At 47.6% G+C, this 268,578-nt stretch overlaps 5 protein-coding genes across 8 annotated transcripts; 2 read left to right on the top strand and 3 right to left on the bottom strand.

The window, feature by feature from the left end:
* Nucleotides 1-19,262: 19,262 nt before the first annotated feature.
* LOC149366524 (uncharacterized protein B0403.1-like) lies at nucleotides 19,263-19,978 on the bottom strand. The gene has a single exon (XM_089561865.1). It carries the CDS (start codon nucleotides 19,976-19,978, stop codon nucleotides 19,268-19,270), a length of 711 nt encoding a protein of 236 aa, XP_089417991.1. The 3' UTR covers nucleotides 19,263-19,267.
* Nucleotides 19,979-35,105: 15,127 nt separating this feature from the next.
* On the top strand, nucleotides 35,106-98,562 carry LOC149366523 (uncharacterized). 4 transcript variants are annotated; one of them, XM_089551243.1, is made up of 7 exons: nucleotides 35,106-35,313; nucleotides 49,009-49,067; nucleotides 50,163-50,228; nucleotides 75,539-75,711; nucleotides 83,844-83,902; nucleotides 84,999-85,064; nucleotides 98,306-98,562. In XM_089551243.1, the coding sequence occupies exons 4-7, from the start codon at nucleotides 75,563-75,565 to the stop codon at nucleotides 98,479-98,481; spliced, it is 450 nt and encodes a 149-aa protein (XP_089407369.1). In that variant the 5' UTR covers nucleotides 35,106-35,313; nucleotides 49,009-49,067; nucleotides 50,163-50,228; nucleotides 75,539-75,562; the 3' UTR covers nucleotides 98,482-98,562. The 4 variants fall into 4 exon arrangements, with proteins under 4 accessions (XP_089407369.1, XP_089407377.1, XP_089407354.1 ...); XM_089551251.1 differs by lacking the exons at nucleotides 83,844-83,902; nucleotides 84,999-85,064; nucleotides 98,306-98,562 and adding an exon at nucleotides 44,209-44,381 and having other exon boundaries at nucleotides 75,539-75,699; XM_089551235.1 differs by lacking the exons at nucleotides 35,106-35,313; nucleotides 49,009-49,067; nucleotides 50,163-50,228 and adding an exon at nucleotides 68,504-68,598.
* Nucleotides 98,563-107,705: 9,143 nt separating this feature from the next.
* Nucleotides 107,706-118,607, top strand: LOC149366522 (uncharacterized). The gene is made up of 5 exons (XM_089561759.1): nucleotides 107,706-107,828; nucleotides 113,655-113,827; nucleotides 115,319-115,377; nucleotides 116,706-116,771; nucleotides 118,352-118,607. Exons 1-5 carry the CDS (start codon nucleotides 107,754-107,756, stop codon nucleotides 118,525-118,527), a joined length of 549 nt encoding a protein of 182 aa, XP_089417885.1. The 5' UTR covers nucleotides 107,706-107,753; the 3' UTR covers nucleotides 118,528-118,607.
* A 1,092-nt stretch (nucleotides 118,608-119,699) lies between these two features.
* Nucleotides 119,700-180,163, bottom strand: LOC149366521 (uncharacterized). Its single transcript, XM_089571189.1, has 13 exons — nucleotides 180,063-180,163; nucleotides 172,393-172,514; nucleotides 169,114-169,197; nucleotides 164,647-164,743; nucleotides 164,540-164,580; nucleotides 160,710-160,923; nucleotides 153,108-153,264; nucleotides 151,430-151,551; nucleotides 147,839-147,968; nucleotides 146,072-146,236; nucleotides 141,015-141,152; nucleotides 132,743-132,856; nucleotides 119,700-119,738 (listed from the first exon to the last, which is right to left on the bottom strand). Exons 1-13 carry the CDS (start codon nucleotides 180,161-180,163, stop codon nucleotides 119,700-119,702), a joined length of 1,524 nt encoding a protein of 507 aa, XP_089427315.1.
* Nucleotides 180,164-185,816: 5,653 nt separating this feature from the next.
* Nucleotides 185,817-228,586, bottom strand: LOC149366520 (uncharacterized). The gene is made up of 6 exons (XM_089561652.1): nucleotides 228,455-228,586; nucleotides 228,320-228,353; nucleotides 223,649-223,824; nucleotides 190,862-190,920; nucleotides 188,596-188,661; nucleotides 185,817-186,194 (listed from the first exon to the last, which is right to left on the bottom strand). Exons 2-6 carry the CDS (start codon nucleotides 228,332-228,334, stop codon nucleotides 186,019-186,021), a joined length of 492 nt encoding a protein of 163 aa, XP_089417778.1. The 5' UTR covers nucleotides 228,335-228,353; nucleotides 228,455-228,586; the 3' UTR covers nucleotides 185,817-186,018.
* Nucleotides 228,587-268,578: the final 39,992 nt, after the last annotated feature.

The raw sequence follows: 268,578 nt of genomic DNA, 5'->3' as shown, positions 1-268,578 counted from the left end.
ACCTCAGGTCCCAGTTGACCAGTGAGGAAATTTTAAATTCGGTGGTGCTCTCTGATTGGTCAGTTAGTTGGGGTGATGTGACTACACTGACGTCACCAAGGTCACGTGATCCTAACTGATCAATGAGGGAATTTTGTCACGGAGAAACCGGGAACTGCATGGCGACAGCGTTAAAACAACTGGCTGGTAGCATTCAGCTTTTTTCCTGTGATCTTAAACTGCTACTAGACCACAGCCTGCTGGCATCTGGATAACTGCTCACTAAACATCAGATAGTATTAACTTAACGGAATGAAGGAACATTTTCACTGAACCCGAGAAAGCATGGGGGTGTGCATTTTTTAGTCTTTTGTTGCGGAAGCAACACTACGCTAGGTGTGAGCGATTTCGCGGAGCCCAGGAGAGTCCCAACTGCGCATGCGCGTGGAGCGAGTGACGTCACAGCAGCACGGAGCCGCAGCCTACTCTTCCGCTGCGCGGGTAACTAAGAGGTGCCGTCGCCGCTGCGCCAGCAGTGCATTCTCCAGGAGGAGTGACGTCACACGGCGCACAGCTGCGGGGCTGGGGCCACCGCCGACTCCTCCGCTACGCGGGTGACGCAGAGGTGCCGCCGCCGCTGCGATTTCCGCGCCATTGCTTCCGCAATTATACTGGGGATGGCTATTGGTCAAACCACAGCCAATTTTTATGAATATTTCTTACGAGAGGCGTTGATGGGGGTGGGAGATTAGTTGCGTAATTATTGAAGATGGAGGACAATTTTGCAGAAGCAGCAGAACAGACAAGCACGTCCAGCTTTTGGGATCCGAACCCACGACCTCCGCACATTGGCGTTGGATGTTTCATGAAATGAGCCACATCGTGTGGGAATCGCGCTGGACTTCGACAAGGGACACTGCAAGGACGAGGACTGACGAAGTCTCTTGCAGCGTCTCATGTCTAAGTCCAGCGCGGTTCCCACACGATGAACCACCAACCAGTCCCTGTAACCGCTCTTTCATGAGCCACATACTGGAGGCGTGCTTATCGGCGAAGTGCAATCCCGGATTACCAGATGCAAGTTGCGCATCCGCAGTAACAGGCCCGTGCCACACCTGACAGCACTATTGTCATACAGCGTGCACGGCTGACATCCGGTAATTCCCCGCTGTGCTGATCCTCACTACTGTTTACGCTGTTTCCTTTCAGGAGGCTTGAAGTTGTTCGATATATCCGTTTGTTAAAAAGGGACACTGGGCCCATCTCCATCCATTTCTGTTCTTGTTAAAAATTCGTTCTATGTCTCTTTCTGGGTTTGCAGGTGTTTTTGCGGCAGGGATTCACGCATCTATTCCTGAGAAAACTGCAGTAAAAATTTTCGTGCAACTCGATTCAAACGTGTGACTTCTACACCACAAAGGATTCCGTAGTCTCCATTTTGAAGTGGTTGCCTGTATAGCCTGATGCAAAAAAAAAAAAAAAGTTCTGCTCACTTAACACAGTTTACTTCAGAAATCGGCATCTGAAGACGTTCTAAGAGCTAGGATTCTGGTGTGGGCTAGTTGATTCATGCTTAATAAGCAGATTCACACAGCGCTATGGGACGACGATAAGAAGGAACATGAAACACAGGCAGGAGCCACCGCGGTGGCTCAGTGGTTATGGTGCTCGCCTCCTGACCCGAAAGACGCGGGTTCGATCCTGGCCGCGGCGGTTGAACTTTGGAGAAGAAATTCTAGAGGCCCGTGTACTGTGCGATGTCAGTGCACGTTAAAGAACCCCAGGTGGTCGAAATTTCCGGAGCCTTCCACTACGGCGTCTCTCATAGCCTTAGTCGCTTTGGGACGTTAAACCCCATAAACCAAACCTAAACCAACCGAAACACAGGCAGTGCCCGTTCTGGGTTTCGTGTTCCTTCGTGTCCTCGTCCCGTAGAGCTGCGTGAATATGTTTATCAAGCTGTGAAGACGGCGGCTGTATTTTATTTTGTGGCTTTTTCCAGGTTATGAAAGCGCTGTTTTCAGTGAAAGTAGCGTTTTTGTCGTCACAATCGAGTAATCTATCGCCTATTGATACAAGTCAACTTAAGTCTGTTCTCAGTGTCGCTTAAAGGAAGATAATAATTTCACGTGACTCCCTCAACTATTCGCTGCAATATTTGCGAACAGAATGTACTTACTATTCTGATGGTGCTGGAAAAGACAAAACGGGGTTTTACGCCACGGTGTAAAGCCCGTAGGCGTGAACATCCGACCTATCACTGCATGCGTACTGTCGGTATAGGAAAAATCTGGGGGGGGGGGGGGGGGGGGGGGTGGCACGGACTTTGTTCCCTCTTTCACAATCGCTATGATTATGTAAAAAAGCCCACACGTCATTCAATATAAACAACAATATAAAGCCCTGCTTTAACCCCGCCGTACGAACGTGTCTGTGTGACGTGGAAGGGTCCCCTATCAACTGAGCTGTATCAACCCCGAATGAGGCCTGGAAACTGCACTGCGATGCAGTTTTCCTGAACTCTGGCGGCTACTGCATGTTGTGTACAACTTTTGCTCCTGATATTACATGAATGATGGATAACCATACTCTCACGCGTTCAAAATTAGACCATAACTAACGTAAAGCAGACCAACCCGCAATACAATACTTGGGGTAGCAGTAATAATGGTCTGTGTTTGGAGCTGTTCTCTGAACAAATGAAGGACTATAGAGCTCGACGAACGCTACAGGGACCTCTCTAAACTAATTGGGCTTTCGACTGCACGCAGTCATTATAACTGGCATACCGCGGTCATAAGTGTACGTTATGAGATTTCCTAAGCAGAAAGCGCAACCAGGGCTGCCGGAATCGTTAGCGCGCTTTTGTAAGAACAGGTATTAGCGCGTTTCTATTAATTAGCGTGTAAGCGTTCACCGGCTGAAAAAAAAACTCCTTAATTAAAACGAGAACTGATTACATGGTCGGAGCTTGCGTCTGAGCCGAGCACATCCATAATGCACTGCGAGAGGGTTCCCGCCCTCTTCCCATAATCCCCTACGCCTCGAAGTTTACTCGGGTAGTTGTACGTGGCGCTATGCTCTGTAACAGGCGTCGCCCATTTTATTTTCATACACAAATAGCGTTCACACACAGGGACCGTGTTCGTAAAACACTCCAAGTGAGGGTCTCTTGATCACACAACGCTTCCGATATGGGCTACCATAATGGCCGGTGATACGTACTTAAGACGCAGACATGTCACCTACGTTGAATGCCACCGGTTAGTCACAATTAGCTCTACTCTAAAGCAAAAGTACATATAAACAGCGCTAAACGACAGGACTAGAAGAGGAGTAGACAAACACGGCGCTGAACTTACAACTGAATTTATTGGAAGGAAAAATTTTCAATATATACATACAAAAACGCGCACACGTGCGCACAGTCACTACATCAAAGTGGAGATACAATCAACAAGCCACGTTGGTCACACGTGTTGTACCTGCCTTCAAGCTACCCTTTGTGCAGCAATGCCATTTCTTTCTTTGACAAAGCTAAAGAAGTATTGCTAACGCAACCTTTTGATTTTCTAGTGATATGAAAAAAAAAATACTAACTTGTCAAGTCATTGCAGTGTATGCAAATGCGTGCCGTTCTTTGACGATACAGAATTGTTATTTTTTCATACTGACAATATTACAAGAGAAGTCGCCGAAGCATTTCATATCACTAGAAAATCAAAAGGTTGCGTTAGCAATACTTCTTTAGCTTTGTCAAAGAAAGAAATGACATTGCTGCACAAAGGGTAGCTTGAAGGCAGGTACAACACGTGTGACCAACGTGGCTTGTTGATTGTATCTCCACTTTGATGTAGTGACTGTGCGCACGTGTGCGCGTTTTTGTATGTATATATTGAAAATTTTTCCTTCCAATAAATTCAGTTGTAAGTTCAGCGCCGTGTTTGTCTACTCCTCTTCTAGTCCTGTCGTTTAGCGCTGTTTATATGTACTTTCGCCATGGAACACCAACTCGCCCAATCTACCGTTCTCCTACTACTCTAAAGCAGTTGTGCAAAAACTCTCAATTCATGAACTGCATTCAGAGAGCGTCGTGTACAAACGCTTAATGATGATTGGGCTGTGCCTTTGCAGTTGCTTCTTTATTTACTAGCGCTTGGTCAACGGCCATTAATCAATAGATAATGAGGCCAAAGTGAAGTACACAAAAAATGTTTCTCACCGTCAAAAGAGGACGCTTCTGAAATGAGAAAAACAACACAATATATAGATTCGTCATTCGCACACAGTTATTGCAGTGTTTAGCCGCCGTTGCATAACATGAAGTAATATGCTAAATCAGCACCTTTTGGTGTGCAGTCAAGCCCTGTAATGGCTTGAGGTCAGCTTCGGCTGTTTCTCAGGGAAACAAGGGCAAAGGCAACGGCACCAATAGGCGAGGAGGATTGGAAGCGAATGCAAATAGTTCGGAGCAGGAATGTATAGAGATGATCATGCATATCCAACATTCTCCGACAAAAATTTTGAATGTTGAAAAATTGTAAGGTACTGTTATGGAAATATTAATGGTAATGGTCCATTATTCCGGCGCACAGTGAAATCTTTTTTAAAATTTTTCCATCATTCGCATCGAGCAGTTAAGACTGCCATAGAAAACCAATGGGGAACACGAAGCGGGTCAAGAAGATACTCCGTAGGAACGCCCGAAGAACAAGAAATAAGTTGCGTTAACACGTTTTGGCGGGCTAGTTGGTTAAGCATCTTGAATAAACAGCGCGAACGAAGACGAGCACAAAGACGAGCGCTGTGTCGTCCATTTTCTTGTCTTTTGTGCTCGTCTTCGTTCGCGCTGTTTATTCAAGATGCTTAACCAATTAGCCCGCCAAAACGTGTTAACGCAATGGGGAACGCTTTTGAAGCTAGCAAAAAAGTTAATAGCAAAAAAAAATAATGCGAGCCTGTCGTGAGAAGGTCTGCGTATATCTTGATTTTTATAGTGAGCTCTTTCAATAGATGAAAAAATATCGCTCATAAACCCTTGGCCGTTCGAAAATGCTTTTGTCCAGAATTGTTGGGTTGCCCATTGTGTAACAGCCTCTATCCGTTCAGGCAAACACATGCTGGAGGGGCACGAAACGAGTTGCATATCTCGCACTGTCATTCATCGGTGAAGCTCGTACATGCCCTCGTCTGCATATTCTCACTCCGCCAAAACAACGCTTAGAAGCATATTTGTTGCCTCAGGACCTTTAAGGAGTCCCGGCAGTACTCTTCCTGTTTAATGCGTAAGCATCTCAATCTCCACGAGCGCAAAACGTGTCTGCTGTTGGTGGCGATGCGTGAACCCTCGGCGGAGAGGAGGAGGAGTGAAAAGGAAACGGGCGAGACGGAGAGGAAACGGAGAGTGAGGGAGAGGGCAGGAAAACGGAGAGAGGAAGAGTCGGTGTGAAATGGCGGATGGCGAGGGGGAAACCGCGGTCACCAATAAGAGTCGAGAAGTGGGAAGAGTGGCGAGGGAGTAGGGGGGGGCACACTTTGACTGACAGGCTGGATGACGTCCCCATCCACCTTCAGGGAAGACAGTAATGCTCACGCATACTCTGCAGCGCGAATAACTCCGATCGTTTGCGACATTTGTTTCATGCTCTTCTAAAAACTTGCCCTGTCGTGACGCTTTTCTTTCAGGACAAAGCCATTCTGCTGCTCGGCGGATCATCTAAAGGCACTGCCCATACCCAGTCTATTTTGACGGATCTGCCCGTACCTTAGAAAGCTGGGCTGTCTCAAGGGCTAATAGTTGCAATCAGCAGCTTGCCTGAGGCCAGCTGCTGATTGCAGCTGATTACAGCGCTTGTCTCTTGTCCCGATGTTTTGCGCTGTTCCATCAAGAATGAATAACCAACATGCCCAAGCTGCTGTCCTGGCTGAGGCCAGAGGCCATTATAAAAGGCAGCAGAATACGTTTGGTAGAGGAGAAAAGTTACAGAGGTGAAAAAAACGTAAACTACGCTGTTCAGTGAATGTGACACTTTAGCAGGGTCATTTTATTATAATCAATTTTCAAATAAAGAAAACAATAACTTATCCTTTCGATTATTAATGCGCAATGAAAGTGAAGTTGAAGTTTAAGGGCACGAATCTCAGTACTAGGAGTATTTTATGGGAGTCACATGTGATGTTTATTTGAAGCGATAAGATAAAAGCAAGTGTTTCACGGAAAATCTATAAAATGGCTTTTCACCACTGTAGGCAATTTCCGAAAATGGAAGGAGACAACAAAATTGGGGGAAATAGACGCGCAGAGGATTTGCGCTATGGCACCTTTGACCAGCAAGAGGTGGATTTATGGGTAACACTTAGAGCGGGCTACTCAGTATGCGCAATTGTTGGCCAGAGCTTTAGGGGCAGAAAAAAGGGAAACTAGCAAGGGGTGGATTTATTGGTAACAGTTTCAGCGGGCGATTCACTAGCGGAATGTTTTGTTTGAAATTTAGGGGCAGAAATAAAGAGAACGAGCAAGAGGCGGATTTATGGGTAACTTTGCAACGGGCGATTCAGTATGTGAAATGGTTTGTTAGAACTTTAAGGCCAGAAATAAGAGCAACCAGTGAGAGGTGGATTTATGGGTAACAATTACAGCGGGCGATTCAATATGAACAATGGTTTGTTTGAACTCGAGGGCCAGAAATAAGGGGAGCTAGTCGGGTTCTTCGCTGAAATAAATGCTCGCTGGGGAGGGTAGATGGGGGTGATCGATTTCACACCAGCGTCCTGTCGTGTATTCCCTCTCATTCACTTTTTTTTCGCACTGTGTTTTTCCTTATTTACTAGATGAAGCCGATGTGGAACTAAGTTAGGACTGTGAAGGAATGCAAAAATGTTTCTGGTACATTTCATGGCGACATAAGCACTTTGTGTGTTCGTTTTAGTGTTTTGAATATATTGATTTTGGAAGATGGCGTATGACTGTAATATAAAGGGCTGAATGAAACCTAAAACAGCTGACTTTCTAGCATTGCGAGCCGGATACGTATTAAGTTAGCATGAATGTTCATTCACTATATCGCTCTCATGATAAAATCCGATGCCCTAGTTCAAGAACAATGATTTCCCGAAGAAATTACAAGATTGTGCATCAGCTGAATCTACATCTGTGCATCAGAATACTCCGTTAAAATATAGTGCTATCAGTCGCTCTACATAACATCTTGTACGATTGCAATGTTTCGTCGTGCTTACCCGACTCCATTGTCGAATTTCAGGCTAAAAAGCAAAAAAAGAGGGCAACTTTAAGTGCGGCGAACCGGAGCTTTTACTAAAACTGGGGCTAAACTTAAGCAGCCACAGAAAGAAAAACAAAACAAAACGCTACAAAACCTATTGACGCAGCTAACCCAACTAAATGAGCTACAACTAGCGTTAGCTTTAAAGCCAGGTAGAGTGCCGTTTGCTGTTTTGTCATGGTGTCTGAGAGAGAGTCTTTAATGAATAAAGAAGAGGTCTGTCTGGTTATTAGCCTAGCATGCTACTCCAGACATACTGTATGAGTGACTCGACAGCCTAAGTAGGAGCAGCTTCTAATCACAAAAGCCGTATCATTACCTGTACGATCTATTTCATCATGGTGCGCCTGTGAGGGCACTAAAGACCCTACATATGCGGCACCCAGAGGCCTCGTGACACGACTTGGCTGGCCAAGTTCTTAACAGCCTTTGGCATATCCCCTCCCAGACGTCACAGCCTTGTCTCTCGAAGCTCTAGCTTCGAATATGGAGGCTTAAAGCGAGTGGTAGGACGCACACGCAGTTTAAAGGCTCACCAAAGGTGCAGACTTAGATGGCAGATCAATTTTTCAGCGTTGCCGGGCACTTGATATTGGGGTCTATTTTAACCTCCTCTTTACCTGTTCGACACCATGCGGACATTGATGATGATAGCAGATGGCCGTTAATGGTAAAACACTGGTAAAACACATGTAGCTGCGCTTAGAGAAGGAAATACTATCGGCAGTAAAAATAGCGGGAATGAAATTGCGGAGCCGTTAAAAAAAAAGAACAGCAACACATTTCCAAAAGTGGCTTCCTATATAAGGATGTTTTTTTTTGTTTCAAAATGAGACATACTGAGAAAACGAACCTAACTCAGGTTTTGCTGTAGCGGAATGCTCATTCATAGATTCCACATTTTGCAAAAGCTGTGAGAATTGAAATTGCCCAGTAACGCCTAAGAGACCCGAGCGCTTATTCTGTGTCAAATAAGGAAAAAAGATCCAGATTCTGCTTACGTACGGATTGCAGTGAGGCAAATCTACTCGTGAGATCCTTCTTCATCAGTTTAGAGATCGGAGAGTTTCGAGCGTGGTTTAATTTACTCCTTCCCCAGCGCTAGCTTCTTAGTTCTGAACCCTGAAGACGACGATAACGATGTGATTACTAGCCCAGTCACCGATGAAGCAAGGCTATGTTTCTGCTACTGTGAATGTGAAAGCAATTAATTTTTTTTCTGTGCGCTGGAAACATGGAACAGTCTTCCACGCTTTAGTGTAACACTTGCGAGATTTACATTCAGGCTCAGCGGGGCTTGCGGTGCCCAAAAGTCAATTCCTGCATTAAAAACCAACTTCATAACAGCTTAGTCCCACTGTGTGATGTCTTTGCTTTTCGTATTGCCTTCATAGTTGACAGGCAAACCTAGACCACACAGCAATAACTTCAAGTGCGTACTGTCGGCAGACAAGATTTTGTGGTGGTCGCAAAAAGTGTCTAGTGCCCCGAAGCATTCAAAAAGAAAGGAGCAAAAATTGGCTGAGCTTAGCTTTGGTTAAGCCTGGTAGGTTGCGAAAGCAGGTGTTTTATACTGCATATGCAGCGCCTCGAGTGGGAGGTAGGTAGGTAAAAACTTTATTGATGAACCAAGTAAGGGAAGGAAGTAGGGGAGGTTTGGTTGGCTTGGTTCTTAATCCCGGTTGGCGGCCATCAGTCCATGACTTCTGGCGACCTTCTCCGCCCATTCCACCAGCCTCTTCTGTGAGGCCGGCTCGGAGCTAGAGACCGTGATCTCCCAACCGTACATTAAACCAACGGGTGCCCCTCCTCTAGTGGGAAGAGCGCGGCGCGCCGTGCCAAGCGGCCGCCGTTACCCTACGAGCCGAGTTGGTAGCCCGTCTCTCGCTCCTGGTATGACGTCACTCTATAACGTCACTAGCGCCTCTAGCGGGAGGAGCGCGACGCGCCGTGGCAAGTGGCCGCCGTTACCCGACGACCCGAGTTGGTAGCCCGTCTCTCGCTCCTGGTATGACGTCATGCTGTGACGTCACTAGGCATGGTATGACGTCAGGGGTCTCTCTAAAGGTCAAACGCGGCAAGTGGCCGCCGCTAGGCGAAAGGCCGTTCTTGGGAGTAGTATTGCTTTCGCAATAAAAGGAAGTAAGCTGTCCTGAGCAGCTGAGCACTTCGTGGAAGACCGGGGGGCGTGGGTTCATCACATTTAAGAGCTTTCGAGAGACGCTCCTTCCGTCTTTGCCGGCGGCAGCGTCGTCGTTCTTCACGGCGACGTTTCGGGAGCGTGATCGGCGCCTTCAGGTCCCCGTGCTGGGAGCGGTGTATAGTGAAGCCCCGCTCGCCAGCCCGTTCGTTGCTAAGAAGCTCCTCATGTCCTGGGATCCAGCTTTTTGTTGCAGTAGCTCCGACTCTCTCTGTAAAGCCGCACATGTCTGATGTCGAGCGTGGTGCTATGTCTTCTCGGTGGACCAATGAGGCACCTGAGTGCTTCGATGCTGTCTGTCAGTATGTGAGTTTGTTGATATCATTATCCGGGATGGCGGGTGATCACTTTTACTGCCAGATGCAGCCCTTCTCGAATGGCCTGGAGCTCCAACTCTGTGCCAGCGGTACAGATGTCGAGTGTGAAGGATCGGGTGTGCGTTTCTCCGTTGTGGTCCGCCACCGCACCCATTGCCCTTGTGCTGACTTCGGGTCGCCACGACGAATCAACATACACATGAAGTGTCATCAGGTCGGCTTGCTGGATGATATTCTTGCCTCATGCTCGGGTCGTCCGTCGCAACGCATGTCGCTAGCGCTCTGTCCTGGCAGGTACCGGCCGCTGCTCAGTCACCAACACATCCTCCCATCGAGGAGAGTTCTTGAGGATCGTAACGTGGCTTGGCAGTCCTCTGTCAAGAAGTTTCGTCCTTGTGCCAAGAGCCCATGACGGTCTTGCCGCCTACCAGGCGGACCCGTATCGTTTATTCCATAGTGGGGAGCCTTGCGCAGCGGTACTGCTCCTCGACTTTCGTATGGCGTGGGAGCCCCGTCATAACGCGCAAGCTACTTAGTACGACACTTCTAGTTGCTTTGTCTGACTCTTGGTCGGCTGGAAGCAAAGTGCCCCGTAGGTCGCCTTGGTCACTAACCACTCAGACGATCAGGCTGAACGTCAGATCTTACAGTCTCTCGACCATAGGTCCCATGGTGATGGGACAGCGCAGAGACTAGACAAAATGAACATTGAAAGACACCTACATGCTCTATGTTCCTTTTGTCTCGTCCCTGCCCTTTTCCCTCACCATGCAAAAGGAGCGACTACCTCTTCAAAGCTTCATAGGTCCCAGCCCGTGAAGAACGAAATGGATTACGGCAGCGATTTCTACTCGTACGATGGCTTTAGTCGGAAAGCGTCGTGCCCAGATGAACCACTCAATCCATATGATAAATACGCGGCCGACAGCAGTGCCTAGCTTGTGGCGGCTCTTTGGCCAGCGTGCGACTCAAGGGCATAGAATGATCATTGCTATTGACAGCATTATTATGGACTCCTGACCAATACCTCCCAGATTAACATCTCCAGGCATATTTAGGAGGGGCTGCCATTACGTGGAATCGCAAAATATATTGATGATGATTAGGGTTTAACGTCCCAAAGCGACTCTGGCTATGAGGGACGCCGTAGTGGAGGGCTCCGGAAATTTCGACCACCTGGGGTTCTTTAACGTGCACTGACATTGAATAACTATATGCAATCAAGAACAGAACACTAGGCGAGTTGCTGGTGATTCATGTTCACGCATTGCAAAAAACGTGGACAAGAGGCGGATACTTAGAGAATACAGCGCTTGTGTTGGTAGTGCATTTTTATTTGTCCGCGTCATTCAGCCTTGTTTCTTGTCCGTGTTTTTTGCGCCTCACGAACATGAATATAAAATCAACACAACACAGAGCTCGCAGGAGAGAGTATTTGCGTCAATTTTATATTGACTGCCAACGCTGCCAGTACAAGTAGAAGGTGGAAGATTGAATATTTAGGAATTATTTAAAAGAAAAGGACAAAAGAATGACCGGTTGTGACAGTTTCCGGATGTACTTCCGATAGTGGAGCGAAGCTTTCGCTCTTGCAGTTTCATAATAAGCATTCGATGCATGGAAGGCAGCACTTCGAGGTCTTGCGAGATCGAAGGTCACTTGGAACCACAAGTGCAGATTCCAGTTTCTAGTGACATCGAGCAGGTTCAAGCGGGAAGTCGTGTGCCATGACAGGTGGTGACCGGAGCTCTTTGGGTTGACCACGCCGTTGTTGGAACGCTTCGTGCCAACCCAAAAAAGACGCGACTACCCTACAGTAGCTGCAGGCCAATGGCTTCGCGGTTGTAGTCCCATGCAGACCACTCGTTAGAGGTTAGGGCTGTACCATAGAATTCGTCTTCAGTGGCGTGGCGAGCAGGACGCTGATGTTACTTCCAGCCGTGGCAGACGCCGCGGGGAACGGTGACGCATGGGTTTTGGGAGTGGTTGACGTAGTATTCAGTAGCAGCCATGTATTTGGGGTAGGCCACTTTGTTGCGATCGGTGAACAGCGGCAGGTGGACACGATGAGCTTCGGATCTCCTCGAGATGTAGAGTCGACCGTGATGCCAGACGCAAGCCCACAGTTCAGAGTCAAGGTATAGGAACAGGGCGACGGCGCAGAGGAATGCCGCCGCTGGAATGAGAGCCTCGAATCTCGGAGGCCAGGTTGCCTGCCGGAGGACCACGTGGACCGGGTTGCGACCCTGCGTGTGTGGAACACAAATACACAGTTGTCACCCTTAAGAAGGCATCATCATCAGCCTGACTACACCCACTGCAGGGCAATGGCCTCTCCCATGCCTCTCCAATTAACCCTGTCCTTTGCCAGTTGCGGCCACTGTATCCCCGCAAACCTCTTAATCTCATCCGCCCATCTAACTTTCTGCCATCCCCTGCTACGTTTAAGTTCTCTTGAAATCCACTCCGTTACCCTTAAGGACCAGCGGTTATCTTGCCTTCGCATTACATGCCCTGCCCAAGCCCAGTTCTTCCTCTTGATTTCAACTAGCATGTCATTAGCCCGCGTTTGTTCCCTCACCCACACCGCCCTCTTCAGATATGTCTAATATTCTCCCCTTCTGAGAAGACCTGAACTAGAAGACCCAACCAGGAAAGTTCTGCGCCACCACTCTCCAGTTGAGGAGAATCCTGTGTACTCCTGTGCTTATGCATCGAGTATTTTTGCAAGGATCATTGGTCACTGACGCATTGCCTCCTGAAACTGTATCTACTAAAGTTGTAGTGTTTCCACCATTTTCTAAGCGCCACATATAAACACTGAAACCAGAGTATATACGTGAACAAGAATTGCGTTCGTACTGTCTGTATGTGAATTCCATCTTGAGTTATCTGTCGATTATAGACACGGAAGGAAATCTTTTTGAGCGGTGAAAAATCTTTGGAAGCAAGTACTTCATTTCAGAATATGACTTTAAAAAATGTCATCTTTTTTCTACTTTCAAAGCCTGTCGAGCACGACTACCGACCGATCCTCACCTGGGTGTCTGGCTCCGGCTTAGAATGCCGTTGAGTCCGGGAAGAAACCGAAGCGGTTTTCCTAGCCATTCTGTCATCTCGGGCGCCACAGTCGCGCACAGATAAGGCAGTCCGCCACATTTCGCTCAGCTGCACGCCAGGCTGCAGCTTCCTCAGCTGTCGGGTTGAGCCTCTGGCAGCCACAGGATCCATGCCGGAGGCATAGCTGCTGGTCGTGTTGGTGAGCGAGGTCTACGGCCTGGCGTCCACTTCAGCGATTGCAAATTCGTCGTCGCTTCTCCTGGGCGTCCTTCTTCTCAGCCTTGCATTCAAGTCAAACTGATTGTTCCACGGCGTCATCAGCTGCATGCATGCTTTCTTAGATTGCGCTTATTCACGTGCGCCGCACCCCACGTTCAGCACGTGGCTATTATGTTCTTTGGATCAACTTCTTTCTATCCTTCGAATTGACTGCTGAAAAAGAGATGCTGCGATATTTCGTGTTCAACCTTCAGTTTCTGGTTGCAAGGTTGATGGTTTGGTGTTTTGAGGTTTAACGCCCCAAAGCAACTCAGGCTATGAAAGACGCCGCAGTGAAGGGCTCCGGAAATTTCGACCACCTGGGTTTCATTAACATGCACTGACATCGCACAGAACACGGGCATCTAGAATTTCGCCTCCGTCGCAATTCGGCCGCCGCGGCCAGGATCGAACCCGCGTCTTTCGGGTCAGCAGCCGAGCGCCGTAACCACTGAGCCACCGTGGCGGGCTTTGCGCTCTTAACAATGGGGCCGCACAAATGAGAGGCGATAAAAAGAGACGCCAAATCTTTATTTCGGAATTTGACTCAAGGAATAATTTTCGTCTTCCGTTATTTTGTTTTTGCATCGAGATGGTCTAAGCGCCGCGTGTTACTGCCGCAAAATTAAGTTGTATGTTTCATAAAGAGAGAGGGAGAAATGAGCTTTACCTTATGAGCTGAGGTTCAGGTTCATTAAATTTAAGATGTCATATGCCGAACGCTAAGCACCAGTCTTTTCTTGTCCTTCCGCGCCCTCGAGGCCATGCCACCCAGGGCAGCGATGTTGGCTTTCGAGCGTGTTGAATCCTCTGCGCATTGAGGCACTCGCAACGTGTGTGGCAATGAGGGCGGAAACGTCGTCCACGATTCCTATCCCTTCCAGAAGAAATTTGGATAGTATACGGGCATCATCAAAGGCTCTGGCTCAAATTCAAGGCGTATGTGCAATGCGTTACGTGTTCTCTTCTCAGCAACAGCGTGGTGGACTGTTTGGCGGTGTTGCCTTAATGTCGTGTCCGGTCGCTGTGTCGAATGCAGCGAAAGACGCACACGGTACTTTAAGACTTCGTTTATTTAAAGCCGATGAGGGTGCGACCAGCGTCGACCGAGGCAGGAGCCGAACTGGCCGCCCGAAGAAAGGAGGGAGCGGAGAAGCGTCCACGGGAGGGAGTGGCTTCCCAAAACAGGAGGAGGATGCGGGGGCGCACCATGGGGGGGCATCTGGCGACAGCGTGCGACGAGGGGCAAGTGGTCGTTAGGAGGAGGATGCGAGTGGTCGTTAGGAGGAGGATGCGAGTGGTCGTTACACACACAAAAGCAATAAGGGGACACAACACTTCCTTCCCCCTTAGAAAGTTGCCTGGTATCGTGCAGGGGGTCGGCGCTCACGCGTGGAGGCGCGCTGGCTTTGTGCGCTCGGGGGAGAAACACTTGTAGGCTGGCTGTTGTTCGCTGTGTCTCCTAGGTCTGTCCTGGGCGAAGTCTCTTCTTCCGGGAAGAGGTGCCAGGCTATGTGGGAAGATGGTGCACGTGTTCTCTCCGCTGGCGGACAGCTCTCAGACGGCGTCGTAAATCTACGCAGCTGGTTGAGATGTCGGCGTGCTACTGTGCCATGTATGTTGACGAGCCAAGAGCGCAGGCCTATGCGTCTGACAATTGTAGCTTCCTCCCAGCGTGGCTTTTTCAGAAACTGTCGGGCGAGGACGCGCTGCCCCTCATTAAGCGTGCCGCAGCGCGGAATTGCTTTTTCTTCCCGGAACGTCTCTGCCTTTGGCTCGGGGAGGATGGCTGTGAGCTGGGTTCGCATTTCACGCTCGAACATCATTTTCGAGGGGGTCTCGCCTGTTGTGCTCTGAACCGTCGTGTGCTGCTTGAAGAGAAAGCGCGCAAGGCGGCGCTGCAGCGAGCCTGTCTGATCTCTTTCAAGGGCGCGTTTTAGCTCGGCTACGTAGCGCTCGGCTTGTCCGTTTGTCGCTGGGTGGTAGGGGGCCGATGTAACTGATGAGATCCCGTTGTCGCGATAAAACTTGAGGATCTCCGCAGACACAAACGGTGTTCCGTTGTCCGACACTACCTTGCGCGGCAGGCCGAACGTTGCAAATAGTGATCGGAGGTTGTCAATGACTGCTGCCGAAGTCGTCTGTCCCATTTGCCTTATCTCAAGCCACTTTGTGTAGGCATCTACGACCACAAGGAAAGTGCAGCCCTCAATTGGTCCTGCAAAATCAATGTGCAGTGTGTGCCATGGTGTGTCTGGCTTTTCCCATTCTGGGACAGGAGCTTTCGGCGGGGCGCTCCGGCTGCTCTGGCAAGGCTTGCATTCTCGCACCACTGTTTCGATGTCGTTGTCAATGCCAGGCCACCACATGTAGCTTCTGGCACACTTTTTCATTGCAACGATGCCCCGATGTCCGGCGTGGATGAGAGACATAGCTTGTGCGCGTAGTTCTCTCGGCATCACAACTCGGGACCCAAATATGATGCAGCCGCGATGGGTGCTCAACTCTGTAGCTCGCCTGCGGTAAGCGTCGAAGTTGTCCCCTTTGAGTTTATGCACGTTGCCTTGTTGAACAGCTGTGTAAACTAGCCGGAGAGCTGCGCACTTCTGCGTAGATGCTGCAACTGTGCCTGCTGTAAGCGGAGGTTCTGGCAGTGCTTCGAACATCAGAACGTCTCCTGGTGGAAATGGTTCGTCAACAGTTGCGTCTAGTGGCAGACGGCTTAGCGCATCGGCGTTTTGATGTTTACTCCCATTGCGGTAGACCAGAGCGTAGTCGTACGCTGAGAGTTTGATGCACCAACGTGTCATTCGCGGAGACAAAGTTGGTGGCATAGGCCTTTGTGGTCCCAGAATGCCCAATAGCGGTCGGTGATCGGTTATAAAGGTCACCTTCCGGCCGGCAATGTACTGGTGAAAATGTGTCGCCGCGTAGACGATGGCTAGCCCTTCTTTGTCAAGTTGCGCGTAGTTGCGTTCTGCTTGCGACAACGTACGTGAGGCGAAGGCGATGGGAGCTTCCCTTCCTTGCTCGTCAGTTTGCGATAGAACCGCGCCGACTCCGTACGGTGATGCGTCGCAAGCCAAAAGCAGAGGCTTCCTTTCGTCGTAGTGGCGGAGGACTGTACATCTTCGAATCAGGTCTTTCAGGGCATCGAATGACTGCTGATGGCATGGCGACCATGTCCATGTCACATCTTTCCGAAGGAGTTGGTATAAGTCGTTGGCCACGGTAGCTCTTTGTTCCAAGAACCGGTCGTAGAACGTCAAGAGTCCGAGAAAAGCCTGTAGCTCCTGCTTGTTTGTTGGAGCTCGTGCTTCTGTGATCGCTCGCACTTTGTCCTCGGTAGGGTGAATGCCTTCCGCATCAATTCGGTGTCCCAGAAATTGCACCTCTGGCACCGCAAAACAGCACTTCGATTTGCTTATGCACAAATTAGCGTTTGCTAGCCTTTCGAGAACGAGCTCTAGGCGCACTGCATGCTCTTCAGTGGAAGTGCCACTGATGATGACATCGTCAAGGTAGACACAAACTCCTGGGATGCCCTGAAGCACTGTCTCCATGAATTTTTGAAATATGGCCGGGGCTGCAGCTACGCCAAAAGGCAGTCGCTTGACTTTGTACAAGCCTTTCAGTGTGTTAATTGCCAATAATTCAGCAGTTGACTCGCTCACCTTCAGCTGCTGATACGCCTGGGTGAGGTCCAATGTGCTGAAGACTCTTGCGCCACGTAGTACACTGAATACTTCTTCAGGTGTCGGTAGCGGGTAAGAGGACGCTTTAGTCGCAAGATTGACGGTGCTCCGGTAGTCTCCGCAGAGGCGTATGGTTCCGTTCTTCTTGCGAACTACGACAAGTGGTGTGGCCCATTCTGAATGCTGCGTCGGCTCGATGACACCTTGCTGCTCCAGTTTGTCCAACTCTTTTTCAACTGAATCTCGGAGAGCAAACGGCACCGGCCTGGCCTTCAGAAATTTGGGTTGCGCGTTGTCCAACAACTCCAGTGTGACCGGGGGCCCTTCGTTTCCTGGAATCTCTTCCGAGAATACTCTTTCGTATTTCTCTTGCAGTTGCTCAACCATGTTCTGGCTCGGCGTCTGGTGTATGCCGCATATCATCACGCCTAGTGGAGAAAACCAGTTTCTCCCTAGAAGGCTTGATCCTGTGCCCTTCACAACAAGCAGAGGTAGCGTATGAGTCTGGCCGTTGTAGTTAACCTGCACGTTGGCAGAGCCCAATAGTGGCAGATTCTGTCCTGACCACGTTCGCAGGTGCGTGTCGTCTTGTTGCAGGGCGGGTGCGTCAGATGGCCATGAAGTTCGGAACGTGTCCTCACTGATCAGAGTACAGGCTGCGCCGGAGTCCACCTCGAACTTAATCAGCTGGTGATGTACGCTTACTTCTGTAAAAATCTTCGGTCGCGTGCCGAGATTCATGGTGTTCAGGTCGTACAACACAGATGGTGTTGCTGATGTTGCTCCATGGAGATCAGATAGCGGCGTATTCTCTGAGGCGTTGACGCTGTGATTAGGCTGGGAAGGTGACTTTATCTTGGCAAGTCTCCGTTTCGTAATGCATGCTCTTTCGATATGCCCTCGCTTGTGGCAAAAATTACACGTGGCTGACTGGAATCGACATCCCTGGGGGTTGTGTTGGTCGTCACACCGCCAGCAGCGTTGTGCCTTTTTGACCGATTTTACAACAACAGAAGGCTTGCGCACCTGGTTGCTTGTCTGGTGTACCGGCTCGGTGTTCCGGCGAATCCCTCTCTGCTGGTGACCGGCGCTCTCCGCTCGAACGGCGATGTCGTAAGCTTTGCTGAATGTGAGGTCCTTCTCAGCGAACAGGCGCTGCTGCAGTGACTCGTCACTCAGTCCACACACAAATCTGTCGCGTAACATCACGTCCAAGGGAAGCATGGTGGTGTTAGCAGAAGAAGCTGCGTCTCCCTCCTGCCCGGTAGCTGTTGTCGACAGCGTTCCAAAATTGCAGTCGGCAGCGAGCTTCTTGAGCGCGGCTACGTAGGCGCTCACAGTTTCTCCTCCCAGTTGATCTCGTCGTTGGAAGCGAGCCCGGCTGTAGACCTCGGATGGCCTTGGGTCGTAGTGCTTTTGCAGCGCTTTTACGATGTCGTCGTAAGACACTGCCGCTGGTGTGCTTGGCTGAATAAGGGCGCAGACAGTATCGTAGGTCTGCTCCCCGCACAGCGTCAGCAGGTTGGCCCTCTTCAAGGCTGGGTCTGTGATGTTGTTAGCTTCAAAGTAGAACTGAAGGCGTCCAACCCACGATGACCACGATGAGCCGTTGAACTCTGGTATCTGATTGGGAAACCCTCGCGTAGCCATGGCTTGTCAATAGCGTTGCGTAGCGCGGGTCGAATCCACTTTCTCGTCGCCACTGTCGTGTCCGGTCGCTGTGTCGAATGCAGCGAAAGACGCACACGGTACTTTAAGACTTCGTTTATTTAAAGCCGATGAGGGTGCGACCAGCGTCGACCGAGGCAGGAGCCGAACTGGCCACCCGAAGAAAGGAGGGAGCGGAGAAGCGTCCACGGGAGGGAGTGGCTTCCCAAAACAGGAGGAGGATGCGGGGGCGCACCATGGGGGGGCATCTGGCGACAGCGTGCGACGAGGGGCAAGTGGTCGTTAGGAGGAGGATGCGAGTGGTCGTTAGGAGGAGGATGCGAGTGGTCGTTAGGAGTAGGATGCGGGGGCGCACACACACAAAAGCAATAAGGGGACACAACACTTAATTACGGCGCCTCCCGAGTCACAAGTCCAGATTTAGATGGCTGTTTTTGCGACTTCAGATGGCCGTTCCTTTGACTTGAGATGGCCGTCCTTTGCATTAGGGAGCCGCGGTGGCTTAGTGATTATGGTGCTCGGCAGCTGACCCTAAAGACGCGGGTTCGATCCCGGCCGCGGCGGTTGAATTTTTTTTTATTCAAATACCCTAAAGGCCCTTTACAGGCATTACATAGGGGGTTAAAGAAAAACAATAAAGCAATCGTATTACATAACACAGTGAAAAATATCACAAAGCATAAACAAACATGAGCTCAGATAAATAGGGAAGACAACAGGATAAATAAAGTATTTTAAAACACGTACACACGTGGACCACATTGTTCAAGACAATCTAAAAAAGAATACACTTCTGATAATATTTCATTAAGGGCCAGCAAAGAGTAAGCTCTTCAGTTTGTTAAGAAATGCGTCGTAATTGTTTTCGAGAACAATTTCTGCAGGTAGTTTATTCCAGTGATAGATGGCAAGGAACAATGGCGAATGACGCATAAGTTCAGTGTGAGCTATCTGGGGTTGCACTTTGAAGCAGTGGTCTAATCGGGGGAAAATGCGATGTGCTGGTTTGATATGAGAATCTGTGAATGGCGAGTGATTGTGATACATCTTGTGAAAGTGACATAGCAGGGTTACAAGTCTTCGCTTTCCAAGAGAGCTTAAATTTAGAGATGATTTAATATCTGTGATGCTGGAGTAGCGCGCGTATTTCCTTGTGATAAACCTAGCAGCCTTATTTGGAAGTGATTCCAGTTTATCCGCAAGATAAGCTTGATGTGGGTTCCAGATGAAAGCGGCATATTCTAGTTGTGATCTGACTAAAGTTGTGTATGCTAAAAGTTTGGTCGCCTGATTTGCAAAGTACAAGCTACGCCTAATGAAACCCAGGGTTTTGTATGCTTTAGTGGTGATATATTCAATGTGTTTGTGCCATGTTAAATCAGAAGAAATGTAGACACCTAGGTATTTGATTGCAGGAACGTTTTCAATGGCCATGTTACCGATAGAATAAAAGATGGGTTCAGTGACTCTAGCCGTCGTAAATGTTACAAGTTTCGTTTTCGAAACGTTTATTTCCATATGCCATTGTTCGCACCACTTAGCTATTTCATCAAGATCTGATTGCAAAACATTAGTGTCATGAGAGTCAGTAATCTTTCTGTAAATAACACAGTCGTCCGCAAATAGCCTAATTGTAGAAGTGAGGTTGCTGCTTATGTCGTTGACGTAAATAAGGAAGAGGATTGGCCCGAGCACCGAGCCCTGGGGCACACCAGACTTTACATGGGTTAGTGCGGAGCAAAATTCATTGGCAGACACGAACTGCTGTCTGTTAGATAAAAAGTTAACAACCCAGTTCAAAACATTGCTGTTTATGTTAAGATTTTTAAGTTTAAATATAAGACGATTATGAGCAACTTTGTCGAACGCTTTTGCAAAATCAATGAATACGGCATCAATCCTCATTAAATGATGTACAGCGTCGTGCAGGTCGGCCACGAGCTCGAATAACTATGACTCGCAGGAACGGCCACGCAAGAATCCATGTTGGTTGACAAAAAAAAAGTTCTGCTGACTGAGGTAGTTCATTATTGCTGATGATATGATGTATTCCAGAATTTTGCATGGTATGCTTGTTAATGAGATGGGCCTGTAATTTGAAAGGCTAGAAGAATCTCCAGATTTAAATATAGGTATAATGCGTGCGATTTTCCAAGCATCGGGCACAATTCCTGTATCAATGGACTGCTGAAAAATTGGGACGAGTATGGAAGCTATCACTGATTTCGTTAACTTGAGCAGTTTTCGGCATATGTCATCGGGTCCGGGGGCTGAATTACTCGGCAAACGATCAATAGCTTGCTCAATGCCTTCCTGCGTAATTAGGATGTCATTCATGACCGCGTTTATACTCACAGCATTAAAACATGTGGGAAGTGGTGTTTCGTTAGTAAACACCGAGCTAAAAAATAGGTTGAATTCGGTGGCAACCTCAGACGGCTGAATAAAATCACCGTCTTTTACTATTGTTATCAGACTAGATGAAGGACGCTTAGGATTGACTACTTTCCAAAACTTTTGAGTATTGGTTTTAAGCAAAGTTGATATGTCATGATTAAAAAATTTATCTTTGGCTCTCTTAATTTCTGCTTGGCATATTCTCGACTGCGCACGGTATTTATTCCAGTAATCCTCAGATGTCGAACGTTTTGCCTTAGTGTAAAGGCGCTTTTTTTTCCTGATGCATCGTTTGACGTTGGAAGTGAACCATAGGCTCTGTGATGACGTTGTGAGCGTGATTTTTGGAATGTGTCTTTCTTTTAATTTTTTCAGTTTAGCGCTTAGAATATTCCAGTTGTCATTTGGACAGCGGCTTGATATTGATTCCAGGAACTGCTCACTGAACAATGACAGTTCACTAACCAATCCCTCAACATTCGCCCGTGCGTAATTGTAAATAGTTTTCCTAGGAATTTCCGGCTTCTTTTTTTCTAATGTGTATTCGCAGTGAAGAGCATTGTGATCACTGACACATTCCAAAACATTCACAGTCATTTGTTCAGGTTGCGTTGTCAATACAAGATCTAGGACCGAGTCGCCACGTGTCGGAGCAGAGACAATCTGTGACAAACTGAACTGGGAAATCAAACAAAGGAATTCTTTACATTCGCTTTTCCTTGCAGTGCCTTCGGATGTGTACGTCCGCCAATTTATACCTGGGTAGTTGAAATCGCCGGCAAGGATTGTTTCTGAGGCCGGATATTTGTCGTGTATAAAACTCAATGATTCATTGAGGTCCCTAAGGAACTCAGCAGGTGAATCCGGCGGATGGTAGCAAACACCGATGATGCAAGTAACAAAATCACGCAGTCGCAATGCAATCCACAAGATTTCAATACATGATGGGCTGTTTAGCAAGGTGGCTTGGAAAGTAGTTTTCACGGCAATTAAAATTCCACCACCACGTGAGGTACACCTGTCTTTCCTAAACACAGAGAAGTTACGAGACAAGCAAAGTTCGCTATTGTCGATATCAGGGTGCAACCACGTTTCGGTTCCCAGCACTATATCAGCTTCACAGCTTTCAATGAGTGCGTTGAGGGTGTCTTGCTTGCTAAGCAAACTCCGAAAGTTACACACGATTAATGAAAGATTTTTATCTGCATCATATTTCTTGCGTCAGTCTGAACTAGCAGCCGCCTCGTGTCCTGGAAGAAGAATAACTTGCTCAGTTGCAGCATCGAAGGCATATATTTTTTTATTGAAAACAAGTTTATCGAATAGCAGTTTGTACTTTTCGTCGTCGGATTGCCGCTCACTGCGTGCAAAATCTCTGAGTTTTTTCCTAATCAGTTGAATTCGAGGTGAGAAGTCTTCCTCGATCCAGACACGAGGCGAGTCCAAGTCCTTTAATTTAAAGGCATTTTTCAAAACAGTGCTCTTATCCTTAAAGTTCAGAAACTTCACAACAATAGGGCGCACATAATCTGTTTTTTTCCGGCCCACTCGGTGAGCGCGTTCGATTTCACCTGTTTGGACATCAAGGTTTTTTGCCACAAATTCGCTGACCAATTTCTCTGTGTCTTTCCATTTCTCTGCTTCCTGTTCAGGGATGCCCTTAAAGATTAGATTGTTTCGCCGCATTCGGTTGTTCAAGTCATCAACGACTAGGCTTGCATGTTCAGCCTGTTTCTTTTCAATAGTTTTCAGTTTCTTTTCAATAGTTTTCTTTGGAGGAGAAATTCTAGAGGCTCGTGTAATGTGCGACGTCAGTGCACATTAAAGAACCTCAAATGGTCGAAATTTCCGGAGCCCTCCACTACGGCGTCTCTCATAGCCTGAATCGCTTTGGGACGTTAAACCCCATAAACCAAACAAACCAAACCTTTGCATTAGTACCAAAAGCGAGTCGGGGTGCAGTTTTGCTTTAGTTTGGTTTATGGGGTTTAAGGTCCCCAAACGACTCAGGCTATGAGAGATGCTGTAGTGAAGGGCTCCGGATAATTCGACTGCCTGGGGATCTCTAAAAGAATATTAGCTGCGATCATTTAATTCTAACCTTAAAGATACGTATTTGCTTAATGTTCAGTTTAGTTCATGGAGGTTCAAAGTCCCAAAGTGACTCAGGCTAAGAGACGCCGCAGTGGAGGGCTCCGGGAATTTCGACCACCTGAGGTTCTTTAACGTGCTCTGACATCGCACAATACACGGGTCTCTAGAATTTGGCCTCCATCGAAATTCGACCGCCGTGGCCGGGATCGAACCTGCCGTTGTGTCTCCCACACCAAGTAGTTGGGTGTAGTCTTAGAATCGAATATGTACTGGAAGCAACAAATTAAAAATGTTTTCTGTAAATTAGCTTTTGGTGTCATATTTTATTAAGGGCAGGAGAATGTTTTCGTGCACCGATTTTGTGCATATTCTACTTCGTGTTTGCCCATAGTCACTAGCGTTACTGCCTGTCTACTCATAAAACGTATTTGGAACCAGTTATACTTTTGCAGAAACGTACCGCTCGTACCATAGCCTTCGCAAAGGCAACCGGCCCTAGCCGACCACTCTTTCAACAATTCAATATTGCCGGTACCAGCTGCATACAAACTAAAGATAGCTCATGTAATAAACAAAGCTATAAAAACTGATGATCCCTTTCCTCTTAAGCCGTTAAGATTATTAGAATGCTATTGTGCCCACATATGCAATGAAATTCCCGATCATATCAAACTGAAAGCCTTATTGAAAAAAAAATTGCTTGTCTGTCCAAAACTGTCGTACTAAATACGGTTGTTTGGTTTTGTGCATTTGTAAACTTATTTTTCGTCTTGTCTCTTGCGGTCACCACATTTTTTTTTTAAATTTTTTTCCCCATATTTTCGGAATATTTTTGTGCTTTACATATTTGAAATGCCGTGATTGCAGTATTTAACGTCTTTTTGTACTTGTGGTTTGAATGTCTGCCACTTCTTTTGTGAATATCTTGTATTTGGACCTCTTACTAGCCGAGTTAGCTATAGGCCGAATTAAGTTTCTATATATTCATTTCACAAAATAAAAATGAGACAGAGAAAAAATTTCATCGCTCAGCGATTAACCGCATCTTGTTGCAGCTCTCAGTTAGTTCGTTATCACTGGATGGAAGGAATTTAATGAATACAATTATTTGCATTCGATTCCGTTCAACTGTTTCATACTTGGCCCTCTATGTGACTGATTCCACCGACAGAGAGAATGTAGGGCAGAAGCAAAGTGCAAAAAGAATCATAATGAAATTTAGTTCGAATGAAATAACTAATGAATCCTCACCCCGCAACTCCTGTCTGTATGGATAACAAAGCACGATAAAACCACAAACGCAAGCACTGAAAAGGCCTCCAATTACAGAGAGGCGCGCGAGAAACTCTTCGTGCTTGAAATGTTCCGATTAGTGATACGTACACAATGATGTTTCTTAACAAACAGCGCATTGCATTTGCATACAAGCTTCTAGTTCAGCAAAGTCATCTTTTATTAAGAAATATATAGCACCGGTACCTCATAGGTACTACGCTGTTGTGCTCCTGCAGACGTTAAACTACAACAGGAAACCTCAAGTTCCCATGCTTTCTCTGTATTGCTGAGATGGAAACTCCCCAGTGACACTTAGCGGCACTTCTATTACGTTAGCGTGCAAATATCCATGTGACACAGCTCGTGTGTAAGACTCTGACAACAAAGTCTGAATATGCCGACAAGTCACTTAGACCTAAACTCATACCATGGAACATGCGAGTCGGTTCCGCGCGCCGATCCTTCTGAGACAAGTTCGCGGCGCCACCGCAGTGGGGCGTCAGTTTCGTGAAAATCGGTAATTGGCCGGACAACTGCCCTTGCGCGAAGGAAGGACCTAACCTTGTTTGTCGAATCTGGCTCGTTACACGTGCAGCCGCTCGGATATATGCGTGCCAGCCGCATTCCAGCACTCTGACCGTCATAACATATGTCGCTCACAGCTTGTCGGAATGCACGCTCAGTCTAATATGAAAGTAAGCTTTTTATCTGCCGCAGATCAGTGTTATCATGCATTCCTTTTCCGACAACAAGGCTACAAGTGTACTATCAGGCCATCATCCGTTTTATTATTGCTAGGTAATAAAAAGAAGACACTAAAATAATGTTCTTTTCAAGGAGGGCCAATAGGGAAACTAGTAGTGCCCACTGAGAAACGTTTACATTTAGAATTTAAATGTTTACGCAGCAACTAGCGCGTCGACCTTATACGACGCGCATTGAAGAAACGTGTATCGGGCATAGCACAGTCCTGAATTCGTATCTGCGAATTCCGTCAATACTAAATGGGTTTGTGTTGCTCTTGCGAACGATGTATTGTTGTTAGTTTTAACGTATTATAGGTGCTATGGGGGGCACACATCCAAAATAAACCGCTTGAGTTTTCAGACGTTTTGCGGTTTCTGGAATTCTCAAATGAAGCGGCCCTTAACAGTGGGTAGGCTGTCCACATCAAACCTTGGATAAAGAAACTGTTGTCGCTTGTTCGTCTGGTTTATCCCGTTGTTGTGAGCGCATTTCAGTCGTGAACAGTGTCCGCGAAAAAAAAAAACAAACTATGAACGAGTGCAGTCGCTGGATGAGGGTGTGCGTGAAGGCTTGGTGGCTTAAGGAAGTCGGAGATGCTCCTTCTGCTAAGGGAATCACGGGGAGGAGGCTGCTTCCCACAGGGAATTCATTCATACCCGACGAACAATTATTTTCTAAGAAGACAAGGGCAGGGAAATGGACGGCTCGTTACAAAACACATGATGAAAGTAAACAGTGGTCGTAACCAAATAAAACGAAGAGTTGAGCTAGTTGGTACATAACGCCGAGACGAGTGACAGAGAAATAAGAAGACAACAGGACCGGCGCTCACTATCAACTGAAAGTTTATTGGAAACAACACGGAATATATAAAATATCGTTGTGGTCTCTTAGACCACAACACTTCTTTGTAAGGGGCTCCGTCGTCAAATTTAGCCTTGCATTACAGGAACTGTCCCCGGAATAACCAACCTGATTCTTCTGAAAAATCATGTACCCCCATTTTTAATGAAACTTGGATCGTGTACAAACACAAAGATAAACTAACAAGGGAAATAAGTGAAGCGTTTCATATCCACAAAAACATTGACTCTCTAACAGTTCATGACTGTGAACAAAAGTATCTTGGTTCAGGTGATTGATGTATCACTACGGCTTTTGGTGTTTCCATGCGCTCTTGCTTGTCGAAGGAGTATATATTGCGTGTTGTTTCTAATAAACTTTCAGTTGATAGTCAGCGCCGGTGCTGTTGTCTTCTTCTTTCTCTGTCCCTCGTCTCAGCGCTGTTTTTTTCCCAGTCGTAACCAAAGCAAGAATAGGTGATTTTTTTTTAATTTATGGGGTCCGTGAATAGAAAATTAGTCGTATAATCATTTTGTGGATTGTGGAGCTTTAACCTCCCGAAACGACTCAGACAATGCCACGCGGTAGTAGAGGGCTGAGGATTAATTTAGGTAACTTGGAGATTTAACGCGACAACGTTCAAAGCCCCGTTGCCCAGAAAATCCGGTGATGGCGTTGTCGGCGCCGGCGTTGTGGGCAAAAAATCACGGGCATGGCTGCGGAATGTGGTGCCCATAGAGCAACCTAGGAGGCAGGTGGGCCGCCTATGTCACGTGACCTTGCGACGTCATCAAAACCTGCCCACCATATAGTGAACAAACTGCCCACCGTGGCAGGTGGCAGTTAAATTAATGATTGGTCCCTCGGGAAGAGCAACCTTGGTCGCAGAAGACTCATCACTGCGAGCATCCGCCATCGCAGGGCAGTGGCGCATTGCTTAACAGCTGCACCACTGCTCCGGGAGGCGTGTTCGCCAAATGCAGCCGGTACAGCCAGCGATGACAGCGCCGCCCACCGGCAGGTAGCAGCCACATTAAGGCTGGTTATAAATATTCATTCACAACGACGGCTTGACATCGCCGCTATGGCGCAGTGGATTAGAGGCACGTTTTGCGTATGGAAGGTCGGCCGTTCGACTCCGCTCTCTGTACTGTAATTTTATTGTTTTTTTAGTTTCATTTTTTTCCATTTTTTCCCTTTTAGGTCGCAAATCGTGATGCTTAGTGGCATATAACGCCGTTTAAGAGGATTTATTATCCCTTTTAGGTAAGCCGTTGTGACACTCTTCAGTCACCGTGATCAATTCACCGTGCTTTCAAGCCTTGTGGCTGTACAGGCTGCACTTGGCGAATACGCCTCCGGGAGTGGTATGAGGACTCCCAGGGATCTGTGAATGTCAAGCAGAGAATGACCTTTTGCGTATATATGTGTTGACCCATTAGGTTATCGCGTCATACCCTTAAGGCGGAGCTTAAGTGCCCCTCTAATTTTTAGAGCGCAGCTCTTTGGCGTCCGTTCCTGGGTTTTGCGTTGTCGTCGGCCTCGTAACCAGCTCCGCCCCCCTTTCATCCCCCCAGCGCTAGCAGCGACCGACTGATACCGCTGGATGCCGCTGACGCCGCTAGAGAGTCAAGATAACGTGACTGCATAGAACACCGTCGCCGCCATGCAGAAAGAGGAGGAAAGGGTCCCCCCCCCCCTGTCGGCCTCGTAACCAGCTCCGCCCCCCTTTCATCCCCCCAGCGCTAGCAGCGACCGACTGATACCGCTGGATGCCGCTGACGCCGCTAGAGAGTCAAGATAACGTGACTGCATAGAACACCGTCGCCGCCATGCAGAAAGAGGAGGAAAGGGTCCCCCCCCCCCCCCACTGTTCTTGTGTGGCGGATAGGGTGCTCTTCAGTTGCCGACGCGCCGGTTATTTCACGTAGGCCCCGGCACGTCGACGAATACGTGACCACCTTCCCACGGCTAGACCTGGTTCTTAGCGCTGCGGAAGCGAGGGTATCATATTGTTTGTGTCGGCATCGGCGGAGTTGTCCCTGAAACCAACTCCGCAGCTGGGGTTGACTCACTATCGAAAAGGTGAAACAGCTTATTTGCTGCGCTCAAATTTCGCATTAGGAAGTAACGTAATCGTCGGTAATTTTTTTAACGTTCGCTGACATCGCACAACATACGGGTGTTTTTCTGTTTCGTTTCCTCCAAAATACGGCCGCCGCGGCCGGCATCGAACCTGCGACTTAGGTCTGAGCATGCGAACTACAAAGCCGCTGAGTCAATGCGGCGGGTGTAATCACGTGCCCCCTTTGCCAAAAGTAACCAACAACAGGTCTTTGCTTCTCAGCTGTACAATGGAGTCGATACGGCAGCCCTAAATACCAAAAGGTGTCAGAACGTGAGGACAAGGGCTCACCTTACATTACACAGATTCATAGCGTAAGGGCTGCTGTAAGTGCTTCACTACGCGGTCAAGAAGCAGACCACCTATGCCCCGTTACTTTTGACAGGCTGCACCTCAAAGCGCGATTGAGGTATCCACTCACCCAGGGAGCCAGTTATACCCCATTAATTTTCTCAAAATCAACGGAATCTAAACATTCCGCTGGTTTTCAGAAAAGGAAAGGCGCATAACTCATTTCGTAGGTGAACGCCATCGCCTGCTCAAATCGTGATTGAGGTGTCCGCTGATACAGTGAGCCAGTTACACCTGCTCTCGTACTCACACGTCATAAGAATTGCCTAGGAGTCCCCATAACTTCTCCTTCACGGCCAACGCTGACAACATCAAATTCCCTGCATAACGGGGCCCCTTAACATATTTCAAATTTCGCCTATTTCTTTTTGGATGAAAAGCCACAGCCCTAGCACAAGCTCCCGGTGGTGTCAGGCTTAGGCAATGTTACATTCCTGTGCGTCAGAAGGCGTTTAAGCGTGAGGGAAGACTGCACAAAAGAGGTACCATTGCCATTTGATGCGAAAAGTTCCGCAGCATGCTTTTCGCGATGAAACCGAGGTGCCTTTACAGACTTTATTGACACTCTAATCTGATGCGACTTCTTTCTTGAAGTCACTAGGATTGAGTCGAAAGCTGGATTCACGTCTTAGAGATATCCCGAGTGCGGAGTAGCGGAGATCAAATTTCGTAATGCCGATGATTCTAATTGTCGGTCAATTTTTTTTCTCTGATTACTCCGACGCGCTTAACAAACAAGACTGAGCGAGTTTACAGAAGGAGGGAGTCTTCTACTGAGAGCTTGTGTGTAATTCGAGGAAATTTTAACATCAACCGCTTTGGCGAGAATTGCATGGGAAGGCCGCCGCGGTGGCTCAGCGGTTATGGTGCTCGGCTGCTGACCCGAAAGCCGCGGGTTCGATCCCGGCCGCGGCGGCTAGAATTTCTTTGGAGGAGAAACTCTAGAGGCCCGTGTACTGTGCGATGTCAGTGCACGTTAAAGATCCCCAGGTGGTCGAAATTTCCGGAGCCCTTCACTACGGCGTCTCTCATAGCCTTAGTCGCTTTGGGACGTTAAACCCCATAAACCAAACCAAACCAAACCAATTGCATGGGAAGATTATTTTAGCATTGTTTTGCGATAAGAGCGTTGTTGAACCGCGGACTTTATAGACGACGAATAAAAAACGTTGCTTTTAGTGTTGTGCAATGCCCTTTATGCAGTTGTATGAGGTTGAAGCTTGTGTCTGGCATTGTGTTTATTTTTTAAGGCACTTCTGAGGTACGCCAAACAGCAGACGGATTTTTTATGCACCTCTAGTTACATGAACCTTCCATAGGTGGCGCCAGCTCCACAAGCCATGGAGTGATGCTCCCGTATAGCTAACACACCAGGCGTACCGACGCACCGCCCTTGGGGCCAACTATTTGGTGGAGTGACGCAGTTACGGACGATTTGCTCCTGTAGCTTTCTCTTTTGTGCCAAGAAAAGCTGTCGCCGAGGGCATTTACGCCATGAATGTTTGGGCTGGCTGTGCCACGTGTTTGAAGACGCATGGAAACTGATAGACAGCTTCAATGTCCAGGTAGGCAAGTAGCAGATAGGAGAACAGATGTCTATGGAAATTGGTGCACGTTTTAAGAAAAGTAGGGAGGAATTAATAGTACATTTGCGGAAGGAAAAAGTTTACAAATCATGGATACCTTCTTACGGAATCGGAAAACGGGAAGTTGACAAGGGCGCCTAAAATTAAATAAAATTTGTACTTTGAGAGCATTCTGGCATCTAACAAGAAGTAGAGGTGCTCCACAAAGTGAGATGTAGGGACCATAAAGCCGTGAGGTCTCCAATTAGCCCAGATTTGAAGAGAGAATGGAGGCAACTGGCCTACTAACGAGGTAGCAGTAAGAGGGAACGTGGACGAATTCAGGATCTTGCTGCCGAGTAGGTTTTCCGCTTTAAGGAAGTTGTCGAATTTAAAGTCATGTCATTGTGAGTGCGCCACTGACATAAAAATAGTTGAAGGGAATTCATCATGTTCTAGAGGACTGAGGTAGCCCAAAGGCGTTCAAGAGGTAATTAGGCATGGGCAACAATCATTTGTACGCACTAAGAGACAAGGAATGCTAAGTCATTACCAATATGGATGGGATAGGTAATGGAGCCAAGAAATTCTGCCCACCACTAAAAAAATCGTTTTCTATCCCTAAACTATCAACGCCATGGTTTAACGAACCACAGCCTTATCGCGAAAAGGATGCTCAAAATCTTTCCATTTAATTATTGCCAAAGTCCACGATGTTCAGATTTTACAAATTACACACAAGCTCTTAGTTGACTACTCAGCACTCAGGATCTCTAGATGACATGAATGCAGCTTTCGACCCGGTCCTAGATGTCTTGACGAAAGAAATAACATCGCTCTGGTGAATGCCACTAGAGTGTTTGAAGCCAGTTCGATCTCATCGTGGAGAGGTTCCTGAGATACTCGTCGCATGTAATGCTAGTTGCACCCGTTTTGTGCAGTTCCCCCTCATGCTTACAAGTCCTTGCGACGCACAAGAATTGGAACATTGCCTCAGCGTGGTACAATCGGAAGCTTGTGCTCTGCCTCAGGCTTTCCACTGTTTGTTTTATGGGTGTTTAACGTCCCGAAGCGACTCAGGCTATGAGTGACGCCGTAGTGAAGGACTGCGGAAATTTCTACCACCTGGGGTTCTTTAACGTGCACTGACATCGCACAGCACACGGGCCTCTAGAATTTCTCCTCCAAAGAAATTCAGCCACCGCGGCCGGGATCGAACCCGCGTCTTTCGGGTCAGCAGCCGAGCGCCGTTATCACTGAGCCACCGCGGCGGGTCTTTTCACTGTAAGGAGAAATAGATGAAATCTAATTGCATATGAAGACACTTATTTGGCTTATACAGAAGCGTGAAAATATTTAACGCTCATGGCACATGCAGTTCAGTAACGTATGTTGCCGGGCTAGTTCTCAAATTGTCTGCGTGGTAGTTGTCGACACGTCAAAACGTGAAACAAGGCGCTACACTGACACACTCACAAAAAGACAGGACGACAAGCACAGGCACACGCTGACATGGAGTTCTCTTGAAACAATGCTTAGTCTATAAGGGCGGCAGGATCAGCGGTGCCACATTCAGCTGTGCAGAAGCTTCCACAAACATGAAGACAAAGACGGAAAGAAAGTAGAATGCATCCCAAGGAATGTCAAGCATGTGAAATCCTAACGATTATCAAAGGCAAGACTTTTGACTTTGGGGGTAATATGTGATTGAGAATGGGTTCCCGATGATGTATTACGGTAAGAGTTGGTTACAAGATAAGGTGAACGTTGTAGGAGGCGGCCCGGGGTCAGATGGGAAGATTGCATTCCAAGATATCCTGGAATACATTGTAGGCTCACTGGGCGCATGACAGAGCTAAGTGAAAATCAGGGAGAGAGGATTTTACTCCGCAGTAAAAGCTACAAGATTCACAACAATGATGATGGCGTAATAGATCAACCTGCCACCATTGTCCATGACTTCATGGTGCTGAGAAAGGCTTTCATTTTTTTTGAAAAAAGGAGGGGTACATTCTGCAAAGCCGAAAGTTGGGCAAGTTGGATAACGTTCATGATGTAAAAATAGCACACAAGTAACACAAGAGATGGAAAGGAAACGACGCAAACAAGCGCTAACTCGCAACTGAGGTTTATTGCTGACACGCGCAATGTAAGGAAGTCACTTTAAAAACATAAAAACAAAAACAACCACACGCAGTCCCTCCTCGAAAGACCAAGTCAGAGGGAAACATGGAATTAATGCATCAGGCGCCACTCATCGCTGTGGAAGGATCAGTTAAAAACCGTTATCAAAGAAGGAAGTCAGTGCAACGCTTAGGCTAAAAAATCGATTTCACAGTCTGCCAAATTAACAGAGGGCACACTGATACAAAGATTCTGACATTTCCTAATATTGTCACGTAGTGGTGACTGAAGTCCGGCGAACAGGAACACAGCGAGAATGTCTTCGAAACGAATCTCTTTATTCGGGCTCACTTGCGCCCGCAAAGAACTGAATCACTCGGCGGCGGCGTAGCAACGAGCGTGCTCGGCGGTCGTCGAACAGAATGCCCGCCGCTGTCGGCCGTGCTCTTTTTAAAGCCGACAGCGAATCTTCGAGATAAAGCTTTAGAAGTTACTAGAACATTCTGGCACAAACTAGAGTCGGCTCCGTCCGGATTCGATCCATAGAGATAATTCTAGGCGCGTCTTGCGTCACAAACGAAGCGATAAAGCGGCGTGCCGGCAGCCTTGAAGCATGAACAAATAAACACAACAAACAAACGCTACAAAGACTCGCGGCATTATGGTATGTCTTCATTATCTCGCGTACGCGCTGATCACGATGTCTGAAAAGTATGACCGTACTAGAAACAATCGGTTTGCAATTTTTTCCCTTCTGCTCTCCTTTTTTGCTGCATTCTCGGCAATGCTCAGGAAGATTCCCATAATGATCTTTTGGGGAATTACGATGTTCACCAAGCCTAACGTTGAGGGTACATTCTTCCTGTTAAGCACATGCCGAAAACCAAGCCAATCATGGAGTATTTTAGCTCGGTAGCGTTACAGAGCTCGTGTCGCAGAAAGTTCGGCGTCGGTGACCGTGATCGAAAAATGCACGAAAAACCCCAGAGAACCAACCTATAGGAGGCAGGTGGGCCACTGAGGTCACGTGACCTTGTGGGGTCTTCACAACTTGTCCACCTGATTGGGAACAAACTGCGCAGAGTGGAAGGTGGAAGCTGAATTAACGATTGGTCGCGAGAGGTTGCACAAGCCCCACCCATTGCAGCACCTGCCATCTCCGGGCAGTAGCACGTTGCTTAAAGGGCACCTGCAGCATGTTTTTGAGAATTTCGCGATATTCAAGGATTCAATTCTATATAGGCTGTAGGTAAAGCATGCCAAGTGTTTTTGCACTAGCATTTAAAATAGTGACGTAATCGACGATTGAATTTTGCGCTTCTCCTCAATGCACGGAAGGAGTGCACGAAAACTCAGCGTGACGTCAAGCAAGGTATGATTTCAAATTTCGCCAGCCACACCCTGCCCTGACTCGTTAGACGCTGCCAAACAACTCTCGCCAAACAACTCTCGGTAGGGTTGGGCTTCGGTGGAGTTGTTTTTTATGCGTAGCATATTGCAATCACTCAGTTCAGCCCTTGGGCGCGGCCGGGCAGCCACCAAACCACGTGACGTGACGTCACCAAACCACGTGAAAAAAAAGAGAAAAAAGAAAGAAAAGAGAAAAAGAAGAAAAAAAAAGGAAAAAAAAGGACGGCTGAGCATGGTGGCGGTTGCCACCGCCCCGTTTCAAAGGGGGCGCTCCTATCCATCCATCCATCCATACGTCACGGAGGAAAAGCTGCTGAGAAAATCGAGTGCCACCAAGCAATACCTCGCGCAAAAAGACCGCGCAATATGCAACGCATTCTTGGCTTAACCAAGCTAAGCCTGGGCATCTTTTTTCCCTTCACAGCAGGCGTTTATGCTTTGGAAATGTACCGATACCTTCGATGACGTCAACAGGCCCCCCCCCCCCCCCCCACACACACACACACTTGCCGTGGTGCGCTTGCGGAGAAGCTTCAAGCGCGTCCGGATTTTAATTGGAAATTACTTCACTATTTAAAGTGCCAGCCCAAAAAGACTTCGCATGCTTTACCTGCAAATTTGACACATTCGACCCTCTTAAGCTCATCGATTTCTAAAACCTATGCAGTTTCCCTCTAACCTCTGCACCACTGCGCCATGAGTGGCGTAAGTACTGTCAGGAATCTATGAATTTTAAGCGAAGAATAACCAATTTTGCATATGCGGGCACTAACTCAATAAAACTATCGCGTCATGCTCTTAAGGCGGAACTGAAGTGTCCCTTGCAATTTTTTTTGTGTTGTTGATCAGTGAGAATTAAGCGGTGTAATTACTTTTTACCTGAAGGATAACTGATCAAAAATAAAGAGCCAGACAAAGCCCCGCAGTACTGGTCAAAACAGTGTGCTATGTCCAATGTTTGTTTCGTCGGTGCGCGTGGTAGGGTCGGCGCGCTGCTCACTGCCTCAACATTCATCATCATCATCATCATCATCATCATAATCAGCCTGACTACACCCACTGCAGGGCAAAGGCCTCTCCCATGTCTCTCCAATTAACCCTGTCCTTTGCCACTTGCGGCCACTGTATATCCCCGCAAATTTCTTAATCTCCTCCGCCCACCTAAGTTTCTGCCGTCCCCTGCTACGTTTGCCTTCTCCTGGAATCCACTCCGTTACCCTTAAGGACCTGCGGTTGTATTGCCTTCGCATTACATGCCTTGCCCAAGCCCATTTCTTCCTCTTGATTTCGACTAGGATGTCATTAACCCGCGTTTGTTCCCTCACACACTCCGCCCTCTTCCGATCTCTTAACGTTACACCTATCATTTTTCTTTCCATAACTCGCTGCGTTGTCCTTAACTTAAGCTGAACCCTCTTTGTTAGCCTCCACGTTTCTGCCCCATATGTGAGTACCGGTAAGATACAGTTGTTGTAGACTTTTCTCTTGAGGGATATTGGGAAAGTGCCATTCATGATCTGGGAGAACCTGCCATATGCGCACGATGACCCATATGTAGACTCGTTATCGGGTCAGGAATGCATGATAAGACGGATATGCGGCAGAGAAAAAGCATGCTTTCAAACTACACTGAACGCGCATTCCGACAAGCTGTGAGCGGCATGTTATGACAATCCGACTGCCAGGACGAGCTGTCATGAAAATACTCGAGCGAGTGCACGTGTAATGAGCCAGGGTCGAAAAACAAGTTTCGGTCCTTTGTCTCAAAGATTCTTGTCCGGCCTATAAATTTGTGGGCAGGACTGCGGTACACAGCATAGGTTCTCTGACGATACGACGGCACAAGACCCACCATGAGACTTCTGCTCGCTTTACTGTCTCCGCTGCTCGCCACAGAAGACCCCACCTGGAATTTCTACCAGGTATTTTAGAGGCTCTTTGCACGCCACCTTCGTAACTACCCGAGTTTGTTAACATTGCTTTGAATGTGAGAGGACGCTTTAGCAATGCGTGAAAAAGGGAGGGATCTGTTGACTTATTTTCGTAGTGAGGGCCATAATCTGGATCAGAGCTGCTTTGCCAAATCTTGCTAATCACAGCTACGACTGCGTGTTTTACGTGACATCGAGCTCAGACATTCAGATGCAGTCATTAATGAAACGTTTTTAGACGTGTCTGATGAGAGGAGTGATGGGCCGCAAGGTCTAGGGCGTAAGCCCAGCGGATTGCATTTATAAATACCCGGAGTGGTAGTTTTTCTGTAGAGGAGTGGAAAACAAGCACTAAAATTTAGCCGTCTTATGTTTTTGAAAGTTTCTAGTTGACAGCCACATTGCAATCCTTTGAGTGCCCTCTCTCCGGTGCAAAATATGGTCTTAAGGCGAAAGCCTTTAATGTCTCATCGTTGTAAGCAGCAGTTGTCGACAGAAATGTCACGCTTTTCAGTTGGTCGAAATGGTCGTGACGTCACAGTGCGCCAATTTCAAACGGGGCCAATTGTACCTTGGATAGTAACCATGCAACCAATTGAAGGGATCATATAGCAATGCTCCAAGTAAGTGAGACTGAGCTTATTTAATTGCTTAATTACCCAATTAGCCTAATTAACTTTTCTAGTCAGGCCATGTACATAAATAAAACCGAGTAAGAAATTGGTCGAGCTCGGGAATCGAACGCCGGCCTTCGGCGTGAGAGACAAGCATGCTATCCACTCCGCCAAGCCAGCTTTTTTTTTTTTATTGCCTGGCTTTGGCTCATGACATTGCACAACAAAAATACACATAACGCTATATACATACGACACTGTCGTGGTCAGCCAGCACGAGACTGGCTTCGTCAGCTTAAAATTCCCGCAACATACACAACGGCTCTAGTCTTGAGAGCCACTCGGGTGGTGGTGGTGGTGAAAACATTTATTAAATCATAGGGAGAGGTGTTGGGGGTCGTGACCTGAAGGGTCACGCCCTTACAACCACTAGGTGGGATGCCTAGACAGGTACCCCATTGGCGTTTGCCGCAGCCCGGGCGCGCTGCGTTAAGGCCCTTTGGGCCTCGAGGGTGCAGCAACCGGACAGGGTCGCCTCCCAGTCCTCTCGGGTGGGGTTTGGGGTAGGGGGTAGGGATGGGTTCTGCTGACAGGCCCACATCATGTGGTAGGTGTCAGACACCTCCCCACAGTGTGAGCACCGCCCGTCGAATTGAGGATCGAAATGTTGCAGAGTTGCCGGGCACAACATCGTGTTGGTGAGCAGGCGCAGGAGTACCCGCTCGTTGACCTTCCCCAGTCCTTTGCACGGGGTGGGAAGAGTTTGGTGCGTGGATTTGTAATACTCGCATATTTCTTTAAAAGTATAAATCGGATTGAAGTCAGTGTCCTGGTCGGCGTCGGGTCCCGTGGGAAATGCCCGGAGAGAGAGCGCGCGGGCGGCGGCGTCGGCTGCCTCATTTCCCTGGACGCCTTGGTGACCTGGAGCCCAAACGAGAGATCGGTGCGCGGGATCCGAGTCTCGGCTACAATTTTGGTAAATGCGATAAGCTAGGGGAGTAACCCACCCTTGCGTGACGTTACGGCAAGCCCCTCGCGAGTCGGTGATTATGTATTTGGAGGAGGTGTGAGAGGCTGCCAAAGCGATGGCAACCTCTTCTGCGTGAATTGGTGACTGGGCCTTGAAAGTAAGGGCGTCTACTGTTTTACCCTCGTGGACAACCGCGGCCGTGTACCATCCCCTGGGGTCCGGGCCGGACGCGTCCACGTAGATTGCAAGAAACCAGTCCATGCTTTCCCGAAAATAAATTCGGGCCGGTCGTGCGTCTTTGTCACAATGGTAGCCTGCCATTCTGGAGCGCCATATACAGTGGAGGCCCAAGAGCATTATGAGATCAAAAGGTGCCCCGTCCTCATTATCAGTGCTTAAATAGCGAATTCCGTGCGCGTCAAGTGGTAGCTCTTTCTTTATGGTCCTTTGTAACACGTCCCAAAAATAAACCCCTTCCCAGCAAAGCAAAAAAAACATGGTCTATTGTTTCAGGCTGTTTACAAATTAAGCAGTTCGATCCCCACGCTAAAAAGAAATCCTTTCCCTCTAGAAACTTTTTAACTGGTAACGTCCCGGTGTGTAACTTCCGCCATGCCAGCTCGATGGTTCGGGATGAACAAAGGCGCGTCTAGTGAATACGGTGTCTTCGCTCACTGCCATCCTCCTGCCTTTCTTTCCGGCGAGGTATAGGTGTCCACCGAGGTATGAGAGACAGATACATTTCCTTTCCTCAAAAACCAATTTACCGATGAGCGAGGCGTAGAACCGAATGGGCGATGGCGTTCTATGGACTCCCTGGCAGCGTTGCAAGTCGCTCTCGCGTTCCACTCTTAGATGCGAAGCTTGACATCTTAACCACACATCAGTGACCACACTTTAGGTCAAAAAAGTGCACCCCCCCCCCCCTGAATTTTGACGGCTGTCCACCGAGATATGTGAGACAGTTACTGCGTAATTTCCTTTCCTCAAAATTCGTTGCGTTCAAACGACAACGCATCGCGCCGAACGGGTGGTGGTGTTCCGTGGACTCCCTGGCAGCGCTACAACACGCTGTCGCGTTCCACTCCTAAAGGCGAAGCTTGAACGTCATTAATTAGCAGTTAATTAGTATTCAGGCATTAATCAGTAATTAAACATTGATTAGTGATTTGTCATAACTTGGTAATTAGTACTCAATTACATGTGACGCCACCAGTGCCACAGAAGCAGTCAAAGTGGTGCAGAAAACGCTTTCGCCTCTATGCACTTTAGACAGTCAAAGTGCCCCCTGACTTTTTCCAGAATGCCGAGAAGTATCTAAAAAGAGCGAAAAGAGCAAAAACCAGGAAACCCAAACGTAAACTGGATTGCGAACAAGCTATGACATCCTGACAAACCAACCTATGATGTCGCGGATAGCGCCAATAAAGCTCTCGTATGCAATTTTACTGGCTAAACTGGCGGCTGTAACCCACAGCTTTGCTCATTACTTGTCTGAAATGACGAATACCGCCGGCCGTGCATCCAGTGACGTCACACACGCAACGTTGCCCGTAAAAATCGCCGTAACTGAGGCCACGAAATGGGAAATTTCAAAATTAATTTAGGCTGGAACAAAACCCCGCCCCGCTGCAAAATTTGGCACAAATGACCAAAATACTGCGGAAAACGTACCGTCAACGTTTCAGTGAACTTTGATGTTTGATGAGGTAGAAATAATAGGGGAGTTCCCCTTTAAGTGTCGCCCAATTTATTAAGGCGGAAGCCTTTAATGTCTCATCGTTGTAAGCAGCAGTTGTCGACAGAAAATGTCACGCTTTTCAATTGGTGGAAGCGGTCGTGACGTCACAGTGCGCGAATTTCAAACGGGGCCAATTGTACTTTGGCTAGTAACCATGCAACCAATTGAAGGGATCGTATAGTGATGCTCCAATTAAGTGGGACTGAGCTCAGTTAATTGCTTAATTACCCAATTAGCCTAATTAGATTTACTAGTCAGGTCATATAAATAAATAAAACCGACTAAGAAATTGGTCGAGTTCAGGAATCGAACCCCGGTCTTCGGCGTGAGAGACGAGCATGCTATCTACTCCGCCATGCCAGCTCGATGGTTTGGAATGAACAAAGGCGCGTCTAGTGAATACGGTGTCTTCACTCACTCTCATCCTCCTCCATTCCCTTCCCGCGAGGTTTAGGTGTCCACCGACAAATGAGAGACAGATACATTTCCTTTCCTCAAAAACCAATTTACTGATGAGCGAGGCGTAGAACCGAATGGGCGATGGCGTTCTTGGACTCCTTGGCAGCGTTGCAAGACGCTGTCGCGTTCCACTCTTAGGGGCATCAGTGACCACACTTTAGGTCAAAAAAGTGCCCCCCTGAATTTTGTGAGACAGTTACTGCGTAATTTCCTTTCCTCAAATACAATTTTCATTTTCTTCATTACGGCTCCTCTTTACCTATCTTCTTTCACTCCCACTTCCTCCCTTCCTCTACGGTGCGGTTCAGGTGTCCACCGAGATGACAGAGAATTACTGCGCCATTTCCTTTCCTCAAAAAGCGTTGCGTTCAAAGGGCAAGGCATCGCGCTGAACGGGTGGTGTTCCGTGGACTCCCTGGCAGCGCTACAACGCGCTGTCGCGTTCCACTCCTAAAGGCGAAGCTTAAGCGTCATTAATTAGCAGTTAATTAGTATTCAGGCATTAATCAGTAATTAACCATTAATTAGTGATTTGTGATCACTTAGTAATTAGTACTCAATTATATGTAACGCCACCGGTGCCACAGAAACAGCGAAGGTGGTGCGGAAAACGCTTCCGCCTCTACCCACTTTAGACAGTCAAAGTGCCCCCTGAATTTTTTTGAAGCTATTCTGTGACGAGCATTCGCCATTTTGCCTATTCACGTGAACGCAATGTTTCGGTTCTGCACCCCCCCCCCCCCCCCCCCCCCCCCCCCCCCTTTGCGTACGCCACTAACTGGATGTCATGTGTGTCCTCCGAGATTAAAGAGAGGGCGAACGGGACCTGCGAAATGCAATTGTTTCTGAGAGGTGGCGCTGCGTTATAGTCCGAACAGCTGGCCAGCTCCAATTTTGCAGATGAGCCAGCGTGACGGTTGTTTGGGAAAAGAGCTCGACCGCTTACTGACAGGCCTCAAGGACACATTTAGGCTCTCACTATCCCTCTGGGAATTACGACACGTGTTGCTAATGCAAAGCGACTTAGTTCGGAGACCGTCGGTTAAATCTCCTGTCGCTTGGAGTGAAATGAAGACACGTTTCTACCTGAATTCCCGCATGAATTTCTACACGCATTTTATGCATGTCAAACCAATTTCAGAAACGCATATCTGCATTTGTAAGGCAGAAATACAGTTCTGGTGTAAACCTCGATATTTTTGGAGTCTCCAAGAAAAAAAATCAACAGATTTTCAGTGAGAGCTGTAGCATTGTGTGGGTAACGCCGGTGGTTGGTATCAATTTGACTCAAGCGGCATGAGAGGCGACCATTAAAGGAATACTGGAGACCACTTGAAATTGGAGGTTTTATAAGCTAGAAAAAGTTCTAAAAATGAGATAGAGGTGTCGTCACTGCCGGCCGTTTTCCCAAGCAGACTTCGCTGTGTCAAGACAATTTTTTTTCGCGCGGATTTCTGACGCTAGTCTATTGCACAATTCACTGCTAATGGCAATCATAGAGTACTATTCAGTCTTGACGTCAGAAGTCTAACCAGAGCGGCCCCCAAAAATTTAAATGAATGTTTTAACTGGCAATGTCTCGCTATGCAGATTATAGAAAAATGTCTTACTGTACGGAAAGAGGGGCATTTTACGTACTCTTTTAACGCGAAAGCCTTTAATACCTCAGCATTGTCGACAGAAGGCTGTCAGCAGAAGCTTGTCAGCAGAGGTGTCACGCTTTTGACGGGTGTCCGCTGAGATGTGAGACAGTTACTGCGCAGTTTCCTTTCCTCAGATATAATTTTAAGGCGAAAGCCTTTAATGTCTCATCGTTGTAAGCAGCAGTTGTCGACAGAGAATGTCACGCTTTTCAGTTGGTCAAAACGGTCGTGACGTCACAGTGCGGCAATTTCAAACGGGGCCAATTGTACTTTGGCTAGTAACCATGCAACCAATTGAAGGGGCCATATAGTGATGCTCCAAGGGGAACTGAGCTTAGTTAATTGCTTAATTAACCAATTAGCCTAATTAACTTCTCTAGTCAGGCCATATAAATAAATAAAACCTGGTAAGAAATTGGTCGAGCTCGGGAATCGAACCCCGGTCTTCGGAGTGCGAGACGAGCATGCTATCCACTCCACCATGCCAGCTCGATGGTTTGGAACGAATAAAGGCACGTCTAGTGAATACGGTGTCTTCGCTCATTGCCATTCTCCTCCCTTCCCTTCCGGCGAGGTTTAGGTGTCCACCGAGATATGAGAGAGAAATACATTTCCTTTCCTCAAAAACAAATTTACCGACGAGCGAGGCGTAGAACCGAATGGGCGATGGCGTTCTATGGACTCCCTGGCAGCGTTGCAAGACGCTCTCGCGTTCCACTCTTAGAGGCGAAGCTTGACATCTTAACCACAGATCAGTGACCACACTTTAGGTCAAAAAAGTGCACCCCCCCCCCCCTGAATTTTGACGGGTGTCCACCGAGATATGTGAGACAGTTACTGCGTAATTTTCTTTCCTCAAATACAATTTTCATTTTCTTCATTACGGGCCATCTTCATTCTTTCACTCCCACTTCCTCCGTTCCTCTACGGTGCGGTTCAGGTGTCCACCGAGATGACAGAGATTTACTGCGCCATTTCCTTTCCTCAAAAACCGTTGCGTTGAAACGGCAAGGCATCGCGCCGAACGGGTGGTGGCGTTCCGTGGACTCCCTGGCAGCGCTACAACACGCTGTCGCGTTCCACTCCTAAAGGCGAAGCTTAAGGTTGAGCTTAATTAGCAGTTAATTAGTATTCAGGCATTAATCAGTAATTAACCATTAATTAGTGATTTGTCATCACTTAGTAATTAGTACTCAATTACATGTGACGCCACCAGTGCCACAGAAGCACTGAAAGTAGTGCGGAAAACGCTTTCGCCTCTACGCACTTTAGACAGTCAAAGTGCCCCCTGAATTTTTCATTTTCTTCATTACGGCCCCTCTTTCTTTTTCTTCTTTCGCTCCCACTTCCTACCTTCCCCTGCAAAGGGATGACGGATGTCCGCCGAGATATGTGAGACAGTTACTGCGTGATTTCCCTTCCTCAAATACAATTTTCATTAATTATGTGTGACGTCATCCAGTGGTGAGCGCTTGCTGCTGCCCACGCCAATTCGAGAATCATCATTACGGACTCCCGAAAAGCATGTGATCATTACTTGGCAGGGGAGATCTCCCCCTTAGCTGCTTGTATTCTAAGACGGACTGCCACTGATCCAACACCCAAAAGAATCATTTGGGCTCCAGGCCACCAGGGCTTACGAGGTAATGAGGCCGCTGACGTGGCTGCCCGAGCGCTTACTCACCGGGCTCCTCATCCCAGCTCTTCTGGCTCGGAGACTAACCAGCCGCTGCTGCGATTCAGGGATGTCGCTATAATGCGTTATAATTTCCCTGAATCGCAGCAGCGGCTGGTTAGTCTCCGAGCCAGAAGAGCTGGGATGAGGAGCCCGGTGAATAAGCGCTCGGGCAGCCGCGTCAGCGGCCTCATTACCTCGTAAGCTTCAGGGAAATTATAACGCATTATAGCGACATCCTCTGCCGCCGCGGTGGCTCAGCGGTTATGGTGCTTGCTCGGCTGCTGACCCAAAAGACGCGGGTTCGATCCCGGCCGCGGCGGCTAGAATTTCTTTGGAGAAGAAATTCTAGAGGCCCGTGTACTGTGCGATGTCAGTGCACGTTAAAGAACCCCAGGTGATCGAAATTTCCGGATACCTCCACTACGGCGTCTCTCATAGCCTTAGTCGCTTTGGGACGTTAAACCCCATAAACCAAACCAAACCATTATAGCGACATCCACCGTCTTTTCCCGGCCCCTGCAAAGGGGCTGAGTAAGACGGAGGAGCGAACTTTCAGGCGCCTGCAGACAGGTACTCTACTCTGTCCTGCAATCTTAAAGCACTACGATCCAAACACGGATGGGCGATGCCCGCACTGTGGGGAGACCTGTGATATCTTCCACATGGTGTGGGCATGTACTCAAAATCCCCACCTCCCCCCTTCCCCTACCCCTTCCAGAGAGGCATGGGAGACTGCCCTTCTCAACTGCTCCTCGCTTGAGTCCCAAAGGGCTCTGGTGAAACGGGCGAGAGACGGGGCATTGTCATGCGGTGTCCCGGACTAGGGACGCCGACCATGTAGCGGGGCCACTCTGTGGCTCCCAAACTCTATTTCAACAATTAAAAGTTTTCACCACCATCACCCTGAATTTTTTTTTAGTGTGTCATGTCCTGGTAAACCGAGGGAGGTGGTGGATCGAACGCGGCTTTGGCCGGTTATCTGTTTTTTTGGCCAGGGTCCGCTTCGGCGGACGCGGTTGTTGCGACGCGCGTCTTTCCTTTTTATTTCTTTCTTTCCTCTTATCTTTGACTTCTCCTCTATCTGCACGTGGCAGCAGTGGTGCCTCGGCTTGAGCCAGTCGGCAGGCCCGTGCACTTTCCTTTTCATCCTTCTATAGCCGCCGCGGTGGCTCAGTGGTTGTGGTGTTCGGCTGCTGACCCAAAAGAAGCGGGTTCGATCCCGGCTGCGGCGGCTGGAATTTCTTTGGAGGAGAAATTCTAAAGGCTCGTGTACTGTGCGATGTCAGTGCACGTTAAAGAACCCCAGGTGGTCGAAATTTCCGGAGCGCTCCACTACGGCGTCTCTCATAGCCTTAGTCGCTTTGGGACGTTAAACCCCATAAACCAAACCAAACCTTTTCATCCTTCTCTCATTCACAACAACAACAACAACAACAACAAACCAAAATACATTGAACGGAACATGAGTGGAGGGATGAGCATAGAGACTGAATCCTTCTACGACCATTTCCTCGACAATGAAAACAGGAACTCAAGCAGAAACTCAAGCAGGAACCTGCCTCCTAGGTTGCTCTCTGTGTATCACCTGCGAGAGTCATGCTGCTGATTTTCCGCTCACAACGCCGACAACGTCGACGCCGGATAGCTGGGTAAACGGGGCCTATAACGCTACCGCGTTAGGATATCAACGCAGTCTGTATCACGTCCGGCCTCGGCTTTCAAGCCACTCATTCGTCCTGCACGGTTTCAAAAGCTGCCGTTTCTACCGTTCTGGTGCGCAGGACTCGCGGTCGAGGCCCATCCTGATGTATGAGTGCTACCGCACTGGTGCCTCTATTCAAGAGGCGCGGACAGTGAACTTCACCAGCTTGTTCGACTGTACTACTACTCCCGACGATGCCTGCGCTATCACCACGTGGACGGCTCAAGACGACCAGCCCGACAGCTACACACAGTGGGTGATCTTGGCAGTGCATGTTGCCTTGGGCCACTAAAAACTCAGATGGATCTAGCTACACGTATAGTGCTGTAACGATGGTGCTGTAAATGATAGGTGTAACGTGAAGAGACCGGAAGCGGGCAAGGTGGGTGAGGGAACAAACGCGGGTTAATGGCATCCTAGTCGAAATCAAGAGGAAGAAGTGGGCTGGGGCAGGGCATGTAAAGCGAAGGCACGATAACAGCTGCTTCTTAAAGGTAACGAAGTGGATTCCAAGAGAAGGCAAAAGTAGCGGGCGGCGCCAGAAAGTTAGGTGGGCGGATGAGATTAAGAAGTTTGCGGGGATACGGTGGCCACAAATGGCAAAGGACAGGGTTAATTGGAGAGACATGGGAGAAACTTTTGCCCAGCAGTGGGCGTGGTCACGTTGATGATGATGATAGGGCTGGGCAATCTGGCCCAAAGCAGAAACGTCACCAAGTGGGCAACTGCATAGTGAAGCGAGCAGGTGACTAGATTATATATAGAAGGCTCCTTTTTTCACCAAGACGGGGAAAATAGACATATATAGTTGATAGTCACAGATACTGGTATGCATTCTTAGAAACCACGACAACATTCTTCTCCACCTAGTGAAATTAATTGGTCGCTCTCATCCTGAAGTACCATAAACTCCATTTAGTTATTTCTATTTATTAAATCAAACCTATTTTTCAAAGCGTCTCGGATCTCGGAAGTGGACCCGTGCACTAGGTGCTGGATAGCAGTATTCTCTACAAGAACACGCCCATTTGCCTCCCTGTCTTGCGTATACTGACGGCAAATATTGTCTATGGTGTCGAATTTAGGCCTGTAGCATTTCGTTCTCAGGAAGGTTAAACACGTCCGTTGCAACTGCCCAAACATGCTTCACTTTCCATATTGCGATTAGACATTTTTCTCTTTTCGATGGCTTATTTCCCATCGTAATGCCTGCCTCAAGGTTACCTCAAAGTTCTATCTTGCCCTTGCCATCTATATTGTTTATTCGAAGTTGTGTAGAACGGTAACTGTTGGGATCACCTATAGTTGAGGTCTGCACGGGTTCGGACCGGCCCAAAAGCCCGTACCCGTTTCGGCGGGCCTGGCCGGGCCTGGCCTTGAAGTTGTGGGCTCGGTCCGGACTCCAGCCCACACACAAAGGGTGTCTCCCTGGCTTTGGATTCAGTTTTGTAAAATCAAGTGCACTGATGGCGTTTTAGCAGCGACACGGAGGACACAGAGGGACACAAAAACGAAGTCATTGCGTAAGGAGGCATTCGAATGAGTGAGCGTACTAACAGCGGAGACTGCAGTGTACATTCGAGTGTTAAAAGGCGTGAAATTGAGATAAGTGACTTCTTAACGGTAGGTGACAAGGCGGTAGGTGACTATGGCATAGGTTCTAGGAACAGTAGGGGAGCGTTATTAGTAGGGGTGTGCGAATATTGGAAAGTTTCGAATATAATTCGAATATTATATTTTTAGTGTTCGTATTTGATTCGAAATCCAAGTATTCGTGTTGCTTCGAATATTCGACACGACGCGAATATTCGTATCTATCCGAATATTTGATTGCGAGCACAGGCGTTCATTTCGGTCCGCAAGTCCTATCGACAGAGACATAACAACATGGCGGCGCTCAGAGCAATGCGTAACGTAGGGCCATGCAGTAACTGGCTGCACTGGTGAGCTTCTTTGTGGCTATACCTGCGAAGCTGGTATAGTCAGAGCTGTGGACGAAATACCTCGCAATACGAGCCAGTTCAGTGCCAATTGAGAGGGCATTTTCTGTGGCTGGAGAAGTCGTTTCAGCTAGAAGGGAACTACTACTGCCTGACCATGTGGAGCAGTCGGTTTTCCTTCACGACAACTTTTTGTGTTCATCCCAACAACGCGCTTTTGACCTTATGGCAAGCTATCTTTGATTAATTCTGTGTACTAGCCATCTTATCTGATATTTCCATTCTTCTAAGAACAATGTTCGAGACCGTGATACTTTTTGTGCAGCCACAGACACCTTTTGTGCTCATTTCATCACTGATAGTTGAACTGTGATATTCTTGGGTGCTCAAATAAATGTTTTGTAGTGGTTAAATGCGTCTGTCCTTGATTATTCGATATTCGATTCGATATTCGGAATCAAGTATTCGTATTCGAATCGTATTCGAAAAATTTGATATTCGCACACCCCTAGTTATTAGTAGAGTTCGCAGATAGAAATAATTTACGGATTATGAATACCTTCTTCCGCAAACGAGCAAACAAGAAGAGGACGTGGAAGAGCCCCAATGGTGAGACTAAAAATGAAATAGACTTCATACTGTGTACACACCCTGGCATCGTAGAGGATGTGGAGGTCCTCGGTAAGGTCCGTTGTAGCGACCGCAGAATGGTAAGGTCTCGTACTAGCTTAGATTTGAAGAGGGAACGGAGGAAACTGGTGAAGCGAAAGGCTATTAACGAGTTAGCATTAAGAGGGAAGGTAGAGGAATTCAGAATGTCGCTGCAAAACAGATTTTCCGCTTTAACTGATGAAGACGACCTTAGTGTTGAAAAAATGAATGATAATCTCACAGCTATCGTTACAGAGTGCGCCGCAGAAGTAGGTGGTAGAATGGTTCGACAGGATACCAGCAAGCTATCTCAGGAGACTAAAGATCTGATTAAGAAATGCCAAAGCATGAGGACGTATAACTCCACAGACAGGATAGAACTAGCAGAGCTATCGAAGTTAATAAATAAGCGCAAGGTAGCCGACATAAGAAAGTTGAACAAGGAGAAAATCGAGCATGCTCTAAGGAACGGAGGTAGCCTAAAATCGGTGAGGAGAAAACTGGGCATAGGCAAAAGCCAGATGTATGCGCTAAAAGACAAACAGGGCAATGTCATCAGCAATATGGATACGATAGTTGAATTAGCCGAATAGTTCTACACAAATCTATGCAGTAGCGAATGTAATCATCAAGTTACTGAGGGAGGCAGTCGAGCACAGCAATGGGGCATCCCGCCAGTAACGAAGGAGGAAGTAAAGAAAGCTTTAGGAGCAATGCAAAGAGGGAAAGCAGCTGCTGAGGATCAGGTAACAGCAGGTTGAAGGACGGAGGAGAGATTGTGCTACAATAACTAGCCACCCTCTATACGCAATGCCTTGTGACCTCGAGAGTACCAGAAGTTTGGAAGAACGGTAACATTATCTTAATTCATAAGAAAGGAGACGTCAAGGACTTGAAGAATTACAGACCAATCAGCTTATTGTCCGTTGCCTACAAGGTATTTACTAAGGTAATCGCTAATACAGTCAGGACAACCTTGGACTTTAGTCAACCAGATCAGGCAGGCTTTCGTAAAGAATACTCGACAATAGATCAAATTCACACTATCAATCAGGTGATAGAGAAATGCGCAGAATATAACCAACCCCTATATATAGCCTTCATTGATTACGAGAAAGCATTTGACTCAGTGGAAACCTCAGCTGTCATGCAGGCATTGCGGAATCAGGGCGTAGAAGAGTGTTATGTGAAAATATTGGAAGATATTTATAACGATTGCAGAGCTACTATAGTTCTCCATAAAGTCAGCCATAAAATTTCAATACGGAAAGGTGTCAGGCAGGGAGACATGATCTCGCCAATGCTCTTCACTGCCTGCTTACAGGAGGTATTCCAGGGACTGGAATGGGAACAGTTGGGGATAAGAGCTAATGGAGAATACCTGAGTAATTTGCGATTCGCTGATGACATTGCCTTGCTAAGCCACTGAGGACAAGAACTGCAAAGCATGATCAATCAGTTAGACAGGCAGAACAGAACCGTGGGGCTAAGAATTAAGATGCAGAAAACCAAAGTAATGTTCAACAGCCTAGCAAGGGAACAGCAGTTCGCAATTGGTAGCGAGGTGCTGGAAGTAGTTAGAGAATATGTCTACATAGGGCAGGTAGTGACCGCAGATCCGGATCATGAGAGGGAAATAACTAGAAGAATAAGAATGGGGTGGAGCGCATATGGCAGCTTCTCTCAGATCATGAATGTTAGCTTACCAACATCCCTGAAGAGAAAAGTATACAACAGCTGTATCCTACCGGTACTCACCTATGGGGCAGAAACGTGGAGGCTAACAAAGAGGGTTCAGCTTAAGTTAAGAACAACGAAGCGAGCTATGGAAAGAAAAATGATAGGTGTAATGTTAAGAGATCGGGAGAGGGCAGAGTGGGTGAGGGAACAAGCGCGGGTTAATGACATCTTATTTGAAATCAAGACGAAGAAATGGGCTTGGGCAGGGCATGTAATGCGAAAGCAAGATAACTGCTGGTCCTTAAGGGTAACAGAGTGGATTCCAAGAGAAAGCAAACGTAGCAGGGGACGGCAGAAAGTCGGGTGGGCGGATGAGATTAAGAAGTTTGCGGGGATACAGTGGCGGCAACTGACAAATGACAGGGTTAATTGGAGAGACATGGGAGAGGCCTTTGTCCTGCAGTGGGTGTAGTCAGGCTGATGATGATGATGATGATGACTTCTTAGCGAGTGCAACATCTTAGCCAGGCCACTTGCGGTTTTTCACGCGAAACCGAGTGATACACATTTTCTTACCTCCAGTTGTTATTTTCTTCTTTTGATTCCAGAGCCCAGCTCACATACTCATACGACGATGCAAGTGACTCTTTGCTGCTAGCGGGGCAAGGTAAGACTCAAACATTTCCTGTAATAATTTACAAAATAGGCACTTGATTAAATTGAAGAAAACTTTTCCACCGTTAGCGCATATCTAGTAAGGCCCAAACTCTGAAACCTTCTTGATCTCAGTAAGGAGTATTCGTTGTGCTCAGACCGCCTTATGTCACAGTGAAAGCTTGCTTATACTGAAAAGTCCTCAGTGAAGACTTTTTTGGAGCTTCCTCAGTGTAAGGCAGCTGGAAGTTGCCTTGATGAATCATTTTATCACTCCTGGCCCTTGGACGTGTGCTTCAGCTCACTCCTCGCTTGCGCTTGCGCACTGTCGCTGGTTGCTAACAGGCGGCGTGACGCGTGCGCGGCATGAACGCAGACGGAAGACAACAGCAGCGTGGGCGAATGCTAGAGTGCCATTGTTGCTAGGCAACATCCCATTTTACGCTCGTTTGCTTAGATTTCTCACGTTTAGCAAACAAAACTGGCGGAAAGTGTGCACGCGTCTGTTCAGTAGCGCTTGTATGAAGGATTACCTATCTTTTATTGAATGAAGACGTTCGCGTAAAACTTATGACGGGTTCCCTCGAACCGAAACGTACAGCCGCCGTCAAAAGGAAATGCAAATGGACTCTGTCAAAAAAGAAATGATTTCTTTCAATCCAAAGCGCAGTGGTGGTGATTGATTGGTGCATAGTGTAATTCGCTCAATCACAATTAGGCTGCATATATCTATTCGAGGTTGCACGACATGAGGGCTATTAGACTAAATTCTTTCGCTAATATTTCCTTCCAGTTACTGTTAACAGCACCTTAAGTCATCAGTTCCGTACGTGAGGGCGGGTACGGGTAGCTTTCAGAGTATGCTTGCTTCCTCCATAGGTAATTCGCTGTAAGGGGGCCTCACGTAAGGTTAGGAAGCTCTAAAATGAAAGTAATGTTCCAGTGGAGCGTCGATAGAGGCCAACAATGTCCTAACTCTGCTCCAATCACACGTGTAATACCAGTGAATACTTTTGACGAAACGGACACTTGGTAGAATCGCTTCAGTTTCTTCTCACGCCAGATGGGACGCTGCTGAAACGTGCGGGTTTATGACACTTCATTTCAGGCTTCAACGAGCTCATGGACGTGGTGATGGAACCGTATAACGGATTGGCCTACTACCTGGTGCTGAGTAAGTGGCACACATCTGAAGTTTTTAAATTTTGAACAAGTTCATCAGCGTAACAGCGGCAGACATGGCTGAGGAACCTTCGCTTGTGCTAATTTCATGTTGCAACATTTATATCAATACCCGTGACGATAGGCATGCCTCGAGCAATTCAATCATGGCTGACGCAACGCAATCCCCTTGGCGTCGCGCCGGCGAGCGGTGGTGGAGGGGGCAGCCACACACACAAGGCCAGTCGCTCTCCGGGGTTTCCTTCTCTTCTGTTTTACGACGCGCGCTGGCGAGAGGCGTTCGCGCGGCGCTGTTTTAGAGCGCAGCTCTTAGGCGCCCGTTTCTGCTTTTCGCGGCGTCGCCGCCGCCGCCGTTGCCGTTGCCGTCACCGTTGTCAGTTGTAACCAGCAGTGGACACCCTTTAAGCTGCGAAAGCAGTGGAGTTGGAGCTTGGAAAGGAGAAAGGAAAAGGCACGGTGCAAGAATATACTGAGGTGTTGACACTGCGCCCGCCGGAGCGTCCAGATTATGTTCGGCCGCGGCGGGGCGGGCCTTGCAGTTCGGCTGCAAGCCGACAGATGGCGCCGATGTCAGCGGGCCCAGCTGAACGGTGCTGGCGCCTTGAGGTTCCGCTGCCCAAGCTCGAATTTCGCTTCGGTGCCGTGAATTGATTTCAAAGCGCTGAGGAAATTCGTTGCTTGAAATTCAAATGAGTAGTGTGCTAATCTTAAAACTTCGTTTGTATGAAATTATCTTGTGTAAAGAAGTTAATGATATGGACTCGGTCGAGCAGCACTCGAAGCCCATTTACGTTTCGCTTCCTCGCTCAATTCATGCTTCATTCGACCTAATCATAGATCTAAGCATAATAAATGTAAGTGGGGGTCCTCGTGCCCTTTTCCGCTCACAATGGCGGAAAATTATTGCACCGGAATTTTTTTTGCTTCACGCTCATCGTTTCTTATTCACTCTATATGAAGACCATTCAAACATTGTTTCGCTGACTGGGCTAATTTTCAAGACGCAGCGCACTAGTATAGCGCAGCTATTTACGGCTCAAGTTGTGAAGAGGCTGCGTATTAGGTAAAAACTGTCTGGCGCGGGTAATGTATCAGAAGGGACGAAAGGGCGAGTCGGATCATGGACCATAACCCAACATGAAAGCTTGAGAAAACGGCATTTTTATTCCGATGCAAATTATCATAGAACGGGCATAATTTTCAATACGCTCCTTTTCACTGTAGACTAAATGGCTCATTAAGGACTCAAGTGTGCATCAAGTGTGCAGGGGTCAGCGTTCAGTTAAGTACGCTTTCGAAACTCACAATGAGGTGAAAAATATAAGGTAATCAGCATCTGTCATGTACACCCACAATTAAAAAACAGAACGAAATATTTCACAACTTTATTACACACCATATGCCCAGTGCAAACAAAAACTTCAGCAACTGGGTGAAATGTTCAAGATATGCACAGTGTCACTGCGCGGTAACAGCAGTTTTCCACCTAACGTAAACAGCAAAAGTCGCAAAAACTGTGGCATGTATGAACATATTAATGAAAATTGCGGTTAAGAGGAACAAAGCTTAGCCAGTTTCTTTTTTTCTTGAGCCTCCTTTCTCATGTTAATGTTAACATGCCTGCAGTGCTGCCTCATCCGCATGCTAACATAGCAGTGAAGCAACTAAGCCACTGCTTCTTCCTTGTGCTCATTACATGGAAAAGTAATGGTGTAGGTGTCAAGAACACCATCAATTGTGTCCCAGTAGACAGTCTGGGTGTCTGCATATGCTGCAAACAAACGTTCAGCTTGTTTCAGTAAGTTATAAAGATGCATATTTGGATGTGTAAGGCCTCCTCTGTCCTTTGCACTTGTCAGTGCTGCTTCAGCAGTACTGCTCTTTTCTGAACTGAACGCTGATTTACATGTAGGACAGTTGGTGAATTTTTCCATTTTTCTGCTCATGAATCCTGCTAAATAAAAGATAATGCAGTCTTCAACTTCAGCTTCTGCTCCTCCTTTTGTTTGGCTTATGATGTCATCACATTCCCAGTCGTCTACGCAGATGAGGCTCTCCAGTTTCTGCTTCACATCATCTACAATGTCAGCTGATGATGCTTTGACATTGTTTTGGCTTATCAGAGCCCTGAAATCTGACACATCTAGGAGAGGCTTTTCCCCTTCAACTACTCTGCAGTTGCCAAATTTAGGAGGCTTTAGAAGGGTGTAAATAGACAATGTCTGATACAGCTGCAAGAAAGTAGGCATTGAGGGGTGGTAATTTTGTCTTCCAGCCAGTCTTACCTTTCCAAAGAAGCGTTCAATTGGATCTTGGTTCATCTTGCTTGTTAAAACATATTTAAAATTCAAATCCTGCAAGAGAACATTACAAAGGTCTCTTGTGGATTTCAATGTGACCCGAACGCCCTCAGATGTGCTCTTAGTGAGAAACATGTCTTTTGTTATCAAGCCGCGCTCAAGTTCCTTCTCCCAGCTGTCAAGCCATTGAATGCCATGGCTGATAACCCCAAGGTCTGAATTCTGCCTTGTAATGCCTTCAGCCGGAAAACGTCGGTTTAGTGCATCGAAAAGGTCATTCAAAAATAAAGTAAATTCCTCAGTTGCTTCACTGTCGCTAAGACGGCGCACACCTTGTTCTCTGTAGAATTTAATGCCCGATGCCATAGAGCGGCTGAACACTTGCGTTGCCAATTTTACACGCATTTTTTCACATGTAGTTGGATATATGTGACTGTGCGTTATCTTTGGACACACCCGTAGGCCTCCAGCTTTGTCCTGGTCCTCCTTATAAACTGCACTATAATCTTCCCACCTAATCCATTTGCCTTCCCTCTTCAGGTACCTCTGCTGCTTGAGGCGATTCATAATACATTTAAATAAGTGTGGCACATCCGAAAAGGCGAACACCTTTCTTGTAGGGTCACTTGGGTGGGCAAAGGAGTTGCAGCAGTCTTGAAGGCTCCCGCTTATACCTAATGTGCTCCACATACCTCTATTCGTCGATGCCCCATCACAAACAAAGCCATGAATTTTGGCACCAGCTTCTTCCATCAGCACAAGTGCTTGAAGTAGCAACTGCGCAAGAACGGTTGCCTTTTGTTGCACCCTTGGCAGCGAAGACTCCAATTGGTTGGGCATAGCTGTCACCAAAAGGGCAAAACATAAAAACCAGAGCATGGTCAGCAAGCTCGCTTGAGTCTGCTGTCTCTGAAGTAAGTCCTACATATGTCATTGTACTTGAATTGACACGTTTACACTTGCGGACTTGCATTTCGTCAAACAGTATCATACCGTGCTGTTGAAAACTGTCCTTCTTCGCCAACTTCTTCTTTAGAGCATCAAAGAACTTGCTGTCAAAGCCAGACTTGAAGCGGATCGTCGCCATGTAACGACGTATTGTTCTGATTGATGGCAATGCTACAATTTCATTTTCCATCAGAAATTTGTATCCTGAAGGTGACCGAATATGTAGGAGCAGACAGAGCAGTATCCAGCTGTCAGAATACCTTCGGCCCTTCTTTGAATAAAGCTTTCCGGCTGCCACACACTCTTTGAAAACGAGCTGCTGAGCCTCGGGAAGGTTTGCCTCCTTAAGGAGACGCTCAATAGTGTCTTCATTTAGATGTTTTAGCTTTTCTTGGCACTTAGCAAGTTCTGCTTCAACTTTCTTTTTCCCGTTGAGAAGCCGTACCTTTGGATTTGTAACAGGCAATTCTCGCTTTGCGTATCGTCTCAACTCTGGACTTTTTTGATGGACTTGCTATGAGCCGAACATGCCTTAATTTTCTTTTTTTTTCTTTTGCCTGGCATGATGGATACGGAGCACATCTTTCAGTCGTTCACAAGCCTTGCAGATTGTTCCTTCAGTAAGCAGCGTACATTTGTTGTGCCGCCACATTCCACAGATATCTACATATGCACACTCTGGATGGATGTTATTAAACTTTTCTTTAGAGGGGCCACCGGTGCACACATGCATGTCATGGAAACAACGAAGAGCACTTTCTACTGTACTTATAGAATTCAGACTTCTGTCACTGCTCACACTCTCGACAGTTACAGAGCGGCCATGAACAAATGTCCTCACTGAAATAGAGCCGTCAGTGGAAGGTGTTACCTGTACTGTTTTGCGGAGATAAGCATGGTGGCAACAGTCCAGATTGTACGGCAAAGCCGCTTCAGAAAAAAACACAGCATGCAGTCCAAAGTTCTCGACTACTTGCACTGCCCATGCTTTGCTGGGGAGCTGAATACTTGATGCATGTTTGGAAAGCAGTGAAAATGACAGCGGCTCTTCCCTGCCCAGGGTGGACGAAGGTGTGGCGTTGTGCTGTTTTTTGTCTTTGCTATGTTCTGAGTTTCCTCTGGGTTCAACAGGAATCCTGTTCATGCTGCTGAGTTGACAGGAATTGGCTGCTGTGCCGTCGCCTTCCGGGCTGCAAATCTAGACGACAAAAGTGCGCAGAAAGATTAAAGTTAATGATGGTATAACAAGCAAAGCTCGAATATCGAGATACGCAAGCAACTTGCAGCCACAATCTGTGCTAAATAGCCCTGAAAACTGCAGTGTAAAAAAAATTCAGCTGCAACACTGACCATGCAGGTTGCTGGAACAGCTCATTTCACAATGATGCAGGTAATGCATAAACTGAGATATGAAAGGATGGCAAGAAAAAATAACGCTGAGTGTAGTTTTCTGTCGGCCGAAAAGCACGAAGTCATTGCAGTAGCCAAAGCTAGTTTACCTGGCATTCTTCTGTGTCCTGAGCTGAGCAAAGCGTAATGTGATGCAGTTCAATCGGGTTCCCTTCTTTCAGGTATTCTTCTGAATTCATAGAACTGTAAGAATGAGACGAACTAGCAGCGACGGTGCCGTCTGCAGCGCAGTCCTGAATCGTGCTGTCAATCTGCATGAAACAAAATTGTGTATAGAAAGTTTGCAACTATTTAAAAAAAGCAACCGAGTCCGCATAAAACAAGTAGCTTACCTGTATTCCATTTGGTTGAGCATCACGAGGCGGTGATTTGTTGAGGCACCATCAAGTGCCAGACATGGCATCAGAGTGGCAGAGTCAGAGTCAAGATGCTGCCGCTTAACCGCTGGCTCCAAGGCTGTTTCCGGATCTACAGGCATCACAGCAGGCAAGGAAGCTTGGAGAGGCCGCATCGCACCGCTGTCGTCGACTTTCGGCCGACGTCGCTTGGATGCTTGCGCAGGAGGTTTCCTCTTCCGAGGTGGCTTTCTAGGTCTCTCTAGCCGCGTGAGATACTTGGGACAGTTCGGAAATAATGTAGGAACTGCATCCCTGGAAAGCACGGGCCTCTTTTCCGCGTCAAGCAGCACTCTTCCATCGAGCTCCGCGTAATATGCCCGGGATATCGCGTTCTCTGCAAAATGCTTGGCGCAGACATGGTCAGTGTGCATTAACGTCCGGTCTGCCCTAGGAATCGCATGGCGCCACTTCTCCAAACGAACATTGTCGGACGGTGCTTTGAATAACGGCACACTCTCCGCACAAGTCCGGTAGCCCGAATTGCAGTTCGGGACGAAGCACTTTTTTCCCATTGCGCAGCACAGCAGCTGTGCCGACGATAGCCAAACACAAGGCCGTGATGAAGAATAAAATAATGCGTTTAAAACAGCACAGAAGTGCAGCCACACACTCCGAAATGTGGCAAAAACACGTGCACAGTGCCGCGCCACGCCGGACCGAGCCGCCAAGCGTGGGCCCGCTTTTCGCAGCGCCCTCTAGGTTAGCGACCGGTCGCCATGGCAACACCTCCTCCTTCCCCCGAACATATTGTGGCCGCGAGCGGCCGGCGCTCTCGCGCGCGGCGGGAGGAGAGTGTCAACACCTCAGTATAGTATATTCTTACACCGTGGTACAGTGACCTAGAATATTGGGTAGTGTGCTCACAGGCCCGCTCGGGGTGACCCCGCCGGTGTCGACAGGGCGCGGTGGCGCGTGGTGGCGCTGCACGCGCCTTCACGGGTGAAAACGAGTGGCGCATTCCGCCGGCGTCGCAGTAGCCGTGGTAGCCGCGCCTACAAATTGAATTATTATCGCAACATTCGCATGGGTGTCATTGAAATGGCTAGGCGGATCTTGAATAGAACTTAATTTCTGGCATGTGCACATGCTTATTTATTGCTCAAAGATCCTCAAGGGACATTGCATGAGGGGTTGCATGAGAAATTTTTATCAGTATACGTTTGGCACGCAGGGATGATCACGTATTGTCACTCGTGCCTGCAATGTTTCCGTGTAGTTATAATGCACTGCATACCGAGGGGTCATACAGCTTTTTCTATTAATACTTAAAGTCAATAGTAGTCGCATGTGGTGTAGCGGAATTTGATTCATGCCAAGGACAAACGCGGAATGGAGAGAGTGTCGGCTGCAACAATTATTTATATTCGCAAGGAGCCTGTGCAGCAGACAGAAAACTGAGGGGCAGCGTGACGACAGGGAGAACGGAGACATGTAAGTGAGACAAAGTACAAGGAGGGGGGGGGGGGTATATACATTGTTTACAATTGGCGTTTTGCGCTGAACACGAGGCGCGCGCACCGAAACCATTTAGACACAACAGTAACAGTGACTTCACATTTCTTTGGACAGCCATGCAGCATCCACTGATATTTGAAAAAACAAATGAGGCAGATATGTCATCACTGCATGCATTTATGCTCGCTCATTTCGCCTCTGGCAGCTGTGACTCAGTGGCGCTCGGCTGCTGATCCGAAAGACGCGGGTTCGATCCCGGCCGCGTTGGTTGAATTTCTTTGGAGGCGAAATTCTAGAGGTCCGTGTAATGTGCGATGTCAGTGCACGTTAAAGAGCCCCAGGTTACAGCGACCTGTACCCATGCGGTGGAAATTTCCGCAGCCCTTCAATACAGCGTCTTTCATAGCCTGAGTCACTCCGGGACGTCAAAACCCCGTAAACCAAAACACTTTGCCTCTTTCTCCTTCAACTTATTCTGGCACTTCAGAGCAGCGTTAGCAACGGCACAGTTTAAGGTGCATCGCCAGTTCGCGTTTTTCTGCGCTGCAATGAATTACATTCCGAAAGCGTTCTTGATGTGTTGAAAGTGGTTGGATGCAGACTGCAGAAAGAAGTTGGTTCTTTGAGGTTTTCAAGCTTCAGCAGAAATCCATAAAGCTGCGCCGATGGGTACAGCAGTCCTCCGTAGTCGCGGTATTTTGTCAGCCTCGCAAGGAAACAGTTTTCATCGGGAGACTGCATTGTAACCGAGGTAATGCACATTTGGCAATTTGCCTTCAATGCACACTTCCGTGGAGCATACCCTGTTACGTAGAAAACAAGTCTAAAGCCACTTCTAGCTACGTGCTCACCGTGGTCATGTGCAGGCACCCAAGTTTGAATCTGGAGGGCCTTCACACTGCATTTGACCAAGCTTGAACAAGCACTGGCACCATACGTGAACAAAAACGTGAAATGACCCCACCAGAAGCGCTCAAACCAGCGCAAAGCCGCACAACAAAACATCAACGAGCCCACAAATACACACGGCGCACTGACAGCGGCGGCAAATCCTACCGTGAAGTCTACTGTGGCGCCACCTCGTGTCGGCGCCGCGAAACAGAAGCCTGTCGACATTCGTTGGGCCACCGCTCCCCCATTGAGCCGGCGCGGAGTGAGCACACTACCCAATATTCTAGTTCACTGTAACCGTGGGAAAAGCGCAACCTCCTCCCCTCCTTAGGAACCTGTGCGCCGGTGGGGGGGCGCAGCTGTGCATAGCAACCGTGACGTCACACAGTAGCGGTAGAACGAGCGCGCACATCGGCGGTGGGCGCTAGTGGGCGCTAGTGGGCGCTGCACGACCACTCCTTCGCCAGACGTCTCGTTGCAGTCGAGTAAGTGAGACCCATGCCTCCGAAGCGGCCCAGTGATTCCTCGCCAAGTGGTTCGGGGAAGCGGCAGTGGGTTGACCACAAGGCTTTCGCCAAGCACACTTAAGAATTTCCAAAGTGTCTTCGGAAATTTTTTTGAGGAAAGGAAATGCGCAGTATCTGTCTCCCACAGCTGCGAAACCGATAGAGCGGGGGCTTGGAAAGCAGAGGGTAAAATTTTTAAATTGGTTTTTGTGGAAAGGAAATGCGCAGTATCTGTCTCACACATCTCGGTGGACACCTGAACCAGAGTGAAGGCGCATAACTGTCCTCTTGGAACAGTGGACATCTCAATCGTGCTTTAAGCTACGTGGCGGTAGTGGCAGATGTGCGCTGCATGCAATAATTTGCCTTCTCAACTAACGTATGTCCAAACTGTGTCATATGCCGATGATACGACTCTAGTATTAGCAGATAACGATGAATGTGCTGTGAAGAGAAAAGTAAATCAAGTATTACAAAATGTATATAAATGGTGCATGGAGAATGCAATTAACCTTACTTCGATTAAAACTGTTTTATCCTGTTTCTCTCTGGAAAAAAGGTTTCTCAGCATACAGGTGGAATTTAGAATAGCCAATTCTGCATGCTACCAGCACAAAATGTTTGGGTATTGTGATAGATAATCATCTTCAATTTGATTTAAACGTCCGCTAAGTGATTAAAAAGCCTCTTACGGCCTATATATACTTTCTAAATGTCTAAATTTGTTCCCTGTTAATGTCCTTGTTAATTACGCCCTTCTTCCTTTACATATTAATTACGGCATATCTGTTTGGAGATGCGCATATTCATCACATGTGGCCCCCTTATATGCTTTTCAAAAGAGAGTTGTTTGAGTTGTCGCGCAAAATATTTAGTGTGAACAGCCGGATGAACTATTTGCCGTTCTGCTTATCCTAAATATACTATAGGACTTAGTAACGTATAATACCGCTTCCTTACTTTTTGAGATCCTTCACAACACAATAAATTTAACAACCATGTATCTTCGTCACTCACTACGCACCAACATGTCTTCTATAAGACATCAGCTCCTGCTTCTTGTAATGCACACTGATTATGGTCGACAAGCACTAGAATTTATGGGTACTGATTTTTGGTGGAATAGTCTCAATTATAACATTCAAATTGCACCTACTCTTCGTGCCTTTCAAAAACAATGAAAACTTTTTGTAGACAATTCATCCTAGTCCATATTCTGTAGTGTCATTCTTGTTGTTTTATTCGAAAAATAAAACTTGGCTACTTGATGTTTTTAATTTGTGTTCCGTGCCTACTGCTCTATTATTGTTACGTGACGGCCATCCGAGGAATGAGACGTGTTCAGAGATGGCTATGAGATGATTTAATGGCCGCTGGCCTAGCGCGAGCGCTCCGTCCCGCACCACTGCAAGCTTCGTCTTCTTCGTCACACTAGCCGGGGCCACCGGGCGATCGTCCCGATCGGTGACAAACAGACGCGTAAAATTGTGATGGGCTTCAGAGGATAGTGGGACAGGAAGGAAAAAGTGATGCGGTGCTGGCCGCCACGATGAAAGAGAGGGCTGAACGATTCCTAGTCCGCAAAGCTTCCGGAGGAGGAGGAGGAGGAGGAGGAAAACTTTTATTCGTATTTACAGTGAGAGGTCGATGGGGCGAGCCGGAAGGGCCCGCCCCTTACAAACACTAGGAGGGATCCCTAGTCCGGGATCCCTGTAGCTTCCGCAGCGGCCCGGGCTCTAGCTACCAATGCCTGTTGGGCATGGAGTTCGGAGCAGCCGTGCAGGGCAGCTTCCCAGTCCTCTCGAGTGGGGTGGAGGTGGGGTGGGTAGGCAGGATTGGAAGGGCATGCCCACACCATGTGGTAGGTGTCCGAAAACTCCTCCTCACAGTGTGGGCACGCGCCCGAGAAAGAAGAATTGAAGTGCTTAAGTACTGCCGGGCACAGTACAGTATTGGTATAGAGGCGGAGAAGCCAGCGCTCCTCCACCCTGGTGAGGCCTTTACAGGGAGGGGGATAGAGACCATGAAAATTTTGATAAAGAGAGGTGATCTCTTTAAAGGTGATGGCCGGATTGAAATTGAATTCCGGATCAGGCTGCGGATGAGGCGACGCCCGGTGAGTAAGCGCGCGGGCGGCAGCGTCGGCTGCCTCGTTCCCCTCAAGACCCGCATGAGCCGGAGCCCACACGATGGTACGATGGGTCGGAAACCCTGTGTATTCGCATGCGTGGAGAATTTTGAAAGCACGGTCTGGAATATACCCTTGCTCAATATTGCGGCAGGCGCCCCTGGAGTCCGTAATAATGACTCGGGACTCTGGATCTGCGGCGGCCAGTGCAATGGCGATCTCTTCCGCAAATGTAATGTTGGGGGCACGGAAAGTAAGGCCCTGAACTGTAGTGTTTTGGTGGATGACGGCCGCCGTGTACCAACCCCCATGGTGTGGGCCGGGCCGCATGTCACCAGGAGCCGACGGCCGAGGCCCCAGGACGCGCCGAACGGCATGGGCAGGGGAGTGGTGTCGTCACGTGGGGGCAGCGTCTCGGGTCGGTGGGGTCGGCAGGTCGGGTCTGTGCGTCAGGTTCAGTTCGTCGTGTCAAGTGGTCTGGGCGGTGGACGGGGCGGGAGAACAACGGCGAGATTGGTCCGGGTCTGGAAGGCTGGGGAAGAGCCAGGCGACGCAGGCCAAGAACTCACGGCCGACGCCCACGGCTGACGCGTGCCCCGGAGCTCCAGGCCCAGGCTGGGGATGAACTCCGCACCTCACACCAAATGTTACGTGGCGGCCAGCCGAAGAATGAGGCTTGATGAACGATGGACAAGAGATGATTTAATGGCCGCCGGCCTAGCGCAAGCACTCCGTACCGCGCCACTGCCGGCTTTATCCGCTTCGCCAGAATATGTTTACTGCTAAATAGCCTTATTAATTTTTGCCGACGTCTGCATGATATGCGTTAGCTAACAGTGGTTGTGACCTTTAAACAATTTTTGTCCTGCCCCTGAAGTTCTGCGTTCGTATTTTATGGTTTATGCAAAAGAAACAAACTTTCAAAACAAACTTTCAAGCGCGGTGCAAAACAAGCGATAACGCAAGCAACGACACAAGTTTCGGTACCTTTCTTTTGTGCAAAAACAGTGGGATTTTTTTTTTAGCATTTAGTGAAACTTTAGCGTGGTTCTCAGGGGGTAATGCCGTTGCCGTTGAATACTCAGCTTACAAAAACTTTTTAGACAGCATATAGACTTTCCATAGAGTTTTGTCCATAGAGAGAGCAGTCTATAGGCAATACAAATGAAACAGACAGTCCGAAGACAATCAAAAATTTATGGCTATACACTTTTAGTACAGTTTTGTCTATAGATAGTCCATCATTCATAGTCTATAGACTTTGAATAGACAAAAGTAAATATCTATAGGAATGCAATATAGTCTATAAGAAGTCTATAGACTGTATATAGACCATTTTTATAAGGGTCCTTTCGCAGATAACTCTTGAACTAAGAAGGATTCACTCGTGTAATATATCCGGGTGCTTCGCAGCCATCACCAGCCAGGAGAACCGCGTGGTACGCAAGATCTACGACGAGGAGCCAACCTGTGGCAACGCGGTGGCCCTGTTCCACAGCTTGAACACCGCAGCACAGGGCGGCCTCGTGTTCTCGCGAGACGTGGATGAGCCCAGCCGCACTTGCGAGAGGTCCCTGATGTGCGCCTGAGCCATCTGCCGCAGGAAAAAATAAAAGGCGGTAGAGCGTTGCTGCTTGGAATTGTTTTCATAAAGATTGTGTGTACCTTAAAATAACGTTGCCTGGTGAATATGCCTCCGGTTTCACTGAACATTGCGCAGGAGCTTCTTGTGGGCGCTTGGGAACCAGGAGAAGCAGAAGTGATGGCGTGGTTTGTATAGATTGGTTTGGTTTAACGTCCCAAAGCAACTGAGGCTATGAGGGACGCCGTAGTGAAGGGCTCACTGGCGTTTAGTTCTGAACTAAAACAAAGCAGGGCGACTGTCGCTTCACAAAGTTATAAACTGCACGATGAAGCAAGAGCGGCAGGTCAGCCGCGGTCAACACAGTGTGATGTTGCAAGGGCGTTTAACGTCCCAAAGCGACTCAGGCTATTAGGAACGCCGTAGTGAAGGGCTCCGGAAATTTCGACCACCTGGGGTTCTTTAACGTGCACTGACACCGCACAGCACACTGGGCTCTAGGATTTCACCTCCATCGAAATTCGACCGCCGAGCCGGGATCGAACTCGCGTCTTTCGGGTCAGCAGCCGACAACACAGTGTGAGTATGATCACATTCCATATGTAAGCAATGAACGGGAAGGACGGGTGACTTCCTTTTGCAGTGTTTTCGATGCCTGTATGATATAAAGGCAAAGTCTGGATCGAAGTCTTTAGGGTTGATTGTGCTGAGGATTTCTTTCCTTCGGCAATTGCTTTAGGTGAGGCGATCCACTTGGTGCATTGAACGAATACACTAACCGAACTTTTCGGTCTATGTGAAATAGCATGCAGTGCAACAGCAGGCGTGAAATGGTATAGAAACACAACTGCATGGCGATAAAATAGCCCACGAAGAAAAACAAGAACAACGAAACAGCACAGCAACTCACTCGCGTAGTTTTATGCTTGTTAGACCCCTTTACCACCCTCAACCACCTCTGTCACGGAAACTGAGTTGCCCAAATTTTTTACACCATCCCATGTTTGCCGCCTGCAAATTGCAATACATGTAGTCACCGCCTGGCTATGGCAAATCCACCTTGTGGCTGTGTGCCATTTCGTGAAACAACAACAACAATAGCATCGCACTATCGCACAACATCGCACTGTCTCTCCAATTAACCCTGTCCTTTGGCAGCTGCGGCCACCGTATCCCCGTCGTCCGCCCACTCTTCCCTCTGTCACCCCCTGCTACGCTTCAGGGAAAAAAACAGCGCTGAGACGAGGGACAAAGAAAGAAGAAGACAACAGGACCGGTGCTACGCTTGCCTTCTCTGCAATCATGCAATCAACACTGCTACCGCAGATTAGTCGCAAGCACCAGAACATTTAAGCTGCGGTGAAATTATGAATGTGAAAAAGGAAATGCAATCAATATTGCTACGTTGAAATCAAATTTAAAGACTCAGTGTGAAGGTGATGAATGTAAAGGAGAATGTGCAATTTATACTTCAACCGAAGATAGGTCGCAAGCAGCAGAATGCTTAATCTGCGGTGAAATAGAGAGAAAGGAATTTTAATGAGGGAAAGGTGGAGAGGTCGGCCGGCGGTAACATGGCCCTGGCCTGCTACTCCACACAGGGGAAAGGGAAGAGGAGGAAAAGGAAAGTGCGAATGAAGGCTGATGATGGCATAATACAATGAGTTTCTCGGGTGATGTCTACACACACACACACCACACACACCACACTGGCTGGCACTCGCATCGCGGTGAGTAGACGCACATAAAACTCATAAAACTGGTGTCTGCAACACAAACACCGACACATGTCATTAACCATGTAGGTTGTGCACAGGCGGTCACAGACGAGTATCCAGGCCTGTTTCACACAAAAAGTTGAGCAGGGCCTTTGTCACACGGCACCAATCAGAACGTATCGTCCTGGCGCCCAGAAGAGTTTCCTCAGAGAGAGGGCGAGAGTCCAGTTGTTTCACGGTCGCATCCAATGTTGTTCTTTCAGCAGTATAGTTCGGGCACTCGCAAAGAAGGTGTCCAATAGTCTCTGGAGTGTGGCACTGTGCGCAATTTGGGTTACTTTCGATGCCGATCTTGTGAAGATAGTGTTTGGTGTAGGCAACGCCAAGCCGTAGCCGGTGGAGTAAAGTCCCATGACGTCGCACCACCATAGATGGCAAATGTAATCGTGAGCCAGCGTCAAGCTTACAGACGCGGTCCTGTTGATGACTCGAATCATGCCAGTGCGACTGCATTGCCGCTTGCATTAAATGCGCCAACAAGGCTCCAATGTCTGATCTAGAAAAGGCTATCTCAATGAAAGCACCATCACTATGTGCCATCCGAGCCTCGGCGTCAGCACGCTCGTTTCCCGCTATGCCGCAATGGCTCGGTATTCATTGAAACTTTATGATATGGCCGCGGTGGAAAGCTTCGGCTAACAAAACCACGATTTGTTGAACCAGCTGCTCGCATGCCCTTGGTTTTAGATAAGTTTGTACGACCTGCAATGCCGATCTCGATTCGCAGAATATAGTCCATTGCTGCGCTGGCTGGTGACCAATATAAAGGACGGCTTCTCGTATGGCTGCCAATTCGGTTGCCGTAGAGGACGTTTTGTGCATGAGCCTGAAACGGTGACATGAGGCATTTCCTGGCACTATCACCGCTGCAGCTGAAGAAGTGGTCGTTACGGATCCGTCCACGAAAACATGCTGGGTGTTAGTATACATAGATGTAATGTATGACAGCGCCAGCTGTTTCAGTCCGACTGTTGGAATGTGCGTCTTCTTTGTTATCCCTGGGATTGTTGTCCGTATAGATGGTTTTGGTACTGCCCAAAGTGGCACCTCCGCAATCTGGTGTGGCGCGTAGTTCGAAGGCACCGCATTGCGCTGCATCCAAAGGGCTCTGGAAAAGGCTGCATCTGGACGCGCCGCACTAATGTTGGTCAGGGGGTGATGGCGATGCCTGGTCAGATGCCGCAAATGCACACGAAATAGCTCCTGTTGAAAATAAATTCGTGCTGGGCAGGCGCGGGCCTCATAAAATGTGCCCCATGTAGAAGTTTTACATGGCAAACCCAAGCATACTCTTAAAGCACGAGCCTGCGCGCTTTCAAGCACATGCAGGCCTGATAGTCTGACTCCCGAGAGAACGGGTGCACTGTATCTGAGAAGACCGACTACCAACGCCTGGTACACGTGTAGTAAAGATCGCTCAGAGGGACCCCAACATTTTCCTGCCATACACCGCGCAATGCTTGCAAAGCTGTCGAGCTTTTTATTGAGCACAGAAATGTGCTTCGTCCAGGACAGGTCACGGTCTATCGTAACACCTAAGAATTTGTGATGTGTTACGTATGGAACAATTTGCCCGTCGATTGTGACCGGATACCACGCCATTAACTTGCGTGTGAAAGCCAATGTTACGCTTTTAGTTGGCGAAAGTTCAAGCCCCTGACGGCGCAAGTACGCAGACGTAATGGAAACCGAACGCTGCAATCTTGCTTGCACTTGGGGACGCGTGACACTTGATGTCCATATGCAAATATCGTCTGCGTAGGCGGATATCGAAACTGTCTTCGGCAGTTGTTTGAAAAGGCCAATGAGCACGAGATTGAACAACGTTGGACTAAGCACTCCTCCCTGAGGAACACCACAAGAAACATGATGATCTGCTGTGTCTCCTTCAATAGTCTCCATGTAGACTGTCCGGTTTGTCAAATAGCTTGCAATCCAATTGTGTAGACGTCCGCCTATACCACATTCATCGAGTGCATTTAGTACTGCATCATGCTGAACATTATCGAATGCGCCCTTGATGTCGAGAAAAAGAGCAGCAGTCAACCTGTGACGGCGTTTTTCATGTTCTACCGTCGACACGAGATCAATTACACTGTCGATGGCAGACCGGCCTTTGCGGAAACCCGTCATTGTGGAAGGGTACAGTTCACGTTTTTCAAGGAACCATTCTAGACGGGTTAGCACCATACGCTCCATCGTCTTGCCAATACAACTTGCCAGAGCTACTGGTCTGTAGGATGTTAAGTCGAGTGGCGATTTCCCTGGTTTGAGCAAGGCCACAATGCGGCTTCTTTTCCACTGCTGTGGAACAGTGGCAGAGGCCCAAGAGTGGTTGAACAATGTTAAGAGGGCTTCCATTACCTGTGGGCCTAGATGACGAAGCGCATTGTATGTTATTGCATCAGGTCCTGGGGACGAAGGATGCGTACAAGCAGAAAGAGCCGCTTTCAGTCCTTGAATTGTGAAGGGGATGTCCAGTCGATCGTCCATCGTGGGGGGAGCACATCGATGCTGCCGAGGTGAAGAAGCGCTTCCGGCAATTCTCGAACAGAAATCCTCTGCCACCTCTAGTTCTTGCCGTCTTTCATAAAGTGCCAATGCACGGAAAGGGTGTTTCTGCTGGGGAAATGTCGGCAGTGCCCGAACGACGTGCCAGATTTTGGAGAGTGGTTTGCGGGGATCCAATCTGCTGCAAACTGTCGGAACGGAATGATGAGTGCGAGAAGTGCAACGTGCCCGAGGGCCTGGTGCGAAGGATTCAATCGCCGGACGTGGATGCGGACGGATAATTCCCGAATTCGGCCGCTTGTAATGTTTTGTCTCCCTATGGTCGATATTCATTTATTTAGAAAACTATTTAGAAATAAAGAATTTTTTCGTGGAATGAAAGGTTTCACAATAACAATTAATATAACCGTAGATCACCCGACGGCAATCTTGCATTTCTTATATTAACTTTTTTGCTGCCCATTCGTTTTTTATGGCAGTCTTAACTGCTCGATGCGATCGATGGAAACATTTTGAAAGACTTTTCTATATATGAGAAGAATGGATAGTTACCTTCAATAATTCCATAACAGTATCTTACAATTTTCAAAATTTTTCGCCGCCATGTGCTGCACAATAGCTCAATTCGCTCAGTCACTGGCATGTGAACCAGCCTTAAGAAACGAGCGACAAACGCATCTAAAGAAATTAAAGAACATGACTTACACTTGAATTGTATACAAGGCACTAGCTATGCCCAAGTTATCACAGTTATGCGAAAACAAATATGAAAAGGATTTCTCAGAAACTTTAGTAAAGCTTGGTTTATTGGTTAATTGGGGTTTAACGTCCCAAAGCGACTGAGGCTATGAGAGACGCCGTAGTGAAGGGCTCCGGAAATTTTGACCACCTAGGGTTCTTTAACGTGCACTGACATCGCCCAGTACACAGGCCTTTAGAATTTCGCCTCCATCGAAATTCGGCTGCCGCGGCCGGGATCGAACCCGTGTCTTTCGGGTCAGCAGCCGAGCGCCGTAACCACTGAGCAACCGCGGCGGAGCAAACTCAAGCTTGTGACATCCTAACAAACATTAAGAGCGACAAGTTGACTTCGAGGGATGATATCCCTTATAAAATGGTCTGTAGACAGTCTGTAGACTCCTTATTGACTCTATTGACTTCCTATAGATATTGCTTTTTGTCTATTCATACTCTATAGACTGACTATAGACAAAAGTTACTGAATGTGTATGGCCATAGATCTATAGATCGTCTATAGACTGTCTATGGCATTTGTATGGTCTATAGACTGTTCTCGAGTATTTGTCTATAGACAGTCTATAGACTTTAAAGACAGGAGTCTGTAGACACTCTATAGATTGTCTACAACTTTTTTGTAAGGGTATGGGGTAAGGTGAACGTAGCAGGAGGCGGCGCCGGATCAGATGTGGATATGCGATTCAAAAATATCCTGGTATACATAGTAGCCACACTTGGTGCGTGACAGAGCTTACTGGATACCAGGGAGAGAGAGAGGTATTTACCCTGGAGCGGAAGTTACAAAATTCGTATTAATGATGATGGCGAAAAAGATTAACCTTCCACCATTATCCTTGACTTCATGGTGCAGAGACGGCTTTCGTTTTTCAAAAAGGAGGCGTACCTTCTCCCTCTAAAGGAGACACATACCGCCATGCTGCGTACATTCTTTCACGATGCAATTATGAAGAAAGCCAACTGTCACTAAACCCAAGCCAGGTATAGGGTATTTTTTTTGTGTGCGGTTGATCAATGAGAAATGAGCGGCGCAGTAATTTTTTACCCGAAGGATATTTTATAAAAAGGAAAGGAAGAACAAAGCCTTGCAGTACTGGTCGAAACAGTGTGCTATTCCCTATGTGTGTTTTACCAGTGCGCGTGGTATGGTCGAAGCGGTGGTTGTTGCCTAAGCAGTACAGGTCTAGAAATATGTTTCTGAGTGGGGCCACAGTGTTTTTCATGGCAGCCCGGCTTGCGAGCAATGCTATTTTACTCTTCTATTTTTAATACCTAGCAGCAAAAGAAAATAAAAATGCTTGACGGCACGATGGAACACGTGTAGACTCTCGTTATCGTGAGCGGAACGCATGATAATACTGATATGCGGCAGAGAAAAAGCATGCTTTCAAACTACACTGAACGCGCATTCCGACAGGCTGTGAGCGGCATGTTATGACAATCCGACTGACAGGAGGCGCTGGCATGAAAATACTCGAGGGAATGCACGTGTAACTAGCCAGGGTCGAAAAACAAGTCTGGGTCCTTCTTTGTCCCAAGGACACTTGTCCGGCCTATAAATCTGTGGTCAGTACCCCGGCACAGCGCATAGGTTCTCTGTCGACACGACGGCACAAGACCCACCATGAGACTTCTGTACGCTTTACTTTCCCCGCTGCTTGCATTCGCCACAGAAGACGCCACCTGGAATTTCTACCAGGTATTTTATAGGCTCTCTGTACGCCATCTTCGTAACTACCCGAGTGACTTAACATTGCGTTCAATGTGAGAGAACGCTTTAGCAATGCGTGAAAAAAAGGAGGGATGTGTACACTTCTTTGCGCAATGATTGCCGTAATCTGGATTAGAGCTGCTTTGCCAAATATTGCTATAATCACAGCTAAGACTGCTTGTTTTAGGTGACATGGAGCTCAGATATTCAGATGAAGGCAATAATGAAACCTTTTTAGACGTGTCTGATGGGAGGACTGATAGGCTGCAACGCCTAGGACGTCGTAAGTCCAGCGAACTGCATTTATAAATACCTGGAGTGGCGTTTTTCTGGAAAGCAGTGAAGAACGAAAAGTAGAGGTGTGCGAATATTCGAAATTTTCGAATATAGTTCGAATATTATATTTTTAGTATTCGTATTCGATTCGAAATCCAAGTATTCGTGTTCGTTCGAATATTCGACCCGACGCGAATATTTGTATCTAGCCGAATATTCATTGTGAGCACCGACGTTCCTTTCGGTCCGCAAGACATATCGACAGAGACATAACAACATAGCGGCGCCCAGAGCAATAAGCATGGATGAAGAAAAAATTTTTCCTTCGAATTTTTCCATCGAGGAAGGAAAATTTTTCCTTCCTCCAAGGGCCATGCCGTAGCTGACTGCGCTGGTGAGCTTCTTTGTGGCTATACCTGCGAAGCTGCTAAAGTCAGAGCTGTGCACGAAATACCTCGCAATACGTACCAGGTCAGTGCCAAGTGAGAGGGCATTTTCTGTGGCTGGAGGAGTCGTTTCAGTTAGAAGGGAACTACTTCTTCCTGACCATGTGGAGCAGCTGATTTTCCTTCACGACAACCTTTTATGTTCATCCCAGCAACGCGCTTTTGTGCTGATGGCAAGCTAGGCTTAATCAATGCTGTGTACTAGCCATCCTCTCTGATATTTCCGCTCTTCTAAGAATAATGTTCGAGTCTGTGATTCTTTTTGTGCAGCCACACACACCTTTTGTGTTAACTTAATCATCGATAGTTGAACTGTGACGTTCTTGGGTGCTCAAATAAATGTTTTGTTGTGGTTAAATGCGTCTGTCCTTGATTATTCGATATTCGATTCGATATTCGGAATCAAGTATTCGTATTCGATTCGTATTCGAAAAATTTGATATTCGCACACCCCTAACGAAAAGTAAAAGCAGCCGTCTTATGTTTGCTTAAGTTGTGTTATCTTGTCGTATGTTGTAATGTTGTATGCTATGCTTTGCTGTGTTATGCAGTGTTGTGTTACGTTATGCTATTTTATTGCGATATGTTTTTATTTATTTATTTATTCAATACTGCAGGCCTTTACGGCCCAAGCAGAAGGGGCATACAAATGACATAAGTGTACAGAACGAAGTTAGCAAATAATAACTTCAAAACACTTGTTCTTTGGGCAATAGAACATGAGCAAAACAAGGACTAAACGAAAATGCAAACCGAGCTCTTCATTTGGGAAAACCAAACATAAACAAACAGAAGTAAGTCAATGAATGAAATATGCAAAAATGAAATGTCAAACTTGCAGCAAGGAAAAAACACGATCAGTTTGGGCAACCAAAAAGCAGACAAGAAAAATATTCAAGAGCAATTCAAGGTTTCAATTGAATCAATGCTGGTTAGAAGAGGCAGATGTACATTTTTCCAACCTGTTATCGTGCGAGGAAAAAAAGAATATTTAAAAACATTAGTTCTGGTGCTGTATGGCGTTAGAGAGTCATCGTGTCGATGTCGTGTTCGGCGTGCCGTAAGTAGTGTTATGTACGGATCAGTATTGTATGAGGTCGAACATTTTAAAAAAGGAGATGGGCTATGAGAACAGCCATTGTGGAGGGCTCTGGATTAATTTCCCCCCCTTGGGTTGACTTAAGGCTTAGCACAGCACACACGTGTTTTGGCATTTCGCCTCTATTGAAATGCGAACACAACAGCCAGGATCCGATTCCGTCACCTTAGGCCCGAAGCTTAACGTGATAGCCACCGCGGCAAGTAAACAAATTATCACCCCTGCCTGGCAGTAATTGCGCTTAATGGGCAACTACAGCAGTAAGCAAGTACGGATCGACGAGTCACACCAGCGCATGCGCATATTACGCCGTTGCACTATAGGCACCTAAGAAGTGACATGAAGACAATCCACACACACTGTGATCCATGGTCAGCAGAACAAATATGGCGTCGTCTGCGAGTATGACACCCGCGATCAATGTGAACGGCTCTGTATCGTATTAAACCGTATATACTGTGCGGGCCTCAAGATCATAATACGAAGACTAGCAGATGTAGCGCCAACTTGAAACCACTGTAAAAATTTGCATATCGACTCAGATTTGTCTTCAAACGGCTTTGTTTAGGTAAAATTGATGAACGCTATAATTATCATGCATAAAATTACCTGGATGCATACTACGAGTCCGTCGTACCTCCGAACTTCACCACCATTACAAACATCGCAATTCTGGGAGGCACACCCGCGCACCTATACAGGATATAGCCACCTAGGAGGACATTCCAGCGTAGCATATACTCGCCCGAAGCGCACTGCCAGAGGGGCGGTAATTTGTGGCGCTGTGGAAAACAACCGTGAACGTTTCACTAAAATCTGATGAGGTAGAAATAATAGCGGAGGGGTCCTTTAAGTGTCGCCCAAGTAATCTGAAGTAAGTAAGTAAGTGAAAACCTTTATTGTCCAACAGAATTGAGACTACCTCACCCAGACCTCCCCTGTCCTATACCCTCAGTTGAGGGAGGAGGATCAGGAAAGATTTGGCCGCATGGGGTAGTCGCGTCAGATGCTGGCCAGGATCTCTTGTATCCCGGCGGACTCTTCAGCCAGTCGGACGGCGGTGAGCTGGAGCTCAGGGTCCGAGCTCCGGAGCAAGGTCTCCCAGGCGTCTCTACTATTAATGTTCTTCGCCCTGCCTGTGGATTGGCTACACTCCCATATTATGTGGTCGAGGGACCCTCTCGCTCCGCACTTCTTGCATTTATCGTCCTCAATTTCTGGAATGATCTGTTTGCATAGAATTGGGTGTCGGTAGACATCTGTTTGTAGACGCCTCCACGCCACCGCCTGTTGATTGTTGAGTGTTATGCTAGGCGGGGGAAAGTGCCTGCGATGTTGTCTGAAGCTATTCTGTGACGTACGTTCGTCATTTTGCCCCTTCACGTCGGCACAATGTTTCGGTACACCCTCACCCCCCCCCCCCCCCCCCCTACACACACACACTTTACGTATACTACTGACTGGAGGTCATCTTTGTCCTCGCAGATTATAAAGAGTGCGCACAGGACCTGAAAAGGTAATTTTCTCTGAGCGTTGGCTCTGCTTTACACGTAGTCCGAACAGCTGGCCAGCTTAAACTTTGCAGTTGAGACAGCGTGACGGTTGCTTGGGAACAGAGCTCAGCCGCTTCCTGATAGGCCTGGGGGATACATTAAGGCCCCCATTAACCCTCCTGGAATGGCGACACGTGTCGTGAGTTCAGAATCACGTAGGTGGGAGAGCGTAGGTTAAATTCCGTGTCGCTTGGAGTGAAATGCAGGCACGTTTCTACCTGCATTTTCGCATGAATTTATGCACGCATTTTATGCATTTCAAACCAACTTCAGAAACGCATATCTGCATTTGTAAGACAGAAGTATATTTTTGTGTAAACCTCGTCATTTTTTGTCACCGAAAAAAAAAAATGGCTGAGGCTTAGCTAAGGTTAAGCCTAGTCAGATGCGAAGCATATTGATGGCTAGGCTTGGTAATACATGGCTTTCCTTGGTTGAATACTTGGTCATTTTAATACAACCAATAGAAGCCTTCGTCGTGGGGGAAGACAACGGCATGGCTACAGCGGAACGCCGACTAACCCCGAGACGCGCGTTGGGTGAGCGCCTGGATTGCCACGGAAGCCGCGTCCGCCTGTCCGGTGGAGCGAGCGTTTCACCTACACCGAGTGTGAACGCGCGTTCGAAATGCGCGGGAATGCCGCTCGAGGACATTCCGACGTCTGTGCGATGGCATCGTTCTCCCTCTCCCAGCGTGTGACGGCGATCTGTCGTGACGTCATCGTGTCACGTGGTGTGGCATCATCGTGTCGCGTAATTTGGAGGCGCACAACCACAGCGACGGCGCGAGGTGGGCCCCCGTTTCTCCACTGTCGTGACGTCATCGTGTCACGTGGTGTGGCATCATCGTGTCCCGTAATTTGGAGGCGCACAACCACAGCGACGGCGCGAGGTGGGCCCCCGTTTCTCCACTGCCGTGACGTCATCGTGTCACGTGGTTTGACGTCATGTATCACGTGATTTGGAGGCGCACAACCACAGCGACGGCGCGAGGTGGGCCCCCGTTTCTCCACTGTCGTGACGTCATCGTGTCACGTGGTGTGGCATCATCGTGTCACGTAATTTGGAGGCGCACAACCACAGCGACGGCGCGAGGTGGGCCCCCGTTTCTCTACTGTCGTGACGTCATCGTGTCACGTGGTGTGACGTCATGTATCACGTGATTTGGAGGCGCATAACCACGGTGAAGGGCTGAAGTGGTAGCTAAAGTAGTATGCTTCGCATAAAATGGATGTGGTTTAGCTCTCGTGAAACCTGGAGTGACGCGATAGCTGAAGCTGGCTGAGTGGAACTCGCTGAGTTGAACTGCAAAGTCAGCCTTTCGCCGCTGTGTTTCGCTGTGCGTTCCTTCTTCATCTTTGAGGGTTTGAGCGCCCGTCTCGGCTGCGGGAGGTGGGTGGTTCGAAACCAACCCACCGCCGGGCACCCACCGGTCAAAAGGGTACAAGCGTCCCCCGGCCTGGCGCTCGGCTTCCTTTAGGGGTGTACGTTTGGGAGAAGTGAAAAAAAAAAAAGGGCCACAAATCGGGCTTATGCCGCACGAGGCGGACTTATGGTTGCTTGGCGGGGGAACTTATCACTCATCCGCCAAGGCAACTGTTTGGTCTAAGACCCTTTTCCCAAGCATTTCACCCTAGAAGAGCCGAGCACCAGGCCAGGGGAAATCTTGTACCCATTAAAGACACCGGTGGGTACCCGGCGGCACTGGGGATCGAACCCAGCACCTCCCGAAAGCCTTGCGGATGCTCTACCAAAGGCCACGCTTCGGGATTCAGAGTTACTAATTTCCTTTCTTCAAAATCATTTTCTTCATTACGGCCGCTTTTTCTCTTTCTTCTTTCACTCCCACTTCCCCCTTCCTCTACAAACAGATGACGGGTGTCCACCGAGATATGCGAGACAGTTACTGCGTAACTTCGTTTCCTCAAATACAATTTTCCTTTTCTTCATTACGGCTCCTCTTTCTTCATTCACTCCCACTTCGTCCCTTCCTCGGTGCGGTTCGGGTGCCCACCGAGATGACAGAGAATTACTCCGTCATTAATCAGCGAGCTGCAGGACATGACTACGCTTAGGCTTCGGTGTGGTTAACCGTTGTAATGCTACTGAGATTTACTTGGGTAATCTCTTACGTCATCAAACGCATGACGGATGTCCACAGAGATATGTGAGACAGTTACCGCGTGATTTCCTTTCCTCAACTACAATTTTCTTCATTACGGGTCATCTTTTTATTTCTTCTTTCACTCCCACTTCCTCTGCAAACGGATGGCGGGTGTCCACCGAAAAATGCGAGACAGTTACTGCGCAATTTCCTTTCCTCAAATTCATTTCCTTCATTACGGCCCCTCTTTCTGTTTCTTCTTTCACTCCCACTTCCTTCCTTCCTCTACAAACGGATGACGGGTGTCCACTGCAGCCGCGGGCACACGGCCGAGGTGCGACCACGCTCGACCAGGCGAAGTGGCTGACGTAGTGAAGCTATCGTTTCAGAAGGCCAATGAAGAACAAAGCTCTAGGAGTGGTTGCTACTCTTGTTCAGGCTTGGTCCGGGCACAGAGTTCCATTAGATGAACAATCATTCTGCCGAAGTGATCTGACGGAACGACAGATTCACAATGTTTTTTCGTCAAGCTTGGTTTTTATGGGGTTTAACGTCCCAAAGCGACTGAGGCTATGAGAGACGCCGTAGTGAAGGGCTCCGGAAATTTCGACCACCTGGGGATCTTTAACGTGCACTGACATCGCACAGTACACGGGCCTCTAGAATTTCTCCTCCAAAGAAATTCCAGCCGCCGCGGCCGGGATCGAACCCGCGTCTTTCGGGTCAGCAGCCGAGCACCATAACCGCTGAGGCACCGCGGCGGCATTTTGTCATGCGCGTTTTCCAAAGGCTGTGTAGTGCAGTCAGAAATGACGTATCTAAGGGTTCATCGGCAAATGGCAGTGCAATGAGATATAGTACAAAATGCGGTGACATATTTTTATTTTACAATGCCCATTGCAAGATGTCCCAGAACAGTGTTGCATCTCTGAAATAAATGAAACAATGCTGAATAGTTTTTGCAACATTACAAAGGTGGCGATTTACCGTGGACACCAAAATAACTTTTTCAACCATTTTTTCAGGGGCAATTTCTTGCTATGTAACTTATAGAATAATGTCTTGGTATAAGGCGAGAAGGGTATTTTACATACTCTTTTGAGTTACGTCATGTCCCGTTAAACCAAAATACACCTTGCGGTACATGGCCGTAGGGAGAGCATACAAATTAAATCCTTCTACAACTGTTTCCTCAAAACTGAAAACAGGAACTCAAGCAGGAACCTGCCTCCTAGGTTGCTCTCTGTGCACCACCTGCGAGATTCATGCTGGTTATTTTTCGCTCACAACGCCGACAACGTCGACGCCGGATAGCTGCGTAAACGGGGCCTTTAACGCTACCGCGTTAGGATATCAACGCAGTCTATATCACGTCCGGCCTCGGCTTTCAAGCCACTCATTCGTCCTGCACGGTTTCGAACGCTGCCGTTTCTACCGTTCTGGTGCGCAGGACTCGCGGTCGAGGCCCATCCTGATGTATGAGTGCTACCGCACTGGTGCCTCTATTCAAGAGGCGAGGACAGTGAACTTCACCATCTTGTTCGACTGTACTACTACTCCCGACGATGCCTGCGCCATCACCGCGTGGACGGCTCAAGACGACCAGCCCGACAGCTACACACAGTGGGTGATCTTGGCACTGCATGTTGCCCTGGGCCACTAAAAACTCAGCTGAATCTAGCTACACGTATAGCGCTGTAACGATGGTGCTGTAAATGATAGGTGTAACGTGAAGAGACCGGAAGCGGGCAGTGTGGGTGAGGGAACAAACGCGGGTTAATGGCATCCTAGTCGAAATCAAGAGGAAGAAATGGGCTTGGGCAGGGCATGTAAAGCGAAGGCACGTTAACAGCTGCTTCTTAAGGGTAACGAAGTGGATTCCAAGAGAAGGCAAGAGTAGCGGGCGGCGCCAGAAAGAAGTGGGCGGATGAGATTAAGAAGTTTGCGGGGATACGGTGGCCACAAATGGCAAAGGACAGGGTTAATTGGAGAGACATGGGAGAAACTTTGCCCTGCAGTGGGCGTGGTCACGTTGATGATGATGATAGGTCTGGGCAATCTGGCCCAAAGCAGAAACGTCACCAAGTGGGCAACTGCATAGTGGAGCGAGCAGGTGACTAGATTATATATAGAAGGCTCCTTTTTTTCACCAAGACGGGGAAAATAGACATATATAGTTGATAGTCACAGATACTGGTATGCATTCTTAGAAACCACGACAACATTCTTCTCCACCTAGTGAAATTAATTGGTCGCTCTCATCCTGAAGTACCATAAACTCCATTTAGTTATTTCTATTTATTAAATCAAACCTATTTTTCAAAGCGTCTCGGATCTCGGAAGTGGACCCGTGCACTAGGTGCTGGATAGCAGTATTCTCTACAAGAACACGCCCATTTGCCTCCCTGTCTTGCGTATACTGACGGCAAATATTGCCTATGGTGTCGAATTTAGGCCTGTAGCATTTCGTTCTCAGGAAGGTTAAACACGTCCGTTGCAACTGCCCAAATATGCTTCACTTTCCATATTGCGATTAGACATTTTTCTCTTTTCGATGGCTTATTTCCCATCGTAATGCCTGCCTCAAGGTTACCTCAAAGTTCTATCATGCCCTTGCCATCTATATTGTTTATTCGAAGTTGTGTAGAACGGTACCTGTTGGGATCACCTATAGTTGAGGTCTGCACGGGTTCGGACCGGCCCAAAAGCCCGTACCCGTTTCGGCGGGCCTGGCCGGGTCTGGCCTTAAAGTTGTGGGCTTGGTCCGGACTCCAGCCCACACACAAAGGGTGTCTCCCTGGCTTTGGATTCAGTTTTGTAAAATCAAGTGCACTGATGGCGTTTTAGCAGTGACACGGAGGACACAGAGGGACACAAAAGCGAAGTCATTGCGTAAGGAGGCATTCGAATGAGTGAGCGTACTACAGCGGAGACTGCAGTGTACATTAGAGTGTTAAAAGGCGTGAAATTGAGATAAGTGACTTCTTAACGGTAGGTGAAAAGGCGGTAGGTGACTATGGCATAGGTTCTAGGAACAGTAGGGGAGCGTTATTAGTAGGGGTGTGCGAATATTCGAAAGTTTCGAATATAATTCGAATATTATATTTTTAGTGTTCGTATTTGATTCGAAATCCAAGTATTCGTGTTGCTTCGAATATTCGACACGACGCGAATATTCGTATCTATCCGAATATTTGATTGCGAGCACAGGCGTTCATTTCGGTCCGCAAGTCCTATCGACAGAGACATAACAACATGGCGGCGCCCAGAGCAATGCGTAACGTAGGGCCATACAGTAACTGGCTGCACTGGTGAGCTTCTTTGTGGCTATACCTGCGAAGCTGGTATAGTCAGAGCTGTGCACGAAATACCTCGCAATACGAGCCAGTTCAGTGCCAATTGAGAGGGCATTTTCTGTGGCTGGAGAAGTCGTTTCAGCTAGAAGGGAACTACTACTGCCTGACCATGTGGAGCAGTCGGTTTTCCTTCACGACAACTTTTTGTCTTCATGCCAACAACGCGCTTTTGAGCTTATGGCAAGCTATCTTTGATTAATTCTGTGTACTAGCCATCTTCTCTGATATTTCCATTCTTCTAAGAACAATGTTCGAGACCGTGATACTTTTTGTGCAGCCACAGACACCTTTTGTGCTCATTTCATCACTGATAGTTGAACTGTGATATTCTTGGGTGCTCAAATAAATGTTTTGTAATGGTTAAATGCGTCTGTCCTTGATTATTCGATATTCGATTCGATATTCGGAATCAAGTATTCGTATTCGAATCGTATTCGAAAAATTTGATATTCGCACACCCCTAGTTATTAGTAGAGTTCGCAGATAGAAATAATTTACGGATTATGAATACCTTCTTCCGCAAACGAGCAAACAAGAAGAGGACGTGGAAGAGCCCCAATGGTGAGACTAAAAATGAAATAGACTTCATACTGTGTACACACCCTGGCATCGTAGAGGATGTGGAGGTCCTCGGTAAGGTCCGTTGTAGCGACCGCATAATGGTAAGGTCTCGTACTATAGCTTAGATTTGAAGAGGGAACGGAGGAAACTGGTGAAGCGAAAGGCTATTAACGAGTTAGCATTAAGAGGGAAGGTAGAGGAATTCAGAATGTCGCTGCAAAACAGATTTTCCTCTTTAACTGAAGAAAACGACCGTAGTGTTGAAACAATGAATGATAATCTCACAGCTATCGTTACAGAGTGCGCCGCAGAAGTAGGTGGTAGAATGGTTCGACAGGATACCAGCAAGCTATCTCAGGAGACTAAAGATCTGATTAAGAAATGCCAAAGCATGAGGACGTATAACTCCACAGACAGGATAGAACTAGCAGAGCTATCGAAGTTAATAAATAAGCGCAAGGTAGCCGACATAAGAAAGTTGAACATGGAGAAAATCGAGCATGCTCTAAGGAACGGAGGTAGCCTAAAATCGGTGAGGAGAAAACTGGGCATAGGCAAAAGCCAGATGTATGCGCTAAAAGACAAACAGGGCAATGTCATCAGCAATATGGATACGATAGTTGAATTAGCCGAATAGTTCTACACAAATCTATGCAGTAGCGAATGTAATCATCAAGTTACTGAGGGAGGCAGTCGAGCACAGCAATGGGGCATCCCGCCAGTAACGAAGGAGGAAGTAAAGAAAGCTTTAGGAGCAATGCAAAGAGGGAAAGCAGCTGGTGAGGATCAGGTAACAGCAGGTTGAAGGACGGAGGAGAGATTGTGCTACAAAAACTAGCCACCCTCTATACGCAATGCCTTGTGACCTCGAGAGTACCAGAGGTTTGGAAGAACGGTAACATTATCTTAAGGGAGTGGCTATTCTCCCGGCAGCCGTGAGAATTCCGCTCCCACAATTCTCACGGCACTCGCCTCTGATTGGCTCTACACGGTCACATGATAACTGCCGGTAGAATAAGATTTTGTTATTCTCCCGGCAGCCGTGAGAATTTCGGCAACGCAATTTTTACGGCTGTGCGTGATCAAATGATAATTTAAGATTTTGTTGCTCTCTCCCGCAGCCGTGAACCCTGAACATCTTTTCCTACCTTTTTTATTATTTTAATAAAACTACTACCACCGGTTGAGCGTTCTTAGACTTCTGCGGGCAGGAGCCTCTAATTATCATTCATGGTTTCAGCGTTTCAGTAGTTTATGTGGTTGGAGGAGCAATTGCAGCGTTGGTGCAGAAGTCGACCCCGTCAGCGGAACGCTGCGGGCTTGTCACCTCTCGGTCCAGCCATACATGTTGCCTCACGTACTTTTCTTTTTGCTACGTAAGTGCTAATAAATAGTATTATTATTAGCACTTTTAGGCGTTGCGCGAAGTTTTCATCTAACCAAGAACCTGAAGAACGCGTTTAAGCGGCCTTGGGCGCATAGCGCTGCAAATTATCGTCACACGCGGTAGTGCTTCCCGTTTACTATTTATAGGTCGACTGTTTAGTACTCGGTTCACAGAAAAAAAAACAATGACCTTGAGTAATTACGTGATATCCTGAAAGAGGTACCGACACTCCAGTGAAACAAACATCCTCGATGGCACAGAATTTTATTCCAAGTAAATTACGTCGCCGTGTGCCTTGTTTAGGCAGCTTGCGTAGAAAAGAAGTCTTTTGACGACCAAGAGAAGCGAGTCAGCCACTCAAAGTATTGACATTACAAGGGAGCATTACATTGAGGAGGGCAGTTTTTTCCACACAATTTCCAATTGCAAACATAAGGACAATTACTGATCTTTCGCTGTACTGCTACAGACTGTACATTTCCATAACTTGGTCTTTCGTTGGCTGTTTAGTCCAACGCAGTCCAAATGCACATATGTGCAGTGCAGATGATGGAACAGCTCTTTCACAATGGTTCTTTCTTTTACATCTTTGTCAGCCATTGTGACTCGAACTGCTTGCCATCTTGGGTTGAGGCTTTTAAAGGTTTCAAAGAACCATCGAAGGGTTCACCGTCTTCTGTTGTGAACAGCCCAACAGCTACAATTTCACTTTCCCCATTGCCATTTTCAATAATTACCAAAAAACAAGCCATTCTGGTCTCGAGGAGTTTGTATGTTGCATCTACAAAGAGCACCTCTGGAAAGTCTTGAAATGACTTCATTTGATTATCTTGAAAAAACTCCCTGCAGTTCATCATCCTCATCTGTAAGGAGGCGTACAGTTGATTTGTATTTTTCAGTTAAAATACGCACAACTTCTGGCGAGTCGTTTCTTGTATTAGCCGCCCTTCCTTTAGCTGCTATATTCGATAAGTCTTTCAGGAGCAAAGCATTTCCACTTTCATTCTGCATTTCTTCCCTTACCAACACTTTATTAGCCTTGAGCCGCAAAAGGTTACGCGCCTTCTCCTGCAAGTCGCCTTTGTTGGGGCAGGTGCCTGAACAGTTCTTCAGTGATGGCGTGATGTGTTGGAGGTTCAGTGAGCGCACTTCAAGGTGAGTGCCTTCCTTGTTGGCAGCAATATAAATGCTGAATGTGCAGTCTTGCTTGAATGTTCTGGAATAATGAGAAAAACAAAATAAGTGACGATACTATAATTTAAGAAACAGGCCAAAACATAATTGAGCTGAAAGGCGAAACAAATGACCAAATAACATCCTGAATTGCACTCCACAAACATTTAACGATATTGTGTGTAATCCCAGAGAGCGGACACACAAGAATACTTGTTTGTAAACGCTAGTGGCCATGAACGGTACAGATTACATTCAGCTATGGGAACTGAGGGTTCTGTAACAAAGGAGGGAGGGGTAGAAACAGAGATACTGCCTTCAAATAGAGGCCAGCTATGCTACTTTCGATAACAACTCTAGGTCTGTTTGAATGAGGCTGAACTTGCTGCACCAGTTCAAGCAGTCCAGTATTTTTGCATTCTTTTTGCCAGTGCAGCGGCGGAGCGCCAAGTTACATTTGAACATCCTGAACTGACCGTGTAACCATGCGACATCACCGAGCAACTGATCCAGCCAGTGCAACCAAATCGAACAGACTTTCTTATGGCATGCGGTGTCGCGAATGACAGTTGCGCCATCAAGAACGATACCAATTGGTTTCTTCGATTTGTCATCCCAGTCTGTCAGTGTAGACAAGAATCGGCACTGATAGTGAAAGCACTCAAGAAGACAAGGACGACAGAATAAAAGAGACATACAAAGCGTTAACTTGCAACTGATTTTGTTGCACGCAATTGATTTCAGTTTGCGATTTAAAATAATTTTCAAAAGCAAATGTCCGATAACGCGAGAGATCCTGGAGGCTTTTGAGATAGCACGAGCGGGGGCGATGGTTGCGTAAGCGCTCCATCAATTTTGTTGTCCGAAAAAGAGATGCCATATCTTACATCGGGCATGTGGGTTGCCAGATAAAATGTGCCAGTCATCACTCGTGGGTAATGGTCTTTTAAGCATGCGCAGGTGATTGCAAAGAGTGGAAAACTGTTTTTCGCGTAAATCAGTTGCAAGTAATCGCTTTGTATGTCTCTCTTTCACTGTCAGCATGGAAAACTAACTCGCCTACTCACATCCATTGTTCAAGAATTGGCTACAGTCTCAAGACGTCAGGACAGTTCAGAACTTAGCTACCAAATCGAAGAGACCGGATGACGACAACAATCTTGTTTAAAGCAGTTCTCAAGGTCTATGCCAAGTGATAACGTGCATCAAAGCAGGGTACTTACGATGACTTCCGCGTGCCTTTGGTGCTGCTCACAAATTTCATGCCACCGTGGATGCAGCAGTAGCGCACTTGATAATACTTCAGTGCTTCCGGCATCTTGTAGGCGATAAGACCAACGCGCTTTTTTGCCGCTTCGATTGTCCGCGTGTCCCTTTTCCACAGCTGCACGCAGTTCGCGGCACTGAACTTATTCACCTTGTCTTCAAGTTCCGAGAACGAAGAAAAACGGTCGCCGACTGCGAAAACCACTTCGCTCTCGTCACTGTGCGTTTGCGGCTGCCCGCAATTGGGCACGTTCGCCATGTTCACTGCTTAACCGCGCACGATAGAAATATACGCTGCAGGTCACAACACATGCGAAGCAAGACGGGGCAACTATCCGCGCATCGACGCACGTGCATCAGTGCCGCATCGGGCAGTGGTCACGTGGCAATGCGCAGCCAATGAGGTCGGGCAGTAGTCACGTGACAATGCACAGCCAATGAGAAGCGAGTGCCGTGAGAAATTCGCAAACACAATTCTCACGGCTGCCGGGCAGTGGTCACGTGACAATGCACAGCCGATGAGAAGCGAGTGCCGTGAGAATTGTGGGAGCGGAATTCTCACGGCTGCCGGGAGAATAGCCACTCCCTTATCTTAATTCATAAGAAAGGAGACGTCAAGGACTTGAAGAATTACAGACCAATCAGCTTATTGTCCGTTGCCTACAAGGTATTTACTAAGGTAATCGCTAATACAGTCAGGACAACCTTGGACTTTAGTCAACCAGATCAGGCAGGCTTTCGTAAAGAATACTCGACAATAGACCAAATTCACACTATCAATCAGGTGATAGAGAAATGCGCAGAATATAACCAACCCCTATATATAGCCTTCATTGATTACGAGAAAGCATTTGACTCAGTGGAAGCCTCAGCTGTCATGCAGGCATTGCGGAATCAGGGCGTAGAAGAGTGTTATGTGAAAATATTGGAAGATATTTATAACGATTGCAGAGCTACTATAGTTCTCCATAAAGTCAGCCATAAAATTTCAATACGGAAAGGTGTCAGGCAGGGAGACATGATCTCGCCAATGCTCTTCACTGCCTGCTTACAGGAGGTATTCCAGGGACTGGAATGGGAACAGTTGGGGATACGAGCTAATGGAGAATATCTGAGTAATTTGCGATTCGCTGATGACATTGCCTTGCTAAGCCACTGAGGACAAGAACTGCAAAGCATGATCAATCAGTTAGACAGGCAGAACAGAACCGTGGGGCTAAGAATTAAGATGCAGAAAACCAAAGTAATGTTCAACAGCCTAGCAAGGGAACAGCAGTTCGCAATTGGTAGCGAGGTGCTGGAAGTAGTTAGAGAATATGTCTACATAGGGCAGGTAGTGACCGCAGATCCGGATCATGAGAGGGAAATAACTAGAAGAATAAGAATGGGGTGGAGCGCATATGGCAGCTTCTCTCAGATCATGAATGTTAGCTTACCAATATCCCTGAAGAGAAAAGTATACAACAGCTGTATCCTACCGGTACTCACCTATGGGGCAGAAACGTGGAGGCTAACAAAGAGGGTTCAGCTTAAGTTAAGAACAACGCAGCGAGCTATGGAAAGAAAAATGATAGGTGTAACGTTAAAAGATCGGGAGAGGGCGGAGTGCGTGAGGGAACAAGCGCGGGTTAATGACATCTTATTTGAAATCAAGAGGAAGAAATGGGCTTGGGCAGGGCATGTAATGCGAAGGCAAGATAACCGCTGGTCCTTAAGGGTAACAGAGTGGATTCCAAGAGAAAGCAAACGTAGCAGGGGACGGCAGAAAGTTAGGTGGGCGGATGAGATTAAGAAGTTTGCGGGGATACAGTGGCGGCAACTGACAAAGGACAGGGTTAATTGGAGATACATGGGAGAGGCCTTTGCCCTGCAGTGGGTGTAGTCAGGCTGATGATGATGATGATGACTTCTTAGCGAGTGCAACATCTTAGCCAGGCCACTTGCGGTTTTTCACGCGAAACCGAGTGATACACATTGTCTTACCTCCAGTTGTTATTTTCTTTTGATTCCAGAGCCCAGCTCACATACTCATACGACGATGCAAGTGACTCTTTGCTGCTAGCGGGGCAAGGTAAGACTCAAACATTTCCTGTAATAATTTACAAAATAGGCACTTGATTAAATTGAAGAAAACTTTTCCACCGTTAGCGCATATCTAGTAAGGCCCAAACTCTGAAACCTTCTTGATCTCAGTAAGGAGTATTCGTTGTGCTCAGACCGCCTTATGTCACAGTGAAAGCTTGCTTATACTGAAAAGTCCTCAGTGAAGACTTTTTTGGAGCTTCCTCAGTGTAAGGCAGCTGGAAGTTGCCTTGATGAATCATTTTATCACTCCTGGCCCTTGGACGTGTGCTTCAGCTCACTCCTCGCTTGCGCTTGCGCACTTTCGCTGGTTGCTAACAGGCGGCGTGACGCGTGCGCGGAATGAACGCAGACGGAAGACAACAGCAGCGTGGGCGAATGCTAGAGTGCCATTGTTGCTAGGCAACATCCCATTTTACGCTTGTTTGCTTAGATTTCTCACGTTTAGTAAAAAAAAACTGGCGGAAAGTGTGCACGCGTCTGTTCAGTAGCGCTTGTATGAAGGATTACCTATCTTTTATTGAATGAAGGCGTTCGCGTAAAACTTATGACGGGTTCCCTCGAACCGAAACGTACAGCCGCCGTCAAAAGGAAATGCAAATCGACTCTGTCAAAAAAGAAATGATTTCTTTCAATCCAGAGCGCAGTGGTGGCGATTGATTGGTGCATAGTGTAATTCGCTCAATCACAATTAGGCTGTATATATCTATTCGAGGTTGCACGACATGAGGGCTATTAGACTAAATTCTTTCGCTAATATTTCCTTCCAGTTACTGTTAACAGCACCTTACGTCATCAGTTCCGTACGTGAGGGCGGGTACGGGTAGCTTTCAGAGTATGCTTGCTTCCTCCATAGGTAATTCGCTGTAAGGGGGCCTCACGTAAGGTTATGAAGCTCTAAAATGAAAGTAATGTTCCAGTGGAGCGTCGATAGAGGCCAACAATGTCCTAACTCTGCTCCAATCACACGTGTAATACCAGTGAATACTTTTGACGAAACGGACACTTGGTAGAATCGCTTCAGTTTCTTCTCACGCCAGATGGGACGCTGCTGAAACGTGCGGGTTTATGGCACTTCATTTCAGGCTTCAACAAGCTCATGGACGTGGTGATGGAACCGTATAACGGATTGGCCTACTACCTGGTGCTGAGTAAGTGGCACACATCTGAAGTTTTTAAATTTTGAACAAGTACATCAGTGTAACAGCGGCAGACATGGCTGAGGAACCTTCGTTTGTGCTAATTTCATGTTGAAACATTTATATCAATACCCGTGACGATAGGCTTGCCTCGAGCAATTCAATCATGGCTGACGCAATCCCCTTGGCGTCGCGCCGGCGAGCGGTGGTGGAGGGGGCAGCCACACAAACAAGGCCAGTCGCTCTCCGGGGTTTCCTTCTCTTCTGTTTTACGACGCGCGCTGGCGAGAGGCGTCCGCGCGGCGCTGTTTTAGAGCGCAGCTTAGGGTGCCTCGATGCCAGCGCCGCCGTTCAGGGTGGTGCCATCCTTTGACCGCTCCAACGCCGCCTCTCTCTCCCTGCGGCGCCATTTTGAATCACAGCGGTCGGTCGGGCTGGTCTCAGTTGCTTGGTGCAAGCAGCTGAGCTTCCGTTTTTCGAGACCCAGTGGCTGCGGATGATCGCTGGTGGCTTTATTTGTTTGACAGTGCTCTACCGCATGACTAAGGAGCTTGTCAAGTCCACCGAGGCAGCATGACGGGTTGTTGTGTGTCCATGTGCACCGGGTCAACGCGTAAAGGACTACGCTGTTTTCGCTTCCCCCGAGACTCCGAGCGAAGGAAAAAATGGGAAGCTCAAGTAAAGCGGGATCAGTGGAAAGCAACTGACAGCTCATATATCTGCGAGGTAAGTTGCAAGACAGTTTAGTTATATCTATCCGTATTTTCCAGTGAAATAAAATATACTCCTGTGGGCCGTTGCCGCGTAGGTAGCGATAGGTAATACGGGCATACGCAAGGGCGTTTTTTTTGTTTTGAACTTTGCTTTTCTACGGCAGTCGTGCTCTGATATTAAGGCGGAAGCCTTTAATGTCTCATCGTTGTAAGCAGCAGTTGTCGACAGAAAATGTCACGCTTTTCAATTGGTGGAAACGGTCGTGACGTCACAGTGCGCGAATTTCAAACGGGGCCAGTTGTACTTTGGCTAGTAACCATGCAACCACTTGAAGGGACCGTATAGTGATGCTCCAATTAAGTGGGACTGAGCTTAGTTAATTGCTTAATTACCCAATTAGCCTAATTAGCTTTACTAGTCAGGTCATATAAATGAATAAAACTGATTAAGAAATTGGTCGAGCTCAGGAATCGAACCCCGGTCTTCGGCGTGAGAGACGAGCATGCTATCCACTCCGCCATGCCTGCTCGATGGTTTGGAATGAACAAAGGCGCGTCTAGTGAATACGGTGTCTTCACTCACTCTCATCCTCCTCCATTCCCTTCCCGCGAGGTTTAGGTGTCCACCGACAAATGAGAGACAGATACATTTCCTTTCCTCAAAAACCAATTTACTGACGAGCGAGGCGTAGAACCGAATGGGCGATGGCGTTCTATGGACTCCTTGACAGCGTTGCAAGACGCTGTCGTGTTCCACTCTTAGGGGCATCAGTGACCACACTTTAGGTCAAAAAAGTGCCCCCCCCCCCTGAATTTTGTGAGACAGTTACTGCGTAATTTCCTTTCCTCAAATACAATGTTCATTTTCTTCATTACGGCTCCTCTTTATCTATCTTCTTTCACTCCCACTTCCTCCCTTCCTCTACGGTGCGGTTCAGGTGTCCCCCGAGATGACAGAGAATTACTGCGCCATTTCCTTCCCTCAAAAAGCGTTGCGTTCAAAGGGCAAGGCATCGCGCTGAACGGGTGATGTTCCGTGGACTCCCTGGCAGCGCTACAACGCGTTGTCGCGTTCCACTCCTAAAGGCGAAGCTTAAGCGTAATTAATTAGCAGTTAATTAGTATTCAGGCATTAATCAGTAATTAACCATTAATTAGTGATTTGTCATCACTTAGTAATTAGTAATCACAAAATGAACAAGGGAGGGGAAAACCTCAGTTTGCTAGAGCCAACGTTTCGACAAGGGGACTTGTCTTCGTCTGGGACGAAGACAAGTCCCCTTGTCGAAACGTTGGCTCTAGCAAACTGAGGTTTTCCCCTCCCTTGTTCATTTTGTGATCGCCAAGGACCATCTACCGCACCCTCTCTCTACCATGGACTTTAGTAATTAGTAGTCAATTATATGTGACGCCACCGGTGCCACAGAAACAGCGAAGGTGGTGCGGAAGACGCTTCCGCCTCTACCCACTTTAGACAGTCAAAGTGCCTCCTGAATTTTGTATAGTCGGACGAGAATGATTTTTGCTCGCGGTCTAACATTAGTAAACAATGGCAATGTCGCACACCTGTTTTTTTTATTTTTACGGGAAGCACTGGTGTTTCTTTTGCAGAGAAGTTGACATAACTTGTGTTAAGACAGCAGATTTAACTTCTGCGTGAAACGAAAATGACCAAAACACGGGATAAGAGTTCGTTATTTTCGTCTGAAGGAACGCAGTGCCTCGTCTGGAGAGCGCGGCTGTTGTGTTAGTGCCACTCGAAGCACTAAGATTTTTTGTGAGCTCTCAGTAGGTGCCATGCGGCTCTCGTGCGAAAGTGTAAAGCAGATGTTTTTTACATATGTATATGTTTCCACCGTACTATTCGTAACGGATGTAGCCGATGTTATGTTTCCGGGTATATTTGCACTACGCTATTCGTAAGCCGATTTTATTGTTGCATGTTCATTCCCGATTGTGGCTGCTATTCTGTGACGGAGCTAAATGACTAAGCATGATGCGCTCATGTAAACGCGCAGTTAACACACATTATGGGACTGCCGCCGCGGTGGCTCAGCAGTTATGGTGCTCGGCTGCTGACCCAAAAGACGCGGGTTCGATCCCGGCCGCGGCGGCTAGAATTTCTTTGGAATTAAGAATTAAACCCCATAAACCAAACCAAACCAAACCATTATGGGACTGAACTTTTTCCTGGGTTTTCTGGCTCGGCGTCCGTCGTAGCCTGTGCATTGCTTGGAAATGTGCGAGGCTCAGTAATACAGCAGCAGTTTTATGAAAATTTTCTTTTAAGCGCCTTAAATAGCTGGTTATTAACTGCTACAAGTAATTGCTTGTATCAGTCTAAACAAACGTGAATAATCGCATTTCGTCTCTTTTTTAGCGGCACTTTGGAGGGGATCCAGTTTGAGAGTAATCGACAGGATGGACGCCGCCTGTTAAAGTCTACAGCTGTTCCGAGGCTGTTCGACTTTAGACGTGAGTAATAATTGTACTGGAGTGTATTATTTCCGCGCTTTCCAGTGACTAAAAGAAGCATTAATTTTTTTTATTAATTCAGCTCAACCTAAGCGAAGAAAAGTCCCCACGAGACGGCCTGCAAAATGTGGATCTGCTAGCGAGGAAGGCACCAGCTCGTCCTCAACTGTTCCTGCAGAAGCTGACCATTACGATCCCGCAGAGCTCAGTGAAGATAGCACCTCTTCTTTCGAAGACAATGCAGTTGGACATGAGAGCAATGAAAGTACTGTTTCGTTTTCTGCACGTGAGCTACGAAAGGCCCTGCAGGACATGAAAAAGAAAAATTCTGAATTGCATGAAAGCTTGTCATCAGCGAAAAAGAAGTTGAAGACCACTACCAGAAAAATAAAGCGACTGGAAAAAGATCTCTCTACAGTGACCAAAAATTTGAGCTGCTTAAATGAGGACCAGAAGGCTGCCTTGCAGAGAAAAAGCCGGAAGGGTAGTGCATGGAGTGCAGAAACCGTAAAGAAAGCGCTGCACCTAAAATTTGCTTGTGGCTCTGCACGTTACGATTTACTCTTAGAACAGGGTAACCCTCTTCACTCACGAAGAACGCTTTGCAGACAACTACAGCACCTGTCATTCAAGCCCGGAGTCTTGACTGAGATAATAAATATGATGAAAGTGAAAGTGGCCGCAATGTCAAACATTGAAAAAGACTGCGTCATATTTCTGGATGAAATGGACATTCGGAAGGGTGTCGAGCTAGACCGAAGTGGTGACGGCTTCCTTGGCAAAGTGACGCTCCCTGAAACCGATCGAGCAGCAAACCATGTACTCGTCTTCATGGTTGGTGGCCTAAACACGCGCTGGAAGCAGGTAATTGCTTACCACTACACAGGTGCTTTTGTGAATGGAGACAAGCTGAGAGACTTTGTCTTCCATTCAATTAACCTTTGCACAGAAATTTCTTTGCGTGTGCTGTGCGTGACATGTGACATGGGGAGTTCAAATCGTGCTATGTGGCGAAGCTTGAACCTATCAAGCTCCTGCTATTCTGTCACTACGTGCACTGTTCCCCATCCATGTGACAATTCTATGTCATTGTTTTTTATGCCGGATCCTTCTCATGTACTAAAAAATATCAGAGGGCATCTCGTGCGAAAAGATCCGATGAAACTCAGTGAAGAGATAGTCGCCAAGTACAATTTACCAAGCAGTGATGTGTCGATTGAGTGCGTAGAAGAACTGCTTAAGATGGACACAGAACAACTGAAGGTGGCACCTAACCTAAGTACGCTGCACATTTCGAACGGCCACTTCACAAAGATGAAAGTGGGGATAGCTGTCCAGTTATTCCGGGAAACACCTGCAGCTATCAGGTACTTTGTGGAGCTTAAGGGGCTGCCGCCCGAGGCTGGAACAACAGCTTGGTTTTGTGAAGTAATTTTCAAGTGGTACACAGTCATGACTGCACGGCACCCTGTTGTTGCTCTGAGCTTATCAAATGAAAGTAAATATGAAGAGGCTATTTCAACGCTGAATCTCGCCGTCGAAGTCATCGAGGGCTTAGGCATTGGCATCAAAAAGGTGTGGAAACCATGCCAGGCAGGTGTGCTAATGTCCACTGCTGCAGTGCTTGAACTTCAAGATTTTCTGCTAAAAAAATATGGCTACGCATTCCTCTTGACAGGACGGTTGGCCCAAGATTGTCTGGAGAACTTGTTTTCGGTGATCCGGATGATTTTGCCCGTGCCCAGTGCATATGATGTCAAAAATGCCCTCAGAATTGTGTATCAGTCAGCCAGTTCCTGAAGGTACCTAAGAACTCTGGTTATGAAGCTGACGACAGCAACTACTTGGTGGATTTCTTTTCTGCAGAGATTCAAGAAATGCAGAAAGAATTCCAAGAACTCTTGTACAATGATGACTGCACAGAGGTTGAGCCATTGTCTCCTGTAGAAAGTGACATCGTTGCTCACTTGGCAGGGTATTTGGTGAAGCCTTTCGTCTCTACAAACAAACCATGCTCTACCTGTACTAAGGCCCTCACTGCTGATGAGGCTTCCGATGAGCATGCTCTTGTGCAGCTCAAGGAGTACAATCAAGGTTCTAGGAACCTGGTGTACGTGAGCCGTGCTGTACTGCACTTTGTTTCTTACTGTGAATGTGCCTTTAAAAAATTTTCAGAAGAAAATGATATTTGTCGTTTGAGTCACCCAATCAAGACGTTGACGAGTCTTATTGAGCGATCAGTTTCTCTGCCACCGAGCGAGTGCACTGACCACCCAAGCGTTATGAGAAAACTGATATGCCGTTTGGTTGTCATGCGACTGCGTATCTACCTCCGCTGGTTAAGCGAGCCTGACGATTCAGACGACGGTTATGGCAGCAAGACTGTGGCTGGCGTCAATTTGCCCTAGAGTACATTGCTTTAAATGTTATACCTCATTGTGCTTTTTTACCACTCTGTCTCGTTCTGCTAATTCGTGGTTTGCATCTGTTTTTTTTTATTACTTTGTTTTCATGCTTGCGGCGAAGGTCACACCACTGTGCACAACAGCATTTTTTCCCTTAGGTCTTGCTGATTTATTTCGTGGTTTCAACCTTTTTTCATGCTTTGCTTTTATGTTTTTATTTAAGGTTACACCCCACGGTACATGCCCCACTTTTTTGTCGCAATGTCTTGCTTACTTATATTGTAGTTCGTGTTTTTTTCATGACCTGCAATTACAGTTGGCATTGAATGAATAATTTACATTGTATTTTGTTTTGTTCTCTGTACCCTCTGCAACAGGGTAGGCTGACAAGCTGTGTTACATATTTGTCTTCATCAGTAATAAAGTTCAACTTTTAGGTAGGAGCTATTTTTCGAGCAGCCTAACCCATGAGCACACAATTTTGTAGAAAGAATAGGAAATACACGGATAGCCAACGTTAAAAACCGCGTTTTTTTAAACAAAACCCTCTATGGTCGATATTTTTCGAAAAAAATTCAGTATTACTGCAGTGTTTTAATGACTAAAATCCACCATTTTTTGAGCAGGTTTACATGCATGGTTTATTAATGAATACCGATTGGCTTGAATCAAATAAATATGACAAAATATGTGTAGAATTGTGTTTCACAAACTGAGGAATCGCAGGAGAGCAACCGGTGCGCATGTCCATGGCGCAAGCGATGTGTGCATGCGAGCGCACGCAAGGACATTCGGTGGTTGTGCGCCCCTCATAAAAATGAAACGAGTGAGAAACTTCCAGTAATCCTTCATGCTGTCGCCAACGAGGGGCGATTCGTTTTCTTTGGCCTCGAAAAAGAAAACGCAGGAGCAGTGGCAACGTAGGTATACGGCGGCATCATTTGTATATACCAGCGCCCGCCCTATAAGCAGATGTAATTGCGCCCTTGTGAGAAATAAACGGGCGAGCAACTCGCAGTTACCTTTTGAAAGATTAGAAAACAGACAGACAGCAGTTTTTGCGAGCAGAAGAAACGGAAACAGCCGCAGCGCTCGGGCGGCTGACGACACGCGGGCGTTAACAGAACGCGGGAATAAAAATCCAAAATATCGTGGAAAAAAAAGAGGCAGCAATTGCTTCTACCCGCATGGAGCAGCAGCACCTGCCTGGCAACAGATCTTTAAAATATTAGCGCGTTTTTCAAACCAGCAGACGGAACAGTAAATGTTCAAGCTCGAGCACCTGGGGCTGTAAAATTAAGTCATGCAATTACGTCTTCGACCCTCGGATGTTAAAATGGCTGTTATGAGTGAAAAGATACGCAGGGTGATGTTGATGAAAAAGACTGTTCTAGTCAAAAGCACTCTCACGCCCGCCGAGAGCAAGAGGGGCGCCGTTACACACGCTAGCGCAGCTGATCCCGTGTGATTCAATATGGCGGCGCCCGCGATGTTGTCTCCACCCTGAACGGCGGCGCTGGCAACGAGGTGCCCTTAGAGTTACCGTATATGCTAATATGCAGAAACTCTAGGCACCCGCCCGTTTCTGCTTTTCGCGGCGTCGCCGCCGCCGCCGTTGCCGTCACCGTTGTCAGTTGTAACCAGCAGTGGACTAAAGCCCCTCAATGAAGCAAAAGTAGCGAAAAGCTTTGAACTTTCCGACACTCCTCCTCTCCTAGCGCGCCGGCGGAGAATCGAGCCTCTCATTGGCTGAGGCGCAGTGGTCACGTGTTAGCGCGCGCTTTTTGGCTCCGCAGCAGACGCCGGCGCCATTGTCGGGGTGTCGGGGGTAATCGCGCTTCGTTTCCTTTCGGTGCAACACAGTTTTGGCGGAAGCGTTCCCCAGCTTTGATGGTGTCTACATTCTGCGGCGACGCCGGGCTTTTGTTGCGCTTGTGGGTGCAACAACCGAGGAGGCAGTGGGAAAGGTTTTACGTCATTCCGTCCGCAAAATGCAATGCGGCTCGCCGAAAGGTTTGGCTCCATAGGATCGGCCCGGAAAGCAGTGTTAATGAGCAGGCGAAGCGAGTGCCACTTTTCAGTTGTCAGGCGCGTTTTTTTCGGAGGATTTGGTGTGAAGCGCGAGCGACTGCTGTCTTTCTGCGCAGTTAATGCCGTTTGGCACGGTTGTAGATGGATTCGTTCGCTCGCGGGCTACGAAAGCCTTGCTTTTCGTTGTCTAAACCCCGTCGTTCACACTGATGGCTCGGCTAGACTCTGCAGGCGTAGCATTGATGTAGCGCGCATTACGTGGCGTATTTCTTTTGTTGTGGTCGGACTCGTTCGCGGGCTCGACTGAAAACTTGCGTTTCACGTTGTTTGAACTCCGCTGTTTACGCTGCTCGCGGTGCAGGTCTAGCTTTCATGTTGCGCGCATCGCTGGACGTATTTGTTTTGTTGCAGTTGGACTCTTCGCTGACGAACTCGATACCAAAGGGGCGGTTCTCGCTGTTGAAGCCCCCGCTGTTCATGTTGCTCGTGGTGCAGGACTAGCATCCATGCCGCGCGCACTGCTGACCGTATTTGTTCTGGCACGGCTCATACCAAAATCGGTCGTTACTGTGCGTAGGCATAGTAACCGAACTATCACTTGAATACTTGGTATCTGTGTGGATAATACTTGAGAATGCATGCGAGGACCACCGTCAAACATAGTTGCATACATTTTTTTGTGTTTTCAATTTTCGCGTGAAGCAACTTCCGAACGTTTTGCTTCGAACAGGACTGAGTGAATTCGAGTTTTTGTTTTTCAGCTTGAATTTTTTTCGCGCTGCTTCGACCTAAAGCGATTAATTGACTGCGGCAGTCCAGACTGCTGCGCATTGTGCATAGCAATAACACGATTGAAGACAATGTCCTCTTATAAGCTATTACTGCGTACGCTGACCAAAGATGACAATCACTTAAACAACATTCTAATGAGTCGTGCAGCACTATAGCTGCGCGCGATGCAGCGGTCAAAAGCCCTTTTTGATTTCTGTTACTGAACCCACAAAATTCATCCTACATGAAAATTCGTATTCACCTAGGTATTTACAAAGAAACAGTAAGGGACCACCGTCTGTCGGTTCCTTTTAACGTTAGCTTGCGCGTTTCCGAGATATATAGTAACTCCGAAATAATCTGTATGCTTTCCTGCTCTAAAAAAAATTGAAACTGAGACGAGTAGGCGCCTAGGCAGAACCGACTGCTCGAGGAAACGCGCTTTTGAGAGAATAATATATTATGGCAGCATTACATCGCCATTCGTTCATATAAAGCCTAGGCCGCACGTCTAGTCGTATGCCGTGCCACTTCCTATTGGCCGAGGTAATTCTTGATTAAGATTGGGCAAAAGACGCCGGTCGAAAAACAGCATTCCGAGGATGTTCACTGCGGTGCCGCGAGCTCCCTCGTGCATGCTATTTCCACCCTGTGCACCGCAATCAAAGCGATCACAGTACAAAAAGTTCCGATAAAGCAGTGAAACATGGGTCGGGGCAGTTGTTTGAGTATACGTATAATTTTTGTAATCTCCCATACCATGATCGCATTGCGGCTGAATCGAAGGCAGAAAATGCAAACGATTCGAGCGCGCGGTCCACTACGCGACAAAGCGCTACCGTTGAGAAACAACACTCTGAGGATATTGTCGGCCGTGCACGGTACCTCCACCGCTAGCGCCGAATCAAATCAATCGCAGTACAGAAAGTTTCGATAAATGAATTCAACGCTGCTGGGGGCAGTTATTCGAGTAACTAATTTTTTTAAATCTCCCATTCCATGATCTCATTTCAAGCGGGGCCAAGGCAGAAAACGCGCGCGCGGTCTACTGCGCGCCAAAGGGCGAGCGTTGGGAGCGTCTGCTAGCGATCACCCGGCCTAGGTGCCGCCACCGTCGGCGCCCGGGAGGAGCCGAGAGAAGGAGCGCCGACATAGGAGGAGGAGGGACGAGATGTCGTTACTTTTAGTTTATTGAGGGGCTTTACAGTTTGGAAAGGAGAAAGGAAAAGCGCAACCTCCTCCCCTCCTCAGGAACCGGCGCGCCGGTGGGGGGGCGCAGCTCTGCATAGCAACCGTGACGTCACACAGTAGCGGTAGAACGAGCGCGCGCGCATCGGCGGTGGGCGCAGGGGCTTTAATGGGCGCTGCATGGCCGCTCCTTCGCCAGACGTATAGTTCACTATAGCCAGACATCTCGTTGCAGTCGAGTAAGTGAGACCCATGCCTCCGAAGCGGCCCAGTGATTCCGCGCCAAGTGCTTCGGGGAAGCGGCAGTGGGTTGACCACAAGGCTTTCTCCAAGCACACTTAAGAATTTCCAAAGTGTCTTCGGAAATTTTTTTCAGGAAATGAAATGCGCAATATCTGTCTCCCACAGCTGGGAAACCGATAAAGCGGGGGCTTGGAAAGCAGAGGGTAAAATTTTTAAATTGGTTTTTGAGGAAAGGAAATGCGCAGTATCTGTCTCACACATCTCGGTGGACACCTGAACCAGAGCGAAGGCGCATAACTGCCCTCTTGGAACAGTGGACATCTCAATCGTGCTTTAAGCTACGTGGCGGTAGTGGCAGATGTGCGCTGCATGCAATAATTTGCCTTCTCAACTTATGTCCAAACTGTGTCATATGCCGATGATACGACTCTAGTATTAGCAGATCACGATGAATGTGCTGTGAAGAGAAAAGTAAATCAAGTATTACAATATATATATAAATGGTGCATGGAGAATGGAATTAACATTACTTCGACTAAAACTGTTTTATCCTGTTTCTGTCTGGAAAAAAGGTTTCTCAGCATACAGGTGGAATTTAGAATAGCCAATTCTGCATGCTACCAGCACAAAATGTTTGGGTATTGTGATAGATAATCATCTTCAATTTGATTTATACGTCCGCTAAGTGATTAAAAAGCCTCTTACGGCCTATATATACTTTCTAAATGTCTAAATTTGTTCCCTGTTAATGTCCTTGTTAATTACGCTCTTCTTCCTTTACATATTAATTACGGCATATCTGATTGGGGATACGTATATTCATCACATGTGGCCCCCTTATATGCTTTTCAAAAGAGAGTTGTTTGAGTTGTCGCGCAAAATATTTAGTGTGAACAACCGGATGAAATATTTGCCCTTCTGCGTATCCTAAATATACTATAGGACTTAGTAACGTATAATACCGCTTCCTTAATTTTTGAGATCATTCACAACACATTAAATTTAACAACCATATTTCTTCGTCACTCACTACGCACCAACATGTCTTCTATAAGACATCAGCTCCTGCTTCTTATAATGCACACTGATTATGGTCGACAAGCACTAGAATTTATGGGTACTGATTTTTGGTGGAATAGTCTCAATTGTAGTAGTAGTAGTAGTAGAAAACTTTTATTTAGATCTTTTAAGAGATTCGCGGATTCGAAGCCTCCGTCGTCTTTCGTGGCGCCGGCGACTTGAGGCTTCTCTTCAGCAAGGTTGGGCCCCTAGTCCAGGGCTCCACTGAGTCGCGCTGCATCAGTAGCGTGCCGCACTAAGGCCCTTTGGGCCGCGAGCTCGCTGCTGGTGAGCCGCCTCTCTCCCATTGCTCCGCACTCGGGAATTCGTGTTGGTGGAATGCTTTATTTCGTTCGCACTCCCATGTGATGTGGTATAGTGTGGGTGTGTAGCCGCACCAGGGGCAGTGTGCTCTGTATTGTGTTGGTGACATCTTGTTATAGATGTACAAGTTGGGGAAGGAGTTTGTTTGTAGCCTACGCCAGCCGACTGCTTCCTCCCTCGTGAGGGCTTTGTGTGGTGGTGGGTACTTGAATCTAGTCCCCCTGTATAGTTGTAATGTCTCTGTGTATCCCCCCTCGCATGCTAGTAGCTGAAGCTCCAGAACATCTGACATGCCTGCTCGGTATGTAAGCCCTCGAGCTAGGCTGTCTGCTGTTTCGTTCCCCGCTACGCCTGCGTGGCCTGGGACCCAGATTATGTGTTGTATGGGTGTCTTCTCAGCAGAGGCTGCTGCCCCACTGATTATCCTGAGGGCCATGCCGCTGATTCTGCCCTTCGTATAGTTTTTACACGTGTCTTTCGAGTCTGTTAAGATGTTTAGCATTCAAATTTCACCTACTCTTCGTGCCTTTCAAAACAATGAAAACTTTTGTTAGACAATTCATCCTAGTCCATAATGTTTAGTGTCATGCTTGTTGTTTTATTCGAAAAATAAAACGTGTCTACTTGATGTTTTTCATTTGTGTTCCGTGCCTACTGCTCCATTATTGTTACGTGACGGCCATCCGAGGAATGAGACGGGTTCACAGATGGCTATGAGATGATTTAATGGCCGCTGGCCTAGCGCGAGCGCTCCGTCCCGCGCCACTGCAAGCTTCGTCTTCTTCGTCACACTAGCCGGGGCCACCGGGCGATCGTCCCGATCGGTGACAAACAGACGCGCAAAATTGTGATGGGCTTCAGAGGATGGTGGGACAGGAAGGAAAAAGTGATGCGGTGCTGGCCGCCACGATGAAAGAGAGGGCTGAACGATTCCTAGTCCGCAAAGCTTCCAGGCCGCATGTCACCAGGAGCCGACGGCCGAGGCCCCAGGACGCGCCGAACGGCATGGGCAGGGGAGTGGTGTCGTCACGTGGGGGCAGCGTCTCGGGTCGGTGGGGTCGGCAGGTCGGGTCTGTGCGTCAGGTTCAGTTCGTCGTGTCGAGTGGTCTGGGCAGTGGACGGGGCGGGGGAACAACGGCGAGATTGGTCCGGGTCTGGACGGCTGGGGAAGAGACAGGCGACGGAGGCCAAGAACTCACGGCCGACGACCACGGCTGACGCGTGCACCGGAACTCCAGGTCCATGATGGGGATGAACTCCGCACCTCACACCAAATGTTACGTGGCGGCCAGCCGAAGAGAATGAGGCGTGATGAACGATGGACAAGAGATGATTTAATGGCCGCCGGCCTAGCGCAAGCACTCCGTGCCGCGCCACTGCCGGCTTTATCCGCTTCGCCAGAATATGTTTACTGCTAAATAGCCTTATTATTTTTGCCGACGTCTGCATGATATGCGTTAGCTAACAGTGGTTGTGACCTTTAAACAATTTTTGTCCTGCCCCTGAAGTTGTGCGTTCGTATTTTATGGTTTATGCAAAAGAAACAAACTTTCAAAACAAACTTTCAAGCGCGGTGCAAAACAAGCGATAACGCAAGCAACGACACAAGTTTCGGTACCTTTCTTTTCTGCAAAAACACTGGGATTTTTTTTTTAGCATTTAGTGAAACTTTAGCGTGGTTCTCAGGGGGTAATGCCGTTGCCGTTGCATACTCAGCTTACAAAAACTTTTTAGACAGCATATAGACTTTCCATAGAGTTTTGTCCATAGAGAGAACAGTCTATAGGCAATACAAATGAAACAGACAGTCCATAGACAATCAAAAATTTATGGCCATACACTTTTAGTACAGTTTTATCTATAGACAGTCTATCATTCATAGTCTATAGACTTTGAATAGACAAAAGGAAATATCTATAGGAATGCAATAGAGTCTATAAGAAGTCTATAGACTGTATATAGACCTTTTTTATAAGGGTCCTTTCGCAGATAACTCTTGAACTAAGAAGGATTCACTCGTGTAATATATCCGGGTGCTTCGCAGCCATCACCAGCGAGGAGAACCGTGTGGTACGCAAGATATACGACGAGGAGCCAACCTGCGGCAACGCGGTGGCCCTGTTCCACAGCTTGAACACCGCAGCACAGGGTGGCCTCGTGTTCTCGCGAGACGTGGATGAGCCCACCCGCACTTGCGAGAGGTTCCTGATGTGCGCCTGAGCCATCTGCCGCAGGAAAAAATAAAAGGCGGTCGAGCGTTGCTCCTTGGAATTGTTTTCATAAAGATTGTGTGTACCTTAAAATAACGTTGCCTGGTGAATATGCCTGAGGTTTCACCGAACCCAGCGCAGGTGCTTCTTGTGGGCGCTTGGGAACCAGAAGAAGCAGAAGTGATGGCGTGGTTTGTATAGATTGGTTTGGTTTATTCGGGTTTAACGTCCCAAAGCAACTCAGGCTATGAGGGACGCCGTAGTGAAGGGCTCCGGAAATTTCGACCACCTGGGGTTCGAAATTTCCGGAGCCCTTCACTACGGGGTCCCGTAGTGAAGGGCTCACTGGCGTTTAGTTCTGAACTAAAACAAAGCAGGGCGACTGTCGCTTCACAAAGTTATAAACTTCACGATGAAGCAAGCGCGGCAGGTCAGCCGTGGTCAACACACTGTGATGTTGCAAGGGCCTTTAACGTCCCAAAGCGACTCAGGCTATGAGAGACGCTGTAGTGAAGGGCTCCGGAAATTTCGACCACCTGGGGTTCTTTAACGTGCTCTGACACCGCACAGCACACGGGACTCTAGGATTTCGCCTCCATCGAAATTCGACCGCCGAGCCGGGATCGAACTCGCGTCTTTCGGGTCAGCAGCCGACAACGCAGCGTGAGTATGATCACATTCCATATGTAAGCAATGAACGGGAAGGACTGGTGACTTCCTTTTGCAGTGTTTTCGGTGCCTCTATGATATCAAGGCAAAGTCTGGAGCGAAGTCTTTAGGGTTGATTGTGCTGAGGATTTCTTTCCTTCGGCAATAGACGATATGCGAAATGCGCAGCACCATCTCTCGGCGGTCCGAGAACTAAGTCCTCCATGTTGGAACGGTACAGAAAACGAAACCGCTGCCCAGCGTTGGGTTGAAACGGCTGCGCTTCGTTTGAAGAGTAAAATGCCGATGCAGTGTTGCGCTACCCTCTCCACTGTGAAAATACACTACGATGCGTGCCAGAACTAGGTGCGTTCTAGCTTTTCGCTTTTCTATTATATTACTCCGTCCCAACGTTTCAGTAACACAAAACGCCATGCGAGGTATCATTTTTCAGCACGCGGATCAGTGCGCAGCTTTCGCTTTCTGCGCTGATTTTTGACAAATCTCTCGAGGTGATTTGCGTTTAAATTAAGATAGGGACTACAGCCTTTGTTGTCTCTGATCAAAATTAGAAGCCGATTTCGTGCATTTATCAACTCTCCGGTCGGGCGTGAATATATATAGACGCATACTTGAACAACGTAATAGAGAAGGTAATTTTTTTTGAGCGGGCCAATCGTTCGTGCCGTGGCGAAATAAGTTCACTCGAAGAACCATATGCCGATTACTGCTTAGTTTGCTACGTGTTCAGTTAAGTTTTTCCCGTGTTCAATAGACGATGATGATGATGATGATGATGTAGCCTTCCCTTTGTAACGGGCGGGCGCCTACCAAAGGTGCCCTGGCTGGATAGATACACACATAAAAACACCAGTATCAAACGCGAAGCGGCAAACACACACGCGAATACCGACGAAACAGTACTGGTCTAATGTCGCACCAGCGTCCACCACTCTGTCAATCGGCGCTTCGTCGCTGCAACTGCCGCATGGTTTGCCGCATCCGCTGTGCAGCCCTCGTTCGAAGAACGGAAACCCAGCGCCTGCGGAAACGTAGCGCCCTCGTGCGGTGGCGTTGGCAGCTTCTCGCAGAGTAGGACGATGTGCTTCGTTGTTTCGTCGTGCTCTCCGCAGGCTCTGCACTGGGTGCATTCGACTGTAGTGTCGAAGCGCTTGCGGTACACAAGCGTTGGCATGGCACCCGCGCGTGCCTCGTGCCTCGATATGCGAAATGCGCAGCGCCATCTCTCGGCGCTCCGAGAACTAAGTCCTCCATGTTGGCACGGTACAGAAAACGAAACCGCTGCCCAGCGTTGGGTTAAAACGGCTGCGCTTCGTTTGAAAAGTAAAATGCCGATGCAGTGTTGCGCTACCCTCTCCACTGTGAAAAGACACTACGATGCGTGCCAGAACTAGGTGCGTTCAAGCTTTTCACTTTTCTATTTTTTTTACTCCGTCCCAACGTTTTAGTAACACAAAACGCCATGCTAGGTATCATGTGTCAGCACGCGGATCAGTGCGCAGCTTTCGCTTTCTGCGCTGATTTTTGACAAATCTCTCGAGGTGATCTGCGTTTAAATTAAGATAAGGACCGCAGCCTTTGTTGTCCCTGATCAAAATTAGAAGCCGATTTCGTGCATTTATAAACTCTCCGGTCGGGCGTGAATATATATAGACGCATACTTGAACAACGTAATAGAGAACGTAATTTTTTTGAGCGGGCCAATCGCTTGTGCCGTGGCGAAATAAGTTCACTCGAAGAACCATATGCCGATTACTGCTTAGTTTGCTACGTGTTCAGTTAAGTTTTTCCCGTGTTCAATTAGTTTTAAAAGGGCGAGCAAACTCTCTGGACCGTATACGCATATGTTATGCGCGTTAAGGAGTCTTTGTGAAGCAATACACCCTACGTATAAAAACTGAGGTGCGAATGGTTTATTTCTTGAGGATTCCTATACCTTCGATATATGCGGCGACGAAAATAAAAAAAAAAAGAAGCGAATAATATAGCTACTTTATTATGAAGGAGGGACGCATGTCTAAGCTAGAAAGTACGTGCAACAGTGTTCTGAAAACGCTTCAGGCCATCAGATTTTATTATCGTTGTGGCAAGCTCCAACAGCTTGCTTCGCAACAAAGCCATTTGTCCAAGTTTGGGAGTAAGCTAATTAAGTTTCGGAAGCAACCGAACATGCTAATGTCGCCCCTGCACACACAGCTTGACCAGCGTATCGAGTCCGTGCATGCATCTACAGCTGTAACATCTTTCTATAATCAAGCCGCCGCGGTGGCTCAGTGCTTATCTGAAAAAAAAAAGCTGCGTCTTTGCTTACAATATTTTGAATTATATGTGCATGCCTACTTTCCTCTTGTTAATGTCGACTGACTGCGTCTTAAGCAGGACGCGGTTTCAACGAATTGTGGCGAAAATCAACCGACGTCGGGCTCTGAAACGGTGACGTTGAAAACCGCGGATGCGCATTGCACATTACAGTAAAGGAATCGAATTACGCAGCTGGTCGAGGGTTTTGTGTGATTATACTGCAATGCACGAAGCTCCTGGCGTCGGCGCGAACGAAAGTTCGCACTGTCACAGAAGTTTGTCAACACACGTGCGCACTCACCGCAAAATAACCGCTCGCTACCCTACCAGATGAATTCGCGTCCACCTGGGAATAAAATAGCCATGATAATGCGTGATGCTTGAACTGGTGCTTTAATGCGAGCATTAAAACGACAACAGCACACGGTCACGGTTCGACTTTCCAACCCACTTTCGAGTGCGGATTATTGCGATCATCAGCGCCAGACTTCAAGTGAAGCTGAGGCTGCGGTAGGAGTAAGCTGGCGCTTATTGAAAGCACCTACATTTGGTCGAAGATCAGCTGTGAAAACAACGCAACAGCTGAAGCTTGCCTGTTGAAATTCCACTCGTAAGAAGAAAGTACGCATAGCAAAAGATGCACCAGCTCGACGAGCTCGACGAGCTCGACCGCGCAAAGATGGAAACCGGAAGTTGTGGGCGCGGTGTTGCCAGACCGCCAAGCAATTTCGCATATCGTCTATTGCTTTAGGTGAGGCGATCCACTCGGTGCATTGAACGAATACACTAACCGAACTTTTCAGTCTATATGAAATAGCATGCAGTGCAACAGCAGGCGTGAAATGGAATAGAAACACAACTGCATGGCGATAAAATAGCCCACGAAGAAAGACAAGAACAACGAAACAGCACAGCAACTCACTAGCGTAGTTTTATGCTTGTTAGACCCCTTCACCACCCTCAACCACCTCTGTCACGGAAACTGAGTTGCCCCAATTTTTTACACCATCCCATGTTTGCCGCCTGCAAATTGCAATACATGTAGTCACCGCCTGGCTATGGCAAATCCACCTTGTGGGTGTGTGCCATTTCGTGAGGTAAACAACAACAATAACAACAACAACAACAGCATCGCACTATCGCACTACATCGCATTGTCTCTCCAATTATAACCCTGTCCTTTGGCAGCTGCGGCTACCATATCCCCGTCGTCCGCCCACTCTTCCCTCTGTCACGCCCTGCTACGCTTCAGGGAAAAAAAAAACAGCGCTGAGACGAGGGACAAAGAAAGAAGAAGACAACAGGACCGGCGCTACGCTTGCCTTCTCTGCAATCATGCAATCAACACTGCTACCGCAGATTAGTCGCAAGCACCAGAACATTTAAGCTGCGGTGAAATTATGAATGTGAAAAAGGAAATGCAATCAATATTGCTACGTTGAAATCAAATTTAAAGACTCAGTGGGAAGGTGATGAATGTAAAGGAGAATGTGCAATTTATACTTCAACCGAAGATAGGTCGCAAGCAGCAGAATGTTTAAACTGCGGTGAAATCAAACTTAAAGACTCAAGGGGAAGGTGATGAATGTACAGGAAGAATGTGGAATTAACACTGCTTCCCAATTTTGGTAGCAAATGCCAGAACGCTAAGGCTACGCTGAACTGAAACTTAAAGACAGAATGGGAATGTGATAAAGGTAAAGGAGGAATGTGCAATCAATACTGCCACCGCAGATTGGTCGCAAACATCATCATCATCGCCAGACTGACTACGTCCACTGCAGGGCAAAGGTTCTCCCATGTCTCTGTACTTTGCCAGTTGTGGCCACCGTAACCCCACAAACTTCTTTATCTCATCCGCCCTCGTAACTTTCTGCCGTCTCCTGCTACGTTTGCCTTCTCTCGTAGTCCACTCCGTTACCCTTAAGGACCAGCGGTTATCTCGCCTTCGCATTACATGCCCTGCCCAAGCCCACTTCTTTCTCTTGATTTCGACTAGGATGTCATTAACCCGTGTTTGTTCCCTCACTCACTCCGCCCGCTTCCGGTCTCTTAACGTTACACCTATCATTTTTCTCTCCGTAGTCAGCTGCGTTGCCCCTAACTAAAGCTGAACCCTCTCTGTTAGCCTCCACGTTTCTGCCCCACAGGTGAGTACCGGTAAGATGCAGCTGTTGCTGACTTTTCTCTTGAGGGCCAGCCTTTGTCAATACGTTTCCAATACTGGCCCCATTACCTGTGTTCATGAAGACTTTAATACGAGTGAAATCAAGAGTGTAAAGGCTCTCTTTCTCTAACCGGAGAAGAGCTGACTGGTTGACGTGACCATCCGAGACCAACCAAGTTCACCAGTAGAGATGAGGGGATTGGGATAGCGGGGAAAGGGGATTGATGTTGCGCAATCTAAGAGAAGATGCTTCATCCTTGCATGGGGAATCTGAGGCCGAAGAACTGCTGCGTAAACGCTATCACTTTTGTATCCCCTATTAGAGCACTGCACGGGCCTGAATCTGGGGCCCGAGCCCTGCCCGGGCCCGAGACCTGAAGCCCGGCCCAGGCCCGCGGCTTCAAGCCCGGGCCCGGCCCACTTAATTATCGCTCTAGCGAGCCCGGCCCGGCCCGGCCCGTGAATCCCGGAGTGAAGCCCAGCCCGGCCCATTTCATAGTAACGCTTGAGGTATACTGCTCACTCTGAGCAAGTAGACTGCTACTAGACCGTTAAGAAACTGGCCGACAAAGGTTCTGAAACCACAGTTTGGCTTGCAGAAAGTTGGTTCTTTTTAACCCAGAAGGAAGTGAATTGATTAAGAATTGTGCTCGCCAGGTCCGTGTTTTGGACAGTGATCTCGTGCAGATGCGCAAAGATAAACTTGGAAGTTCCGAGAGCCAAATAAAAAGGGCTGCATACACGCGTAATAGAATACTTTGCATTCCCTCATGATTTTAATCAGTTATATTTTGCCGCCTGCAAAGTATAAACATTAAAGCTCCCATACAAGCAGTGATATATTTCTTTAGTGAACGCGATCTGACAGGTAGAACTCATAGCCGAACTGGTCGCCTTTCACCAGATACGAAAAGCTATAAGGATTGAATATTTCACGGTGTGTTTTTTAAGACTATAAGCGTCCTAAACTATATATGTTCTTCCCGAATGCATTTCTAATAGTGTATAGGTATCTTTTGGGATGACGAACCATCAATGGCCAATTAAGGCCGGTTGAATTTAACTCTTACTGCACCGCGACGTGGAAATAAGGAAAAAAAATTAGTCAATGAATAAAGCTTAGTTTTTTTCTCAGCGCGTACTATAACTGATAGCTCATCCGTGTAGCTGCTTCAATGCCGCAGTTGTGTACTTCACTCTGCAATAGTGAATGAAAAGTCGGACACCAGCCGTTTCTACGGACCCAAGCCCGGCTCGGGCCCGCAACTTCAGGCCCGGGCCCGGCCCAGGCCCGGCCCAGGCCCGGCAAAACAAATCGTGTCCCGGCCCGGCCCGGCCTGCGGGCCGGGCCGGGCCCGGGCTTTTGGGCTGGCCCGAGCCCGTGCAGTGCACTATCCCCTATCACTTGTTTATGTTTTGTAAATATTGCTATGGTCGAATTGTGGTTAAAGTATGCTGTTTTGTTTTTCCTCCGAAAGCCAGTGTTTTGTAAGGACGTCTTAATATATTGTGTAAAAATAATGGATGTGTGTTCTATTATGTAATGCTCTTCTTGATTTTTTGCAGCCAGCGGTGCCGCCTGTCAACCGGGTGGCGTGGTCTCGCCAGGCAATGTATGCCTTTTGCCACGTCACCCTGGACAACCTCCCCGTTGTCTTAAATAAATTCTGAATGAAGGAATGAATGAAAGAAACTGCCGGAACGGAATGATGAGTGCGAGAAGTGCAACGTGCCCGAGGGCCTGGTGCGAAGGATTCAATCGCCGGACGTGGATGTGGACGGATAATTTCCGAATTCGGCCGCTTGTAATGTTTTGTCTCCCTATGGTCGATATTCATTTATTTAGAAAACTATTTAGAAATAAAGAATTTTTTCGTAGAATGAAAGGCTTCACAATAACAATTAATATAACCGTAGATCACCCGACGGCAATCTTGCATTTCTTATATAACTTTTTTGCTGCCCATTCGTTTTTTATGGCAGTCTTAACTGCTCGATGCGATCGATGGAAACATTTTGAAAGACTTTTCTATATATGAGAAGAATGGATAGTTACCTTCAATAATTCCATAACAGTATCTTACAATCTTCAAAATTTTTCGCCGCCATGTGCCGCACAATCGCTCAATTCGCTCAGTCACTGGCATGTGAACCAGCCTTAAGAAACGAGCGACAAACGCATCTAAAGAAATTAAAGAACATGACTTACACTTGAATTGTATACAAGGCACTAGCTATGCGCAAGTTGTCACAGTTATGCGAAAACAAATATGAAAAGAATTTCTCAGAAACTTTAGTAAAGTTTGGTTTATTGGTTAATTGGGGTTTAACGTCCCAAAGCGACTGAGGCTATGAGGGACGCCGTAGTGAAGGGCTCCGGAAATTTTGACCACCTAGGGTTCTTTAACGTGCACTGACATCGCCCAGTACACAGGCCTTTAGAATTTCGCCTCCATCGAAATTCGGCCGCCGCGGCCGGGATCGAACCCGTGTCTTTCGGGTCAGCAGCCGAGCGCCGTAACCACTGAGCAACCGCGGCGGAGCAAACTCAAGCTTGTGGCATCCTAACAAACATTAAGAGCGACAAGTTGACTTCGAGGGATGATAACCCTTATAAAATGGTCTGTAGACAGTCTGTAGACTCCTTGCTGACTCTATTGACTTCCTATAGATATTGCTTTTTTTCTATTCATACTCTATAGACTGACTATATACAAAAGTTACTGAAAGTGTATGGCCATAGATCTATAGATCGTCTATAGACTGTCTATGGCATTTGTATGGTCTATAGACTGTTCTCGAGGATTTGTCTACAGACAGTCTATAGACTTTATAGACAGGAGTCTGTAGACACTCTATAGATTGTCTACAACTTTTTTGTAAGGGTATGGGGTAAGGTGAACGTAGCAGGAGGCGGCGCCTGATCAGATGTGGATATGCGATTCAAAAATATCCTGGTATACATATATAGTAGACACACTTGGTGCGTGACAGAGCTTACTGGATACCAGGGAGAGAGAGAGGTATTTACCCTGGAGCGGAAGTTACAAAATTCGTATTAATGATGATGGCGAAAAAGATTAACCTTCCACCATTATCCTTGACTTCATGGTGCAGAGACGGCTTTCGTTTTTCAAAAAGGAGGCGTACCTTCTCCCTCTAAAGGAGACACATACCGCCATGCTGCGTACATTCTTTCACGATGCAATTATGAAGAAAGCCAACTGTCACTAAACCCAAGCCAGGTATAGGGTATTTTTTTTGTGTGCGGTTGATCAATGAGAAATGAGCGGCGCAGTAATTTTTTACCCGAAGGATATTTTATAAAAAGGAAAGGAAGGCACAAAGCCTTGCAGTACTGGTCGAAACAGTGTGCTATTCCCTATGTGTGTTTTACCAGTGCGCGTGGTATGGTCGAAGCGGTGGTTGTTGCCTAAGCAGTACAGGTCTAGAAATATGTTGTTGTTGTTGTTGTTGTGACTGAGAGAAGGATGAAAAGGAAATTGCACGGGCCTGCTACTGGCTCCAGCCGAGCCACCACCGCTGCCATCGTGCGGACAGAGGAGAGTTAAAAGATCAGAGGAAAGAGAAACAGGAAAGAAAAGACGCGCGTCGCAGCAACAACTGCGTCCGCCGGAGCGGACGCTGCTCAAAAAACAGATAAGCGGCCGAAGCCGCGCTCGCCGAAGCGAGAACAGATTCTAACAGAAATATGTTTCTGAGTGGGGCCACAGTGTTTTTCATGGCAGCCCGGCTTGCGAGCAATGCTATTTTACTCTTCTATTTTTAATACCTAGCAGCAAAAGAAAATAAAAATGCTTGACGGCACGATGGAACACGTGTAGACTCTCGTTATCGTGAGCGGAACGCATGATAATACTGATATGCGGCAGAGAAAAAGCATGCTTTCGAACTACACTGAACGCGCATTCCGACAGGCTGTGAGCGGCATGTTATGACAATCCGACTGACAGGAGGCGCTGGCATGAAAATACTCGAGGGAATGCACGTGTAACTAGCCAGGGTCGAAAAACAAGTCTGGGTCCTTCTTTGTCTCAAGGACACTTGTCCGGCCTATAAATCTGTGGTCAGTACCCCGGCACAGCGCATAGGTTCTCTGTCGGTACCACGGCACAAGACCCACCATGAGACTTCTGCTCGCTTTACTGTCTCCGCTGCTTGCATTCGCCACAGAAGACGCCACCTGGAATTTCTACCAGGTATTTTAGAGGCTCTCTGTACACCATCTTCGTAACTATCCGAGTGACTTCACATTGCGTTCAATGTGAGAGAACGCTTTAGCAATGCGTGAAAAAAAGGAGGGATGTGTACACTTCTTTGCGCAATGATTGCCGTAATCTGGATTAGAGCTGCTTTGCCAAATATTGCCTAATCACAGCTAAGACTGCTTGCTTTACGTGACATGGAGCTCAGATATTCAGATGAAGGCAATAATGAAACCTTTTTAGACGTGTCTGATGGGAGGACTGATAGGCTGCAACGGCTAGGACGTCGTAAGTCCAGCGAACTGCATTTATAAATACCTGGAGTGGCGTTTTTCTGGAAAGCAGTGAAGAACGAAAAGTAAAAGTAGCCGTCTTATGTTTGCTTAAGTTGTGTTATCTTGTCGTATGTTGTAATGTTGTATGCTATGCTTTGCTGTGTTATGCAGTGTTGTGTTACGTTATGCTATTTTATTGCGATATGTTTTTATTTATTTATTTATTCAATACTGCAGGCCTTTACGGCCCAAGCAGGAGGGGCATACAAATGACATAAGTGTACAGAACGAAGTTAGCAAATAATAACTTCAAAACACTTGTTCTTTGGGCAATAGAACATGAGCAAAACAAGGACTAAACGAAAATGCAAACCGAGCTCTTCATTTGGGAAAGCCAAACATAAACAAACAGAAGTAAGTCAATGAATGAAATATGCAAAAATGAAATGTCAAACTCGCAGCAAGGCAAAAACACGATCAGTTTGGGCAACCAAAAAGCAGACAAGAAAAATATTCAAGAGCAATTCAAGGTTTCAATTGAATCAATGCTGGTTAGAAGAGGCAGAGGTACGTTTTTCCAACCTGTTATCGTGCGAGGAAAAAAAGAATATTTAAAAACATTAGTTCTGGTGCTGTATGGCGTTAGAGAGTCATCGTGTCGATGTCGTGTTCGGCGTGCCGTAAGTAGTGTTATGTACGGATCAGTATTGTATGAGGTCGAACATTTTAAAAAAGGAGATGGGCTATGAGAACAGCCATTGTGGAGGGCTCTGGATTAATTTCCGCCACCTGGGTTGACTTAAGGCTTAGCACAGCACACACGTGTTTTGGCATTTCGCCTCTATTGAAATGCGAACACAACAGCCAGGATCCGATTCCGTCACCTTAGGCCCGAAGCTTAACGTGATAGCCACCGCGGCAAGTAAATAAATTATCACCCCTGCCTGGCAGTAATTGCGCTTAATGGGTAACTACAGCAGTAAGCAAGTACGGATCGACGAGTCACACCAGCGCATGCGCATATTACGCCGTTCCACTATAGGCACATAAGAAGTGGCATCAAGACAATCCACACACACTGTGATCCATGGCCAGCAGAACAAATAAGGCGTCGTCTGCAAAGTATGACGCCTTCGATCAATGTGAACGGCTCTGTATCGTATTAAACAGTATATACTGTGCGGGCCTCAAGATCATAATACGAAGACTAGCAGATGTACCGCCAACTTCAAACCACTGTAAAAAAGTTGCAGATCGACTCAGATTTGTCTTCAAACGGCTTTGTTTAGGTAAAATTGATGAACGCTATAATTATCATGCATAAAATTACCTGGATGCATAATACGAGTCTGTCGTACCTCCGAACTTCACCACCATTGCAAACATCGGAATTTTGGGAGGCACACCCGCACACCTATACAGAATATAGCATTCCAGCGTAGCATATACTCGCCCCGAAGCGCACTGCCGGAGGGGTGGTCATTTGTGGCGCTGTGGAAAACAACCGTGAACGTTTCAGTAAAATCTGATGAGGTAAAAATAATAGCGGAGTGGTGCTTTAAGTGTCGCCCAAGTTATCTGAAGCTATTCTGTGACGTACGTTCGTCCTTTTGCCCCTTCACGTCGGCGCAATGTTTTAGTTCACCCCCCCCCCTATACACACACACACCTTACGTATGCTACTGAGTGGAGGTCATCTTTGTCCTCGCAGATTAAAGAGTGTGCGCACAGGACCTGAAGATGTAATTTTCTCTGAGCGTTGGCTCTGATTTATACGTAGTCCGAACAGCTGGCCAGCTTAAACTTTGCAGTTGAGACAGCGTGACGGTTGCTTGGGAACAGAGCTCAGCCGCTTCCTGATAGGCCTCGAGGATACATTAAGGCCCCCATTAACCCTCCTGGAATGGCGACACGTGTCGTGAGTTCAGAATGACGTAGGTGGGAGAGCGTAGGTTAAATTCCATGTCGCTTAGAGTGAAATGCAGGCACGTTTCTACCTGCATTTTCGCATGAATTTATGCACGCATTTTATGCATTTCAAACCAACTTCAGAAACGCATATCTGCATTTGTAAGACAGAAGTATATTTTTGTGTAAACCTCATCATTTTTTGAGTCAGCGAAAAAAAAAATGGCTGAGGCTTAGCTAAGGTTAAGCCTAGTCAGATGCGAAGCATATTGATGGCTAGGCTTGGTAATACATGGCTTTCCTTGGTTGAATACTTGGTCATTTTAATACAACCACTAGAAGCCTTCGTCGTGGGGGAAGACAACGGCATGGCTACAGCGGAACGCCGACTAACCCCGAGACGCGCGTAGGGTGAGCGCCTGGATTGCCACGGAAGCCGCGTCCGCCTGCCCGGTGGAGCGAGCGTTTCACCTACACCGAGTGTGAACGCGCGTTCGAAATGCGCGGGAATGCCGCTCGAGGACATTCCGGCGTCTTTGCGATGGCATCGTTCTCCCTCTCCCAGCGCGTGACGGCGATCTGTCGTGACGTCATCGTGTCACGTGGTGTGGCATCATCGTGTCGCGTAATTTGGAGGCGCACAACCACAGCGACGGCGCGAGGTGGGCCCCCGTTTCTCCACTGTCGTGACGTCATCGTGTCACGTGGTGTGGCATCATCGTGTCGCGTAATTTGGAGGCGCACAACCACAGCGACGGCGCGAGGTGGGCCCCCGTTTCTCCACTGTCGTGACGTCATCGTGTCACGTGGTGTGGCATCATCGTGTCACGTAATTTGGAGGCGCACAACCACAGCAACGGCGCGAGGTGGGCCCCCGTTTCTCTACTGTCGTGACGTCATCGTGTCACGTGGTGTGACGTCATGTATCACGTGATTTGGAGGCGCATAACCACGGTGAAGGGCTGAAGTGGTAGCTAAAGTAGTATGCTTCGCATAAAATGGATGTGGTTTAGCTCTCGTGAAACCTGGAGTGACGCGATAGCTGAAGCTGGCTGAGTGGAACTCGCTGAGTTGAACTGCAAAGTCAGCCTTTCGCCGCTGCGTTTCGCTGTGCGTTCCTTCTTCATCTTAGTCCCTAGACGTGGATTCAGAGTTACTAATTTCCTTTCCTCAAATTCATTTTCTTCATTACGGCCGCTTTTTCTCTTTCTTCTTTCACTCCCACTTCCCCCTTCCTCTACAAACAGATGACGGGTGTCCACCGAGATATGCGAGACAGTTACTGCGTAACTTCGTTTCCTCAAATACAATTTTCCTTTTCTTCATTACGGCCCCTCTTTCTTCATTCACTCCCACTTCGTCCCTTCCTGTACGGTGCTGTTCGGGTGCCCACCGAGATGACAGAGATTTATTGCGTCATTAATAAGCGAGCTACAGGACATGACTACGCTTAGGCTTCGGTGTGGTTAACCGATGTAATGCTACTGAGATTTACCTGGGTAATCTCTTACGTCATCAAACGGATGACGGGTGTCCACCGAGAAATGCGAGACAGTTACCGCGTGATTTCCTTTCCTCAAATACAATTTTCTTCATGGGGGGGGGGGGGGGGGGCGGGGGGGGGGGGGGGCTCTTTCTGTTTCTTCTTTCACTCCCACTTCCTTCCTTCGTCTACAAACGAATGACGGGTGTCCATCGAGGTATGCGAGACAGTTACTGCGTAATTTGCTTTCCTCAAATAGAATTTTCATTTTCTTCATTACGGCCCCTCTTTCTTCATTCACTCCCACTTCCTCCCTTCCTGTGCGGTGCGGTTCGGGTGTCCACCGAGATGACAGATAATTACTGCGTCATTAATCAGCGAGCTACAGGACGTGACTACGCTTAGGCTTCGGTGTGGTTAACCGATGTAATGCTACTGAGATTTACTTGGGTAATCTCTTACGTCATCAAACGGATGACGGGTGACCACCAAGATATGCGAGGCAGTTACTGCGCAATTTCCTTTCCTCAAATACACTTTTCCTTTTCTTCATTACGGCCCCTCTTTCTTCTTTCACTCCCACTTCCTCCCTTCCTGTACGGTGCGGTTCGGGTGTCCGCCGCGATGACAGAGAATTACTCCGTCATTAATCAGCGAGCTGCAGGACATGACTACGCTTAGGCTTCGGTGTGGTTAATCGTTGTAATGCTACTGAGATTTACTTGGGTAATCTCTTACGTCATCAAACGCATCACGGGTGTCCACCGAGATATGTGAGACAGTTACCGCGTGATTTCCTTTCCTCAACTACAATTTTCTTCATTACGGGTCATCTTTTTATTTCTTCTTTCACTCCCACTTCCTCTGCAAACGGATGGCGGGTGTCCACCGAGAAATGCGAGACAGTTACTGCGCAATTTCCTTTCCTCAAATTCATTTCCTTCATTACGGCCCCTCTTTCTCTTTCACTCCCACTTCCTTCCTTCCTCTACAAACGGATGACGGGTGTCCACTGCAGCCGCGGGCACACGGCCGAGGTGCGACCACGCTCGACCAGGCGAAGTGGCTGACGTAGTGAAGCTATCGTTTCAGAAGGCCAATGAAGAACAAAGCTCTAGGAGTGGTTGCTACTCTTGTTCAGGCTTGGTCCGGGCACAGAGTTCCATTAGATGAACAATCATTCTGCCGAAGTGATCTGACGGAACGACAGATTCACAATGTTTTTTCGTCAAGCTTGGTTTTTATGGGGTTTAACGTCCCAAAGCGACTGAGGCTATGAGAGACGCCGTAGTGAAGGGCTCCGGAAATTTCGACCACCTGGGGTTCTTTAACGTGCACTGACATCGCACAGTACACGGGCCTCTAGAATTTCTCCTCCAAAGAAATTCCAGCCGCCGCGGCCGGGATCGAACCCGCGTCATTCGGGTCAGCAGCCGAGCACCATAACCGCTGAGCCACCGCGGCGGCATTTTGTCATGCGCGTTTTCCAAAGGCTGTGTAGTGCAGTCAGAAATGACGTATCTAAGGGTTCATCGGCAAATGGCAGTGCAATGAGATATAGTACAAAATGCGGTGACATATTTTTATTTTACAATGTCCATTGCAAGATATCCCAGAACAGTGTTGCATCTCTGATATAAATGAAACAATGCTGAATAGTTTTTCCAACATTACAAAGGTGGCGATTTACCGTGGACACCAAAATAACTTTTTCAACCATTATTTCAGGGGCAATTTCTTGCTATGTAACTTATAGAATAATGTCTTGGTATAAGGCGAGAAGGGTATTTTACATACTCTTTTGAGTTACGTCATGTCCCGTTAAACCAAAATACACCTTGCGGTACATGGCCGTAGGGAGAGCATACAAATTAAATCCTTCTACAACTGTTTCCTCAAAACTGAAAACAGGAACTCAAGCAGGAACCTGCTTCCTAGGTTGCTCTCTGTGCACCACCTGCGAGATTCATGCTGGTTATTTTTCGCTCAGAACGCCGAGAACGTCGACGCCGGATAGCTGGGTAAACGGGGCCTATAACGCTACTTCGTTAGGATATCAACGCAGTCTGTATCACGTCCGGCCTCGGCTTTTGAAGCCACTCATTCGTCCTGCACGGTTTCAAACGCTGCCGTTTCTACCGTTCTGGTGCGCAGGAATCGCGGTCGAGGCCCATCCTGATGTATGAGTGCTACCGCACTGGTGCCTCTATTCAAGAGGCGAGGACAGTGAACTTCACCATCTTGTTCGACTGTACTACTACTCCCGACGATGCCTGCGCCATCACCGCGTGGACGGCTCAAGACGACCAGCCCGACAGCTACACACAGTGGGTGATCTTCGCCGTGCATGTTGCCCTGGGCCACTAAAAACTCAGCTGCATCTAGCTACACGTACAGTGCTGTAACGATAGTGCTGTAAATGATAGTTGTAACGAGAAGAGACCGGACGCGGGCAGAGTGGGTGAGGGATCAAACGCGAGTTAATGGCATGCTAGTCGAAATCACAAGGAAAAAATGAGCTTGGGCAGGAGATGTAATGTGAAGGCAAGATAACCGCCGGTCCCTTTTTAAAGGTAACGAAGTGGATTCCAAGAGAAGGCAAGTGTAGCAGGAGGCGGCAGAAATTAGGTGGGCGGGTGAGATTACAAAATTTGCAGGGATTCGGTGGCCACAGCTGGCAAAGGACCGGGTTAATTGAAGAGACATGGGAGAGGCCTTTACCCTGCAGTGGGCGTAGTCAGGTTGATGATGATGATAGTGCTGCGGAATCTGGGACAAAGCAGGAACATCAACAAGCGGGCAACTCTGCATATTGGAGCGAGCAGGGGGCCAGACAATGTATAGAAGGTTGCTTTTTTTTCGCCAAGACGGGGACAATAGACATATATAGTTGATAACTACAGTTACCGGTATGTATTCTCCTCCTGGCGAAACTAATTGGTCGCTCTCATCCTTATGTTTCATATACGTAATTTAGCTATCTCTACTTATTAAATCAAACCTATTTTTCAAAGCGTCTCGGATCTCGGAAGTGGAGCAGTGGAGAGCAGTAAACTCTACAAGAACACTCCCAACCTCCTCCCTGTCTTGCATATACCGACGGCAAATATTGTCAATGGTGTCGAATTTAGGCCTGTAGCATTTCGTTCTCAGACACAATGGTCGAGACTCAGAATGTTAAACACTTCCCTTGCAACTGCCCAAACAAGCTACGCTTTCTATAGCACGATTAGACATTCTGATAATTAGGCATTTTAAGCCGGTTTGTCTAACATTTTTCTCTTTTCGATGGCTGATTTCCCAAATCTCGTAATGCCTGCCTCAAGGTTACCTGAAAGTTCTATCCTTCCCCTTGCCATCTATATTGTTTATTCGAAGTTGGGTAGAACGGTACCTGTTGGGACCACCTAGTAGAGGTCTGCACGGGTTCGGACCGGCCCAAAAGCCCGTGCCTGTTTCGCCGGGCCTGGGCTTGAAGTTGTGGGCTCGGCATGGACCCCAGCTCACACAAAATGGGCCTCTCTCTGGCTTTTGCTTCAGTTTTGCAAAATTTAGTACACTAGGGGTGTTTTAACAGTCACACGGATGACACAGGGTCACGATGTAGGCTTAAAAAGAAAGGAGAGGCTCGAATGACTGAGCGTACTAACAGCGAAGACTGCAGTGTACATTAGAGTGTTCAAAGGAGTGAAAGTGAGATAAGTGATTTCTTCATCAAGTGCAATATTGTACCCGTACCATCTGCGGTTTTTGTTGATGATACCGGGTGGTGCCCATAGTCTTACCTCGGCTTGTTATTTTCCTTTTTTTGCCTGCAGGAGCCTGCTCATATACTCATACGACGATGAGACTGACGCGTTGGTTATAGAGCGGGAAGGTGAGACTCAAACATTTCCTCTAATATTTTACAAAATAGGCACTTGATAGATAATTTAACAAAACTTCTGTTTGGGCTAGATGGTGCATAGCTTATTTTGAAATGAATTTAAGCGCACAAGATAAGCTATGCACCATTTCATTTCAAAAGAAGCTATGCACCATCTAGCCCAAACAAAAGTTTTGTTAAATTATCTATCCAAATATTAGCGCCTGTCTTGTGTGTTTCCTCTTCTTGTGTGTGTGTTCATGTGCGCTTAAATTGATTTTAAAATAAGGCACTTGATAAATACAAGAAATCTTTTGCACCATTAGCGCATATCGAGTAAGGACCAAACTCTGAAACCTACTTGGCCGCAGTAAGGAAACCTTCGTTGTGCTGAGGACGCCTCATGTCAGACTGAAAGCTCGCTTACTGAGAAGCTCTCAGTGAAGATTTTTTGTCGCTTCCACGACGTAAGATAGCTGGGAGCTACCTTCATGCGTCCTTTTATCGCCCCTGGTCCTTGGACGTGCGCTTAAACTCACTCCTCGCTTGCGCATACGTACTGGCGCTGGTTGCTGGCAGGTGGCGTGAACGCAGACGGAAGATAACGGCTTCGTTACAGTGAACTAGTCCCTTCTAGTTCACTGTAGGTGCGTGGGAGGATTCTGGAGTGCCATTGTTGCTAGACCACATCGCGTTTTACGCCCGTTCGGTTCGATTTCTCACGTTGAGTAAACAAAATTGGCGGAAAGTGTCCATGCGTCAGTGTAGTAGCACTTGTATGAAGAACTTATTTTTTATTGTACACAGGTGTTCGCGTAAAACTTATGACGAGTTCCCTCGACGCCAAACTTACACAACCATCAAAAGTAAATGCAAGGCGATCCTGTCGAAAAAAAAATTGATTTCTTTGTGGCGATTTATTGGTGCACGGTGTAATTCGCTGAATCACAATTATGTTGTATATATCTATTCAAGGCTGCACGAAATGAGGGCTACAGACTAAATTCTTTCCCTAATGTTTCCTTAGTTACTTTTAACAGCACCTTACGTCATCAGTTTCTTACGTGAGGACGGGTACGGGTAGGTTTTAGAGTATGCTTTCTTCCTCCGTCGATAATTCACTGTAAGGGGGCCTCACGTAAGGTTAGGAAGCTGTAGAAGGAAAGTAATGTTTCAGTGGAGCGTCGATAGAGGCCAAAAATGCCCTAGCTGCTCCAATCACGCAGGTAATACCAATGAATACCTTTGACAAAACGGACACTTGGTAGAATTGCTTCAGTTTCTGCTCACGCCAGATAGGACGCTGCGCGAACGTGCTGAAATTTGGCACTTCATTTCAGGCTTCAACGAGCTCATGGACGTGGTGATGGAACCTTATAACGGATTGGCCTACTACCTTGTGCTGTGTAAGTGGCACACATCTGATGTTTTAAAATTTTGAACAAGCAAGTCAAGACCTGCAGACATGGCTGAGGAACCTTCGCTAATTTCACTTTGCAACATTTATATCAATACGCGTGACAATAAGCTTGCCTCGAGCAATACAACAAGGACATTACGCACAAGGACATACCCAGCAGCGTTTAGTAGCCAGATTTATTCGGAGTTTTGCTCACACCTTCAGTAATATGGTACAACGTCTACTGTGCCGCATTTTTCTTCGTGAATGTATCTGAAAAAAACTTTTTCATATGAAAGCATTTCTAGGCTATGTCGTTGGGGTCGTATCACCAAAACCTGTCCGCGTCAGTTTTCACGTTCTCATAAAAGGTAGGACCAAGCCAGTGGTTTTAATCTAAAGAGGATGATGCGAGGATGGTGCGCAAAAATATTACGTCTATAAGGTTATTAGTTAGTTAATTAGAGTAAAAAATGATGAAAAAATGTGGAAATAACTCAGACGTCGATGTGGTGAGGGGACCGGAAAACAGCCGTGGTGGTAAAGTAGTGCGAAGTAGGCAAAAGAGTGAAGATAAAGTTTGAAATCAGTTGGAATGTATTTGATGAGTGATAATTCGTCACTCATTAAGCACCAGAATGTCTTCTAGAAGAGGTCGGCTCTTGCTTCCTATAATGCACACTAATTATGGTCGCCAAACCCTAGAATTTATGGGTACTCATTTGGTAGAATAGTCTCAATTATAACGCTCAAATTTCGCCTACTCTTCACGCTTTTTAAAAACAATTAAAACTTTTTGTAGTGAATCCATCCTAGTCTATATTCTTTAGTGCTTTGCTAGCCGTTTTAGTCTAAAAATAAAATTTGTTTCCTTGATGTTTTTCGTTAGTGTTCAGTACCTACTCCTCTAATATATTTACTGCTGAATGTTTAAGCTATTTATTGCTGTCGTCTACACGATATGTGTTAGTTTACAGTGGTTGGGGCAAATAAACAAATTTTGTTGTGTCCCTGAAGTTGTGCGTTCGTATTTCATGCTTTATACAAAATAAACTTTCAGAACTAACATGCTTTCAAGCGGCGTGCGAAATAAGCTATCACGCAAGCAACGACACAAGTTTCGCTAGCGATACCTTTCACCTCTGCAAAAACACCGGGAAGTTTTTTGGCATCTAGTGAAATTTTAGCGTAGTTCTCATGTGGCAATGTCACTGCCATCGCATGCTCCCCTTACAAAAACTTCTTTAGACAGTCTATTGACTGTCTATAGAGACTGCCTATAGAGGCTGTCTATAGAGATTCTAGAGACTCTGTATAGACAAATCCCAGAGCACAGTGTATAGGCAATACAAATTCTATACACAGTCCATAGAGAATCAATAGATATATGGCCACACATTTTTAGTAGACTTTTGTCTATAGAAAGTCTATAGACTATGAATAGACAAAAGTAAATATTGATAGCAAGGCAATGGAGTCTATGAGAAGTCTATAGACTGTATATAGATCATTTTTATAAGAGTCCTTTCATAATAACTCCTGAACTAAGAAGGATTCACTCGTGTTATATATCCGGGTGCTTTGCAGCCGTCACCAGCGAGGAGAACCGTGAGTTACGCAAGATCTACGACGAGGAGCCAACCTGTGGCAACGCGGTTGCCCTGTTCCAGAGCTTGAACCCTGGAGCGCAGGACGGTTTCATGTTCTCGCGAGACGTGGATGAGCCGAGCCGCACTTGCGAGAGGTCCCTGATGTGCGCCTGAGCCATCCGCTGCTCGAGAAAAGAAAAGGCGGTCTATATCGGCTGCTTGGCATCGTTTTAATAAAGATTGTGCATACCGTAAAAGAATGTTGCTTGGTGAGCATGCCTCAGGTTTCACGGAACCCTGCGCAAGAGCTTCTTGTGGGCGCTTGGGAAGCAGAAGAGGCCGAGGTGACTGCGGGGTTTGTATAGAGCTGAAGTTTGATTCTAAAGTAAAACTTAGTAGGGCGATTTTCACTTCACAAAGTTACAAGCTTCACGTTGTCAATACCGTGTGAGCATGATGATATTCTATACCCGAAAAATGAACGGGAATGACCAGTGACTTCGCAGTTTGTCTGTGGATATCAAGGATAAGTCTGGACAGAAGTCTTTAGGGTTCGTGCTGAGGATGAGCTTCCATCGGCATTGCCTGTAGATGAGGCGATGAACTTGGTGCAATGGACGAATACACTAACTGAACTTTTCAATCAATGTGAAATAGCACACAGCGAGGCAGCGCGCGTGAAATGCAATAGCAACAGAGCAACTCCCTCGCGTAATGTTAAGCTTGCTAAGCTTGCTAATGTTAAGCTTGCCCAACAAATGCTTTTGTCGAACTTCACCGTTCGACCACGTCCCTACGTGGCACTAGCTTTAATTCAGGACGTACTACATACGCCGCCAGGAACGAGGGTGGCGCTGGTGAACTGTCTCAAAGTTAGGTTACAGTACTCATAAATAACCCCCGAAAGAGCAGATTGGACACCTTGCACCGTAGCTGAGTTTGTAGAGCACCGGACGCGAAATGCGGAGGTCGTGGATTCAGATGTTGTTGTTGTTGTTAGCCTTTGAAAAGGAAAATGAAAACTACAAATTAACCACAGCTGCACGCAACACTAACTCTTCTAGTACGCTGTAGCAAGCGTGTAGTGTATTGCGGATAAATCCTTCCTTTCATGCACATTCGCATATTTAAAGAAAAAAACAACAACTATAGAATCTTGCGAAACTGCAGCGGCCAAATATGAGCCCCATTTTCAAGGCGGATCAATTGACAGAATTGCGAAGCGTCTCGCCATGAGCAACCGCAAGGCTTTTCTCGTTTTTTTGCGGGTATCACGCAGTTCAGCTTCTGTAGAAGGCACGCTGTGCTGCTCTCCGGTGCCTTTTCGAGGCTACGATAGCTGGGCGCTACGGGACGCGGAACTGCAGCACTTTGTCTTTGATTCCCTGCATTCGCTCGAACGGCGCACCGCACACGCCAGTCGGGTCGTCCATTTCGACGTTGTACGCCGCCACTCCGATCATTCGCTTGGATATGGCCAGTTGCTCCATCCTTCGGAGAGCCTGCGTTCCAAGAACGGCGCGGAAAATTGAAGGCGGCCGGTCAGTTCTCGGTGCATACGGAGGATTAAGCTCAGCTAACACAAACTTTTTCGGGACAAAGTTGAAGTGCTTGGCAGCACGCGCGAAGTTACGGAGGTTAATTGGGGGGTTAGGGAACGCGATTACAGGGGCCCTGTGGATAACGCTTCGGCTTTGGCTTTGCCGCCAGCATGACGCACAAGGCACAGGCTAGGACGGGCACATCCGAAGCCAGAAATACAATTGAGGGCCCTAAAAGAACCCCTCTTAAAAAAAAAATATGTACCCAGAATATACCGCCTAAGTAAACACAGAAATGTGAAAAAAAAGAAAGAGTAGAACTCTTGCCCAGACTTGAACGAAGGCCTCCCGAGAAGACAATGCAATTTTCATGATATTGGAGGTTTATATTGTCTTTGTCAACAGCAGCTAGAAATCCGAAGCAGTACGATACGTAAATCTAATCAGGAAAGTCAGCAGAGTCGACGCCGCGAAGTCCCTGTAGTTCCTGGCTTGGCAGCCTAAGCTAATTCGACATTGCCTCAAGATGGGAAACTCCGACAAAGCCCACAATGTCGCTGGAAGCGGTACCTTTACTGTTTCTGGAAGGATGCTACTTGAGCGCCGAGCGCAAAGCCTGGCGAAACACACTGGCGCTGGTTATAGCTGCGTGCTGTTCAAGAAAGCACGGAGAAGCGAAGGCCGTATGACCTTGACGCTGGCTGCCTTGTATGGAACCGAGCCCTCGTCACCAGTCGTATCATGTATTCTTTCCCATACAAGAACTTAACGCAACAGGACGCCAAGAAGATTAACATGCTGATTGGGAAAGCCTTCAAAATCGCCCTGGAACAACCCCCCTAGGGACCTATACCGTCTGGCTGCCTGCCATAAGGGGTTGAAACTCATTCCAAGAATGTACACAAGCTCACTTAGCAAGTCAGTATGAAACACTATCACACAAACTGCAACAACGGTCCTCACATACCTGCGAATAACCACTCCAGGCTGAAGACAAGGCACAACTTCCATCCCCACGCACATCTTAGAACTCACCCACGTGGCCCCTATACAAACATGCACCCAGACCTAAAGACGAAGGTACGGCTCTCATGAAGACGCAGGAGCCGGCGATGGAGTAGCGACAGCTGTACGGTCTTCAACGTGTGCTGTGTGTTGTGTCGAATGAGGCCAGATAACGGGACGAAGATGCCTTACTGGAGTGGTGCAGCCTTCTCATGTAAAAGAAGCGCGGGGAGGAAGGACGGGTGGTGACTGTCGACCCCAAGGACAAGTCCAGTACGTGTGCCCTCTGTGAGAATAATCACGGCTTACCTGGCAAAGTAGAATGCCCCGCCGCTCAGTAACATGAGAGCCCCAGACAGGCTGGCGTGGTTTTAAAAGACTAAGGAATTGTGGAGAAAGTGAAGCTGACCTGCATCAAACGACTACTGTGATATGAAGACAAGGAGGAAACTAACTGCAAACTGAGCTAGATCAGGTTAAAAAAATGAAACACTGCTATCGCCTCCACAGGTCTTTTTCCCAAGGAACTGCGTTGGCGTCAATGTTTTTGTCTCTGCGAACCTTCAAGGCTTGACCATTTGCCATTCGCCTGCAATTAACGATTGTAAAGTCCATATTTGTCTCGAATTGGATTCTGGGAAAAATATTTCATTTGAAATCCGCGTCTCTCACGAATAAATGCATCTTTTTCTGGGTTAACAAACTTAACATTTCCACAAAAAGTGAAGCAGCCGGATTTTGTTGAAGGCAATAATTCGGCGGTGTTCAGGATCGAGTGTCCTTTTAACCTATTCTGGCAATGCATGGTTGACTGTCCATTCAACTTCGAAAGGCTTTGGTCGTCTTCCAAGCTAATGGGCTGTTCGGCGCGTCCGGAAGAACCCCATGGAGTTCACGGCTACTCTTCCCGCGGCGTTAGTGCAGTTACAGAGCATTCGGTTAGACATAATGCCGATGTCAGTAGACTGATCTTCAGCAAAGCTTCACTGCTCTGATCAAAGGAGCACTGCTTCGTTTGCAGATTGTGATCGTCATCATCATCATATTCTTCTTCAGCTTGACCACGCCCACTGCAAGGCAAAGGCCTCTCCCATGTCTCTCCAATTAACCCTGTCCTTTGCCAGCGTGAACGTGGTAGGTAGGGAGTACGCCTTCGATCCCAAGACGCGCCGCACAGCAGCGAGATTTTCCTCGCCGAACTTGGACGAACCCTGCCTATGCAGTTCATCAGTTCATCAGATCATGCAGTTCATCAACATTCGTTGATGAACTGCATGATTCCCTTAACATGATCACTGTACGATTTCCGAGTACACCTATTGTCTTAGCTGGCGACTTTAACTACCCTAGTATCGTGTGGACTAATACATCACCTTATCTCAGCTCTTTTTCTACGGAGTGTAAAAAGTTTTTGTCAACTTGTATGGATTTCAATCTTTCGCAGTTAGTCTCTAAACCTACTCGAACTACTTTATCCTCATCGAATGTTTTAGATCTTGTTCTAACTAACGTGCCTGATCTTATCCCTTCGATTTTTTACCTACCTGGTCTCAGTGATCATTCTTTGCTCCATTTTGATGTACAAATTCCTGTATCTATCCGAGTTAGTCAGACTAAACAAATTAGAGATTATAAACGGGCTGACTTTAACGCTATTAACTGCGAACTAGCTCGTTTTTTGGACGATTACTTACCAGGTTTTTCACAGCGTTCTGTTTACACTAACTGGGATTTGTTCAAGGATATCGTTGAACATCTCATTAACACTTTTGTACCATTAAGATCTCTGAAGTGCGATCGGGAACCACCCTGGTTTAATAATGTTTTAAAAAGACTCTGCAATAAAAAGAAGCGCTTGTTCCGCTCTGCGAAGTTGTTGAATTCTAAACAACGATGGGAGGCCTACTTTTTGGCAGCTGCAGAGTACAAAGGTGCGCTAAAAAACGCAAATGACACATTTTTTAACCACACCCTGCCTGCTATGCTGGTCAATAATCCTAAACAATTTTGGAATGTAGTTAACAAGAAAGACGCTTCCACAATTCTACTTACTTCTTCTGATGGTGTTGCCTTTCCTCCATACGAATGTTCTTCTGTTCTAAACAATACATTTGCTGCGGCATTTTCTAGCAATGTTTCTCTTGTTCATCGCGTGTGCCCTGTTTTTGATGCTCTTCCTATCGATCCAGTTGTATTCGACGCGTCAGGCATCCAGTGCGTCATACAAAATCTTAAGGTTTCCTCTTCCTGCGGTGTTGACAACATTAATTCGAAGTTTTTAATTAATACAAAGTTCTATTGTTCCATAATTCTTACTAAATTGTTTGAACAGTCTCTTGTAACAGGTTGTATTCCCAATGATTGGAAAATTGGGAAGGTGATTTCACTGCATAAGTCCGGAAATAAACATTCTCCTGATAACTTTAGACCTATATCGCTCACTAGTATTCCGTGCAAGATCATGGAACACGTCATATATTCTCATCTCATCTCTTTTTTAGAATCTAACTCCTTTTTCAGCATTGCCCAGCATGGTTTTCGTAAGTCTTTTTCATGCGAAACTCAGCTAATATGTTTCACACATGACCTTCATTGCATCCTTGACCACGGGTCTCAGGCAGACTGCATATTTTTGGACTTCTCGAAAGCGTTTGACACTGTTTCGCATGAGCTTCTCTTTCTTAAATTAAGCAATCTTAACATAGACCCTAATGTCCTTGCATGGCTACAATGCTTTCTTTCTAACCGTTCACAATTCGTAACAGCGAACAATATAAACTCGCATTCTTTGCCTGTCCGTTCCGGAGTGCCTCAGGGGTCAGTTCTTGGGCCCCTCCTTTTTCTCATCTATATAAATGACTTACCGGCTAACATTTCTTCTTCAATTAATCTTTTTGCCGATGATTGTGTTATTTACCGCGAAATTAAAGATGATAATGATGTCTGTTGTCTTCAATCCGATATTAACAAGATTCTTGACTGGTGTTTTATTTGGAACATGCAACTAAACATTAATAAGTGTAAACTTGTACGCATTTCTCGTCTCTCTAATGCCCCTTCCTCTTATCACATTAACAACGTGTCTCTCGAAACCGTGTCATGTTATAAATATCTGGGTGTTTACGTTTCTTGTAACCTGTCTTGGAAAACTCACGTTGAATACATAATAAATAACGCTGATCGCATGCTTGGGTACCTTCGCAGAAATTTCTCACGTTCATCTAGTTCAATAAAATTATTACTTTATAAAACATTGGTACGGTCCAAGTTAGAATATGCTGCATCTGTCTGGAGCCCTGGCATCGATTCACTTGTTTCAGATTTGGAAGCTGTGCAGAACCGCGCATGCCGTTTCATTCTTTCTAATTATCACCGAACAAGCAGTGTAACCGCCATGAAATCAAGTTTGTCCCTACCACTTCTTTCCCACCGCAGATCAATAGCCTCATTGTGTCTTTTTCATAAAATTTACCACAACAGCTTTCTCAACCCTAAGTTACTGTCAAGACCATGTTACATATCAGCACGTGTTGATCACCGTCATAAAGTTGGAAGCCCATCTTGTCACACCAAATGTTTTCATGATTCATTCATACCTCGAACTTGTGCCAGCTGGAATCACCTTCCCCACGACATCGCAGGTATTTCTGATAACAATGCATTTCGTCAAGTCCTTAATGTTTCTTTCTGAGTATGTGTCGTTTATTACTGTATAAAAATTGCCTTTCACTGTCTACACACTGTTTTAATATATCCCTACTGCATTCTAATCTTATTGCCTTCCTGTGTTTTCAATTTGTCATGTATTCCTGGTTTATTTTTGTTTTCTCTTGTTGCTGTTTAGACTGAAAATTTTATGTATTCCCACTCCCCTCTGTAATGCCTTCGGGCCCTGAGGGTACAATAAATAAATAAATAAATAAATGCATAGCAGCGTATTTTGGTGTCGACAGTTTTGGACTCGAGTTTGTCGACTCGCACTCCTTGAAAGAAGCAGCAAAGCGCGGCAACACTGGGCCGCCAAGATAGCAAAGATGTACGCTCAGCCGAGAGGAAACATGCGCGCGCACTCTAAATGGAACGGAGTAAAAAAGGGAGTAAGCTGCACATGCGCACCCCCTTTCGTCCTCCGAAGCACTCTCTTTAAAGAAGAGTGTGTTAAAAGGGAGTGGAGAGGTCACTGCTCACAGCTGATGGCCACTTTGGCAGTGTTACAAAACTCTCTCCTAAAGCAAATAGTGCCAGTACACCAGGATTGATTTTCACTCGTTTAGCTCCTTTCCCGCCAAATTTGGTTTCCGCGAACTGTTGAAAATGGGGGGGGGGGGGTTGTATGTTGCGCAGGCATGATGCCTCGGTGGCACTGCTCTCCATGAAAATAAAATAAGTGAATAAAATGCGAGGGGACACTATTGAAGCGTCTCCACTATTAGGAAACATCATCCTCACCAAGGCATCAGCGAAGCGCTTGGCACCTCTAGCCCACCGCCTTTTATAAAAAAGAGTGCGCAGCACTCTGTAAAAAAAGGAGTTAAAAGGGAGTAAGCTGTTCTCGCGCACTCCCTTTTATAAATGAGAGTGCGCTGCAGTCTGAAAAGAAAGGAGTAAATAGGGAGTGAGCTGTCCTTGTGCGCCCCCTTTTATAATAAAGAGTGCTCTGCACTCTGAAAACAAAGGAGTAAAAGGGTAGTAAGCTGCCCATGCGCATCCCCTTTTATAATAGAGAGTGCACCGTGCTCTGAAAAGAAAAGAGTAAAAAGAGAGTGAGGTGTCCTTGCACACCCTCTTTTATAAAAGAGACTGTGCTGCATGTTAAAGGTCCCCAGGTGGTTGGAATTATTCCAGAAACCTCCACTAGGGCACCTCTTTCTCTCTTTCTTCGTTCACTCCTACCTCCCTCCCTTCCCTTACGGCGCGGTTCAGGTGTCCACCGAGATATGTGAGACAGTACTGCGCCGTGTCCTTTCCTAAAAAAACCCAACTTAGTGCGCTGCACTCTGAACAGAAAGGAGTAAAAAAGGGAGTAAGCTGTCCTTGCGCACCCCCTTTTATAAAAGTGAGTGCACTGTGCTCTGAAAGGAAAATAGTAAAAAGGGAGTAATCTGTCCTTGCGCACCCCCTTTTATAAAAGTGAGTGCACTGCGCTCTGAAAGGAAAATAGTAAAAAGGGAGTAAGCTGTCCTTGCGCACCCCCTTTTATAAAAGTGAGTGCACTGCGCTCTGAAAGGAAAATTGTAAAAAGGGAGTAAGCTGTCCTTGCACACCCCCTTTTATAAAAGTGAGTGCACTGCGCTCTGAAAGGAAAATAGTAAGAAGGGAGTAAGCTGTCCTTGCGCACCCCCTTTTATAAAAGTCAGTGCACTGCGCTCTCAAAGGAAAATAGTAAAAAGGAAGTGAGCTGTCCTTGCGCACCCCCTTTTATAAAAGTGAGTGCACTGCGCTCTGAAAGGAAAATTGTAAAAAGGGAGTAAGCTGTCCTTGCGCACCCCCTTTTATAAAAGTGAGTGCACTGCGCTCTCAAAGGAAAATAGTAAAAAGGGAGTAAGCTGTCCTTGCGCACCCCCTTTTATAAAAGTGAGTGCACTGCGCTCTGAAAGGAAAATTGTAAAAAGGGAGTAAGCTGTCCTTGCGCACCCCCTTTTATAAAAGTGAGTGCACTGCGCTCTGAAAGGAAAATAGTAAGAAGGGAGTAAGCTGTCCTTGCGCACCCCCTTTTATAAAAGTGAGTGCACTGCGCTCTCAAAGGAAAATAGTAAAAAGGGAGTGAGCTGTCCTTGCGCACCCCCTTTTATAAAAGTGAGTGCACTGCGCTCTGAAAGGAAAATAGTAAAAAGGGAGTAAGCTGTCCTTGCGCACCCCCTTTTATAAAAGTGAGTGCACTGCGCTCTGAAAGGAAAATAGTAAAAAGGGAGTAAGCTGTCCTTGCGCACCCCCTTTTATAAAAGTGAGTGCACTGCGCTCTGAAAGGGAAATAGTAAAAAGGGAGTAAGCTGTCCTTGCGCACCCCCTTTTATAAAAGTGAGTGCACTGCGCTCTGAAAGGAAAATAGTAAAAAGGGAGTAAGCTGTCCTTGCGCACCCCCTTTTATAAAAGTGAGTGCACTGCGCTCTGAAAGGGAAATAGTAAAAAGGGAGTAAGCTGTCCTTGCGCACCCCCTTTTATAAAAGTGAGTGCACTGCGCTCTGAAAGAAAAATAGTAAAAAGGGAGTAAGCTGTCCTTGCGCACCCCCTTTTATAAAAGTGAGTGCACTGCGCTCTGAAAGGGAAATAGTAAAAAGGGAGTAAGCTGTCCTTGCGCACCCCCTTTTATAAAAGTGAGTGCACTGCGCTCTGAAAGGAAAATAGTAAAAAGGGAGTAAGCTGTCCTTGCGCACCCCCTTTTATAAAAGTGAGTGCACTGCGCTCTGAAAGGAAAATAGTAAAAAGGGAGTAAGCTGTCCTTGCGCACCCCCTTTTATAAAAGTGAGTGCACTGCGCTCTGAAAGGAAAATAGTAAAAAGGGAGTAAGCTGTCCTTGCGCACCCCCTTTTATAAAAGTGAGTGCACTGCGCTCTGAAAGGAAAATAGTAAAAAGGGAGTAAGCTGTCCTTGCGCACCCCCTTTTATAAAAGTGAGTGCACTGCGCTCTGAAAGGGAAATAGTAAAAAGGGAGTAAGCTGTCCTTGCGCACCCCCTTTTATAAAAGTGAGTGCACTGCGCTCTGAAAGGAAAATAGTAAAAAGGGAGTAAGCTGTCCTTGCGCACCCCCTTTTATAAAAGTGAGTGCACTGCGCTCTGAAAGGGAAATAGTAAAAAGGGAGTAAGCTGTCCTTGCGCACCCCCTTTTATAAAAGTGAGTGCACTGCGCTCTCAAAGGAAAATAGTAAAAAGGGAGTAAGCTGTCCTTGCGCACCCCCTTTTATAAAAGTGAGTGCACTGCGCTCTGAAAGGGAAATAGTAAAAAGGGAGTAAGCTGTCCTTGCGCACCCCCTTTTATAAAAGTGAGTGCACTGCGCTCTGAAAGGAAAATAGTAAAAAGGGAGTAAGCTGTCCTTGCGCACCCCCTTTTATAAAAGTGAGTGCACTGCGCTCTGAAAGGAAAATAGTAAAAAGGGAGTAAGCTGTCCTTGCGCACCCCCTTTTATAAAAGTGAGTGCACTGCGCTCTGAAAGGGAAATAGTAAAAAGGGAGTAAGCTGTCCTTGCGCACCCCCTTTTATAAAAGTGAGTGCACTGCGCTCTGAAAGGAAAATAGTAAAAAGGGAGTAAGCTGTCCTTGCGCACCCCCTTTTATAAAAGTGAGTGCACTGCGCTCTGAAAGGGAAATAGTAAAAAGGGAGTAAGCTGTCCTTGCGCACCCCCTTTTATAAAAGTGAGTGCACTGCGCTCTGAAAGGAAAATAGTAAAAAGGGAGTAAGCTGTCCTTGCGCACCCCCTTTTATAAAAGTGAGTGCACTGCGCTCTGAAAGGAAAATAGTAAAAAGGGAGTAAGCTGTCCTTGCGCACCCCCTTTTATAAAAGTGAGTGCACTGCGCTCTGAAAGGGAAATAGTAAAAAGGGAGTAAGCTGTCCTTGCGCACCCCCTTTTATAAAAGTGAGTGCACTGCGCTCTGAAAGGGAAATAGTAAAAAGGGAGTAAGCTGTCCTTGCGCACCCCCTTTTATAAAAGTGAGTGCACTGCGCTCTGAAAGGAAAATAGTAAAAAGGGAGTAAGCTGTCCTTGCGCACCCCCTTTTATAAAAGTGAGTGCACTGCGCTCTGAAAGGGAAATAGTAAAAAGGGAGTAAGCTGTCCTTGCGCACCCCCTTTTATAAAAGTGAGTGCACTGCGCTCTGAAAGGAAAATAGTAAAAAGGGAGTAAGCTGTCCTTGCGCACCCCCTTTTATAAAAGTGAGTGCACTGCGCTCTGAAAGGGAAATAGTAAAAAGGGAGTAAGCTGTCCTTGCGCACCCCCTTTTATAAAAGTGAGTGCACTGCGCTCTGAAAGGAAAATAGTAAAAAGGGAGTAAGCTGTCCTTGCGCCCCCCCTTTTATAAAAGTGAGTGCACTGCGCTCTGAAAGGGAAATAGTAAAAAGGGAGTAAGCTGTCCTTGCGCACCCCCTTTTATAAAAGTGAGTGCACTGCGCTCTGAAAGGAAAATAGTAAAAAGGGAGTAAGCTGTCCTTGCGCACCCCCTTTTATAAAAGTGAGTGCACTGCGCTCTGAAAGGGAAATAGTAAAAAGGGAGTAAGCTGTCCTTGCGCACCCCCTTTTATAAAAGTGAGTGCACTGCGCTCTGAAAGGAAAATAGTAAAAAGGGAGTAAGCTGTCCTTGCGCACCCCCTTTTATAAAAGTGAGTGCACTGCGCTCTGAAAGGAAAATAGTAAAAAGGGAGTAAGCTGTCCTTGCGCACCCCCTTTTATAAAAGGGAGTGCACTGCGCTCTGAAAGGAAAGGAATAAAAAGAGAGTAAGCTGTCCTCGCGCACTCCGTTTGGTCCTCAAACGCACTATCTTAATTATTGAGCGACGTGCAGATCACCGTAAGTATAATTCATACCAGTTTTTAGAATTTCGAAAACCCAGTTGTCTTCGGCGATGTGGCCCATCAAATTTTGGCTATAAAGCGCGAAAATGCATGCGCTTTAGACAAGCTCGCAGGCGAAACAACCTCTTCAGAGCACGCACTCTTCAAAACAGCCAAAGTTTGTTGAGCTACCACGCCGAGGTTAACCGAGTTTTCCAAATTCTAAAAACCGATATGTAGATTAATTACGGTGGGCTACACGACTCTGAATAATTACGGAGCCTAATTGTAACAGTTTAAAAGTTAAATATTCGATATTAGTAAACTAGCCTCGTAGTTAGCTCGTCATAGTAGTATGCTGATCTACTATACAGATAAAGATGGTATGCGCAATAAAAAGCTCTTGTAACCCAGAAAGCCGATTTTTAAAAATCGTGTAAAGTCCGAGGTGAAACACCCTGTATGTCTGCTAAGTACCTATGTTTTGGCGCCTCGCTTCTAAAGGTCGACCATATCCACAAAAAGAAAAGTAAAGTCATGAATAACAAGCGTTAGGACAAGGTGAGAACACCAGTGAAAAGAACGCTTCTCTCTGGTAAGCGCCGAATATCCGCTGAATTTCGTGTGCTGCTTTCAGCTTTGTTGAGGAAAATTACGTTATCTGTGCCCTCTCATATTGTGGGGTTTTAATGGGGGGAAATAAATGCGTTCTTCCCGCTTAATCGCGGCTGACACATTTAAAACCGCTCGGCCCTACCCAGTGGTCACGTACGCTACCGAACGCACGCCGATCAGACAGGCCTTGCTCTGAGGGAACAAACGAACGACACATTGGCTGACACAAACAAGGCATTTATTTCTACAACGACATATATGGGAGATATGGGCTTTACCTCCCCAAAGGAACACATCGTCTATGAGAGACGCCGTTGTGGATGGTTAAGCATGAATTTAGATAACCTCAGGGGTCTAAATTATTCGACGTGCACTGGCATTGAACAGTACACGGGTGCCTTGCTTTCATCTCCATCGAAACGTGTACGCCGCGGCCGGCCGAGATGAAGTCTCAGAATGCTGTCTGCTGCGTAGCCTGCGGCAAATCGAACAAAATCAAATCTTGTGAACACCTGTACTAATGCTCCTTGGCGAAACACTGTAAGAACAGCTCGACGGCCGTACCAGGGTTTTTTGAGCAGACGACAGAGCATGAAAGCGTAGATGACAACAAAAGACAACATATGCGAGGAATGTTTAACTCAATATACAGTTGCTACTTTTATGCCACAGTAGGACGAGTTACTGCGAGCTGAAATCTCAGATAGCATTTCTCAAGTTCATTAACTGAGTTTGGAGGTTATGCATGCTGATAACTGTATGCCAGTATCCACTAGTTTCGCGTAGCTTTCATGAAAAAGGAGCGCCGTAAATTTCAGTGAATATTGAAATTGGTTGAATTGTACACATTGAAGAACAATTTGTTCGCGAGTGTAAATAATTGGGAAGCTTTTACTGCGGCCAATATGCTTCCACATTTTTTTAAAATCCGTTCTTGCAGGACAAGCGTTTGACAGTCTGGTCTTAAAAAAAAAAGGATCCAGTGTATTTCAGCAAGACGTTGAGTTACTTTCAGAGTAGGTCGTCTCATAATCTGGTCTCCGTGTAAGGCAGAAAAAAAAATGGGCAATGGCTTAGCTCTGGTTAAGTCTGGATATACAAGCGAAAAGCTGCAGTTATGCTTTCTTTGACGTCATGGCTGTCGCAGTTCGCGCTCAATGCACTGGGAGCACCACGATAACGGTGTAGGCAAGCGCGTTATATAGCCCTCCTTCCGCATGCGTAGTAACTGTGGTAAACACGCGGCTGCAAGTAGCGTCATACGAGGAAGCCGAGCACAAGCCGATGCACACTCGGTAAACACGCGCAGAGCGCGCGAATGACGGCGAAGGTCGACCGGCGCAGCCGCGCTCGGCGGCGGCTCCGCCGACCACCTGCGCCTCTCCAGTGACGTCACACGGCGGACTCGCGCATGCACATCTGTGGCTAAAATTGATCACGGTGCACGCCAGACCCGGTGTTGACTAGCCTACTGAAGCTTTTCGCTTCAAAACGCGAAACGCGCACGGAAAACTGCGTACAGCCGTTAAACGCTGCGCGCGGCTTTCAGGTGCAAGGCGCACTAGCGCCACCTCGCGGCGGCTCAAGACTTCCGTGGTTTTTGCCTCGCCGGCTCCGCTGCTTTCCGGCCTACTCCTATATAGTTCACTATAATGGAGAGTTACCAATTCCGCACACATTGGCATTAGCCCTGAAACGCTATCGTCTTAATGCCAAAGCTCACTTCGATGATAATCGACATTGAAGTACACGCGGATGAAAATAAATATAACGTGTGACTTGAATTTATAACCACACACTGTATATAAACTCACCTAGACATACACACTGCATATATAGCCACGTAGTCAGGAGGATAGCTTGTCCGTGTTGTACAGGTGAATCTTCAAGAATAAGACCGTAACGAGGATGTAGCAGTATTAAGATGGAGCTGAATTTGTTTTAGTGGCTGCTGGCTTCCGTCGTGTACGGCACAACGAGCACATCTTTCCTATTCACTTGTATGCTTAATAGTTTAACGAGGGCCTCAAATCTGGCAACCTTAATGCCATAGGTAGCGTAAGAGGGTTCTTTCACAGCTTCCGCCCTCACCGTTAGACCACGTTCCCTCACCGTTAGACCACGTTCCTACGTGGCACTAGCTTTAATACAGGGCGTACTACGTCCGCCGCTATACACGAGGGTAGCGGTGGTGAAAACTGTCATGTTTCGCTCTCACTGCACATAAATACCCCCGAAAGCAGCAGATTGGGTAGCTGTCGGCGTAGCTCAGATGGTAGTGCACCACACGCGAAATTCGGAGGTCGTGGTTTCGGATCCCACCGGCTGCCTGTAGATATTTTTTTCTCCTGCTTTTATTAATCTGTCATTGATTAAAATCTACAGATAAATCCCGGCTGCACGCAACACTACCTCTTCTAGTACACTTTAGCACGCGTGTAGTGCACATATATCCTTCCCACCGTGCATGTTTAACAAAAAAGAAATAGAAAAAAGAACTATATAATCTTCCGAAACTGCAGCGCCCAAATATGGGCCCCCTTTTCAAGGCGGATCAATTGACAGCATCGTGAAGCGGCTCTCCATGAGCAACAGCAAGCCTTTTATCTCTCTTTTTTTTGCGAGTGTCACGCAGTTCAGGCCCTGTAAAAGGAGACACGCTGCGCCGCTCATCGGTGCCTTTTGGAAGCAACGAAAGTTTGACGCTACTAGATGCTGTACTGCAGCACTTTCTCTTTGATTGCGTGGAGTCGCTGGAACGCATTTCCGCACACGCCATTCGTGTCGTCCATCTCGACGTGGTACGCCGCAACGCCGGTCATGCGCTTGGGGGCCAGGAGCGCCATCCTTCGGCGGGCCTGCGTTCCAAGAACGGCGCGGAAAAGTGAAGGCGGCCGGTCAGTTCTTGGTGCGTACGGAGGATAAAGCTCAGCTGGCACAAACTCATTCAAGACAAAGTTGAAATGCTTGGCAGCACGCGCGAAGTTACGGAGATTAATTGGGGGCTAGAGAACGCGATTACAGGGGCCCGTGGATGACGCTTCGGCTTTGGCTTCGCCGCCAGCATGACGCACAAGGCACAGGCTAGTACAGGCACATCCGAAGCCAGAAATAAAGTTGAGGGCCCTACAACACCCCTTTTTAAAAAGAAAGAGAAAAATGTGTGCCCAGAATATACCGTATAAGTAAGCACTGCCATGCGAAAAAAAAAAGAAAAGTAGGACTCTTGCCCAATCTTGAGGGTAGGTCTTCCGAGAAGACAATGAAATTTTAATCAAATTAGAGGTTTATGTTATCTTTGTAAATAATAGCCCGAAATTCGAAATAGCACGATAGGGAAATCTAAACAGGTAAGTAAGCAGAGTTGACGCCGCGAAGTCCCTGTAGTTCCTGGCTTGGCAGCCTAAGCTAACGCGACAATGCCTCAAGATGAGAAACTCCGATGAAGCCCACGATGTCGCTGGCTGTGGTACTGTTTCTCGAAGGACGCTACTTGAGCGCCGAGCGCAAAGCGTGGCGAAATACACTGGCGCAGGTTATAGCTGTGTGCTGTTCAAGAAAGCACAGGGAAGCAATGACCGTATGACCTCGACGCTGGCTGCCTTGTATCGAACCGAGCCCTCGTCACCAATCGAATCACATAATCCTTCCCATATCAGAACTTACAACGGCAGGCCACCGACAAGATTAACATGCTGATTGGGAAAGTCTTCAAAATCGCCAACGAAGAACCTCCATAAGCGTCTACCGACCGGCTGCCTGCCATAAGGGGTTGAAACACACTCCAGGAACGTACAGGTGCCGTCAAAAGTAAATGGAAGGCAATATTCACGAAAAAATTTAATCATTGGCCCTCCAATTACCAATTCATGCACCCTTGAATACATATGTGCAGCCTAATTGTGATTTTGCGTATTCCACTGTGCACAACAAGCATGGACCATTATGCTTTAGATTTAAAGAAATTAATTTTTTTGGCAAAGTCGCCTTTCATTTACTTTTGACTGGGAGTGTACATAAGCTCACCTAGCATGTCAGTATGAACGACTATCCCACTGCAACTGCAAGAACGGTCGTCACATACTAGCGAGTAACCTCTTCAGCTTCAAGACAAGGCACAATTCCCGTCCTCATCCACATCCCCAACTCCTCCACCCTCATCCTCTCCACCCACCTCGCCACCTGTCGAACCTCCGTCGAAAAAGAGGAGGCCTGATGAGATGCCAGCACAACCCATAGACTTGGAATCAAAATTTCAGGACTTCGCCAAAAACTTAGAAGCTAGGCTCGCAGAGCGCATTACTGCACAGGTCACTGCACAGTGCCAAATTCTGATTGAAACTACCATTACCCGTTTAATGGATACTGTCATAACTAGCATCATGGCCAAGGTAGAGGAGCGTTTACCTCTCCTTGTTCATAGCCTCTCACCGGCCTCTCCTCCCACAGTGCCACCCTCCACACCCCTCCTTCGCCCCTCCACCCTACAGCATGGCCCCTCCGACGGACCAATTATTCAATGGAACTGCAGGGGCTTTCGGCGTAAGCGCGATCCTCTGCTGCAGATTATCGCTACCTCCTCATCCCCACCAGACATCATCGCAATTCAGGACGCAAACGTTTGCAAACACCTTCCAGGATACGCTCTTATCCCCTCGGACTCTACTGATCTTCCTCGGGTGGTCACATACGTCTGCAACTCTTTGCATTACATGGAACACACAATTACCACACCTATCGCTCACACCTTCATCGAAATTTTACCTCCAACCCCTGCTCAATCTCCCTTGTTCGTTCTTAACTGCTATCTTCTACCACGACAGCCAGTTAATCTACTCCCTCCACTCCTCAAATCCGTGACGCAATTGGCTGGATCAAATCCCCTACTCATTGCCGGTGACTTCAACTGCGCACACGTGGACTGGGGCTATCGGCGCACAAACCACAGAGGCACAGTTCTCTGCAATGAAATGATGGTGCTCCACTTGTCCATCTTTAATGATTTCAGCCTGCCTACACGGGTTGGTAACAGTGTTACTACAGATACCAGCCCAGATCTCACGCTTGGAAGAAATGTGGCCCACCTGCAGTGGGAAAGAACCCAAACCACACTAGGCAGCGACCACCACCTAATTCGCATAACACTAAGCTATCGCCGCCCTCAGCGCAAATTTACCGTTAGACAAACTAATTGGGACCAGCTACGAAAATTTCGCCAGGAACATGTACAGTCAACACAGGTACCCTTCGACCTACACACCTGGACTACCCAGTTACAGGAGGACATTCGTCAACATACCCAAACGCTAGACACTACCCCAGACACCCCCGTAATTGACAGTAAGCTCGCGCACCTCCTTCAAGCTCAAGAACGCATAACACACAGATGGAAAACTCAAAAACACAATAGGAAACTAAAACTCAAACTGGCACAGCTTCAGACCCAAATAGAACACCACAGTACCACTCTTTGCAAAGCTAACTGGAATCAGATTTGTGACAATCTCCGCGGCAATCTCTCCACAACCCGTGCCTGGCACCTCTTACGCCACATGCTAGACCCCACGCAATCTAAAACCCAGACACGCCTTAGCATTCGCCGCCTTACTCATAACCACAGGCAGGACACGAACGCCTTCCTCGCGCAGGTGAAGTCAACATATACCACCCCAGGTGACCCTTGCAAGCACCCCGAGTACACGGGTCCACCTCAACCCCAGCTTGACGCCCCTATTACAGAGGCGGAATTTCGGACAGCCCTTTTGAAATTACGCAATACTGCACCCGGGGAAGATCAAATTACCAATGCTGCCATCCGAAACCTTGACGATGCCTCCATATCTCATCTAGTCACCCACTTTAACGAGTGCTGGAAGTCAGGTACACTCCCTGCCACCTGGAAGCATGGAAAAATCATATTTATTCCTAAACCCCACAAACCCATCAACATAGAGAATATCCGACCAATTTCTCTGACATCTTGTCTCGGCAAGGCATTCGAACACATAATTCTTGCCCGACTAACCACGTACATGGAAGACAACCACCTTTTTCCGCACAGCATGGTGGGCTTTCGTGCGCATCTATCAGCACAGGATGCCCTACTACAAATTACACATGACGTGCTTGATGACACGATCCCCCACCTCACTAAAGCTATTCTGGCGGTTGACCTCACAAAGGCATTTGACAGGATTCGACACGATGCCATTTTGCGAGAACTACAGGCACTACAGGTAGGCTCAAATACCTACAACTACATTCGCGCCTTTCTCTCGGGCCGCACTGCCTCCCTGCACATAGCTGAGCTGAGCACACCACCTTATACACTCGGCGAGCTTGGAACACCCCAAGGCGCGGTCCTCTCCCCCCTTCTATTTAATATTGCTCTCATCCCCCTAGCTCATAAACTCGCTCTCATCCCACACCTAAGGCATACCTTGTACGCTGATGATATTACGGCATGGACCACTCACGGATCTGATGGAGAAATTGAGGAAACTCTTCAATTAGCAGCTGACACCATCTCCGCTCATGCGTCATCTATTGGGCTCGAATGCTCCCCCTCTAAATCCGCGCTTCTCCTCATAAGACCGAAATCTGCAGCTAATTCGCCCATTCAAATCACTTTACAAGGAACCCCTATCCCCGTCACCCCCACCCTCCGTATCCTTGGCCTTTACTTGCAGGATTCCGGACGCAACGATCATACCCTTAAAACACTCAAGGCCTCCACGCAATCCGTGTTGCAACTTCTACGCCGCGTATCCTCCCTGCACAAAGGTTTAGACGAAGCGGATAGCATGAAAGTAGTGCATGCTTTTACACTTAGCCGCATTTTATACGCCACCCCATATCTTAAGCTGAACCGCATAGAAACAGAGCGAGTGAACGCCATGATTCGTCTAGCAACCAAGGCAGCCTTAAACCTACCCCGCAGCACTAGCACAGCCAAGCTCCTTGAATTAGGCATGCATAACACCATTCAGGAACTAGTAGACGCACACCTTCAGACACAGTATCTAAGACTTGCCGCGAGCGCAACTGGCAGGCATATCCTCGCTTCCCTTCGCATCAACATTCCCACTAATCAGACATCCCTTATAGCCATTCCTCGACACATTCATACCCCCCTCGTTGTGAAACCTTTTCCCCGGAACATTCATCCCCAGTACCACATCCCTCGCCGCATGGCTCGCGCTAACGCCCTACACAAGTATTACGGACAAGCCCAGGACGCCATTTGGGTGGACGCCGCGTGCACAACTCATGAAGCTGTAGCTGTTGGTTACAATCCAGCCCTAGCACAGCCCCTCACACACCGCCTTCCCTCGGGCTGTACGTCTGAGGAGGCAGAGGAAACCGCCATCGCCCTAGCCCTTGTACATTCCAATGCAAACTACATCTTTAGCGACTCCAAAACGGCTCTGTTCAACTTCGCGAGAGGCAGGATTCACGCCCCTGCTTGGAAGTTGTTGAACACCCCCTCCAAAAACTTACCACGCAGGGTAGAGCTCCAGTGGGTGCCGGCTCACTCTGGGAATCCAGGAAACGAGGCTGCCGATAAATTGGCCCGAGGTTTGATTTGCCGGGCTCAGGACGGCCTCGGTCCAGGTTTCTCGAGAGAGCGGGCGCACACCTTTGCAGAGCTCACGCAAATGCCCCGCTTGGACCGTCGGACTTACCCTCCTCCACACCCCTCCCTTACCCATTCCCAACAGATCCTCTGGAGACGCCTCCAGTCCCGCTCCCTCATCCCCTCATCTGCTATCTCTCTACTGTGGCACCTCCCCTGCATGCACCCTGTGCGGCGACCCTCACGCCACACTCTCCCACATCCTTTTCGGCTGCCCTGCTGATCCTCCCCCGCAGGGACAGCCCGCGTTATCAAGTTGGGAGGACTGGGAGGTCGTGCTCTCGTCTCCGGACCCGCCATCGCAGCTTGCTGCGGTGCTTCGGGGTGCCGACGTCATGGACAAACACCGCATGAACGTTACGACGTAGAGTGGGACCGTGCGGTGGTCCAGGGACCCAAGGGGGGTCTAAACACACTTGCCATGATAAAGTTTTTCTCTCTCTCTCTCCTAGAACTCACCCACGTGGCCCCTATAGAAGGAAACATGCACCCAGACCTAAACCCGAAGGTACGGCTCTCATGAAGACAGCCGCTGCACATACGCCTCCACATACCCCGACAGGCTATAGCTATTAGCGTAGTAAACCGCAACCCCTATATCATCACCACGCCGACCCTTCCTGCAGCAGACACCACGGAAGCCCAAGAAACCGCCGTTGCCATGGCTATCGCTACTGGCAAAGAACAGGTCATAGTACTGTCGAACTGCCAAGCCACCCTTATCCGCTACGCTATGGGACACCTCATACCCCGTACTATCCCCATACCCACGAACTTGGTCTCCTCCATGCAACAAATAAATCTGATCTCGCGGCCTGGGCATGAGTCTGTGGAAAGCAATAGGCGTGTTCGTGCCGCCGCCCGAGCCTGTACACGCGGGACGCCACACACCAGACACTCCCGCTTATCTCAGCCCAAACCCATTACCACACCACTACTCCGTCAACCTGCAACATTACCGCGGACAGCGATACGGACACCGCAGCACTCGATGCTGATCATGGTTTTACGGAGTGGTAGTGATCCGGCGAGTTTTTTTAAATCCATTTTTTTTTTACAATAAATCACCGCCAGATTGAGAAGTCCGCCTAAGCTGAACGCTCCGCCTCCAATTCCTTAAGGGGAGGAAGGAGCGGAATGGAAGGAACCGCCGCTCCTCCACTTGAAAGAGGATTGGGACCGTTGGGATTCAAGAACGCCGCTCGTTAGTTCCTCCGACGAAGAGCTTCTCAAGAAACCTTCCACCAAACAGCCTCCCTAGGGGAAGATGAATGGTTAGAATCTTGAAGTTTTCCGTAAAACGGCATGTCACTGTGTTATACATGCACATTTTGTCACGTTATGCCATGTAAACAACCTTCACAAGGATCTCGACGTTCTCAGCCTAGTAGAACATTTTGCCGAGCTGCATGACCAAAGCCGCAGTTAAAAATGGCCAGAAACACTTGGCCGTCTGGCAACCTTCGCCGACGGTCATGTGAAGTACTTGAGCGTCTGGCAACCTTCGCCGCCGGTCATGTGAAGTGCACGTACGTCGTCTGGGAATGATTTGAGAAAACTTCAAAGTGGAATTTGTGTGAAATTGCGCTCATCGGCAGTGGCAAGCGCTGAAAAGGCCCTTGCTTCTAGGCAGCGCTTTGTAACGCATGACCTCGAAGTAGTGAAATGTGTTTGCCAGAAGCCGTCACCGCTCGCTGGTTGGAATCCAGCTGGGAGCCGTCTTTGTGAACGCGCTTGCAAAGTCATGCCCTTCCGCAGATAGCAAGTTTTCCAAGGCGGTACGAGCGAAGCCACCGACTTCCTCGGCAACATCGGTCACGTTAGAAGGTAAGTACGTATACCTTGAAGCGCCCGACAAGCGATTCATTCGTACAGCGCAGATGTTTGCACTTCATTGCCGCGCGTCCGGAGCTCCCAGCTCCCGCTGTGCAATATGCCGTTCTTATAGAAGTATACCGCTGTCTTCTGAAACTTCACAACGCGGGTAAAAAGCGAGCTCGCGATCAGCTATGCGACTCGCTCCGAACACAGCTCATGGTGGGCCGTGAAACGATGCTCAGGCTGCCGGTGACGACTTTGAATTTGCCCGTGCCGTATAAGCATAGTGCGACGAGCAACTACTACACTGCAGGCAGCCATTGACTATGTCTATTCGTGGTCGGCTCAGCGTGAGGACCGCAAGTGAAGAGGCTAGCCATGGTCGTGTTCGCAGGCGATAACTTTCCAGGAATTCCGGGTCGAACGGACTGAGACCGTCGCTCAGCCGACGCTTCGGCATACGGTTCCCTGCATTCGCATCGTACGCACGTTTGTGAAATGCTTCGTATACGGATCGAACGGACTCAGCACAACCAGGAAATGAAGCGACGTCCGCCATGTTTACGAGCAATTAAGCTGGCTGTCGAGGCGCCCTCAAGGTAGTGTCGGTGCTGCCTCGAGGAAAACGTCGAGTTTTTCGTCTACTCGAGGAGCGATTGGAGCGGAGGTTGGTTTCTGAAACAAAATACGGACCCGTGCGCAGAGCAGCTTGGATTAAAAGCTCGGGGAATGCTTATGAATTCAGCGGTAAGTATTTTGCTGGCTATCAAGCATCAGCATAACCTAAAACAGCCACAGATTCATTCTTTACTGCATTCTAAACAGAAAGCAGCGAAATGGGAGTAAGCTGTCCTCTTGTGCATTGCCTCATATAAAAGGGAGTGCTCTAGAGCACAACTTATTCCTTTTTTACTCCCATATAGCCGCATTCATGTTTAGTGCGTAAGAACAAAAGTTTTAAGGAGTAATCCCCAGTATATCTTTCATAAACCCAAGATGGTTACCGTGGCTAACTGCCGCGGTAGTTGGTCAAGAGAAGGGCTGGTCGTTTGGACCAGGATAGTGTGATTCAGGTGGAAGCATTTAGATTCGTTCCGGGATTCCTCCAATATCGGCCTCGTCAAGACGTCGACAGTGCGTTCTTCAAAATGTAAGGAACAAGACGGAACATGCAAGGCAGCAAAAGAAAAAAAAACGCCGGTCAGTGCGATCCATGCGGCACAGTGTGCGTTAGCATTAGTACGTGTTTCCCCATGACGACAGTGGGTGGCGCCATCTACTCCCGCCAGCCTCCCCACCCCTCGACTGATTCGCCCCCGCCATTTCCCTCTTGCCACCCGTCAACTCCCAACAAGTCGCCTCTCACTCTCACCACTTCCTTCCTGCCCACTCCCTATTGCACTCCCACTTTCTCAACTTCTCTCTTCACTTTGCTTCCTCTCACCAAAGGCTTCGCACGCCGCAAAAGCTGGACTTTTTTCTTGTTACAAGAACCTTTAATGCGCTAGCCTTAAAATGGATGGCGGATGAGGAGGAGACTGCCCTCTGGCCTGATCACCCACCTTTTCGGCGATCTGTGTGGAGTTTTCGAACATCACGATCGTTTTGTTGCCCCAAATTTGAAAAACAGCAGACCTGCTGTCCGCGTCCCGGGGGTAGATTAAGGAAGGACAGATTGCTGCGTTACGACAGCTGCATGCCTGAAACGAATACAGAATTCACAAGCGATCACAACACACGATTTAAACAATTCGCGGTAGCAGTATTGGTTGCACATTCCTACATTCCTCCTTTACACTAATCACCTTCCCATTGAGTCTTTAAGTTTGATTTCACCGTAACTTTAAAGTTCTGGTACTTGCGTTCTGGAGCTTGCGATCAGTAGGCGGTAGCAGTATTAAATTGCACATTCCTCCTTTACATTCCTCACGTTCCCATCGATTCTTTCAGTTTCATTTCACCGCAGTATAAATGTTCTGGTACTTGCGACCAATCTGCGATAGCAGCACAAATTTCACTTTCCTCCTTTAAATTAATTACCTCCCCATTGGATCTTTAGTTTGATTTCATCGTAGCTTTAACATTTTGATGCTTGCGACCAATCTGCGGTGGCAGTATTCATTGCACATTCTTTCTTTACATTACTCACCTTCCCATTGAGTATTTAAGTTTTATTTCAACGTAGCTTTAACGTTCTAGCGCTTGCTACCAATATGCGTTAGGAGTATAAATTGCACATTCTTCCTTTACATTCATCACGTTCCCACTGAGACCTTGATTTTACCGCAACTTTAATGTTCTCGTCCTAGCTATCAATCTGCGGTAGCAGTATTAATTTCTCATTCCCTATTTATATTTATCACAGTCCGATTCAGTCTACGAGTTTGATTTTACCGTATAGTTTAAATGTTCTGGTGCTTAGTACCAATCCGCAGCAGCAGTATAAATTTCACATTCCTCTTTTACATTAATCACCTTCTAATTGAGTCTTTTAGTTTGATTTGACTGTAGCCTTAACGTTCTGGTGCAAGTGACCAATCTTCGGCAGCAGTGTTGATTGCACATTCCTTCTTTATATTCATTACCTTCCCATTGAGTATTTAAGTTTGATTTCACCGTAGCCTTAGCGTTCTGGTATTTGCTACCAAAATAGGGTAGCAGTATAAATTGAACGTTCCTCCTTTACATTCATCACCTTCCCACTGAGTCTTTAAGCTTGATTTCACCGTAGCTTTAACGCTCTAGGGCTGCCCGGACAAGTCGTGGGTGACGGCGGGTGAGGGCTAGGTTGTGGGCGGAGCCCTTCTGGAGTGTGGAGTTCAGTTGCGGGTGGTGAGTATGTGAGTAGGTGGAGCCTCGCAGTCGATAGGTACATTTTAGAGCGCAGCTCTTTGGCGTCCGTTCCTGGGTTTCGCGTTGTCGTCGGCCTCGTAACCAGCTCCGCCCCCCTTTCATCCCCCCAGCGCTAGCAGCGACCGACTGATACCGCTGGATGCCGCTGACGCCGCTAGAGAGTCAAGATAACGTGACTGCATAGAACACCGTCGCCGCCATGCAGAAAGAGGAGGAAAGGGTCCCCCCCCCCTGTTCTTGTGTGGCGGATAGGGTGCTCTTCAGTTGCCGACGCGCCGGTTATTTCACGTAGGCCTCGGCACGTCGACGAATACGTGACCACCTTCCCACGGCTAGACCTGGTTCTTAGCGCTGCGGAAGGGAGGGTATCATATTGTTTGTGTCGGCATCGGCGGCGTTGTCCCTGAAACCAACTCCGCAGCTGGGGTTGACTCACTATCGAAAAGGTGAAACAGCTTATTTGCTGCGCTCAAATTTCGCATTAGGAAGTAACGTAATCGTCGGTAATTTTTATCCCTCCACACTCCGGAAACACCCCTGAAGGTTGTTTTTGGAGTGTGGAGGGTGTTTTAGAAGTGTGTAGGCTTCGTTGCTCACGCAGTAAAAAGAATATAATTGATTGTGGAGAAAGTTCACAGTATGGTTACGCTTGTTGCACCCAATTTGCAGTGCAGCGTTGCATGTCGAGCATCGCCTGGTTTTTCAATAGGACAACTTCCATGGCTTCCTATGCTCCTGTCAATTGCCAGCCTCCTCGCCTAGCCCGAATCTCAGCACTTTGAAGTTTGAAGTTTGTTTTATTTATATCATAGATGTGGGTAGGTCCAGGTAAAAAAGTGATCGCAGATCACTTAAGGGACCTCCGGATCCCCCTTTACATGGCATACAGCAACAAACATCGGAAGATTGGTCAAACGCTATAGACAACACTTTTTACACACAGTTATACATACAAAATATCTTATACATCATAAAAAATATATACTTAACAACGTTTTGTTGCTTATTTAAAGGCAGCTTTAATTTCGCGCAAGCTCCTTTTGGAAATATGGACATTCATGGACTTTAATTGGTTTAATGAGTGTGGCATATTGTAACGTAGCATCTGATTGCCGTAGTTCGTGCGACAAAAAGGAATAAACCATTTTTCTGTATTGCGCAGGGTATAAGCCGGTTCAGTTTGACTGAGGAAGGTCAAGTCTAAAAACGCTCGATTATTATATTGTAGAGATTTCTTCTATCTGGTTGCTAAGTAATATCGGTACAAGCTATGAACTGGTATAATCTGGTAGTGTGAAATAAGTGATCAGTTTCCTTCTCTCTGATACCTTTGTTCATTGCCCTCCTCCCGAGTTTCCTTCTCAGCCTCACCAAATGGAGGCTGAAAAGCTGTGGTCTCAAGCTAGGCCTGGCCGCTGCGTGTCCGCAATGTGAATGTTGACCGTTTGCTTGCCCGAGGGAGGGGAGACATTTCATAAAGCGGTGTAAAGTTTGGGGAGAAAGTGCGAGAAATGGGAGGCGCTAGAGTAGGAGGACTAAGAGGGGGTGAGATGAGTTGTGAGGGTGAAACGGAGGAGAGCGAGGTTTCTGCTTTAGAAGCCATTAACGGTCTCCGGTCTGACTGCTCTCCCTCGGTCTGCGCTCCCCTCCATCGCCCCCCTGGCCGCTCTTTCACACGTTCTCACCGCTTAAGCGTAACGGAACAGAAGCGCACAAACGGGTTTCATCCTGAAGTGAGCCATTTCGCTGGCACTGAAATAGACGAGGCGCTGGCCTGTTGAAGCTCAGCTGAATATCAGCATGCCCGAGAGGCCGCCGTTTCTTTCAATGCTAAGAAAAAAATAATTCAATGTGACGCCGAAAGCCATTATGTATGCGATACCATTGACTGCTGTTGACTTTACGGAAAATGACATCACTTCTGGTTTGGTGGCGTCGCTTCCCTTCAGCCTATGAGAATACCCCGGTCAGGTGACGTCATCTCCCTCCAGCCAGTGGCCAAACTTAATGACCGACGACACGTTTTGTCCCCATGAGATTTCGAATGCTGTAGAATTAAAATGGTGGAGCATAGCTACTACTTCAAACCTTGTACAAAGTGCGCCCATTCTATATTCCGCGGCTTTGACATCCCATCCTGGTCCTCAGCTGATGATGAGGACCATGATGGTGACCGTGCATCAGAAGAGTGCATGGCAGCCAGTGCGAGATAGCCTCGAGCGAAACCTGTACTTAGCCATGTGTGAAAATACGACGCAAAGAAAAGTTTGGTTTATTGGTTTAATAGGGCTTAACGTACCGAAGCGATATCGACTCAGGCTATGAGGGACGCCGTAGTTCGATCGCCAGGGGTTCTTTAACGTGCACTGACATCGCATAGTACACGGACCTCTAGAATTTCGCCTTCATCGAAATTCGGCTGCCGCGGCCGGGATCGAACCCGCGTCTTTCGGGTCAGCATCCGAGCGCCGTAACCACTGAGCCACCGTGGCCGGTGCAAAGAAAAGTGTATTCGTTACAGCACAACCTTGGCGCGCTTGTCGGAACAGCCCCGAAATTCAAGTACACAATGCGCTTTGCTATCATGTCATAGGTTAGTCGAGATATGGAGACCGCAGCTGGCAAAGGACAAGGATAATCGGAGACACATGAGAGAGGCATTTTTTCTGCAGTGGACGTAGTCCGCCTCGTGATGACGATGATGAAATGACGCAACCCATATAGCGCTACTGTCTATCTTTTCGAATCACTGAATTTTTACTTTTTCTGCCACTTTTGATCATCCTGTATATCATCCTGCCGCTTTAAAACTGGCATCATTTTGTGGCCACATTGAATTGATGTTTTGTGAAACAGTGCTTGTAAACTTTTGGGACCATCCTATGGTAAGTTTGGTCATGACAAGGAGACAACACGCCCGACAACCTTATAAAAATGGTCCGTGGACTTCCTATAAAATTCTCATTGCATTTATATAAATATTACCTTTTGTATGTTCCCAATCTATAGACCAAAGTCTACTAAAAGTGTGTGGCCATAAATCTGTAGATTGCCTATAGACCGATTTGTATTGCCTACTGAGTAGTCTAGAAGATTTGTGTACAGAAAGTGTCTATAATGTCTCTGGACATTATAGGAAAAGTCTACGGACATCTATAGGCAGTGCAAATGTATTTTTGTAAAAGCAGACTCCTTACAGGCTATACAAATCATCAAAAAAAAGATGCCCAGGCTTAGCTTGGTTAAGCCAAGAATGCGTTGCATATTGCGCGGTCTTTTTGCGCGAGGTATTGCTTGGCGGCACTCGATTTTCTCAGCAGCTTTTCCTCCGTGACGTATGGATGGATGGATGGATGAATAGGAGCGCCCCCTTTGAAATGGGGCGGTGGCAACCGCCACCATCCTCAGTCGGTCTTTTTTTCTTTTCTTTTTATTTTTTAAGTGGTTTGGTGACGTCACGTCTCGTGAAGTGACGCCACCAAACCACGTGACGTCACGTCACGTGGTTTGGTGGCTGCCCGGCCGCGCCCAAGGGCTGAACTGAGTGATTGCAATATGCTACGCATAAAAGTGGCTGCTCCAGCAGGGTTGCACTTTTCACCTCTCATCAAAAGTTTAAAAAGTTTAATAAAAGTTTTGCTGTCGTAACCATTGCGCTCTTTCCTCGGGTTGTGCGGAAACCGCAACCATAAGCGTTGCCACTAACCTCTCTCGTTTTCGGCGCATACAGCAGCCACCAAAAGGGTGATCAAATCGCTACACTCACCGCTGCATAGTCAATAAGGGTGGTCTTGTTCGCCGGGAGGATGATCTTTAGGTTGAAGTCGTTCTTCATGCGGGAAGCGCGCGCGTACATTGCCAGCGAGAGCATCAGGAAGATCCCTCCAGCAGTGATGCTGTCCAGGCCGGCAAGGATCGGTTGGGTGGCGTTCTGGAGAAGTGTGACAGGATTGAGGACAGACAGGCAGTAAGATGGAACCTAACGAGGTAGGTCTCCGCCCCACACCCCAAATCACACCCAGCAGTTGTGGACAAAACCATTTTTCGACCGGAAAGAGTTTATGAACGCAGTATTTTCATGTATTTTAAGATTTCACTTAACAGTCACTACGGATACCCGCAGATCCTACCTCGGACGGCTCACATTTCTTTTTTAGTATTAACGTTATTGCTATTGTCGAAAACGCTCCCCTTTGTTTTTCTATGGCAGTCTTAACTACTCGATGCGAGCGATGAAAAAACTCTAGAAGCTTTTGCTACGCATCGGAATAACGGACCCTTACTTCGATATTTCGATAACAGTATTTTATAATATTCCAATAAACAAAGTTTTTCTCCTAGAATGCTGGACATGCTATCGCGGGGTGAGCGAAATGAGTGAATTATAAAAAAATAGAAAGACGGGGTAAGACAGTCGTTGATATCACCACTGTAATATCAGCGATCATATCCTATACCTGATATCGTTATTTGATGATTTCGATTACCGCTGTTCTTTTCTTCTTATCAACCGAGAGAACGCCCGAGTTAGTTTGTTGGGACGACGACTCGATGTAGTCTAAAGGAGACAGCCGCCAGTAAAACATAGGTTTCATTCTCGGTATGTGCACAGTAGGAGCTGTCGCTTGTCTCCTCTCATTTGCCCTCGCTTTTTCACATTCCGGTCTTGAACAGTCGAGAGCAATCAAGCACACGTGAAGGACGCGGCGAACAGTTTGGCAAGATCCTTTCAACAGTATCTGCGAAACAAGCTGCGTGGAGCGCTCGGGCCGTGAGCTCTTTGATCCTATCTGTCAAAAAATTCCCTACATGACCCACGTATTACAATCGTGCGGACTGATTTGGCCAAAAAGTTATAGTTACCCGACTGTCGCGTCATCTGTGCGAAGAAAAACTGCGCACGAGTTACGAACTCTGACACAGTTGACAACCAGGCCGTCATCTGCAAACTAAATCAGCGAAGCTGGTCCAGCATGCAAAATGCATTACTAAAGCACCCGAGAAATAAATTAAAAGCTAAATCAAAACAGCGAGTTTCAACCTTTCTGAAGTTAATCAGTAGAATGTGCACATTTTCGTCGCTCCTTGCTTACTCCTCAACCTGCAGACCTTCTCCAAGGCACACTTCGAAACGCGCTGTCTTAAATGAAATGACCAATCAGCTGTTCACTTGGGCTACAGCGCCAAAACCTCACTCAAGCACAGGACGCTGGCAGCCCTTATAAAAGTGGTTTATAGTCTTTTATAGACTTTAATGCTGCCCTGTCCATATTTGATTTTGTCGGTTGATAGTCTATAAACTTTCTATAGAAATCAGTTTACTAAAAGTGCGTGGCCATTAATCTATAGATTATCAATTGACTGTCTATTTAATTGGCGTTGTCCGTAAAGTACTCTATAAGAATTGCCTATAGAAAGCCTACAGTGTTTATGGACAGCCTATAGACTGTCTAAAAAATTTGTACTGGAGAGGCAGAAGGGCCGTCCACGTTTCAGCACGCTGACAAATTTCAATGCATGGAGACAAACTCACCAGCGTCATAAAATTGAATTCGTTTAGAATGTCGTAGTCGGGGTTTGGTGCAGTGGGGTAGGTGTCATTAGAGAAGTATAGTTTCCCGACATGTATCTTGAAGATAACTATGCTGATTCGCGGAAAGAGCCTGTTAAAAAAAAGAAAAAGACAGCGGTCTTGAGGCACTTGTAAACGGCGCAGTGGCTGAGTGGTTAGGGCGCTCGCCTATTGAGCCTGACTTCCCGGTTTGGAACCCGGCCGCAGCGGTCGCGTTTCGATGGAGGCGAAACGCAAGAGGCGCCCGTGTGCTGTGCGATGTCAGTGCACGTTAAAGATCATTTACCCTCGCCCATGTAAAAGCCTCCAGAAGGCGGATGAGTGGCTCCTCCTCCGTCTTCTCACCAATACATTGCTGTGCCCGGCAGCACTAAAACATTTTGACCCCTCCATTAGCGGCAGCTGCCCGCACTGTAGTGCAGTGTCTTCGGACACCTATCACATGGTGTGGGCCTGCCCCTCCAACCCGGCCAATCCCCCCATCCCCAACCCAACCCAACCCGGGAGGACTGGGAGGCGACCCTGGTCGGCTGCCACGACTTACAGGCCCAACAAGCCTTAGTCGGGTGCGCCCGGGCGGCGGCCACCCACTGGGGTCCCATACTAGGCACCTCCACCTAGTGCTTGTAAGGATCGGTTCCTTACGGGCTGATCTAGACATTCCTTATGTCCCTTCTTAGTGAATGTTTTCACCTTCCACCACCACGTCATGGACAGTACGAACATGAACGCTTGAGTGTAGTAGAGTCGTGCGGGGCCCAGGGACCTCTGTGTCCCAAACAACTCTGTCAAAATAAAAGTTTTTACCACCACCACCACACCTCAGACACAAAGTGGAAAGGCAGATGTTGGTCACGCCACAGAACTCTTTCCACCATGTTATTAGGGTTCCAGGATGCCTGCCGCGACCTCCCGTGTTCCCTTTAAGAAAATTTGAGACGAGCAATGCCACTGATGCGGTAGGGTATGCGTAAGTAATAGTGCAGCCCCCGGACGGAGCTGCCGAAGCGGCTTGCAGGTTCAGAGCGTGCGAGTAGTCAGGTTGAGGATGACGTGGTCAGGCTCGTGATCACATGACTACATTGCAGCTGCGCGCAAGCTGTCGCTGAATTTCGCTTCATCTCATGTAACTGCGGGCGTCAGTTTTTTTAGAATATTTTTGCCAGCAACTCCGTCTTGTGCATAATATTTTAAGCAGGCAGTGATCAACACCATACTTGACACCAAACAGTGCCTGGTTAAATTTACAGTGCTAGCCGCTTCCTCGTGCAGAGCCTTTCAGATTTTTATTAACATCGGGCGACCATCGGTCGACGCGGAATTAAGGTTAGTCCGTACGCAAGTGACTGAGCGAATTAAACGATTGAGCGGTCTGTCTCGGCGAAAATTTTCCAACTTGTTGGAACCTGTGGTTGGAACCTCTTTTCGAGCGATTGTGAGGGACCGCAACAGGTTTTTGCGCCGCGGCGGCAGGATTTGCGAGTGTTTTCGCTTGAATGTGGAACAGGCTTTACGGGCTTTGTAACAGAGATAAAAGGGAAAATCGTCCCCCCAGTGCGATCAGCGTTTCTTACACTGTCGTTAATGCGCTGAATAAGGTGCTGAAATTGATATTTGCGCGATAATAAAAATTCCGGAGGCTGTACTCTGCTGCTCCGTACGCGCCCATACGGCACTAGATGTCTGCGTCGATCAGAGCTTAGTACGGGACTGACGTGGTCAGTGGCTACGGCATTCTGTTTCTGAGCACGTGGTCGTGGTGCCGGTTCCGGCCGCGGCAGGAGTACTTCGGCGAAGATTGAACGCAGACACGACCTTCTGCGAATATTTCTGTGAACGTATGAACTTAAGCTCACTGGAATTAATCTAGAGACCCCCCCCCCCCCCCCCCCTTATAGAGGGGCTCTTATAACATCGCGACATCTCGACACGTAATCGTTTAATATACTAGCGCCGCGGCAACACGGGCATTAGAGGTAATGAACATTAGCAGAGCATTGAGTAGGTAGGGTAAGTGATGGTCCCTTAGAGCAAGGGAGTGGATTCCAAGAAAGAGTTAATGTAGTAGAGGTTGACAGAAAATCAGGTGGGTAGATGGGATTGGGAAGTTTTCGGGCATAGAACGGAAGCGGCTGACGCAGTGCAGGGTCATCTGGAGGTGAAGAGGAGAGGCTTTTGCATGGGCTTAAGCGGGCTGACGAAATTTATGGATACGCTGCTGAACATGGAGAAAACATCTAATACAATGGGTCGCGGTAGGCTTGTAGCTCCACTCCACGAAGACTTAGGTTATTTGTAGTATGAAACAAAACTCAAAAAGAACAAAACACACATTTTGTTGTTTTATGCAGCGTGTCTGTCTGATGAAGTTGTGCGGTTTTAATCGAGGGGGGGGGGTATATGTATGTTTTATTTATTTATTTGATTTGAAATACCTTACAGGCCCATTGGGCGTTGTGTTAGGGGGCGATACAATACTATACAGTACATTAATAGCCAAAGGAAACAAAAGGAAAAACATACGAACATATAAAAATAAATCAAGAATGCGACGCATTAATAACAAATGAAATAAAAGGGAAACATGCAGTCATGATAAACAATATATCAACAAATTAGAAACGTAGAAACAACGCGGAAATAACAAAAGGAAAAAAAAGAATACGCGACACAAATTAAAGCACAACAATAAATGATAATGTGCGCGCGGAACGTTGTAACAGTGAGTAACATAACGTGATTAAGGCAAACACGAAAACATAATAGGCAAACACAAGTAAGAAAACATCAAAAACGCACGCCAGTAGTAGCAAAGTAAAGTACAAAAAATAAGAAATAAAGACAGATTTCAACGGAGGCGTGCTAAATAATGGTTTAAATGAAATGTGGGATGAGTTGGGTATGGAAGGAATCGAGATTAGATACGGAAGCGATCTCTCCTTAACCGCGGCTGACACAATTCAAAACCGTCGGAACCCCACTCGGTGCTCGTGCGCGCTACAGAGTGCAGCCGACCACGGCGGGCGTTGCTCTGAGGGAACAAAGGAACGACAGTCTGGCTGACACAAACAAGACATTTATTACTACAACAACAATAACGCCAGCTGGCAACGAAGTACGCTAAGGATCGAGGTCGTCCGTCTCACCAGCAAGATAACGAGCGAATGTATACACCCACGCTAGGACAGGAGAGATACTCAGCGGTCGGATGGGATGAGGTGAGGGAGAACATTCATCCCCACGAGGCATCGCCCCGCTGGTGGAGAGCGGAGCGTCGCGCCGGAACGTCAGCGCGCGTCCACGTTCCCGAGCCGAAGGGCAGTCGCCCCCGCGCGCGCGTGCAGCAATCACGCCATCCGTGGCGTTCGTGTGGTTGCGACGACGGGGCACTCCATTGTTAGTTAAGGTATCTATATAGGCTAGGGAGGGTGCATCGCGGGGAAGGCAACCATAGAGGACGAGCGGGGCAAGGTCCCCACAAAGGCCGCATTTCATACTGTTGCGTAACGCGGTGAACCCAACAGGACACCACTTCAGCAAGAGCGTGCTCACCTGATGGCCTCCAATGCCCGATCCGCCAGCGCCTGTGCATTATTCTTCTTCGTCACTCCCATTCCTACGGCGCAGTGGTAGTACGGCGGCGAGGACTTTGTTCTCAATACTTCTTCGACCACCTGCAAAAGTTGGCACTGTTCAGTCGAGTTCTGCGATGGTCCTGACGACACTTCTTGACTCCTTGGCAGGGAACAACGCTCGGCAGATACATGGAACTAGGACATGCCTATTCCACCCTTTATACATGCGGCACGCGCTCAAAAACTCCCATCCCTTCGGAAATTCTACAAATAATTAGCGTCCATTTATAAGCCACACTTATCACTCTGCTGTTCTCTTAAAAAAGATTTGTCGAAAATTTTCTCATTTGTGTCAGTCATACTCAACCGTTGCACTTTCCGTTAATTTTGGAAATATTTTTTTTTTGTTATATATTCTCCATCGCACTCTATGTCAGTATCGTAGAAACTTCTCTCTTTTGCGTCAGTCGTAAACGCCCTTCGTACTCTCAGAGAATTTCGTAGAACTTCTGTTTTGTGTGTCATACTCGCCCACCGCACTCGCGGGCAATATCTCGGAACTTTTCTCCTTTTTGTCAGACGTACACGCCCCTCGCACTATCGAATAATTTTGGAAATATTTTATTTTGCGTCAGTGATACGGGCCAATCGCACTCTCCGTCGACATTGCAGAAATTTCTTTTTTTTTCAGTCGTACTCGCCCTCTTTCACAAACTGCACTTCTTCCGAAACTGCCCTTCTCTAAGAATACTTTCTAGACAACCCGGTCATCTCAATGAGATGGCCTCCACCTGAATTCTCCTTTTCTCAGAAAATCTAGTAGACTAGGCAGTTAGTACAGTCTTTGTCAAAAGTAACCAGGCTGCATGATTTGCTTCTAGCTCTACAGTGGAGCCCTTACAGCTTCTCTGAAGCTGAAATGGTCTTTAAAGGTAAGGACTGGGGGTCTTCTTACCTTCCAACACCTCTTGATCTTCAGGAAAGCCGCAAGGGCTCCACTATACAAGTTAGGAGCAAACCATGCAGCCTGGTTACTTTTGACAAAGACGGTACCTTTGTAAAGTCTCACTCATCCACAGAAGGCCCTTCTCTGCAAAATTTCATAAGCCACACGCTCCATTTGAAAAATTGCACTCTCCTCAAAAGTGCGCTACTTTTTGCTGAAAATATCCTCATAGTTCGCGCATTTTGAAAGTTGCATTCACTCATAAGCTTTATTTTTTTTGATGAAAGTACTATTGCCGCAGGCGAACGAAGACGAAGGAGTAGAAGTGCGAACGAGGTGGATGTGTGGTCGGTTAGACGCTATCGGGAATTCACCTGCTACGCCTGCTATGCCTGGCGTGAACCGACCTTGAGCAAAGCTTTTCCGCCTGTAACAATACTTTTTTTACCTTTGCAGAAGGCGCATTCAATAATAAACTGCACAATTGCGATAAATTTTGTAAACAATTATTACACACTATGTTATAGCTCTCACTGTCTCATAAATTACTTTTTCGCCCCATATTTCACGGACAGTTTGCACTTTTATGTTCGCAGTATTGCCCTTAAAATCAGCATTTTTTCGGAAAATCCCGTTCACAGTTGCCATTATTGTTTAAGGGCTACCCTCAGATTGAATGCCCTTGTGAGATTTATCTTCAGTAACTCACGCTGAGGTACCGCAAGTCCCCAGTTTTGATGGTGTCAAAATCTACGTCAGTCTTGTCGATGTTCAGCATGCCGAAGTGGACGAACTTGTCACGAAAAAGGTCCCCCATCGCAGCCTTGACCTTCGATGCATCATTGGCCACAATATCACCGATGGTCCTGCACAAGGACAGAAATCAGAACGATGATGTTGTTTGTGCCCCGTACAGGGTGTCTTGCATGTAGACGGACAACCATTTTAATGCTTGGCTGGTTCCACTGAAGAACAATGTCAGTGCCGGGGCAGATCTTTCTAGATAATGATGAGTTTATTTTTGCTTAGGTACAAAGAAAGAAGAAACCATGAAAAAATTCAGGGGGGCACTTTGTTGACCTAAAGTGCGGTGAGGCGAAATCCGGTGTTGCTGCTTGTGTCACTGATGCGTTGTTAAGATGTTAGGCTTCGCCTCTAAGAGCGAAACGCGACAGCGTCTTGCAACGCTGCCAGGCAGTCCATAGAACGCCATCTCCCGTTCGGTTGTATGCCTTGCGCGTCGGTAAATTGGTTTTTGAGGAAAGGAAATGTATCTGTCTCGCATATCTCGGTGGACACCTGAACCTCGCCGTAAGGGGAAGGGAGGAAGGTGGAAGTGAATGAAGACACCGTATTCACTAGATGCGCCTTTGTTCATTCCATACCATCGAGCTGGCATGACGGAGTGCTTTTTTTCCTGTGAAAGTGGCCGTCTTTTGGTTGTTGATTTCACCTTTTCGAAATTATGTTGGCGTGTTATCTGTGTATATGCTCCGAATGTGGAAAGAGAGCGTCAGCATTTTTTTTGAATCCTTGGAGTCATGGTTCAAGTGCGACAAAATTTTGGTTGTTCTTGGGGACTTCAATTGCGTGTGCATGGCTGTTGACAGAGCTAAGTGCAGAAAATTTAGAGATAAGAGTGCTGAAATGCTGAACGCATTTGTTAGTGGCTACAGCTTAGAGGATATTGGCAGTGTGTTCTCCACTGGGAGCTGTCCGGAATACACGCACTTTCAGCGCGATAGTCATGCGCGATTGGACAGAGTATATGTTTTGACCCATGAGGTACCCGTGAATGGGTCTTTACGCTTTCTCGACTTGAGGCTATCGACGGCACAAAATCACCTGTGTTGGTTGTATGAGCCAAGAGGGGGCAAGTCCTTGTTGCCTTACAGTTCAGCTCACTCCAAGATCGCGACGAGGGGCATTGTGAACCTCTGTTTCACAAATGCCTTAATGAAGTCCTGTGTCCACTCGATGGACCATAGTCTGAAAGAGCAGAATCGGAGGCTGATAAAAGCTGGCTACCCCGAGCACCTTCTGATCTCAGTAGCCGGCTCCCTCTTGAGGAAACTCAAAGGAAGCCAAGTGAGTGCTGCCCCAGACCACCAACACAAAGTCGCTGTGGTGCCGTACCTGCATGGTCTCTCTCACAGGCTCAAAAGAATTCGACAAAGGCAGGTGTCCGAGTAGTGTTCTCGGCGCCCGACAAGCTATCCAAGCTTTGTCGCAGAGTGAATGCCCCGGCTGTGAGAGAGCCAGCCTGCCTTGTTAGGCACCGTGCACCCTTCGTTCCTTGCGAGGTTGGTGTAGTTTACAAGATAGCCTTGAGCTGCGGCAAGGCCTACGTGGGGCAAACCGGACGTTGCCTCAATGAGCGTCTTATGGAGCACTCAAAAAATGTTTCTAACACCGTCAAGAAAAACCTGGGTGTTCACTGTTTAAAGTGTCCCTCCGGTTCCTGCGAGCCTTTCCTTCATGACTGCTCGGTCATCGCGAGAAACGCGCATCAATCCACACGCGAAATTATAGAAGCCGCCCACATTCTAAAGCTAGGTGAAGATTGTGTTAGCACACCCTCGATAGCGCTAACGAAACGTGAGTTAGATTATTTGAGCCAGGCATGGAGCAATTTTAATGTGCAGGATTCCGAAATTCGTCTTTTAGCCTTTTTTACCTTTTGGACAAGGTTGTTTTCTGTCTTCTGCTTTTAACGTCCCTTTTGGTTCTTTTATCGGTTTTAAAATTTTTTTAATGGTCTGTTTGGCCTTTTAGTGCATTTTGTTCACTTGTCATCTCCTAGTGTTTTTTGTCTCTTGTACTGTCTGCTTGCGTCATCCTTTTAAGCGTGATCCGTTTAATCGCCCCTCCACTTGTCTCTTTATCTTTCTAGTTTTCATTTTTTGTTGCCTCCAATGGTCACCCTTGCCCTCATGTTATTTTCAATTGCAGTGTGTTATCTTTCGGTCGCGTGCAAACACAGCAGATGTTACTCATGTCTTCCCGCCCACTTTTCGAACGTATATATATGTTGCTCCACAATAAAATAATCAGTTGAAGTCAGCGCTGTATCGTCTTGCCTTTCTTTGTCCGTGTCTTAGGAGTGCGCTGTGTTGTTCCTCAAGAGTACATGTGTCAGTTGATCTTGTTCCCTTATGCTGTAGTTATCGTGTACAACCAGTGACTTTCAGTGATCATTGTCTTGTGAGTGCCACTTTTGGAAAAAAGAGCAGGAAAGCACGCTTTAACTGGCTCCTGTGGAAACTGAATGCCAAACTTTAGGAGGATGAAGAGTTCGTGATGAAAATTAAGACTGATTTTGAGAACATTCTTATTGCCCAACCAGTTTCTTTTGCAATGGAGTGGGAAAGATTCAAAGAGCAGGTGAAGTTTAAAGCAATAGAAAGGAGCAGTGTGATTAGGTATAAAGAGAAAGAAAAAGAAAGAACCCTGCACGCTGAACTGAATGCTTGCTGAACATGGAAAGCACAGCTCCTGGAATGTTCACAAAAGAAATCAGAGATGTGAAATGCGAACTGGAACGCAATGACACAGAAAAATATAAAGCTGCTGTCGTACGTGCAAGGTCCGAAAAATTGTGGGCAGGCGAAACGCCTACAAAGTGAGCGCTCGCGGACGAAAAACGGTACGCTTGCCAGAAAGAAATCAGAAATATAAGATACAGAGACGAAATTACCAGCGATCCAGGAGATATTCAGAACGCCTTTGTGGACCACTTCACAGAACTTTTTGGTAACAAGCGCCAGACTGTAGAAGGTTTTCATGTAAACCTCTTACAATTGATACCAACACTTGACGATGAAATCAAGCAGCGCCTAGAGCTGCCAATTACCTTGCAGGAGATAGAAAAAGCAATAGACGACCTACCATGTGGAAAAGCCCCTGGGCCAGATGGGTTGAGTGCTATATTCTTCAAAACATTCAAACACTAAGTCGCTCAACTGATGCTCAAAGTATTAACAGAAGCTTATGAAAATAATCAAGTTCCATTGTCTTTTACTACCTCCCACATTGTTTTAATTCCCAAGACTGATGACACAGAGAAACGTATGTTGGTGGGGTCCTATAGACCAATCAGCCTCACAAATGTGGATTACAAGGTGTTCATGAAGATTTTAGCCAGCAAATTGCAAAGTGTAATTGCCAAGTTAGTTGGGCCGCATCAAACCTGTGGCATCAAATGTCGCAGCATTGCCGCAAATATACATGTTGCACGAAGCGTATTAGAATGCGTTGACGCGCTTGGCAGTCAAGTAGCTATGATGCAGCTAGATTTAGCAAAAGCTTTCGACCGTGTTTCTCATGACATTCTTTTCTCCATTCTAGAGCATGCCAACCTGGGTAGCGTAATAGTAGAAGGGGTAAAAATGGCTTACGCAAATTGTACGACGCGAATTATAGTTAATGGCGAACTTACCAACAGCCTCATAGTACGCTCGTCGGTGAGACAAGGATGCCCGCTCTCTCCCCTGCTGTTTGCAGTATATCTCGAGCCGTTGTGCTTGGCCATTCTTAACAGTGACTGCATTTCTGGAATCAAGCTTCAGGCAGCCGAAGTGAAAATCCTTGCATACGCGGACGACATAGCGGTATTTTACACAAACAGAGACAGCATTCGTGAAGCTACGAATGTGGTCGAAAAGTTCTGCGACCAAACTGGATGTCAGGTAAACTGGGTAAAAAGCTCCGGATATTGGCATGGGCAATGGGATGTTTCACCAGATTTTTTTTCTCGACTTCAATGGACTGACTTGCCGACGCGGTACCTTGGGGTGCCCCTAAAAAGTTATCGCGATCCCAGCACACACTGGAACGAAGAGACGTTAAAGGCAAGAGAGAAAGCGGACGCGTGGCAAGGAAGGCAGCTGTCAATCTTTTCACGTGCCTTTGTGTGCAATGTTTTCTTGATTTCTAAGATATGGCACGTGATGAATGTGCTCTGTGCGTCGCGCAGCAATATTCAAAAAATCCATCGAGTGTTTGCAGTTTTTCTTTGGGCATCGACCTGGGAGAAAACCAGGCGAACAAACTTTTTTAGTTCAGTCAAAACCGGTGGCGTTGGACTGGTTCATTTGTTTTTGCGTCAAGCGGTGTCGCGCTTTATTTTCCTTCGTGATCAAAATGACATATTTTTGAAAACTGTTATGCAAATGCGGTTGCAAAGGCTGGTCCCCGGAATCATAGTGTCATCGTGTGAAAACTTGTGTGGTGCTGTAAACAGATATTTGCGTGAGGTTGTCCTTTCCTTCAGGCTGTTGGAAGTGCGTTTTTCACTAGAATACCTGTATAACGTTCCCAAAAAGGAGCTGTATAAGGATCTGGTTGATATTATGCTGCCGCCACCTTTGTATCGTGCACCTTACCGTGGAGGCCAAGGGCAGGATATTTTAAAACGGGTGAAAAAGATGCCGGTCCGGCCGACAGTGAAAACATTCTTTTTCAAATTGCACTCTAATACACTACCCGTTAAAACCTGGCTCCATGAAAAAGGAATCTTTGTCCCATGGACAACAAATTGTCTGTTATGTAAGCAGCCGGAGACAATTGAACATGTTTTCCTAGACTGCTGGGACGCCATATTTTTCTGGGATGTCCTGCAGAGAACCATCAAGAAAGAACTACCACTGCACCCTTATGGTATCAGATTTCTACCAGTTGATCGCAAAGAGGTACCTGATGACTTATTAATGCTTCTTGGCCTCCACAGCTTTTGGAAAACGCGAATGCATGTAAGGCATGCTGATATAAACACTCGTAGTACACGTGAGAACTTTGTTGAATGTGCTGTTTATCTGCGGGAATGTTACCAGGCGCAGCGTGACCCACCCCAGTGGGTAACACTACCAGATGATCTAGTGAAACTTAAGAAATTTTAACTTCACCCGTATCAGCTCAAGTGTAGCTGAAGTGTTCTTATTGTTGTCATGTCAATCTCGAAAATAAAGAAAAAAAAAAGCTGGCATGGCGGAGTGGTTACGTGCTCGTCTCGCACTCCGGAGACCGGGGTTCGATTCCTGAACTCAACCAATTTCCTACTCGGTTTTATTTATTTATCTGGTCTGACTATAAAGGTTTATTAGGCTACTTGGTCAATTAAGCAATTAACTAACTTCATGGTATACTGATGCTTCAAGTAACTTCAGTCCCAGTTACTTGAAGCATCAGTATACCATGCCTTTATTTGGTTGCATGGTTACTAGCCAAAGTACAATTGGCCCGTTTGAAATTCGCGCACTTTGACGCCACGACCGTTTCGACCAATTGAAAAGCGTGACATTTCTGTCGACAACTTCTGCTTACAACGATGAGGCATTAAAGGCTTTCGCCTTAATAAGTAATTCGTAGATGTTGCAAGCAGGAAAGAATATGGTTTTTCGAGAATGGCCTAGACAGAGTTCGACTAAAGTCCTTGGATACATCCCCAGGTAGATTTGTCGCTTTTTTAAACTATTAAGGTGCTTTAAGTTCAACTACTTTCACTTCAGAGCTGAAATATATCCTCAAGGCAGTGAACCTCTGCAATGACAGAAAAAATAAGGGCGCTGACAAGCTCACGCTTTTTAATTGCCATTCCTTGAGAAACAAAAATTATCACTTGGCTAGTTAAATTGGTAACTTGGGAAGAAACCACGACAGGGTACCGAAGCGATAGTTAAGGCATCCGCCTCGCCTTCAGGAGATGCTGGGCTCGATCCCCAATGCCACCGGATAACCATCGCTACTTTAATGAGCGCAAGATTTCCCCAGGCCTTATGTACGGTTCTTTTGGGGTGCAATACATACGAAAAGAACCTTTCGTCAAACCCCCAAGGTGCACGAGAACAACCCTGGTGACGCTCTTAAATTCTGTGGCACGGGGGGGAGGGAAGCGAGGTGAAAGTGGAAACAGCCGGAATGATCGGTGCTACAATTTGGGGTGATGGAGAGTAGATGGTCACCCATGTCCTATTTGGGCACAGCAATAGGCAGACACACACAGATCGACCTTGTCATGACTGTAGGCCGGCCGGTGAGGTTTCAAATTCTTGAAAAAAAAAAATCAACCTGAGTGTACTTAATCAATAGGCTTAAATAAATACTTTATAAATACGGTAAGCGATGGTATTGTCTGTGAACGCTTATACCGACCTGAGCGAGGGCCTTGTCCCTGTTACTCTGCCTGCAATTGAGTGGAGCCATTCTCTCATCTAATTTTTGACTGCCTCGCATTTCACAGGCAACATGCTGAGCGTTTATCGCAGTACCTGAAAATAGTGCTACCTACCGCACTAAAGAACTACCTGTAGTACAGAGAAGCAAAATAAGAACGTGACGTAGTACACCTTCTATGGATTTGCAAGAAGCAGTGTCTGACTCCGCTGACGACTCTTCAGAGTGGGACGTAACTGTAACGAACAATGGCAGCCTGAAATGGACCTCAAGCGCGTAGAGATTCGACCGCAGACAGTATGTGTAATACAGCCCTTACAAAAATTTTTAGACAGTCTGTAGACTCCCTGTAAACTTCTGTCTATAAATTCTATATACTGTCTATAGACAAATGCTAGAGAACAGTCTATAGGCAATAGAAATGCTCTAGACAGTTTATAGACAATCTATACATTTATGGAAATGCACTTTTATTAGACTTTTGTCTCAGACAGTCTATAGACTATGAGTAGGTAAATATAAATGTCTATAAGAAGGCAATAGAGTCTATAAGAAGTCTACAGACTGTCTATAGACCATTTTTATAAGGAAGTAAGTCAAGCTGGTCACTGCCGCTTCACTGATGCCGACGCCGATGATAAACGAATATGAAGTACAAACTTCACGTGTCTTCCAGAGATCAATGTCGCAGTTTCCTTCTCACCATTTCCCTAACGAATGATATCCCTGCTCCTGCATATAGACCCCGAGGCCGTAACCATCACATCCATTGGTTTCTTTTCTTCAAATCAAAGAAGTTTCTCACAAGGTGCCCTGATCTCTTCGGTAGCGGCTTCTGCGACACGCTTCTTGTAGACCGGCTTCTTACAGCCGCAAGGGCAGGCATTTTGTAGAGGTTGGTAACATTAATGTGGTTATCACAGTTAAAAAGTTGGCTGTGGTTTAGCACTGGTTAAACCTGAAGTGACGCGAGACTCCGCCGAGCCGCCTACTTATACATGCGGGCGCGAAAACCTGTCACCCCACCTTGCGCATTTTCATTGCACATTATCCCTAGCATACTTCGGCCGAGCTGCCTTTGAACCTTTAAAATCAAATCGTCGGCGTCATCAATCTCAACTGCTGAACAGTGTCCGCTTACCCAAGTTCCATGGAGGTGCCCATTGTGGTCGATGTGTACGAGTTGGCAGCCTCTTTGAGCACATCGAAGGCCTTCCTGCCGTGGGTGGGCACTATCTTGTTCTGTTTCACGTTGTAGTACACGTCCGTGTAGAAGATGTAGTCACACAGGCCGTCCGGGGGAACCATGCTTATGTCCACGCCTGAGACGCCGAAAGTGCAGACCAGCCGTACCCCTGCGCATGGGAGTTGATGATGAAGTGGCGAGAGCCACTATATATATATTGTAAAGAGGAAGACGCTTAGCAGACGGAGCAACAGAACCGATGCGCGGCGCGAGGCGAGAAGAAGACGATCGGCAGCTGAAGCAGCAGAACCGAATATATATATATATATATATATATATATATATATATATATATATATATATATATATATATATATATATATATATATATATATATATATATATATATATATATATATATATATGAGCAATTGAGAAACGCTTCGTTTAGGTGAATATGTATTGCTAGTCGACGTTTCGGACAGAGCCTGTCCTTTCTCAAAAAAGACAGGCTCTGTCCGAAACCTTGACTCGCAATAAATGTTTTCCTGAATGAAGCGTTTCTGAATATTTTACCTCTAGCAACCAAGTACGTTCATTTTTTTGTTGCTGCATTTATATATATATATATATATATATATATATATATATATATATATATATATATAAGGGAAGGGGAGAGGGGCTCGTCATACATTAGAGAGAAGTCAACAGCCACGGCAAAATGAAGAATACTACGGAATATTTTATCGCTTAAAGATAATTGGTTAGAAAAGCAGAAGAAAAAAAAAACCACATGCCGCCGGTGGGAACCGAACCCACGACCTCCGAATACGGAGGTCGTGCGTATTCCTAAAACTAAAACTTCCTTCCTAAAACTTTGAGACGATTACGACAGAGAACTGTTTCTAAGTTCAAATGACTCCGTTGCATCCCGTGCTTCATCACCTTATAAATACCTATGTATTGCCGTCGCGGTGGCTCTGTGGATATGGGGCTTGCCTGCTGACCCGAAAGACGCGGGTTCGATCCCGGCTGCGGCGGTCGAATTTCGATGGAGGCGAAATTCTAGAGGCCCGTGTACTGTGCGATGTCAGTGCACGTTAAAGAACCCCAGGTGGTAGAAATTCTAGAGCCCTTTACAACGGGACCCCTCATAGCCTGAGTCGCTTTGGGACATCAAACCCCTATAAACCAAGCCATCATTTCACACCACAGCTCTCCAGGTCCGGGCACTTTGTCACTAGTTGCAACAAAGCATTAAAGACACAAGGGAACTTTCACCGTAATTTGCGCAAGTCTCCGCCTATCGTTCGTAATCATTCCTAAATAATCTGCGTCCGCCTAGAGCCAGAATTTGCTTCACTACTATGCTCCCCTAATAAAAATTAATCAGCCTGCAAACTAGAATCTATAAAATAGAATACCTCGATTGATAAGAAGTAGTCTAATAATTAAACAGGATATTCAGCTTCAGTCGTCAGAGATTCGTCGACAAATTGCCTTTTACGTCTCCTTCAAAAATACTCACAGAGCTGGACACCATGTACCGTCCTTGTCAAAAGTAGCCAGGCTGCATGGTTTGCTTCTAGCTTGTATAGTGGAGCCCTTGTGGCTTTCCTAAAGATCGAAAGGTGTTGGAAAGTAAGAAGATCCCAGTCCTTACCTTTAACGACCATTTTAGCTTCGGGGAAGCTGTAAGGGCTCCTCTGTACGAGCTAGAAGCAAACCATGCAGCCTGGTTACTTTTGACAAAGGCTGTACGTTTCCCTTTCAAGTTAATTCACGCATATCACCGTAAATAATCTCAGCTTTCGACGACTTTATGGGAAAACGCTGGCTTTCAATACATCTGCACTTCCACATCTCATTTCTTTAATGAATAATCTTCCTGACTCTATCGATTCCATAGCATAGAGGACGTCGTTCCGAAACCAGCTGGGAAAAATGTATGCCTTCCGAATGAACTTTTTCATGTTGACGTTTTTTGCGTTTTCTGTGCAGGTCTTCAAAGTTATTTCTCCCTCGTGAATTTTCTTTCCTTTTCGCATGATATTTTAGTATTTTGCTGTTCTTATTGTCTCGTATTTTGAATAGACTGTATTATTTGGGTGGCTGTTCTGTCCATGCGCCCCTTACTAATGCTAATGCCTTACTAATGCCTTAGGATCCTTCCAGGTATATTGAATGAATAAATATTGAATGAATAAACAATATATGCCGAAACTGCCCCGTTGCCAGCTGCGACGGCCTCTGACGTAGCCGGTTTCATACTTCAGCACATCATTCTTCGTCACGGTGCGCCTCAGGAATTGCTCAGCGACCGGGGTCGCGTCTTCTTGTCCGGCGTCGTGGCAGCTCTCCTTCGGGAGTGTCATATCGTTCACCGCACGACGTCTTCGTACCATCCGCAGACGAACGGCTTGACCGAACGTTTTAACCGGACCCTCGGCGACATGATGGCCAAGTACATTTCTGCCGATCGCTCAGACTGGGACCGCGTTCTACCTTTCGTTACATATACCTACAACTCTGCAACGCAAGCCACTACTGGTTTTTCCCCGTATTTTCTTCTGTACAGACGCGAGCCTTCCTCCATCATGGACACCGTACTTCCTTACCGCCCCGATTCGTCCGAATTTACAACCGCTTCTCAGGCCGCTGCGCATGCCGAAGAATGCCGTCAACTCGCCCGTTCTTTTACTTCACACGACCAGCACCGTCAGAAAAGCTCCCGCGCCGCTTCTCCCGGTCTGCCGCCGCCCTATCTTCCTGAATCCTTGGTTTGGCTTTGGGTGACCTCCTCCAGCCCAGGACAGTCTACAAAACTGCTGAGAAAATACCAGGGCCCCTATCGCGTTGTGCAGCAGACATCGCCAGTTAACTATCTCGTGGAGCCCATCACGCCTTCGTCTGATCATCGCCGCCGCGGCCGTGAAATTGTGCACTTAGACCGCCTGAAGCCGTACTACGACCCAGCCATCGTCTCGTGCCCTTAGGCCGCCAGGATGGCGCCTTTTCATCCCGGGGGTATTGTAAGAAAGAGAGTTGGGGTTTGCTGCCCCAGCGGCTAGCACCGATGAAGGAGAGGAAGAAGACAGAAGACGAAGTTGACGAAGCTCCAACAAGCTCTGGTGCGCGCTTGCGAACGCCGGCCTGCTGAGAACCATCCTGCTGGAACAAGGACTGTGGCCGTCCACACTACCTGTGCGAGTCCCCACATTACAAGTTAAATAAACCATCTTTGTTGTCAGGACGAAGTATGACATGTAGGTTTTGAAGCATTTAATCGTAATCTATTTCTCCCTAATTCGAAAGGTACGCGAGGTCGTTGTTTACGGAATATTCTGGTGTCAGTAGAATACGTGGAGAGATGATAACACTGGTATCTTCTCCATGCATTAAATCTTCAGAGCAACGAGCTATTTCGAGAAGGTTGCTTTTCCCTAGCGGCAAATGACTAATTTAACTCCCACCTGCCACGGTGGGCAGTTTTCTCACTATGCGTTGGGAAGGTTGTGATGAAGTTGCAAGGTCACGTGACCCAGGTGGCCACCTGCCACCTAGGTTGCTCTCTGGGGACCACCTGCAAGAGCCATGCGCGTGATTATTCGCACACAACGCCGACACCGACAACGCCGACACCGGATATTTTGGTGAACTGGGCCTATAACGCTATCGCTCTACTGTGCCGGAATTCGCAGAAACGCAGTATTTCTTCATAGGACAACTCTGCAGCAGTGGCTTTCGTAGTATAGTCGCATCAGGATAACAAAACCACTTACACGTAGTGTTGAAGGGGGGTGTCCCCATAGTCATCGGCGTTGTCACCACCGTACTCGTCGTAGATGTCACCGTACTAGTCGTAGATGTCACCGTACTCGCCGTAGATGTCACCGTACTCGTCGTAGATGTCACCGTACTCGTCGTAGATGTCACCGTACTCGTCGTAGACGTCACCGTACTCGTCGCAGATGTCGGATTAGCCGCTTTGTAAGAGAGAAAAAGATTGAAACCATTGAGTAACCACAGAAAACGAAACGTGCGTAACGTAGAGAGAGGATGATGAGCGGAAAGGCAGGGAGGTCAACTACGAACAACAAACAAACTAGACATGCAAAATGACAACGGCATTCGTGTCACGAACTGTTGCTGAAGACATGGCGCAGGCCAAACGCTATGGAGATAGAGAAGCAAAGATGGACTGCCGCTAATGGAAGGGTGCAGTTAGTAAGAAGGAAGCTTCGGGACGGATTTTGCGAGCAGCGCATCGTTTTTACGAACGAAACGATAAATATTAGTAGGCCGCAGCATCATAGAAATGGCATGTAATAGATTGTCTACTGAGCCGGAGTACCCGGGTTCGGATCCGACCGCGGCGGCCGCGTTTCGATGAAGGTGAAAGGCAAAAGGGGCCCGTGTGCTGTGGGATATCACTACTCGTTAAAGATCCCCACGTGGTCAAAATAATTCCGGAGACCTCCACTACGGCACCTCTTTCTTCCTCCTTTGACTTCCTCCTTCCTCTCTTCCCTTACGGCGCTGCTCGGGTGTCCGCCGAGATATTTCAGATAGTTGCTGCGTCATTTCCTTTCCTCAAAAACGATTTTCATTTTCATTTCGGTAATACATTATCTTCACGTTACAAAGGCTGCAGTCCGTCCGTTGCGACCAGCTATGTGACTGAGCCTGTGTTGTCTAATGCCTCTGTCTTGTGTCTTTTGCGTTTTTTTTTGTCGTTTTAAAACATCAGAAGGTTTGTAATGTTCCTTTCTACACGCTCAAAACCTCCGGCACGTCATTTTGACACGCGAGATGCGACCAGCTTCATCTCTAATAATCGCCGCCACACGAAACTGCTGCAACCAAAGGCCGGCACGGAGCGCGCGCTTCCATTTCATGACCTGAGCAATGATAAGGGCTTCCATCATGGTACACGCCGAAATGGGGTTAGAAACGCTGCCGCTGTGTGCGCTGATTGCCAAGGCATCCTTTGCCTAGCAAGGGAACACCAGTTCACAATTGGTAGCGAGGTGCTGGAAGTGGTAAAGGAATACTTCTGCTTAGGGCAGGTAGTGGGCGCTGATCCAAATCATCAGAGGGAAATAGCAAGAAGAATAACAATGCAGTGGAGCACATAAGGCAGGCTCTCCCAGATCATGCATGGTAGTGTACAAATATCCCTCAAGAGAAAAGTATACACAGCTGTACCTTACCGGTACTCACCTACGGGGCATAAACGTGAAGTCTAGAGTTCAGCAGAAGTTAAGAATAACGCAGCGAGTTATGAAAAGAAAAATGTTAGGTGCAACGTTAAGAGACACGAACAGGGCTGAGTGGGTCAGAGAACAAACGGGAGTTAACGACACCCTAGTCGAAATCAAGAGGAAACAATGGGCTTGGGCAGGTTAGGTAATGCGAAGGCAAGAAACCGCTGGTCCTTAAGAGTAACGGACTGGATTCCAAGAGAAGGCAAGCGTAGCAGGGGGGGCAGAAAGTTAGGTGGGCGGATGAGATTAAGAAGTTTGCGGAGATACAGTGGCTGCAGCTGGCAAATGACAGGGTTAATTGCAGAGACATGGAAGAAGCCTTTGCCCTGCAGTGGGCGCAGTCAGGCTGATGATGATAATGACGAAGACAACCTTTAAGCATGCCGGGGCGTCATTGCTGTGCTCAGTAGAATTTGAGCTTCGTCGCGGGTGTATCGCGAGCGCTTTCGTCACGTTTTTGACAACCTGTGTCCTGCAAATTTCTTGGGACGCTTTCGCACGACTTCTTCGTTCTTTGACGTTGGTGCCTTGCTTGGACTCGACATAGCTGTCGCCGCGCAAAAACGGTTTCCTTTTCCTTACCTTTGCGCAGTTTCGCATGGAGACACCTGTTCTTTAAAAGCGAAGGGACCCTTACTACATGTCTCCCAAGGTCAATTTTGATGCGCTGTGACCTTGAGGCCGACAAACCACGTGAGTCGCCAAGCAGAGGCGCATCTACGCGCGCTCGCCGGCTCCGCTGCTGCGGTACCACGTATCTGTGATACCACGTGTCTGTATTTGAACGGGTACGTGCTTGCGCGAAGAAGACAGGACAGAACAAAGGAATACACACAACATATACAGAGCGCAACTTCCAACTGGTTTATTTTCGTAGAAGGCAGATACATTTATACCGGCGCTGGGCAATCCAAGAGTAACCGGCAAATATACGCACTTTTCAGTCAGCATCCCTCTGTCGTGTGCCACCACATAGAAAAACGTGTAAAATTGATAATTAATAACCTTCAATACAATAATCAAAAAAAGAAGGAAAGATGATGCATGAGGTGAACGATGAACATAGCAAAAAACATCTCTTAGCAAAAGCAGTGTCAAAGTAAATAAAAACAATAAAAAAATAACGCGGTCAATGCGTAAAATCTGCTTATCGTAGCAATAGCAGCAATAGCAGTATTGTTTCTTACCTTTTGACCCTGCTATTGCTACGATAAGCAGATTTTACGCATTGAACGCTTTATTTTTTTTATTGTTTTTATTTACTTAGACACTGCTTTTGCTAATAAGAGATGATTTTTGCTATGTTCATCGTTCACCTCATGCATCATCTTTCCTTTTGTCTGTGTCATGTTCTTTTTTTATTATTGTATTGAAGGTTATTAATTATCAATTTTACACGTTTTCCTATATGGTGGCACATTTGGCACAGGGATGCTGACATGAAAAGTGCGTATATTTGCCTGTTAACCTTGTGACTGCCCAGCGCCGGTATAAATGTATCTGCCTTCTACGAAAATAAACCAGTTGGAAGTTGCGCTCTGTATATGTCGTGTGTGTTCCTTTGTTCTGTCCCGTCTTCTTCGCGCTAGCACGTACCCGTTCAAATATGAACCAACTCGCCCAAACAAGTTTTACTTGAACACGTATCTGTGATACCACGTGTCTGTGGTACCACGTATCTGCGATACAACGATACCTGAATAAAACTTAAGTTGTGAGACAGCCCGTGTGTTGTGCACCTCTTCGTCTTTCGTGTCTTTTCGCGCTGTATATTTCTTTTAAAATGATCTTAAAGGACACTTCATCCACAGTGGGAATGCCGCGAAGACGAGGTTTCGGGTTTGTCTTGGCCAGTGTCAGGCAGAGAAAGTTGATCGTACCTGGAAACTGGTAGTTGCGCCTTGAAGCTGTCCTTTGTGCGCAGATTCAGTTATTTCTATACCGCCTTTTCGGCTTCTTCGATAGATATAATGCAAGTGAAAGTTCGGCGTTCGGTCGGTACGGGAAGCTTTCGGAGCATGCATTCGAGGTTTGCCTCGAGAAGAGTCTATCTCTATGACGTGGATTCAGCCATTTCATTTGAATGTCCGAATCGACGTTTTATGCACCACAATAAAAATTCAGGGGCACATTGACGCTGCAATATGCGCGAGGCGAAAGCCTTGCCACCAACGAGACGACGGCCGTAGGCACACACGAGTCGGCTATGGGGCGACTTGGATTGGCTAGTCATGACTTACTAGTCATGACTAACCAGTTCATGACTAGTTTGTCATGACTAATTATTTGATGACTAAATAGTCATGATTGGTTAATTACTATATAATCATGATTGGTTAATGACTAACTATTCATGACTGGTTAATGACTAACTATTCATAACTAGTCGTGACTAACTGGTCATGACTGATTAATGACTAACTACTGAAGACTAACCTGTCATGACTGGTTAATGACTAATTAGCCATGACTAGCGACTAGTAATGACTAGTTACGTCTTTCCCTTCAGATGTAACGGACGGACGGACATAGTCGTGGCCGCGAGTATGAGCGCTTAAAGGCATGCTCCTTAATATCCAAGCCAAGTAAGAAAGCTCGTCTTCCTGGCATTCCAGCGCCTCTCCATGGTGGATGTCGTGTACCGCCGCTAGCCTTCCGTCTAGATAAATTAAGAAACTCAATGGCGGGCATCGCCATGTCCATGTTGGCTGGTGGCTGGTGGCGCCACCACCCCAGGCAGCGGACAGCGCAGGCGTGGAGCTCTTTGTAATAAATAATTTCGACCTCCGAGGCAGCAATGCAGAATAAAGCATTTAAAACTGAGTAAATAATAAAAACAAGACACAAGATGCTACCACCATTCGATTCGAATGGCATTACATCTTCTTGTGTGGCAGGGGTATACGAACGGCAGAGGAAGTCAGGGTCTTGATTTGCAATTTTCTGACCAATGCAATCATACTTTAAGCAAAAGAAAAAAGAAATAAAAACGACTGCTAGAGTAATCGGACGGGTAACCAAGTATAGCGTAGCTTCTTTGTGCCGTTGATTTTCCCCTTTGGTGTAACTTTTACCCTATGCCTGCTTACTTTTCGGACGAGGCGGGAGAGGGCGGTAGTCTTCCGACTCGGGGTCGTCGCCGCCGGTTTCATCTCCTTGTTCGACTTGCTCCACTGAAAGCAAAACGTGTGCATCATGTTGGGCGGTGCATTCTCTTTTTTAAGGCAGTCTATAGACTGTCCATAGACTTTTGTACATTGCCCAACGCATTACTGGCGCCGCCTAGTAGTCGCGCTCAGGAGGCTGGCAAGCGGTCTTTTTCGCCCGAGAGCTCGCTCGCTAGTTGGTTAGCCGGCCGGGCCGTTTCCGCTGGCGCTTGGACGTTGTGGCAAATATAAACCTGTCTACCTGCTTCTGTGACATTTTGGTGGAGGTACTGGGTACATCCCATGTCCGAAGAGCCTTTGGGTGCCTCCGAAGCCCCGCTACACACCGTCACACTAAGAACTGATACTCTCTATGATAGAGTATACCGGCTACTGCACTCTCTTTAGCAGCAGTTTACTCCGCCTAAATTCCCTAAGGAGTGAAACGCCTCCTTCGGTAAAGAGTAAAACTGCGAGCGCACTCCCTCTAGGGCCTGAAGGAGTTGGAGGTTGTTTATTTTCTTAGCTTTTGTACTGCAGCGGAGCCATATATATAGTGACCTGTGACTCGCATCTCATGCAAACTAGTGATAAGCAAAAACAACCAAACAAGAAAGTGCGCTGTGCTCCGCCCACAGAGCCAGACCGTGTACATAACCGATACGTGCAGTGTACACTTTGGAGATTATTGCGTTGCATTCATACAGCATATTTGATTTGATTTCAATGGATTTTACGTCCCAAAGCAACTGCACTGACATCGCGACATCCCAAAGCGAAGTGCACTAACATCGCGCAGTGCATGAGGCTTTGGAGTTTCGCATTCATCGAAATGCGACCGCCGCGGGGTTCTGAATAGTCTATACCATTCAGCGAAGTCATGCACTTCCGTAGAATGCGTTTAAGAAGAGACTGTCATGGTAACTATCGCAATTTATCCTAAGCATTAGTTTATTGCTGTGTGAATATATTTTATGCCCTTCGGAACCGCCATTCACATTTTGCAACATCTATTTCAGCACAACAACCTCCAAGAAAAAGCGGTTCGCAGAAACGAACGATGTTTCTGTTAAAGGAAAACACTTCTGTCAGATCCCGTAAACCTTCGCGGTCGACGGCGAAACATTAGTTTAAACACTTTATATGGCATTCCTACTACGGTATGAATGATCGACGAGTGCTCTAGGGAAGCTACACATCATTTTAATACGAATAATAGTGCATCAGGACACCAGTTAACTCGTTCGCGAAGGGCGAGTCAACGTACTGTGCACCATGAAATTGCTGTCGAGTAAAGATTTACCGTGGCGTTGTGGCGTTCAGATGTTGCCTTTAGTGTTTCAGCATTTACTGAGCTGTGCCAACTCTAACCAGCCAGCGATCTACCAATTTAGAGAACAGAACTCGCGACATATACGCACGAAACTGCCGCTGAACACAAAATATTAGCATATATAACTACTGAAAAGCATTACCACCCGTCCCAAGTATAGGCGAGAGGTAGCGCACTCGGTTCGCAATGCAAAGTTTCCCGGCTCGAATCCTCCCTCCGGCGCAGCTTTTTTTTTTCCCAGCCGTTCGTAATAAAGGAGTGTTTCTACTCCTGCAGAGGGAGTGCGCCTAGCAGGAGTGCGGCAACTCTGGAAAAAGGAGAGAAATATGGGACACGCGTATACTCTATCGAAAGGAGTTCCCCGAACTCCTTTTGTTCTTAGAGTGTGTGCACAAGGCCAGCCGCCGCTTGAGAGGCTTAGCCCCCGAGTGTGGTCCCCTTCTTTCCTTACCGCGAACCATATGAAGACTACTAGGCGGCGCCAGTAATGCGTTGCGGCATTACTCTCTAGTCTCTAGACTTCCTGCAGACTAGTTTACAGACAGAACAGAGCTTATCGACACCCCGCCGCGGTGGCTCAGTGGTTACGGCGCTCGGCTGCTGACCCGAAATACGCGGGTTCGATCCCGACAGCGGCGGCCGAATTTCGATAAAGGCGAAATTCTAGAGGCCCGTGCGATGTCAGTGCACGTTAAAGAACCCCAGGTGGTCGAAATTTCTGGAGCCCTTCACTACGGCGTCCCTCATAGCCTGAGTTGCTTCGGGACGTTAAACACCAATAAAACCAAAAAAACCAAAAAGAGCTTATGGACAGTCAATAGAAAATCTGTAAGGTTACGGCCACTCACATTTAGCAGACTTTCGTCTATGAACAGTCTATGGACTGTGAACTGACAAAATGAAATATCACCGGAAGGCAATGGAGTTCATAAAAAAGTCTATAGACAGGCTATAGACTCTTTCCAGAAGGGCGGAGTTGGCCATCGCAGCCGCTCTCGCTTTGGGCTCTACCTTACAATGCCTCACGCAAGCGAAAACGAGGAGCTAGGGAGAATAAAATGCAAGCCTTTGAGATAATGAACGTCATCCACCTTTTGACTATGTACAGCAGGAGATAAAAGTCTGTAGGATGCGTGAGCAGCAAAACGAATTCGATAGCGCTATTATTAGCATTATGATCGGAAGTACACTTGGGGAGGTAAAAGTCAAATTCGGGTTCTGTAACCTGTAATTTATACATATGGCAGGTTCTCTCAGATCATGAATGGTAGCTTACCAATATCCCTGAAGAAAAAAGTAAACAGCTGTATCCTACCGGTACTCACCTATGGGGCAGAAACGTGGAGGCTAACAAAGAGGGTTCAGCTTAAGTTAAGAACAACGCAGCGAGCTATGGAAAGGAAGATAATAGGTGTAACGTTAAGAGATCGGAAGAGGGCGGAGTGGGTGAGGGAACAAACGCGGGTTAATGACATCTTAGTTGAAATCAAGAGGAAGGAATGGGTTTGGGCAGGGCATGGAATGCGAAGGCAAGATAACCGCTGGTCCTTAAGGGTAACGGAGTGGATTCCAAGAGAAGGTAAGCGTAGCAGGGGACGGCAGAAAGTTAGGTGGGTGGATGAGATTAGGAAGTTTGCGGGGATACAGTGGCGGCAACTGACAAAAGACAGGGTTAATTGGAGGGACACGGGAGAGGCCTTTGCCCTGCAGTGGGTGTAGTCAGGCTGATGATGATGATGATGATGAACCTGTAATTGTATCTGTGCCTGTACCTGTATCTGTAAAACCATTTCGCAGGCTTTACCTGGATGTTTCACACATTGGGGTCTTTTTAAATTATCGAATTCCTAAACCACTTCCGTTGTCCTTTAAAGCGCTGTTGCACTCACCGTCAAATGCACCCGAGGAAAGGCCGAAGTAGATCAGTCCGGCGAGCAGCATCGACAGGACGAGGCAGATCAGGAACAGGGACGCGCTTATTCCTTCATTCTCATTCGATTCTGTAGTCGTCCTGCGGCGAGCAAACGAATGAGGAATTACGGGAGAGGCCCCTAAACTTTCGTCCGACACTTTATAGCATAAGAGGGCTAAACCTACACTCTATAGTGTAGGTTAAGGTTTGGTTTGGTTTATTGGGGTTTAACGTACCAAAGCAAATCAGGCTATGAGGTACGCCATAGTGAAGGGCTTCGGAAATTTCGACCACCTGGGGTTCTTTAACGTGCACTGACATCGCACACCACACGAGCCTCTAGAATTTCGCCTCCATCGAAATGCAGTCGCCGCGGCCGGGTTCGAACCCGCGTCTTTCGGGTCAGCAGCCGAGCGGCAGCTTGGAATGCATTCAGCTAACATGATTTGGGTGGCTTTTTTCAGTTAGCGTTGAACTTATACTTCAAATGTTGTTGAACTCTTTGCCGTCCTAGCAGTAGGGCTGCTTCCACGTTTCGCAGTCAGCCGACGGCATTTGAAGACGCCAAGAGTCTGTTGCACAGCTCCAACAGGTAATTAGCAGCACATCTGTGCTTCGAGCCAGTTATAGCTGTAACCTTGCAAATAATTACTAACGCATCCTTCTGATCCGTCGATGGGATTATATTCTTTCCAAAAATAAGTTAATATTTTGCACTCCACCAAAAATTCCTTCTAATCTCTTCGTACGTTCATTTCCACTTGATGAGAATAGACCACACAGAGATCGTATTTGAACCGTAGATAAGGATGTCGGGTCTCTCTGGGTTTCCTTTATCACACCCTCGTAGATACGAATTTGCAGTTTCATTTCCCTGTATTGCCCGCAGCAACGGCAAGTAGAGTCTGTGGAGTCAGCGCTTCTTAAAGCGCGTGAACAGCGCCGCCAATGGCAGAAATTGCAACTAATGGCGTGCGAAGCAGTGGTGAAGCAGACGGCTGCTTACAGTCAAAAAGCAGCTCCAAAGGACTGCACCAACACTTTATTGTTGTGCTTTCAAGGTGTTCTCAAGCTGTAAGCCATGTTTCAATAGTCAAGTTTGAGAAGAGGCTGCTCTCTGCTTAACTACCTTGTCAATGAGTGCCAAGGGGGCCATCTTTAATACTCTGTCTACGTCGAAAATGCAGACAGCAAAGATGGGACCTCCAACAGGAAAAGACGTCGAATTAACGTAAGATGTTTTGTCTACTTTTGCTTATTATGGATAAACTTTACCCCAACGGGCATTGAAACTTTTGCACGTCCTACGGTCGTCCTGAACGTATCCAGGACGTCTATGGGAGCTGAAATGTCTATTGGGACAGGACTCGAGCTTGAATAGTTTGGCTAAAAATAGAAGACTGCCATTGGCGGCACGGTCAATCTCCTCTGCTGCACTGTTGGATTATCGTTCCATTTAACTGAGAAATTTTGTATAATGAAGAATTCTCCCCTGTTCTGGTAATTCAATAATCGGGATGATGATGCTCCAGGAAGTTCAGGAGTTTATCCAAGGAAGAGCTAAGGAATAGCCTAGGAAGGTACTGTTAAGGCTTGGAGGAGGTTCGAGGTTGGGCGTGGTAAACTGTCAGAGAGGGAAGTTTTCTCAGACAACGGTATGGAGCAACGCAAGACATGGCTGGTTCATTACATGAGTTTAATAGTAAGCCATTGGTACCACTGTTTAGCGTGCAATGGACGTTAGTTCCCTTATATTTACGCTTCCACGGTAACCAGCAAACATGCCAAATTAGCCATTTAATCATTTAACTCAGAGCACCGAGCTGTATTCGTTGTGAAACTTTCTACTAATATCGCCCGTGATGAGTCACATTCGCGGAGGCCGATCATGTTATACTTTCATTTTCAAAGGCGAGGTAAGGTCGTTAATTGGTCCCCGCGCATTACTGATTTACGTTACGTGGCGACCAGCCGATGAAGGAGGAGTGATGACTGATGACAAAGATGATTTAAAGGCTGCTGGCCTAGCGAGAGCGCTCCGTCCCGCGCCACTGCCATCTTCGTCTTCGTGACAGTATGTTATGGTGGGTCTGTTAAATACTGCGCAGTTTCAGAAACTGCGATCTCGTAACTGTGGCATCAACTGAGAAAAATATTCTCGAAAAATGTTTTTTTTTGTTTTGTGTGTGTGTTAATAGCAATTCGAAACCAGTCAAACAGTATATTTTCGGAATTAGAACCACATAAGAAAAAATTATAGGGGCTTAACGTAGTTAAACCGTGTAGACCTGCGAAAGCAAGTGTTCATTCTTCAATTGGAGGGGGAACTTAAGCTCCACCTTAGGGGTGTGGCATGATATCTTTAGAGGATTAATGCCCATATATGCTGAATTCGTAATTCATACTTAAGATTCATATATGGCGGCGAGTCCTCATATACCAATACCAGAGCTGTGGCGCAGCGGTTAAGCGATGCGCCACTGCACTGACAGGTGGCTGTTTCTATCCCAGTCACCCGTCGAGATTTTGCGACCCATGTTGCTCTTCCCGTGCAGCCTCTCGCGCAGATGGCACGAGGCTCGTCCGAACTTACCCGAGCTTACCCGAGTAACTCGTCTAAGCTCGGGTAGTAACTCGGGTTGCTAGGCAACGGCACAAGGCCGTACGTGCCGTTTTTGCCAATACGCTTGTGGTGTTAGCTTGTGGCTAAGCGTTTGGATTAGCTCGTGACGGCTCCCAGGTCGGCACGACGCCGTCACGAGCTATAAAACCCAGCGCCTGAGCAAGGGTGGTGCCATCTGGGTGGTAAGGAGACAGGCGGCAGTGGCGCGGCGCCATCTGCTGGAGCGCAGCTGAAGTGGTTGCTAGGCAACGGTGACTCAAGGTCGTTTGGTAGCCGCACCGCCACGAGCATACGCGACGAGCCGAGCTGGGCTCCGGTAGTGTTGCTTTCGCAACAAAATATAAGCAAGCAAAACATTGCGAAATTTTGTACTTTCCGAAGACTTCAAAACTGTGATTAAGCACTGCCTTTATAAAGACTAAGTCTAATTATGTGAATGAATACTCTGGAAATCAACCATAGTGCCATCGAACGCAAAAAAAGTGCACATAATTTTTTTAATACCAGAAAAGCCCTACATGATGCTGAAATTGTTCCAAGGGTTTCATTCGAAAACGCAGTTGTGTCTGAGCGTTCGACCCAAAACTGACGGAAGAGAGCAGTACTAATTCTAAGTAGATGAAAGCGAGCGCAGTGCCATTTATGGACTTGAAATCATTCCGAACTTCTCGCGATAGGCGTGTTAGTTCTTTTAAACTCCGCCTTGCGAGCATTCCAGCGGCATTTCTGTCAGCCATAAAAAGAAAACGCAATAGTACTTACCCTTCTGCGCACGAAAGAGGAAAGTAATTATCACGAATTAGTTACTGCTGCACAAACTTTTTACAAGAAAAAGCATCCACGGATCATAAGCTGATAACTCATTTGACGACGGGTAATTTCGTCTTATTACCCATGATGCACCTACGTCCTTTGTTCGGACTTAGTCTTCAACGTAAAGTAGCATGGTTAGAAAAACGCGATAATAGGAAAGCATGTTTTTAAAATGTGAAACTCAGTACAAGATAACGCTCCGTTTTAAATGGCAGTAGTCATGCTGTCGCTGTTCCCTTTTAGACGCTTTCAATCCACATCATGGAGTAGAGAAAACTCAGGAAAGGCCCTCGCTATCCGAGCTGCATGCCAGAAAGCGTGCCAGAAGTCACGTGCTTTCGCAGGAACTCCCGAGAGTCTGTCCGACGGCGCAGCCAATAGTAACGCTAGCCGCAGCGGTGTCGTCTGCTGCAATGCCTGCCGCGCATGCGCAAGCGCGCTGATACGAGGGCCAAGTGGGAGAGAGGCTGCAAGGGGAGACGGCTTCAAAGAACGTGACGTAACATCCTCTTCTGAGTTCTTTCCTTCCTCCATGAACAACATCAACTCCGCGCCCTGAGAAGTCGTTCTGTTTTTCCAGCTATGACGTAAGCGTCGCCATCAACCGCCATGGCATGCGCTGCTGCGATACCGTGTGGTGCGAATATGGCGGAAGCCATGGCAGGAAAACGAGGGTAGGTACCCTTAGAATTGATCCCGCGTTTAAATTCTGCGAGGCTTGAGGTGGGCTGAAGCGGTGATGGCTAGTGCCTTTACGGCCTCTTTGTCGGCGACTCGACGAGATGTTCTCGTGACAGAACTGCACAACAACACCCCAACCTAAGCACACCGACGCCACCGACGTAAGCCCTGCCGGAGACAGGAGTGGTCTTTCCAGACCGGGTTCTATGTGGAAACTTTAGCCCTGCATGTCCTGACCGGGCAATGAATATGTCGGAAAAAATACCAACTTCTAGCACTTCGACAATGGCTCCTACATGAGGAAGTGCGAACAAAAAAGAACAGGCAGATTCAGTAAGAAAAATTGGACGGGGCAATTAAGCTCTGCCTTAAGGTATTAATGGGTTAATTCTTGTATATGCAGAACGTCATTCTGTACTTTACATTCATAGACCCCTGGGAGTCCTCATACCCCTCCTGGCGCCGTGGTGCAGCGGTTAAGTGATGCACCACTGCCCTGCAATGGCAGGTGCTCCCAGCGGTGGGCCTTGTGCGACTGAGGTTGTTCTTCCCGAGCGACCAGTCATTAATTTAACTACCACCTGCCACGCTGGGCAGTCTTCTCACTATCCGGTTGCCAGGTTTTGATGATGATGCAAGGTCATGTGACCTAGGTGGCCACCTGTCACCTAGGCTGCTTTCTGGGCACCACCTGCCACAGTCATGCTAGCTCGTGATTTTTCTTCATAACGCCTACGCCTACAACACCGATACCGGTGCGTTTAACAACAATACAACAGGCCCTTTAACTCTATCGCGTTAGCATTCACGCAGCGGTCGCAAAAGAGTATCTTGCTGCAAAGTAGAAAAGCACGGAATATTCTTGTTCGCGTTTCTTCCTGGCCACAATGTACCTCTGCATAGCAAGCCCGACTTGCTTCGTGCAATTTCGAGGAATTTACCATTTAATCTGCTCAGCAGGGTACTCGTTTGCGATCGGGCGTCATACAGTATGACGCGGTACACAGTCGATGAGGTGAGTGCGGGAACCAGGTTTACTTACGCGACCCGTCAACAGATATCACTGATTGCTCAACTGAAGAAGAGAGAAAGCAGAAACAGTGACGCATCAGAGCAAGAGAGCAGTCTCCATGTGTGCGATAACGTAATGATTCAGTTCCAACTCGTTTCCTTTCAGTGTTAGTTTCAGATGAATTCAGTGAGAACAGGTCCGTACACACAGAGAGAATCACCGAAAGATAATCGCCTACATGGAGGGGCCATGTGGAGCTGGAATACGTGATTGCGCTCTTACTTGGTGCGTTTGATGCGGAGAAAGAGTTTTTGATTTGTCTGTTCATGGTATTTGCTCGAGTTCGCCACCCACTGCAATTCTGCACCAGAGAGTAAGGTCATCTGTGAAGAAAGTGTGCTTGAAGCGGGGTATTTTGGAGACCTGGCGGGATAGGGGTTTCATACCCATGTAAATATGGCAGGGGTGATGAGAGGCCACTGTGGCGTGCTTCGCGTAAGGGTGATGTGGTCCGATACCGAATTGGACATGGAGAAGCGCTCTGTGCGGTGGCGTAGCAAGGTAATAGATATGCTAAGGCCTCAGTCTGTAGAGATGACTGCTGAAAGTAACGGGCCCTTTAGCGTCTTTAGCATATATTGTTCCCTATTGCCTTCAGCAGAGTACAAGGAGCCCGCCCACCGACAGTCCGCACGCGCTGATTGGTGCCGAGGCGGCAGGCGCGCGCGCAGCTGCCCGGTACCTGGCGCCATCTGGCGCCCTCAAGGCGAATCGCGCATGCGCACTGACGGCGCGCGGGCTGCCGTTACTCCGGTAGTGGTAGCACAGTACACGGCCTTGCGTAAGTCAATCGTTACTATAGTGATTGGATCGAACCGCTTTGAGGAATTTGCAGGGTATGGTTTGAGAGGAATCATGGGGTCTGGTGTGTGGACATGTCGTTGCGGAGTTTAATTCGCTGAGCTGGCAAGAACACGGTTTGTTCGACGCGGGTGCGGTGAATGCAGGTTCCCATCATACTTACACGGCTCTCCAAAACCCGACATCATTAACTGCTCCTCTGCGGAAGAGAAAAGAAAAAAATTGTCGAAGATTACATTACTTCCCAATGCGAATTTTGAGCGCCGCTCATCAGGTGTTTGAGCTTTTCGACAGATTGATGCAAACAATTTAAGCAAGACATGTATGTGCAATTACAGACAACTTATTTTCGCACATATTCCTTCTTCAAGAAACACTCCACTAACAGCTCTTGATTGTCATGAACGAAGCATTGTGGTCGGAGAAATATATAGATATATGCTCGATTTTGCTGCACCAATGCCTGCTTCTCAAAGAGGAGATCTGTGCAAGTATTTCGCGAGGTTGTCACAGCTGTGAGAGGCGTTACGAGCTAGTGGAACGGGATGTTCTTCCGCATAAGTGGTAAGAAGTTGTTGTTGTGACTGGGAGAAGGATGAAAAGGAAATTGCACGGGCCTGCCTATACTGGCTTGAGCCGAGCCACCACCGCTGCCGCGTGCAGATAGAGGTTTTTAAAAGATCAGAGGAAAGAGAAAAAAAAAGAAAAGACAGTCCTGTTTGTCTTTATATCTACATTAAAGTCTCCACCCAACCTGACAGGTAACAGTTAATGGTTGACCGCGACAGAGTGCTCACCATAGTCAGCGCTAACGCCTGCAGCCCACATCTCTCTCTCGTCACCCCACGCACCTATAAGCGTGATGAAGGCGTCCACTTACCCAGGGAACCAGTTATGCGCACTTCCCTTTCTTAAAAAGGCACAACGTTGTCAATGCCAACGCATGCAGCGCACATCTTTCACTACCGCCACGTAACTTAAAGCACGATTGAGGTGTCTACTGTTCCAAGAGGGCAGTTTGCGCCTTTCCTTTGCTTTCCAAGCTCCCGCTCCATTTGTTTCACAGCTTAAAGCGCCACTAAGGTGTACACTGCCGGGTACAACGGACAACGGCGACGCCGCGAAACCGGGAAACGGGCGCCAAAGAGCTGCTCTCTAAAAAATGAAATGGCAAGACAAGAGGTTATAGGATCCAGGGCCGGGATAAAAGCAATGATTGTACTGATGTTTCCGATCTACTGCTTTCATTAACAGTCTCACACATCTATTACGCTGTCAGAGGTTTCCCGCAATTTATATATGCAAAAAACGCACTTGCCCCCCTGTCCTTTTATTCCCGCTAGCCGCAGCTCAGGTGCGTCAGGTTTCCATGGCAGATGCCGCGGCTAGCAACATCTGTTCCTTCAATTTTTTTGTTACCAATAAACAGCCACTAACAGCACTCATTTCATTCAAATTCCTTACGGCGTAGCATGGCACATTTGTATAAATTTGATAAAGTGAAGCGTGCGAGTGGGCCGGTTCGTCGCGCGTAGGCCTCGCGACACAGGCCTATTCCTGCCGGCCCGTCGTAGGCGCTGCTCTTGGTGCTGAACGCACGGCGCTGCTGCTTTAAAGCTAGGCGCAGAACGTTGGATATTGAATTTAAAGGGCTCACCCATGGTGGAGATTCAGATGGTGCTGTGCTTCTTGGCTCTGGGCACGTCTTTTTAGCACTACACGTATTCTTCTTCTTCTTCTTCTCAGTAAACATGGCATATACCTATGCGGGGGGATTGGCCAAGGTGATCATGATGATGATGATGTGATGATGTGTGTGGTGACTTTCGTTCTCCTGAATGCCTGTCCAAGGTACGGTGGTGAATGCCAAGGTAGTATATGTGCGAGAAAAAAAAGACTAAATAGAATAGTAGAATGACTGAAACTTGAAAAATATAGGAATAATTGAAATTTTAAAATAAATTAAACAAATTAGTAATAATCATCATCATCAGCCTGACTACTCCCACTGCAGGGAAAAGGCCTCTCCCATGTCTTTCTAATAAACTCTGTCCTTCGCCAGCCGCGGCCACCATATTCCCGCAAATTTCTTAACCTCATCCGTCCACCTAATTTTCTGCCGCCCCCTGCTACGCTTGCCTTCTCTTGGAATCCACTCCGTTACCCTTAAGGACCAGCGATTATCTTGCCTTCGCATTACATGCCCTGCCCAAGCCCACTTCTTCCTCTTGATTTCAACTAGGATATCATTAACGCGCGTTTGTTCTCTCACCCACTCCGCCCGCTTCCGATCTCTTAACGTTACACCTATCATTTTTCTTTCTATAGCTCGATGCGTTGTCCTTAACTTAAGCTGAACCCTCTTTGTTAGCCTCCACGTGACTGCCCCATAGGTGAGTACCGGTAAGATACACCTGTTGTATACTTTTCTCTTGAGGAACATTGGTAAACTCACATTCATGATCTGAGATAACCTGCCATATGCGCTGCACCCCATTCTTATTCTTCTAGTTATTTCCCTCTAATGATCTGGATCAGCTGTCACTACCTGCCCTAAGTAGACATATTCTCTTACTACTTCCAGCACCTCGCTACCAATTGTGAACTGGAGTTCCCTTGTTAGGCTGTTGAACATCACTTTGGTTTTCTGCATGTTAATTTTTAGCCCCACCGTTCTGCTCTGCCTGTCTAATTCATTGATCATGCTTTGCAGTTCATGTCCTGAGTGACTTAGCAAGGCAATATCATCAGCGAATCGCAAATTACTTAGGCATTCTCCATTTAACTCTTATCCCCAACTGTTCCCATTTCAGGCCCCGGAATACCTCCTGTAAACAGGCAGTGAATAGCATAGGTGATATCGAGTCTTCCTGCCTGACACCTTTCCTTATGGAAATTTTATTGCTGACTTTATGGAGAACTATGGTAGCTGTGCAATCGTTATAAATATCTTCCAATATTTTCACATAACACTCTTCAACACCCTGATTCCGCAATGCCTGCATGACTGCTGAGGTTTCTACTGAGTCGAATGCTTTCTCGTAATCAATGAACGCTATTATAGGGGCTGGTTATATTCTGCGCATTTCTCTATCACCTGATAGACATGCGGACATGCGGTGGAGTTTTATAGGGAGTTAACAGGGTAAGCGACCAGTTGCAATAATGTAATCATGAAGGTAGCCGCAAATAGTGCTTAACGAGAATCCCGTGGCGCTCGCACCAAACGAGAGAAGAACAACTGGTAGAGACAAAGGGAGTCATAACCTCGAAAGAGGGACCTCCGAATACTGTTTTCTCTGAAATGCGAACCGCAGGCAAGAGAGCAGAAAATGGTCTATTGTTTCAACTTCTCCACATGAGTTACAAAAGTTCGTTGTAGCGACCCCGCATCTCCATAAGTACAAATTGAGGTAGGGGATTCTGCAGCGCAAAAGCGTCATGGACACTTCACACAGCCTTGACTTACATAATCGGACATTCCATGGGAACTTTAAATGTTGAAAATCCACGGCATTCAGCAACGGATCACCCAATCTGGCTGATATACACACAACCTATGTTTTTAATGATGATGATTGTCCTGAAGACTGTTTTGACAACGTCTAATAAACAAAGGAACATGAAGAACGGAAGGTACATCGAGGGGGGGGGGAAGCAGTGGCACAGGCAACAAGAGTACCTCAAGCGGAAAAGGGCAGCGGATGCTGCCAACGTCTCCGCCTCGACATCGGTCACGACTGGTTCGGTTGCCGTTCGCACCGTTTAACCTGGCCCAGCCGAGTTGAGGCACAGCCATTTTTTTTCATATGTTGCAAGATTTCACTATAACAGTCAATCAATACATCCGCAGGACTCTCGTCGACAGGTTTCCATTTTTGACGCGAACGCTTCACCACGCTAGGTAATGCCAAGGTCACCGTGTTCACCTTCATTCGACCTTCAGATAAAGTAAAGAAAAGGAGCATAGCTGTCGTTTTAGAACAGTGGACACCTTAGTTGCGCTTTAAGCTACTTAATTCATTGATTGATTGAAGAACTTTTATTTCCATCATGAAAACTTTTAGCCCCGCCCCCGGCACGCAGGCCTGGGAGGCGGGCAGTTGCGCGTCCGCGATTGAGAGGCTGCCTGGTAGTCCTTGACTGGTAGCGGCCTCTTCCGACAGGTGGATGGTGGTGCACTGGAGCTCAGGTTTCCTAGCAGGGTCTCTCAGGCTTCTCTAATCTTGATATCTAGAGGCCTGTGTGCTGTGCGATGTCAGTGCACGTTAAAGAACCCCAGGTGGTCAAAATTTCCGGAGCCCTTCACTGCGGCGTCCCTCATAGCCTGAGTCGCTTTGGGACGTTAAACCCCATAAACCAACCAACCTAATCTCAATATTTTTGCCCGCTCCCGCAGAATTTGGGCACTCCCAAATGATGTGGTCGACGGTCGCTGCCGCCCTACAATGTGTGCATCTATTATGCGATGGCAGGTCTGGGTACACGTGGTACACCCATACCGGGTTCATAAATGTGTTAGTTTGTAGCCGCCTCCAGGCGACAGCTTCTCTGTTATTCAATTTTGAGTCTGGTGGATGTACCAGACTACGTACCAGTTGCTAATGGTCAATAATTTTCCCGTAATTTTGCAGACGCTCCTCTTCCTCCCAGTGCTCGGTAGGTTCTACGTCTACCCGGAAGTAGAGCTCGTGAGCCGCCTCTTTACCGGGGACATGTGCCGGTATCCAAATTAACTGGATTTTCCCATTCAGCGGTCGTTGGCTAAGGATCTCGGCCGCTTCCGGCGAGATCCTGCGTTGTCCAAAATTTCGAATGGCAGTCTTACTGTCGCGTGCTCCGAATTTTGCCTTTGTTCCTACGCAGGCGAGCGCTATAGCAGTCTCTATGTTGCGTCCCCGGTTGGCTGCCGTGGAGACTAGCGCACCTAGGCTCTTGACGACCGAAGCTCCTGCCGCTCCCGTCCTGCCAACCGTCGCGTCAACATGCGCTACTTCCGCTTTCTTCATATTACCGAACCTCAGCTCTAGAGCCTCGGCTCTCTTGGCCCTGCGTTCTACGCTGAGCTCCGAGTGCATATTTTTAGGGAATGAAGGGACCACCAAGGCGTTCCTTCGTTCCCTGTCGATTGCAACTTTCATTTTGATCCCTCTTTTAGGGTTTATTCCAACTTTTGCTGGGAATAACCTGCCTGTTTCCGTTGTGCTGTTTCTGAATTTGAGATGCGCACACCGTCTCCACTAGTTCTATCCACGGGTTATGGACCTCTAACCCAAGCAGTCGCTCCGTCGAGGTACCCGTGAGTAGCCCTGGTGCATTTTCCGAATGAGGACATTATTTTCTCCGCCTCTCCGGATGTTATATCGAAGTTGGGTGTCGCGTAACTATTTCTACTAATTACGTACGCCTGTATTAGCCTCAGCAAGTTCCTCTCTTTTAGTCCCCTACCTTTAACCGCTATTCGCCTTATGAGACCTAGAGTTTGCATAGCGTAATACTCCAACTTGATAAAGACCTCCCCGCTGCATCCGTGGGATTGGATAATTAAACCAAAAGCCTTCTCTTATCCACCTTTTGGATAATATACGCCGAGGAATAAAACTAGTTCGAAAACACAAACTTTGCTGGTCACACTTAGTATGGTAGCGAGAGGGCAGAGAGATTGTTCCTGACAATCGCAAAGTAGAGAAGGGAGCGGAAGTCCTCAGGGTGCTTTCCCCTCCCTTTTTCACTTTTTGATTATGAAGTATGTAATAATGATTTAATGAATGCTGAAACCTTGTTGCTTCCTATATTGCTCACGACTCTAATAGAGCAGCAAGTTGGGCTCCTTGGTACTGGTTCATGAATGAATAAACCGTCACTGCGCACAGCATAGACACGGATTAAACACGTATGAGGAGCAGGACAGGCGCAGATTCGCAACTACTTTTATTGCAAAGAACACAGAGAATATATCCACACAGAACCAAATAACCACATAAACAAAAGTACCTGCGCGAACAGCGAGTAAGTTAAGTCCATGTCTTTATTGTGCGCAGTAACAGTTTATTCAGTCATGCGCTCCCGACTGTACCTATATGTTTTGCGAGAAATTATAGAGAATTCGTGGGATCAGGGGAGTGTTAGTTCGAACTTTGCGAAGGGTTGAGGGCTTATTTCTCATATTACAAAGCACGCCTCTGCAGCCAGGGGCAGCACAGACGCGAACACTTGTCGCAGTAGAGATAAAAAAGGCCTTTGATAACGTTACACCCGATCACATATTCAAGTCCATTCGTGCCACAGCATGTGGCCCCAATATGTACAATTACATACGTAGTTTCCTCAAAGGTATAGGACAGCCAGCTTCAAGGCAGCGAAGTCTCTGTCCTTCTCAGTCAACTTTGCCCGTGAAACTCCCCAATGATCAATTATATCTATCGATCGGAATCTTCCTGTCCCAACTGCCCCTGTATCTCTGCGGACCCGGCCCATAGCCTCTTCTATTGCCCGGCTGCTCGGCAGTCAGGTTCCTACACCCCACATACTCTATCCATAACCACCTGGCTCGAATGGCTTGGCGCTGAAGGGGAGGAAGAACAGCGACTTCTGGTCGTCCAGGCGGTCGACGTGCTCGGCCTGTAAATTATGGCCGAGTCAACTTAAGGTCTTGTACTACTACTACTACTACTACTATCTCCCACCTCTTTAATCTACGTATGACAGCCTATTCAGGCAGCTATCCCCAATACGCCAATACGCAGCCTTCATCCCACATTCTACGCCACCTTACCTGGAGTCGGATTTCGCACCCCAATGCCTTCCGGACGTCTGGGGACGTCCGGAAGGCATAGGCACCATAGTGGATAACCAACATAAAGGCCTCGGACACGCGGTTCCCCCACGTCCACATTGACCTAGTCGGTCTTCTGCCGCTATCGCGTGGGGCCTGTCACCTGCTCACGCACGTGGATCGTTTTAGACATTGGCCCGAAGCATTGCCTCTTTCTATTTCTTCTTTCGCTCCCACTTCCTCCCTTCCTGTACGGTGCACTTGGGGTCTCCACCGAGATGACAGAGTTTGGTTTATTGGTTTCGTTTATTGGGGTTTAACGTCCCAAAGCAACTCAGGCTATGAGGGACGCCGTAGTGGAGGGCTCCGGAAATTTCGACCACCTGGGGTTCTTTAAGGTGCACTGACATCGCACAGTACACGGGCCTCTGGAATTTCGCCTTCATCGAAATTCAGCCGCCGCGGCCGGGATCGAACCCCGTCTTTCGGGTCAGCAGCCGAACGCCGTAACCACTGAGCCAACGCGGAGGGGCCGAGATGACAGAGTATTACTGCGTCTTTAATTATCAGTTAATTAGTATTTCGTCTTTAATAAATAAATAGTCATAAAAAGTAATTTGCATTCACTTAGTAATTAGTCATTAATTATGTGTGACGTGACCCAGTGGTGATGTCAACTTTGCCAAAGAGGCAGTCAAAGTGGTGCGGAAAACGCTTTCGCCTCTACGCACTTTAGACAGCCAAGGTTACCCCAGAAAATTTTTACGGTACACACTATCTTTATTGAAATGTTGCCATGCAGCGACTTTCGGTCGTCTTTTCTCGAGCAACGGATGGCTCAGGCGCACATCAGGGACCTTTCGCAAAAGTGGCTGGGCTCCGCCACGTCGCGGGAGAACTCGAAGCCATTCTGCGCCTCGGCGTCCAAGCTACGATACAGCGCAGCCGCGTTGCCGCAGCTTGGATCCTCGTCGTAGATCTTGTGTACGTCACGGTTCTCCTCGCTGGTGATCGCTGCGAAGCACCCAGAAATATTACGCGAGTGAATACTTCTTATTAATGCGAAAGCATTATATCTCTACGCCGCGTCATCAAAATGTGTCCGTAAATTTTGTACGCACGGTTGCGTCGTTCTCTTAAGATAATTTGGCGAGTGTGGGGTTTTTATAATGGTGATCGTGATAGCGTGTGATGAAATGCTGCCGTGGGAAAAATTTGGTTGATGAGGTGTCATTAGGTAATTCATTAAACGAAAAAACACACTCAGACGTCACAGTAGCCATGGACGTCGATATTGTGCATGGACGTCAGAACAGCCACGGACGTCGATATAGTAGATGGACGTTCGGCTTTCTCATTGCTCCAATGCGGGTCGCCGCAGAGATGTCAGAGTGTTTTTTTTTTTCAAGAGACATCAGTTCTTTGGAAGGGAGTGTGTGATCTTGCCGACATTACCACGTGAGTAACACGCTGAAAATTCGTTGCATTCAAAAAACATTTTCAATTTCTGGCAGTGTTTTAAGGCATATCATGAGCATAACTACTGTAATTGCTTTATAACTGGAACGCGCAGCATTTGCGGCCATTGGTCGTAAATTGATTTCTAATTTCCTTGTGTGATACCCGCCGCTGCCTTTTCCACGCGAGAAGTTCTGTGAGATGATTGTTTTAGAATCGTGTAGAATACAATATTTATGTTTGGTTTATAATCTATGGGGTTTAACGTCCCAAAGCGACTCAGGCTATGAGGGACGCCGTAGTGAAGGGCCCCGGATATTCGACCACCTGGGGTTCCTTAACGTGCACTGACATCGCACAGCATACGGGCCTCTAGAATTTAGCCTCCATCGCAATTCGACCGCCGCGGCCGGGATCGAGTCTTTCGGGTCAGCAGCCAAGCGCCATAAACCCTGAACCACGGAGATCGTTTTGTTGTTTTATGAGCGGCGTGTGACCTCTTGCGAGTATGCGGTTGACGAATACGGAAAAGTTGAAGTGCATACTGACTTAGTGTGATGGCCCACGTATTATGAAGAAATCACACAGAAACCATAGAAAAAAAAACAGATGCAAAGCTTATGGAGTAACGTGTAGATTTTGCGTTGCATACTCCGTATTCCAACAGCGTATACAGAACGTTTAGCGGGTACACCGGACTCTTTCATTTGTGCCATAACCGAGACTGTGGAGCGTGTACTTATGGTGTGTCCAGTATATGCGCTCGGAAGACTAACGTTGGCCGCTTGCATGAAGGGTTTAGACAGCAGGCCGCTCTCGGAGGACTTACCGCCGAGCTGGAGAGCAGTCCAGGCAATTCCAGCGAATTCACGTTTTTTGAGCGACATGGGCCTCAACTCGCGCTTGTGATGCCATCAAATGCACAGCCTTTGTCAAAAGTTTAGAGGCCAGGGAGTCTGCTTCTTGGCCACATTGCTTTGCTCGTAATGCGTCCTCAGCGTCCCAAATCTCCTGAAGGTAAGAAGATTTTTGGTCCTGCTCCCTCCGATGCCTAGGACTTCCATTAGTGCTACAGGAGCGCCACAATAGTGTTTAGAAGCAAACCCCCTGGGCTCTAAACTTTCCTTATTTCTCTTCTCACCACATCGTCACCCATCACGAGCCTCTTTCTTCTCCTGTTGACCCACCCCCCCCCCCCTCTGGTGCAGAGTAGCAGGTTAAATATGGCAACGATCGAACTGCAGCTCAAACGTCTCAGCCCAGTATGCATCGAAACTCCCTTAGACGTCCCACAGACGACCTAAACGTCCACAGGACGTCCAGGAGGTCCACAGGACGTCCAGTTTCAGTGCTCATTGGAGGTAGGCCAAACATGATACTTTTCGTGATGACCGTGCACGGTTTCGTGCCAGTGTCCTACCTGGACTTGTTAAACCCAGTTAACCGACTCTAAACTCAGAATGGTAGGAAACAAACAGTGCTTAGCTTGCCAACGGCGAGGAGGTGGTGCTTTCCGGTCTGCAGAGGAGTGGAAACAAGCTAGAAATGCTTCAAACTGTACAACTGCGTGGCGTATCCAGCAACACCGCCGTCTCAACATCCTCTGGATTTCCTGCTTAGTTAATTTTCAACTTGACTGAGTTTAACGCGTACTCAACAGCCAGCTAGCTATACCTTGCATGCAGAGAATACAGACCTTTTTCGGTTAGAAACCAGTTTCAAAAACAAAATTCACTGACTTCTATCGTTTATTTTGTTTTCGGATTAAACCGAAAGGTCGAGCCCTTAGTTATAGCCTTGTTCAAATTTCCGAGTAAGCTTGCTGTCACGTGTCCGGCAACGTGCGTTGAACCACGAAGTCAGCGCGACAAGCGAATGTTCCTGAGTCGTGTCTGTCGCTATTACACTGATCAGCTTTTTACTGAAAGTTTAGAAACATGCAAAGAGTGCCACTTACTCAACACAATGTAGTAGGCGAGTCCGTTGTAGGGCTCCTTCTCCAATCTCATGTACTCGCGGTAGCCTGAAATCAAGAGTAATATACCCACGCGTATGCCCAGAGTCACATATGGCGTGAGCGGAGTCGGAACAACTGTAGCCCCTTGGAAGTTAGCAGTCGCTAGTTTGCCACATGTCAATATGTGTTTGTTTCATCAGTAATAATCAGGGGCATTTCGTGCATGATTAGAGCAGAGTTCAGGCTGTGCTGCCCTCTTTGACACTCCGCACGAATTGATGCCCAGAAAGGTCAGCAAAGGAGCTGTCCTCACTGACCCCAGCATTGGAGCTTAAGGGACACATAGGAAACCTCAATACATGGCACCCGAGTCAGCTTCAATGAGTCGCATGGTGTCCCGAACACTTCTGACGGACGTTCTCGTTGGATGGACCGTGTGAACTTGAGTGTGGATCATGCATATTTCCACTGCCATTCATCACCTTCATCGTCACAAGCCTGATTACGTCCACTGCGGGGCAAAGTCCTCTCCCATGTCTCTCCAATTAACCCTGTCCTTTGCCAGCTTTGGCCACCGTATCCCCACAAACTTCTTAATCTCATCCGCCCACCCGACTTTCTGCCGCTCCCTGCTACGCTTGCCTTCTCTTGGAATCCACTCCGTTACCCTTAAGGACCAGCGGCTATCTTGCCTTCGCATTACATGCCCTGCCCAAGCCCATTTCTTCCTCTTGATTCCGACTAGAATGCCATTAACTCGCGTTTGATCCCTGACCCACACTGCCAGCTTCCGGTCTCGTAACGTTTCACCTATCATTTTTCGTTCCATAGCGGGTAGCCCTCTGGCTACCCTCTGTCTGTTGGACATTAAAAGTTTTCCTATCTTATCCTATCCATAGCTCGCTGCGCTGTCCTTAAGTTGAACCCTTTTTGTTAGCCTCCGCATTTTCATTCATTCATTCATTGTCCCCCATAGGTGAGTACCGGTAATATACGGATGTTGTATACATTTCTCTTGCCATTCATACCTGCTATGAACACGGCACTCTCGAGCTAGCGCATGCCAATTTCCGCTTGAAGCGAAAGTGTAGAACAAGCAGCATTTAAAGTTTTGTTTAAAACAAAGTGGAACTTTTGCCGTTTCTGGTTCCGCTTGCACGGGACATTCTATATTTAACAGAAAGAAAAAAGAAAATCACATAAACAGGTCCTACCCACGTGACGGCCACCTCTCTGGCATAGCCTTTGTCAAAACTAGGGAGCCGAGGGTGTTTACTACTGCTCCATCACCATCATGATCTGCTTCTGCATCTCTAAGATCAGTGTAACTGTCGTGATCATTCCTCAGCAGGTTACGCCTTTCGGAGGTGTTTGTGAGCTGCACTTCACGGCTTGAAAAGCAAATTCTTTGGCCTGCATGTTGCCGGCACAGGTTATGCCCGTCTGTTCTGAGACGGCAGTTTTGTTTATTGCGCGTATCCGCAAAGGCAAAACATGTCTCCGCGTTTTAGCAGGGTTGCTGAATGATGTGGCTGCAAGCAGTGCAAAAAACTCTCCATCAAAAAGGGAGTTGGTTTAGGCGGAAAAGAAGAAGGGGTGGGGGGCTGCCTCGCTCATTGCGAAATTTTATGTGAGAAAAATGCAAACATATTTTCGTTCCCTGAAGGTGGTCCTACAAGTGCGTTGTAGAGATAGAACCACATCCCCCGACTGTGCCTTTCAAGAACCACCCATGAATCTGCCTTCTGCAAAGGGGTCTGCAAGTTATCTTTTAGATGAAATGTTTAGGGGAATCCCCCAAGGTGGAGTAGATTTTGTAATAAGGGAGTAATCACTCATTGACATCCACCCAAGCACAGCCATACGGCTACGAAGGAAAGTTATACAGCTTTCTCAGAAACTTCGTAGTTAAAGAAAAATTCGTCCTGGTCCGTGGTTCGAACACGGGACCACCGCTTCACCGGAGCAGTCGCTCTACCAATTGGTACTACTCTATCAATTGGTAGAGCGACTGCTCCGGTGAAGCGGTGGTCCCGTGTTCGAACCACGGACCAGGACGAATTTTTCTTTAACTACGAAGTTTCTGAGAAAGCTGTATAACTTTCCTTCGTAGCCGTATGGCTGTGCTTGGGTGGATGTCAATGAGTGATTACTCCCTTATTAGGTTATCTTTTACAACCTCGACCATATGCGTTAATGGCGCGAGGATTCTCGACGCAATGGAGCGCCATTTTCTGAAGTATCAAGGGAGTTGTATAAGTCTCACCTCCTGACGTGATCAACCACGAGTCACCTGCCTCGTCGTATGAGTAGTCCAACTGGCGCCTGGAGGCAAAAGAGAAAAAAAATAACTTGAGGAAAAGCAATGCGTACTGCGCAGTTTCGTGGCAAAAACCCCGGTTGTGATGGGCTTAGCTTAAGATCTTGCTCTTGCTAAAGAATCCACTAATGACACTTTCACGTCTTTGAGCACTGTAATGTTCACTGTAGGTTTCCTTTTCAGAGTGCCCTGTTACGCCAGCACAGCCGTGCGCAATGTCTTTATTTTGGTTTTGTAGAGGGACGGATGTCCCTTTTTGATCGAGGGTCCAAATAAACTTCTCTTAAAAAAGCGTGTTTGTATTGTGAAACGTCTACTAAACATCTTTAGCATACCGTGTACCATGGTACCGTTACGGGAGTACCGGGATTTTGCGCATCGTCAGGGGGTACGCACACATCGCCTTGAAGACGCCAGATGGCGCCAGGTACCCGGCTGTGACTCTCCATTCGACTTTATTTACTTCCGAGGCAGTGGAAGAAACGAAGGGGCCATAGACGACCAGAAGGGCACAATATCTATTCCCATGTCACATTTTCTGCTTTTCTAATTTCCGGAAGACAAAAATGCCGAAGATAAAAAAAACCCTTGGTATACGGCTGTAGGTTGTCCTAACCAACACCGTATGAAAAAAAAAAATCGAATAATATATACAGATGTCATTGGTAAAGCTCCCGTGTCTAGTGTTTCGTGTTTGAGGACGAAATGCTAGAGGGTAAAATTTGACCTGAATACAATACTTGCTGCCGGTGTACTGAACACAGGGAAACAATTGGCCGTATTCTTGTCCCAGCAAGCAACGTACCTCCCCATGTGCGCCCAAAAAGGATGGAATGTCCCAGTCCCAGTACAGCATTTATCAAACGTTTCCGGAGCATAGAGGCAAGACATAGAGACACAAGCAAAAAGGCAGTGCACCCACTAAAGGTCTAGAAACATTTTTTAGGGAGTTTTAAGCAGCAACAAAAACGAATCAGTGCACTTTGGTCTCAGAAAAGTAACTGGGTATAACGTTTTCGGGACAAATGGTTTTCAACAAGAAATAAAAATAGACTGCTCGCTCTCTTTTCTCTCTCCTTCGCGCCACAAGCTGCGGAGAGAGAAGGTTTTGCCCTTGCACTCGTCGTTCTAAGAGATGAAAGAGCTACTGTCCCGCCTGGAAGAAAAGGGGAGCCTTCTACACATTAATAAGTGGCCGTCTGCTTGCTGCGAAATGCAAGCTTACCGCTTGTGTACATTAAAGATCCGTGTCAAATTCGCAGCACTGCCTCTAGCTGAGTTTGTTGTGTCCCCGGACAATGATGCTAAAGTCACTCACTGTAGGTAGCCATCGGTCTGGCCGCTTAGAACCGTCCATGCGGTAATAGCGCACTCTCCGTCGGGAACATAGAGTTTCTTACTATTACCTAGAGGGAAAGCTGGCAAGCCGTCTATGGGAGTTTGCATGGAGACCCCACGTGACCACCTCAGCCACCATGGGCGCTCAAAGCATCATGGGGCGGTGAGCTACTTGTTGCGGAACTGCAACTTTTGGCCAAAAAATAATAAAAAAATAAAGCTGTTTGATAGCTACAAACGTCCTAACATTCAATATCTTGTCTAATGATTGCAACAAACGAGCAGAAAAGCATTTAAGTGCAAAGTTTGCCTAAAACAAGACATGACTAGCTTTCCTATTGGCCAAGTGATGAACACTAAAAAAACTAATATTTCGTAATTAACAGGCGCACTTTTAAAAGTAAATATGTTTTCAAAAAAAATGTTGTTGCTTAGATACTTCAAGAAGTTTTTTAATGGCATTTCGGAAGAGTAAAACCTTTTATTGGCGTCGTGTGTCGTCCTATGGCTTTTGCACACTGCGTTCGCGCGAAAGTCGTCTGCGCACACACGAACTACGTTTTCGGAATGAAACGCCTTAGTACTGCCACTCTGTGTTCCCGAAAAACTACGACTGTGCCGCAACAAGTAGCTCACCGCCCCATGATGCTTTGAGCGTCCATGTTGGCTGAAGTGCAGCGCCGCCAGCTTTCCCTCTAGGTAGTAGTAAGAAACTCTATGGTCGGGAAGAGCCGTGCAGTCGCACAGGAGGGTGAAGTTGACCGAACTCTCCGGCTCGACCGAGACCCCCGTACGATAGCACTCGTAGATCATGGCGGGCCTGTACCGCGTCTCCTGCACACGAGGCGGATAGAAATGGCGCCATTTAACACCGTGCAGGACGGCCGAGCCATGTACAACAATTTCGGACAGAACATTTGAAAATTGAAAAAATTGTGAGATACTTCTACGGAAGTATCGTAGGTAATGGTCCAGTCTTCTGTTGTGTAGCAAAATGTTTCTTTCGAAGTGTTTCCGTCGATCGCATTGATCATTTAAGACTCCCATAGAAAACCAATGGGGAAATCTTTTGAGAGTAGCAAGAACGTTAATAGAAAAGAACTCAAGACTTGCGTCGGGTGACCTTCGGGTGTACTGATTGCTATAGGAAAATCTTATATTATACGGAGAAAAAATGTGTTCATAAACGGTTTCCGGCTCAAAAATGTTTTTGTCCAGAATTGTTTGGTATGGACCTGAGAGTCAGCGCCGAACGTGAAATAGTTTGCGTTGATATTTTGGGTCCATAACTGAAACTGCTGGGTTGGGAAGGAGCGTCACAAGCGGTGGAAAAGCTGCTCAGTTAGTATTACATGACGTGTATGTTAGGTTGTGAGTGCTATTGCTGGGAACTTGGTGTCTTTTGTTTCATAGATCAGAGTACTGTAAACAAACTGGTAAACCTAACAGGTTGTGAGTGCTCTTGCTGGAAACTTGGTCTCCTTTATTTGACAGAGCAAAGTACGGTAAACAAACTGGTAAACCTAACGGCTTAGCCACGACCGCATCTGTACTCTTGTGAGTTGGATGACACTAAAAGTACTATGCGCAGACGTGTTAAAATATTTTATACTTTCTTGCGTTGTACTTTATATTTAAATGTAGGCGCTCCTTAACCTGCTATCAATGGGTGACAACAGCAGGGACATATAAAGATGGGTGAAAGGGCTCTCGAAGGCCAGAAGTTTAGGGCTCATGTTGCTACAACAAGTGCCCTGGCCAAACTGGCCCTCCATATCCTCACGCCTGCTGTCATGCACCTATTTTCTGCTTCTGACTCGCATTCCATCTCGCTGCAGAGCAGTAATCGGAGCGTAATAAAGGTTTCCTCCTGAGGTGTTTGTACCCGTGCTGTAAAGTCTCCAGTTTTCTTGTGGTTAAGTAGTGGCAGGTTCCTGAGCTATGTGACAAGTTCTGGAAAGGACCTTGGAAAAGTTTATTTAGAAGGCTATGACGTAAATGCCAAAGGCTGCTTTGTTTTTACGAACCAAAATGGTCTTACTGCAGATTGGTAAACATTCGCAATATATCCATGGAATAAGGTTTTGGGCTGTAGTTGACCTTAATGGATGCTTACGGAAACAGTCTTCGAGTTCTCGACTTTGATATACATTCTTAGCAGCCACACTTTTGCTGGCGTTTCTGCTTCCGTACGTCCAAGCCTTTTCTGAACTAAATCTGTTCCAACTCCAAGAGATTAGAGGGCATCATTATCGCCTCCCCTCACCAGTATCATGTTAGTTTCGGAACACAAACTGGGAGCCCGAAAGCAGCTGCTTATGCGATACAATTCATTGTGCAAGCTTGTTCTTGATAGATCAGAAGGTAGACAAGAAAAAAAAGAGACTCACGGGCAGACCGATGAACAACAGCTCAGAAAAAAAAAAAAACATGAAAATCTCGCAGGACAATTGCCCCACTTAACGCGAGATGGAGTTACAGATTTTGAGGTGTTTTCAAGCTATGCGTTATAAGAAAACGGTGGTGGTTTTATTATATATTCGCGCCGTTTATCACATGGCTTTGAGGATGCAGATCTTAGGTACAGCGCCGAGGTTCATATTTCTGTGTCTCTTAAGCTCAATGTTCTGTGCAACTATAATAAAAAAAGTGGACTGTCATCGCGTAAAGTGCTCGCAGGCTGTATCTTCGAAAAATTCCCGCCGATATATACCTTGCATTTTGGTCGAGAACAATAGAAGAACAGAATATTGCCTTCGGCACAGCAGACCTATGTAGCTGTGATGGAGATGTTCCAGCAAAAAGCGGCTTTGGGCTGTTCGTCGGCAAGAGGCGAGGAACCTTCTTAGCCATATTGAGGAGGAAGTGAGGAGAAGAGGAAAAAGACCATGAGCACTCAATTCCTTTTTCTAACAGCCGCAGGCAGGTGTGGACAGGAGGCGTAGCCCACGTGACTAAAATTCCTTAGTGTTAAGTACTGCGGTGTTCAGCTTCTACTGTAAGGAAGGGATAGTGACAAATGCGAAGGGGCAGTGGCAACGCTGCGGAGTCCGCTCGCGAGAACGGCTGGTGATGGCGACACCTTTATTTTATTTTTTGGTGTTTTCTAGGGTATAAAACCTTCGTTCTCAGCTACAGTAGTGTATTTTTCATTAAAGCAGTAGTATAACCAACCAGGCCCACCTGAATTGGTCCTCCATAGCCCTGTAAACATTACCCGGGTTCTGTCATGCCACTTGACTTAAGTTGTTATACTAACCAGATCCAGTTTTACCGAGCTGATTTCAAAGATTTACAGGCTTTCTTTTCAGAATTCATAAACTACTACGTGTATGCCTAGAATGTGTTTTGTATCTTAAATGGCAATGGCAACCCCGTAGAAGAATGCATGCATGTCCACCCAAGCGACACGGCATTATTAAACTAGCGTTGTGCAGCTTAATTCGCTTTGCTCGCGTGACACCTGTCGCGATTTCCGGAGAGAGGATGATACCCTGGATGTGACACTGAGGCTTATCAGCAAGCTGTCAAGCTCTGTTCGCAAACAACCATCACGCTGGCTCAACTACATAGTTTGAGCTGGCCAGCTGTTCGGACAATAACGCAGTCACTGCGCAGCCGTAATTTCCCTTTCGTATCGTGTACGCGCGCTTTTATCTGGGAGGACAGAGATGACCTCCAGTCTCTGTCGTATGGCATGTGAGGGGAGACAGAAACAAAACGCTGGGTTGACATGACCTGGCGGAGTAGCGAAAGCATGTCCTGAATACCTTTGAAAACTATTGTCGACAGACCCGTGCCTCGACGCCCAAGGACGAATTCTTTTTTTTGAGAGCATTGCTGCGCTTACTGTAATATGATCAAGTACAGCTTTTGTCAGAAGTAAACAGACCAACGGGCTTGGGTCTCAGTCGTGCAGTGGGGCACTTTTAGCAACCGTGAATGGCCTAACCCTAAGAGAGGTGTGGGCGAGAATTCGTCTCACCAGTTTCAAGAAATTTTGGAACGCTGACAATACGTAAAGAGAGACACAACATGGCAGAAGTAAAACCCCTATTCTGACTAAGACCTTACTATGAACGGAACAATTTTTCTCTGATTTTACGAGGAATTGGGAATTATGGAACAATCGCGCATTATAGGCTGTAAAATCAATTTCTACAATTACTTTCTATTTTATTTTTGAGGTATACTGGGAAGTCGCTATTCATGACCTCGGAGTATCTGCGGAAAACATTACACCTTATTCTTATTCCTTTGGTTATTTTACTCTCGTTGTCCGGACCTGCGGTCACTGACCGCCTTTAGTATATATACGTATATGCTATTAAGATCGACGTCAACAAGTCTCGCCGGGTGGCCGCCAGCACACCTGTTTCTACTGTGCATAGCTGCGAGCAACTTCAGCGTGATTACTTTCGGGCCTGCCGCCTTGGACCGCACGCACGGAGAGGACACAGGTGCCAGCTGACTTCAATTACGGAGTTTGCCCGGTTGGAGTGCAGGACCAAAACCAGACCCCCTTCACAAAGTGCCTGCACGTGTAGAACGCCGCCGCCGCCTCGGGGAGACGAACGTTATCTTCCCCATTTGCCGTGACCGTGCCAGGGAACAAAGGGCCTCGTCTCCTGTTGCTCTTTGGCGTGCCAAGCATCGCGACAAGCTGGCGGGCATCATCTCCGACCCAAGCACGAGGAACCACTTTCGGCCTTTTCGTGACCTCGCGTCCGGCCTCGAGCGGCGGCTGTCTTTGATTATCAGCAGATGTCGGTGACCCGCAGAAACCTTCGACTGGCCGGAGGCCATCACCTACCGCAGTCAACGCTACCTCGACGACAACCTTTTTTCCCTCAGACTCCACATGTGAAGGGGGCGTGACCATGAGTGCGGTGTCGTGTGTGTGCGCACAGGTGAAAGCTCTAGGCCCCTCCCACTCCGGCAAGGGCGTCCTCAACCTAGGGACTTTAGGGAACGAGAAGGCTATAAATGTCGAGAACGAATGCGGCAGGAGAGAACTCACTAGAGCCTCTTTTCAAGACTCCCATAGAACCTCATTTGGAACCTCACCTCTAACCATGATGTAAAAAGATGTAAATAAACCCTCTTGTAATCTTCCTCCCATCACTTAACTCTTTGACTTGGCGGCACTCCTGTCCTGGTGGTGGTGGGAACGGGTGTCGAAGCTTGACCACGGTTCCGTCAAGCGAGCAGCAGCAGCAGCAGCGAGCTAGCAACGACCCCGAACCGACCCATCTTCGCCAACAACTGGTGGCAGCGCCAACAATGCCCTTAAAGGGAAACTGCATAGGTTGTAGAAATCAACGAGCTTAAGAGGGTCGAATGTGTGAAAGCCGCAGGTAAAGCATGCAAAGTCTTTTTGGGATAGCACTTGAAATAGTGAAGTAATCGCCGATTAAAATCCTGACGCCCTTCAATCTTCTCCGCAGCGCACAACGCGAAGTGGGGGGCGCATGATGACGTCATCGAAGGTATCAGTACATTTCCAAAGCACAAACGCCTGCTCTGAAGGAAAAAAACCAACGCCACCGAAGGCGAGCCCTGCCGAGAGTTGTTTGGCAACGTCTAACCAGTCAGGGCAGGCTGTGGCTGACGACAGCGGTAATTTGAAATCATACCTTCCATGACGTCACGCTGAGTTTCTCTGCACTTCTCCAGTGCATTGAGGAGAAGCGCAAAATTCAATCGTCGATTACGCCACTATTTTAAATGCCAGTGCAAAAAACCTTGGCATGCTTTACCTACAGTCTATATAGATTTGAATCCTTGAATATCGCGAAATTTTCAAAAAAGTGCTGCAGTTGCCCTTTAACACCTCCAATGCTTCGCTACTTATCATAAACTGCTGTTATCCTTTCCCAGGCTAGCGAATATTACCTCAGTTTTCGGCATAATATTTAAGTTATACATCGTCATGCTTTGCTAGTCGGGACCCTCCATCGTCCTGTGTAATTCTTCCACTGAATTACTTATGACAGAAGCCAAAAGCCACGGAAACCAAGGGGCACGGAGGATTTTTTTAAATTTATTTATTTTGTGGTGTTGATCAATTTAGAATATTACTGAATATGTTATCGCTTAAAGCTAATTGATTAGAAAAGCAGAAGAAAAAACAACCACATGCCGCCGGTGCGATCCGAACCCACGACCTCCGAATTACGCGTCCGGTGCTCTACCTCTGAGCTACGGCGACGGCTGTCAATTCTTCTGCTTTCGGGGGTATTTATGTTTTACAAGTAACCTAACCTTAAGTAACCGGACGCGTAATTCGGAGGTTGTGGGTTCGGATCCCACCGGCGGCATGTGGTTGTTTTTCTTCTGCTTTTCTAATCAATTAGCTTTAAGCGATAGCATATTCAGTAATATTCTAAATTGATCAACACCACAAAATAAATACATTAAAAAAAATCCCCTGTGCCCCTTGGTTTCTGTGGCTGTTGGCTTCCGTCATATTTATAACGAGCCCATCATTCCCCATCCCTTGTTTGCTTAATTGCTTATCGAGGGCCTCGGTTCTGGCAGCCTTGACGCCATAGGAAGCATAAGAGGGTTCTCACGCAGCTTCCACCCTCTCCGTTCGATGACGTTCTACGTCACACCTGTGGTAACTCAGGACGTTCTACGTCCGCCGCTTATGAACGTGGGTGGCGCTGATGAACACTCTCAAGGTTAGGTTACTTGTAAAACATAAATACCCCCGAAAGCAGAAGAATTGACAGCCGTCGCCGTAGCTCAGAGGTAGAGCACCGGACGCGTAATTCGGAGGTCGTGGGTTCGGATCCCACCGGCGGCATGTGGTTGTTTTTTCTTCTGCTTTTCTAATCAATTAGCTTTAAGCGATAGCATATTCAGTAATATTCTAAATTTATCAACACCACAAAATAAATAAATTTAAAAAAAATCCCCTGTGCCCCTTGGTTTCTGTGGCTGTTGGCTTCTGTCATATTTATAACGAGCCCCTCATTCCCCATCTCTTGTTTGCTTAACTGAATTACTTAGGAAGACAATGACATCAGAAAATCAAATATGTTTTTAACTATTCCTATTCATTTTTATACGCAACTCGTCCCAATCCAATTCTGCGAATACTCCTGTAAACACCTAGTGAACTGCAGTGGAGAGATCATGTCTTCCCGTCTTCCTGTCTGACGACCCTCCTCATTGGGATTTTATGCCTTTACCTACTGAGATCAGTAATGACCTTGAAGCCGCTACACATATTTTCCAGCAAAATCTCTGCCGTTGCTTCTGCACCTTCGTTTTCAAATCACTGCATTTCTGCTGAGGTTAGGACTTTGTGAAACACTTTCTCGTAATTTGTGAAGCCTACATGTAGTCGTTGGATATATTCTGCAAATTTTTCAGTGACCTGACTGATGATGCGAATGTGGTCTATTGCTGAGTAGAGTTTACGAAAGCCAGCCTGTTGCTTTGGTTTACATAAGTCTGAGGTTGCTCTCATTCTATTGGGATCACCTTCCTAAATAAGGTATAACCAAAAATCAGTAATCTGCTCGGTCGAATTGTTCACGTCCTTGATATCTACTTTCTTATGAATTAAGATAAATACAGCTTTCCTCCAAGTTTCCTGTAAACTGAATGTTGAGAGGCACTACGTATTCTAGGTGGTAAGTTTGTATAACGCAGTGTCTCCACCGTTCATTAACAACTCTACAGCTACCTGATACCCACTTCTCCCTTTTCGTCTTTGTATTGCTTGTGAATTTTTGTTTACTTTCTTATAAGTAAGTGATTACTCATTTCCATCCACCTAGCGCAGCCATACGGCTACAAAGGAAATCTAAACAGCTTTCTCAGAAACTTCGCAGTTAAAGAAAAATTCATCCTAGTCCGGGGATCCAACCCGGCATTACGGCTTCGCCAGAGCAGTCGCTCCACTAACTGAGCGCGAGCGCGAATGGTAGAACGAGAGCGAATCGATCTATAACTCGAAGTGGAAACAGTGTTGGTCAAATGTTTAGAGGAATCCCCCAAGGTGCAGTATATACGGATGCGTATAACTGAGCCACACCACTGCATCCGTCATTAACCTCATTGTTACTTTGGCCAGTGGTGTAGTGTGTGTAGAGTTCCTCAACTACTTTAACTCCTCTTATCCATATTGCTGATGGCATTTCCCTCCGTGTCTGTTTATGCGTATAGGCACAAGCAGCGGTATTTGCTGTAAAATGCTTTTCTTACCCAATCCATATTGTGCGGTGTGATATGCATGTGAGCCCGACCTGTGGTTCTGGTAGAATCCCGATTGAGTGCATGGTTCAGATCTTGAAAATGAACTGTTCGACAGCATATTGAGCTCTTAGGACAAAAAAATAAATGGTGATGATACCTACCTCACGTTTTGTTACTTTCATCAAAAGCTTTTTTTTTTCCGGGCGTCGCATAGACGTTGGTGCTAGCTACATGTGTTAGCTGTTTATAAAGGAACACTGAGGGGACAACTTCATACAATTACTATTCTCAACAAAAATTGATCTTAAGGCTCCTTCTGGCTACGTTAACGCCTGCCCCGCAGCAAGAGACGCATATTTTGCCCAGACATTGGATTCAAAGTTGGAGGCAACACTTAAGCTCCGTCTTAAGGGTAGAACGCGAAAACGTAATGTATTAATTCCTATATATGCAAAGTTCATCATCAGCCTGACTACGCCCAGTGCAGGGCAAAGGCCTCTCCCATGTCTCTCAAATTAACCCTGTCCTCCGCCAGTTGCCGCCACTGTATCCCCGCAAACTTCTTAATCTCATCCGCCCACCTAACTTTCTGCCGTCCCCTGCTACGTTTGCCTTCTCTTGGAATCAACTCCATTACCCTAAAGGACCAGCGGTTGTCTTGCCTTCGCATTACTTGCCCTGCCCAAGCCCATTTCTTGCTCTTGATTTCAACTAGGATATCATTAACCCGCTTTTGTTTCCTCACCCACTTCTCCCTCTTCCGATCTCTTAACGTTACACCAATCATTTTTCTTTCCATAGCTCGCTGCGTTGTCCTTAACTTAAGCTGAACCCTCTTTGTTAGCCTCCACGTTTGTGCCCCATAGGTGAGTACTGGTAAGATACAGCGGTTGTATACTTTTCTCTTGAGGGATATTGGCAAACTGTCATTCATGCAAAGTTATTCTCTACTTTAAATGCATAGATCCCTGGGAGCCTACTGGCGCAGTGCTGCAGCGGTTAAGCGGTGCGCCACTGCCCTGCGATGGCAGGTGCTTCCAGCGGTGGGCCTTGTAAAACCCATGTTGCTCTTCCCGAGCGAACGATCATTAACTTACCCGCCACTGTGGGCAGGTTGTGATGACGCTGCAAGGTCACGTGACCTATGGTGGCCCACCTGCCTCATAGGTTGCTCTCTGGGCACCACCTGCCAGTCACCTGCCACGCCCGATTTTCAGGATACTGGGGCCTTTAACGCTATCGCGTTCCAAATCTTCCCGTCAGCCAATTCAAACTCACGTCCTAACCCACAACGAGAGGTCGCCACCGTGTAGAAAAGAAAGGTGGTGTAACGTAGCCTCAGGGATCAGTGCCCGAAATTTGATGTCCACGTACGCCTTTTAGTTCCGAAATGGGCCGGTGATGGCGACACTTGGGCTTCGTTCTTTAGCCTTTTCTAGGCTACATCAGCTGCAATTTCGGTGAGAGCCGTCTCTATGATGAGAACGCGGTACGCTAACGATACATGACACCTTCAAGTTATCCGCAGGTTTCTTTGAAGTAATAAAGCCGTCCTGTGGTTCATCGCAGATGCTGCGCACGCGACCATAGAAAGTTCTTCTGGCCGCCACGCAGGATGAAGTTTAAAGAGCAACATTTAAAGAAAGTCGTGCATAATGCTCTCTTTAGGAGCTGTTACCGATAAAGTATACCCATGAAACTAGCCATATATAAAGCAAACATATGACTTTATAAATGTAGACAATGTTCATAGATATGCACTGCCAGTTCGAATGATGCGATTATAAAAATAAGCTTCTGCGCACTATAACTACTATTTATTTCTTGCCTAATATTCACATAAGCAATAAGCTTGCAATTATTGATAAGTATAGTTTTATGCCTACCGCCTCAGAACCCATATGCTAGACATTCACTCTACCGTCTGAGGAACATTCGACATTGGTAAAAAGAAATGTGTTGTATTTGCTGATGAGTTCTGTTGTCATATAATTGAGCGTCAGCGCATCAATCTGCCTCATAATATTTTTCTACGATGCTTCTTCCCAAAAATAACCACAGGGTGTAAACTGTACTCGGGAAAGAAGGGCTAGACGAAGACTGAGCAGCAGTGGGAATAACTAGTGGTATAATAGTATTGTTTATTGATGAAAAAGAAAGGATAGTATGGTCCCCTTTATGATAGTTGGGAATGAACTCTTTGCAGCATTAGCTTGCTTTACACTCGCTTGTATGAGCCCAAGATTGTGGGGGCGTCTCCACTACAGGTTATAAAACTTTATCAACAAAAAGCGCAGAAACCGCGGATTCTAAAGCTTCACCTTTCCTGAATCGGGCTGTGTCATCTCTGAGCCAACCTGTAACTCCTTCACTGCGGTTTTTGTGGTCGCTACGTCTGCGTCTCTTCGTACTGAGATTTTTGTCATGCCTACTGTACAGTATTGTGCGTTTTTATCGTGAATATTTTCAAAAAATTTCCCGCCTCAACCGCTGGCTCGTTTGCGGTGAAACTGCACACAGAGCTTGCGTATTATGGTAACTTTTGTATTGTGACAAGGTTTACAACGGTACTTACTTGGTTGAGTCGTGAATGATAAGAAAACGCAATCGTCTGCGTAGAGATCGGTGAACCAAAACCCGCAAAAGCAGTTTTTTCGCTGAAGGGCGAGAGTGGCGCCATCTGTTTCCCGCAGTGGAAAGCGTCACGACAAGGCGCCGAGGTAAGGGTTGCAAACAATATACTTTGAATGATAAACACTCGTTAAAGCAGTTATGATATTTTTTTCTGCTCAGTTAGCCAAAAATGTTGGAAGCGCTACAGTTGAAACGGACGCAAATGCCGGAACGGCATATTCAAAGGCTCCGCACATCTTGCAACGCTCACCTCGGCGCCTTGTCTTGACGCTTTCCACTGCGGGAAACAGATGGCGCCACTGTCGCCCTTCAGCGAAAAAACTGCGTTGGTGGGTTTTGGTTCACCGATCTCCACGCAGACGATCACGGCTCAACTAAGTAAGTACTGTTGTAAAACTTGCTACGATACAACAGTCACCATAATACGCAAGCTCTGCGTTCAGTTTCACTGCAAACGAGCTAGCGGTTGAGGCGGGAAAATTTTTGAAAATATTCACGATAAAAACGCCCAATACTGTATATTGTTTGATCCGATAAAGGCCGATATACAGCAATCGTGGTCATACCCGAGCGTTTGTCAAACCAGACAAAAAGAAATGGGGTTCGTGCCCTATAACATCATATTATGAAGAATCTTTGGCATACACACCACACTACCTTCGCTGCTAAACCTGTTAAACAGAAAAGGTTTTCATCCTACCTATAACCAAGACTATCTCATCAAACGCTTTTGCCGTCTTGTTTTTTTGCCGGACTAGTAAAAAGCTTCCATTTTTTTCCCGTTCTTATTGGCCGCTGTTGGTTATACTGTTATTTATTGTTTTGCCACTTTCATTATGTAATGATCTATAATCTCTGCTAGTTCTCTATTTACTGTAACTACCTTGTATGACTGGCCGTCATCTCGCTGTTTGCCAGCTTGTAAAGGGTCGGGACCTCGTCAAGCTCTCCGTGCTTTTTAGTCCGTATTCCTCCTCTTCAAAGGAAAATAAAAGTTGCATGATTGATTGATTGAATGATTGATTGATTGATTGATTGATTGATTGATTGATTGATTGATTGATTGATTGATTGATTGATGCTCGCGCACGACGCCAAATCTGCGTTGTTGGTCATGGATAGCAGTGTGCAAAGGTCTTGAGCTGACTTCGCTAACAGCAGTGAAGAGGCGTGATATGCGCATATGCAGTTCTGCCGCGTCCAGCCGTTATTGCCTACATCTGCAGTTACCGAGTCAGCGCACCTGCAGCCCGGCAGGGCTAAATCTTTACTCGTCGCAGTTGCTTAGCGGCTTTGGCGCTCGGCATTAATCTCAACGTCACGTGATCGGATACAGGCCGCGGTGGCCGCATTTCGATAGAGACGAAGTGCCGAAGCGACCGTGTGCTCTGCGATGTCACTGCACAGGGGGTGAAAATTACTCTTGAGCCCTATTTTCACAGCCCATGTTTAGGTTTACGACGCTGAACCTCACGCAACTTAAAAATATAACGTAATAACAGCAGAACACAATGTAACATAGCATAAGATAGGAAACCATAACATAGCGTAGCAACTAACATAACATGGAAGGGCGAAACTTTACTTTTTTGCGCTTTATTAGACCCCAAAAAGATGTGCTACGATATTCATTGTCACCGATAAACGGTTGAAGCCCACAGACCAGGTTTAATTAGACGTGCTGGGCGTGCAAGACAGCAGGTAGCTCGAGCGAGGAATATAACAGTCTTCTAGCCCCTCGAATGCCCAAGGCATGGCAAGTCCCAGCTGAAACAGTTGGGCCGCAGTACGGCGCCACTGCATAGATTCGTACTGTGGCAGTATTTTTAAATCCACTTTGTAGTTGTTGCTATCCATCATCCGACCATCAGACATGCCTAAAAAGCTTTATAATGTGCACATCTTAACGTATGAGCTCTGTGGTACGTAAAACACGCCCCTAATTGTGATTCCCATAGATTTTGCAAAGCAGCTCTTGTCCAGACTGTGGCCCTCAATGCGCGAAGGCTTCTACACAAAGCTTCTGTTTTTTATACTACATTTCTAGAGCGTCGTCTTATGTGAAGGAAAACCATCAGACACTCGGGCCTTTACGCAGGCGGCGGGCAGAGAGCCTCCGAAATACCTGGAGGAATCTCAAAGTGGGCGTCTCTGAGGCGGCTGCGAGCAGCGGAAACAGGAAGGCGAGCAGGAGCTTCATGATGGGTCTTGTGCCGAGGTACCGAAAGAGAACCTATGCGTTCTGCCGCAGTGCGGCTCACCTCTTTATAGGGCGGACGGGTGTCCTTGCGGCAAAGAAGAACTCGGCCTTGTTTGTCGACTCTGTCTCGTCACACGTGGAGTCGCTCGGGTATTTGCGTGCCAGCGTCGTCCCTGCAGTCTGACCGCCATAACATGTCGCTCACAGCTTGTCGGAATGAACGCTCAGTATAATTTGAAAGCAAGCTTTTACTCTACCCCAGATCAGCCTTATCATGCATTCCTTTTGCGACAACGACTGCCTAGACGTGTGCCCTCGTGCCGTCATGCATTTTTTGTCCCTATGCATTGAAAACACGACAGTAAAATAATGTTGCTCGCAAGCCGGACTATCAAGCATGACACTGGGGTCCCACCGAGAAACATACCTTTAGAACTATAATAATTAGGCAGTGACCAGCGCGCCCCCTATACCACGTACATCGGGCGTCGCACACTTTGGTATATGACAGCAATTCCACCAATACTGCGGGGCTTTGTGTTATTTATTTCTTTATTATACCCTCAGGGCCATTACGGCATTACAGAGGGGAGTGGTTACAAAAAAAAATGTAATCAACAAACAGGAGTTAATGAAACAGACAAGTTACTAATATGACTTCTACACATACATTATTAGCAAAGGCGTTCAAGAAATAGAAAGAAGGAAAAAAACGAAAACACGGTATAAAATGAATCTAGTTAGACAATGTTAGTTATGACATTCTTGAATAAATGAGTATTGGTGATGGTGGCCGTCGAAGAAGGAAGGTGATTCCACTCATTCGGTGTGCGTGGTACGAATGACTGGAAAAAAGTTTTTGATCTGCAGAAAGGGATGCCAACCTTATGAATATGATCTAGTCTTGGTGATACGTACTGAGGTGGTGAGATAAGTTCGGTATGAAACTGCGGGTGATAGAATAACTTGTGAAAAAGGCACAGGCGAAAACTTTTGGGACGTAATGACAAGGAGCCCGTTTCTCAATTGAATATACAGACAGATTTCACTTCCCTATTACAATAAGGTCCTTCTGCTCACACATGGTTAGCATAATTCTTCCCAGTAGAGTCTAAGTATCCACCTAGTTCTTCTATGTGAGCGTTCATATCCCCCAGTGTAAGAACGTCTTCTTTGCCTTGAATCAATTTGATATACCCAATAGACATTTGATCAAAGCTTCGTTTTTCGCCTTGCTGTTGCTCCCCGTCGATAAACACGCTACTGCTAATAGTGCTGATAATAGTACATTTAACTCTTACATGCTCCTCAAAATGTTTTTTTTTTTTCACTCTTTGCCAAGTGAGTTCATGCCTAAGCAACGTTTCTACTCCTCCACCTTTTCGATCTCCAGGCTGCGTATTCCCAGGTAGAGCCTTATCTTGGTACGGTATGGTCGCTTATCTTGAAGAACTTGGAGAGTGTACCGGTAACTGCTCTTTATCTAACACATCGGACCTCGACGAGGGGACGGCTGTAGCCAGTGCTATCGACGTGAACCCGCACCTCTTGGCCAGTCAGAAACGCTGCGTGGAAAGCCTTATCCATTCCTTCCACCACTGTTTTGCGTCAACTTCCAAGAGGACATCTCGATAGCGGAGGTATGGAGAGCAATGAGTCAACTAAGAACCACGTCGGCAGCGGGGGCAGATGGGGTAACCAACAAAATGCTAAGGAACCTAGATCTAGTCTCGGTCACGGCAGTCACAGATTACCTAAATGAGATATGGAAACGAGGTAGTCTACCTTCACAATGGAAACATGCCAAAGTAATCTTTATTCCAAAACCCGGGAAGAAACTTGAAGTGGGCAACCTCAGGCCGATATCGCTAACGTCCTGCCTGGGGAAGCTGATGGAACATGTCATATTAAACAGACTCCAGGAATACGCAGAGGAAAGGGAGGTATTTCCTGAAACGATGCTAGGCTTCAGGAGCAAGTTGTCCACGCAGGACGTCATGCTCCAGCTCAAAGCAGACATCATAGACCCGCCCAACAAAGGGGGCGCCAAAACTATACTGGGCCTAGACCTACATAAAGCCTTCGATAACGTCAAACACGAGGTCATATTAACTAATCTGGCGGAGATTTCCCCTGGAAAGCGGGCCTACGATTACGTAAGGGACTTTCTAACCGGCAGAACCGCAGAAATAAATCTAGGAGACATCCAGTCACAAACTATTAAGCTGGGAGATAAGGGAACTCCGCAGGGCTCAGTGCTCTCTCCTTTCTTATTCAACCTGGCGTTGAAGAACCTACCGCCGCTATTGAAGACTGTCGAAGGTATAAACCATACGCTATATGCGGATGACATAACAATATGGACGCATACAGGAAATGATGAGGAAATAGAACAAAATCTCCAACACGCGATCGATATTGTCCAGGAATACGCGGAATGGGCAGGACTAAAATGCTCGCCAAGCAAATCCGAACTTCTGGTGATCCGGGGGGCTAGCAAACGCGATACCAACGCAGGAGACATTCACGTACTGGTAAATGAGACTCCGGTAGCCAGAGTTGACAAAATCAGGGTCCTAGGACTTATAATACAGGACAATAGAAAGAACACAGAGACAATAAACAGGCTTAAGTCCACAATTAACATGACAACCAGGCTCATAAGGCGAATAGCTAACAAAAGACGGGGAGTCAAAGAGAAAGATCTCTGCCGAATGGTTCAGGCTTTCGTGATAAGCAGAATAGTTTACGCCGTTCCCTACCTCAAGCTAGGGCTGGCGGAACAGAACAAAATAGATGGGATCATAAGGCAGGCATATAAAGCAGCATTGGGGCTGCCCCACTGCACTCCTACGGAAAGACTTCTTAAACTGGGGATCTACAACACCACCACGGAACTATGCGAGGCACATATATTTGCGCAACTAAGGAGGCTTGCGACCTCACCCCCGGGGAGAAAGATCCTGAGCAACCTAGGATTACATGATAAAATTCCGGAAAGAAACGCGCAGGCAAAATTACAGACCAAAGTTAGAAAATTACTCACTATTAAACCACTTCCAAAAAACATGCACCCTGCTTTTCACGAAGGCAGGAGGAGAGCCAGAGCAAAGGCCCTTGAAGCCAAGCTCGAAGGCTCGGAACACACAACCTATGTAGACGCGGCGGAATACGAAGGAGGCGACTCCTTTGTGGTCGTGGCCGTGAACGACTCGGGTGAAACATTAACGGCCGGTTCGGTCAAAACAAAAAACTCAGGGACAGCGGAGGAGGCGGCTATCGCCATGGCAATGGCCAGCACCAAAGCAGTCACCATAATTAGCGACTCCAAGGTGGCTATCAACAATTTTGCGCGGGGTATGATCTCCCAGGAGGCAGAACGAATATTAAGACATAAAGACTGGGACCAAAGAGAGGTGGAACTAATATGGGTGCCGGCACACTCGGGGAACAGGGGAAACGAGTTGGCTCACAGTATAGCTCGAGGTTATGTCAGCCGAGCAGTGAGCCGGGTCGAGTCCCCAAATTTCACAAGAGATGCATTCATATCATTTCACGAATACACCAATCAGTTTAAACTGGAAAGGAGGATCTGTCCGCCACCAGACAAAAAGCTCGACAAAAGCCAGGAGGTAACGTGGCGTCGGCTCCAGACGCGAGCCTTCTTTAGCCCGTCGAGACTAGCACACATGTCTCCAACACAATACAACGCTACTTGCAAACAATGCGGCGAGATAGCCGGATATGACCACATTTTATGGAGCTGCAAAAAGGCGCCGCCACCGGCGGACCTACTACCAGTCCCTTCTCTAGAGCGGTGGGAGGCTATACTGGCCAGCTCAGACCCGTTGACACAAGTCCGGGCCACTGAGTGGGCTCACAAGGTCGCCAAGAGCCATGGGCTCGAAGCCACCTAGTATAATGCCCACTAGGGCTCAGTGCTGACAATAAACGTTTTCCAATCCAATCCAAGGCCCGACAGACACCGCTCACTAAGCGCCGAGTTAGAGTTGGCGACTACCAAAGACAACTACTTTGGCGCCCTTATCGGGTGTCTTCAACAGAACGTGCTGCCAGCCGTCACTGTTACAAAAATCCTCCTGGACGACGTCATACAACCGCCGACAAGCCTCTGGGCATCACCTGTTTTCCTCGTCGCGAAGAAAGATGGCACCCTAAGGTTCTGAGTGGATTACAGTTGCCTCAGCAACGTCATGAAAAAGGACGTGTACCGCCTGCCGCGCATTGAGGGCTCCCTAGACCGCCTGCGCCATGCCACCCGCTTTTCGTGTCTTTACCTCCTCAGTGGGTATTGGCAAATAGAGGTCGACGAATGCGACCGAAGGAAGACCGCCTTTATTACTCCTAGCGGTTTGTATGAGTTTAAGGTGCTCCCTTTTGGCTTGTGCTCGGCCCCTGCCACATTCCAACGAATGACGGACACCGTGCTGTCTGGCCTGAAGTGGCAGTCGTGCCCCGTATATCTTTACGACTTCGTGATTTCCTCCGACCGTTCGAAGAGCACCTGAAACGTTAGCGCGCTGTTTTCTAGGCAATCCGATACGCCGGTCTCTCTATCAAGCCCGAAAAATATCACTTTTCGTTTAATGAGCTGCAGTTTCTTGGCCTCATTGCCAGCGCTTGAGGCGTCAGCCCAGACACCGAAAAAACCGGCCACCATAGCTGCATTCCCCAAGCCAACAGATAAACGGAGCCTGCGTTGTTTTCTGGGCCTCTGCACGCACCATCGTCGGTTTGTTCACAATTTCTCCAAGCTAGCTGAGCCCTGGCTGGCCTGACAAAAGGCGTCGAACCGTTCTCGTCGGGCCAGGACCAAGAAAAGGCCCTTACAGAACTCAAATGCCGCCTCCAATGTACGCCTATAAGTGGCCACTTCGACGCGGAAGTCTACACGGAAATGCACACAGATGCCAGTAACGTTGACCTCGCTGCGGTCATTGTTCAGTGGCAGGACGGTATAGACATGCGATTGCTCATGCCAGGCTCACTTTATCCCGTTCCCAAGTCAATTCTTCCGCCAAGAAAAGAACTGCTTCGCTGTTAGTCACGAAATTTCGTTCGTACTTGTACGGGCACCCGTTTCGGGTCGTGAGCGATCAACACTAGCTCTGTTGGCTGGCGAACCTAAAAGATCCATCGGGACGACTTGCTCGATGACGACTTTGGTAACAAGAATTGATGTTACTGTTTTGCACAAGCCCGGCCAGAAACACAGCGATGCTGACTGTCTGTCCCGCGCTCCTATTCCCTGCCACACTGACGGGTCCGACTGCGATTCTGCTTTCCTGGGTATTATCAACTCGTCCACCCTCGCACGCCTACAGAGGGCCGACTCCGAACTGCTGCCCCTAATCGAGTACCTCGAAGGAACCACTCCATTTCCACCTCGACTCTGGAGGCGCGGGCTGCCGTGGTTTTCCTTGTGAGACCGTGTCCTTTACACGAACTAAAGCCCAACGGAAACTGTCTGTCTGCTTGCATAACCTACAACGTTTCATGATGAAGTTCTGCGTGCGTGCCACGACACCCTTTCTTCCGGCCACCTTGGGTTTTCCCGCACGTTGGCGCGGAAATGCCAAAAGTAGAATTGGCCCATGCCTGCTGTGGTTGTTTAAGGCTACTTACGAACCTGCCAAGAGTGTCAGCGCCTGAAGACGCCGCTTACTAAACCAACCGGGCTGCTGCAGCCTATTGATTTCCCGCAACTGCAATTTCAACAGGTCGGCATAGACATAATCGGCCCATTACCGGCGTCCTGCATGGGTAACCGGTATATTGCGATTGCCACTGACCATCTCAGCAGCTACTTTGAAACCATGTGGTACCGCAGCCGAAGTTGCACATTTCTTCATTCACAACACTGTGCTTCATCACGGTGCCCCAACGGTAGTATTAACTGGCAGGGGAACCACGTTTACGGCGGCAATTACTAGCGAGGCACTTCGATTCAATGGCACCGGCCATCCAAGGACAGCAGATTAGTATTCTCAAACAAATAGACAGACTTAGCGGCCTGGCTTAAAAAGTCTTACCGATATGATTTAGATGTACGTAGACGATAACCATGGGAACTCGTCCCGAATACTGCCTTACATTGCTTTCGCGTACAAGGCTGCGCTCCACGAAACGACGTGCTTCACTCCGTTTCATTTGGTGTACGGTCGCGAAGCCTTGACCATGCTGGAAGCCATGCTTCTTCAGAATCCTGCTTTCACCTCTGTCGTGGGCGCTGATCAATAGGTTTGTGACGCAGAAGCTGCTCTCCAACTTGCTCGACAACGACGAATCTGGCGCCAACGAGAGAACGGCGCCCAGCGCTATAACCTCCGCCACAGGGACATGACTTACATATCCGGCAACGAAGTCTGGGTACGGAGTCCGATACACTTGCGAGGGCGCTCTGAAGAGATTCTTCGCCATTACTTTCGGCCTTACGAAGTGCTACGCTGCCTCAGGAGATGTGACCTACGAGGTTCTCTCGCAAGGAACTGTCCGATCCTCTAGACAGCTTAGGTCCGAAGTGGTCCACGTCGCGAGAATGAATCCTTATTGCACCCGTTAGCCCCCTTCCAGGGTCCACCTCCAGGACCGAATACATTCACGGTCTGTAGTTTGCCTTTTCTTTCCCCGCACGGGCTGCATCGAGTCGCTGCCTTTTGGTAGGGATGGGAGGGTTGCAGGGGGGGGGGGGGGGGGGTAATGCTATAGTTCTGACACTGTTCCGGCGCCACCATGTGGCCGAACCTTATATCTTGGCGAGTGGCCTAGCGTTTTTCACTCGAATGAGCGCGGCGGTTAGGCAAGCCTCACCACAGTAAACGGCTGTGCTGTCGTGATCCTTGCTACGCTTGTCAGTGACCGTATCCTGACGGTCCCACGAGAGCGCGTGTGATGATGAATGAGAATGATGGAGGATGGAGGAGAATGGTAATAAGAGAGTCATTTCTCATTAGCATCCCTCCAAGCGCAGCCATAAGGCTACAAAGAAAACCTGTGCAGCTTTCACAGAAATTTTGTGGTTGAGGAAAAATCTTCCTGGACCGTGGTTACAGCCTGGGACCATCTCCTCACAAGGGCAGTCGTTTTACCCCCTGAGCTAACCGGGTCGGCTAGCATATGGCAGGGTGAGAGCGAATTGATCAACAACTCGAAATGAGAACGGTGTTGGGTCAATAGTTTGGGGAATCCCCCAAGATGGAGTCGATTTGTAATAAAGGAGGGATTTCTCATCAGCATCCACTTACGTGGTGCTATCTGCAGGAGCATCGAATAGACAGCTTGACCACACATGGCGAGAGGGTCCAAACACTGCGACCATGCGCTAGCCGCGCCAGTTGCAGAGCCACACGCTCAAGTTTTCCCGCTGTGTGTGGTCAACATTATACAGTAGCCCCATAAGATTTTTCCCTCTTCCGTTGCTTCGTGCTGTGATTGGGCTGTCCAGTTGCTGTGTTGTTTTGACGCTCGTATGTTTTTCCGTGTGCTGTTTCATATCGGTGCTGTCCTATTGCTGTTCCATTTGATGCATGCTGTTTAGTTGTGAGTTTGTCGCACGGACTCAGAAGTTTTCTTGTGCGCATTCATCGAGTGCTACCAGTCGAGCCACATTCCCTAATCTATTGCCAAAGCCGATGTATACGCCACATCCTCAGCAAAATGAGTCCTAAAGAATTCGGGCCAAACATGTTCCTGGTGTCATGGAGACATGATAAAGACAACATTATATACAGCGCGAAAAACGAAGACAAGGGAAGAAACACGCAAACACGCACCGCTTGTTTGTTTGCGTGTTTCTTCCCCTGTCTTCGTTTTTCGCGCTGTACATAATGTTGAACGCTCACCAACTCGCCCAGTTTTCGGTTCTACATGATAAAGACTACAGAGAAAGTCACCCGCAAACCCCGTTCCTTGGTAACGTGTTGTATTTCGTGTAAGAAAGAGAGTTGGGGTTTGCTGCCCAGCGGCTAGCGCCGACGAAGGAGAGAAAGAAGACAGAAGACGAAGCTGACGAAGCTCGGGTGCGCGCTTGCGAACGCCGGCCTGCTGAGCAGCACAAGGGACAAGGACTGGAACAAGGACTGTGGCCGTCCACACTAACTGTGCGAGCCCCCACGTTACACTTGGTGGAGGTGCTGGGTAGACAACCACCAGAAAGTGTGAGCACGGCATTCGTCATGCTTACAGGATGTCGGCAACGCCTCACCTGACATCTGCATGCTCCTTCGTTAGGCTTGTAACTTTGTGAAGTTAAACTCACCTTGCTCTCTTTTACTTTAGAATCAAACGCCAACTCTATGCAAGCACCGCCAACATCTCTCCTTGTTGTGGACACCAAGGACAAACCAAGGGGCTCCTGCGGAAGCTTCCGTAGAACCTTAGGCACCGCTACGGCCGCTTATCTGTTTTTCCAGCCAGCGCAGAAAGCGGTATCCACCACCACACAACGCCCTTGGCAGAGAAGACTCTGTCGCGTGGAGGCAGCTACAAACGGGCTCGTACCCGAACCTACACGTACTCAACAAAATGTATCCCACACAATACACTGAAAAATGCCCTTGGTGCCAAGAACCACCCACGCTGTACCACATAACGTGGGCATGCCAGAGGATAAGCGCGGTACCCGTTATAACAAACCCGAGTGCGGAGCAATGGGAGGGAGTGCTCTCCAGCGATCGCCGAGTCGACCAAGAAGGTCTGATTCGGGGAGCACAACTGGCAGCAGCTTCCAGCGGAGCCCTGGACTAAGGGCAGCCGACCTTTGTACAAGCAGATGGACGAAGCCATCTGACAGCCGCAGAAGAAAAGCAAATCTAGAGCTTAATAAAGTTTTTCACTCTCTCACACTCCAGCCAGCGTCCGCTACGGCGGACACGGTAGTTGCTGCGACGCGCGTCCTTTGTTTTCTTTCACTCTTCCCTCTTATCTTTTAACTCCCCTCTATCTGCACGTGGCAGCGGTGGTGGCTCAGCTTGAGCCAGTTGGCAGGCCCGTGCAATTTCCTTTTAATTCTTCTGTCAGTCGCAACAACAACAACAACAACAACACACATTCAGCAGGCAACATTTTCTTTACGGTACACGCTATCATTACTGAAAAGTTTTCATGCAGCGACTCTCGGTCGCCTTTTCTTTCCTCGAGCAACGGATGGCTCAGGCGCACATCAGGGACCTCTCGCAAGTGTGGCTGGGCTCGGCCTCTTCTCGCGAGAACTCGAAGCCGTCCTGCGCTGCGCCGTCCAAGCTGTGGAGCAGAGCCGCTGCGTTCCCACAGCTTGACTCCTCGTCGAATATCTTGCGCACCACGCGGTTCCCCTCGCTGGTGATGGCTGCGAAGCACCCGGATATATTACACGAGTGAATTGTGCTAACTCAGCGCAGTTGCTCAGTGGTTAGCGCGCTTGGCTACTGAGCCGGAGTTCCCGGGTTCGAACCTCCCTTACAAAAAAAGTTTTAGGCAGTCTATAGAGTGTTTATAGACTTCTGTCTATAAAGTCTATAGACTGTCTATAGACTTTATAGACTTCTGTCTATAAAGTCTATAGACTGTCTATAGACAAATGTCTATAGGCAATGCAAATATTATAGACAGTCTATAGACAATCTATAGATTTATGGCCATACACATTTAGAACACTTTCGTCTATAGAGAGTCTAAAGACTATGAATAGACAAAAGCAAGAAGATTAAGAAGATTAAGAAGTTTGCGGGGATACAGTGGCGGCAACTGACAAAGGACAGGGTTAATTGGAGAGACATGCGAGAGGCTTTTGCCCTGCAGTGGGTGTAGTCAAGCTGATGATGATGATGATGAGGAGACAAAACCAATATCTATATGAAGTCAATAGAGTCAATAAGAAGTCTACAGACTGCCTATAGACCATTTCTATAAGGGCTGGCCACGGCGACACCGTTTCGATGCAAGCGAAACGCAGAGGCGCCCGTGTGCTGTGCGATGTCAGTGCACGTTAAAGATCTTCAGGAGGTCGAAATTATTCTGGAGACCTCCGCTATGCCACCTATCTCTCCCTTTTGAAACGATAGCTTCACTATGCCAGCCACTTCGCCTCGTCGACGTGGTCGCACCTCGGCCGTATGTCCGTGGCTGCAAAATTGTATTTGAGGGAAGGAAATTACGCAGTTACTGCCTCGCATATCTCGGTGGACATCCGTCATCTGTTTGCAGAGGAAAGGGGGAAGAGGGAGTAATAGAAGAAAGTGAAAGAGGGGCCGTAATGAAGAAAATGAATTTGAGGAAAGGAAATTACGCAGTAACTGTGAATCCACGTCCAGGGACGAAGATGAAGAAGGAACTCCCAGCGAAACGCAGCGGCGAAAGACTGACTTCGCAATTCGACTCAGCGAGTTCCACTCGACCAGCTGTAGCTATCGCGTCACTCCAGGTTTAACCAGGTCTAAACCAAAGCCAATTTTTTTCTTTCACTCCCACCTTCCTCCCTTCCCTTAAGGCGTGGTTCGGGTGTCCACCAAGATGGGAACCAGATACTGCGCCATTTCCTTTACTCAAAAACCAATTTAGGTTTCTATTTCCTTCAAGTTTATAATTCCTTTAGATGAACAATCATTCTGCTGAAGTGGTTTTTTTTTTGTAGAAACAGCACATTCACAATTTCACAATGTCGGTCCATCATGCTCGTTTTCCAGAGGTTGTGTCGACCCAGCCGACGCCTCGTTGTTGTTGTTGTTGTTGCCGGCCTCAGGAGGAATGGCACATACCCAGAGTGGGGTCCTCGTGTTAACCTAAAAAATTTAACTCTAGCGCTGTGCATTGCACATCGCTGTCCTCATCAATTTCCATCTGCGGCGCCAACAGATCAGATCAGCTTAGCCTCTATCAGAGCCTAATCTTAGTCTAATATCGTCACCAAGCTTGCCGACGGCCGAGCAAAGCAAAACCATGAGTCAACCAGGCTAAACACGTGCTCTCCACGTCTACTCAGTTGAACTATATTAAAACCCTACCAATATTTTGCGTTTTATATACTTATTCAGACGCCCCAAGCAATCTTGCTGTCACGTGTCTTGTTATACGCGTTAAAGCAACAGATTTGCACAACAAAAGAAGATTCCTAAGCCATGTCGGTCGCTGTTACTTTATTCGGCTTGATTGCTCAAAACTTCAAAAAAAAATCCAAAAAGAGTGCCACTTACTCAACACAGTGTAGTAGGCCAGTCCGTTATAAGGCTCCATCTTCAAGTGCATGAGCTCGCTGTAGTCTGAAATCAACCGTATATACCAACACGTTTGCGCACAGTAAAATCTGGCGTAAGCGGAGTCAGAACCAACTGAAGTTCGAAGTTAGCAGTGATTAGCTTAGCGCACCTGGATATGTGTTCGTTTGATAGACAGTATTCAGGAGTATTTCGCGTGTTTGGGCCAGACTTGAAACTGTGTTGCTACCCTTTTTGATGCTCCTGACGCCTCGATGCCCACAAAGGTCAGCAAGAGAGTTGCCCTCTCAGATAAGCTTTGAAGATGCGAGGAAGAATAGGCAACTACTACATGTGGCATCCAAGTCAGCTCCGTTGAGTCGCATGGTGTACCGAACACGTCTCATGATGGACGTATGCTAATACAAGCCGATTGAATTGTTGGCATGGATTTCAGTGCGTGTCATATATATACTTTAATTGCCTTTCATATCTGGTGTTAACACCAGGCCCTCTGGCTAGGACACGCCATTTCCTTCATCAAACGAGAACGGAGGACAAGGACTATCTTAGGTTGTTTTTACAACGAAGTGAAGCGGTTTTCATTTATGATTGCGCATTGCACTGAACATTACATATTTTAGACAAAGAGAAAAAGAGATAAGGTAAACAGGGCCTTTACTCTTCATGACCACCTCACAGGCCCAGCCTTTGTCAAAACTATGCAGACGAGCACCTTTACTTCTGTGCTATAGAGAGTAGAAGTTCATTCAGCATCATCGGCATTTAATGTCTTTCGAAGAGGGGTCCAACCGTCATCCTCATCCCTCTGAAGTATGTGTCTTCCAGCGGTACTAAAGAGCTTCACTCAACGACTAGGAAAGAAGGTCCCTGGGCTGTACAGTGTCATCAAAGGCTCGGCCTGCCTCTTTTGAGGCGCAAGTTTTCTTATTGTACATCCTTCCAATTTTTTATGTTAACGAGACATTTTCTTTGAGAAAAAAACAAAAAAAAAGTTTTTTTTTTTTATGAAGGTGGTCCCAAGAACGCATTGCGGAAATATGAGCGCTTCCCCCAACCATCCTCTCCAAGAGTCATCCTACGCATCTGTCGCTGCATTAGGATCTAAAGGATAAGTTATCATTCACAACCTCGTCGATATGCGCTAATGCTGCCAAAATTTTCAGAATAATCATGTGGCCATTTTCTAAAATATTAAGGGAAAAGTTTGTGTCTCACCGCCCGACGTAACCAACCATGAGTCAGTCGCATCGTCGTATGAGTATGTAAGCTGGCTTCTGGAAGCAAAAAAAGGAAAATAACAAACTTGAGGTAAGGCTATGTTTCATGTCAAAAACTCCTGTTGTGCTGGACCTAGCCTAATATCTTGCTCTTGCAACAGAAGCCACTTATTGGTCTTTGATCGCTGTATTCCCTTATAAAAAAAGTTTTAGACAGTCTATAGACTTTTCGTAGACTTTTGTCTATAGACAGTCTATGGACTATGAATAGACAAAAAGCAATATCTATAGGAAGTCAATAGAGTATATAAGAAGTCTATAGACTGTCTATAGACCATTTTTATAAGGGTTGTAGACTGTGCGTTCGTTTTTAGCGCGCTCACTCATGCAGACACTTCCGTACGCAATGTCTTGGCTTCAAAAAAGCGTGATTTGTTGTCCGAAACCGCTCCTAACCTGGTGCAATGCATGTCAGTGTACACCGGCACCTTCTAGACGCCGGTTCGGTGCTCTATGGTTTATAAGCACTTTGCCTATGGTAGTATCCTTGAATGGCCGGGTAAGGCGGCAAATGACGGGAAATTCATTGTTCGTTCGTGCGGCTCAACAACGCCGCAGGCGCTATTCATTCATTCATTCATTCATTCATTCATTCATTCATTCATTCATTCATTCATTCATTCATTCATTCATTCATTCATTCATTGTACCCTTAAAGGCCCTTTTCGGGAATTACACAAGGGGGGAGGGGGTGGAGAATAGTTGAAATACAATGTAAAGAGAATAACAATGTTAACACATCAAAATACAGCACAATGCAGTGCAAAAAATAAACTGGAATACAGTGTTAAATGTTAAGATGCAGTTCTAATCAATACATGATGGCAGATAGGCTAAAGGAGGCAATAGTAACAAGAAAAATAAATGTTAAAAATCAAAGCATTAGGTTGATTTTTCATTTGCTGTAATGTTGGATTAGTGCGTCTCTAAATTTAGTAGCATCACGCTTGTTTACAATGCGGTCTGGTAACTGGCTCCAATTTTCTATTGCTGTAGGTAGAAATTATTTATTGAAGGCTATTGTAGAACCATATAAACGCTGAACACTCAGGGAATTAAAAGAGGCGACGCCATGTTCTGATAGGAGGTAGAAGTATTGATTCGCGGAGGTCAGGAAAGTTGTAATACAATTTATGAGAAAGGCAAAGTCGTGAGATTTTTCGACGGTTCTCCAGTGGTAGAAGGTTGAGTGCTGATTTAATCCTGCTGATGCTGTAGTATCTATCATAATTTGTGGCTACACGCTTGCGCGGTTGGCGCGGATGAAGCAGAATCGTCAAGTGGCGTGTGCTCTCAGTTATCTACTATTCCGTTGCAGTTTTGATATTTAGTGAAGAAGAACTTACTGGAGATTAAATATAGATCCGAAAGCCTGATTGGTTACTGCATGACAGCAACCAATAAACTAGCTGTAATATATCGGGGCCTCACGAGCACGCGGTGAACTAGGACTAGTCATAAGGTCGGCTGGCCCGCATGATTTCGTTCTCTGTTCCGGAAGCACCATGCATTGACATCTTAAGTTCTTTTACTTATATTGTACATGTGCATCGCATTTCGTAACTGCTGCCGGCTTGACATTCATTGGTTCCGCAACGATTTTCACTTGTAATTCAGCAGCTAGACGCAATTTATGCGGATATCAGGAGGTAATAATCTTCTCTGTTCGTTCACCCTCGGCTGTGAGTCGCGGTAAGACTTTAACTACTTCTGAGGCGGAGGACGAAACGAAGGGGCCATAGACGACCTCGTAGGCACGCTACTCTCTCCCATTTCGCAATTCTTGCCTTTCTACTTACTGAAAGGCAAAAGAGCCAATGATCCAAAATACTCTTGGTATACGGTGTAGGTTGTCCGAACAAATACCGTATGAAAAATTTTTCAGTAAACAAAGACAGTTGTCAAGGGGAGTCGTACAACTTTTATTTATTTATTAATACTGCCAATCCCTTTTTCAGGGATTTTTGCACGAGTGGGTTTTGGCCGCAGACAAGCAGTCGACCAGGCATAAACACTATTTCAAGTATGCAAAAAGGGCAGTGAAAATTATGGGGACAATGGGAAGAGGCAATGTAGCCCTGGAGTATGCATTAAGGGATCTGGTAAATTATAAGCGGAGAAAGAAAAATGTTAGACCGTCTTTTAGAATCCATAGAATGGCTAAATAACTAATTCTAACTGAAGGATGTGATTAACCTCCCGTGTGTACGGTTTCGTGGTTGAGGACGAAATACTGGAGGCTAAAATTTGACCTGAATACAATGTTTTCTGCCGATGTACTGAAGACACGGAAACGATTGGGCGTCTTCTTGTAGAGTGTACTGCTCTCCATTGCCCGGTACACGGGTCAGCTTCATGGATCCAAGAAGCGCCGTGAAATTGGGTTGATTCAGTAAAACAGTGTCAAAAAGTTTGTGCATGCCTTGCGTTTCTTTTTCTTTTGCGCGCGAGGTGGTCACGGCGCCGGTTGTTCGCAGGCATGTCGCTGCCCGGCGGGGATGATTTTGCCCCCCCCCCCCCCCCTCCCCACGCGTGAACAGTTGACACCTCGCGATGCTGTAGGGTAAAGACCACTCCGCCCCTTCCTAGTATTATCGCCGGGTAGCGAGCGCTTGCACGTTGAGGGGATGGGAAGCGGTCGGTTGAATGCCCCGGCACCCTTCCCGACCTTCGCAAGTTAGCCTCGCTCCTCGTTAGGACCGTAGCTTTCGCTCTCGTCCCTTCTCAGTCTCATCGTGTGCCTTTTTCCCATTTTCAACATGCACAAATCGTTGGCGCGCTGTAGTTTTTGTTTGTTGGTTGGTTTGCCACGAGAACGCTGCGGCGGGAAAACCGCGAGCCGGGAGTTGGCTTGGAGTTCGGTGCGCGCGGACGTGTGTGAGGTCAGGCGGGGAACTGATCGGCAAGCGAGCTAAGGCGGGTGCCTGACGCGTAGAGCGCGGCGACGGCGGCCCCGAAGACGCGTGGCCCAAGTTCGCCCGTATCCGCGACACCCCATCAGCCCCGCGCGCATCCGCGGCCCGACGCTCCCTGCGACCGGACCTTGCCATTGCGCAGCTAAGCCACCGTTTCTCCCCACTCGCTTTACAGTTTTCTTCGTCATGTCGGTCTTTGTTGTCCTAACTTTTTGTACAGCATTGCATGATCTTGTAACGCTGTTGCATAGTTCTCGCCCTGATGTTTTCTTTTCCCTGTTAATAGTTGTTTGTGTTCTAATTCTGTGCTTGTTATTCGGGTTGTTTATAAGGAACTTCTCTACACCTCATGAATCCGGTCGACGGCTAATCAGGCGTGGCCCCTATCGCCGGTCAGCAGTCGAACCTTATCTTTTGCACGCGGGGTGGAGAAGTTTGTCGCTCGTCCCGCTCCAAACTTACGGAGAGTGCAGTGGTGGGCAATTTGGCCCGATTAATTATAATCTTGGCGCCAACCCACCATCCGGCCGCACACAGTATCGTGACAAACAGAAATAAGTAAATGGAGGTTGTAAAACTGGTAAATGAGAGTAAGAAAATAGCTTCATACCACTACCTTTAAAGATAAGCTATTTGTGACAACTGTGCCAGTCTAGGTGAAAAGGGGAGGCTTCTACACATTAGGTGGCCATCAACTCCCTTCTAAATGCAAGTTTTCCGCTTGTGTGCATTAATGATCCGTGCCAAATACCGCAGCCCCGCGTGTACACTCTAAAGCACGAATACATCGATATGGGACTAAAACGGGAGTAAGCTAAAGTCACTGAGTAAGCTGTCCTCTAGCGCCATCTCTATTAGTGCAAAAGCATTACGCCAGGCGTACCAACCCTGAGCAAGAATCTTGTCTTGTCATCGTGTAACTCGAGTAATCTTGGGTTAGTTCGGGAAAATGCCGCGCATGCTGCTGCCACTGGGACGAAGCTCGGGTGTCACAAAATTCGGCGCATTTTAAAAACAAACAAAGAAAAACCGCCGCGCGCACGGCGTCTCGCCGGCGCGAGCCCAACGGGAGAGAGGGAAAGCCCCCGCCGAGCGCGTGCCTCTCTCTCCACCGCCACGGCATGCGCCGAAGGAATGAGTCATCCACGCCGAAGATTCTCGAACATGCGAGTCGGTTCTACTGCTGACCGGAGGAAAAGGGCGTAGCCTTGCGTGCGCTAAGTCACGTCCCCCTCCTCCGCACTCGGACGTCGGCTACGCCGCCACGACGGCGCCACGCTAGAACACGCTGGAACCTTCGCGAAACGACTCCTGACTTTAACCAATGAGGACGCGCAGCCGGCGAGAGAAAGGAAGAGGAAAGGGAGACAGCACTGCCAATGCAGCGTGTATGTGCGCGCCTACTCGTTCGCGAACAACAAACAGACGGGAGAGCGAGCCTATAAAGAAGGACGTTGACCGCTATCAGTCAGTCCGGACCGCCGTTTAAGCTTCATCGAAGCGCGCCCGTTCGACTCCCGGGAAAACACCACTCGGCCAGCATCGGACCAACGAGGCAACGGTCGCCAGTCTGCGGGACGGCATCGTCATGGAACTCTGGTCGTCGGACTGCCGCAGTGCCCGGTGAACAAATTGTGTTTTGTTTGTTTACCTCTCTCTCTTGTGTTAGTGCACTTTAGGTGCCATATTGCCTTTGTATTGTACTCTCTCTCTAGTTTAACTTTGCACGAGTTGCATTGTTTTATTAATCACTTCGCATGTATTCGTACTAGTGATTGTGAAATCCTCTGTATCGTCTCTTTGCTGCATAAACTTTGTTTTGTTTGTGAACCTTTGGCTCCGACCCATTCTCTGGCTTGCGACCAGCGAAAGCTGGGCACCGAACGCCCAAAAACCTCTTGTCACTTGGTAGCTGGTCTCCGCTGAGCTTGCCACGCTGCGTCGAGGGCATCTCCTTAGAGTCCGAGACCGCTACCCCCACACGCTCTAAGGGTGTCTGGGAGCTTCCCACGTAAAAGTGCGCGAAGTGTGGGTGACATCGGGAAAGTTCGGAGGGCGTCGCGCCATCTGCAGCTAATGGGAGGAGGGCGTAGCGCCTGTAGCTAAGGGGAGGAAAGCGTAGCGCCAGCTGTAGCTAATGGGAGGAGGGCGTAGCGCCTGTAGCTAAGGGGAGGAAGGCGTCGCGCTAGCTGTAGCTAATGGGAGGAGGGCGTAGCGCCTGTAGCTAAGGGGAGGAAGGCGTAGCGCCAGCTGTAGCTAATGGGAGGAGGGCGTAGCGCCTGTAGCTAAGGGGAGGAGGGCGTAGCGCCTGTAGCTAATGGGAGGAGGGCGTAGCGCCTGTAGCTAATGGGAAGAGGGCGTCGCGCTAGCTGTAGCTAATGGGAGGAGGGCGTCGCGCCAGCTGTAGCTAATGGGAGGAGGGCGTCGCGCCAGCTGTAGCTAGTGGGAGGAGGGCGTAGCGCCTGCAGCTAATGGGAGGAGGGCGTAGCGCTAGCTGTAGCGAATTGGAGGAGGGCGTAGCGCTCGCTGTAGCTAATGGGAGGAGGGCGGAGCGCTAGCTGTAGCTAATGGGAGGTGGGCGTCGCGCTAGCTGTAGCTAAGAGGAGGAAGGCGTAGCGCCAGCTGTAGCTAATGGGAGGAGGGCGTAGCGCTAGCTGTAGCTAATGGGAGGAGGGCGTAGCGCTCGCTGCCGCCAAGTGGGAAGAGGGTGTGATGAGGAAGAGCGAGAAACGCGGTGGCGTACATATTAAGATGCCGGAAAGAAGAGGCGAAGAATGAACACATGCTTTCGCACGTCTACTCGGTTTAACTACGTTAAACTATTACAAAAGGAAGTGCGTTAGTGGACAGCGTACTGCCTTTTTACTGTATTCTGTTCAGTGTGTAGCTGGGTCCAGCTGAGTTTGTTGTGTCCAAGGACAATGTGCGAAACCAAAGTCACCCACTTTTGGTAGCTGTCGGCAGCCTGGCCGCGTTGCGCCGTCCATGCGCTGAGGGCGCACGCTTCGCCGTTAGGAACCGTGCAGTCGCACAGGAGGGTGAAGTTGACAGTGCTCTCTGGTTGATCCACGTCCGCTGTTTGGTAGCACTCATACAGCAGGATCGGCCTCGACCGCGTGTCCTGCGCACAATATGGAGTAGAAGGTTACAAACACAGCTTTTAACACTGTGCAGGACCACAGAGAGACCTTACAGCCGGCGCCGAACGTGAAATAGTTTGCGTTGATATTTTGTGTCCCTAATTATAATTGCAGTGTTGTTGATGCGACTAAGAGAAGGATGAGAAGGAAAGTGCACGGGCCTGCCGACTGGCTCGAGCCGAGCCACTACCGCTGCCACGAGCAGATAGAGGAGAGTTAAAAGAGGAGAGAGTGAAAGAAGAGACGCGCGTCGCAGCAACCGCGTCCGCCGAAGCGAAAACGCTGGCTGAAACAACAGATACCCCAAGATCCCCCTCCATTGCACTGTCGAGAAGTTACACGAGGAAGCAGTAGAAAAAGTGAGGTGGAAAAACACCTCCTTGAAGTCCAGCTTTGTTGAACAAAAATTTTGAATATTATAATATTGTGAGGCACTGTTAGAAAATATTGAAGCTAATAGTTCATTCTTCGTATGTGTAAAAAAATCTTTCTTCGAAAGTTTTTTTTCAATATCTGGCATTGAGTGTTTAATACTGCCTTATAAAAGCAATGGGGAAGTTTTTGACGAGAGCAAAAACGTGTAAAGCAAGAAAATGCAATCTTGTCGATGGGACATCTGGGGATATATTGATGTTATCACGAAATATTACAATATATAAAAAAGGCGTTCATAAACACTTTACCATTTAAAAATGCTTTTGTCCAGAACTGATAGGTATGTAGTGCTTCATGAATTGCGTGTTAGGTTGTGATGGCTGTTACTGTGAATTTGGTCTCCTTTTTCTGACAGAGGAGATTGCGGTAAGTCAACTGGTAAACTTGTAACTGGTAACGGTAAGTCAACTGGTAAACCGCATCTGTACTCTTCTGAATTGGATAACACTTTATACTTTATAAAATATAGAGCATACTTTATCAAGTATACTTTCCGGGGCGTCAGGAGTTGGTAGATTCTGTTAGCACCCTCGGAATACATTTTTCAAAGCACCTGACCTGGAATGAACATGTTGATTACCTCCAATTCAATTTGTCATCTGCCATTGGTGTCACTGAACGCATGTGAGGCATTCTCTCTAACAAGGTTAATTTAATTCTTTACAAGGATTTAGAGGTATCTCGCAGGCAGCATGGGGTGAGGCACAGCTGGTGAGAGAGATCTGTACAAGCAACATTTGCTACAGAAAAGAGCCGCGCGGTACATAGCTGGAGTACGTTGCATTTACTCTACAGAATCTCTTTTTTGAAAGCATTAAATTTTCCCTGTGTTTTGTTTTTACAATTATAGGTTGATGTTGTGTTACAAAGCCGTCGTTAAATTTGGTATTGATGATGCAGTTCACACATCAAAACTACAAGTTATTAGAAGTGTTTGTCAGACCAGACAAAAAAAAATATGGTTCGTGCTTAACCCTAAGCCCTAATATGATGAATAAATTCTAGAGGCCCGTGTACTGTGCGTTGTAAGTGCACGTTAAAGAACACCAGGTGGTCGAAATTTCCGGAGCCCTTCACTACGGCATCTCTCATAGCATCAGTTGCTTTGGGACGTTAAACCCCATAAACCAACCAACCAATCTTTGTCTCACACACTACCATCACTGCTAAACTTAAAAAACAAGCAAGATTTAGATCTAACCTGTAACAGAAACTGTCTCATCAAACATTCTTGCTTCCTGATTTATTTGCAGTACTAGTGTAAGCCTTCTATTTTCGATCCTGTTCTTGTTCGACATTGCTATTCATATTGCTGATCAATCGTACTGCCATTTTTTTTGTGGGGCGTCTTTGTCACTTTATATATACTCGATACTCTGTAATGCTTGTCTATATATAGGCAATTTTCATGTACATATGTCTGGCCGTCATCTTCGTGTTCTGCCATATTGTAAGGGCCTTATCAAAGTTTTTAGGCTTTTAGTCCCGCACTTTTAGAAAAAAGGTAGTAGTACTTACTAACTTTTGAGGTTGTCACATATGTTACTACCCTGTTAGTAACTGCATTTAGTAACAGTTACCCATTGAGTTAGTAACGGCTGCTAACTGCAGTTATTAGCAGGAAACTAGTAGTATTTACTAAGCTAATGAATAGAAACTCGCGTATGTTGCTAGATTAATCGTACGGTGGGCTGGCATGGCTTGTCAAATTTATGCGTACTCGAAAAATAAAAAAGCTTCACAGTCAATTTGACTAATTCCGGAATTCAGACAGAGCTATCGAAGCATGCTCCATGGGCGTAAATCACAGACTTAATTTAAGCTTATCGCGCATTACATGTAGATATTATGCGAGGTGATGGCATCAACAACCTTACCGTGCGCACACATCAGTTCAGAATGCAGGAAAAGCACAAATCAGAAAGAGTCCCACTCGCGCGTGCACATGTAGGGAAATCTTTCTCAGTCTTATATACTCGGTAAATCAGACTCTCATTTACGGGCTAGTGGCTGTTCCCGGTTGAGCTAAGATACCAGCGTTAATTATGAAGTTGAGATTGTAGAAACAGCTTAGTCTACCTAACCATATGCCCCTGCAGAAATGTTGAATTACAAAACTAATTTATTAGCACGACAATCGGTGCCAGTGTATATTATTTGACTTTATTTTAGGGTTAAAGGAGCGATTACTAACTAGGTAGTAACTAGCGACCATAGTTTGTGAAAAGGTAGCAAGGGCTACTTTTACGAACTGTACCTTGAACATGGTAGTAAATACCTGACAAAAAGTAGTAAAAGGTTTGGTTTGGTTTATGGGGCTTAACGTCCCAAAGCGACTAAGGCTATGAGAGACGCCGTAGTGGAGGGCTCCGGAAATTTCGACCACCAGGGGTTCTTTAACGTGCACTGACATCGCACAGTACACGGGCCTCGAATTTCTCCTCCAAAGAAATTCCAGCCGCCGCGGCCGGGATCGAACCCGCATCTTTTCGGTCAGCAGCCGAGCACCATAACCACTGAGCCACCGCGGAGGCCTAAAAAGTAGTAAAAGGAGATCAGAGTTAGTACCTGCTGCACTTACTACCTTTTTACTAACTTTTTTTTAAACAGTGTACTCCTTTTCAGAAGAAACCGAAGATGATTGAATGATTAATTCACTGACTGATTGACTGACTGATTAATTGAATGATTGATTAATAGTTGTTCCTACTCACCATCCATTCATCAAACGTTTCTAAAAAGGCTTCATAATGAGTGCATCTGAACGTCTGAGCTCCGTGGCACGTAAAACACGTAGTCCTTAGTGTGATTCACCTAGATTTTAAGGCGGAAGCCTTTAATGTCTCATCGTTGTAAGCAGCAGTTGTCGACAGAAAATGTCACGCTTTTCAATTGGTGGAAACAGTCGTGACGTCACAGTGCGCGAATTTCAAACGGGGCCAATTGTACTTTGGCTAGTAACCATGCAACCAATTGATGCTCCAAGTAAGTGGGACTGAGCTTAGTTAATTGCTTAATTATCCAATTAGCCTAATTAGCTTTACTAGTCAGGCCATATAAATAAATAAAACCTATTAAGAAATTGGTCGAGCTCAGGAATCGAACCCCGGTCTTCGTCGTGAGAGACGAGCATGCTATCCACTCCGCCATGCCAGCTCGATGGTTTGGAATGAACAAAGGCGCGTCTAGTGAATACGGTATCTTCACTCACTCTCATCCTCCTCCATTCCCTTCCGGCGAGGTTTTGGTGTCCACCGACAAATGAGAGACAGATACATTTCCTTTCCTCAAAAACCAATTTACCGACGAGCGAGGCGTAGAACCGAATGGGCGATGGCGTTCTATGGACTCCTTGGCAGCGTTGCAAGACGCTGTCGCGTTCCACTCCTAGGGGCGAAGCTTAACATCTTAACCACACATCAGTGACCACACTTTAGGTCAAAAAGTGCCCCCCTGAATTTTGTGAGACAGTTACTGCGTAATTTCCTTTCCTCAAAAAGCGTTGCGTTCAAAGGGCAAGGCATCGCGCCGAACGGGTGGTGGCGTTCCGTCGACTCCCTGGCAGCGCTACAACGCGCTGTCGCGTTCCACTCCTAAAGGCGAAGCTTAAGCGTCATTAATTAGCAGCTAATTAGTATTCAGGCATTAATCAGTAATTAACCATTAATTAGTGATTTGTCATCACTTAGTAATTAGTACTCAATTATATGTGACGCCACCAGTGCCACAGAAACAGCGAAGGTGGTGCGGAAAACGCTTCCGCCTCTACCCACTTTAGACAGTCAAAGTGCCCCATGAATTTTTGTATGCTGCTTTAGTCCAGATTATGACCCACCTTCTTCCCTTCCTTTACGGCGCGGTTCAGGTGTCCGCCGAGATATGTGAGACAGATACTGCGCCATTACCTTTCCTCAAAAACCAATTTACCAATTTACGTTCATACGGGAAAATGTTTACACAAAGCTTGTACTTTTGCTACAAACTTTCTAGTGCGCCGTCTTATATGAAGGAAAACCATGAGACACTTGGCCTCGGAGATACCTGGTAAACTTCCATGTGGGAGTCTCTGAGGCGGCTGCAAGCAGCGGAAACAGGGAGGCGAGCAGGAGGATCATGATGGGTCTTGTGCCGATGTACCGAAAGAGAACGTACACGGCATGCCGCAGTCCGGCTCACCTGTATATTGGGCGGACAGGTGTCCTTGCTGTAAAGAAGGACCTAACCTCGTTTGTCGACCCTGGCTCGTTACATGCCCAATCGCTAAGGTAATTGCTAGACAACGACGTCCCGGCTGCCTGACCGCCATAACATGCCACTCACAGCCTGTCGGAATAGACGCACAGTATCGATTGAAAGCACGCTTTTGCTGTTGTTGTTGTGACTGGGAGAAGGATGAAAAGGAAATTGCACGGGCCTGCCTACTGGCTCGAGCCGAGCCACCACCGCTGCCACGTGCAGATAGGGAAAGTTAAAAGGTCAGAGGAAAGAGAAAAAGAAAAGACGCGCATCGCAGCAACAACCGCGTCCGCCGGAGCGGACGCTGCTGAAAAAACAGATAAGCGGCCGACGCCGCGATCACTCCACCCCTCCAACGCTTTTTCTCTGCCGCAGATCGGTCTTTTCGTGTATTCCTCTTCCAACAGCGAGAGTCTACACGTGTGTCATCGTGCCATCGAGCTTTTTTTTTTATTATTGCAAAAGCAATACTACGCTCATGAACGACCATTCGCGCAGCGGCGTCCGGTAGCCACGCGTGACCTGTAGACGCGGCGCACTGCGTTCCTTCTTTAGACGCGGCGCGCCGCGTTCGTTCCGTTAGAGGCGCTGCGCTCGCTTTCGCAACCTACCAGGCATAACCAAAGCTAAGCCCCCGCCAATTTCTTTTTGCTGCTGTGTATTGTAAATTAGAGAGTGAAATAACGTCGTCTTCAATGGACGCGAGATGGAAGAATACTGTTGTCCTCCGAAAAACGTAACTTCAAAACTGAAATTTGTATGCAGCGAACCGCGCGCATATCGTACAACGCAATTCAGCCAGTATACCAGTACCAATTGGTATACCACTACACCAATTCAACCATTACCATGTCCAACTTCTTGTCCAACCATTTCCTACCAAACTGACCACCTTTCCACCGAATTATGAGCAAACTGATGCTATAATGTCACGTGACCTTGTCGGCCCACCTAGGTTTCTTCTCCGAGGATTTCTCGCTCACAACGCTCACGACGACGTCGGATTTTCTGCGGGACAAGAGCTTTACAGAGGTCGCGTTAGATTGGCGAGTTGCAAAGGTTGTGCTCGGTGCGCTTGGTGCTTGGTAAGTACGCTTTTTGGTGCTTAAGTCGATAGCTTTTCGTACGTGTCCAGTCAGCGCGAGCTCAGTGCTTGTACGCGTTCCAAGCGCAGCGAGACTGCACGCAACAGGAAGTGTGTTCCTCTCTACTGTTACAATGTGCTACGAAGCTACCATGCTAAGCCAGAGGGTTGCTAGGAAGCCCTCTGGTGTAGGAAGCAGGTGCGCTACTAATTAATCCGAGCGAGCGATGAACAAACGAGCATAGATGTATTGTTGGACGTGACCGCAAAAGAAAAAAAAATGAACAGCACCATGTCATCTGTCAGGAGACCGAGGCAATTAAAGGTGCACTCAAGAGGAATCTGAACTCGAATTTTTGCCGCGGGAACTCGACCTACACGTTTCCAGCATTCTTAGAAACTTCGATTTATTGCCCTGTGTGCCCCTGTGGGTGTGCTTATAGGTACGTGGGGTGATGAGAGAGAGATGTGTGCTGCAGGCACTGACAAGGTTGTGCCAGAAACGCGGCGCTGAAGCCATAGGCTCTGGCGTTCATTGTGTCCATTGGCGTTGGCGTTGTGAGCGTTTACAATCCGATAATTTTAAGGCAAGGAAGATTATAAATCCCCGGAAATCCTCGTATAGCCCTCTTGGCACAGTGATGCAATGTTCCACTTTCCTGCGATGGCAGGTGCTCCCAGCTTTTGGCCTTGTGCGGCCACGGTTGCTCTTTCTCTGAACTGCCACATGCAATGGTGGACCCTTTGCTCACCATTCGGTGGCCAGGCCGTGGTGACGCCGCAAGGTCATGTGACCTAGGTCACTCACCTGCCTCCTAGGTTGCTTCCTGCGCTCGTGATTTTTCGCTCACAACGCTGACGCCGGATTTTCTTGGTAACGGGGTCTGTAACGCTGTCGCCTTAAAGAAATATTCGGTACATCTTTTATTGCGAAAGCAATACTACTTGCACTTTCACGCCTTTGCCGTGCCGCGGCCGGTGAGCACCATCGTGACGCGGCGGTGACCACCATGGACCTTCATTTGACCTTGATTGGATTAGTTTGGATTAGATTAGATTGGATTGGACTGGACTGGACTGGGTTGGATTGGATTAGATTAGATTAGATTACATTGCATTGGATTGGATATGAGTGGATTGGATTAGATTGGAGTGGATTTTATTGGATTGCATTGCATTGGATTTTATTGTATTAGATTACATTAGATTACAGTGGAGTGGATTGGATTGGATTCAATTGGATTAGATTAGAATTGATTGAATATTGGATTGCATGGGATTGGATTGGATTTGTTTGCATTGGATTGGATTGGATTATATAACCGATGCATCACCACAAGTCTAACCACAAGCACCACCACCAGCTACACTACCAGCTGTACCATGGCGTACGTACGGACATTGCTTTCGCAATTACCGGGCTTAACCAAGCTAAGCCACAGCAAATTTTTATCTAAACAGTTGCTACAGCGAAATAAATCCTGCCTGTATTCGCAATGTTAGTCTCGTTAGTTCCCGTTAGTAGCTAGGAACCTCTGAGATTGCGGACACCAGTGTTTGGAATACGTGAGCGCGTGAAGCAACAAGAGGGCGACAAACAGGGGTTGGGAGCCTCATTCTTCATCCTGTGCAAAGCTATCGAAATACTCGGAAGACGCGGCGTGGGGCCCTGCACAGTCTGGCTCACCTATATGGGCTGCACAAGTGTCCCTGAGACAAGCAGTTAACCTGCACCTCATTTGTCGAAGCCAACACGTCACACGTGGACTCGGTACGGGTATTTTATCGGCATAGGCCTTCTGGCAGTCTGATCGTCGTCACATTCCGCTTAGAACTGTCGCAACGCACGTCCTGTGTCAAAACAAGTTTTTACTGCTTCGTAAGGCAATATTTTCGAATGATCGATTTCCAAACATGACAGGCTAGTCGTGTAATAATGCCAGCATTCTTTTCCTGCTAGGTATTAACAAAAAAGAGGGGGAAATAATGTTCCTTGCTTTGAGGGTAAGGGGGGGGTGATAGTTGCCAGCCGAGGAACATAATTTCTTAACTAAAAATTATCATGTAGAAATTAGGTCGGCTACCATACCAGGCGCACCGTCGAAGCGCTCATCGAGCAGAGTACAATTTTTGGCAGTGAAAATGACCAGCATGGTTGTATGTAGTGGCGCTCTTGAAACGAAGCTACTCTTGAGGGATAATACGTCTTGGAGGCGGTAAGCTTCCCATAAGGAGACATATTGAATGGCTTGTTTCAAAACTTGCGCTGTTTAAAATTTTCACGTGGTGTAGTCCTTTCAAACCAAGACGCTTTTCGCACCGTACTTCGAATGGATAAAATTTGCACCTTTCTTCTTCTGATTCGTACTGCCGCGAATGTTTGTAGTGTTAGTTCAATCTTCAAAGCTGCCGGCACGCCGCTTTCTCGATTTGTTTGTCATGCAGAACGCGCCTAGATTTATCTCGATTCATCACATCCATTCGGAGCCGACTCTGCGTTGTTCCAGAGTGTTCTAGTAACTTTCCAACCTTTATCTTGAAAGTTCGCTATCAGCTTTAAAATGATCACGGCCGACAGAGGCGGGAAATCTTTTCGACGACCGCCGAGCGCGCTAGTTGCTACGCCGCCGCCGAGTGATTCAGTTCTTTGCGGCCGCAAGTCAGCCCAAATAAAGACTTTCGTTTAGGAACTATTCTCGCTGTTCTCCTGTTCGCCGGACTGCAGTCACCACTACGTGACAATTCAGTTGTTGCGAACGTATTTCAATGTGTGAACAATTTACTCGATCAAGAAAAACAGAGAAGAAACTAACCAATGCGCTAGTATATAGAGTCACAAGAGGAAGGCAAGGGAACTGGAGGCTTCGAAAAGGCTTTTCAGACTTTTGACTCGCAGACTTTTCAACGAGTGGTGAAAGCACTCCTAAGATCCTTAAAGGACTCGAGATTCTATTCCCGTCTATAATCTAAGCTTTTAGTGCACGCCCTCTGTCCCCTTGGCATAGTGGTCGATGGACACTTGAAAAACTCATTTCATGGCCGCTCTTTTACCTTTTTTCCCCTTTGTTCCCCTCCCCAAGTGTAGGGTAGCCAACTGGGCATCGCCTGGTTAACCTCCCTGCCTTTCAGTCCATTTCTCTCTCTCTCTCTCTGTCAACAAGATAGCGCGAGGTCTCGACTTCGTGTTCGCCTACCTCCACGATCTCCTCATCGCAAGCTCCTCCAGTGCCGAGCATGAAGCTCACCTGCGCCCCCTCTTCCATCGGCAAGATGATTACGGTCTCGTAATCAACCCGAACAAGCGCCTCTTTTGCGTTGCTAAAATAGTTTCTTGGCCACCTAGTCACCCCACAAGACAACAGGCCTCTCGGCAGCAAAATCACAGCAATTGAAGATTTTCCACCAACCGCATCACTCAGAAAGCTTTGTGAATTCTTGGGCCTTCCGAACTTTCATCGCCGCTTTATTCCGAAGTTCAGCAACTTCCTGAAGCCTCCGACTGACCTTCTGGCTACCAAAAAAGATCCGGTTGCGCCATTTGAGTGCACTGAAAACACTGCACCTGTGCTCACTGCTGCCAAGAAGGTGCTCGCCGAAGCCACCATACTCGTACATCCCGTTCCTGACGTCCCATTTCGTGTCACCACCGATGCATCGAGCTTTGTAGTCGGAGCAGTTCTCGAGCAGCACTTCTCTGGTTGGCAGCCTCTCCTTTTTTGTTTTTTTCCTCTCAAAACCTGAAACCACGACATTCGGTCGAGAACTCCTCGCAGTGTCTCTCGCCGTCAAGCATTTTCGTCATTTCCTGGATGGCCGCGACTTTCGCGTCTTCGCAGATCATAAGCCCTTGACATTTCCCTTCTAACAGAATCACAGCCTCTACACGCACATGAGGTACACCAGCTGTGCTTTATCTCTGAGTTTACAGTGGATCTCCGTCACTTCCATGGCCCGGAGAATGCTGCTGCTAATGCGCTTTCCCGTGTTAGTGCAGTGGTGTCCGAATCACCAGTGGACATGGAGGAGTTAGCGGCTGCACAGCGCAACGATCCAGAGCTGCATCGTTTCCGCCCGCTTCCGTTTTCGTCCACATTGATAACGTGTGAGATGCACCCACTGGTGTCCAGCGGCCGTTCGTGCCTTTGGCTTTCCGTCGTGCAATTTTTGACCAACTGCAACACATGAGCCACCCTGGTATTCGTGCGACGCAGATAGTCACTGCTCGCTTCCTTTGACCAATCATCAGTGCCGACATCCGTCCCTGGGCACAAACCTGCCTTCAATGCTAGCGCACCAGCATGCTGTAACGCCTGCCTCTACTTTTCGGCTTCGTGAGTCTTATTTATATACTCATCGTACATTTATGATGCAAATTCTTGTCAAGCGCTTCTGTCTTTTTTTGCTGAGTGTGTATGTATTTTGCTCTGTATAATGCTTACTTTTGTGCCAACTTTTCTTTGATTTTGTTTTTTTGTCCTTATCAACGATACTATTTTGTAGCGGCAAGCCGGACTTTTGTAGTTTGTATGTTTGTTTGTCATGTAGTAGGGGGCTGAGGCCCTGTGAGGCAACATAGTGGCTTTAGCCTCAGCCCCTTCTTAGGCAAACGTCTCAGCAACAAATAAAAAGAAAGAAAGAAAGTTCTCCCACGTCCACATAGACCTTGTTGGTCCCCTCCCGTCATCACGTGTGGCCTGTTACCTGCCGAGGCGTTGTCCTTACTGACATTACGGCAGAGACAGTTGCTACGGCCTTCACGACCAGCTGGGTGTCTCCTTTCGGCTGTCTCTGTGTTGACACCACCGACTGCGGCCGCCAGTTTCAATCGGTCCTGTACACCGCCTTTCCCAATATCCATGGTGTCCAAAACATCGATAGGACCACCTGCTATCCTTCGGCGAATGGCACTGTGGATGACTCAACCGACAACTGAGTGACCTCGCCACTTTTTAGCCAAGGGAACGCTTGTCCAACCCCCTTAGCATCGTCCTTCTGGACATCCGCTCAGCCTTGAAGGCTGACCTGGGATACTCTGTTGCTTAACTAGTCCACGGTATGTCACTGCGCTTCCCTGGAGAATTCTTTTAGCCTTCGTCCCCGCAGTTAATGATCTCAAGCTCCGCCTTCAGGGCATTGCGCGATATAGCGTTAAGTGTTTTCGCAACGGCCTGAGATCCTCTCTGCGTATCACTTCACAGACACGGACACTGCTGCTGCTTTCACCATCACATAACGCTTAAATCATCCTTAAGAGTCCAATGTAATCATTAGTCTATCTTTCTCTCTCACCCTTAAGAGTACAATTCGATCATTAAAGTCTCTCTCTCTCACCCTGAAGAGTACAATGCGATCACTAAAGTATCTGTCTCTCTCACCATTAAGAGTACAATGCGATCATTAAAGTCTCTCTCTCTCTCACCCTTAGGAGTACAATTCGATCATTAAAGTCTCTCTCTCTCACCCTTAATAGTACAATGCGATCATTAAAGTCTCTCTCTCTCACCCTTAGGAGCACAATGCGATCATTAAACTCTTTCTCTCTCACCCTTAGGAGTACAACTCGATCATTAAAGTCTCTCCCTCTCTCACCATTAAGAGTACAATGCCATAGCATTCGAGATCGCTCGCGTGCTAATACTACTACTCCGTCACCTAGGTTCTGCCTGCATGCCCATATATGTAGAATGGTAATTCTCTATGCTGCATTCATAGATCGCCGGGAGTCCTCATACCACTCCTGGTGCAGTGCTGCAGTGGTTTAAGCGATGCGCCACTGCCCTGGCAGGTGGCTGTTTCAAACACGCACTGTGAACTATGGTTCGCAGAAACTAACCAACCAAATTGCCAGATCTCTTAAATCACCATCCCATAATTATATCTATTATAAATGAAAGCAAGTCTGTAGGTACATTCAAAAAGAGTCTTCACAAGTATGTATTGTCTCTACATGAAACATCTTGTAATGTCCCAAGGGCTTGTATTTAAAAGTTTTGTCTGCAGTTCATATGTTTACGGTAACGTGAAATGTACAGACGCGGACAAAAGTAAACGGAGCACGCAACTGTCTTCCAATATTTCTCACAAGTCACCTAATTGAAATTTTCAGCACTGATGCGCGCATGTTGGTGGCTGAGGTTGGTGGGCTTTCTTGTAGACAAACAACGCTTCTTCATTACCAATTGAGAAAGCGTGATTGCACTTCGAACGCAATAGTGTGCTCCGTTTACTTATGGCCGCGCCTGTACGTCCTTTATGTGGCGAATATGTATTCTACATTGCATTCTTTGTATTGAAACTGCCCTTCTTGCCATGCTGTGTATGATGTGTCACACGTTGTAGGAGGTTGACACCTAGTCAGGCATGCTGTTGCCTTTTTGTCAACCTCCTTGACAACTGTATCGTTGTCAAAATAAACTTCAAACTTCAAACACCCGCCGGTGAGGCTTGTGAGACCCAAGTAGCTCTTCCCGAGCGACCTCTCGCGACCAATCATTAATTTAACTGCCACCTGCCCCGGCGGGCAGTTTGTTCACAGTCAGGTGGGCAGGTTGCCACCTGCCACTGTTGGCAGGTTGTGACGACGTCCCAAGGTCACGTGACCTAGATGGCAGGTCGGCTACCTGCTTTTTTCGGCACGTCAACGCCGCCCACGTCGGGGTTGCCGCTGAACGGGACGCTTAACGCTATCGATTTAAAGGTGCACTGAAGAGGAATCTGAACTCGTCTTTTTGCCATGGGAACTCGATCTACACGTTCCCAGCATTCTTAGAAACTTCGACTTATTGCCCTGTGTGGCCGATTTCCCTAATTAAATCGGATTAACGTCTGGCTCCCGCCTTTATTTTTTGAATTCTCCCCGTACGGTGCGTGGAGTCGACCAACGCGTGGAGCGCCTTGCAGCCAGCTCCGTGGAGGCTTTGCTTTCGTTTTATTTTGTTTTTTAGGTTTCCGTTAATAAATAGCTTCATTCGCATATAATATAGCCGCAAAATAAGCCCACAGAAATAAAAATATGCGCGGACTATTTGCTACTATGTATTACTCCGCCGATGGCAGAGCGGCAAGCCGCCACGGGACTGGGTGAAAGGCACTCCACGCGTTGGTCGACTCCGCCCACCGTACGGGGGAGAATTTAAAAAAAAAAAGGCGGGAGCCGGACGTTAATTCGATTTAATTAGGGAAATCGGCCACACAGGGCCATAAATCGAAGTTTCTAAGAATGCTCGGAACGTGTAGATTGAGTTCCTGCGGCAAAAAGACGAGTTCAGATTCTCATCACTGCACCTTTAAGAAAGTATTCCCCAACTATTTCCTTGCTTTAAGTGATACTCTTCTTCCTTCATCATCATAATCATCATTTATTTTACCCTTAAAGGCCTCTGTTGAGACATTACATGGGGGGGGGGGGGGGGGCAAAGCAAATACAATTGAGAATAACACGCTAATACAGCAAAACATAATGCAGTACAATAAAACGAAAAACGCTACATCACAATACAACGTTTGTCAATGCTGAATGGCGAAAGGCTGAATTAGCCGGAAACAACCAGAACAAGAAAAAGAATAAGTGTAACCGGGTGAAGTTTGAGACAAACGGACAATATCTTTTAATCGGTACAGTGATTAATTAATGCCTGTCGAAATTTAGTAAGGTCGCGCGTTTACAATGTAGTCGGGTAGCAGGTTCCAGTTTTCTATTGCATTTGGAAGAAATTATGTATTAAATGCTAATGTCGATCCGTGTATACGTTGAATGACGAGGAGGTTAAACAGGCGGCGCGATGTTCTGATGAGAGCTATGTGTCACGAAGATCACGAAAATTGTAATATAATTTAAGAAAGAGGCAGAGTCGTGCGATTTCTCGTCGATGCTCTAGTGGCTCAATGTTAAGTGCATATTTAATCCTGGTGATACTGTTGAGTCTATTGTATCCACATCACTGCAGCATAAAAAAGACGAGCACAAAAGAAGAAAACACCTACGACACAGACAAACGCTCGTCTTTTAAGGCGAAAGCCTTCGATGCCTCATACTGTCGTTAGCAGACGCTGTCGGCAGCCGTGTCGACAGACGCGTCGGCAGATTTGTCCGCCGAGGGTGGGAACCAGAGCCTTTGGCATTTGAAGCGGAGACCCTACCACTCCGCCACGAAGGCTCAAGGTTCGAGCATGAATAAAGGCTCATCTAGTGAATGCATGGGTTTCGTAAATAAAATAAAAGGAATAAAGTGAAGGAAAGGAAAATAAAATAAGAAAATAAACAAAAATAAAAACAAAATAATAATAATAAATGAAAATAAAAATAAAAACAATAAAGATAAAAAAGAGCAAGAAAAGAAAGTATGAAATATAATAAGTAAATAAAAACAAACAGTGCGCCAGGAAACGCTTTCGCCTTGCCGCAGTTTAGAGAGCCAAAGTGCCCCCTGAATTTTTTTATGCTGCAGTGATGTGGAAGCAAAGTAACCAACTTGCCCAGAAGCTCTTTTTACTAGAGTCTATTGTAGTTTGCGGATATTAAAAACTTGTTGATTGTACATCTTATTTTTTATTGCCAAACCGCAATTCACGAGGTTTCTCCCATTTTTTTTTTCTTCTTGAGCCGCGATTGAGTCAGGCGCACATAAGGGACCTCGTGCAAGCGTTGCTGGGCTCGGGCACGTCTCGTGAGAAGACGAAGGGACGCCGTGACTTGCCGCCCAAACGACGCAGCAGCTTCGCGGCGTTGCCGCAGCCGTACTCCGCGTCGAACAGCTTGTGCTCCACGCGGTCTCCCTTGCTGGTGACGGCTGCGAAACACCCGAAAACCTTGCGTCAACGAATCCCGATCAGTTCAAGAGGCATCCATTCGATTAGCGCTAAAAAATTCACAGCTTTTGCCAGATATTAAACGTACACTGAAGAGGAACCTGAACTCGTAATTACATACATACATACATACATACATACATACATACATACATACATACATACATACATGCATGCATGCATGCATGCATGCATGCATACATACATACATACATACATACATACATACATACATACATACATACATACATACATACATACATACATACATACATACATACATACATACATACATACATACATACATACATACATACATACATACATACATACATACATGCATGCATGCATGCATGCATGCATGCATGCATGCATGCATGCATACATACATACATACATACATACATACATACATACATACATACATACATACATACATACATACATACATACATACATACATACATACATACATACTGTAACGTACTTGCTGACGAAGGGGGGGCTTTATTAGCAGGCACGAAAGGGAAGGCCAGGCAAGCTGGGGCAACAACAGCGACAGACTCCACACGGCGCGAGCCCTACTTCGTCGTCGTCGCCCTACTTCGTATGCGCCACCTGGCAATACTAGGTGGCATTATTCCCCCCTTATGAAGAAAAAAAAAGAGCGCTGTCGCTGTCGACGTAAGGGTGAAACAAAAAATAAACAAAAAACAAGCAAACTGCCGCAACTGAAGCGCGCGAAAACATCAGCACGGTTGCGTCACCGTGTATAGTACGGCTTAAGCCGCACAACGTGCACAATGTCAGAGTCGGGCTGTCGGCGTCGCGGTTGCGCAGCACCGTCCGGAACCACTTCATAGTTAACCTCACTCACACGCCGTACCACTCTGTAAGGGCCAAAATAGCGGGAGAGCAGTTTCTCACACAAGCCTTGGCGACGAACAGGAGTCCACACCCACACTTGGTCACCGGGTTTGTAGTCAACCTGTCGGTGGCGAAGGTTGTAACGGCGCGCATCCGAGCTCTGCTGTTGCCCGATGTGCACGCGGGCCAGCTGACGGGCTTCTTCAGCACGTTGGGCAAACTGTTGGGCGTCTGGGGCGAGTTGGTCATCCTCTGGGCACGGGAGCATGGCATCAAGCATGCTCTGGACTTCGCGTCCGTACACAAGGCGAAACGGGGAGAAGCGCGTAGTTTCCTGCAGGGCGGTGTTGTAGGCAAAGGTGACATACGGCAGGACCTCATCCCAAGTTTTGTGTTGAACATCTACGTACATGGACAACATGTCCGCAAGGGTCCGGTTTAATCGTTCGGTCAAGCCATTGCTCTGCGGATGGTAGGCCGTGGTCTTGCGGTGTGTTGTGCAGCTCAGCCGAAAGATGTGGTCGATTAGTTGCGCTGTAAACGCCGTCCCTCTGTCTGTAATCACGTGCGAAGGAGCGCCATGTCGCAGGACGATGTTGTGCATGAAAAACTCTGCGACTTCTGAAGCTGTGCCACGAGGGATCGCCTTGGTCTCGGCGTAGCGAGTCAAATAGTCGGTAGCAACTATGATCCACTTATTGCCGCCCTGCGACAAGGGGAAAGGGCCGAGGAGGTCCATGCCGATCTGGTCGAACGGAGCACGAGGGGCAGTAACGGGCTTGAGAAAACCCGCCGGCTTAAGTGGGGGCGTTTTCCGGCGCTGGCATTCTCGGCAGCTTTTAACGTATCGTTTGACATCAGCAGAAAGTCCAGGCCAGTAATACATGTTCCGCTCTCTGGCGAGCGTACGTGAAAAGCCCAAGTGGCCAGACGTGGGCTCATCGTGGCAGGCGAAAAGAACGTCAGGTCGGAGGTCGGCTGGAATGACGAGAAGGTAAGGTCTATCGTTGCCTCTCGAGTTCTTCTTGTACAAGAGACCTTGCCGCAAACAGAAGGAGCCAAGACGTCGAGAGAAGTGGCGAGGTATAACCGTATCACTACCTTCAAGGGCGTCAATGAGAGGGCGAAGGTCCGAGTCCGCCCTCTGCCGAGTCAGTAGGTCGGAGGCGGTGAGAGCACCAAGGAAGCCGCTGTCGTCATCGGGCGCTGCGTCGGCAGGATCAACTGGTGCACGCGACAGTGTGTCGACGTCTTCGTGTCTGCGGCCGGACTTGTAAACAATAGTAATGTCAAATTCCTGGAGCCGTAAGCTCCAGCGTGCCAGGCGTCCAGATGGGTCTCGCAAATTTGCCAGCCAGCATAGGCAGTGGTGATCGGTGACCACTTTGAATGGGCGGCCGTAAAGATAAGGGCGAAACTTCATGGTGGCCCACACGACCGCAAGACATTCTTTTTCAGACGTGGAGTAATTGCTCTCGGCGCGGGAGAGAGTACGGCTAGCATAGGCGATAACCCTCTCAAGGCCGTCTTGGTGTTGAACAAGGACCGCGCCAAGACCGATGTTACTGGCGTCGGTGTGGACCTCGGTATCGGCATCTTCGTCGAAGTGCGCAAGAACGGGAGGTGTCTGAAGGCGCTGGCGGAGCGTAGAGAAAGCGGTCTGTTGCTCAGTGGTCCAGACAAAGGAGGTGGTATTCCTTGTGAGGCGCGTCAACGGCTCAGCAATCGTGGAAAAGTCCGCAATAAAGCGCCGATAATACGCACAGAGACCCAGGAAGCGCTGGACAGCTTTCTTGTCGGTCGGAACGGGAAAACGTGCGACGGCGGCAGTCTTTTCGGGGTCCGGCCGCACTCCCTCAGCGCTCACAACCTGACCCAGAAATTTGAGCTCTTCGTAACCGAAATGACACTTCTGGGGCTTCAGGGTAAGGTCTGCCGAGCGGAGGGCTTCGAGGACAGCCCGCAGGCGCTGGAGATGTTGGTCAAACGTTTCCGAAAAAGCTACGACGTCGTCCAAGTAAACAAGACAGCTTTGCCACTTGAGGCCTGTGAGGACGGTGTCCATCATCCGTTGGAACGTAGCCGGGGCGGAGCACAAACCGAAAGGAAGCACTTTAAATTCATAGAGGCCATCTGGAGTCACAAAGGCGGTTTTTTCGCGGTCCCGTTCGTCTACTTCAATTTGCCAATAGCCGCTCTTTAAGTCAATGGATGAGAAGTACTTAGCGCGCCGTAATCTATCCAGCGAGTCGTCAGTGCGCGGCAACGGGTAGACGTCCTTTTTGGTCACACTGTTCAGTTTGCGATAGTCTACACAAAACCGGAGAGTGCCGTCCTTCTTCTTAACAAGGACTACAGGTGAAGACCACGGGCTTTGGGAAGGTTGAACAACGCCGTCGTCAAGCATTTCCTGAACCTGAGTTTGGATAACCGCCCGTTCTTTAGCAGAAACACGATAAGGCTGCTGTCGTATAGGGCGAGCGTCGTCATAGGTGATGATGCCGTGCTGCGTGATGGGTGTTTGACGAACCTTCGAGGAGGAAGCGAAGCACGACTTGTATTCCTTCAGCAGCTGTTCCAAAGCCAGGCGTTGCTCCCGAGACAGGTGGCAGTTTATGTCGACGTTTTCAAGGGAAGGTTCGTCAGTGCCGGCTGCCGCGGACGCAAAACAAACGGGAATATCGGTAACAGGTTCGGCAGAAGCGATAGCCGTTCCTGCAAAAAGGTGCCGGTACTCATTAGAAAAATTAGTGACCAGGACCGCAGACCGGCCACCACGAAGCGTCAGTAGACTGCGAGCGGTGCAGATGCCTTGAGTAAGCAGGAGTGAACGGTTAGCCTCGGCGACTGCTTCTGCGTCATGCAAGTCTTTGCAAGTGACTTCAACCAAAACACTGCTCCGTGGCGGCAACGTGACACTGTCTGCAGAAACACGAAGGGCGGCACTGCGGTGGCAAGAGTCGGCGAGGTGGGTCGCGTTACTGGTCGAAAAGGTGATGATTCGTCGGCGGAGGTCGATGACAGCACCATACTCCCGCAGAAAGTCAATGCCGATAATGAGATCGCGGGAGCAATTGCACAGAACTACACAACTGACGACGAACGTAGATCCCTGAATCTGAACGCGAGCCGTGCAAATACCCTTTGGAGTAACGAGATGACCACCGGCAGTACGGAGATGCACTACAGAACAAGGCGTAAGGACTTTTTTTAGAAGAGTCGCCAATTTATCACTGATAATTGAATAGTCGGCCCCGGTGTCCACTAATGCACTGACTCTGTGACCGTCGAGAAGAACAGGTATGTCCAAGGAAACGCAGCTGTTTTGGTCAGATGGCGGTACTATCTGTTCACGGTCGGAGCGTAGCGGCGGCGGCGGGAGGTCTTCAGCGCAGCGACTCCCAGCGACCTCGCCCCCGAAGGTCGCTGGTCTCAGTTTTCCCGGCGAGGGCTCGGCGAGCGACCCTGTACTGCTCGCGGGGAGCTGTGCGGGTTCGGGGAAGAGCGCCGCGGAGAAGATGAGCGCGGCTGATGCGGCGCACGGGCTGAAAGTCTCTGTTCCGCGAGGAAGTCTTTACTGGCTGGAGGCCGGTGGCCAAACCGGGGTCTGGGCGAATCGGCTCGAAAGCCCTGCAGACCGAGGCGTCGATAAGAGCAATTGCGGTAGAGATGGCCTGGTTCTCCGCAGTGAAAGCAGAGTGGCCGGTTGTCAGGTGTGCGCCAGACATCGGCCTTCCGCAAGTGCACTCGGCGATCGTCGAAATACGGGACTGGTGGAACTGGGGACAGCGGTGCACGAGGCGTTACTGGAATCGGCGGTGGCGAAGCTGCAGCCGGGCGTCTCGCAACTTCGGCATAGGTGCGGCGGCTGTAGTCTCCCGGCAGAGGTGGTGTTTCGACGGTAGGACCCCTGAACGCCTGTTGCACCTCCTCGCGAACAAGAGCGGAAATCGAACCAAGTGCAGACTGCGAAGGGCTGCAAAACTTGAGGACCTCTTCACGCACGATGGTGCGAATCAGTTCGCGCAAATCGTCAGGGTGGCTCCTGGCGGTGGCAAACGATTCGGTGACTGCAGCAGCATGCACGGGCCGGTTGTAAGCCGCAGAACGTTGTTGAAGAACCTTTTCCATCGTCGCGGCCTCGGCAAGGAATGCAGCGACGGTCGATGGTGGGCTGCGCACGAGGCCTGAAAAGAGCTGTTCTTTGACGCCGCGCATGAGTTGGCGCACCTTTTTCTCTTCGGGCATGGCCGGGTCAGCTCGCCGGAAGAGCCGAGGCATATCCTCCACGTACATGGCTACAGACTCATTCGGCATTTGAATGCGAGACTGCAAAGCCCGTTCAGCCCGTTCTCGGCGATCCGTGCTGGTGTAGGTCTCCAGCAGGCGTCGGCTGAACTCATGCCATGATGTTAGCGCATCTTCTCGGTTCTCGTACCACGTACGTGCCCCATCCTCCAGGCTAAAGAAGACGTTTAGAAGCTTGGCTGCGTCGTCCCACTGGTTGAACGAGGCCACGCGTTCAAACTCGACCAGCCAGTCTTCGACGTCTTCGAGCTGACTGCCATGGAATGGTTTGGGCAGTCGCGGATTCTGCAAGGTATAGTAGGCTGCAGCTGGCATAACAGGTCGATGGGTGGGTGCTCTTGCAGACTCCAAAAGCCCGTGTTCGGGAGGTAGGCCTTGGTTTCTCCGGCTAGCACGGTGCACAGGGGTGTCCACCAGCGAAGGACTGGAGCCCAGGGTATGCGGAGGAGTATTAGACATATACAGGGATCTTACCCAGCACCTCCACCAGACTGTAACGTACTTGCTGACGAAGGGGGGGCTTTATTAGCAGGCACGAAAGGGAAGGCCAGGCAAGCTGGGGCAACAACAGCGACAGACTCCACACGGCGCGAGCCCTACTTCGTCGTCGTCGCCCTACTTCGTATGCGCCACCTGGCAATACTAGGTGGCAATACATACATACATACATACATACATACATACATACATACATACATACATACATACATACATACATACATACATACATACATACATACATACATACATACATACATACATACATACATACATACATACATACAGGAATTTTATTGCAAGATATATATACACAGTACATAGCGTGTGCCCGCAGAAGCGCAAGCGCTTGTGGGCGGGCCACGGCAGTCACAACAGCATGCGGTGAATACAAAACGCTGAAAGTGCACAATTTACAATCCATAAAGAAGAAAAAGAAGAAGAAGAAAGAAGAAAAAAAGCAATAGCACAAAGCCGAAATATTACATATAGTTCAGTCAACAAATTTAGCGATTGATAATTATGTAAAGCAAAAAAATCTGCAGTTAATAAATGGAACACAAATTTAAAAACAAGATAGAAATTACAAAGCAACTCAGTATTTCCGTTCTTTGAAAGTTTCAAACCACGCTTGCAGTCCAGATTTCACAGCCGTCAACGAATCACAACCAAACACCTTAGCAGGTAGTTTATTAAAATGGTAGGGTATATAGAACTGTCGTGTCCTTTTACCATAATGTGTGTAAACCCTGGGAACTTTATAACGCGATATATGCCTAAGTGACTCTGGTTTTTTATCTGGCTGTTAAACTGTGCTGAAAAGTAATTTCTCAGAACTACCACCTGCAAGTACAAGTCATGCAGAGGAATAACTCCTGCTTTAACCATTCTGGTGTTATGGTCGGACTTCTCGTGAGCAGTGCCATACAATAAATTAGTGGAGATTCTGCACACGAAACTATCTACCTTCTTAATCTTACAAGGTGCACAAGAACCATACACTGAAATACCGTATCTAAGGATAGATTCTCCTAAAGATCTATACACAGTCTGACGCAGGTTTATAGGTGTAGTGTATTTTATACGATAAAGCTGGACAGAAAGAGCACGGAGTCGTTTTAATAAATAGTCAATTTGGGAAGACTAACAGATGTTGGAATCAAGATATAGCCGAAGATATTTAACACTGCTCGAGTAGGGTAGTGGCGAACATTCGCAATTGGCATAGTTGCTACCATGCAGTAGAACCGACTGGGTAAGATCAACATTCTTGTGCGGATTTCTGAAACATATTAACACATTATTATTACCGCTATTATTATTATTATTATTATTATTATTATTATTATTATTATTATTATTATTATTATTATTATTATTATTATTACCGCTGGAACTCGATCTACACGTTCCGAGTGCTCTTAGGAACGTCAACTTATTGCCCCGTGCGGCCGATTTCCCTAATTTAAATCCTATTGAACGTCCCGCGTCCCTCCTTTCTTTTTGAATTCCCCAAAGACGGTGGGAGGAGTCGACCAACCTTTCAGCCAGTCCCATGGCGGCTTGCCGCTCTGCCATCGGCGGAGTGATACGTAGTGATCGGCGAAAGCAAAGAGTCCACGCGTATTTTTATTTCCATGGGCCTAATTTGCGGCTATGTAGCCTCTGACTGGATCTATATATTCACGGAAACCTAAAAAACAAAATAAAAGCGAGAGTAAATCCGCCACGCGAATGCCTGAAAGGCACTGCATGCGTTGGTCGACTCCTCCCACCGTTTGCGGGGAATTAAAAAAAAAAGATAAAAATGCAGGAACAATATGAGAACCATACGGACACAGAACCTGGAATGGCACGGTAAGATTTGCAGCTCGCGACGAAAGGCGACACAGAATCAACGAATCCAGAAGCCTAAACTCCGTTTCTGACTCGAATGTCTATTGCATTGAGTCCTTATGATTTGGTCCAGAGAACCGGCGGTATGGGTCAAAACTGTCCTACAGACCGATGGTCTGAAATTTACTGAGTAAAACGTAGTCCAAACGGAGTTATTAAGGCGAAAGCCTTTAATGTCTCATCGTTGTAAGCAGCAGTTGTCGACAGAAATGTCACGCTTTTCAGTTGGTCGAAATGGTCGTGACGTCACACTGCGCGAATTTCAAACGGGGCCAATTGTACTTTGGCTAGTACCCAGGCAACCAGTTGAAGGGATCGTATAGTGATGCTCCAAATAAGTGGGACTGAGCTTAGTTCATTGCTTAATTACTTAATTAGCCTAATTAATCTTTCTAATCAGGCCTAATCAGGCCATATAAATAAATAAAACCGAGTAAGAAATTGGTCGAGCTCGGGAATCCAACCCCGGTCTTCGGAGTGTGATACGAGCATGCTATCCACTCCGCCATGCCAGCTCGATGGTTTGGAATGAACAAAGGTGCGTCTAGTGAATACGGTGTCTTCGCTCACTCCCATCCTTCTCCCTTCCCTTCCGGCGAGGTTTAGGTGTCCACCGAGATATGAGAGACAGATACAGTTCCTTTCCTCAAAAACCAATTTACCGACGAGCGAGGCATAAAACCGAATGGGCGATGGCGTTCTATGGACTCCTGGAAGCGTTGCAAGACGCTGTCGCGTTCCACTCTTAGAGGCGAAGCTTATCTTAACCACACATCAGTGACCGCACTTTAGGTCAAAAAAGTGCCCCCCCTGAATTTTGACGGGTGTCCACCGAGATGTGTGAGACAGTTACTGCGTAATTTCCTTTCCTCAAATACAATTTTCATTTTCATTACGGGCCATCTTTGTCTTTCTTCTTCCACTCCCACTTCCTTCCTTCCTCTACGGTGCGGTTCAGGTGTCCACCGAGATGACGGAGAATCACTGCGCCATTTCCTTTCCTCAAAAATCGTTCAAAGGGCAAGGCATCGCGCCGAGCGGGTGGTGGCGTTCCGTGGACTCCCTGGCAGCGCTACAACAAGCTGTCGCGTTCCACTCCTAAAGGCGAAGCTTAAGCGTCATTAATTAGCAGTTAATTAGTATTCAGGCACAAATCAGTAATTAACGATTAATTTGTGATTTGTCGTCACTTAGTAATTAGTACTCCATTACATGTGACGCCACCAGTGCCACAGAAGCAGTCAAAGTGGTGCGGAAAGCGCTTTCGCCTCTACGCACTTTAGACAGTCAAAGTGCCCCCTGAATTTTTTCAAGTCAGTATTGCCTAAGCTCTATTAGAGTATGACGTATGACGTAAGCTCCATAGCTACGTGTCCTTATGTCATGTGTTTCTTCATGTCCTTCCATATCTTGAGCCAATTCACGAGAGGGCCGCCGCGGTGGCTCAGCGGTTACGGTGCTCGGCTGCTGACCCAAAAGACGCGGGTTCGATCCCGGCCGCGGCGGCTGGAATTTCTTTGGAGGAGAAATTCTAGAGGCCCGTGTACTGTGCGATGTCAGTGCACGTGAAAGAACCCCAGGTGGTCGAAATTTCCGGAGCCCTCCACTACGGCGTCTCTCATAGCCTTAGTCGCTTTGGGACGTTAAACCCCATAAACCAAACCAAACCAACCAATTCACGAGAGGATTTGGAAAGTCCACTTGTACGTCGTTCACGCTTCGGACTGCCCGTTGTAGTGCGTCTCTAAAGAATAGTCAGCACAGCGGGGTTTTTTAATTACAGTGCCTCACCAATTCAGCAGAAAAAGGTAGGGAAATGAGGGGCTCGTTATGAAATACAAATGAAGAAAACCAACAGTCAGCCAAACCAAGGGAAGCATAGGGGAATGTTTCTATCTTTAGATCTTTTTTTTTGTGGCGTTATTCAATGAGAAATTAATAGAGTATTTTTTTATCCTGAAAGATAACTGATTAGAAAGCAGAAGAAAAGTTTAGGTGAGGTTTAGCTCTGGTTAAACCGGGCAAGTTGCGTAAGCAGCGTGGAGCCTGGTGGAGCGCGGCTGAAACGGTCGCTATGGCAACGGCGCTCTTCTATCTCTTTGACCTCGCTGCGGCTGAATGTCAGCCGTGGCCACCGCCGGGAGCTACGCGAAGGCTCGAAACCTGGCGCGGTATTGCTTACGCAATAAAAACAAGCACATGCCGTAATGCCGCCAGAGAACCGAACACACGACCTCCGCATTCCGCGTACGGTGGTAGAGCACCGTGCGTGAATATCGGAGGTCGTGGGTTCTGAACCTCTCCCCCGCCGGCTCTGATTGGCCGCTGTGATTTCCTCCTCACCGTGGCACTCCTCTCATTACTCTATTCTCTTCTTATACCCCTCCTCAACTCTCTCCTCCTCTCCACTCTGACCCCGAGACTTCGCACATTGCACAACGGCCACTTCTTTCGAAGATGTCGATGTTAATGCAAAAGCAACAAAAGCGTGAACGTCTTCAAGGAGTCTCGATTTGGTCATATTGTGAGGGTGTTGTTCAGTACTGAGCGGACAGAATTCTCTCGTAAAGTGTATTTTATATAAACATTTGTTTGGTTAATGGTGCTTCGCTGCGTACGAGACTAGCGCCAGTTTTTATTAGCAAAGCTTTTTTTTATTTCATGTCCCTCTTACTGCAATCTACTACACATTCTTATCTAGTACCCATACTGTTATCTAAAAGGTGTCGGTTCGAATTCAAGTCAAACCTACAAGAGAGTCCTTCAATAGCATTGCCTTATTTTTCCGCGTGTGTTTTATTCGCTCGAGCTATTTTGTGACGTAAACGAAGGGTTGGTCGGACGGACAAAAATCTGGGGACAAAAAAAATTGCTTTACAGAAAAGGGCGCAGTAACTACACACCGTTTCGGTGCATTACATCCGCGCTTTCCTACTAAATGTGTAAGTAAATCACAAAAGCCATATGCAAAGCAAAAGTCATTTTAAAGTGGTTTGTAACCGCTTCTCCTCCTCGGGACCACTAGTGTTCTGATTGAAATCTATATATCAATCTAAAAGAAAAAAAAAGCAGACCGATGGGCTGGTTGGTGACTTGCATTTTGAGACTGGCATTTTGATTACCCCACCGTAAAAAGAACACACAGTTCGATCGGCAATGCAATTGTTCTGAATTAAATCTGAAAGTTTCCTGTGGTGAACAAAAAATGCACCTCGTGTCCGCAGAGTGCAATCACTCTTGTGTCCATATGGCTGCCACATCTATGCGATAATGTTATGTCACACTGGCTGTAATTGCGCTTCACTTTCGCTGGCGAAGCTGTGACAGACGACAACCTCATTCCCTCGGCTTAGTTTCACGTGCAGCCGCTGCAAGGAATGTGGCGCTGTAGTCGCTCGACCAGGATGTGAGTCATGGCACGGGCAAGGATCAAGTGCATGAGGCACTTGCAACGACCCTATCACTGCAGCGACCCGCATTGGAACAGTGGGAAAGCAAAACGTCCACACACTATATCGACGCCCGTTACTGTTCTGACAGAAATGTACTATTTCGACGTTTATGGCTACTTTGACGTCCAATTGTAATTTTAGCGTCTAATTAACAAACTAATTACAATTCATTAAGAAAATTTTCCCCACAGCACGATCTCATCACGCACTATCTAACACAATCAAACTTATACATTTACGCCTTTACTGGACGACACAGTCATGAGGACAAATTTTGACGACGCAACATAGCAATCTAATGCTTCCTCCTTAATAAGATCAATTGCGTGAAACAAGTATTGTCAAGTGCTTTGATGCACCCGCTGAAGCGTGGAATTAGCGCAATCTGCGAAGGTTCTTGAGCCAGTTTGCGCCATGCCATTGATTAACTAGTCAGCTGAAAATTTAGAAACCCCAGAAATACGGCCACTCACTCAGCACAGCGTAGAAGGCTAGTCCGTCATTAGTTTCCGGCAGGATCATGCGCTCGCTGAAATCTGCAAGGAAACGGCAAGTACCAGCATTTCTGACAGCCGTCCTTTCTGGCATGAGTGAAAAAAATCCGTTCAGTTGCTCCGTCCACGACTTAAACACTTCCAAATTGCTCTTATAGAAAGCTCAATGGCCTCTAATGCGGGCCAATAAAATGTATACTGAGATGTCGTGCAATTACGTCTGGAAACACATCGTGGAAGGCATTCAAAATTAACTCCGTATATTGTTTTTAAAACAGACATCTTTGCGTTTTGCCGTAGCTGTGATGGATAGGGCGCCAGTCAGTGTGTTTTCATTGGCTTGTTTTACAAGCATGAAGGTTTCATAAGGCTTAAGTTTGTTGACTTGTTTATTAAACGAGTCATGAAAGCATTCGATGAAAAATATATATACAATTCACACCGTGAAAGCATTTCTGAGTCACAAAATGGATACCTGAGGACCCGGCTGAAGTTACATAATTAATCTTCTGAGAAGACAGGAATTTTTCCTTCGGATTGCTTTTTTTCTGCGATTTTTAAAACATTTTCCTCCTTTGGATAATAAGCATCGCCAAAGGGAATAAAGAAGGCTGTAGCGCGGTTTTTTCCCCGAAATTTAAAAAAAAAACATTTGGGGGTGGGGCGTGCATTCATATTGCGAAGTCATTTCCTTAGCAGCTCTTCAGCCGACGAAATAAGCAATCGAACAAACCTGATCGTTTCTGCTCTCCACAAATGGTCCAGAGCTAATGGTTTGTTGCTAACTCTAGCAAGATCAAGGCTATCTATTTTCGGGCCCCTTAGCCAGAGTATTACTGTAAGCAATCACCTAAAGCTAGAAAATAACGTTATTAAAATTGCAGACAGGATCAAATCGCTAGCGGTCATTTTCGACTATCAAATGCCATGGTCTGACCATGTAATGCTCATTGAAAGCATTGTAGGCTTCCTCTCTGAACCCCGCCGCGGTGGCTCAGTGGTTACTGCGCTCGGCTGCTGACCCGAAAGACGCGGGTTCGATCCCGGCCGCGGCGGCCGAATTTCGATGATGGCGAAATTCTAGAAGCCCGTGTACTGTGCGATGTCAGTGCACGTTAAAGAATCCCAGGTGGTCGAAATTTCCGGAGCCCTTCACTACGGGCGTCCCATAGCCTGAGTTGCTTCGGGACGTTAAACCCTAATATACATACCATACTTGTTCTCTGAATGTCGGAATGAGTTTCCCCCGAAGTATAACCTTACAATTTACCATTAGTTATTTCAGTCATTCATACATTACCGCCACCTTGTTTGTGACAGAGCATCTGAAACAAACCTAAACGTCATACTCGCGCTTTAAACGAAGGCAATTACACTCTTTGCTGGTGCGTGTTGCCGCGCTCATACGGGAAGTTTATTTCCAAGTTTCAGGATTTTTTGCGTGCTTCCACGTTTGCGCATCGCTTTTTGCACTGCCTCGCTGCAAAGACTATTCAACTTCATGAAGAATCTCGCTGGACATACGCATAAAAGAAAAACAACCGTTCCCTCACCAAAAGCAAGCAAGAATTGGGCGTTCTTCGAACGTGAACATTATCCGCAACCAGAGCTTTGATTCACTTTACCATACAACGCTAAATCACCACTGTATAAACAACCCAGTCATTTTTAGAGCACGCATGAAGGCCTTTAAATTGTATTTCATCAATGCAGCCCAGACCTTGCTTTCGTCGCCGAGGTGAGCGTTGCCTTGAGCATTTTGTAGCGACAGCTACATTGGCCACGAACTTGCGATTTCGCTGTGGCGGTGCTCCGAGGAGGCACGGAGACCGACCTTGAGCCGTTGCCTAGCAACCGCCGCAGCTGGCGGACGCCGCGCCATCTGGTATGACGTCACACCGCTTGCCTCGTTGTTGCGCTTGCTTTCGCAACGTATATCCTGGCATAGCCGAGGTAAGCCAGTGCGAATTTTTTTTTCGTTAGGTTCACGCCACGAAGCTTTGCATGCTATTAGACGGTCTTATAGTAACTTACTACTTCCCACGTTTTTGATTTCTTTGATTCGTGAGCGTAAATTTCGCCGTCCTTTACTATGTCTCGTCGTACTCTACGTCATATTTTCATGTGATTGTCCATATGATCTGTTGCTCCGCCTTTTAATTTTTTTTAACTTGCTTTACTGGTCCTCGGGCACCTCTCAACCTACACTCGTCGCTTTTCGTCCAAGGTCCAATTCCTGTATTTCATTGCAATCAATAGATATTCAATTCAATATGTAGATAAATATTCAGAAAATTGCATTTTTCAGTTCCGTTGTAGGCGGTGTGCTCTTCACGAGACTGCGTTCATTATGCAAGCAGTTGATACAATACGAACAATGCACAACGCGGCATTCCCACGGCATATGAGGGGATCTTTAAGAACCTCGCAGAGACGTCGGCGCTTGTTTCCACTCTAGCTAATCCTGAGAAACTCAATGGCAAATTGAGACCCCTACGTCTGTGTTACTTGTTATAAAAGTCAGTAATATATTTGCGTTTTCAATAGATTTACAAGCGTTCCAACGGCGAGCACTAAAAAGAATTCGCAGAAGGCTAGAAAGTAGCTTCAGGGAGAGAAGATGGTGCAAGTAATTTTTTTTCTGATTTGAAGATCTTCAATTAGTGCCAAAACGTGCTAATTAATTGCACTCTTTCTAAAATAAAATGGGAGTGTTTGGGGCTTACCGCCTGACGTGAGAACGACCGAATCACTCGTATCGTCGTATGTGTACTGGAGCTGGCCCCTGTATGCAAGAATAAAGAAGAAATAAACAAGCAGTCACAACACCCTTCAGTGTGGTACGCGTTTGTCTTTAACTCGAAGAGAGAGAGAGAGAAAAAATTTACTCCGCTTTGAATCATGACCAAGATATGCTCTTCCGCTAAACGGACTAGAGCGAATTGGCCAACGTGTCGTGAAAAATGGTATCGGCCAGCATTTAGAGACAATACTTCCACTTAAGACGCCACTTGTTGCGGCTTTTACGTTTGTGAATGTTAAATTTTAAAGCGCAGTTCTTAGGCAACCGTTTCCGTATTCCGCGTCGTAGTCATCGGCGTAGTCTGCGTGACGTGTTACCGCCACGCCAGAACCGGAAGATGGGACAACCGGAAGATGGCTGCCACGGAAGCGGAAGCGTAACCGGAAGCGTAACACGCCCCCGCCAGCGCTGGCAAGTGGCGTATGAAGAGCTGCGCTCAAATTTCGCATTGTAGACTATCGCAATCGTTATCTACGCCAGAACTTGCGTAAAGGCGTTGCGTATGTAAGCACTTCTATAGATATATGCCAGCACGTCTGTACCAGCACGTCTATGCCAGCACTCACCTACAGGGTCAATCGCACTTAGAGGGAACACGGCTCCGCGTGGCTGCGCACACGTGGAGCACTATTGCGACCGAGCGGGTAGCAAACCCGTGCAAATGGGCAGATGACACGAAGCAGCACGTCGAGTTCTCTCTTCTCATGCACCACTCTGCAGAGATTCATGAACGGGTGAGAGGCAATGGCACTGCGCAGGTACGTGGCCACGCGGAGCCGTGTTCCCTCTAAGTGTGAGTGACCCTGTACATGCATGCTTGAACTTGCGCAAGCCGGCGCCGAAAACTTTCAAATCAAGGGAAGGAAAGATATATAACCTCGAATGTAGCCCGAAATAAAAGACCGGCCAGAACTGGAACGACATGTCTACGTGCGAATGCGTGTGAAGTCGTGTGAGTACACATCATTGAGCCCAGCTAACTAAAGAGTAAATTACACACTTTCTTCATCCAATTCGCGCTGTTCTCGGCGCCATTCGATTCCGCTAATTGGACATCTACACCGCGATGACGGCTTCTTCACGCCCCTGCAGACGCTGTTCTTGTTGTTATACACAGCTGAACGAGTTACCTTGTTATCTTCGACAACTTGCACTTCTTTTGCCGACGCTATACTACCGCTGCACTTGAAGACTCTATACTTTGTCCGCTACAAGCAAGACCTTCAGCGTGAACACAGCGGTGTAGAGACGTCGCTCAGTCGGAAGCATCGTGTCGGGGAACAAAGCGCGCTACGCACTGTAACGAGAAAATAGATTAGAAAAAGCGCAACCTTCTCAGTGCATACAGCGATCTTACTAATCTCCGTAAGGTGGCCATTGGAATAGCCATGCTCTGAAAAGCAGTTTGTTAATGGGCATATCTGATCGAACAGCTCCGTATCCACGTGAGTTTGCTGTGTCATAAGCCAACGTGCGGTGCCGCGGCCACCTACTGTTGGTAGTTTCCAGCCTTGCCGCTAGGGGCAGTCCACGTGCGGACTGTGCACGCATCGCCGGTGGCGCCTGTGCAGTCGCACAGGATGGTGAAGTTGACAGCGTTCTCGGGCTGAACCGTGTACCCCGTGTGGTAGCACTCATACAGCAGGATGGGCCGCGTCTTCGTTTCCTGCGCACGAGAAGGAGTGGAATGGCGGTCTTTGGAACCGTGTACGATGACCAGGGAACTGGTCAGAATGGCCTTCACAGGAAGGAGGAACTTTCGACGTTTTGCCATTGTACAGAGCCTGTCTTGTGTCACTCAAAGCGAGCATTTAACGATCCTCCTATATCTGCCTAGAACTTTTCCACTAACCCTAAATATGAGATCGCCCCCTCCCCCCCCCCCCCCCCGCCCTCCTCCCAAACAACACTGATGTATACCGCTTGGTGTCCCGCGGGCAACTGTCTATGCAGATCAGATGACTACGAGCACGCAACCTCGTCGGCAGTTTCGGCACTATGGGCCTGGCCAGTAACACCCCGACCACCTCTGTTCACATTCACATGCGTTCTTTTCAATCCATTCACAAGAGCGACTGCGTGCAACTTTGTATCTAAAGTGGCGATCCTGTGTATCAGTTCCGAATAGTAATCTCAAGACTGGTACCAGTAGTAGCGAGTCTTTGGAATACCTGATAGAAGTACCGAGTGTAATCCGCTGAGGTGAGCTCAAGCCGGATGAGGAGGACGACAAACAGAGATAGACGCCTCATGGTCAGTCTTGCGCGGATGCAGCGACACGCTGTGTGGTCGGGTGCGGTCCAGCTCAGCTATAGATACCAGACAACTCTGGGATGGAAACAATTATTCTTCACATCGTGCGTCGATGGCAGCCCGCTACACGTGTAGTCGCTATGCGTAAAATTGGACCGTCGGATTCCCGGAAGTCTGACCGCAGTCGTATTTCACTCACACCCGTATGTAATACATGTCGAGTCTGAAAGCAAGCTTTTTCGCATTCCGCAACGCAATTTTTTCGGGAATTCGTATCCCGACCGCGACACCCTGTACCAGTACACCTGTAGAGATTGCGAAGGGAGGATATTGTTGGCAGCCGCCTAGCGTGTTTTTCGAACAAAAAACGGTCATGTCCAGGCGCGTGACACATCACTCGGATCTACGGTATGCGCACGGGGTATAAAACAATTATACGGGCGGGGGGGGGGGGGGGGTAGTCGACCAATGGCGCGTTGTGTAACTCGTGAGAATTATCTATTCTCGATTAACAACCTTGGATGTGGGACGGTGCCTACATTTAAGCCAAAGGTCTGCACGTGACACCTGCGCCGCTGTGTGAAGCTTGTAGGCGTGGCTAGCGCCTTTTCTTGCCGCACTGCTTCGCTTTCGCCCGTGTGGGGCCCCAGAATTCCTTACGCTGCGGTGTTGACGAAAAAAAATGGCCTGGCTTAGCTTATGGTTAAGCCTAGGATGGAGGCTGCGCGTCCGCAAGCGAGCGCACGAGTTGAGCCCCAGCTTTCACAGCTGTTGTGACGTCATACCACGTGGTGCGCCGATGTAGGTCAAGTGGTAGCTACGCGGCCGCGCGCGGCGCAGCAAGGAAGAGCTCGGTTGTGCGGCTAGTATGCTTCGCATAAAATCTATAAAACAGATACGGATGTCACTTACGGGGGCTGTGGGGAGGGGGGGGGGGTTACAACCCTCTGAATGATTGAGGAGCTTAATTGCAACAGTTAGTTTTAGCCAGCTTGCTAGTTAATAAGTGCATGCTGCATTCTGATAGACTCCAGGGCTGACAATCCTAAGCCGAAAACAACGCTCTTGTAACTCAAAAAGCCAATAAAAATTTGATAGGAATCTTGGATGAAACACCCAGTTCGCTGACATACCGCATGCCCCTTGTATCAGATGTGGCTATCAAGCAAGCGGCCTGATAACATGTCAACGCCCCTTCTTCCTTTCCCTTTCCCTCGCTGCAGCCGCAGCTATAAATCTGCAATAATGCCCTTGGGCGCTGCAGGTATCTGTAATAAATCTATGCGCAATAAAGGACCGGGCGTCTTTTCTGGCCTAGCTACTGATGTGTCGCGTCTCTGCATGAAGCGATCGATACATGGTGTCAGAAGTGGCCCGGTGTGCCCAGCTGGATTATTCAAGCAGCCGAAGGAATGGACATCGTGAAACCGCCGGGACCACTTCAGTTGACTGGGAATGTCAGAAGAAACTGGCTAATATTCAAGCAGAAGCTGCAACTGTTCCTGACAGCGACGTCGACCGCCACCCCAAAGTCAGCAGCAGTCAAAGCAGCGATCCTTCTAAGCGCTGCCGGCGACGAGGCACTGGACATCTACAACAACTTCAGCTACGCGAAAGATGAGTCCAAAGATGATTACGACACGCTGCTCAAGAAATTTGACAGTTACTTCGACGGAAAAGAAAACGAAGTCTACGAGAGGCTTGTATTTCGTATGCGGGTACAAAGTGAGTCCGAGCCATTTGAGCCCTTTGCACGAGACTCTGCAGTTTTCTTCATAATGCGCTTCACTATTTGTACTCCTTTCTCGGCTAAACCATTCGACCGCGGAAATTCAGGGCTCGAAGTAATATGGACAAAGTCACAGCGCCGTGCAAACTCCGCGAACTCTTGGGAAGCAAACTGAGGTCCGTTGTCGGTACACACTTGGGCAGGAATTCCGTCGACGTTCATGCTGTACAGGTCCTCTCAAGCATAGTAAGCACACCAACAAAACGGCGCCTGCAAAGTGAGACTTTAGCGGATCCATACTTGAGTAAAGTCTTGGAGCAGGTGGCACAAGGAACTAAGATTGAAGGAGAGTTAAAGCCATTTGCAGCAGAACTATCGCAAAATTGATGGAATACTGCTGAAAGGATGCAAAATTGTCGTACCGAAGACAATGAGAGTGGAGATGCTGCAGAAGTTGCACGCGGGACATCTTGGGCTGAATAAAAGTAAAGCCAGAGCTCGGGGCCTGATCTTCTGGCCAGGAATGGGCAGTGCCATTGAAACGCTCATTCGCAAATGCAGCGCATGCCAAAAGTACGCCTACAAGCAAGCTTCTGAGCCTTTTATTTTGTGGCCAACACCCAAGGTGCCATGGCACCGGGTGGGAATCGACCTTTTTCATTTCGCTGGTGACATGTACGTAGTGGTGTTTGACGCGCATTCAAACTTTCCAGACGTTGAGAAACTCGCCGTCACCACTGCGCGCGAAGTCATTACAAAGGTTGCGTCTATTTTTGCGCGGTACGGAATTCCTGCCCAAGTGTGTACCGACAACGGACCTCAGTTTGCTTCCCAAGAGTTCGCGGAGTTTGCACGGCGCTGTGACTTTGTCCATATTACTTCGAGCCCTGAATTTCCGCGGTCGAATGGTTTGGCCGAGAAAGGAGTACAAATAGTGAAGCGTATTATGAAGAAAACTGCAGAGTCTCGTGACGACTTCTGGATGGGTCTTTTATCATATCGCGCGTCCCCATTAGAGGACGGACAATCACCGGGAGAATTGTTGCAGGGTCGTCGGCTGCGCACTACTCTGCCTGAATGCAGCGTCGAACAGGAGCGCCCGGTAGTCAAGCACCGCCAGTCGTCCAAGGGCAAACTACTGCCTCCACTGCAGCAAGGAGACACGGTGCGGGTTCGTGACGACCGCCAATGGTCGCGCAAAGCGATGGTTCTCCAGAAGGTGGCTCCACGATCCCACATCGTGAGAATGGACAACGACCGTCTTCTAAAGCTGGAACCGCATGGAGCGTTTTTCGCGAGCGAAAAACGCGACGCGCGGCAAACGCCCGCGTTGCCGCCGACGCGCGAGCACCCGTACGAGAAAAATGAAGCGGCGCTGTCGCGCCGCGTTTTTTCGGGTTGCCAGACCACACAACTGCCAACGAGGTGAATTTTCTGTTACCGCATACATAATATGCCCTTTAATTTACAGGACACTACAATAAAAACAATCTTCATGTAATTATACCTCGTTAAAGGTTGTCTTGTACATGTTGGCCGAACACTACGCGCGAACGAACACGATGCGTGAATGCACGTGGCTCTTTGAACGTGCTCAACAGTACAGCCAGCTCCTCAGAGGAAAGAGCAAAGTTCCCCCAAAAAGGTGCCGCCGAGATGCGCGGAGAGCAGAGCCATCTGTTGGCAAACCGAAAAACCAAAATGACACCTGCCTGCACGCTGATTGGTGGACGCTGGCCGTGACGTCAGTGCATGCGCAGCGCGAGGCGTTTTTTTCTACAAGCGTAGAACCACGCGGCGGCGCGATTTCATGTTGGATTATGCTGGGTACGCGTCAGAATAACGCGCGCGTCCCACCATCCGCGCGGCAATCGCGCCCAAAAACGCGCCATGCGGTTCCAGCTTAAGGCGTAATAGGCAACATCTGCTGCGAACCCAAGAGCACTACAACGTCATCGATGACAGCGACGACGACGCGGACATCCGCTCCGAGGCTAGAAGAACTTCAAGTCCTGGTACCGCCGATGGCCAGGGTGAGCCACGTGATGGACTTGCCACAAGCACTCGGCTCACAGCATCAGGTGCAGCTGGTGGATCAAGCATGGACTTGCCACGTGATGGACTTGCCACAAGCACGCAGCTCACAGCATCAGGTGCAGCTGCTGGATCAACCATGCCAGCCATTCCACGCAGGACAACCCGGCCACGCATGGAACCTAAACGGCTGACTTATGATCACAAGTTTCGGCAAATTTCTTAGAGCATTGTCAAAACTGATCTTTTCACAGAGGAAAGAAGATGTATCAGATGTGGCTATCAAGCAAGCGGCCTGATAACATGTCAACGCCCCTTCTTCCTTTCCCTTTCCCTCGCTGCAGCCGCAGCTATAAATCTATGCGCAATAAAGGACCGGGCGTCTTTTCTGGCCTAGCTACTGATGTGTCGCGTCTCTGCATGAAGCGATCGATACACCCCTTAGTGGACATCGGTGCTGAGTCTATCGACATCTACAGCTTTAATTCATAGCACGCCACAAGGCCTTCGCTATTTAGAATGAATACATTCGCACAAGTAGCGAATAAACAGATATTCGATTCAGATTCGATTCGTTTCTTTCACTCATTGATCCGTATACGTTTGTTTTTAATTATTTTTACGTGATTCGGTAGCAAGGCATTCGTATTCGGTTCGGTTCTGACAAAGCACCGCTCGCATACCCCTCCCCTACAATAATTGAGGTAAAACAAAGCGTGGAAGGCGCTAAAACTGCTGCCTTTATTAAATCTTTACCGCCCAAGAATTCGAGGCAATTACTGCGAAATAGAGAAGAAAAAATGGCTGAGGCTTAACTTGGTTAACCCTGGTCAGATGCGAAGCATATTGATGGCTAGGCTTGGTAATACATGGCTTTCCTTGGTTGAATACTTGGTCATTTTAATACAGCCACTAGAAGCCTTCGTCGTGGGGGAAGACAACGGCATGGCTACAGCGGAACGCCGACTAACCCTGAGACGCTCGTTGGATGAGCGCCTGGATTGCCACGGAAGCCGCGTCCGCCTGCCCGGTGGAGCGAGCGTTTCACCTACACCGAGTGTGAACGCGCGTTCGAAATACGCGGGAATGCCGCTCGAGGGCATTCCGGTGTCTGCGATGGTATCGTTCTCCCTCTCCCAGCGCGTGACGGCGATTTGTCGTGACGCCATGTGTCACGTGGTATGTCACGTGGTGTGGCGTCACTGTACCACGTGGTGTGCATGGCGTGTAACCACGGCGAAGGGCTGTAGTGTACCTCCGTCTTCCTCTGTCGTGACGTCATGTGTCACGTGGTATGTCACGTGGTGTGACGTCACTGTACCACGTGGTGTGCACGGCGCGTAACCATGGCGAAGGGCTGTAGTGTACCTCTAGTAATATGCTTCGCATAAAAAACAGCAGGACAAACAACAGTCACACTACAGACACTCCAACACTATATGCCATCAACATGAAGAGGCGTCAGTATATGGTCAGGGGCACCCGGTGCAGTGGCCCGGAAAGTCAACCTCCATGCACTACTTCCCCTATACTCGTGTTCTGACTCAGTCTGTGAATGAGCTGCAGGTGCATCTTTCTCTCAGCGCAGCACACAGCGCGGTCCGCACAGACAACAAACCAATGGTAAGACATCCCAATGGCCACTGTAACTCCTTCGGACGTCCTACGGATGTCCCGAACGTCCGCAGTACGTCCACGGGAGTTTTTATGTCCACTGGGATGGAGCGGAGCTGATTCTACTGAGAAGGACCGCGAGGAGGCTTAGTTGTGTGTGTGTTTGTGTGGGTGCCGTGTTTGGACAGTGCGCAGTCCTGAATGCCTAAGATGCCGCCCATTAATCTGAATATGCTGCACATACACCGGGTTGTTGTTCATTGCGGGTGGGAGCCGTTGGAGCGAGAATCGTCGGCGGTTTCCGGCGGTAACAACGCTTCAAGCCATGACAGGACTTTGCTCCAGGAGGCCTGGCGCCGATTGCTCCACCGCTGCGATCGCTTCTGGTCTAAGTCGGAGTCGGTAACCGACTCCTTCTTGGAGCGGCGGAGTCTGGGAGGAGGGATTGGCGGGGACTCAGCCGCGTCACCTGCCAGGAAATCCGTGTCTTCTTTTTTGGGTGTTTTCTTCTTTGTAATGATGTCCGAGACATCAATGTAGAGGGATCACGATGTGGTATTCGCCTACGACCGCTAATTTATGACCGAATTTCTTTTCTCACCTGTTTCGATTTCGGTTTCTATAAATATATTCCTTCAGGATAGTTTTTCGTTTTAAAGCGAAAGCATTACCAGTCCCATTGTGAGACACTTAAGCGGCGTATGTGTACTCGCAGATGGTACAGCAAATCCGATGGAAAGAAAGATAACGTGACGTCATTGCCATCGAGTAAAATGACAATTGCCGATCACATTAGCGATTACAAATCACCAATCATTATCTAGGTTACAATGCACGACATACTGCTCCACTACATACTCGTACACATACACACCATTTGTTTCAGTACAATGAAGCTCCGAAACCATGACGCTTAATTACGATAGGTATATTTGATTCTATTTCTGTATTTCACTACACAGCCCAAACACACAAGCGCACTTCACACCGAGGCGCGAATGTCACGTGTTCTCATTGTAACTAACGGCTGGAAATGTTATGCCGAAGAGAACGCTCTCCAAACTCAAAAGCCTGTGAAAATTTGAAGGCAGTCTTATATAAAACTAAGTATACTGACCGCGTTGCGCGTAACCTAGTGTACATCAGTGCAGTGTCTATCGACAACTACCGATTTAAATCATAGCACGCCACACGGCGTTCGCATTTTCGCGGGGATATATAAGCACAAGTGCGCGAATAATCAGATATTCGATTAAGATTCGATTCGGCTCTTTCACTATTCGATACGTGTTTGTTTTCAACTACACTCTGTGTACTCGGTTTGGTAGCTAGGCTAGCACATTTGTATTCACTTCGGTTCTGAAAAAGCGCCCTCGCATGTACTCTTTGCCTCAGTTAATCGAGGTACCACAAAGCACTTAATGCGCTACAATTACTACTTTTATTAGCCTTTACCACCCAGGAATGCGGGGCAATTACTACAAAACAGACAAGGAAAAAACAGTACTACAAACAACAGTCACACTACAGTCACTCCAGCGCTGTGCCAACAACAACAAATGCGTCAGTCTAGGATCAGCGCCACCGGGTGCAGTGGCCTGGAAAGTTAACCGCCATGCACTACTTCCACTATATTCATGTTCTTCACTCAGTGTGTTAATGCGCTGCAGTTGCATACTTCCCTCAGCGCTGCATAAGGCGCGGTCCGCACAGACAACAATCCAATGGCAAGACATATTCCAAATGGCACTGCAACTCCTTCGGACGTCCTGCCGATGTCCCCAACGTCCGCAGTACGTCCTTGGGAGTTTACTGTCCACTGGGTGGTGCGGAGCTGAATCTACCGCAAGGGCATAGCGCGGAGGCATACTTGTGTAGGTGCCTGTGTGCGCAGTCCTGAATGCCTATGATGCCGCCCGTTAATCTGAGTCTGCTGCACTTGCACCGGCGCTTTGTTCATAGCGGGCGGGAATTGTTGCAGCGAGAATCGTTGGCAGTTTCCGGCGGCAACAACGTCTGCAGCCATGGTACCACTTTGCTCCAGGAGGCCTGGCGCCGGTTGGTCCACCGCTGCGATCGCTTCTGGTCTAAGTCGGAGTCGGTAACCGACGCCTTCTTGGAGCGGCGGAGTCTGGGAGGAGGGATTGGCGGGGACCCAGCCGCGTCACCTGCCAGGAAATCCGTGGCCTCTTCGGGATCCGATCCCGTCGGAGTCTGTGTAGATGCAGAGAAAAGAATGGAGTCACGAGATTATTTAGGCGCCGAACTAAACCATTGCTCTCTCCTAATACCCACATTTGGGCGATCCATATCAGCAAGCTCTGTGCAGATACGACATTATTAAGAACCCTCTCCTCTGCGATGGCCGGCCCAGAAAAGTGACCTCAGAAATGTGAGACAAGTCGCGGACGTTAGTTATAAGAACGCCACACGGGAGTGGTCAGGGATGGGCTCTCACGACTGAATTTGGTGGACGTTGCATGTCTGGGCAAACACCCACGAGACGAGTGGTAACAGCGCTAGTAGACGCAGGCCAAAGAAATATATTTTTGATGCTAGCATCTTTCGTATATGCATACACTATAGGGAACTTGCTACCCGCCCAGCATAACGACACAAAGCAGCCTGCAACAAATTGTAGCAAAACCGACACGGCTCGAGCATAATTAGTAATGTCTGCTTGTCGTCTACTGTGAACCATAGTCACGGAGATCTCTTTAGACAGGAAAGGGAACGTTTAGCAACGGTACAACTCTCTGCCTCTCGTTAAGAGTGCGGCAGTGTGCAGGCGCACTGCGGCGCGCGTACCTGGGTCTCTGCATCGACCATATCCGGTGGTTTCACGTCGGCGAGCCACTGCACGATGTCTATGGCCTTGGCTATGGCCTTCTGCTCCCTCCTCTGCTCGAACGCAAGGTGCAGCGCCTCGGCATCGCGCCGCGTTCGCAGAAGCAGGGTCATCTCGTTCGACTCGACCTCCTTGCGTCGCCAGACCTCTTCCAGCAGGCGCTTCAGGAACAGCCACGCCTTCCGTCGGTGCTCCCAGTCCTCCGGCAGGATGCGGCTCCTGTTCTCGTCATCCGTGATGACGCGCTCTTCGTATCTGGGAAGCTCTCCCAAGCACCACGGCTCGCAGGAGTGGCGCCGGTTGGCACTACTTGGATCGGGGCAGCCCTGGCGGAAGGAAGCTCCAGTGAGACTTCTTTGCGCCGCCAGTGGCGGGTTCTTCGGGAGACCTGCTGCGACGTTGCGTTCGGTCAGAGCAGGTACCGTGTTGTCCCACTGCATCCTGCCTCGCTGAGGCCGCCAGCTGGTTTGGAGACTGGAAGGGGCGGCCGTGGGAAAACGAGCGTCGCGATGGATGCTGTGCGGCCCTATAGCATATTCGAAGTTCGAGTTGACGTGGGAAGCCGACCCCATCGCATCGTCTGAGCAGCTTTCATCTTGAGGGTTCCCTTCTTCGATGCAGCCGTTGCTTGTGATGGATAGGCAGTCCAATGGGCTTTCAGGCATCTGGCCAGTGTACAGGCCGGAGAAAGAACTCTCGAATGATCCGACTTCGCGAAGACTGACATCAGGCTTTTGCAGGATATGGTTGATTTCATCAGAACACACCGATGGACTGTCTGTGTCCGCGTCTCCGGGTTCCTGGAAATTTTTGCAGTGATAATGTAGTTTTTCAGAAATCGCACAGGCGCCACGACTGCTTGCTGGGGTTGAAGGAAGATCAGGACAGTCTTGAGGAGCACCGTGGAAGCCTTCCGCCTGCATGTCCGCAGTCTTCGATGCCGCTGCGCTCTGTGGGCTGCCTAAAAGGGCTGAGGTAACCGCTAGGGATGCGCCGTCGGTATGCCGTGCTGCAGGTCGTCGCCAGTTTTTGCCCCGATGGAACAATGGTTCTGCCGACTCGCATGCCGCCAGCGCGTGCTGTGGCTTGTTCGATCACTTTTTCTTCGCACTTCAGAACGACCGCTTCGTCGTCTTCACTGGCTTGGCGTATTTCCCACAGCCGGAAGACTTGGGGAGCTTGAAAGACACACTGCAAACGTATGTGGCAAGACTGCAGATCGCTGGTTTTAATCTGGCTGTGCTGTGTATGACTATAGGCCGAGAATTTCGGAATTCGTTTTTTTTAATGTAATGTATTTCTTCGAAGAATGAATTTATACCCTTGCTGTTTGAACCGAAACCGGAACTTCTTCGCGGGGGCCGAAGTTCTACTCTGCTCGACGTCAGCGATGACGTGAATTATGGAGAGTCATATGGGGGAAAGAAACATCCACGGAGAGTCAGATGTGAGCCAAAGGCTAGCGTTTTCATATTCGATTCGGTTCTGAAAAAGCACCGCTCCCGTATACTTCTTGCTAAAGCTAATCGAGGTAACACAAAGCTCTGAATGCGCTACAATTACTACTTTTATTAGGCTTGACCGCCCAAGAATGCAGGGAAATTACTACAATAGAGAAGAAGAAAAAAGAGTAGGACAAACAACAGTCACACTACAGTCACTCCAGCGCTACGCCAACAACATGCAGATGCGTCCCTCTAGGGTCAGCGGCACCGTGTACAGTGGTCTGGAAAGTCAACCGCCATGCACCACTTCCACTGTGCTCGTGTTCTGACTCAGTCTCTGAATGCGCTGTAACTGCACCCTTCTCTCAGCGCTGTACACGGCGCGGTCCACACAGACTACAATCCAATGGCAAGACATATCCCAATGGCCCCTGCAACTCCTTCGGACGTCCTACAGATGTCCAGAACGTCCGCAGTGCGTCCATGGGAGTTTTAATGTCCACTGGGATGGTGCGGAGCTGAATCTACAGCAAAAGCACCGCGCGGAGCCTAGCTGTGTGTGCTTGAGTGGGCGTCGAGTTTCGACAGTGCGCAGTCCTGAATGCCTAGGATGCCGCGCATTAATCTGCTGCACATGCACCGGCGTGTGGTTCAAAGCGGGCGGGAATCGTTGGAGCGAGAATCGTTGGCGGTTTCCAGCGGTGACAGCGCCTCCAGCCATGTGAGGACTTTGCTCCGGTAGGCCTGGCGCCGATTGGTCCACCGCTGCGATCGCTTCTGTTCCAAGCCGGAGTCGGTAACCGATGCCTTCTTGGAGCGGTGGACTCTGGGAGGAGGGATTGGCGGGCACTCAGCTGCGCCAGCTGACCCGAAAGCCCTGTCTTCTTTGGGATCCGATCCCGTCGGAGCCTGTGAAGATGCAGAGAAAAGAGTGGAGTTACGAGATTATTTAGGCGCCGAACTAGAGCATTGCTCTTTCCTAATATCCATATTTGAGCGACCCATATCATCGAGCTCTGTGCAGGTGAGGCGTCATTAAGAGCCCGGTCTTCAGCGCGGAAATTGTCTGGGTACCTGCACACTCTGGGAACCCTGGGAACGAGACGGCTCACATGAATGCTCGAGGTTTCGTCAGCCGAGTAGGTGAGCCGGACGTCCCGGGAAGGTCCACGAGAGAAGTGCTGGTATCCTTTCATGACATTACTAACCATTTCAGACTTGAGCGGAGGATTTACCCACCCCCGGGCAAGCAATTGGTGAAGGCGCAGGAATGCGTCTGGCGACGATTGCAGACTAGATGTTTCTTCAACCCATACGTGTTGAGCAAAATCTACCCGGGCATTCAGCTGGAGTGCAAATGGTGTCAGGAATTGGCAACCTATGACCACATATTATGGAGCTGCAGCATAGCACCGCCACCGGCGGACATTATGCGTGATCCTTCCCTCGAGCAGTGGGAGGCCGTGTTGGCCAGCTCAGACCCGGTCGTTCAGACCAGGGCCGTGGAGTGGGCCACCCATGTCGCCGTCAGCCATGGGTTGATGGCCATCTAACACGGAATCGTCCACACATGCTCTCTGAGGAAAATAAAGTTTTTCCATCCATCCATCTGCGAAGGCTGGCCCAGGAAAGTGACCTCAGAAATTTTAGACAAGTCCAGGGCGTTAGTTATAAGAACGCCACACGGCAGCGCTCAATGTACGAAAGAGACGAAGAAAAGGAAGATTGTTGTGCTGCCATATCTTCACAAAGTGTGGCGCAATCTGAAAAGAATCGGAAAACATGCAGGCGTTGATGTCGTCTTTTCGGCGCCCAAACGACTGTCCAGCCTGATTAAGAATGTAAATTCAGAGATTAAAGAATCGCGCAAGTGCCCGATAAAGCACGCAAAACAGTTCGTGCCTTGCCAGGAAGGGGTGGTATATTCGCTTCCACTGTCTTGTGGTAAGCGATACATCGGCCAAACCGGCCGATGTTTAAACGAAAGACTCAAAGAGCATGAGTATAATGTCTCCCGTGTCGCTATCTCTGGCCACGTGGCGAAACATTGCAGGCACTGCAAAGGCAATGAAGATGACGATGACACCTACGTCTGTGCGCCAAACTATCAGGAAAGTGCAGTGTTAGAAAAGAACCGTGACTCGTTAGCAAGGAAGATCATTGAAGCTCATTTAATAGGTAGGCTCTGGGAAGAATGCATCAGTGCTTCATCTGTCGCGTTGTCAGAAAAAGAAAGAAGATACCTTGATTGCGAATATTGACAAGTGCTTGCTCACTGATTGTATTGTATTCTGTCACCGCTTATATTGTTTTCTCGCGCATGTGATTTGCTTGGTGGCACGTGACTGGTACACTATTATGTCAGTCACGCATATAAGTGTGGACTGCATTCTTTCTGGCCACCAGGGAGGTATTTATACCTTCTGGCATCCAATAAACTTTAGTTGTGAGTCAGCGCTGTGTGGTGTCCCTTCTTCATCTCTGTCCTGTCGTTTGCGCTGTAGTTATGGATCATCAAAAACACCAACTCGCCCAACAAATGCTTTTGTGACGTCACGGCCATCGATTAAAATCGCAATTGCCGATTACCAACCACTAATCGTTATCTAGGTTACACTGCATCACATACTGCTCCACTAAATACTTCTACACATATAAACCATTTCTTTCAGTACAATGGAGCTCCAGAACCATAACCCTTAATTACGATAGATATATTTGGTTCTATTTCCGTAGTTCACTAAACATCCAAAACACGCAAGCGCACTTCACACCGAGGCGCGAATGTCACGTGTTCTCATTGTCACTAACGACTGGCAATGTCATACCGAAGACGATGCTCTCCTAACTCAAAAGCCTGTCAAAATTTGAAGGCAGTCTTGTACCAAACTAAGTATACTGATAGCGTCGCGCGTACCCTAGTGTACATCAGTGCAGTGTCTATCGACACCTACCGCTTTAATTCATAGCACGCCACAAGGCTTTCGCATTTTCGCGAGAATATATAAGCACAATTACGCGAATAATCAGATATTCGATTAAGATTCGATTCGGTCCTTTCACTATTCGATACGTATTTGATTGTTTTACACTACACTCTTCGTACTCGATTTGGTAGCAAGGCTAGCACATTCGTATTCACTTCGGTTTAACGCAAAGCACTGAATGCGCTACAATTACTACTTTTATTAACCTTTACCACCCAAGAATGCGGGGCAATTACTACAAAATAGACAAGAAAAAAACAGTACGACAAACAACAGTCACATTACAGTCACTCCAACACTATATGCCAACAACAACGCAGATGCCTCACTCTAGGAACAGCGGCACCCGGTGCAGTGGCCTGGAAAGTCAACCGCCATGCACTACTTCCACTATACTCATGTTCTCACTCAGTCTGTCAATGCGCTACAGTTGCATCCATCTCTCAGCGCTCCATACGACGCGGTCCGCACAGACAACAATCCACAATCCAATGGCAAGACATATCCCAATTGGCACTGCGACTCCTTCGGACGTCCTGCGGATGTCCCGAACGTCCCCAGTACGTCATTGGGGGTTTTACTGTCAACTGGGTGGTGCGGAGCTGAATCTACCGCAAGGGCATAGCGCGAAGGCATACTTGTGTAGGTGCTTGTGTGCGCAGTCCTGAATGCCTGGGATGCCGCTCATTAATCTGAGTCTGCTCCACTTGCACCGGCGCTTTGTTCATTCCGGGCGGGAACCGTTGGAACGAGAATCGTTGGCGGCTTCAGGCGGCAACAACGCCTCCAGCCATGGCATGACTTTGCTCCAGGAGGCCTGGCGCCGATTGGTCCACCGCTGCGATCGCTTCTGGTCTAAGTCGGAGTCGGTAACCGATGCCTTCTTGGAGCGGGGGAGTCTGGGAGGAGCGATTGGGGGGCACTCAGCAGCGTCACCTGCCAGG

This window comes from Amblyomma mixtum, chromosome 1 (assembly GCF_055824585.1).
Source record: "Amblyomma mixtum isolate Tamu chromosome 1, ASM5582458v1, whole genome shotgun sequence".
NCBI classification, from domain to species: domain Eukaryota; kingdom Metazoa; phylum Arthropoda; class Arachnida; order Ixodida; family Ixodidae; genus Amblyomma; species Amblyomma mixtum.
Note: the sequence above shows the minus strand (reverse complement) of the source record. Positions and strands in the feature narration are given on the sequence as shown.

Coding starts and splice junctions, on each gene's coding strand:
- LOC149366524 (XM_089561865.1), bottom strand. CDS start 19,978: ATGGAAATAAACGTTTCGAAAACGAAACTTGTAACATTTACGACGGCT.
- LOC149366523 (XM_089551228.1), top strand. CDS start 43,945: ATGAAAACAGGAACTCAAGCAGAAACTCAAGCAGGAACCTGCCTCCTA. Junction 49,068..50,162: donor TTTGCTGCTAGCGGGGCAAG/GTAAGACTCAAA, acceptor ACTTCATTTCAG/GCTTCAACGAGCTCATGGAC. Junction 50,229..75,538: donor GGCCTACTACCTGGTGCTGA/GTAAGTGGCACA, acceptor TCTGGTGCGCAG/GACTCGCGGTCGAGGCCCAT.
- LOC149366522 (XM_089561759.1), top strand. CDS start 107,754: ATGAGACTTCTGCTCGCTTTACTGTCTCCGCTGCTTGCATTCGCCACA. Junction 113,828..115,318: donor CAGCCCGACAGCTACACACA/GTGGGTGATCTT, acceptor TTTTGCCTGCAG/GAGCCTGCTCATATACTCAT. Junction 115,378..116,705: donor GTTGGTTATAGAGCGGGAAG/GTGAGACTCAAA, acceptor ACTTCATTTCAG/GCTTCAACGAGCTCATGGAC.
- LOC149366521 (XM_089571189.1), bottom strand. CDS start 180,163: ATGCCATGTTTACTGAGAAGAAGAAGAAGAAGAATACGTGTAGTGCTA. Junction 172,515..180,062: donor CATCTGAATCTCCACCATGG/GTGAGCCCTTTA, acceptor TGCTCGCCGCAG/GACGACTACAGAATCGAATG. Junction 153,265..160,709: donor GGCACCTCCATGGAACTTGG/GTAAGCGGACAC, acceptor GTCCTTGTGCAG/GACCATCGGTGATATTGTGG.
- LOC149366520 (XM_089561652.1), bottom strand. Junction 188,662..190,861: donor GTGGTTGATCACGTCAGGAG/GTGAGACTTATA, acceptor TCTTGATTTCAG/GCTACCGCGAGTACATGAGA. Junction 186,195..188,595: donor CGCCTACTACATTGTGTTGA/GTAAGTGGCACT, acceptor GGTGCTTCGCAG/CGATCACCAGCGAGGAGAAC.